This window comes from Odocoileus virginianus, chromosome 3 (assembly GCF_023699985.2).
Source record: "Odocoileus virginianus isolate 20LAN1187 ecotype Illinois chromosome 3, Ovbor_1.2, whole genome shotgun sequence".
In the NCBI taxonomy this organism is placed as follows: domain Eukaryota; kingdom Metazoa; phylum Chordata; class Mammalia; order Artiodactyla; family Cervidae; genus Odocoileus; species Odocoileus virginianus.
The window spans coordinates 42850844-43126662 of record NC_069676.1 but is presented as its reverse complement, the minus strand read 5'-3'; the positions used below and the strand labels follow the sequence as shown (position 1 = coordinate 43126662).

General features: G+C 40.6%; 6 protein-coding genes and 2 non-coding genes across 23 annotated transcripts; 2 read left to right on the top strand and 6 right to left on the bottom strand.

The window, feature by feature from the left end:
• Positions 1 to 8496: 8496 nt before the first annotated feature.
• Positions 8497 to 19788, bottom strand: C3H5orf24 (chromosome 3 C5orf24 homolog). 2 transcript variants are annotated; one of them, XM_070465393.1, is made up of 3 exons: positions 19482 to 19788; positions 12615 to 13044; positions 8497 to 10871 (listed from the first exon to the last, which is right to left on the bottom strand). In XM_070465393.1, exons 2-3 carry the CDS (start codon positions 13039 to 13041, stop codon positions 10831 to 10833), a joined length of 468 nt encoding a protein of 155 aa, XP_070321494.1. In that variant the 5' UTR covers positions 13042 to 13044; positions 19482 to 19788; the 3' UTR covers positions 8497 to 10830. The 2 variants fall into 2 exon arrangements, with proteins under 2 accessions (XP_070321494.1, XP_020763678.1); XM_020908019.2 differs by having other exon boundaries at positions 8497 to 13044; positions 19482 to 19786.
• A 6536-nt stretch (positions 19789 to 26324) lies between these two features.
• DDX46 (DEAD-box helicase 46) lies at positions 26325 to 79890 on the bottom strand. 2 transcript variants are annotated; one of them, XM_020908020.2, is made up of 23 exons: positions 79688 to 79890; positions 77622 to 77810; positions 76015 to 76158; positions 72386 to 72482; positions 69693 to 69858; positions 67181 to 67332; positions 66290 to 66403; positions 63185 to 63350; positions 62357 to 62477; positions 61605 to 61780; positions 60564 to 60685; positions 59158 to 59236; positions 57264 to 57346; positions 54725 to 54889; positions 54089 to 54251; positions 46773 to 46966; positions 44740 to 44877; positions 44263 to 44412; positions 40623 to 40799; positions 38211 to 38429; positions 37576 to 37720; positions 28691 to 28764; positions 26325 to 27445 (listed from the first exon to the last, which is right to left on the bottom strand). In XM_020908020.2, the coding sequence occupies exons 1-23, from the start codon at positions 79702 to 79704 to the stop codon at positions 27398 to 27400; spliced, it is 3099 nt and encodes a 1032-aa protein (XP_020763679.1). In that variant the 5' UTR covers positions 79705 to 79890; the 3' UTR covers positions 26325 to 27397. The 2 variants fall into 2 exon arrangements, with proteins under 2 accessions (XP_020763679.1, XP_020763680.1); XM_020908021.2 differs by having other exon boundaries at positions 40626 to 40799.
• TRNAW-CCA (transfer RNA tryptophan (anticodon CCA)) lies at positions 70218 to 70289 on the bottom strand. Its single transcript has one exon. It is a non-coding gene; the product is annotated as a tRNA-Trp (tRNA).
• Positions 79891 to 86611: 6721 nt separating the features above from the next.
• CAMLG (calcium modulating ligand) lies at positions 86612 to 94242 on the bottom strand. The gene is made up of 4 exons (XM_020908023.2): positions 93966 to 94242; positions 92020 to 92477; positions 90329 to 90394; positions 86612 to 87221 (listed from the first exon to the last, which is right to left on the bottom strand). The coding sequence occupies exons 1-4, from the start codon at positions 94114 to 94116 to the stop codon at positions 87030 to 87032; spliced, it is 867 nt and encodes a 288-aa protein (XP_020763682.2). The 5' UTR covers positions 94117 to 94242; the 3' UTR covers positions 86612 to 87029.
• Positions 94243 to 99947: 5705 nt separating this feature from the next.
• Positions 99948 to 210723, bottom strand: SEC24A (SEC24 homolog A, COPII coat complex component). 5 transcript variants are annotated; one of them, XM_070465389.1, is made up of 27 exons: positions 210302 to 210723; positions 208260 to 208336; positions 176071 to 176326; positions 169393 to 169460; positions 167603 to 168493; positions 144954 to 145436; positions 140354 to 140524; positions 138377 to 138454; positions 137656 to 137822; positions 137209 to 137381; positions 136259 to 136361; positions 135046 to 135172; positions 133342 to 133451; positions 129935 to 130047; positions 128357 to 128475; positions 124178 to 124233; positions 122878 to 123084; positions 121474 to 121594; positions 121008 to 121166; positions 117474 to 117647; positions 110631 to 110741; positions 108820 to 108995; positions 107307 to 107444; positions 105079 to 105183; positions 104553 to 104645; positions 103191 to 103294; positions 99948 to 102909 (listed from the first exon to the last, which is right to left on the bottom strand). In XM_070465389.1, exons 5-27 carry the CDS (start codon positions 167697 to 167699, stop codon positions 102795 to 102797), a joined length of 3300 nt encoding a protein of 1099 aa, XP_070321490.1. In that variant the 5' UTR covers positions 167700 to 168493; positions 169393 to 169460; positions 176071 to 176326; positions 208260 to 208336; positions 210302 to 210723; the 3' UTR covers positions 99948 to 102794. The 5 variants fall into 5 exon arrangements, with proteins under 5 accessions (XP_070321490.1, XP_070321491.1, XP_070321489.1 ...); XM_070465390.1 differs by lacking the exon at positions 176071 to 176326; XM_070465388.1 differs by lacking the exons at positions 176071 to 176326; positions 208260 to 208336; positions 210302 to 210723 and adding an exon at positions 170068 to 170084.
• Positions 176752 to 204981, top strand: SAR1B (secretion associated Ras related GTPase 1B). 2 transcript variants are annotated; one of them, XM_020908028.2, is made up of 8 exons: positions 176754 to 176861; positions 185431 to 185572; positions 186682 to 186757; positions 190391 to 190510; positions 196117 to 196182; positions 197670 to 197773; positions 198809 to 198940; positions 200318 to 204981. In XM_020908028.2, the coding sequence occupies exons 3-8, from the start codon at positions 186700 to 186702 to the stop codon at positions 200432 to 200434; spliced, it is 597 nt and encodes a 198-aa protein (XP_020763687.1). In that variant the 5' UTR covers positions 176754 to 176861; positions 185431 to 185572; positions 186682 to 186699; the 3' UTR covers positions 200435 to 204981. The 2 variants fall into 2 exon arrangements, with proteins under 2 accessions (XP_020763685.1, XP_020763687.1); XM_020908026.2 differs by lacking the exon at positions 185431 to 185572 and having other exon boundaries at positions 176752 to 176861.
• Positions 192112 to 192218, top strand: LOC139034513 (U6 spliceosomal RNA). Its single transcript, XR_011487059.1, has one exon. It is a non-coding gene; the product is annotated as a U6 spliceosomal RNA (small nuclear RNA).
• Positions 210724 to 215330: 4607 nt separating the features above from the next.
• JADE2 (jade family PHD finger 2) lies at positions 215331 to 265989 on the bottom strand. Of its 9 annotated transcripts, none has more exons than XR_011486849.1 (12): positions 255296 to 255353; positions 253294 to 253382; positions 242581 to 242738; positions 238085 to 238245; positions 237203 to 237414; positions 235800 to 235967; positions 234253 to 234369; positions 232535 to 232999; positions 223871 to 223988; positions 221254 to 221382; positions 217454 to 220001; positions 215331 to 217192 (listed from the first exon to the last, which is right to left on the bottom strand). XR_011486849.1 is itself a non-coding variant. In XM_020908037.2 (12 exons), the coding sequence occupies exons 2-12, from the start codon at positions 255351 to 255353 to the stop codon at positions 219193 to 219195; spliced, it is 2484 nt and encodes an 827-aa protein (XP_020763696.1). In that variant the 5' UTR covers positions 265908 to 265989; the 3' UTR covers positions 215331 to 219192. The 9 variants fall into 9 exon arrangements, 8 of the variants coding, with proteins under 8 accessions (XP_020763696.1, XP_020763692.1, XP_020763691.1 ...); XM_020908037.2 differs by adding an exon at positions 265908 to 265989 and having other exon boundaries at positions 215331 to 220001; XM_020908033.2 differs by adding an exon at positions 265739 to 265842 and having other exon boundaries at positions 215331 to 220001.
• Between the last annotated feature and the right edge of the window lie 9830 nt (positions 265990 to 275819).

Genomic DNA, 275819 nt, shown 5'->3' with positions numbered 1-275819 from the left:
TACAAACAGCTCATGCAGTTCAATATCAAAAAATAAACAACCCAATTAAAAACTGGGCAGAAGATCTAAAGAGATGTTTCTCCAAAAAAGACAGATAGCCAAGAAGCACATGAAAAGATGCTCAAGATTACTAATTATATTAGAGAAATGCAAATCAAAACTATGAGGTACTGCATCACACAGGTTAGACTAGCCCTCATCCAAAAAATCTACAAATAATAAATGCTGGAGATGGTGTGGAGAAAAGGGAACCCTCCTATGCTACTGATGAGGATGTATAGCCACTATGGGGAACAGTATGGAAGTTCATTTAAAAACTAAAAATAGAGCTACTATATAACCCTGCAATCCCACTCCTGGGAATATATCCAGAGAAAAACATGGTCTGAAAGGATACATGCATCCCAATGTACGTTGAAGCACTGTTTACAACACCCAAGACATGGAAGCAACCTAAATGTCCAAGGACAGAGGAATGGATAAAGAAGATGTGGTACTTATATACAATGGAATATTACTCAGCCATTAAAAAGAATGAAATAATGTCATTTGCAGCAACATGGATGGACCTAGAGAGTGTCATACTGAGTAAAGTCAGAGAGAGAAGGAAAAATATCATATGACATCCCTTATATGCAGAATCTTAAAAAAATTGTACAAATTAATTTCTTTACAGAATAGAAACAGATTCATGGACTTAGATAATGAACTTATGGTTGCCAGTAGGGGAAGGATCAGGGGAAGGGATAGTTAGGGAGTTTGGGATCAACCTGTACACACCTGTATTTAAAATGGATAACCAACAAGGTCTTCTGTATAGCACAGGGAACTCTGCTCAATATCATGTGGCAGCCTGGATGGGAGAGGAGTTTGGGGGAGAATGGATACATGTATATGTACAGCTGAGTCTCTTTGCTGTCCACCTGAAACTATAACAGTATTGTTAATTGGATCGGGTGGAGAGGGAGGTGGGAGGGGGGACCGGGATGGGGAATACATGTAAATCCATGGCTAATTCATTTCGATGTATGACAAAAACTACTGTAATGATGTAAAGTAATTAGCCTCCAACTAATAAAAATAAATGGAAAAAAAAAACTAAAAAAATAAAAAATAAATTTAAAAAAATCCAGTGCAACTTCAAAGATAGCATCAAAATCATTCTTCACTTCTCTGTAAGTGTACTTAAAATGGGTGAACTGTATACTTAAAATGGGTGAAATGTTTTGATATGTAAATTATACTTAAATAAAGAGACAGCAATTAAATAATTTTTAAAATAATTGTTGGAAAATTAGGAGAAAAATTTTTTTTTTGCTGTGCTATGCAGCTTGCAGGATTTTAGTTCCCCAACCAGGAACTGAACCTGGGTCCTAGACAGTGGAGGCATGGAGTCCTACCCACTGAACCAACAGAAAATTCCAAAATTACTACAATTTTAACACTGTTGGATATTTGATGATATATAGGAATTATTAAAGTGTAATAATGCTATCATGTGTATGTGTTTTATATCAGTTTTAAATATATGTATTGAAATATTTTAGGAAGACGTGATTTGGAGAACTTGCTTCAATATAAATTGAGGGGGAAAGAGAGTGGTAGGGATACATATTTTTTTAAAAATAGGTCTTGAATTTTTAATTACTAAAGCTTGTTGACAGTCACATGAACAGTGATTATACTCTTAGTTTTACTAAGTTTTGTCTAAGTTTGTAATTTCAAAAAATTTTTTAAAAATTATGTATTTATGGCTGAGTCAGGTCCTAGTTGTGGCCACAGGATATTTCACTGCAGTGAAGGCTTCTCTTTAAATGTGGTGCACAGGCTTGCCAGGGTGGTTCTCGGGCTCAGTAGTTGTGGCAGGTGCACTTAGCTGCCCTATGGCACATGGGATCTTAGTTCTCCAACCAAGAATCAAGCCCACACACCCTTCATTGGAAAGTGGATTCTTAACCACTGAGCCACCAGGGAAGTCCCAACAAACTTTTAAAAATAAATAAATAGAATTTTTACAAACTCTTCTTGTGTGTGTGCTGTTTTTGTTATAGGTCCACAGCTACTCCAAAAAAAAAAAAAAATCAGTTTCAGTTATCAGCCATTCTGCACCTGGCATACTGAAGATGCGTAACACTTTGTAGTTATTATTTGCTTCTTTATGTGACACAGGAAGCACAACAGCCATGTAAGTAGCCCTGAACATGATTTAAAAGCCAGAGTAATCACAACTTATGAATGACCTCTTATCTGCTACCTCTTTTTATTAATTGACTTTCTATTGAAGTATAGTTGATTTACAATGTTGTGCTGATTGCTGGTGTACAACAATGTGATTTAGTTATACATACATACTTTTTCTTATTTTTTTCCACTATGGCTTATTTCAGGATTATCTGATACTTCTGAGCTTATAGAGAATAAGCACAATAACCAGTTTTACTGTTGAAATTCCTCAAAAACAAGCCTAAAGAGCTTACTACTAAGCAGATGGGTTGGAGTTTCACTGGCTCTGTGCTAAAATTAAGTAGCTAATTTGAGAGATAAAGCATGTTAAAATATCAATTCAGAACAAAAAAAAAAACCCCCACATTACATGGTTTATGTTCTACATATTAAACATCTGTTGTCTAGTATGGGTTCCTAGAGGAAAGGGACTTGTGTCTTGCTCAGCATGTGAGCTGCTCTTAATATAATGTAGAGGAGATGCTCAAAAGTTACTAAGGTTGCCGAATTTATTAGGCCAGTTCAAAGTTGGGGAAAGGACTAATTAAAACGGCTTATTTTAACCTAAAATATAATGAATTCTTTATGTTCAAAAGTGGTCCTCAAAAAAAAAAGTGGTCCTCACACCTGTTAGAATGGCTATTATCAAAAGGACAAGAAATAACAAGCATTGGAGAGGATGTGGAGAAAAGGGAACCCTTGGGTACTGTCAGCGGGAACGTAAATTGGCACAGCCACTATGGAAAATAGTGCAAAGTTTCCTCAAAAAATTAAAAATAGAAACTACCATGTGATCTCACAAGTCCACGCTGGGTATTTAAACAAAGAAAATGAAAACACTAGCACTCCCATGTTCTTTGCAGCATTATTTACAATGGCCAAGATATGTACACAACCTAAGAGTTCATCAACAGAACAGATAAAAGAAAACATGATATATTGAAATAAGTACCTATATGTTTATCTATATACAGAAATATTATTCAATCATAAAAAAGAGTATCTTGCCATCTGCAACAACATGGACGGATCCTTGGGGTATTAAGTTAAGTGAAATAAGTCAGACACACACATACTGTATGATCTCAGCTTTAAATGGAATCTATAAAACCAAAACCAAGCTTACAGAGAACAGATTGGTATGCAGCAGATTGGTGGGGGGTAGGGTGTCCGTTAAATGGATAAGTGGCGTCAAAAGGTACAAACTTTAGGTTATAAAATAAGTAATTCATGGAGATGCAGTGTGCAACATGGTGACGATAGCTATTACTACTGTACTGGCGGCTCAGTGGTAAAGAATCTGCCTGCCAACGCAGGAGACATGGGTTCAATCCCTGGGTCAGGAAGATCCCCTGCAGAAGGAAATGGCAACCCACTCCAGTATTCTTGTCTGGAAAATCCCACAGAGGAGCCAGGTGGGCAGAGTGGGACACAACACAGTGACTAAACAACAATTATGTATTTGAAAGCTGCTAGATCTTAAAAGTCCTTATCACAAGAAAAAAAAAGAATTCTGCAGCTACATATGGTGATAGATGTTAGCTAGACTTGGTATGACCATTTCACAATATATACAAATATCAAATCATTATGTCGTATACCTGAAGCTAATATATCAACTACCCTTTAATTAAAAAAAAAAAAAAAGAGCAGTTCCTTTTAGCTTCACACCTTCCACCAATAAAAACAGTATTTTCTATCATCTACAGAGGGATAGATCTTGAGCTACATAACAGCTTGGTATAGGCAGAGGCCATCTTAATTTGTCATATGTACTTGGCTTGGATGCTCAGTGGTAAAGAATCCACCTGCCAATGAAAGATGCAGGTTTGATCCCTAGGTCAGGAAGATCCCCCAGAGAAGGAAATGGCAACCCACTCCAGTATTCTTGCCCAGGAAATCCCATGGACAGAGAAGCCTGGCGGGCTATAGTCCATGAGGTCACAAAAGACTAGGATACAACTTAGTGACTATACAACAGTACTCTACCTAACCATGTCTCCTATGTGTGCATGTGCACGCACACAAACTCTCACGCTCCGTGGCCTACTTAATCCTATGTCACCACTTATTATCTTCAACTCCTCTCTTTCCCTCATTAATGATACCAAGTTTTATTAATTGCCTGTTTTAGGTCATAACCTGTCCACTTCTCTTTCCCATTGCCCGATCTTAAGAGTATCTCACCCAGATGAGATTTTACCACTGTGCCTGCCTCTGATTTCTCCTCCTCCAAGCCAACCTAAAATAGGAGTGCCATTTCCTTATTTAAAACTTTCTAATGGCTCACCATTGTCTTAAAGAAAAGAAAAGAAACTCTTAAAATGGATTGTCTGGGCTCTTCTGTGATCTGGTCCACTTCCTCTCCTCTCAGCCCTTGTTCACCACTCCCCACTTAGCATACACAGTGAGTTGCTTTCCAGGCTTTACACACATGTGTATGTGTGCAGAAGTTGTTTTTCCTGTGTCTAATATTCCCTTCCTCTCACACCAATCTGTACTCATCTTTCAGCTCTCAACTTAAACATCATTTTGAGTATTCTCATAGCCCTCTTCATTTGTCTCAGAAATACTATTCATCATATTTCATAACTTTCTAGTTATCCAAATCTTTCATTAGACACAAAGCAGTAGTCTAGTGTACTCAGAAGAGTGTTTGGCTCAATGACAGCATGCTGATCTTTAGTAAACTAACAGTTTTTTTTAAATGACAGCTAATAATGATTTAAACAAGCTTCAAAACTCTCAATTTGGTTTCCTGTAATCTGTAGGATTTTTACTTCTTAATTCTACTCCAACCTCAGCCCACAACCTTTACTCACCTATAGGGATGTTGCACTAAAATCCATTCTCTTCTTGCATAACTAGACCTGGTTTCTCAAGTAGAGACTACATTTCCCAATGCCTCTTAAGGCTGTATGTATTCCTGTGATCAACCTACAGTCAAAAGAACATGAGAAGCTATACAACTTACAGCTTAGATTTCCAAAGGCCATTCCTTCAGGGGCTAAAATGAAAGCAACCGAGTTATCTCAGAAGACTTGTTTTGAAAATGGCAAAATGAGAACCCAGGTCTTTGAAAGAATGGATGGAGGACAGCACAGGACACTTAAGTGGTGAGAAATATGCTTTGTCAGAGCCATCGAATTTTGGGGTCTCTTTGTTACTACTTTCACTACCATAAGGCCTAATACACAGCATATAGAGATGAAATGGGAGACTTCAGATTTTCAGAAAAATGACATAGACCTAATAAAGATTAAAAATTCCAATAAAAAAAAATTTATGATGAACCCAGGGTCATATAAATACAGAAAATAGAAATTTTTGAAACTAGTTAAAAATATCTTCCTTAATGAGAAAGAACGCAATTTATTTGAGACAAATTAATAAAATCAACAAGTAAAAACAAAACGAAAAAGACTAGGAAAAGGAACTTGTGTGTCTGTGGTGCCCGTAGGTAATGTGCAGCTAGGGTAGCAACTAGGATGACTGCCATTCTACATGCAACTTATCCCAAAAAATGTTAGGCCAAGGGTAATGGGGCAAATGATAGACAACAGACCACAATCCAGCTTCAGAGGTCACAAACCAACACCAGGCAGGTCAAAGAAAAAATGGGCAGATTCTTATAAAAACACACCACGCTCATATGAAAATAAACTGCCTAAAAGAATGAAGATCTTAAAAAGATTTTTGAAGATTTAAAAACTTTATAAAGATTTTTAAAGAGTCATGAGGAAAATGACAGAGAAAATTTAAACAACAACAACAAAAAGGCTCACTCTCCTGGTAAAGAAGCTGCTTTAAGAGCCCTTAGGTTCTCAGAAAAGAATTTTAGCTACTAGCAACGCAATAAAACAAATGTATTAGAATTCCATAGTCACATTTATCTATGTCAGGGCCAGCACAAAAACACCTACTACTAAAACCAAAACACCAGCTTTAAACTTATCCAGTGGTGAGTAGAATTTTAAGAGCTCCAGTTCTACACAGTTTCAAATGCTGACTCTTTCATTTACTGGGTGTCACGACTCTGGGTAAATTACTTAACCTCTCTGGGATTCAAGTTTTCTTACCAGTAAAGGGATATTCTAACTCATTTAGCACCTTCAGTAGAACCGAAATGGTTTAATGAAATAAATCATGTATTTTTTATGGAAAGGATGTACTAAGAAGCCATTATTACTGTACCCACTATACTTTCACTCCAGTAGGCTTTTGTACTTTGTTTTTTAGCGAAGATTTTTATTTGGCACTGACTTTGAAACAATTCAAGTTTCCTTTAAGTGTGTAACCTCTTACCGTGGTTTCATCAAAAAGGCCACACTATAGTGTACCTACATTTGCTAACAGCTTACCAAAGAATTTGAGTCACTTCACCTCTGCCACTCTGATAGTCTTAGAGAAATCAGGTATTAAAAGTACCTTTTATTTCACAATGTATCTGTGATGCATATCTTAAAACACAAAATGATATTCTGATGATGAAATGCTTATCAACCCAGAAAAATGAAATCTGGGTGCTTAAAAAAGGAAAATGTATGGTGCCAACGGCTCCACTTTCATTCTCATATGCCTAGCAACAACTATAACACTGTAAATATTTGTACCAATATCTAAGATTCTTTTGCTATAAAACTATCAAATGTCAATTGCTTTATATTTTCTAAGGGTTGTTCATGATTCTCACTCTGGCAACTGTTGGAATAAAAACCACAAGTATATTACTAATATTCATGGCATAAACTCCAGGTCTAGGTAGTGAATGCAGACTGTCTTCTCTTCAACCTACAAATTTTCAATTAGATGACTTTATCAACTGAATAGGATACTGATTTGCTGACAACCTGCCAGGGAATGAGAATTTTGGCGAATACAAACACAATGGACAAATGAATTTTTTATTATAAAACTATACAAAGAGCTATACAAAAAGTGGTAAAACTATAATTGTTGGTGAACAGTAAATAAGTGATCCTTTGGGCCACAGTAAATGATCCACACTATGATGGTGTGGGAATCTTTTCCTAGATGAGGAATAGTATACCTAATAAACAACACATTACAAGTAAAAGGACTTTAATGACTCGAGCAAAAGTATACATAAAATCACTTCTAAATGTAATTTGAAGAATTTTTTAAAAAGCCATCACTGGACTTCCCTGGTGATCCAGGGGTTGATTCCGTGCTTTTACGGCAGGGGGTGCAGGTTCGACTGGTCAGCTAAGTTCCACACGCCACTCAGTGCGGCCAGGAAAAAAAAAAAAGCCATCACTTGCTTGGATTCTGAAATTCAGTTTCAAATTGTATCTGTTATTTCCTACTCCAATTTATCCTTCTTAGATAAGGGGGTGAGAGCAAACTTTTTCTGTAACAGAGGGAAATAATCAGTAAATTAGACTTTGCAGGACTTACATCACAACAATTCAACTCTGGTATTCTAGTCAAAAGCAGCCAGAGACAACTTGTAAACAAATGGGCATGGCTAGTCCAAAAACAGGCAGTGTGTCTTAGTCTACCAACCTCTGTTCCAGATGATCTCCACAATTTGGAGAAAGTGGAAAAGGTAATTATATATTCCAATAATTAGGATAAAGTTTTTTATATCTCCAATATTTGACGTTACAAAATATGCACATGCTGCTATCCCTAAGGTTAACACTAAAAAATTAGCCATGTTTAATATCTAAACTCTTTAAATTAAAAGGATCAATCACATAGAAATTTAAGCCTTTAGGGACTTCTTGGCAGCCCAGTGGTTAAGACTCTGAGTTCCCAGAGTGGGGGGCATAGGTTCGATCCCTGGTCGGGGAACTAAGATCCTACACACTATATGGTGCAGACAAAAAAGAAAAAAATTAAGCCTTTATGAGAACTATTAGTCTGAAGTATCTTGATAATTAGAAGGAGATTCACTTATAGGTTAGAAGTTTAAATTAGAAATATATAAATAATTACTATTTTGAAAAAAAAAAAATACAGAAAGGCAGATTTTAGGAATCACAACCCAACGAAAATACAGAATTATCGATCATAAAAGATGTTTTAGCATTTACTTACTTTTTTACTTTTTCAGCTGTGCTGCACAGCATGTGAGATCTTAGCTCCCTAACCGGGGATCGAACCCACACACACTTGAACTAACCCACGCCCGCACACAGTGGAAGCACAGAGTCCAACCACTGGACTGCCTGGGAAGTCCCCAGTTTTACCATTTATAATTACCCTACTTGGAAAATACTCTGCTAAGAAATAGAGTAGTAAACACAGTTGGTTTTGAAGTAATGACTTTATTAATAAATATACATCCATATGATGATGTAGATACAAATCATGAACACTACTCCATTCCCATACACATAATTGCACACGAGTAGCTCAAGTTCATGGACATAAAAACATATACAGTATCTATTCAGACTTTTTACAGCAGAGGACAGCGTGCTTGTATCAGTTAACTGGTAATTATTTTCTCCATAATTATCTGTGGAAAAATGAATCTGTGAAACTAAAAGAGTTAAAGTGGTCTGATTACTATAAATCACATACTTGATTTACTGTAGCATTAAATTTTCCAAAATTAAATACATTATATGTGAGAGAACAGATTTATCTACTTGGGGGGAGTAAGGGGAGAAAGCAAAGGAAAGATTTAGATACATCCTAGAGTTTAACAGCATATAGTTAAGATATAATAAAGAGAAAAACATAATAGCATCAAAACATCTTATGTCAAAGGGAAAAAAATGTTTCGAACAACTGTTGTGAATTCTTATGTTTTACTATAAAGGGATCATAAAATCTTACTGCATATATAGACAATGACTGACAGAGTAGCAGTTATTGTCAACATCCCCTGAATTGTTCTTTTAAAGCTTCTTTGAATATAAAAGTTCGTTGTTTTTTTTTTTTCATTGAGCTCATACACTGGCTTTTCCTACATTGTATGAGTCACCTTTAACCTAATAAATGGATCCAGATCATTTCTTTTGCTCTTTAATTTAAAAAAAAGTTACTTATCTCATGAAAAAATACATGTAAATTCACACAACCATCAGTTTGGAATTAATATTACCTTTACTACCTTAACAGATGTTTCTTTTAAAAAGTAAATAAAAAATATAAAGAAGTTTTTAGTAAAACTGAAACACTGATTTTTAAAACATCTCCAAATATTTAAAATTAATCAGATACTTTTTTTTCAAGACACTGTGCTAATTTTTTTTAATATCCAGTGCAAAACTCCAAAGATAGTATCAAAATCATCCCACACTAAAGATTAGTTATGCAAAGTTATATCTGTCAAAAAATGAAAATTTCATCTGTATTAGCTCCTAATATGTTGATATAAGAATAAATAAGGCATGTTAAAATATTTTTTAAAGAAAAAAGTAAAGCAAACTTACTTGAATAGCAGATCATTTTCTGACCAACATTTTAAATATAGAATAGTGAAACCTATTTTGTGAAGAACAGAATTACACAATATAAAATTAGCAATTTACCTTTCAAGGAACAAGTATACAGTGGGGGGGGGGGGGGAAGCCAGTTCCCCCCAACTGATTATATTAAAGTATAAGGAATTATTTAACATGCTATTTCAGTGTTTATCATGACAAGAGACAGTGTTACAAAAGATGCACAACATAGTCTTTGTAGAGAAGTAAAAATATTTTCTATGTTAAGACTTCATTCATGTTATCACTTAGATGTCTTTCTCTTCAACATGGCACCAATAAACTGTTCACAAGGAGAAAAGGAAGTAGAATAAGGAGATGCTCCTCAGCATACAGATCTAATACTCCAGGTAACTTCTCATAAAACAGAAGATTCAGCTTTCTAAATGGAGTTATCCAATCACTTTTTTTCCTGGAACTAGCTCCTGATTATTAATAAAACACTGTTATGGACATAACTTCCTTTAGTTGATCTCACCATTTCATTAACTTGTATGTAAGATTCATCATACAATAATACACCTGTTTATCTTCTGACACACAGCACAGCACCACTAAGTAGATGTGCTGGAGGATGGAGAAACGGGAGGGGAACAAATGTAGGAAAACGCAGGGAGAAAGGGCATGTGTAACAAAATCAGGAAAGAAAATAAAACTGAAAGGGAAACATCAAATGGGCACACCATAAAACACAATACACAGGCAAACCCCTGACTATGATATATGTAATTCTATGGGAGAACAGTAAATTAAACAACTGCTTTCAGGAATTCAAACAAGGACTTCTAAGCAGCCAACTGCTGAACATCATCTTGAGAAACAACTGAATGACCAATACATAATAAAAGTGGATGGATGAACACATGAATACAGATGTAAGCATGTGTGTGTGTCAGAAGTTATACTGTTCTAAGTAGATTTATATTAAAACGTTTGTATTTTAAGCTTCTGCAAGAAGAAACTATTATAGCAATTTAGCTGCCAGAATGTTACAACTAATTATGTAGTCATCCAACATTGCTCTCTATGGTTTGTGCAAAGCTAAAATTGTTGAGGTCACTGTCTTAGAAGCCAGTGCGTACACAGTCCCCACATAAAATGCAACACCTCTTACTGTAAAGAGCAGCATAAAGTCCAGCTCTTTGTGTCAGGCATCACTGGAACACCTGAAGGCTTGCTGCTTCTTTCCTGATAAAAAAGTTATGAAACATGACATCCATTTGCAACCAGAGTTTGCATTAACTGAGAGCAAACCCAAACAACATAATATGCGCCCTTTGAAAATTTTAATTATTTTAAAAATCTGGGGGTTCTGCAAACCTACATTATAATTTCAAAGGCATTTAAGCTCACAAATACATACACAGCAACTTTAAAATTCAGTGGAATTTTTTTTCCAAATCCAAATTAGATTTTTCCAAAATCCAATTTTTTTCCAATTCCAAATCCAAATAATAATCTATTTAGATCAAACTCAGAATTAAAATGTATATTAATGAAGACTGCTTTCAAAAATAGGGACAAGACATATCCCTCTGTCCCATCTATACATGTCTTCCCAATGTTTTTTTTTTTCTTTCCTATCTATCTTGCTTCTAAAGCAAAATCTGTTGGAAAAAAATTTATTTTGGATGAAGTGGTCTCACTAGAGCCACGATGAGATTCTTAATTAAACTAATCAACATATTTCTTACATGTTTCATGCATAGATGGATTCCTATTTCTTAATATTTGGGTTCTGACAGTCAGAAAACTGCATCTTGTTTGTACCAGTTTTACAGTCTACCATTCAATTTTCGTCCTTTGGTAGATATAGACCTGAAACCACAGTAAGTGCTAATGCAATGGGACAATTTATCAGAAAAAATTAAAAAATATTTTTTAATAAATGATTATTAAACAGTGTTTTAAGCATAATGCTTTGTAACTAAGTATATAAAAGGCAAAATGTATTAACTATAGCAACATGCAGACCTTAAGAATATTTCTTTTTCTATTATATTAAATATGCTATTCTCAGAATGCATTGTATTTCACCAAAAATGTAATGTGCAGTTTTTATTAAAAAGTTTAATTTTTTTGATAATATGAATTGTTTGTAGTGTTTGGTATACATGCTCTTAGGCAATTAAAAAATATACAACCTAAACATGGCTGAAAGGCAAATGCTAAAGAACTTTTAAAGGAATAATGGTTAAATCAATTAATGACATGTAGATAAATAAATAAGAAACTGTTTAAACCTAGAACATTAAAAATAAGATTTTTAAAATATGAAGTCTATGTAAATGCCAAAGCATATATCGGTGTCCTGTTTCATGAACATAAATGTTACCAAAACAACCCTCCAGCCACGACCTCAAGTCATCCTGAATCATTAGTTTTGCTTTGTTCCATCAGTTAAAAATACCTTAGATATTATCTTTATTATATTGTAAACTAACTTCACAAACTAATAGGTATAATGGTTTCAACTGTGTAGCACATAAAGCATTTAGAATGACAAAAAAATAGTAATGAAATGAGATACAACCATGACTCTAAAGGAAAAGCAAAAACGATTTAGATAGGTGTTACACTTGAACCTATGTACAAATACAAAGCCACTGCTTATGCCTTGAGTGCATCTGTCAGCATGTGACAGTTTCTGAGCAAAAGCAGATAAAAAAAAAAATCAAATGGGAAAACAAATTTGGAAAGCCCAGGCCATATCATGTATGTTGAAATAAAACCAAGAAGCTTTGGGATTACATAATCTTCCTTCTAAACCTGGCCCTCCTTTCCTGCTCACTCACTCACTGGGCGGCTTGATTTCGCTGCCAGTCTCCTCCACCCCATGAACAGCTCTACCGTGTATCATAGGGTAAGGAAAAGCAGCAGTCCCACAGCCATAGCCAAGATCGGCAAGACGGGATAGAGCTTTAATGCTACCTGGAGGTCTCCCTGGGCTGACTTTGTATCCTGCAGCTTTAGTTGTACCCAAAGGTCTGCCTGGACTTGTTTTAAATCCAGCCGCTTTGGTGGTTCCCAGGGGTCTGCCCGTGCTGGTCCGGTATCCTGCTGATTTGGTGGTTCCTGAAGGCCGGCCACGCTTACCAGATCGGTTGAGATTTTTCTTTTTCTTTAGTTCATCTTTTATCTCTATGCTTCTGCCACCTGCAGTCTGCAAGTGTGTCTCATTTAATGGGTCTTGCCTCTGACAAACCATTGGTTTGTGGCTGACTGTGTGGCTGTATTTGTTTTGCTGGGAGGAATATATGTCAAACTGATCAGCAGCTCTCATGGCATCTTCATTGAGGCAGGAAGGTTTGCCAGGCCCACAAAAAGCTGGATTACTGCTGGCAACAGGATGCATCATTTTCTACCAAAAAATAAAGGACAAATATGCATAAATACACATATACAAATATATATCTGAATGACAGCATTTAGTGGGAAAACAGTCAGTCAGTCTCCCAACAACTATGCAGACTCTCTAAAATTAGCTGACAGGCAGGACTCCAGACCACTTATAAACAAACACACATCAGCAGATTCAAAGATACTTCTTTTTTCTCAATTTAATCGCCGGTAAGCATAAATGCCATGGAAGATAACTAACACCAGTACTGATTTAGTAGTCATAATGTTTTCTGCATAGGAATTAGAAAAGTGTGTATGCAAAATCTGTTATATTTTGTAGGTTTTTCTTTTCTAGAAAGTCCGAAAAAAGATAATAAATATAAGAACTGTTATTAACATGATACTTTTTTTTTTCTTTAGTTTCCCTAACATTCTTAGAAGGTCTCCCTTTGGCCTTTCATTATATTTCCCCCATGTATACTTCTGATCCAGCCTGTTTTCAAAGGTGGATGCTTCCTCAGCATTATCATAATTTATTATTTATACAAAATCCTGAGTGTATGTTACATTGTATAAGGACAGAATGTGCCAAGCAAAGAACACAATCTGTTGGCCGTAAGTACTGACTCCCTTCAAACTGCTCTATCCAAACAGGAGGCAGCACCAACATAAAGAGTAAACAAAGGTTTCCATTAGCTAAAATAAGTGAACATTTATAAAACAACTGAGGTTTATACTAAAAAATACGTGTAACAATCATAATGCAATACTTTAAGTGTGGTTATCAAGACGAAATGCTGAATATGCAACACTGCTTTGTCCCTTGGCAATAAACATGGCATGAACCTTTTCCCCTTATAAGAGCTCTGTAACTTACAGTCCAATGACTCTATTTTGTCTGTGAAACATCCCTGTGAATTGTATCTTATTTAAAGGCTGTAATATGACCGCCACAATGACAGGTCAGCTCTAAACAGCCACACCATCTAGAAACACAGAAAAAGGGAATCTATACAGACTACAATATTTCAATGAGCTTAAAAGAAAAAAAAGACATTGGTTCTAATTCATATTTAGAAAGAGTCACAAAAGTCTATGAAGGTTCAGCCACAAGTTGTTAGATATTTGACTGTACCTTTCATAAATGTTAAAACTGTACCAAAACCCCAGTTATGAAAATAGTTACTCCAAGAGGCTAAGAACATATAATTAATGCGAGCCAAAACCACTGCAAATTTATTTCAATCATAAACCTAAAAGGAAATGGGAATCAAGTCAAAGAACTGAATTCAGTTACATTACTAAATATTTGCTAAAAATCAACAGATACAGAGCCATTTTCCAGCTAGCTTAAAAATCTTAACTATGAAGGAAAAATATTTACAGTGAGAAGCTACTTGTTTATGGAAGAAGCCTTATAGATCTGAGAACATTAAACAAGACCGGAGCTAAACACAAATATTAAAAGGAGTAATTCCAAACTCATTCCCCAAGCATATAATGAGAAGGAGGTTATTAATTATCATTTCATTTGCTCAAATTCTAATTTCAGGTGAGAAATAAGAGATCATCAAGATATGTTCCAAATGTAATACTATTAACTGAAAGTTACCAGTTTTTGAGATTTTTTTATGTGCCAGGTAATAAGTTTGGCACTACATCTCAACTCTATCATCACTACAACTAAGCTTTATAAGAAACATACTACTAGCTCTATTTTAATTTCAAGCAACTTGCCAGGTCACACATTAGGAAACAGTAAAGCCAAATACAAATTCAGATAATGTGACTTTCAAATCAACAGGGTTTCTTCATAGGCACAATTATTATTTGAGTCAGATAATTCTTTAGCTAGGGTGAAGGTGGGGGGTGTTCTGTGCATTTTAAAATGCTTAGCAGCATCCCTGCCCTCTACGCACTGCACTCCCTAGATGTCAGCTTCTGTACCCTCCTCTTTTCCCTTTCAATTTGTGACAACCAAAATATTTTCCAGACGTTGCCAAATATTCTTGGGGGGGGGCGGTGGCGCGGGGGACAAAATCTACCACTCTTCATGAGAATCACTCAGCTATACTAAAATGAAAACACAAAAGTCAATTCAAAATACTTCTGAGGACTTTCCTAGTGGTCCAGTGATAAAAGAATCTGCTTGCCAATGCAGGGGACAAGGTTTGATCACTGGTTCTGGAAGATTCCAATGCCATGGACATCACAGCTACTGAGCCCGCACCCTAGAGCCTGTGCTCAGCAACAAGAGAAGTCTTTTTCACAATGAGAAGTCTGGGCACTGCAACTAGAGAGGAGCCCTCTCTCTCGCCACAACTAGAAAAAGCAACAAAGACCCAGTTCAGTTCAGTCGCTCAGTCGTGTCCGACTCTTTGCGACCCCATGAACTGCAGCACGCCAGGCCTCCCTGTCCATCACCAACTCCCGGAGTTTACTCAAACTTATGCCCATCGAGTCGGTGATGCCATCCAGCCATCTCATCCTCTCTCGTCCCCTTCTCCTCCTGCCCCCAATCCCTCCAAGCATCAGGGTCTTTTCCAATGAGTCAACTCTTTGCATGAGGTGGCCAAAGTACTGGAGTTTCAGCTTCAGCATCAGTCCTTCCAATGAACACCCAGGACTGATCTCCTTTAGGATGGACTGGTTGGATCTCCTTGCAGTCCAAGGGTCTCTCAAGTCTTCTCCAACACCACAGTTCAAAAGCATCAATTTTTTGGCGCTCAGCTTTCTTCACAGTCAAACTCTCACATCCATACATGACCACTGGAAAAACCATAGCCTTGACCAGACGGACCTTTGTTGGCAAAGTAATGTCTCTGCTTTTTAATACGCTGTCTAGGTTGATCATAACTTTCCTTCCGAGTAAGCGTCTTTTAATTTCATGGTTGCAGTCACCATCCACAGTGATTTTGGAGCCCCAAAAAATAAAGTCTGACACTGTTTCTACTGTCTCCCCGTCTATTTCCCATAAGGTGATGGGATGAGATGCCATGATCTTAGTTTTCTGAATGTTAAGCCTTAAGCCAACTTTTTCACTCTCCTCTTTCACTTTCATCAAGAGGCTTTTCAGTCCCTCTTCACTCTCTGCCATAAGGGTGGTGTTATCTGCATATCTGAGGTTATTGATATTTGTCCCAGGAATCTTGATTTCAGCTTGTGCAAATTTGGCCTTGGAGTACAAAGACCCAATGCAGCCAAAAATAAATAAATAAATAAACAAATACTCCTGTCAAAATTTTTATTCAACTCTTAAGCTACTACTTCCCTGGTGGCTCAGAGGTTAAAGCCTCTGCTTCCAATGCGGGAGACCCGGGTTCAATCCCTGGGTCGGTAAGATCCCCTGGAGAAGGAAATGGCAACCCACTCCACTATTCTTGCCTGGAGAATCCCATGGACGGAGGAGCTTGGTAGGCTACAGTCCACGTGGTCGCAGAGTCAGACACGACTGAGCGGTAACTACTTTGCTTAACTTGAAACTACTACCTCTTCAAATATCCATAAAACCTTTCTACTGATAACATCTACAACATCTAAATCAAATAGATTTGTTTTCCAAATTGAAAACATGAATGAAATTTGTGAAGAGACCAACCACATTCCTCTCCCCTACAAGTTATAAACTAATTGAGAAATATACACAGGACTTAGATAGGAATCAAAATACTATTTTATTGCCAATAAAACTGGACTAGAGACCACATGCAAATACAAAGAGAAACACACTAGACCTCTGAGCAGATTGTAAGAGAAAAAGTGATCCCTTTTTCTTTCTTTTTTCTGGTCATGCCTTGTGGCTTGGGCCACACAGTGAAAGCACAGAATCTTAACCACTGGACCACCAGGGAATTCCAAAAGTGACTTTTTTTTCAATTTTATTATTCAGAAATCACCCTGCTGGAAAGCTCTAGTATAAACACCCAGAAAGGTACCAGTCCTCTTCCACAGAGAGTACTGCCAGTAAAAGAGAAAATGGTTTTTTTCCTACAATCTGTTGCAATATTTTATAGTTCATGCCTTTTAAGTTCCTATCACTAACCAAAACCTTCCCTCTGGACCTACTTCCCTTAGCTTCATTTTCTCTTAATATATCAGAACATTCATCATTTATCATCACTATCATGATATATAGTCTCAGCTTACATTATGTTTAGGTTTTCAGAAGCAAGATTCTGCCATATATTCTTTACTCAGACACCAACACCATTCAACCAACACTGAAGAAAAACACATTTAAACAGTAGATGGACAAAAAAAAAAAATTCACCCATCTTCAACTCCTTTAATCTCAGGAATGTATGCATTTGGTTTGTATTATGCTTTTTTAGTATTTTATTTATTTATTTATCTGGCTGCTCCTGGTCTTAGTTGTGGCATGTGAAGTCTTAGTTGCTGCAGCATGTGGGATCTAGTTCTCCAACCTGATATGGAAGTTAGGCCCCCTGCTTTGGGAGCACAGAGTTCCAGCCACTCAACCACCAGGGAAGTCCCGGTGTGTATTACGTTAATTTACTTCTGATATGGCTCATTTTTTGTAGAGGGCCAACTCCATGCAAAACACTATTCTAAGAACCAGGAGTAAAGTTGTTTATCCCAGTTAAGACAACAAGATCCTTACTTAAAAAAAGATTTCTAAAGGCTAGTTTAGAAAGGTTCTATATTTTCCTTCCCTGCTAACACCAAAAAATCAGTACAATTCTCTCCTTACTCAATAACTAATTAACAAGCTGGAAAAGAAATTTACTAGGACTATTACCCATGTAAATAGTTAATTAAAAAAAAGAAACAGTTAAAACCAATCCTTCCCTACTTTCAGGAGTCAACTTTTTAAGATGGGAGTTAGCATCATTAGATCCTTGTGTGCACAATCGTCATACACACAAACATACACAGTGGTAGGTGCATGTTGAATTGATATGTTTGTACATGGTATGTACACATTCAAGCTTTAATTGTACACTTAATAATGCCTCCCTGGTCCCAGCTCAGGGCTCACCAGATAACTGTTCTTTCTTGACTCTTCGGATACTATAGTAAAGAGTTCACTGAAAGTAATGCAGGCCTCATTTCTTAATTGAGTTAGAATAACTACTACTATAACTACTACATTTCTAGAAAGTTTGAACTGAATGAAATCCAACAATACAAAACCAGACTGTGAAGACCAGCAAAGGTTAATAATCTTTTAAAATAGTTCACTGAATATAAGGAAATCAACTAAGTGCTTCTATATATTTTAACAATGACTAAATTAGAGTTCTCTTTTTTCAAATATTTGTTGGACTGTTCCAGGTCTCAGTCGTGGCATACGTGAACTAATTCCCTGCCCAGGGAACGAACTGGGCTCGGTGAGTCGAGAGCATGGAGTCTTAGCCACAGGACCACCTAAATTTGAATTCTTAAAGCATATGCTAAAACTTGCCATCCCTGAAGTTGTTTTACTGTGCATTTAAGCCCAGAAGTCTTTTCGTGAGCTGTTCTTTATGAAACAATTCATTTTCCTTCTCCTGAATGTAGCAGTCATTACTGCCAACATAAAGAACTACAACTATTTTTAGTAACTTCAGAACGTATTCATTTTTAAACATGGAGAAAATTGTCCTTTCAAGAAATCCAAGTCCCGCTCTCTTCTAAAGAGCAAACACATAATTCTCAGAGGTTTATTTCATGCCATTTGGCTTGTAACAACCATACAGAATCACAGGCGATTTTATAATTCTAAATAAAAGTCCATTTGTGATCGACTTCACTCAGAAAATCTATTAAGCAAAGGCTAAAACAAATACCAGTAGCCATGCACTCTGCCCCACCACGGAAAGTTTTGATACTAGAACAGAACATAAATAACGGCCTTCTTTGTCTTCTTTCTCCTCCTTAATTGTGCCCCACTGCGCAGCTTCCCCGGTGCCGGAATTCTTATTTGACAAGAGACGTGTTGAAATATATTACCTGTTGTGCCCGAAAACGATTTATTAGTGCATCAGCAATAACAACTTTGCAGGAGATACACGCCCACACTAGAGAAAGGGCTGTGTAGCCTCCGATAATCAAAATTGATAGCCCGCCGTCGTGCACCGGAGTTCTGCAAGCTGCACAAGTCACAGGCTACTCCATCTAGATGTCCATCTCGAAGTCGGCAGGCATTAATTTAAAGTGGCGGGGGGAGAAGTGATTCTGACCTCTCGAAGAAAAGAAAGGGTGACCCCCTTCCCCCGCCGCAAGAGGAATTTCCCCCCAATAATGGCTTCAAGCCCAGCGAAGACTAGGCTACAAACCGGGGCCCCTCCTCTCGCTCCGGGCTAGGCCAGTGCCCCTTCTTAGACGCGGGCCGGAGACCTCTTCTCACCAGCTGGCTAGGCCCTCATTCTGGCCTTCTCCTTGCCTTCTCCACGAGAACCCGCCGCCCAGACTCTGCCCCCGGCCCGTCTGACAAACGCCCGCGCGTCTACTTACCTCAGCCGCTACTAGCCCGGCCCCTCAGTGGGCCCAGGGGCTGCCCATCGGCTGGAAACCTCCCGCTGGCGCCGCTCCTTTCCCAGCCCGACGCCTCTATACTGCGCTGAGAGCCCGAGACGGAGGGAAAAGCAGCGAGGGCGTTGGCGGCGAAGCGGACGCTGGTTTCCAGGTCCCACCGCAGCCACCGCTCACAAATATACCCCGGACGCAAGAGGAAGAGGCCGCCACAGCCCCGTAGAGCGAGGTGCGGCGTGCGCGAGCTCGCGAGTACCACGCACGCACACGCACGACGCGAGACCCAATCTCCCGCCGAGGACCAGCACGCAAGCCTGGGGAAGAGTAACCCAGGGAGCCTGACTGCGCTTGCGCGGCAAGAAGACGGCAGGAGGCGGGGCTTAGGCCGCAGCTACTTAGACTCTGGGGCAGATCGCGCTCTCCAAAGGCTAATAACTTCGTGAAGTGGATTTTTATCGCACTTAAGTGATACTGGATCTATTACTGACCCCATTTTTCAAATTAGAGGACTAATAAATGGTGGAGCTAGGATTTGCACCCAGCATCCTGTTCTAGAAACTGTTTTTAATTGCTGTTGGCAAAAAGATTGCCTTATTGTTCTAGGCGCTGCCCAAAGTACATTGAAAGGACCAGCCTTTTAGCGGGGTGAGGTCTCCACCTGCAAATATTAATAAAATGGGGAATATTCAAATAATTAGGTGTTGAGCCCTCAGTCCTAGGGTCATGTAATAATGAAGTCTCATTTTGTGAGGCTAACTTTAAAGGTTAATAATGAAGTTTTTATATCCATGATCTCCTCTGAATTACCATATTCTTCATTCCACCATTACAGGGATAGGACAGGTAGTTTGCTTACAAGATCTCCATTTATGTAGCGACTGCAAGATTTCTGACTTATGGGTCACCTCATACAATCCAATTTTGCAAACGGTATTGTTTCCCCAGTTCTTCCGTCAGTTAATTCAAAGATGTCAGAAAGGGGAGGATTCAGAATTAGGAAGGCTGCTGAGCAGAAGATATATATTTTTAAAAGCATGGTTGTTTTATGTTTTAAAATATTTTTCCCAGCCACACCAGGCTGCTTCCAGGTTCCTAATTCCTCGACCAGGGATCGAACCCAGACCCATCAGTGAAAGCGTGGAGTCCTAATCACTGGACCACCAAAGGATTCCCAGGAAGGCAATTTTTCTGGCAGTGTGGCAAAAGCCCGAGGCAGGTACTTGACCCTTTTGTCCATGCAATGAACACTGTTTTAAGGATATAATTCTTAGCAATGACTTGTACCATGAGTACAGCATTTGGCCCAGTGCTGCTGCCAGCAGGAAATAAAGGAAGGGTAACACCTTTTCTGGGTGAACACACAAGGAGGAACATGGCAGTCCATTGAGTCACAAGAGACAGATATGACTTAGCAACTCAACAAAACAGCAGCAGCAACAACACAAACCAGGAGGCAACCCAAATAAGAGTACACAGAACAGGCGAGCTCAATCATTTTCTGGCAAGCAGGGATCTGTAACAAGATTCTAACTCTCAATCTATAAACAATCCTACAAAATACTAGAAAACAGGACTGATCACACTGGTATTGTTCACATACAAAAGAAAAATACCAACACAGAAAACAACTAAAACATATACAGAGATTTTAAGGCACATGAAGTAGCCTTCCAAAGACTTTTTAAAAACAAGTTTTCTCTAAGCAAGATTTCTTTTTTATTCTTGAAAGGGAAAAATAAGAATGCACTGTAGTGCTGCTGTACCATGACTTTTCCAGATCCTTAATTTTTGTAACTTTAAATTTTCAACCAAAATTGCATTTATATATAAAACCACTTAAGAAGAAAACTTGTCAATGCCCTGGTGGTCCAGTGGTAAGGACTCTTGCATTGCCAAAGGCCTGGATTCAATCCCTGGAGGGGAACTAAGCTCCCCACAAGCCGTGAGGCATGGTCAAAAGGAAATTTTCCTACCAGTAACATCCAATGATTTGCCGGTCCAATGGAGAAGCAGAGGAACAGAGGAAGTCAGACATTCACAGGTTTGGGACCTTGGACAGTATGTGCGCGTGTATGCCTGTGTGTGTATATGCACACGTGCATACACACGCTCAGTCACAGCCCACCAGGCTCCTCAGTCCATGGGATTTTTAAGGCAAGAATACTGGAGCAGGATGCCATTTTGTCCTTCATCTTTCCCACCTAGACAGATTGTGTCTCCTGCACTGGCAGTCGGATTCTTTACCAACTGAGCTGCCTGGGAAGCCATGGTACCTTGGACAAATCACTGCTTTTTCCAAACGCTTCCACATGTGTGAAAATGAAGGTAAAGTTAAAGTACTAAGAATACAAGACAGACATAGTCCCTAGAAGCTTACCTTCTGGTGTAGCAGACAAAAATGCAAATAATCAAAATACAGTGTTAAAAGCAATAATCTGGTATTTTCAGATAATTATCTGAAGTTGGTCTTAATGAGGTACTGTAGTACATGGAACATGGTAGAATGTACAACTAGTGCTGAAAGAGGCTTTTTCAAGAGCATTTATCCTCACTTCATTTATAAAAAGAGCACACTTATTTAATTGTCACACTATTTGACTTATATCCAAACATTTCTTCTTCAAAAGTGTACACCTGTGAAATACAATTTGGACTCAATTCAACATTTTGTATTCCTTCTCCAACAGCCTCAACCTGGCCCAGAATAGGCCAAATCATATAGGCAAACCATCATGATAAATGGTGACTGTATACACTCGAAAAGGCCAAAAAAGGAATATTCAAACAGAGTGGGAACTGGCTGCCGCTTAAAGACCTTTCAATTAAAGCAATGAGTGTTCTAAAATGCTATTCATTTGAACCGAAAGATATCTATAGGAGATATGAATTTCATTTTCTAGATTTTGGTTTATCAGTAGTCACTGACTGTCCTTGCTAGTATACAGCCTATAGCAACACTGAAAGATACAGCAATACAGAAAGAAAACTTAAGAAGAAAATGCAGATGAAACTGGAGCCCATTATACAGAGCGAAGTAAGCCAGAAAGATAAAGACCATTACAGTATACTAACACATATATATGGAATTTAGAAAGATGGTAACGATAACCCTATATGCAAAACAGAAAAAGAGACTCAGATGTATAGAACAGACTTGTAGACTCTGGGAGAAGGCAAGGGTGGGATGTTTCAAGAGAACAGCATCACAACATGTATATTACCTAGGGTGAAACAGATCACCAGCCCAGGTTGGGTGCATGAGACAAGTGCTCGGGCCTGGTGCACTGGGAAGACCCAGAGGGAGCGGGTGGAGAGGGAGGTGGGAGGGGGGACCGGGATGGGGAATACATGTAAATCCATGGCTAATTCATTTCAATGTATGACAAAAACCACTGCAATGTTGTAAAGTAATTAGCCTCCAACTAATAAAAATAAATGGAAAAAAAAAAAAAGAAAATGCACTCCCATACACCCATTGTAGTAACAGTACTATTTATTTAGGCACTGTTTTTATATGCTTTAATGATTTACATGTATTATTTCATTTCATCCTCACAAAAATCCTAAAATAGGTATTACTGTAATCTTTTATGTGAAAAAAGACATTTTAAAGCATTTAAGCAACTTGCCAAAGGTTGTCCAAGTGTCCCCAATATGTGAATTTACTTATGTATATGAAATGTTATACTAAACTGTAATATTATACCTGATATATCATGTAATGACATAAAATCTACTCAAAAAATTCAAAGGATGAGATGTTAAAAATGAAATACAGAGGCTCCAGTATATTCTCCCTGCTTTCCAATAGCTTACTGTTACCCACTTTGGAGACCACTGCTTTAGATAATAGCTAGTCAAAACCCAAGAACAAAGCAAAGTGAAGATGCTCAGTGGCTTTCAAATCTGAGTATGTATCACAGAATCATTACCATCCAGACACACTTATAATAGCAACCCTAGACTTTTTTATAGTTGCAGAGGAACTTGTGTTCTCTTTAAGGGCATCTCTCCCGTTTTTCCATGGAGCTTTCCAAATCTGAGATTTAGGCCAAGAGTTGGCCTGGGGGATGGCAAGGATTCTTCCAAAAGTCTACAGTACAACTCTGGGAATCTCAGCTCCTAGAAGACTCCCTCAGGCAAAGGCATGGAAAGAAAATATTACCTTCAATATTACCTTGACATGGCTGGACATGGGCACCTGAGAGCCTCCTAGAAATTCAGGAATAAAGGTCAAGGACACTTTTAACACTCAAGGCTGCTAGAACTGCCAGGAGTTGATAGGTTGCAAAAAATCCACCTACTACCAAATGCCAAGTTCAAATGACATGTTTTTGCTGTGGACAAAGAACATTTTTCATACTGAATCCTCATATTTTCTTTATTCCATAATAAGCAAAATTGTGAAAACAGACTTAATATCCAAAATGCATCATTTCCACATATTAAAGACAATTAGGATTTTCTTAAATTCTGGAACTCTAGGTTTTACAGTAATCCTGGTGATATCTGAGAGAGCAACTCTGAGTTCTAGTTTTCCAAAGGCGTTAAAACTTTTTTATTTCACATTTTTTTCCCTCCAGAAGAACAAGGTTAATGCAAATTTAGAATTTCTTTTTAAAGGTTTGGGCTTCAACACCATGAACTTCTATAAGCTTATGGCATATCTAGAAGAGGACAAGGTCAAGAAAAATAATCGTAACTAAATGTTTTACCTATCATGTGACTTGAGAGTATGCACTTATATACCAGTTTGGCCATAAAGAACCAGAAAGGTGAGACCACTGATACTGCAGTGGGGGCATTGAGAGAAATCGTTTATTTACACTTTTCTTTCCATATTTCTACTTGGACTCCTACTGAAATAAAATTATAAGTTGATACAGAAAAAAAAGGACCTTCAAATATCTGCAATTGGTAATATTGCAGATACAGCCAGCAGGGAATCTTTACCCAGTAACAGAAATGCAAGAGCTGGCCTAAGAGTACAGCACATGTTTCAATAAGTAATGTGTGAGATGCTGCTATATTCCAAGTCAAACGCCTCACCCCAGAGAGATTTTATTAAGGTTTTCTGGTAGTTACAACACCTAAACTGAGTACAACATTAAGACATTCCCTCTACCTCTCAACACATATTCATTTGTTCTCTTTCTCTTTATATTTACACATGTATCTTTTTAAAAGATTAACTTCAGTTTTTCACGCCAGAGCAGAAAGCATAAAAAAATGTCAATAGATTCTGATTCTTATATAAAACTACGTACCAAAATGAAGAACTGGAAGCTCCAGACTCAATTCTAAGAGTAAAAGTATTCTCCTGGATCACATTGGGCTAGCCACTCAGAATTTATGCCTGCTATAAGAACTCAGCATCTGTCATCTTATAAATGACCAAAATGGGGCTAAGTAAATAAAACACAGTTGTTTACACTGAACTTCATTTCAATTACCATCTTCCCCCTCAACTTCTATCTCAAACAAGAGGTAAGTTATCTGCCACTAAAGGACGTTAGCTGGTGGTTTTATAAAACAAAGCAAGGCATCATAGGAAAAAAGAGTTATAACTTTAGAGGCTTTGCTCTCTAGGCTGTGATTTTTAAGGTGCTGGTGAATTACTTAGAAGTGGACTCCACAGCTGGCTTCATGGGATTTATAAACCCCAGGCATTCAAGAGCTGGTTCTGCTCAAACAAACAAAAAGTTCTTTGCATGCAGGATCTGCCTCCTTCAAAAGAAAAACTGCAGTCACAGGTGCACAGTGACTACCAGCTGAAGCTTTGGCATACCGACAAGGCTGGTAAGATACAAAATATATCAGATAATAAAGTGTCCAAAAGGAGTTGGAGAGAATCGAGCCATTATCATTTCATTCTATATTTCTATTTTTAAGAATAAGCGTCACTGTGATAAAACACCAACTGGCAAATGAACCCATTATTTCACCTATAGCCTATCTTATGCCAAATATAAACACCATCAAACATTAAGAGGCTTCTTTAGGAAGATATTTTTGGATAGAATTATGTATTATGGGTTGTGAGAGTTTTTTAATAGAGTATAATACTTCTCTCACATGCCTAGCAATGTAAACAAAACTAGATATGCAGCAGAAAACATTTCAGCAAAGATAATTCCAGGAAAATGCAGGCTAACTTTATTTTATAAGGAATTTTTAAAACATGAGCAAATATTGATACTGCATTTTTTAAAAAACAAATTAATCTGTACGTTATTCAAATTTTAAAAATCAAAGAGTCAATGTGACACTAAAAAATGTAGTAACAAAGAAATGTGCTTCATTTTAACAAAATACTATCAGTGGCTTATGACAGCTAGATGTACAAACATAAAGGTAATAATACTAAAATGATGTAAAACTATGAATCTCAAAGTGATGGAGCAGGCTGAAGGGAGCACCAATTGCCATCAATGTGGGACTGTGACATAGTCTATCAAAGGAAACAAACTATCACTAAGTAATAAAAATAAGGATATATATAAAATGGTGGGTGTGGAAGAGCCCAAGATGCCTAAAATTTTAGAGAAAATGATTTATTTGATTCTATTGTTACATGTGTTTTATCTGTTTTCTTCCTCAAGTAAAAAAGTGGATATGTGAGAGATTCAAGAATATACCTGAGATTTTCAGTAAGGATAACTTCAAATTGAAGAAATCATGACTGATACCTCCTGTCACTTTAACCATCTAATATACTATTGAAATAATTTAACAGCTATAATACACTTTGGGTTTTTTTGTTTTTAAAAGCTCTAAGTCAAGAATACTCAAAGGAACTTCTGTATCTTTTAAGAAATACAACTATTTAATTCCTGAAAATTTTATTTTTTCAAAGACTGACAACCACATGAAGTTCTAACACACCAGGAGTCTGAACATTAGGTGATCCAATTATCACAATTTAAATTAGGATACTCAGGAAATAGATATCAAGGTTCAAAAATATAATTTATGATTCTTTGTCAACTAAATTTCACTGAGAAATGCTTAAAGTCTGTCTAAAATGTGGGTGTCATGCTTTTTTTTTAAAAAAAGAAAATTCACAACCTACTCAATAATCCTGAAGAAAAATCAATTGGTAGGGTGTTTATATGTACAGCTGTATAAATGAACACTTTAACCGGGAAAAAACAATCATATTCATATTTACAAGTGACAAATCACTTTCACTTCAGGAAGATTATAAAAGAGCTAGTAGATAGGCACAGAGCCAGAGGTTGTGAAGGGAACGTAAAAGCAGTCAATACTAAAATTCTTAGCAGTGTAAAGGAACGTGAAAAATTCTTATACTACAAAACTTTAATTTAACAAAACCAAAAAGCAGTCCAACTATGACCCTTATAAGATGATAAAAACTGAAACAAAAGCTCTGAGCCCATTTTGTAAAAATTCTATTGCAACATTCTTATATCCAGTTCATATTGTTCTACTGACTCAAGTAAGATTTAAGCTCAAGGTAGACATAAAATTAGAGAATTTTACCTTTTCTGAGGAGATGATCACAATTTCATTGCAAGAAGATAAGGTGAACAACCCCTTAGCAACTTTTATAGTTTATTATCTTCAGTGGAAAGTTCAAATATTTTAATTGTCTTAAACTTCTGGAATATTACCCAGATAGTTAAAATATTGATATTTAAGTTTTATATTAAAGGACACTTTAATGAAAACAGGCCTGCTTTAAATAAGAGTTTCATAATTCTGCGGGTACTCGCAGAAAGAAGATTTGTTAACAAATACTGGTTTCTTATACTTAAGAAAAAAAAATCAGCAAGACAGAATTTTAAAAATCTTAATTTAAAATACACTGTAAACTGAAGACAACAACTGCCACATTTATCACAGACCAGCACAGGTAAAAGTTTTTCCCAGATGTTTTATAAGACTTTGTATCTTCCTTTATTTGTTGGTTGGTATGAATTTTGCTACAAGAAAAAATAAAAGGCATATGATTAGTAAAAGGAAAAGGAAATAAAAGGGAAAAAAAATACGTTAAGTTTTCCTTTACAAACTTATACAACTATCAGATATTTAAAATAAAAATATTATTGAAAAAAAAATATTATTGAGTGAGAAAGAAAGAACTATTTAACAATCATTTCTCTGTGTTCCCTCAACTACTCCTTAACAACGGTTCTGAACCGACTGAACAGTGGCCACGCTCTTTTCTATCACTCCTTGGTAAAAGTCACTTGATTCAAAGTTTGTTTTTATTCTTTCCTCTTGCTTTGTTTACATTCCATCCTTTAAATTATTTTTATCCATCGAAAGAATGTTCTGTAAGGGAAATTTTAGAAAAGCCCTAAAAAACACATTCTTTGTAAAGTTTCCTTTCAAAGGATCCTCATCCCAATGTACACACTGTAGGGAGAATTTACAAGAAGGTGTCTGCCTCCTTTGGAAAGGTGGTCTATAAAAGGTCTATATTCAAAATCAAATTAAGTCCATACCTAAGTTTAAAATACTGACAAACACTTAAGTTTAAAAACAGTGGCAAAAATGTAGAGAAACTGGAATTTTCATACACTGCCAAAAGCAATGTAAACTGGTATAACTACTCTGAAAAATTACTTAGCAATACCAACTTAAAGCTAAACTATATGTACCCTGTAACTAGCAATTCTACTTGGAGGCATTTACTCAAAAGAAAAATATACTGAAGTGTACAACAGAGACATGGAAGAATGTTCAGAGAAGTGTTATTCATAAAAACTCAAAACTAAAATGACCTCAAAATCTGAAACATAAATTAACTGTGGTAAATCCACGGGGTTAACTACTATACAGCCACAAAAATAATAACGGATATATGTAAAAACATGGATTGATATCCTCAAAGTAATGTTGAGAGAAAGAACTTAATATACAGAAGAGTCCACAGCATTTGATTCCACTTATACGGAGTTCAAAACCAGGCAAAACTAATCTATGATGTTGAAAGTCAGAAAGTCACATTTGGGGGCAATGAACAGCAACAAGGAGGAACATGAGCAGGGTTTCTGGGATCCTGGTAACATGCTCTACTTCCTCATCTAGGCAGTGATCACACCAGTGTGCTCAGTTCGTGAAAATTCATCAAACTATATCATCTGTCTACTTTGCTGTATTTCTATTAAATGGCTAAATAAAACATTTATTAGAACAAACAAGTCCTTGAGGTTTTCACTCACCAATCGGATCAGTTCTTCTTTTATAAGCCTGGTGATTTCTGCCTTCGCTTTCTGCACAGCCAGTTCATTGGCACCTGGTGAGTGAGTGGAGAACATTATTCATATTACTGGAATTACACTGGATGTTTATCAGAGTCATTGAGATCCAATAGAAACACTGTAGGTAACTTTCAGGAACACTGTACTACTTTCCAAGAAAAGTCTTTCAACACCTGGTGGAACATCATCTACATTGTATCATGGCTGCTTATTATTATGATTACTTTTAAGAGTTTCAAATGTGAGCACTGAGCTTACTGCTTAGAGGGTTAAGGTCAGTGAGGTACTCCTGTTACAAGTTCTTGGTATATTGGTATGCAAAGAAAAAATGATTTGCAATTTGTCCAAAATAGAAGAAGAAAAAGGAAAAGGAAAATACACTTTCCTAGGTTCAGTTATTTAACAAATACTTATTGGATGTTTATTATGTTCTTTAAAGTCAGCAAATGTTTCAGAAATGTGCCATCTGAACAAAGTCTTAAAGTTGGAGGAGGAGAGATGACAGGGAAAGTATTTTACAAAGGGAATCAATCATGCGTGAAGTGGTACAGATTAGGAAAGGCATGTTTAAAGACCGAAGAGTAAGAGAAGTAAAGTATGGTGGAAAGAAAAAAGTGTGTGAAAGAACACAGCAAAACAGCCAAACAGATAAGGGAGGCTGGAGACACTTGTATATAAATTCAAGAAGCACCCATCATGTGTGGTATACTGTATGAGATTCATTACACAAAGTACTCATCTATGCTCTGTGTGATCCTGTAGGCTACTAGAAAAACAAACTTGGAACAATATCACAGCAAAATAAGTACATTAGGAAGTAGTCTTATCAGAGGAACTTTCAAATAGCATTTCTTCCAAGAATCTTCCCTAACTTCTCCAGGTGGGGTTAAGTGTTTCTTCCCTCAGTGCTCTCACAGGATTGTGTTCATATCATCCTGAAAACACATTTTTGAGGTAGAATGACCAAAACGTTTTTTCTGATTAGATGTGAGCAGTGAAGAAGAACAAAGTAAGATGCTAAGAGTTGAGTTACAAGTAAAGAAACTAAAATGTAATAAAGGAGATACCGAATATAGATGCAAAAATCCTTAACAAAATTCTAGCAAACAGAATCCAACAACATATTAAAAAAATCATACACCATGACCAAGTGGGCTTTATCCCAGGAATGCAAGGATTCTTTAATATCCGCAAATCAATCAATGTAATACACCACATTAACAAATTGAAAGATAAAAACCATATGATTATCTCAATAGATGCAGAAAAAGCCTTTGACAAAATTCAACATCCATTTATGATTAAAACTCTCCGGAAAGCAGGAATGGAAGGAACATACCTCAACATAATAAAAGCTATATATGACAAACCCACAGCAAGCATCACCCTCAATGGTGAAAAATTGAAAGCATTTCCCCTGAAATCAGGAACAAGACAAGGGTGTCCACTCTCACCACTACTATTCAACATAGTTTTGGAAGTGTTGGCCACAGCAATCAGGGCAGAAAAAGAAGTAAAAGGAATCCAGATAGGAAAAGAAGAAGTGAAACTCTCTCTGTTTGCAGATGACATGATCCTCTACATAGAAAACCCTAAAGACTCTACCAGAAAATTACTAGAGCTAATCAATGAATACAGTAAAGTTGCAGGATATAAAATTAACACACATAAATCTCTTGCATTCCTATACACTAACAATGAGAAAACAGAAAGAGAAATTAAGGAAACGATACCATTCACCATTGCAACAAAAAGAATAAAATACTTAGGAGTATATCTACCTAAAGAAACAAAAGACCTATACATAGAAAACTATGAAACACTGATGAAAGAAATCAAAGAGGACACAAACAGATGGAGAAATATACCGTGTTCATGGATTGGAAGAATCAATATTGTCAAAATGGCTATACTACCCAAAGCAATCTATAGATTCAATGCAATCCCTATCAAGCTACCAACGGTATTTTTCACAGAACTAGAACAAATAATTTCACAATTTGTATGGAAATACAAAAAACCTCGAATAGCCAAAGTAATCCTTGAGAAAGAAGAATGGAACTGGAGGAATCAACCTGCCTGACTTCAGACTATACTACAAAGCCACAGTCATCAAGACAGTATGGTACTGGCACAAAGACAGAAATATAGATCAATGGAACAGAATAGAAAGCCCAGAGATAAATCCACGAACCTATGGTCACCTTATTTTCGACAAAGGAGGCAAGGATATACAATGGAAAAAAGATAACCTCTTTAACAAGTGGTGCTGGGAAAACTGGTCAACCACCTGTAAAAGAATGAAACTAGAACACTTTCTAACACCATACACAAAAATAAACTCAAAATGGATTAAAGATCTAAATGTAAGACCAGAAACTATCAAACTCCTAGAGGAGAACATAAGCAAAACACTCTGACATAAATCACAGCAGGATCCTCTATGACCCACATCCCAGACTTTTAGAAACAAAAGCAAAAATAAACAAATGGGACCTAATGAAACTTAAAAGCTTTTGCACAACAAAGGAAACTATAAGCAAGGTGAAAAGACAGCCCTCAGATTGGGAGAAAATAATAGCAAATGAAGCAACAGACAAAGGATTAATCTCAAAAATATACAAGCAACTCCTGCAGCTCAATTCCAGAAAAATAAATGACCCAATCAAAAAATGGGCCAAAGAACTAAACAGATATTTCTCCAAGGAAGACATACGGATGGCAAAAAAACACATGAAAAGATGCTCACATCACTCATTATCAGAGAAATGCAAATCAAAACCACAATGAGGTACCATTACACGCCAGTTAGGATGGCTGCTATCCAAAAGTCTACAAGCAATAAATGCTGGAGAGGGTGTGGAGAAAAGGGAACCCTCTTACACTGTTGGTGGGAATGCAAATTAGTACAGCCACTATGGAAAACAGTGTGGAGATTCCTTAAAAGATCGAAATAGAACTGCCATATGACCCAGCAATCCCACTTCTAGGCATACACACTGAGGAAACCAGATCTGAAAGAGACACGTGCACCCCAATGTTCATCGCAGCACTGTTTATAATAGCCAGGACATGGAAGCAACCTAGATGCCCATCAGCAGACGAATGGATGAGGAAGCTGTGGTACATATACACCATGGAATATTACTCAGCCATTAAAAAGAATTCATTTGAATCAGTTCTAATGAGATGGATGAAACTGGAGCCCATTATACAGAGCGAAGTAAGCCAGAAAGATAAAGACCATTACAGTATATTAACACATATATATGGAATTTAGAAAGATGGTAACGATAACCTTATATGCAAAAAAAGAAAAAGAGACTCCGATGTATAGAACAGACTTGTGGACTCTGTGGGAGAAGGCGAGGGTGGGATGTTTCAAGAGAACAGCATCAAAACATGTATATCTAGGGTGAAACAGATCACCAGCCCAGGTTGGGTGCATGAGACAAGTGCTCGGGCCTGGTGCACTGGGAAGACCCAGAGGGACAGGGTGGAGAGGGAGGTGGGAGGGGGGACTGGGATGGGGAATACATGTAAATCCATGGCTAATTCATTTCAATGTATGACAAAAACCACTGCAATGATGTAAAGTAATTAGCCTCCAACTAATAAAAATAAATGGAAAAAAAAGAAAAGAAAATTGAAAAATAAAATAAAATAAAATAAAGGAGATACCGAATCCAAGAGGAAGAGCAGGTGTTATTATAAGCAGTGATGGTGGTTAACTGACATCATTGTAGCGGAGGTTCTCATGGGACACACCAAGTTGGAAACGTTAGTAAGACCAACGGAAACAAGGAGCAGAAGTAGAGGAGATGGAGATTAGAGCTCCATCAAGGATAGGCGTGGAAGGATTTGAAGTCAGGGGACAATGCCAGGAGGCAGGCAAGTCTAGAGAGGGAACTTGGTGCACACCTATAAAAGGAAAAGCGCTGGACCAAAGGAGACCAGAGGTTAAGTACTAGGAGTGAGAGAATGTCAAAAGAATAAAAGAACCGGGGTTAGTAATGTAGAGAACTATGTTTTTTTTATTTTTATAAGAAAAATCAAATATGGAAAACAATTCACAAGAAATGATAAAATTCTTCCCCTTATTAGATATAACTTTTTCAAACCCACAGAGGACAGAGAAGGAGGAAGGGAGGAGCTGTGGGGAGAGGAGGAAGAGGAGGAGGAGGAGAAAGAAGAAACAGTTTAACAACAGGAAGAAAAGAGACATGCTTATGGCTATGAAGTCACAGCAACATATCTAATCTAATCTAAGACCCCCACCTCCACAAGCCAATGACCACAACATTTTAAAGCTGTGGGTGCTGGAAGGGAAGAGAGGTGGATGCATGTGAAGCCAAGGGTAGAATTAAGAGCTGAGCCAGAATGAAAAGTATTTAAAAACCCAAAATTCAGAAGGAAAATATGCTACTTGGCATGAGTTGGTGTGCAGCTTGACACTCTGTGCTATTTTAAAAATAAGGAAAATGATACTCTCATCCAGCTCAAAGCAGAAGAGCAATTTTCCTGCGTTAGTTAGAACCTGACCATTTGCACCGGTTTAAATTATTGACTTATACAGCTTCTTTAGGTAATGGGTTACATATGTTTATAAGCTGTCATGAAAAAGAGGCATTTCCTTTCATTGGTCCCAAAACAACTCTGGCTGCTTTTAAGGGATTCTCCACCAGTAAAAAGAGAGGGTCACAAAACAGGCTATAAATTATACAGGCTGGCTAGGCACGTCCGTCCTTCCTGTTCTCCTTCCCACTGCCTGGTGGGAGGCCTGGAGCTGCTGGGCCACATGGAGCCTCTAAGGAGCCAGGCAGTGGGGCCCCTCCAATCACAGAACCAGAAACAGATGACACTAGGCTCCTTACAACACCTGTTTTCATCCCATTAGTGTTCAGTCGATTCGGCTGGTGTTTCAAAAACTAGATCATTTAAATCTAATCATCTATGAAAATTCTCAAAGCTTTAGATCATTTTAATTACCAATCTCCAGCCCTTATTTAGCATCTTTATGTCTCTAGAATTTTCAAGATTCACTCTTAACAAGGTTATCTTGTTACTGGGAGGGAAAGACCTGTTTAGATTATAAAAATTAGATGTTACTTCCTAAGTACAAGTTCACAGTGGAAAGCACCCAGAACCATTGTAGATAGATAGAAAAGCTGGCAGAAGCTGTGGCTTCTCATTTCACTTCATTTGGTAGTACAGTAGATGTGTTCTTATAAAGTTAATACAAATTAAACCTGGCATACATTAATTATACTACATTAAATAAGCATAATTACCTTTAATAAATTACAGAGGAATCTTTTTCAAAGCAAAAAATAATCTCTGATTTACCTCTTTAAAACAATGTCACTTAAAATACTGATTTTGAAATCTTAGAAATACTTAAAATATTGTATGTTATTACAAAAAAATTAAATACTGGTTTTGCTTAAATGACATCTATCATATTCAAGCTGAATAAACAAGGATGACTCCATATTTACCAAGGTTTTATCATCAGATTCCACTGAACGACATCTTGTATGGCCTAATACAATAGTAAGAGAGAGCTGTCTAGTTCCAAGCACAGAAAGATGTCAATGTAATTTCTTCTCCTTGAACATCAAGATGCCAGCAATCCCCATTTAACCTTGCAATAAAAGGAACAGCGTCACCTGATTCAAAAACACACTGAGTCACTGGCAGGGCAAAAGTCTTTCAGGATATATAAAAGGGTACTGTTTAAAAACCTGACCTGAAATATTAATGCACAGGTCAGGAAGCAACAGTTAGAACTGGACATGGAACAACAGACTGGTTCCAAATAGGAAAAGGAGTATGTCAAGGCTGTATATTGTCACCCTTCTTATTTAACTTATATGCAGAGTACATCATGAGAAACGCTGGGCTGGAAGAAGCACAAGCTGGAAGCAAGACTGCCAGGAGAAATATCAATAACCTCAAATATGCAGATGACACCACCCTTATGGCAGAAAGTGAAGAAGAACTAAAGAGCCTTTGATGAACATGGAAGAGGAGAGTGAAAAAGTTGGCTTAAAGCTCAACATTCAGAAAACTAAGATCATGGCATCTGGTCCCATCACTTCATGGCAAATAGATGGGGAAACAGTGGAAACAGTGGCTGACTTTATTTTTCTGGGCTCCAAAATCACTGCAGATGGTGACTGCAGCCATGGAATTAAAAGACGCTTACTCCTTGGAAAGAAAGTTATGACCAACCTAGACAGCATATTAAAAAGCAGAGACATTTCTTTGCCAACAGAGGTCCATATAGTCAAGGCTATGGTTTTTCCAGTGCTCATGTATGGATGTGAGAGTTGGACTATAAAGAAAGCTGAGCACCGAAGAATTGATGCTTTTGAACTGTGGTGTTGAAGAAGACTCTTGAGAGTCCCTTGGACTGCAAGGAGATCCAACCAGTCCATCCTAAAGGAGATCAGTCCTGGGTGTTCATTGGAAGAACTGATGTTGAAGCTGAAACTCCAATACTTTGGCCACCTGATGCGAAGAACTGACTCATTTGAAAACACCCTGATGGTGGGAAAGATTGAGGGCAGCAGGAGAAGGGGACTAGAGAGGATGAGATGGCTGGATGGCATCATCGACTCGATGGACATGGGTTTGGGTGAACTCCGGGAGTTGGTGATGGACAGGGAGGCCTGGTGTGCTGCGGTTTGCGGGATCGCAAAGAGTTAGACACAACTGAGTGACTGAACCGAACTTAACTGATGATCCAGTTTCTCAAAGTCACAATCACAAACCAAAAAATGCAATCTGTCTAGTTCTGGACCCACTTTCTTTGTACATCAGTTGAAATATGTATGGATCTTCCTGTACAGTAATGGTAGAGTATCAATAGCATGGAAAACATAAAGGCTGTATCTGAGTTTTATTCCTTTACTGCAATTCATCATTATTAATTTTAAAAGATACAAAAGTGAGAGTGGTATCAGTGAAAATGGCATAGGAGGGAACTTCAAAAGCTTAACCTCCACAAAACACTGAATATATTTGCACAAAGTGATAAAATCAACTTTATCAGAACTCAGAAACTAATCAAAAGTTTACATCAACCAGGCAAACCCTTATTAAAGGAGAAAAAAACAAAATCCCAACTCAATCCTGGTAACAAAACTTTTCTGTTTTATAACTTACTCTGATCCTATCAAGCATTTTTGACCAGGAAATAACTTTTACTTAGAGTAGATGGGATGCACACTGCACATGCATTTCTCTTCTTGTAGTCGTCATGTTAACAAGTCACACAAAAACAATTTAGATAACCAAAAAAAAAAAAGTAAACAGGCACAATACTAATTTACTTTCACATATGAAAATTATCTTTGTTTTGGTTAGGAAAAGAAACCCTAAAAATCAGTCCTATATATATTTAAATCAGTTTTAACTTATGTTTATTTCAGTAAGAAACTTACCTAAAAGTTATAGTCTTCACAAAAATCAAAGGAATGTCAAAATATAACAAGAAAACACTAACTTATTACAATATATTTTCAGTTTATATTTCCACTGATCTTTCAACACAAACTTTAGAGCTGAGCTAGCCAATACAGTAGCTATCAGCCATGTAGCTTTCTAGATGTAAGTTAATAAAAACTAAATTTAACATTTCTTGGTCACATTTGGCCATACTTCGAGTATTCCAGAGCCAGCAGAGTTTTCACTGGACAGTGCAGATTTAGAGAGATTATATGCCTATGCCTGTCAAATAATATTATCTGTGCAGAAAAGAAGTAGCTCTAGAGCTTAATCAGATGCATTTTCAGAAAATTTATCAAGTGCCTACCATGTGTAGAACACTGGGAATACAGCAAATGATAAGTCACTGCACTCACAGAGCTTGAGTAGGGCAGAGAGAAACAAGTATAAATATACTGTAACATCTATGTAATGAGTACCGTGAAGAGAAACAAAGCAAGTAAAGAGCTACAGAGTGGTGAAGTGAGACCGAGATCATTTCCCTGCTGGCAGGGATGTGTATGATTCAATGGACTAGGCCGGTGTTTGAGATTGTACAGGGCATGGGAGTGGCATCACTGTAACCATCTAAGCAGGAGGTATGCAGACTCTAGAGTTACACGGCACATGGAATAAACTACCTCACAGCTCCAGTACCAGTATTCAATAAACATTCAGTTCATGAAATAAATGAAATGGAGCTGTGGCTGGCCTATTCTTAAAAATCTATTATAAAGATGTTAAAAGTAAATATAAAAGAAAGGAGATAAGTTGTCCTACTATGTTATATATAATACATTAGGAAAAAAATAAAAATAGAAACTGTCTTTTGAATTCATTTATGAATGTATGAGGTAAGGTTAAAAACCACACCTGATCACTCTTAGATAACTCATTACTTACAGCCTTTAAGCTGTGGTATTAATTGTTCTATTTTTCTAAAAATGGCATGTATGAATTTACAGGCATAAAATCAGAGGCAATATCTGCTTGGGTAAACAAGCATTAAGGGAATTAATATAGTTGATTTACTTTCTAACCTTAACTTTGGCCAGAATGTTCTACTTACTGGAAGCATAAGGACTTACTGGACTAGTCCCAAAAATACATGTGTTCTTTTAGTCATTTTCAATTTGACCAAATTGTCAAAAATGAAAGAGTCCCCAACAAAGATCACTCACCTCTATATATACTAAACTTCTGAATAAAGACCACAAATAATCGGTGAAACTTTTTAACAGGTGTTCCTCATTCTCGGTCCTCTCTAGAACTGACCTCATAGTTTCCCTGGGTCTATTACATCTATTATCAACTTTGATCAAACTCAAGATGGAAACTGAACCAACAGTACATACTTTCAATTGCCAAGTAAATTTTCCGCTCTCCTTCCTTGGGCTCTTTGCCAGGTGGGAAGTACGTTCCTCTGATTGTAATTGCAGCTTCAGAATATTCACTGATTCTCTGCAGAGCTTCCTTAGAGGTAACTTTCCACCTAGCGGTCTAGGAAAGAAAAGAGTTGGGGGGAGAAGAAATCTCTTTACAACAGGATTAAAAAAACCTGAGGTCCTAAAAGAATAGGTTAGCTAAATCATGTTATTGTCAATATTAAAATTCTAATCAACATCTTCATCATAAATTCATTTAGATTCTAATGTACCTAGAAAGTAATCATAAAAATGAAATTTCCAGTGTTGTCTCTGCATCTAAATAAAAAGTAAAGCAGCCATTAAAATGTTCATGGTTTTTTCTTTTTATTTATCTATTTACTTGGCTGTGTCAGGTCTTAGCTGCAGCTTGAGGGCTTAGGTGCCCTGGAGAATGTGGAATTTTAGTTCCCTGACCAGGGATGGAACCCCCATCCACTGCATTGGAAGGCAGATTCCTAACCACTGGACCATCAGGGAAGACCCTTCATAGGTTTTAAATGAGGTATTTTCACTCCTAGAAACAGGGTTTCTACTCAATAAAAAAGTTTAAATCTGCTACTTGCCTGTGGGAAGTCATTGATCTCTAATTCTTCCTCATATCTCTTAAAAGATTCATTCTGCCCACCGTCCTGTCTCTCCTCTTCTTGTTTCTCCAAAGGCACATAGTTGAGCTTGGCATTTATCTTTTCAGCAAGTTGCTCTGCAATGGTTTTTGCAGACACAGTGGGAGCCAGGATGGTGCCACCTCTGAGAATGGCATTGGTGGCCTGCTGCATTACATCCTGCAGTGAAAGAAGACCTACAGTCAAATCTCAAATGAGGGTAGAGACAAGACCAAAGATCCCACCACAAACTCTCCTCTGGAAAGCACTAACTAAAAGCATGTAGAGTCTGACCCACAGGGCAATTTAACAGCATATATTTATAATAGAAAGTTTCATATATCTGCCTTACTTGATGTGAAAACTAAATACCCAAGTCTATATTAAAAAACACTACTGAACATTAGGTAACTCTTGATATCAAATACAGTATAATATTTCTAAAATCATTTACATACCTTGTGGCTACTATGGGTTTCCTCTGAATCAGTATGTTTGCCCACTACTACCACTGAACTCCTCTTCCCCTCATGGACAAAGCCAACATTCCATAAATTATTGTAAATATCTTTACGCAACATATTTTAACATTTGAAATTAATTTTACTATGTATCTAATACAGAGGTAATTCTGTGGGTAATACATGACTCACACCACAAGCTCTTCCAAAAACAGTGAAAAGTTATAGCCATATGATTTCACAAAAGTTACTAGTAACAACACCACAAGAGAATAGTAGGTGAAGTGCTGCATCCCTGTTTTCACAAGAGGCACAGGCTTGAGTAAACACTTCATAGTAACTCACTGATTAAAAAAGATTCAAAGACCCAAGGCTCTGATTCTTGACTATGGCTGCCTCATCAGGTCAGTCCACTGGCCTCTAGCTTGGTCATTCCACTTGGGCACTGCAGACCTGAACCTGCATACAACTATTGGACACAGGGTCATGCAGGTCCTCAACCACTCAAAATCTTAAACACTGTCAACATTAACAAACTGTTCTTTGGGAATGCTATGAAAATTTAACCCTGATTAAAAATTAAGTTAAATAAAATGCAGGAAAGAGTTAAACAAAATGTGGGAGAAGGGAACCCTCCTACATTGATGGTGCGATTGTAAACTGGTGCAGCCACTATGAAGAACAGTATGGAGGTTCCTTAAAAAACTAAAAACCTAGCTACCATAACCCTGCAATCCCACTCCTGGGCATATTTCCATAGAAAAACATGATCAGAAAAGATACATGCACCCTAATGTTCTCTGCAGCGCATTTTACAATATCCAAGACATGGAAGCAACCTAACTGTCCATCAAGAGAGGAATGGATAAAGAAGATGTGGTAAATATGTACAATGGAATATTACTCAACCATTAAAAAGAATGAAATAATGCAATCTGCAGCAACATGGATGGACCTAGTGTGTCATGCTGAGTGAAGTCAGTCAGAGGAGAAATACCATATTATATCCCTTAATGTGGAATCTAAAAAGAAAAGATACAAATGAAGGAACTTATACAACAGAAACAGACTCACAGACTTCTGAGAATGAACTTATAGTTGCAGGGGGGAAGGGGAGGAGGGACAGTTAGGGAGTTTGGGATTGACATGTACACATTGCTATATTTAAAATGGATAACCAACAAGGACATACTGTAAATCACATGGAATTCAGTTCAATGTTATGTGGCAGCCTGGAGAGAAGGGAAGCTTGGGGGAGAATGGATACATGTATATATACACGGCTGAATCCCCTTGCTGTTCACCTGAAACTATCATAACATTGTTTGTTAACTGGCTATATCTCAATAGAAAACAAAAAGTTTTAAAAAAAGAGAAAAGATACATATATATATATGTGTGTGTAACTGAATCACTTGATTGTACAACAGAAACTAACACAACATTGTAAATCAACTACAAAAAGCATTAAGTTAACCAAAAAACTCCCAAGAGAAAGATGGCAAGTAAAATATTTAACAGTTTCCCATTGTCTAAACTCATGTTAGTTTGAATTATATAATTGGGTGTCTGTACTTCCACAGTATTGTTTGTTTCGTCAATAATCCACCAGTAAACACAAAGAAAGAAAAAGAGAGTTCTTTCTTTAGGATTTTGGTAAGGTCACTCGGAAAACTATTCTATAAAATTATCTATGGTTAACATGCCTTCCAGAATAGGCACTAAGACCTCAGCTAATCACGCTAGAGAAATCAACCAAGGTCAACAATTAAAGAATTCTGTATTCAAACGTTAAATGCTTATTACCTCAAAATCTAAAACAACTTCTTGTTCACTTGTGCTGATACAATTTAAAAAGCATTTAAATCAAATAACTTACAAAAAGTATTAAGACTCGGAACAAATTACTTAATACCTGAGACTCAATGCCCAAATTCTTCTGAGCATTGATTCTAAGAGCCAATCTCTTTGCAATTTCCAGTTTCTCAGCATTCCCTGCAGTGGGAGCAGGCACACTAGATGTTCCAGGAGCTGCCATATCCTTCACTCTCTTCTTTGAATTAAACATGCTTTCAATTTGCTCATCAATCTAAACAAGAAAAAAAAGCATTAGTAAAAATCTAATTAAAAATACCAATTTAGAGAGGGTGAGAGGGAGGGGAGGGGTAAGAAGAAAGGGAGAGGTGAGGGGAGGACAAGGGGCAAGGGGAGGGAGGAAGGAAAGAAAGAAACAGAGATACAGTGCTGCAAGAACCACTTCAGCAGACTCCTGAGTATTACAGAAAATACATCCCAATTCAGAAAACGAAGAACAGGGGCTGTCAAAACAGAGTAGCCAATTGGATGCAGCCAAGTTGCTCTGCAGCCCAGGCCTTGAGGCCAAATTATATACACTGTAATCAAAGAGGCTGGAAGAAGGGCAATAACTCAAGACCAGTGGACAACTAAAAATACAGCCAATGGTTACCTCCTAAAATTCTTTCCAACTCCAAAAATGCAACTGGGTTTACCCAAAAAACAGGGTAAGAGAATCAGGGGGAAAAACCTTTATTGTTTTATTTCTTTGAACCCAGGAAGGAAAGGCATGAAGGTGGGTTTCCCCATGAAATCAAGAGCAATACTGACAATCCTTGCTCTCCAGGCGTCACACGAGTCCTACTGCCACCGTGTAATCCTCAGGTTAGCCACTTGTATCTCATAAGCATTTCCTTTTAAAAATGTCTTTTGCCCCAAAATGAATACTAACACTACCATGTAAAGAAGGCAAATCCCTTCATATGCAGGAATTAGGCTAGTATTTCAAATCTCAAATGCAAAGAAAAACTTTTTCAGCGTTTTAAAATTAACTTGGTTAATTTAGAAAGAACTTTTACTGAAATGGAAACAGACAACTTACCTTCTTTTTAAAGCATTTGTTATCTAATAAGGTGTTTGAGCTATGAATTACTTTTAAACTAACCTTTAATTTAGTAACACTCTTTTAAACAGAACATATGACATTAAAATCCAAAACAAATGCATAAAATTAGGAATGGGGAATGCACACAGTGTTAGGTAACAGGGATAACTTTACTTTTGACTTTATTCATTTTAGTATTGCTCTAGTATTTTTTAATTAATTTAATTTTTAATTTTATTCTAATTTATTGAGAGCCCAGATAGTTCAATTGGTAGAGCATCACTTTTAACCTGACGGTTCAAGGCTCCAGGGTTCAAATCCTTATTCAGGTAGAAGATGATTTGGGCTTCCCTGGTGGCTCAGATGGTAAAGAATCACCTGCAATGTGGGAGACCTGGGTTCAATCCCTGGGTTGGGACGATCCCCTGGAGGAGGTCATGGCATTCTGCTCCAGTATTCTTGCCTGGATGGAGAATCCCCATGGACAGAGGAGCCTGGCAGGCTACAGTCCACAGGGCCTCAAAGGGTGGGACATGACTGAGTGATTAAACACAAAGCATTTTACTACTGCTCTAATTTTTTAATGAAATTATAATAAGATTTTAACAAAAGGGGGAAAAATTAATGTTTTATTATGAGATTTTTTAAAAATGTTTAAATAACAAAAAAATTGAAGTGGTTTTAAAAACAAAGCCAGAAATTCTTCGATACTCTTCCCTTCATGAGGTGGAGCCTCTCCTTAAATGTAGGCTAGATTTAGTGACTTGCTTCTAATAGACAAAATTTAAGTGGAAAAGCCAGCATATAACTTCAGAGACTAGTCATAAAAGGTACTAAGCCTTCTTCTTTGCTCTCTCTTGGATCACTCAATCTGGGAAGCCAGCTGCCATGTTGTAAGAACACAAATACAGAGGAAAGAACGGAGGCATCCCACAGTGAAATCAGTGAGCCATCTTGGAAGAAGATGGGCCTGCATCAGTGAAGCCTTCTGATAACTGCAACCTGGAACAACAGCTTGACTGCAACCTCATGAGACCCTAAGTAAGACCTTAAGTAAGTTACCTAGCTACACTGTTCCCGATTTCCTAACCCTCAGGAGTAGTAGGTAATAAATGTTTATTGTGTCCCACAATAAAGTCCTAAGTTTTGGACTGATCTATTATACCATAACAGATAACCTAAATACATTGACTTAACTGAATTTTAAGCCAATATGGTATACTAGTAAAAAAAAAAGGCCTAGAATTAATAGGAGACATTGGTTCCTGTGTTTAACAGCCAGTGTGGTCATTTCCTGAAAGACTAAATTCCTGAATTCTTAAGTTGTGCTCTGAGCCAAGGTTTAATGCAGTATATTAAAAAAAAAAAATTCTATGATCAAATAAAAAATATGTTGGAAGATTTCAGAATTAAAATAATTTTATTAATGTCTTTTCATACCCATTGACAGGATACCATTAATCGTGGAATATACCAGATTTTCCAAAAGTATTTTATAATGAAAACATCTAAAGCTCAAGCTCTGGGATTAGGGTTCCACAGCATACTCCAAGAAACCCTTAACTTGCTGAGTCCTTAGGGTCTCTCTTCACCGTGTTACAAACAACACTATAAGCTAAGAAAATGGGCTTTAAATAGCTACACAAACCTGAAAAAGTTATTATTTGTTTCTAAGCCTCAGTCTCCTCAATTATAAAAAGGGAATGCTTTGAGTATCCACTTCTCTGGCTATTGTGAGGAAGTCAATGAAATAATCCCTGTAAAGCACTTGGCACAGGACGTGGAACTTAGCACCATGCCATAAATGTTCACTATCAAACCCTGGGACGGGAAGATCCCCTGGTGAAGAAAACGGCAACCCACTTCAGTATTCTTGTCTGGGAAATCCCATGGACAGACAAGCCTGGTGTGCTATAGTCCATGGGGTCACAAAAGAGTGGGACACAACTTAGCAACTAAGTAACAACAACAATTATTAATAAGGATGTTCTATAATAATCAAATTGTGAAGTATTTAAAACAATATTAGTACCAATGATGTTAAAAATACAGGGAGCCAGGCACCCTTATACACTGTTAGTATGAATACAAGCTGGTACTCACCCTGCAGGAGAACAATCTAACAATGTTTTAAGACCAAATTTGGATATACCCTTTGACTGAGCAATTCCATTTATACACTTACACACTCTTCCTCAAGACTTAATCTGATGAATGTGCAAGGTTAAGTGTTCAAGGATGTGCAATGAAGTACAGTAAAGTATACTCCAAATAATAACAAATATATATTCTAAGTAGTATTTGTTTCCAAATATTCAAAAATAGGGATTTGATTGATCATACTGTAGAACATCCATATAATGAAACGTAGCCAAAAAATAGTATGAGAGTGGATTTCCTTTAAGGGAAGATTTTAACATAGGACTATTATTGTAAAGAAAATTATAAAGCAGTATGACCTCATTTTTATGCAAATACAAAACTACGGGCATATGTGAATACATTTGTACACACACACACAAAAAAACTGAGAAGCGCACCCACCAAAAAGTTTCCAGTAATTTGCTGCCTAAACAAGCCTAGGGTAAGACTTCCAGTACAAGACGAACAACTGCTTCAACTGGTAAGAATAAGGCTTTAGGACAATACTTACATCAACCGCAGCATCCTCATCATCTGAATCTTGCAGACCAAGAGCAGCTTTTTGTAACTTCTTTCTCTCATTAGCCAAAGCTTGTTCTGTCTCATCGAACTTGAATCCCTTACCAGAGAACCCACTACTCTTTTTAATTATTTTCCCTTCCTTTCAAGGAAAAACAAGAAAGTTAAATTCATAGTGAAAAACTTTAATGTTCAGAAATTTATGGCAATTAAATAGTTTTCAAGGTGGGGTATGACAATGCAACAAAAACATTTTATTTAGTATGTGAGAAAAAAATAAAGAGCTCTGTATGTACACTACAAAAATACTGAGTTGAAGAGAGGATTTTTGTTCTCAGTCCTTTCCCTTTCTATCTAAAGAGATAAATGAAAATAATACTATCAAGATTTACTGGTATTAATACTCAAGGTTTAGAATACAGTGAATTGTATAAAAATAAGAAAAGTTATTAAAAAAAAAAAAACTCACAGCTTTCTGTTGATCTTTGAAATCGCTCCAGAGTTTCTCTAGATCAGGTGGCACTGCAGTCCCTGACAGTTCAAGGGCTTTAATTATGTCTCCAGCATACCGAGCTTGATCTTCTGTGATAAAAGTGTATGCGTAGCCCTAGTAAACAATGAAAAAGTTTAAATTAATTAAACACTAACAAGATGAATCCTCCTTAGAAAACAAGTAAGATGAAATCTGAGTCACCTAATATACCCTCTTTAAGACAACTCCACTACTCCACTAAAAAGAATTTTAAAGATCACAATAGAGACTTACTAAATTCCTTAATATCTAAGTTTAATATTTATTGTAAAAATATTAGAAAATTTCTAACTCCTTTATACATAAAGAGAAATCACATAAGTTGATGATTTTTACATAAATGTACAACTGCATTGTAAGTATTAATTTTAACACATCCTATTTTTCCCTGTCTGCTTGCATTCCTTTCTTCTACTACCTACTGTACCCCTCTACCCCAGCTAACCTGTTAACTTCCTAGAATATAGCATCCCATACTCTTTAAAGACCAGTTAAAAGATATACAAATATACACACATATATCTGATATGTTTTCAAATAAAAAATGAAGTCAACTACATCACTTCCCTGCAATTCTCTAATGCCTAAGTATTCACGTGTCCCCAACAGCTTTTTGGTTCAGGTAAGAGAAAAGACTGGAGTTGTAAGCAGAGGAAAAGCAAATTACAATTAGACTGCCATCTTCATTAAATGCTCTATCCTACCAGTGAACTCTTATAAATTTTAAAACTAGCCTTAATATTTTATTTCAGGAGTACCTAAAAGTTACTCTTCTCCAGAAGATCTTCCCAACCCAGGGATCAACCCCAAGGGAAAGGCTACCCACTCCAGTATTCCAGCCTGGAGAATTCCATGGACTGTATAGTCCATGGGGTCGCAAAGAGTCAGACACGATCAAGCAACTTTCACTTCACTTCACTTCACTTCACCTAGTCACCAGATTTGACCCCTGGCCTACTTTTATACAGCCCATGAGCTAAAGTGGAATTACATTTTTTAGGGTTGTATACACAAATGCACATAGGATGTGACAGAGACTGTGTGTGACCCACAAAGGTTACAATTTTAACTACACAAAAAAATCTCCCAAATCCACAGAATAACTCAGGTTAAAAGAATGCCATCACTACTTATGAGCTGTGTAAATTTGGCAAATAACTCAATGTCAGTGTGCCTCAACTTTTTTCATCTGTTTAAAGCAGTAATATTATTGACCTTAAAGGGAATTTGTGAGAATAAAACAAGATATATATAGAGCACTTAAAACAGTGCTGGGCACTTAATAAATACTCCATAAATATAACCTATTAATAATATTATTGCTTTCATATGTAGAAATGTCCATGGTTATCATACCAAATATATCACCATCAGTGCTTCCAACAAAGGAATATTCTGCTGCTTTCAAAAACAATGAGTTAAAACTCAACAGAATACAGGTGTCAAAAAAGCAAATAATATACATTTGTATGGGGCTAAGGACAGGGGTGATAGGTCTGGGCTGAGTATAGTTTATGATCCCATATTCTAAAAAAAGGAATGAAAGCTCTTGAACTATATACATGTAATGTACATACAGAAATTTTTAGGTGGGAAAAAATACCTTTCTGGGGACACAAGTGGTTAACACTCTCTGCCTATAGAGAACAGGTAGGTATCTGACAATTTTAACAGCACTTAAGACTTGTTGTTTGTTTTTTGTTGTTGTTTTTTTTTTTTTTTCTGCGTTGGGGGGGTGTAAAGGAAAGCAGAATGTTTTATCATTTTTTGCTTCAGCAATTTTGGGACAAATTAAAAGTCCTAGAACTCTAAAAAAAAAAAAAAAGACATGTTTATATATATAAATGACATCAACTAATCCCTATACTCTGATGATTCCCCATAACTCCTATTATCTACACTTTAAAGTCCTAAAGAAACACTTATATTTTAACATAATGGGAATCAACTTTAAAAGCAATTCTCTTTACTTTGTTGCCTGCTCTTCCAGTCCGTCCTGCTCTGTGCACATAATCCTCATAATGGTTGGGGCAGCTATAGTTTACAACAAGAATCAGATGCTTCACATCGAGGCCTCGGGCAGCAACAGACGTAGCCACAAGAAGTTTGCAGGTCCCATTCTTAAAATCATTTATGATGCTATCTCTGTCATATTGATCAATGCCTGAAAATGAATTAGAGTTGTAAAACCACATATTCAAATTAAATTTTCCATTTTCTCTGACATTCAGAGAAAGAAGCTAAACACAGGGTAAAGAACATATCCAACCTATACTGACCATGTGTCAACAACCACCATATAGAAAATAAAAATTTGCAGGGGGCTAAGAGATTTGGGGGAGTAGGGATAGTTTGGGATTAAAATATACACATTACTATATGTAAAATAGATAACCAACAAGGATCTACAGTACAGCACAGGGAACTATACTCAATATCCCATAATAACATATAATGGAAAAGAATCTAAAAAGGAATAGGTATAATATATAACTGAATCATTTTGCTGTACACTTGAAACACAACATTGTAAAACAACTATATTTCAATAAAAATTTTTAAAAGACTAAGAAAGTTCAATGGCCCTTCTTTTCTTTCCTTTCTTGTACATAAAGCTAACAACTGCAGAAGCCCAATCAGAATCCCTAACCTACAACTGTTATCAGGGCAAAGGGGAAAAAAAAGGCAGGTACATCCAGCCTATAATGACAGGATTCAGATCTTTTTACTTCTCCCACAGATTATTCAGAGCCTTGCTACTCACAGTTTTGTTCAAAGACAAGGAGCAGCATCACATGAGAACTTGTTAGAAATGCAGAATCTCAGATTCTACTGCGAACTATTTAATCAGGTTCTGCATCTTAACCAGATAGTTAGGTGATTACATATGCACGTTAACGTTTACAGTGCACTGCTTAAAAAGGACCAGGCTGGAACACTCTTAAAATTTGTTAACTCAAAGAGACTCAGGATGAGTTACAAAGCAGAACATAAAATATCAAAATGTTCTATAATAAAAAGTCCAGGCCACAAATATACTTTATGATGGGATACCTGGAAATCTCTAGTAATCAGAGAAGGGAATGCAATAAATTCTCAAACCTTGAAATTCATTTTTGCATCAAGAAATATTGGAACATTTAGTATAAACCCTGTATTTAACATATACCGAACATTTAGCATCTAAGTATTTATGAGTATTAATTTATATTACCGAAAATTTTTAATGTACTCTTCAAAGACTGAATGATAAAAAGTATTAGGATCTTATGTCAAAAAAACTAGCAGTTCAATACTATCTCTAAAACCTCACAAGAAAAATTAATGGAATGAATAACAACATACATTAAGTTTATAATTTAAAAATACCAAAACTTTCCCTTTAGATTAAGATACCTCCTCTGTGCAACAGAGTTAGTAGTTACTGGCAGCAACCATTAACCATCTTCCTTTTTAACATATTCCCAATTTTGTTATCCACCCAACAAACAATCACATATGTCAAACGAAAGTGAAAGTCACTCAGTCGTCCAACTTTTTGCGACCCCATGGACTATACAATTCATGGAATTCTTTAGACCAGAATATTGGAATGGATAGACTTTCCCTTCTCCAGGGGATCTTCACAACCCAGGGATTGAACCCAGGTCTCCCGCACTGCAGGCGGATTCTTTACCAGCTGAGCCACAAGGGAAGCCCAGGAATCCTGGAGTGGGTAGCCTATCCTTTCTCCAGTGGATCTTCCCAACCCAGGAATTGAACTGGGGGGTCTCCTGCATTGCAGGCGGATTCTTCACCAACTGAGCTAATACCAAACCAAAGATGAGCCTAATTCAGTCTCAGGAATTGAATACTGTTTAGTGTAAACTAGCCCTTCTCAAACTTCCTGTGCTCAGGTAGCTGTGCACTCTTAAGGCAAGTAACTTGGTGGGCTATTATGGAAATACTTCTGACCTCATGAAGACCCTGAAAATCTCAGAGACCTCAGGGGTGTGAGAACAATATTTTCAGAGCCATTTGTCATTCCCATGCCCATGAATGACTTCACTGGTGGCTCAGATGATAAAGCATCTGCCTACAGTGCAGGAGACCCAGCTTCAATCCCTGGGCCGGGAAAATCTCCCGGAGAAGAAAATGGCAACCCACTCCAGTACTCTTGCCTGGAAAATCCCATGGACAGAGGAGCCTGGTAGGCTACAGTCCATGGGGTCTCAAAGAGTCAGACACGACTGAACGACTTCACTTCACTTCACTTCTTCACATGCCTGTGAATGAATTAGGCATAAGCAAGTGAAGCAATTCTGGCCGAAGAGACAGAAGTACAGGAAGCGGATTATAGGCAAAAAGTTTTCTTACTTAAATAAAAAATACACATTTCCACCAAGATAGGGGGAAACCTTATTAGATTAACCATCCTGCGGACAACAACTATGAGTTCTAAATATAAAGAACTAACCACCTGAAGGCACCAGAGAGTGACTAAAAGCAAGGAGAAACAGGAAGGGAGTTGACATCTGAAAGAATGCAATGGCATTGGTTAAGTTTATAGGATTTTACTTATTTTAAACTTTCTGTTTGGGAGCATGCCCTGAGCAACCCAGGTAGTGAAGTCATGGTCTTACTGACAAGAAGAAACAGAAGAAAGACGTTAGGATAAACTCAGGACCACAAAAGAGGGGATAAATCCCAGGAAGAAGAACAGAGTAGGCACATCCAACTGTGCATAAAAACACTGCCCACCTATCTGACACCTAAACTACACACACATGAAGCAGACATCAACCAGCCCAGCTCTGGCTAACAGAGATATCAGAGGTCACCCATTGCAAGAAAGTTTAATATGGGTCTAGCCAAGGTAATGCCCTATTTAAAAAAATAAAAAACTTTAAAGCAAAACATAAGAGAATTTAGACTCTACAAGGTATCATTCACAAAGGCCAGTAGGCAAACCAAAATTACTAGACATACAAAGAAACAGAAAAATTTAAAACAAAATTAAAAGACAATAGAAACTGACTTTAAACGACCAAGACATTATAATTAACAGTCACAGATTTTAAAGCAGCTATTATAATTGTGATTGAGGAAAAACAAGTTTTACATGCTTATAATGAATGGCTAGGAAATATAATTTGAGAATCAAAATATAAAGGAGAACCAAAAGGAAATCCTAGAACTAAAAAACGATAAAATTCAATTTAAAAATTCACTGAATGGACTTATTAACAGCAGATAAGAGATGGCCAAAAACATACAGTAAACTTGAAGACAGAGTCAAAGAAATTCTTTAATCTTAGAAAAAAGACTTAAAAACAAAGACTGAACATCAATAATGAGCATCAGTGATATGTGAGACAGTATTAAAAGCTGAACATACACATTATTGGAGTCCTAAAAAGAGAGGAGAAAATAGGGCAGTAAAAATCAAGAAATAACAGTCAAGAATTTCCCAAATTAGATGGAAGACATAAATTTACAGATTCCAGAAGCTTGGTGAGCCCCAATGAGTATGAATAATACCCAAGTCAACTTACCATATGACCCAGCAATGCCATTCCTGGTTATCAACCCCAGAAAAATGAAATGTTCACATAAAAATTTGTATTTGCATATTTAATAGCAGCACTATTCATAATTATGTAAAACTGGAAATAACCCAAATGTCCTTCAACAGATGAAAAGATACATAAAGAGTGGTACCTCCACACACTAGATAATAAAAAGAAATGAATAATGCAACAACTTGAATGGATCTCAAAGCCATCATGCTAAGCAAAAAAAAAAAAAGCCCAACTGCAAAAAGCTACATAATGTATGACTGCATTTACAAACACTGTTCTAAGAGAACATCAGTGTTTTCCAGAGACTGTGTACAAGAAGAGGAGAGATAATCTTAAGAGTTACTCTGTATAGTGATATGACAAAGAGTTCTGGGGGGTGATCCTGATTATAATCCTGATTATAGTGCATCCTTCAGATGGTTAAATAACTAGAAATAGCCTGGATGTCCAATAGAAATGACAAAAAAACTATGACATATTTATATATTAAAGTATTACTCAGCAATACAATGGAAGAGTTGACCCATCCAACAACATGGATGAATCTCAAAAATGCATATGGAAGGTCAAAGCTGCCTGACACAAAACAGTCCATAATGTACGGCTCCATTTATTTGAAATTCTAAAACAGGAAAAATTAACATATGTTGGGGGAAAAAATGTAAAAAGTAGGGCAGGGACTGAGGAAAATTTCTGAGGTTATATTTTAATAGAGGTTTGGGTTTCACAACTTACATGCATTTGTCAAAACTCATCAAATGGTACACTTAGGATCTGTACATTTTGCTACAGTTCACTTAATACTTTTTTCGTTAAAAAAACTTTTGAACTAGTGTTAATCAACATGCATACTGAAGTGAAATATGCTGATATACAACTTACTCTAAAATATCAAAAAACTAAGAAAAATTGAGGGGTTGACAGAAAGGAAAGATGGCTAAAGATGTGATAAATAAATATAAAAAAATGTTAATTGTAGGTATTAGCTATTTCAGGGTGCTCACTATACAGTTTTTTCAGATTTTTGGTGTTTGAAAAATTTGGTGATAAAGATGGAGGGGAATGGAAGGGGGTTCAGGATGGGGAACACATGTAAATCCATGGCTGATTCATGTCAATGTATGGCAAAAACCACTACAATACTGTAAAGTAATTAGCCTCCAACTAATAAAAATAATTGGGAAAAAAAATTTTTTTTTAAAAATTAAAAAAAAAAAAGAAATGGTGCTGGGAAACCAAATACCTACATACAAAAGAATGAAGATGAACCCATTTCTTACACCATATACAAAAATTAACTCAAATGGAATCAAAGATCAAAACTTAAGAACTAAAACTTTAAACCCCTTAGAGGAAAACAAAGGGGAAATTTTTCATAACCCTGGATTTGGCAATGATTTCTTAGATATAACGCCAAAAGAACAGGCAACAAACAAAAGAAAAAAATTGATACAATACAGTTCAAAACTAAAGCATGAAAGAACACAATCCAGAGAGTGAAGAGACAACAACAAAATGGGAGAAAAGACATGCAAATATCTGACAAGGGAGTGCTATCCAGAATATGTAATGAAATCCTGCAACTTAGCAACAAAAAACCAAACAAGCTGATTGAAAAATAAGCAAAGGCCTTGAACAGACATTTCTCCAAAGATATACAAATGTCTAAGAAGCACATAAAAAGATGCTTAAACTCATTGGTCATTAGGGGAATGCAAATCAAATGACATACCACTTCACATCTACAAGGATAGCTACTATCAAAAAAACTGAAAGTAACAAGTGCTAGTCAGTGGATAAACTGAGTCCCTAATGTACTGTTAATGAGAATGCAAAATGGTGCAGCTCCTATGAAACACAGTTTGGTGGTTCTTCACAGAGTTAAACATATACTTATGTGACCCATCATTTCACTCCCAGGTACATACCCAAAATAAATGAAAACAGGAATTCAAGCAGATACTTGTGTATCACTGTTCAAAGCAGCATTATTCACAAAGTCAAAGGTAGAAACAACCTAAGTGTCCATCAATAGATGAATAAATGAAGCAAATATCATATATATATAGGAATATTTAATATTACATTTCTTCCCTTAAAAAAGAAAGAAAATTCTGATCTATGCTATAACATGGGTATATCTTGAAGACTCATAGTATGCTAAGTGAAATACACCAAGCACAAAAAGATAAATATCACTTCAGTGAAGTACACAGAATAGGCAAATTTATAAATATAAAAAGTAGAATACAGGTAACTAGGAGTTGGGAGGGTGGGAGGCATGGGGAATTGAGTATTGCTTAATAGATACAGAGTTTCTGCTTGAAATGATGAAAATTTTCTGGAAATAGATAATGGAAATGGTTTCACCACATTGTAAATCTACTTAAGGCCAATGAATTATACACTTGAAAATGGTTAAAATGGCAAATTTTATGTAATGTATATTTAACCAATTAAAAACAAAAGGAAAACAAAATGAGTCATTTTCAAACATTAAAAGTTAACCAAATACATATCCTCAATCCTTTTAACCGCATTCCACGTGACAGTGTGGGAGACTGTAAAGCAAGTCCTACCCCACATGCTCTGAATGACTGTCTGCATACTGAATGACATTTTCCCATGAAGACATGGAGTCTATGCCTCCATTTCCTTGAATGTGGGCCAGTCTAATGACCATTTTCACCTATAGAACATGGTGGAAATAAAAGTTCTACCACTTCCCAGTATCCTCCTTAACTGTCTTGGCAGCTTCTGATTCTTGCCGTCTGGCAAGCAGACTCACACAGAGGTTCAAAAATGGAAGTCAGGACTCCTGGCCAATAGGAGTGAGCTGTCTGTCAAAAGCCAGTACGACTTGTCAGCTGCCTAAACACGGCAAATTGGAAATGGAATCCCAACTGAGCCATCCCAGGAGACAGAGCATGGAAGACAGACTAGATATGTGTGCTAAGTCCTACACAAACTGCAGATTCATAAGCAAAATAAATGACTATTGCCACTCAATTTGGGGATGGTATGTCACAAAGTCATACTACCAGAACACTTGGTAAGTGGGCTTAACTCAAAGGTCTCTGTTCCATGTGTTTAGTGTTCTAAGTCCCACGTATATATAACAATGGTGATATTACACAGAAATTAAGTAAAGCTCCAATGTTAATCATAAAAGGCTCTAGGTAGCATGGTAAAATGGTACAATGGAAACATGAATCAAAATTTTTAAGTTCAATTTCTCCTTAGCTGATTACTGGTTACGGAATTTGGTCAAACCAATGTATTGTTGGCTTATTTTCTTTATCCCTGAGATGGAATAATAATAATAATGCTTACCTGCACAGAACTATCATAAATGAAAACTGACATTGATATAAAATTTAGTGCTAGCCAGTTATCCACTTTAAATACAGCCCTGTGTATATGTCAATCCCAAACTCCCTAACTATCCCCAAGGACTTCCTGTATAGCACATGGAACTCTGCTCAATGTTATGTGGCAGCCTGGATGGGAGGGGAGTTTGGGGGAGAACAGATACATGTATATGTATAGCAGATTCCCTTCACCGTTCACATGAACTATCACAGCACTGTCTGTTAGTCAGCTATACTCCAATACAAAATAAAAAGTTTAGAAAAAGAAATTAGTGCTAAGTTCAAGACAAAGGAAATACACAGTACAGTGCTTGGCCAACCTAAGTCCATTACAGATATTTCAGTAAATGTTACCTCCATGAAGAGACATGCAAGGGTAAGAAGCTCTCATTAAATCTTTCAGAAGACCATCAGCATGTTCCTGCTTATCCACAAATATAATGACAGATCCTGATTCTTGATAATGACCTAGAAGTTCAAGTAGCTTCAAGAATTTCTTTTCTTCTTCAATCACAATCTGAAAACAACACATTGCATAACATTAACAGAATGAAAATCCAAATACATTTCATGAACAAAAATATTCAAAATAAATGACATCTTGCTGTATCTTTAGGAAACAGTAGGAAAATGTTGACTTTAATTGGTAAATCACTAAGACCAAAAAAATAAAAATTAACTTTCAAAGACTTAAGAGGCTTACAAGTGTGGACAGATGATTTATCTGTTCTGACTCTTACCTTCACATCCTATTAACCAAATAACACAGGTATGTGACATTTTATCTACCAGCCCACAACTTCTGGTGAAAAAAAAACTTTAAACAGTTCCATGGAATAGAAAATTTAAATGTACCTGGTAAAATGTTAATGGCTACAGTTGATGTATATTAATTTTAGAAAGTACCTGCCTACATCACAGTGATCCCAAAAGGATGACACACTGCCTAAACACATAGGGAACTGGGGGTTTCCTAAGGGTTGTACCCACCACTTGTTGCTCCACATCCGAGCAAACTACACTTCTGCCTCCAACCTGCACTTCAATGGGTTTACTCAGGATTCTCCGAGCCAAGGCTTCCATAGCTCTGGGGAAAGTAGCTGAAAACATAACTGTCTGTCTGTCAGGGCGAACATTATCCACAATGCGCATGACCTGAGAAAACATTACAAACAAATATGGTGAGAGTAGTCTCCAAAAATCACAGGACGGTGAAAACAAGTACAAGGAACTTTTGGAGAACATATATTTGGTGACCTTTAAACTTGTTATCTTAGAATATTACCATTGATTTCACCATAAAATTTGCTCCTCTCCGTCTCCCCTTCTGAAGAAATGGCAACTCTAGTCACACAGCTTTATGCCCAAAATCTAGGAGCCATCTGTAACTACTCTCTTTCTTGCTCATTTCATACCCAATCCATCAACAAATTCAGTAGTCTTGACCTTCATTAGTTTGAAGTATTCCTTCAAGTATTCCTCACTGCTACCACTGTTTTCCTTTCTTTACTCAACCCATTTTTATTGAGTAACCATTATGTGCCAGACATTGTTTTAAGTGCTTGGAATAAGCAATAAAAATAGACAAAAACTTGTCTTTATGGAGCTTAGTCTAATGAGGGTGGATAAATATTATGTAACAAATAGTAATAAGAGCTACAGGATAAAAAAAGAATAATGAAGATGCAAATATTGTTAGGGGGATCAATTAATTATGTCAGTGTTTAAGAGTCCTGGAGAAAAGAGGGAGTTATAGGATTCTTATGGCCTTAAACAAGAAAAAAGAAACACAAAATGAATAAAATTATTAATGATGGTTTCAAGGCAGACAGTGGTGTGTGGTTGGAAACTGGGAAGGGTAAAGGTCTTGCCAGGAATACACAGGACCACATTTTCATTCTAACCAAAGATGATATAATTATCTATGAAAGAGGCTGCTATACCCATGGTATATGGAAATCCTGGGCTCTTGGTCCAAATGATCTCTCAACTCTCATTTGGATTATCTCAATTGTCTCCTAACAGGTCTCCCTGACTTTGCTCCTGTCCAATCTGAAGTCTATTCTCCACCCAACAGCCAAAACTATGACTTTAAAACACATGCCAGCATTTTCAGTTAAAGACTGTGGTTGCCCACAGACATTTACTTTTCTTCACTTGAAAAATCCTGTAAAATGTAACAAGATTTTTAAAAAATTGCTCAAACCAACAAAGAAAATAAGACAGGGACTTCCCTGGTAGTCCAGTGGCTAAGACTCTGTGCTCCCAATGCTGAGAGCCTGGGTTTGAACCCTGGTCAGGGAACTACACCCAACATGCCACAACTGAAAGATTCCATGTGCTGTAACTAAGACCCAGAGCAGCCAAATAATCAATAAATAGTATTTTAAAAAAAAAAGAAGAAGAAGAAAGAAGACAGGACGTGACAGCAACAACATTTTGTTTAAGTAGTACATGACTTGGCAGACTCAAGAAAACTAAATCTTAAAATGGGAAGGAACGAGACTTTCAAGAAGTGGCGTCTCTTACGCCCTAGCCTGTTCATCTTTTTCAGGAGGATTACTCTTTACTACTTATCTTTACATAAATTTCAGTCAATCCATCTTTAATGTTGTCCAGTAAATTTCACAATTTTCTTCAGATATGTCTTATATTGTCAAATTTATTTTTTCAAGCTTTGTAAACATATTTTTAAAGTACTGGGAAAGTGAAAGTCGCTCAGTTGTGTCCGACTCTTTGCAACCCCACAGCCAATACAGTCTATGAATTCTCTAGGCCAGAATACTGGAGCGGGTAGCCTTTCCCTTCTCCAGGGTATCTTCCCAACCCAGGGATCAAACCCAGGTCTCCCACATTCAGGTGGAATCAGGTGGATTCTTTACCAACTGAGCTATCAGAGAAGCCTGCACACTCCAACTAGAGTTGCCTCCACTTGCCCCAACTAGAGAAAGCCCACATGCAGCAATTTAAATTTTAAATAAAATTTTAAAATATTTTTAAAAAATTGTTTTGTTGTCCACAGCACACTGACAACTCATTCTGCTCTTCTTATTAAAAAATTCTACCACTTTTTACAATGAGTTTCAAGTTTTCATCACTGAAATTTTATATTTAAGGAAACTGCATGTGTTAAGAACATAAAATCTAAGCTAGACAAATGCTTTGGGCCTTAGTTTTTACATTTGGAGGATATAACCAACCTGTGCTAACTAGATCATGAGGTAGTAAAAAGCATAAGCTAAAGCCATGTGTTTGGAAGTACAGTGAAAATCATAATATATGAAAGCTTAACCTTCTATTATGACTAATTTTACCAATGATGCCTAGGAAAGACTGCAGAAATACATCCTGAAGAGTTTAATGAAGAATTCAAAATATAAATGTTTATTTCAATTCCCCACATCCTCAATTCCCTGTATTACCACACAAAAGAAATGTGAGAATTTCAGAAATCACACAAATATTTCAGGCTCATTGCAATTACAAGGTTTATTTTATAGATAGAAACAAAAAGAAATTTAATGAATACCTGTGGTTCAAAACCCATGTCAAACATTCTGTCTGCTTCATCTAAAACAACATACGTCACTCTTCGGAGATTTGTAACCCGACCTAACATAAGGAAAAAAAATAAAGACAAAAAGAAAACTAAAAATCAGTCACAATTCATTTATGACTACCAAAAACTTTAAAAAACTGTAAAGGGAACTAAAATGCCTGACTTAACCAGAGGGGTAAGTTAAGTATCTTTAAACAGTGAAAAGAAATTTTCATTTACAGTATCTTAATCTAATGGTATATACTTTCTGACAATGGGTATATGAGGCCCTTTATTTTGTCAAACTCGTCTCTTGCATACCATCATAGGGCCTGAAGAACCTGTAAAATTCAGAAAACAGCCCTCTCCAAAACACATCATAAAACTAAGACTGAGATGGAGCATCGAGCCACATCAGCCATTATCTGACAGCATCACCTAGGAAAAAACATATTAGAGATTACAGCGTATGTGTGGAAAGCAAGTTCCAGTGCTAACTACTTCAGACGCAGAAAATCTCTCTTTACTATACTTTATGTAGTACATAACCTACTTACATATAGTTAGGAGCTTCTAATGAGCATGTCAAAACATAATAAGAAGCTATGCAATACCATTAGGTAATTAACATATTACACAAAAATTTAAGAAATCATATATATTATATTACAAAGATACACTTTACAAATACAAATTCAGTTTCACTAAGTGCTCACACTGGTTTAAATAAATGCAACTGGCTTCTTAGCCAGAGAAAACTGAACACATACATAGGAAACCCTTTATAAAGGATTAACATAAGCATTTCTATCAAATGTTGATTCAATCACCTGGCAAAAACATGTATAAAATAGTTATTAAATATAAACCAAAAGGACAGATAAAGGGAAAAGGTAAAATTAATCAAGATGAATTTCAGGATACTTAATCAATGCAGCATTGAGAAAAAACAAGGAATTATTTTATCAGCATTCAGCCCAAAACATTTCATATGCTGTACAAGCACAATATCTTGTCAATATCAGTATCACTTTACCAACTTTACGTAGAATTAGAATTAAATGAACACAGAAATCCAAGCAAAATGCTATTAGAAACATGCATTACTCAAAGTTTTAAATACTCTATTATATATATACTGAATATACAATGGAAACCTTTGAAAGCATTTTCTTAAAAAAAAAACAGAAATGTGCCAAAATAAATGCTTTCTAATATTTAAGTACTCCATACTAACATGTGCAGCCCCAATTAGTTTCGCACGATTGGGAACAGCATTAAATTACCTACCTTTGATGGTTTAAGTCTCGGAAGCCCAGTTCTATAAATCTTGAAGGGCCTTTCTCCACAGAAGTTAAATAATGTCAACAGTTTAGTAACAGTTTTGATAGGGAATAATTTAACAAAGCATAATATTTGAGCTAAAAACATGCAATATTTACAAAAGATAAACGTCCTTGAAGCTGCAATATCTTATTTATCTAGTATTGTAAGAAAACACTAACTCCTAAGGAGAAAAAATTTAAATCATACAATTAAAAAAACATAGTCCCCTACCCTTTCAAAAGCAAAGGTAGGCCAAAATCAGATTAAGAATTCATGTTAAGCACTTTAAAAAAACAATACATCAGATGCAGTGGTTATCAAAAAAAATTTTTAAGTACACTGCAAAAATATTATTATGAACACTTGCAACACTAAGCTTGCTACAATACAAATTTTAAGATATTACAGCTTTAAGAAGAAATGTAGAAAGAAACCCTTTGGTGGTTTCTTATATATGCTTTGATTTAACAGAAATGTACACAATTCAAAAAGGAGAAAAGAGAACCAAAAAAATAAATAGATAAATAAAAACAAAAACAAAAACCCATCCCCAACTTACCACTATTAGCTGCTAACATGTCAATCATTCGACCAGGTGTACAAACAATAATTTCAGCACCTCTTTTCAGCTCAGCAATCTAATAAAAAAAAGATGAAATTTTATACTCTATCACTAATGTCTCTTCACAGACTTGAAAATACTGCTCTAGGTCCCTGAAGAGCTCCATAAGATAAGATAGTCAGGTCTGATTAGAAAACAGCAAAGCCTCTTACTTAATTCCTTGGAATGTGGGAGAACTACTAAAGGAATAGGTAGCAGCAACAAGACCACATGGTGCTATAACTCTGACATCAATGATTTCAGAGATTTTTACCAATTTTAATTTGACACGATTTCTCAAAACCAAGAAAGGAAGACGAGAGAGCAATAAGTAAAAGAAATGTAATAGGTCAATGGTTTTCAAATTCAGAGTTGTTTCCATTAATGAATTACGAAATCAGTTTAAGTCACAAACTGTTTTTGAAACAAAGTAAAATGGAAAACACTATGTAAGATACCATAAAACTTTGACTTCTATATAAATATGCAGGCATGTACCAGCTTACTTAGTAATTGTATTTCTTAACTATAGTTTATGGCCAAACTATAATTCATGGCCAAAAAAATGACAAAGATAAACTCAGAAAACTAAGTGCAACATTTAAAAATAGCACTGGGATAACAAAAGCAAATATTCCCAAAATGTATCTAAAATCTAAGAAGATTAAGTCCTTAAGAAGGGTTTTCGGGTTAAATATGCTCAGAAAATGTCATTTATCCCTTTTGCCAGCATCACAATATGCACTAGCTTTTTAACAATCATGCAGTCTTGCAGAAAGATTTCATTTTGCAGTTTAACATTTCCAAAACTTAAATCTGACCAGCTTTTTTCCCTTCTTCTAGTTAAAGCAAAATATCTGATGGCTATCATTCTTTAGAAGACACATAGAAAAATGCCAAGTTAGAGTGAATGAAGGTATGTTTAAATAATTCTCACTAAAATCATTTAGGAATGCAAATGAAACTCTGATATTAGTATATCGCACTCAACACCACCTTTTAAGGATGTAACTTAGATTAAAGAATAAATGCTGGTCCAGGAATCATAACACCTCAGTTCTAGGACAAAGTCTTTTTAAGTTGAAGACTTCAGTCAACTTAACCTTTCTGAACATCTGTTAAATGAAAAAACTATCTGCTTCCTTGAGCAGGGAAAGGTGAAGCAGCATGGTAAAGCTAAGATATGAAAATTACTCAAAAATTCTAAAATATAACTTTAACATAATTCATTCTTATTATCACACTTCTTTTTAGATTTTAGAAGCACTCATCATAGAAAACACTAAAACAAAGAATCACTTTTACATTATTAAATCATTCAATTCCAAAAAACAAAAAAAACTGAATGTTCCTTTTATACCTACCTGCTCACTGATTCCTGTTCCTCCATAAACACAGACCACTCTAAGGCCCAAGGTCTTCGAAAACTTCTTACATTCTTTAGTAATTTGTAAAGCCAGTTCTCGAGTTGGAGTCATGATGACAGCTGAAAAGATAAATATGTCAAAAGCCTAACCACCAAAATTCCTGAGGCTAATCTTTGAAGTGCTAAATGTAACCTCTGCAATCAAGTTCAGAGCTAAATCTAATTTTTGTTTTAATTTGTTTTATGTACCTCTGAAAATCCTATTTCAAAAGTTTTATAATAGCAGAGACTGTGGTGAAGGATAATTTTAAGTAGATTTTAAGAACATGCTATAAGAAGATAAATGAGAGTTAAATGCCTTACTCAACCATCAGGAAAATACTTGGTTGAAAAGAATGCAAATCAGTCTCAACTGCAAATCACAGAGCAAAGATATCAAGTGACTCACTGTGCTGCAGAGCCATGCCGTGGCTTCCAGAAACAACCTTGGTCTGAGGGGCACAGACAGAGGAGAAACACACTGTGCCCTCTGCTGACAAGAGAGGAGCTGAAGAACTCTCAAAACCCTATTCAAATTTGGAGAAGAGATCTCTGCCAAATGAACCAAGAAAACGGAATCTGAAGACCTAATCCTGAATGAAATGCTGGCACTATAGCCTTTTAAGGCCACAACAAAAACAAAAATACACTTCCCTACAATCTTCTATGTTGAGTTTATAGATCCACTCATCTGGGCTAAGAACAAACCTCAACATAAATAAACAGATAGATGCACGAGGATTCTACCTGCCGAGTCAGAGCTTAAAAATTGAGCTGTGCCAGGAGAGGCTGTTTTTGTACTTCTGAGACGTCACTCCAGAGCTCTGAAGAGTCTCACTCCACCTGCTGGTAAGGGGAAATCAGCCCCAAAGTGCCAAATTTATAGAGGAACTGTACATAAAAACATCTTTATTGATATACTTATTACAAAGCATCAGGTCTTTCTGATTAACTGACAAAGCTGTTATATGAAAAAATAGTTTAATGAAAGAAACTGTACCTATTGGCCCCTCTCCTTCTTCTAAAGACCTCTGATCCATGATGTGTCTAAACATGGGCAACAGAAAGGCAATGGTCTTTCCACTTCCTGTCTTGGCAATACCAATCAAATCTCGTCCAGACATTATCGCAGGAATCGCCTGGGTTTGGATTGGTGTGGGCTTTTCATAACCATGCCTTAAAAAGCAAACCATAGGAAGACAACAATAAGGACTGTGGTGACCTTTGGACTCTCAAACTGTAAGTTTTCCAAAATGTATATCCATATAATGAAATTTTTACTTGGAGAATAAAAAGAATGAAGTACTCAGACATTCTACATCATGGATGATGTAGAAATATTTGAAAATACTATGCTAACTGGAAGAAGCCAGTAACAAAGCACTATATATAAGTAGGTCTAATTGATATGAAATGTCCAGAATACACAAATCTATAAAAAGAAGTAGGTAAAAGGCTGCCTTGTGTGGAGAAGAAGAGAGAAAAATGAATACTAATAGATCAGGCCTCTTTTGGGTGATGAAAATGTTCTAAAATTAGATTATGGTAATGACAACACAACTTCATAAATATACTGAAAATCATAAACTAAAGGGTAAACTTTATAGTATGTAAATCATATCTCGAGAAAGCTGTTTAACTAAAATCAGTATTTTCCATCAGAGTAAAAACATAAGCAAAGGAATTATTTGTGTAACAGGTTATTTTCAGTAGCAAGATTTTGAAATATGTGGACAACTGTTGAACACTTACTTTTTGAGAGAATTTAAGATCTTCATAGAAATTCCACACTGAACCCAAGATTTAATTGGTTTGGGGCAACCTTTCCCTTTGACAGTAATGCCTTCCATTTCCAACCGAAATACATTCACCTCTACAAAACAAAATCCAGATTAAAAACTCTTAAATATTGTTCTATTAGTGCCCTCTACTTTTCAATGAGGCATGATAAGATTAAGAATCAATTCTTTTTTAGTGTTCCCAAAGATAATTCCATATAAAAGCTCCATGACAATGCACTGAACAGCTCTGACAGACAAAGTGATTACTGTTGCAACCAACTAGGAACAAAAGAAACACCCTGATTTCTACAACTTGGCTTTTATTTTGACTTAAATTCTAACAGCAATAAAAGAACAGTGATTCACAAGTAATACAACCACTTGTTCTTTAAGCAAGGGTTGCCCAGATCATGTTTTTTCTGTCAATATCACACAGATTCATACTGGTTTGTAATTCTCAAATAAGAGAAAAACATAATAGTCTACTTGCTAACTTCACATGAAGAGTATTTTCACCCCTAAAAAGCTCAACTACGTAAGCCAAACTAATTTTTGCTCATTTTTTAAAATGTTTCCCCAAACACACTAATTTCTAACTATTCCTAATCTTTGTGGATGTAGTCTCACTCTCTAGAATGACTTCTCATGTTCTAGTTCACTCTCATTTCTCCAAATAAGTCAGGCACATTTCTCCTACTCATCCATCAACTCACAGGCCTATCAACATGCCTCCCAGGCAAGGTGAAGTGTATTTCCCCCTGCCCCCACAATAACCGATAAATGAATAAACAAATTTTACCCTCTTGAGACATTTTTGCCAATTCTGGAACTTCAACATAAAAGTTTTTTCTGAATGGTTCATATTCAATTTTTCCATGATCCACCGGTTCTAGAAGCTTTCTCTGCTTTGTCTGGTAACCTGTAAGAGCCGTCTGAAGATCAACTTCTTCCTCCTCTGAAGAATACTGTAATAAAAAGAGAGAAATTAAGAGTTAAATCTATTACTATCTTCCTATGGGAAGAAATATTCCTAACTTTAAAAATGTTCCACTCCTAAAAAACATTCTCTTCCTCTTCAGTTTCTGAACTTTCCAACTTAGCTTAGTTTTTTTTTAGTTTCTCTTTGCCATTATAGAAAGCTACAGTAACAGCATAAAGCTAAAACAGAAAACTAACTCTAACGCAGCTTTAATGAAGTTCTGCCATAGTTTTCTCTATATAAATCATTACAATGAATGTTAACAGTAAAAAATTAAAAAAAAAAAAAAAAATTTCATTCTGTCACTTCATTTCTTCTCTCCCTATTCTATGTCTGGGATGTCCTGATGAGGGACAAGGATGAATCAAAATTTGGCCTACACATGTGCAGCAATACAGATGAACCTAGAGAACATCATACCATGTGAAGTAAGTCAGAGAAAGACTAATATTATATGATATCACTTAAATGTGGAATAAAAAAAATAATACAATGGAACTGGAGGAATCAATCTGCCTGACTTCAGACTCTACTACAAAGCCACAGTCATCAAGACAGTATGGTACTGGCACAAAGACAGAAATATAGATCAATGGAACAGAATAGAAAGCCCAGAGATAAATCCACGAACCTATGGTCACCTTATCTTAGACAAAGGAGGCAAGGATATACAATGGAAAAAAGATAACCTCTTTAACAAGTGGTGCTGGGAAAACTGGTCAACCACCTGTAAAAGAATGAAACTAGAACACTTTCTAACACCATACACAAAAATAAACTCAAAATGGATTAAAGATCTAAATGTAAGACCAGAAACTATCAAACTCCTAGAGGAGAACATAGGCAAAACACTCTCCGACATAAATCACAGCAGGATCCTCTATGACCCACCTCCCAGAATATTGGAAATAAAAGCAAAAATAAACAAATGGGACCTAAAAAATGGGACTGAAAAGCTTTTGCACAACAAAGGAAACTAGAAGCAAGGTGAAAAGACAGCCCTCAGACTGGGAGAAAATAATAGCAAATGAAGCAACACACAAAGGATTAAACTCAAAAATATACAAGCAACTCCTCCAGCTCAACTCCAGAAAAATGAATGACCCAATCAAAAAATGGGCCAAAGAACTCAACAGACATTTCTCCAAGGAAGACATACAGATGGCTAACAAACACACGAAAAGATGCTCAACATCACTCATTATCAGAGAAATGCAAATCAAAACCACAATGAGGTACCATTATACGCCAGTCAGGATGGCTGCTATCCAAAAGTCTACAAGCAATAAATGCTGGAGAGGGTGTGGAGAAAAGGGAACCCTCTTACACTGTTGGTGGGAATGCAAATTAGTACAGCCACTATGGAAAACAGTGTGGAGACTTCTTAAAAAGCTGGAAATAGAACTGCCATATGACCCAGCAATCCCACTTCTGGGCATACACACCAAGGAAACCAGATCTGAAAGAGACGCGTGCACCCCAATGTTCATCGCAGCACTGTTTATAATAGCCAGAACATGGAAGCAACCCAGATGCCCATCAGCAGACGAATGGATGAGGAAGCTGTGGTACATATACACCATGGAATATTACTCAGCCATTAAAAAGAATTCATTTGAATCAGTTCTAATGAGATGGATGAAACTGGAGCCCATTATACAGAGCGAAGTAAGCCACAAAGATAAAGACCATTAGAGTATACTAACACATATATATGGACTTTAGAAAGATGGTAACGATAACCCTATATGCAAAACAGAAAAAGAGACTCAGATGTATAGAACAGACTTGTGGACTCTGGGAGAAGGCGAGGGTGGGATGTTTCAAGAGAACAGCATTGAAACATGTATATTATCTAGGGTGAAACAGATAACCAGCCCAGGTTGGGTGCATGAGACAAGTGCTAGGGCCTGGTGCACTGGGAAGACCCAGAGGGATCGGGTGGAGAGGGAGGTGGGAGGGGGGACTGGGATGGGGAATACATGTAAATCCATGGCTAATTCATTTCAATGTATAACAAAAACTACTGTAATGATGTAAAGTAATTAGCCTCCAACTAATAAAAATAAATGGAAAAAAAAAAAAGAAAAAAAAATAATTTTATTTAAAAAAAAAAAAATACAAATGAATTTATTTTCAAAACAGAAACAGACTCAGTCATAGAAAACAAACTTTCGGCTACCAAAGGGGAGTGGGAAGGGGGAGGGATAAATCAGGAATGTGGGATTAATAGACACAAACTACTATACATAAAATAAGCAACAAGGATTTACTGTACAATGCTGGAGACCTGGGTTCAACCCTGGGTCAGAAAGATCGCGTGGGAGAAGGGAATGCCTATCCACTCCAGTACTCTCGCCTGGAGAAATCCATGGACAGAAGCCTGGTGGGCTACAGTCCACGGGGTAGCAAACAGTTGGACATACTGAATGACTAATATTTTCACTTTTCACACTTTCAAAGGGAATTACATGCAATATCTTATAGCAACTTACAATGAAAAAGAATCTAAAAATATGTATGTGTGTGTATAACTGAATCACTTTGCTGTACACTTAAAGCTAACACTATACTGTAAATCAACTATACTTCAATTTAAAAAAAGCAGGTATACAAGAGGTCAAAGAGGTGAAAATGTTCTACCAGTTTGGATATCTGGCTACAATACTGTTGAGAAAAGCAAGAATTTCTCCTAAGAGTAAACTGCATAACTGAAAAGCACACCTCCATCAATACTTACTTATAAATACTCATAGGGTGGTATCACGTGCTGTGTACTCAGTCATGTCTGACTCTGTATGACCCCACGGACCATACCCTTCCAGGCTCCCTTGTCCATGGAAGTCTCCAGGCAAGAATACTGGAGTGGGCTGCTGTTTCATTCTATGGTATCATGAACAAAGTAAAAAATTAAAGAAGAATTACCTCCATGGCATCCTGGTCATTCTCCATTAGCTCACCTTTCTTCTTATCAGAATCTACGACTGCTTTTTTGGTTGTGACAACTGTGACAACTTTTGTGACCGTTGGACCAGACTTCTAAAAAAGAATGTAAAATGTTTTGCGAAAGTTCAAACACAAAGTATAAACCAAATGAAACACAATGATAACTGTAACAACTTATAATTTGAATTAACTTAGTTGTAGTGACTACCAATGCAAAAACAAACAGTAGCCCAGTTTCTCCTTACCGACTTACTTAAATTTAAAAATGTAATACAATAGCATTATATTTCCTAACACATTAATACATAGGTAATTGGGTATGTAGTATGTAATTTTATATATTTTAAAAATACTAGTAAATAGTAATTTTCACTCATTCCACAAACCAAATACTATCCCAGGATCTTAAGATGAATCAATAAACAAAACAGGTAAGATCACTGCTCTTGGGAAGATTTTAGAAGAAGGAAGGAAAGAAAGAAGGAACAAACAAACACAACATTGAATTATACAATTCGTCAAAAGGTAATAAATTCTATTAAGAAAAAGAAAACCTAGACTAAAGAGGATCAGGAGTATAAATAATCGGAGTGTTGGAAAAGGACCTACTGAGAAAGTAACAAGTAAGCAAAAACACTAAACAAACATGATAATAGTAAAGATGACTTCTAAAGGGACATTTGCAGTTAAAATTTGCTAGTATCTCTGCTCTTTAGAAAAAGTACGGACACTTCTGAGATGCAGAAGGAAACAAAATCATTAACTTTATAAAGCCATGCAAGTCAGTAGTAGGTCAATGCAACACTGAATTCAAGTTATTCAACTAGGAATATAAATTTTTAAAAATAAAATAGGAAAAAAATCCCATACCTTTTCATTTCCCCCACCACCTTTCACACTTCTCATATTAAACTTTTTTACTTCCTCTTTCACTTCTTCCATGTAAGCATCTAATGGATCTAACTCTTCACCCTCCATTTCATTTCCTTCCTTTTCAGCCTCTGCAGGATCATCTTCATCATCTAAAATATCAGAACACACTTTGAATATGCGTTTCAACAGGGAATATTTCACAATCAGACCACACTCCTACTATTAAAGCCTTTTCTCTTAACTACCCAAATACCCTCCTTATCAATTAACCCAGGCACAATACAGTTCAAATACTCATACTGGCAAGGTTTTAAATCAAATAAATATTAGTTTTGAAGAATACTAATAATAAAAGAAATAAATGATAAATCATTAAACTGAAAAGAGGAAGAAACACTAATACGTCTAAAAAGTGGACCTCTGATATTATTTTACAACCACACTAATAGAAGCAACACTAAAAACTTTGCAAAAAGGATGTGTTTATTTCTCTTCTTTCAATCACTTTTCTTTAATCAGAGGAAGAAAAAATTAATAGCATATTCTAAAGACAATATCGTGTTTTTTACATAACTATCATCAGGGGAGCCTGGTAGGCTGCAGTCCATGGGCTCACAAAGTCAGACACAACTTAGTGACTGAACAACATTATCACCATTTAAAGACATAATCCATTAATCCATTCAGAACAAAACACTCTGCTGAACTTTCACAGAAAATGTAAAATTTACAGGGATTTTCACACACACAAAAAAAGGGCAAAATTCCCTTTTCCTATTAAATCTCATTACTCCACTTAACTAACATCTTACACATCAAAATCAGCTGTGAAGTTGCATTTAGTTGTATTGAGCAGCTTCAGCTGCATTCAACAATTCTCATAAATTCTCTTTTCATTTTTATTCTGCTACAAATATTTTCTAATTTTCCTTATTATGATTTCTTAGATACAACCATCATTTAAAAGTGGACAATTTCTATCCAAATACATGGAGTTTTTAAAGTATCCTTGATATTAATTTCTCATTTTGATACTAATTTCTCATTTAATTGCTTTCTTCGTTGCAATCACTCTCTGTTTCTTCAGTCTCTTAACTTTATTGAGACTTTCTTTTTTTTTTTTTAATTGAGACTTTCAACAATTATGTCAAAGTTCTCTCTTGGTAAATGTCACACTGCACTTGAAATATGTGTTATTTTCAAATATCTTTTGATATTGATTTCTAACATAATTTCACCATGATAAGAGAACAGATTGTATGATTTCAATACACGTTGACCATGAAATTTTTGCACCTTGCTTTATGTCCCTGGATATGTTCCAGTGTCTCTTGATTCACAGTCTATGGAAACTTGAATAGAACTTGTATCCTGCTTCGGTGTGAAAACTGTAAATCTTAATTATGTTTAATTGGTTCATAGTGCTTTTGGGGTCTACTATATCCTTCTACTTTTCTATGTATTCACTCCATTAACTTTTGAGAGTTTGATACTGAAACTCCAACTAAATACCTTAATTTATCTACTTAAAAAATAATTGTAAAAATACTGGAAATATATGTAACTTTTTTCTGTATTTTCCAAGTTTCTTGTAAATGTACTATCATACTTTCATAATTTAAAAAAGAAAAAAAAAAATCAAGATGTGCAGGGGAAATGCTGCTCTTCTAAGTTAGGGAAAAAATCAGAGGGACTTGGAAACATACCTTTAACTTACCCTCACTACTAATATCTGAAGTAAAAAAATTAAAGAGCTATTTACTGACCGCCCATAAGAATCCAACTCTCCACTCTAAAGTAAAATCAGTGATCCTTACTGAATGCTACTCTACAATTAAAATTTTAAAGTAAATATGAAAAGGGGCATTGAAAAACCTCAAAATAAATCTAGTGACTTCACTTCTAGGTATAAACCCAAAAGAACTGCAAGTTGGGATTCAATCAGATATGCACACACCAATACTCAAAGAAGCATTATTTGCAACAGTCAAAAGATGGAAACAACTTATATATGCAACAACAGATGAACAGGTAAACAAAATGTGGTATATACATACAATGTAATACTATCCGACTTAAAAAGGAAGGAAATTATGATATAGACTACAACATGGATGAACCTGGAAAACACTTTGCTAAATAAAATAAGCCTAGTCACAAGACAAATATTACACGACTCCATTTATATAAGGTATTTAGAATAAGCAAATTCATAGAATCAGAAAGTAGATTAGATGTTATTAGAAATGAAGAGGAAGGGGAGGCAGGGTAGAGAATTACTGTTGAATAAGGCAGGGGTTTTGTTTGGAATGATGACAAAGTTCTGGAAAAGTGGTGATGGCTGCACAACACTGAATTTGCTCAATATCACTGAATTGTACACTTAAAAATGGTTAAAATAGTAAACATTATGTATATTTTTTCACAATAAAAAATGGTCTATTACTTATAATACTAGAATATTCTACATGAATTGTTATTTACGCTATTAGCAAACAAATGAATATACCATCATCGTCTTCTAAACTCCATTTTTTCCCTTGTTTCATCTCCTCGATTTCCTTTTTCAGTTCCCCTATGTTTTCCATGGCCTTTTTACGTTGCTCTTCTCGCCATTTTTCTACTCTTTCTTTTCGCTTTCTCATTTCTTCTTCTAGCTTATTTTGGTCAAAGTTCTTGGGTGAAAATAAAAAATAAAGAGAAGAAAATAAGGATCAACAGTTTTACTCCTACTGACACTCCAAATAACTTCTTCAAAGTATCAAAAAAGAAAAGGAAAAACAGGTGTCTACACAAAACTCCGAAATTCTGACCAGATTTAGATTACACATCTTTTAAATATATTAAGGAATAAACTAACAAAATGAAATCACAATGAAAAGTATCTTCAACTAATAAAGCAGAAAACTGAAGTCGCTCAGTCATGTCCAACTCTTTGCGACCCCATGGGCTGTAGCCCACCAGGCTCCTCCATCCATGGGATTTCCCAGGCAAGAGTACTGGAGGGGGTTGCCACTTCCTTCTCCAGGGGACCTTCCCCACCCAGGGATCGAAGCCTGGTCTCCTGCATTGGAGGCAGATGCTCTACCACCTGAGCCACCAGGGAAAGCCAGACAGACCTCAAATACTATAACTTACTCTCCTTTTAGTCACTACCAATATGCACACATGAATTCAACTTCTTCCTCAAAGTGGAAACCGAAAGAACTGGCAAGCAAAGTTCCCTAATTATTACTCTCAACTGTAAATCCTTTAAACTTCTCCAAGGCTGCTTCCATGAGAAGGATTTTTTAATCACAATTTTCTATTTCAAACGAGTGAGTAAATGAAAGTTACTTATCAACATCATTAAGAAGTTCTGATCTTTTAGCCCTTAGGTCTAAGTTTCCTAGAAACAGCCTAGGAAAGCTTGCATCATGATTATCAACAATACTCTTCAAAGGAAAGACAAATCATTTTCACAGTCATAATCAAGGACTTAAAGATTAAGCATCATAAAAATCAAAATTTTATACATGCTACAATTATATAAATAGGTATAGAAACACACATGTAAAAAAACAATCAAAGAAAATACTATTAAACTGCAATGATGATGGCATTTAGGTATCTAGAATTACAGAGAATTATTTCTGACTTTCCATATATTTTATAATATGGTTATACTTATATTTTTAAAATAAATTTATTTCTTAAACAAATGAAACCTATGTCCCTGAATTTACATCCTTCATAATTCCATACTCTCTGAAGATGAGCCCCTGAAAGCTTATGTTTTTTTCTCAAGGTCACCCAGTCATTCCATAGTAGAAACTAAAGCAGAAACCAGACCTCCAGACTTCTTGTGTTAATTTCTTAGATAACCTGCTCAGCAAGCAGATCCCTTAAAAAAAAATTTGACCTCAAAAAAAAAAAGGAAGTGAAGCTGTAATATATTGTAAAATGGGCAAAAGATATGAATAGGCAATTCAAAGAAAACTGCAAATAGTAAACAAACTTAAAAATGCCTTATTTAATTATTGGTTTACATTATGTTCATAGCACTTAAAAATATTTACTCATGTTTAAACACACATAACTCAAAATAACAAGAAATCAATTACCTCCTATCACATTTGCAAAAATGAAATTTCAAAATGCCCATGTTGGCAAGAATGTGAAGAAACAGACATTTTCACATCTAAAATCTTAATTTCCACAATATTTGTGGAGGGCAATTTGATACGATCAATCAAAATGTTAAATCTTTAGAGCCAGCCCTCTGGATCTGAGTCCGCATCCTCCAAATTCAACAAACTGGATCAAAAATATGCAGGAAAAGAAAATTCCAGGAAGTTCCAAAAATCAAAACTTGAATTTGCCCTAGGCTGGCAACTACTAACACAGGATTTACATTGTATTTACAACGATTCACACAGCATCTACATCATATTGGGTATCGTAAGTGATCTAGAGATGACAACCTATGCAGGGAGGATACCTATGGTTATACTAAGTCATTTTATATAAAGGACTTGAACATCAGAAGGTTTTGCTATCCAAAGGGGTCCTATAACCAATCCCCCTCCAATACTGAGGGAAAGCTGTATACCCACTGACAAAGTAATTTATCTTACTGGTATTAATTTACCCTATACTATATTCACAGAACACATGTGTACTAGGATTAACCTACCATTGTTTATAACTGTGGACTAGAGAGGGCCTAAATACCCATTTACCTTTTCTTCAACAAAACACTATGCAGGCATAAAAAACAACAAGCACTACCTATGTAAACAGCTATGTAAAGATATTCAACATTTAACAAAAGGGAAAAGAAAGATATTCTACCTCTTAAGTTATAATATATATATTAGTATACCTCTTATAAATATAATAGTATACCTCTTTGTATACTGCGATTTATTATTCTTAAGACCTTATATATTGATAAAGTAATTCATAATTTCAAAGCAACAAAAAAGCAAGGCACAGAATAGTGCATATAGTAATGATCACATTTTATATATAAAATTAGATAATGTGTATAGATACGTAACTTTCAGAAAAATGTTCTCATGGGGAAAACTATCATTTTATATGTATTTTACAAATTTGCTATCATTTACTTAAAAATAAAACATACAGCATTAAAACCAAAAACCAGTCACTACAGAAACAAATTCAATACTATACTATTTTTTATGTTAGTAAACATACACCAGCATCCTTTTCTTTTTCATCCTCTTTGTCATCTTTGTCTTTTTTCTTCTCTTTAGAACTTTCCCCACTATCTGTTTTCTCTTTGGATCTAGACCTGCCAAAAAAAAAAGAGAGGGGGACATCATCTGTTTTTGGAAACATTCATTTTAAAACACTTAGACTTGTATTTTACTTCTTAAGTAAGAAATAAACTTCCAAGCCTCAGGAGAATTTTTATATACCGTTTATAAGCAATTTGGAAATACAATGAAGAATTAACCTCATAACACTAACTGCAAATATTACTCCGTATCTGCAAACTGACCAAAAGTAAATTGGACACAGCATGTAAAAATAATTACAAAAATCTAAATAAGAAATTAAAAATGTAACAAATGGAGAACTATACCAAAACATTAACAGTATAAGATAACTGATATATGTAATATTTCAAATCCCAACAACTTTGCATTTTGACCTTATGGCATCTAAAAATGAGTTAAATTCCTTAACTGTACTATAATCAAATTAGTTGACCTTTCCCCTCCTTTATGACTGGTGCTTTTAAGAGGGCTTCCCTGGTGGCTCAGTGGTAAAAAAAAATCCGTCTGCCAATGAAGAGGACATGGGTTTGGGGAAGATCCCACTTGCCACAGGACAACTACAACTGTGAGCCATAACTACTAAAGCCACAGCATCTAGAGCCCATGCTCCACAACAAGAGAAACCACTGCAGTGAGAAGCCCGCACACCACAACAAAGAGTAGCCTCTGCTCACTGCAATTAGAGAAAGCCCACGTGCAGCAAAGACTCAGCATAGCCATAAATAAAAAATAAATAAATCTTAAAAAATAAGGCACCCAGAAATTTTTCCAATTTTGATGAAGATACCCAGAGGTAAAGAAGATATTCTCCAGCATAAAGTTCTAAAAATAGGACTGGCTACCTCCTTCTCTGCACAAAAAGCATTTACAAACAGATTAAAAACCAAATAAGATGGTTACTTAAAAGTTTATAGCTTTGTCATCTTATTTGGTTCTTAATTTGTTTGGAAATGCTTTTTGCACAGAGAAGGAGGTAGCCAGTCCTATTTTATCAAAGGATAGCAAATGTCCCTGACACCATTTATTGGAAAAACTTTTCCCCACTATTTATGTCACCATAGTCATTTATTAAATGATCTTATATGTGTGGATTTGATTCTAGGTTCTTTATAAGATTTCAGTAATCTATTTGCTTACCCCTACAATAAAGCCACACTCTTGATTTCTACAACTTTATGACAAGCCTTGATACCTGGTAGCGAAAGTCCTTATATCGTGTTCTTTGAAAGTGCTTCCTAATTTTATAACCAGTCTGTTAAATACTTTTCTATTCATGTTTGCCAAGAACTTTTAAACATTAATGTATGTTGAAGTTAATAAGATGCTTTTCCTGAATCTACTTACATAACCATGACTTTTCTCCTTGAATCTTGGATCACACTGATAGAGTTTCTAATGTTAAATTAACTTTCCATTCCTGGTATAAACCCAACTAGTTTATGATTTGTCTTATCTTTTTGACGTACTGTTAAAAGCAGCATGCTAATCTTTTATGTTCAGACTGAGTACAGCCTATAACTTTATTTTTTCACACTGCCCTTGTCAGGTTTTCCTCATCCTTTTATTAACTGCCTTCATTTTATGAATGTTTCTTCCTTCTAAGTCTTTGTTCCTCAAAAGTATCATTACAGAGTAAGACAAATCAGACTAAAATATCTGCCACTCAAATAGCAAAATACAATTACCTGGAATATTTAAAAACTTCTATATATCAATTTTTTAAAGAGAGAAACAAACCAATAGGAAAATGAGAAAAAGATTTAAACATGTATTTTTTTTAACATGTATTTTTTAAACATGTACTTTAGAAGAAGTCTGAATAACGTATGGAAAGGTGTTCAACTTCAGCAGTAATCAAAGAAATGCAAATTAATACCATAATGATATTTTTATTACATGGCTATCAAATACAAATTTAAAGGAATGGCAATACCTAATACTGGGTATGAAGGGACACAATTCTCATATACTGCTGGAAGTGTAATTAGTATATACTCTTTGGAAAGCATTTGGGATTACTTAGTTAAAGTGAAGCTATGTTTATTCTATGACCATGTAACTTCACTCCTAGATATACACCCAAGGGGAACTCATACACATGTATATGCTGATATGCCTAGTCGCTCAGTGGTGTCCAACTCTTGAACTCGGGTCTCCTGCAATGCAGGTGGAGTATGCACTGTCTGAGCCAGCAGGGGAGCCCATACACATGTATACTAGGACATATATACAAAAATGTTCACAACAGCCTCAAAGTTAAAACAACTCAAACAACCATCTCAGCAGAATGGATACATAAAGTGGTAAATTTGTATCACAGGGCTTCCAAGATGGCTCAGTGGGAAAGAATCCATCTGCCAATGCAGGAGACCCAAGAGACATGGCTTCTATCCCGGTTCAGGAAGATCCCCCGGAGGAGGAAACAGCAACCTGTTTCAGTATTCTTTCCTGGAAACTTCCATGGATAGAGGAGCCTGGCAGGCTACAATCCATGGGGTCCCAAAGAGTCAGACACGACTGAGCGCACGTATTTATACCACAGGATAATGGTTCAGCAATAAAATAAACTAATGTTATGAGCAACAGAGGTAACTCTCAAGGTTTAGCAAAAACACAAAAGAAGACATTGCTCATTCATGTAAAATTAAAAAACACATAAACCTAAATCATTCTTTTTCCATTTATAAAGAAACAATTAGGACATTACTAACACCAAAGTCAGCAGTGATTTTATCTAGCAAGTAGAAAGCTGGGTTAGCAGAGGGACATGCAGGGCTTCCAGTGGGATACAGACAATGTTCTATTTCCTAACTTCGGTGGTGGTTACATGAATCTTGCTTTACACTTATTTAATAAACTGCATGTTTATACTTCATTCATTTCTCTGAATTTATATTTTAAATTTAAAATTATCCCAATGGGCATTATAATACTGACCTGATAAAAGTAAAACTTATAAAGTAAATAAATGAGGAAAAATCTTCATAACCAATATGAAGAAAACATAAACAAAGTCATATATGCCAGTACACCATAGAAACAGTAATAGGCAAAGAACAAAGCATTAACAAGAGAAATATAGAGTAAACATATTATGTCTAATACATATAACTAATATCTCAAAATTCAATAGTACTAACATCTTAAGGAAATATGTAGATTTAACTTACACAAGCAAAGTTCACCCATTATGAATAGCAGCTCAGCAACATAAAAATGTTATTTTTTAATCAACAGTAGAAATACTAAGAAAATAACTTCAAAGAAAAAAACATAGTTCCCACAAAGATGTATATAAAATGTACTTCTGATCATTAACAGTAGGTATCAAATGAAGGAACAGTGCATTATGAGTGTTAAAACTAACAGAATTTAGGTATCTTCTAAAAGCACTACAAGCTTTATAACTTATTGAAATAAAATTAAGCTAACAGCTCATGGCAGTAGCCAAATTCAGCATTTACAAGGATTTTTTTTTTTTAAGTGTAGGGGAGAGAGTTAGTTCCCAACCTGCATGATAGATACAACCAATGTTAACATTACCTATTCTCAGCTTTCTTGCTTTTATTGCCAGGACTGGAAGATCGGGATCTTCGGCCTCGGCTTCTACTCCTTGAACGTCTCCTGTCCCGACTTCGAGATCTTCTTCGTTCTCGACTTCTATCTCTCTCTCTACTTCTGGAACGCCTGCAAGGGGGACATGTTTCATTTATTCTATGACCAAGTAGAACTTCTATTTCAAATCATGGTTTCTGCCTCATGCTGAAAGAAGCTTCTAAATTATTACCATTGTTAAAGACAGATTTCAATTAACTATCAAATCAGTTTAACAGTAAAGCCAATTCTTACAAGTGGTCAATGGGAAAAACGAGGATACTAATTTCGAAATGATGTTCGTTGAGAAATGGAGGAAATATGTAGTAATAGCTGTCCGAAATCTTTGACCTATAGAACAAAATCTAAATTTCAAAGACAGCTGAAATCTCAGTATAAGGATGGGCAGAATGGGGCTGTGGAAAGATTACAGATACCAAAATTAGGGGATAAGAATTTCTATCCTGGTGCTGCTACTAACTAGTGACACATACAGGGCAGATCAACTCTCTGGGTCTGTTTCCTTATCTATATAATGCAGAGACATCACCAAATAATCTCAAAATCCTTCTTGCTCTAAAATCTTGTAATTTTATTTTCACAACAAAAAGAGACCAAAAAAAAAAAAGTAAGAGACCAAATCTTATATGACACTTAATAAGTACTTGACTGTATTGTATGAAACTGTTCCTGAGGCCACATAATATAAAACTGAGTAAGTTAATACTATCCACATTGTTATGGGTGAATATTTTCCCTAAGAACCAATATCTCAAAAAGATAAAGTTCTTTCTGAGATCAGTTCACAGCACCTGTATAACTGTGTCTTCTTTCCTATTTTAAAGAGAAACTTTATTAGAAAACTTTTTTTGGCATGTGAGATTATTTTTATTTAAAGACTGTTTTTCACCACAAGGCAAGTTACAAACGTTTGGGTGGTACCAAGGAATATTTAATCAAGCATAAGCTTTTAAAAACTAGGATGTTCTTTGGTTAAATCTAAAAAAATTCTTTAAAATCATTTCAAACAAGAAGTGGACATGGTTCTGTTCTCTTCTCCCTTCTCCAGTCAGCTCCAGTGGTGGCTCTGAACACGTGGATTGGCTTTCTTGGGGCAGGATTATATTAGAACCCCCTCAATGGCATATTACCTCAACTTTTACTTCTTTTTTTTTAAAACCTCTCCTGGGGGCTTTAAGAGTTCTTTGTGGTGTTGCACAGCAGAAACCAACAGAACATTGTAAAGCAATTTTTCTCCAATTAAAAAAAAAATTTTTTTAAGTTCTCTTTGGATTACAAGAAATACCACCTCACATTTATAAACTTAAAATACTGTTTGACAGTAGAAAGGAGGGGCAAAAACACTGTTAGAAAGGTTTTGTTCTGGGCAAATCCCTTATGCACTTAATCAAATCAGCTGGGATTAAAACAGAAAGCCGGAAAACAGACTACCAAATTCTACCACCAATTAAAGGGACCACCAAAACTTTTAAAGAAGCCTAATTTAGCTGAGAAGGTCCAATTTATCAAGAGTTCTTTGGAGATTAATGTCTTACCTCAGACGCTTCCTGTCTCTGGACCGAGATCTTCTTTTATCCCTGCTACGAGACCTCTCTCTCCTCCTATCTCTATCCCTGCTTCTAGACCGTCTGTCATCTCCACGTTTACTTCTTTTGTCTGAGGGTGAACGACTTCTAGATCGACTTCCAGAGCGTCCCCGTGATGCTGATCGCTTCCGATAGTGGCTAGAATATTAAGTTAAAGATTAATCTTAGCAAGCACACTTAGCCTCTATTACATTTTATTGTTTTCCCTAAAAGTCTCAGCAGATAAACACTGAAAGGACTTTTTACACATCAACTTCTTTAAAATTAGAGGGGAAGAGCAAACCCTTCTGCTGCAGCACATGTAGAGAGGAAAAACTGTTAGAGAAGCAAGAACAGTAAGCAAGAGAGACCAAGTTCCTACTTTTGAGGCTCAAGCAGCTTTGTGCTCTGGTAAAGGAAGAGAAGACAAGTTTAAAAAAAAATGAATAAGTCAATACAATGTCATTTGGAGCTATGGAGAAAAACAGCTGAGAGTAGCATGGTAGCCAAATATGGAGAGTTTTATAGGCGGTTATCAGGACAGTCTTTTTTTTTCTTTGAGAAGGCTACTGCAAGACTTTAAGCATTACTGTTTTTAAAGCATTACTCTGGCTACTGAGGAGAAAACAAACCTAAGAAAGGTGAGAGCAGAAGCAGGGAAAACAGGTAAACAGCAAGCAAGTCAGAGACAGTGGCGGCCTGGATCAGAACATCAGGTGTAGAGCTGTTGACAAGTATCAAAAGCTGGATATTGGGTATTTTAACAATTAATTAAATGTCAAGTACAACAGCAAATCTCCTGCACAAGTCATGGAAGGCAGAGAAGAGGGGGAGAGGACTAAGGGATGGAAGGGACCTTCTTGGGAAGGGCCCTGAAGAATTCATTTTGAAAGCAGTAAGAACCAATGGACATGAGAGCATGGAAATGACATAATCTTATGTTTATTTCAGAAGCATCATTCTGGATGCAGTGTGGAATCAGTTAGGAGAGCAAGATCAGAGGAAGATGATGGAGATGTAGCAGTCTGAGCAATATATGATTAAGGCCTGAATTAAGTCAGGGAAAGCAAGAATGGCAACAGAGTGCAGAATCTAACTGGATGTAAACACTGAGAGAAGGATGAGTCAAATAAATATCACTTCCAGGTTTCCCACCTGGGTGACCAGACAAATACCAATGCTTTCACGGAGATTTCAAAGACTTTTAAACAAACTTCCCGTAGTTGTGGAAACTCTTTATCCAGGTAAACGAATAAACACTTTATAGATTTGTTAAATTTCATCAAGCTCTACCCTTAAGCGTTGCCGATTTCCCTGAAAGTTAATTATACCTCAGTAAACTACTACTACCTTACTTTTTACATCCTACATATAAATTATCTTTCAGGAACCGCTAAATATTAACCAAATTTGTACATTAAAGATAAAAATCTCAAGATCCCAAACCAGGGAACAATATAAACTGTTTTTGAAAAGAGTTCTAATAAGAGCTCCCAATTCTCAGTTTTAAAAGGATAAAAAACACATAACAAAGAAATCTGAGATCTATTTACAGAGTAAATGTCCATGTCACAAGCATTTATTGTAGCCCAATAAAAGCCTAGTCATGTACAAAGTTATAGGTGTTGTAAAAATGTATGACCACACACTCCTTTCAATTAACTTAACAAAATATACCGCGCTCACAAAGAACTAAAGTAGGAATCAAAGATATGGTCCAAACGCGAAGTGGTGAGAAATTCACTTGGGATCGCCATTGAATGAGATCCTGGAAAGCTCCGCGGAAATGGCGGGATCTCTTAGAAGTCCTGGAAAGGTATTCCCGCTCCATGGGCTCGAACCGGCCGATGGCAGAGCAGGGGAACCCTGTGCCTACCGCTCACCCAAGTGCAGCCACTCCCCTCAGCAGAGGTCCCCCAGCCCCTTCAGCAGCCGCGGGCAGCACTGGCCACACGTGGGGTCGCGCTAGCCAGGCCGGGCCCCGAGGCCACCTCGCCTCCCGCCTGTACCGCTCGGCAGTCGGCACCCCGCCTTACCGTGACTCCCTGCCCATACCGCCTGATGTGGGAAACCGGCGCCCTTCGGAACCACGCGCAGGAGAACCGGACAGATTAGGAGGCCGCACCGCCCTCGGCACGCCGGGAAAGGGGTACCACTAAGAGGCGGCCGCAGAAACAGCGGCAGCTGCCATCCGAACGGGGCCAACGAAAACACGACGTGCTGGCGCCAGAGGAAGGAAGGAAAAACCGGGCCGGAAGTGGTTGTCACTCCACACCGCCCCCTATAGGCTGGAGGCCGCACAGCACCGGCTGCGCAAAAATTTATCGCCTCCGCTGTTTTCCTTGCACAGTCACGGGAGCCCGCAGGTCTCGGTGCGGTAGTGGGCAATGCCTCAACCTTGCAGACCTTGGGAGGGTCTTTCTCACTAGCACTAAAGCGCCATAAAGATCCCCGAGCTGTCCCAGGAAGTATACTGACATCTGCTTTAACCTGAGCTAAGTGATGCTACAAACATTTCAATTCACTCTCATTCATTTATATATTCATTTATACATATTGTTACGTGTCAGGCATGTTCTAGATTCCAATGAGCTTTCAATGTAGTGGCAGACATGAAGTGAAGTGAAAGTTGCTCAGTCATGTCTCTTTGCCACCCAAGGGACTGTAGCCCGCCAGGCTCTTTTGTCTGTGGGATTTCTCAGGCAAGAATACTACAGTGGGTTGCCATTTCCTTCTCCTGGGGATCTTCCCATCCCAGGGATGGAACCCGGGTCTCCTGCATTGCAGGCAGATTCTTTACCGTCTGGGCCACCAGGGAAGCCCAGTGGCATACATAGACATTAATACAAACACTTGCAGAAGTTTTACAACAGGAAAGAGATTCTACCGTAGGAGCAGGATTCAGAAAAAGAGTTCCCTGAGGAACTAACCTTTGAAGTAAGATTTGAAAACTGAGAAGGAGTTAACTCCGTGAAGAGGAGGATGAGCTAAACATCTGTATACAAGATTAGAATGGCTCTCTTGGCAGCATTCCAGTGCTTCCAATTCAGAGGTCCAGGTTGGGATCCCTGGTCAGGGAACTAAGGTCCCACGTGCCGCGAGGAGCCACAAAAAAAAAACAAAGATTATCATGGTTCTTAACGTTGTCTGCACTTGGGAGCTTAAATATGTACATACGGATGCTTGTGTTCCATTCTGATATTCTGATTTAATTGGTCTGGAGACCCTCTTATGCACTGGGAATTTTCAAGCTTCTCAGATACTTCTGAAGTACAATCCAGTCAAGGTGGAGAATGACTCACCTGTTGGGACACACACTGAAATGTTGAGTTGTTTTAGTAGCAATCTATAAAAGAGTTGGGGACAGGGTCTCATTTACTTTACATGTCTCTGAACTATTTTATGTTCTTACACATGATAGAAAAGTTCCGTATCTTCACTGTGGCAATCATTGCATGGATGCATGTCAAAATTCATTGCACTGTACACTTAATGCTTTTTTTTGGCCATGCCACAGCCGATGGTACATCTTAGTTCCCATCCAGGGATCAATTTGAATCCCCTGCAGTGGAAGCACAAAGTTCTAACCACTGGACGGCCAAGAACTTCCCTGAACTATATGCTTTGAATTGGTGTGTTTTACTCTATGGAAATCTTACCTCAATAAATTTGAATTTTTAGAAAATGAAATCAAGAAGTTAAGACCCCAAGACAGGCTTCTGCCCTTCATCTGTGATTTGCTGACCACTTGTGGCAGTAGTTCAGCCCACACCAAGGGTAAGGAGAGCCCGAGCCTGTATGTGACAGAATGGACATCAGGAGTCCGGTATCAGAGCCACTGTAAATTGTTTGTATTTGGGCTGAAGGTTAAGGAATGTAGGTTTAAGTCTAAAAGAAGTAAGAAACCACTAAAGATGTAAACTGTGGAACAATGAAAAGTGGGCAGATTCTGGATGTATTCCAGTGCTTTCCAAACACTAATTGATAAAAAGGATGTGAAATGCACTGGTAAGGGGAGGAATAAAGATGACTCCTAGGTTTTAAACAGAGCTATTGTGGATTGTGGTGAATTTGTGGAGATGAAAAAGGCTTGGACACAGCAGATTTGGTGGGAAAAGGAGAGAAAAATCAGTGTTTCTGCCTACTAGGTATCCAGAAGATAATGGCTGAAAGAGAATGTGTGAGTTTGGAGTTCAAAGGAGAATGAGATTGGAGAGATAGGGATCATACTTTATAGAATGTATAATACAGATCTTCCTTGACTGAGGGTAGGGTTGCATCCTGATAAATCCATGCTGCTGCTGCTGCTGCTAAGTTGCTTCAGTCGTGTCCAACTCTGTGCGACCCCAAAGACAGCAGCCCACCAGGCTCCGCCATCCCTGGGATTCTCCAGGCAAGAACACTGGAGTGGGTTGCCATTTCCTTCTCCAGTGCATGAAAGTGAAAAGTAAAAGTGAAGTCGCTGAGTCGTATCCAACTCTTAGCGACCCCATGGACTGCAGCCTACCAGGTTCCTCCATCCATGGGATTTTCCAGGCAAGAGTACTGGAATGGGGTGCCATTGCCTTCTCCAGATAAACCCATAGTTAAGTTTAAAATACTGTGTAAGTGTTAAATACATTTAATATACCTAACCTACCCGTCATCTTAGCCTACCTCAGTTAAGTTCAATTCAATCGCTTAGTCGTGTCTGATTCTTTGCGACCCCATGAATCGCAGCATGCCAGGCCTCCCTGTGCATCACCAACTCCCGGAGTTTACTCAAACTCATGCCCATCGAGTCGGTGATGCCATCCAGCCATCTCATCCTCTGTTGTCCCCTTCTCCTCCTGCTTCCAATCCCTCCAAGCATCAGGGTCGTTTCCAATGAGTCAACTCTTTGCATGAGGTGGTCAAAGTACTGGAGTTTCAGCTTCAGCATCAGTCCTTCCAATGAACACCCAGGACTGATCTCCTTTAGGATGGACTGGTTGGATCTCCTTGCAGTCCAAGGGACTCAAGAGTCTTCTCCAACACCACAGTTCAAAAGCATCAATTTTTCGGCGCTCAGCTTTCTTCACAGTCCAACTCTCACATTCATACATGACCACTGGAAAAACCATAGCCTTGACCAGACGGACCTTTGTTGGCAAAGTAATGTCTCTGCTTTTTAATATGCTATCTAGGTTGGTCATAACTTTCCTTCCAAGGAGTAAGCATCTTTTAATTTCATGGCTGCAGTCACCATCTGCAGTGATTTTGGAGCCCCCCAAAATAAAGTCTGACACTGTTTCCACTGTCTCCCCATCTATTTCCCTCGAGGTGATGGGACCAGATGCTGTGATCTTAGTTTTCTGAATGTTAAGCTTTAAGCCAACTTTTTCACTAGCCAACCTTAAACGTGCTCAGAACTGACACATTAGCCTACAGTTGGGCAAAATCATCTAACACAAACCCTATTTTATAATAAAGTGTTGACTATCATGTAGTTTATTGAGTACTGTACTGAAAGTTCTAGAAGGTATTGTAGGTCATCAGAGAACCGTTCAACTTCAGCTTCTTGGGCATTAGAGATTGGGGCATAGACTAGGATTACCTGTGATATTGAATGATTTGCCTTGAAAATAAAGAGATCATTCTGTCATTTTTGAGATTGTACCCAAGTACTGCATTTCAGACTCTTGTTGACTAGGAGGGCTACTCCACTCATTCTAAGGGAGTCTTGCTCACATTAGTAGATATGATCGTCATCTGAATTAAATTCACATTCCAGTCCATTTTAGTTCATTGATTCCTAAAATGTCAATGTTCACTCTTGCCATCTCCTGTTGGACCACTTCCAATTTACCTTGATTCATGGAACTAACATTCCAGGTTCCTATGCAATATTGTTTTTTACAGCATCAGACTTCACTTCCATCACCAGTCACATCCACAACTGGGCGCTGTTTTCACTTTGTTTGGTTCTGTCTCTACATTCTTTCTGGAGTTATTTCTCCACTCCTCTCCTGTAGCATATTGGGCACCTACCAACCTGGGGAATTCATCTTTCAGTGTCTTATCTTTTTGCCTTTTCATACTGTTCATGGGGGTCTCAAGGCAAGAATACTGAAATGGTTGCCATTCCTTTCTTCAGAGGACGACATTTTGTCAGAACCCACCACGACCTGTCCATCTTGGGTGGCCCTACACAGCATGGCTCATAGTTTCATTGAGTTAGATAAGGCTGTGGTCCATGTGATCAATTTGGTTAGTTTTCTGTGATAGTGGTTTTCATTCTGTCTGCCCTCTGATGAATAAGGATAAGTGGCTTATGGAAGCTTCCTGACGGGAGAGACTGACTGTGGGGAAAATTGGGTCTTGTTCTGATGGGCAGGGCCATGCTCAGTCTTTAATCGAATCTCACCCTGTTCATTTAACCTATATTAACAGTACATCATGCAAAGTACCGGGCTGGATGAAGCACAAGCTGGAATCAAAATTGCCACAAGAAATATCAATAACCTCAGACATGCAGATGACACCACCCTTAAGGCAAAAAGCGAAGAGAAACTGAAGCGCCTCTTGATGAAAAAGGAGAGTGAAAAAGTTGGCTTAAAACTCAACATTCAAAAAACTATAAGATAATAGCATCTGGTCCCATCACTTCATGGCAAATAGATGGGGAAACAATGAAAACAGTGTCAGATTTTATTTTCTTGGGCTCCAAAATCACTGCAGATGGTGACTGCAACCATGAAATTAAGACGCTTGCTCCTTGGAAGAAAGCTATGACCAACCTAGACAGCATATTAAAAAGCAGAGACATTACTTTGCCAACAAAAGTCCATCTAGTCAAAGTTATGGTTTTTCCAGTAGTCATACATGAATGTGAGAGTTGGACCATAAAGAAAGCTGAGTGCTGAAGAATTGATGCTTATAAACTGTAGTGTTAGAGAAGACTCTTGAGAGTCCCTTGGACTGCAAGATCAAACCAGTCCATCCTAAAGGAAATCAGTCCTGAATATTCATTGGAAGGACTGATGCTGAAGCTGATGTTCCAATATTCTGGCCATCTGATGTGAAGAACTGACTCATTTGAAAAGATCCTGATGCTGGGAAAGATTGAAGGTGGGAGAAGGGGATGACAGAGGATGAGATGGTTAGATGGCATCACCAACTCAAATAAACATGAGTTGAGCAAGCTCTGGAACTTGGTGATGGACAGGGAAGCCTGGCGTGCTGCAGTTCATGGGGTTGCAAAGAGTCAGACATGACTGAGCGACTGAACAGAACTGCACTGCATTGCAAGTTAAAAGCAGAATGGCTTATGTGAATAAAACTTTTAAGTGGATCATCATGGAGTGGCAGACTGGGAGCTGCAGCTCTCTGCCACTGCCCAGCATCACCAGAGAGTAGTATACTGCAGATGGCTAGCCTAGGAAAAGATCAAGATTCAAAATTTGAAGTATGGTTTCTAACAAATGTGTCACTTTCACATTATCATAGAGTCAAAAAATTCTAAGTCAAACCACCCTAATTCAAGGTTCTTCTGTACCTGATATCTGAAGCCAGGGAACTGGATGAGGCCATAAAGGACTTAGTGATAAAGCTGGAACAGATTTTTCAAGTCACTTTCTCAAATTTCTTAAGTGAGGCCACTGAGTCGTGGGAAACAAATTCAATCCCAGATCACTGATCTTTTGGAATCTAAAGTGGAACCAGAACTCAGGTATCCGATACCCAGGCTAGAGCCCTTTCCCAGATACTTCATTTCTAACTCCCTTTTAAGAGATTACATTCACATGACAATTCTAACTGGCTTTTTATGCCACAGCATATGCACGGCAAGTTTACAGAATTTCTGTGTCCTTGAAGAAGTTACCTTTACCTATTAGCAGAGGTGAAAGAAGTAATTATGGTCCACTATGTCTCCAATACATCACTTATTTAACAAACTGATCTGGCTTCCAAAACAGATTTTGTTTCTAATTACCCTAGACCTGAATCTCATAACTCTTGTTTTTAGTAGCAACTTTGTGTCCACATGTCCATTTATACAACTAAGACTAAAAAGCTACTGGTCAAAGATGTCATCTCTCAACAACCATTCTTGTCAATATAGTTTTAACTCATAAACATTTCAGATCCCTGAAATTTCTAAGTAAAAAGATTCTTCTTACTTATCCCAAACACTAATAAACTTCTATCTCCATTTGATACAATTCAACACACTTAAGCAAACTCATGTCTTCTTTTTGAAATATATTTGATAATGATCTACAAAATCTGCGCAAATGTAAAGTGACAAAATGGAAGAAATAAAACATGTAATCAAAAACCCCAAATGTCTTCCCAGGGACTAGGGAGAGAGTGACAAATTCAAGAATGCTATCTAATCCTCTAGATATTAGATGTCTATGGACTTAGGGGAAAATGTGTGCTTATAATATTACTCTGAGTCAGAGGAATAGACTTAAAGTGCTATACTTATTATCCATTATGGTGGTTCAAAATAAAAAGACCTTGTAATTAATAAAAAAAAAAGGCATGTGTTTTTAATATCAAAGAATTAATCAAACAGACCATACAAAAAACTAGGGAAATGTAATACCAAATGACACTACACTTATGCTTTATACTCTTTTAAGACAAACCTTCCAAATATGACAGTGTTAAGTTAGTTAAAAAAGGAGGTATTCCTATTGGGTTGCATTCCTCAGTCAATTTTTCAAAGCCCATTTTTATATATAATCATTCTATTCTACTGGTTAAAAAAATACTTCTGAAAATCGAAAACTCAAAAGTAAAAATTTCCAATTTTTAAGTTTGCTAATAAAAATTTTCAGAAAGATTTCATAAATACCTATTAATTCCACATGTATGAATCTTAATCATTACCTCCATTAAATATTTGTGCTGGAATAAAAATGAAAATACTGACTCAACGTGATTACCTTATGCAGCCCTTGTAAGTTAAAATGTGCAAACTTAACAGACAATTTGAGTTCTTCCATTTTATTTTTAAGATGGCTCCATTTCTTAGGACAGAACAATACAAATACAAGATGCAGTTCTTGGGACTGGCTGAGACCACATTCATCTGCCCTCTTAAGCACAAGCTCAGCTCCCAAAAGATAAATCACAAAACCAAGAAGTTAGGAAAAAGTGTAGACTAGGAATTCTAATCAAACAAGAAAAATCAATTCCTGACACTGGCATTCTAATCATCGCATCAGTATTAATACAAACTCAATCCTTTCTAGTCAGGTAACCAGTCATTCCATTCCTAATCAAGTGGTTTTACAAACTGAAAAAGTAAAAGAATCACATGAAGGTGTAAACCAATATTCTTCCTTTAAAGACACTGCAATATAGAAATTATTTTTTATAAGCTTTTCTTCCTGAGTTCTGCAGGCGTCATGGTACCTCAGAGCCCCAATAATCAAGTAGTTCATGACAAAAGATAAAAGTAAAAAAGTAAACACAGAGATCTGTGAAAACTTCGCCCATTTTGCTGTAAGTATCCATTGATCGATTTATCACTTCAGCAGGAATTCCAGATAACAGAAGTGCAGCTGTTAGTACTGTTGTCTTTATCTTCTTTTCACTCTGCATAGAGAAAGACTTAAATAAATATTACAGCTTTCAGAAGACTACTTAAGCTCTATAAAAAACATCAGTGCTGTTATTTTTACCTAATTGATTTCAAAACTGTTAATGAAGTTTTAAGACATCAATGAACAATATATTAACAAACATTTACTGAGCTTATAATATGTAAAGGAACAAACTGCTCGGCAATAAGGAAAAGACACTATTCTTGCTATCAGAAGTTTCAAAAAAAAAAAGTCCTAAAAAAAAAACCTCCTATCTTGGCAGTTAGGATATAAATAATTTAAGATACATACAAAAGTTTAAGACGAAAACAGGAAAGCATTCCCAGACAGGACATAAATACTTGCTAAATGAATGACATGGATAATGTGTGCTATAGTGGCTCGAAGGAGACAGACATCACTCCAGTATTTTATGTTCAAATAAAGCATAGAGAAGGATTTCAGGAGGAAGTAGAATTAAAAAGCAGGCCTTCAAATTAAAGAAGACCAAAAAAAAAAAAAAAAACAGGCATTTGAGAATAAGCAAGATTTAGATGAGAAGTGAGTGGATAAATCCTATTGCAAGGTTAAGTCTCGTAACAACAAAAGTCAGAAAAGTGATAGATGTTCTGGAAGACAGTCAATAATTTTTAACAGAATCAAAGGAACATTCTGTATAGTCAACCCTAACTGCCATGCAAAGAATTCACGTTTGATTTCATATGTAATAGGATGTGTGTGTCTGCGCGTGCACAAGCTTAGTCATATCTAACTCTGTGACCCCATGGACTATAGCCCTCCAGGCTCCTCTGTCCATGGGACTTTCCAGGCAAGAATACTTGAGTAGGTTGCCATTTCCTTCTCCAGGGATCTTTCCAAACCAGGGATTGAACCCGCATCTCCTGTGTCTCCTGCATTGCAGGCAGATTCTTTACCACTTGAGTCATCAGGAAAGCCCCATGCAATAAGACACAAACATTTATTCATTAAACATTTATTTCCTAGTATAATTTTCTAGTCTCATTCCTTAAGAGATTCAAGGCTGAATTTTCATTTAATTTAACGATTTAGTATCACCAAATCCAATCACATGGCTCAAAAATTTTTTTAATATAAAAAGCTGTAGTTATCCATGGGAAATCAAAACTTATGTCCACAAAAAACTCATTCAGGAAAGTTCTTAGTGGCTTTAGTCATGCCCATCAATGGAAAATTAGATAAATAAGTGGATATACTCAGTCAATGGAATATTACTCAGAAAAAAAAAAGACAACGATTCTACTGATGCACTCAACAATATGGATGAATCTCAAAAATACAATGTAGAATGAAAGAAGCCTTGCATGAAGAAGTATGTACTGGAACAATCCCATTTATATTAAGTGCTAAAACAGCTAAAATTAATCTATGGTAGGAAAAAGAAAATCAGACATTCATGGTGCGGGGGCTGGGACTGCCTGGAAAAGAGCATGGTGGAACTTCCTGACAGTAATGTTCTAAATCTTGAAAAGGATTTGGGTTTCACAGGTTGTCAAAACTCATTAAAGGTATAATAAAGACTTGAGCATTTCCATGTATGAAAATTTTACCTCAAAATAAAGAAAAAGAACCATAAAGAAACGCTGAATTTTCGTTGATATGTAAGCTGAAATGTGTAGTGGAAAAACATGCTGATGTCTTCATGTACAACATACTTTATAATGCACCAAAAAAAGAAAGATGCATTTAAAAAAAGTGATGCATTGAAGATGTATAGAAAACTGAGTAAATATATGATAAATATAATGAAATTTTCATTACAGAATCTAGGTGGTAACTAAACGGGTGTTAACGGCATAATTCTTTCGATTTTTCTGTTGAAACCTGTTACAGCAAAATGTTTTGTTAAAAGAAAATTGTACAGTAGTTTTCCTTTTCACTTGCCCATTTACCTAGTAACTGAAACATCTATCATAAATAATCAGTTAATAATTTCATGTAATATTCTTCCAGAGTTTTTTTACACATATACAAGCAAAATCAAATACATGTAATTTTCCTCCTTTTTACAAAAAAAAGGAGTATACTATAGACGCTAGTCTGTATTTTTATCTTATCTTAGTATTTCTTGACAAGCTACCATTATCAGCACATGGAGACCTTTATCATTCTGAATGGATACACCAAAATTTTTTTAAACTAGTCACTTATTAGTAGACATTTAGGTTGCTTCCAAACGCCTGCTACTGAAAAACTAAAATCAATGTTTCAAGGGCAAACATTTAAACAAATGTTTTAATTAAAGTTACATTCTTGGAGAGGATCAATAAATATATATATTTATATCATAAAAACATTTCAATTAAAAAATGAAATTACTTATCCTTCTTTACTCTTAACTAGAGTATGTGACTATATGACCCCTCAAAAATATGTTTCAGATCTATTAAACACACACATGAGGTCCATCAGTGCATTGCAAATGACTAAGCAAACAGTCAAGTAGCCATTTTTCAGCAAAAATCTCACACAAAACACAATTACTCAAATAAGCTTATCTTCTATACTGGCAAGCCAAGTCCCATAGTATAACTATAGTCAAGTAGACCAGGCCAACACTGATACTCCTCATAATTCTGCTCTCTAAGTATGGCCAAGTGTTTTTTGCAAGTTATCAGACCCTTGGCATTAAAGATAAAGTGCACTGTTATTAAGTGCTCAGTAAGGACCACACTAACTGAAGATAACTGAAGCCATTTTTAAATTAACTTTCGCTATTAGAAACAAAATGTATTACTAAATTTACTAAGTAATTAAGTTAAATACTTTCTTAGACAAGTACTACTCAAACTCTGTAATGAGGCTTTTCCCCCAGTCCATCATGGACTAACATTTTTTGTAAAATACAATAAAAATGTTACAGTAATGCCAAATTGCTATAAAAGTTTCTAATTACTTTGCCAACTGAACTTAGTACAAACAGAAACAAATAGTTTGAAGATCCACAGTGGTGAGCTAAACAAATCTGAATAGCACTGATTTAAACCATAAGTACAAATACTTTTTTAAAAGTTCTTAAAATCATCTAGTTGTTAATCAATCTAAATATATCACCCAATTTAGAAAAAAAAATGAATTTACCTTGGGAAAATATTTGTACAGTCCCATGTATGCGAGTTGTAACGTAAGAAAGGGAGCGAATATGGACTGTGGAGACAGAAGACAGAGTTACACACTGCCAACACAACCATTCAAATCGCAATACATCAGACTAACAGCAGTGATAAAATTCCAAGGAAAAAAACCATAATAAAAATTTAATTTTAGTGGCTGAAAGCAGTCCTGTTTCTGCAAAAGGGTGACAAATACAGAGATTTGCTTTCCTTAACATAAAGCATGCTTCTCAAGTCATATTTTATGAAGGAGGATACTCTTTTGATATTCCCCAAAATGTCTTCTCTCTCAAAAATTAACCTTTTAAGTAATTTAAATTGTTAGGTGGCCACTGATGTATAATACATCATGCAGAAACATTCCTCTCATCTAGAGGTAATTAACTGACAATTTGAAAGTACATCAAAAAGGCTTAGTACTCAAAACAGATGCCATACATACCTCAGTCACACTGTGGGGCAAGAAATGAACTCATCTCTGGCCCTCACATAATGAGGTGTTTTTATTATAGATAAAATAGCTTGGTTATCTCGCTTCTCACACAATAAAACAAAATATCAAAATAATACTTCAGTTACATTTATTTCTAAAATAAAATATCATGACGGGAGTAAAGGAGCAAGCATTACTAAATGGAAGAACAGTAAGAGCAGTGATTAACAGCTGAAAATCCGACAGCAAGAAAAAAGTCCAGAAACCCAAAAAACCTCAAACAAAATGAGGCACAAAAACAGGACATAATTTTAAAAACATCGAAGTGCAGAGGCCTTGTAAAAGGAAAAAAAAAGCAGCTATACATCTCACTAAATACTGAAAGCTACAATGACAATTTATCATCAGAAAAAAATAAAATCTGTTTAACAGAATTCTCTTTAAGAAAAACCTGGCATAAAGAGAGACTTTTAAAAGCTTTTTTGCTTAATAACATTAACCTTCATTATCTGAAAATTTACTTATGTGCCTGATACTTGGTAGGTATTCTTAAAATGTCTACTGAACGGAAACACCTCAAAGAGCAAGACACTGAACTACGAGCTGCGCTTTTCTTCTTTTCTTCACATACTGTAAAACACTAAAACACATCCTACCTTTCACTGAACAGCCACTGGCATGTAAGGGTATGTGATGGACTGCTATTATGGTAACAGTACAACATTATAAAATGCTGAATGCCTCTGAACTCTAAAACAATTACATCACGTTCAGGACCAAAACTGCATTTTAGTATTTCAAGTTATCGGAAAAGCGGTAATTAATATGTAGGATATGTAGGATATTTGGTTTTGGAATGAAACTGCCTGGGTTTAATCCCAGCTGTCACTTAGTAATGTGACCCTGTACAAATGATTTCACCTGAGTCTTCATTCCCTCATCTACAAAACAGATTCAAATGATACCTGGCTCATAAGGATGAGGTTAACGAATTAATATATGTAAAGCACTTAGAATGGTACTTAGCATATAAAAAGATTTTGGCATTATTATCAGGCTCTGTATTTAACTGGAACACGTCATTCTGTACCTAAGGCAAACAGCAGTTTATAACACATCTCCAAACAGTCACATGGACCACAAATATTACTTAATATTAGAAATGAATCTTATGGATTAAAAGCACTCATTAGTATAACCAATTTTCATTTTCCACTGTTTCTTACCAAATATTTGCAAACAAAGGCTCTAACTCCAAAGGCAAGAAGAGCACAGCCCACCAATCTAAATATTCGAAAAGAGTCAAATTCCTCTGTCGTATTTCCATCTTCTTGACTGGGCTTTTCACTAATCAGCTGTTTCCTTAGCTTCATTGCTTCTTCAAATCTGGAGAGGTACTGTTCCAGGCCGTGGCGAGAACCCCTCTGGACAGAGTCGGCTGTCAGGTCCCCTCTGTTCCGCTGCCGGAGCTCCAGGCTTATATCATTACTGCACTCAGAAGGTTTAATGAAAGAGTCCAGTGGGTCTCCCAGCTGAGTCCCCTTTACCTCGGCCACTCCACTCTGGTCAGTCGTTCCTGCACTGACTGAATCACCCAGCACTACTCGCTTTGAAACCGAAGGAATGGTGAGGGAGTTCAGTTTATCACTGTCCTGCTGTTTTGATTTTGTTTGACTTTCTTCTTCTGAGAAAAGAAATTTAGAAGCCTTAAGTATTACATACTGGCCAACATCTTTCTTATTAATGTTTAAAAATATGCCACTAGAGCTAAAATTTGGCAGCCTCTGAATTAATACTGATCCTTCATAAAGAAACAAATTCCTTCCTCTACACACACAAAATGTCAAAAAGAGTATTCTTTCAGAGGATATAACCCAAACTTTGGGGACAGAAGATAAAGCTAATAGACAAGTTGGGAAAGAGTTAGGAACGGAGATTTTCTAAAACCACTATTTTTAATATTACATTTCTGAATCCAGAGTCCGATCAGCATAGGGTGTGGCATATCCTACTGCTACCGGTTTGCGTAACCCTTCTACTGTAATCTAGGAGACATTAGAAGGTACTTCAGCAGTTTTAGGATGCTGTTCTGGTTTAAAATAAAACAGAGGGCGGGGGAACATTTAACGACAGATAAAATAAAAATCTCACAGCAAAAGAACAAAGAAAATGCTTTAGGAAAGAATATTCTGCTATTAACCATTAAAGGAGAAAATGTGTCTCCTAACAATTGTTCTAGAATTTGAAATATGGTTCTTACCTCTCTTGGCAGTTTTCAGTGGCAAATCTGTGAGCTGTCTAAAAATTCAGAATTATATATCTAAAGCCCCACAGAGCAAAAGTCACAAGGATCTAAGGAACTTGCAGCCAGTGATGAAGGCCAAATATCAGATGCAACACTAAATGGAAATTTAAGAGTACAGTAAATACTCACAGGAAAATAAAATTTTTTAGGAAACCCATCGTACATGTCATTGGGGGAGAAATGAGGAACTCCTTTCAGTGCTGAAGGCAGTTTCTGACATCATTCATATCAATCTCTGCACATTACGAGATCAGGCCTCAGATGGGCATGTTTCCCTTGTTGGGTCTCTAAAGAATAGTCGCTTCAATTTTTTTTCACCTGCAGATGACAGTGTTGAGGGCACCGCACACAGACACCAGGATATGGGTCCGTGATTCACTTCGGACGAACTACAGGGGCAGCTCAGTAAAGACAAGCTCATAGGGGCCGACAGAGCAAAAAGAAGGCAGACGCTAGGGAAGGCACTAGAAGGGAAAGCATTTACAAGGGAAAGAAAGGCAGGCAATCTTCCTGACGGGCACCGTGGGTAGAGCAGTCTGGGAATGAAATGTGCGCCCTTCAAGAGAGGCGAGGGGGTGACGAGGGGGGGTTGGGGCCGCCTCAGGGTTAGTGAGCAGAGGGTACCACGGCAGTGGGTCTCAGGATCAAGAGCATTGCCGTTTGCGGCGGAAAACTGAGGAGAGAGACGAGAAACGTCCTGCGGTGAAGAAGTGAGAACCTGGGAACTCATCAAAGGGGCGGGGCCCGAGGAGAGGTCAGAGAGCAGGGCTTGGTCAGAAAAGTCAAGGGGTGGAGGAGGGAAAGGGAGAATGATCCCCAAGACTCAAAAGGGATGAGCAGGAGACTGTGGGGAACGAAGGTTCTCACCCGCGCCGCTCCCGGGCCTGTGAAAGCCCATGATTCGGTTGATGCGCTGTTCCGAGTTCATGAGCAGCTTTCTCCGCCGCAGCTCCGCCCGACGCTGGGAAGCCGACAGGGGCCGGTCCCCGCTGTCGGTAGCGACGGTGACCGGCTCCATCTTCCCCTCCACTGTCCAGGAGTGGTGACGATGACGTGAGCGGCAGCCGCAGCGCCCAAGACTTCAGACTGGGCCGCAGGCCGCGCGGGCCCCTACCTCTGTGGACCCGCCCCCCAGAGCGCAGGGCCGCATATGAAGCGTAAACGCGCGCGCCGCCTGTCGGGACCTAGCGCGAGCCTTGAGCCGCCATCTTGAGTGAGGGCAGCCTTGGCCGCTCTAATTCCTCCCACCTGGGCTGGTCCTCGATGCTCCTCCCCCGCCACCGGGCCGCGTTGCGGTTCACTCGGAGGTGAAGAAACCCGGCATCCAGTCTGACCCACTGGAAACGTGTGAGCGAAGAATAGACTCCTCCTACCTGATGCCAGGAAGCAAAATGGAGCCTGCACTGTCAGGCACTGGTTTCCCGTGACCTTCGGGCTCGCTTAGAGGCGTCGGGAATACGTAACTTCGAGAGCGACGCTTTATGGAGCGTTGCGGCTGGGATTTGTTCTTGGTGCTGATTCCTCATCTTCAGCGGTGCTTCTACCATATGCATGCCTGTTTGATGAAGACCTTTCCAGTGAAGCCTTCCCTGTTCATTCTATGTTGTCGCCTCGACTCAACAGTCTTTGTTCTCCTTATCTGCCCTTTGTCCTTAACAGTTATAACTGACTCTCAAGCTAAATGTACTTTTATTATCTGCTTCTCACTTCGTAAAACATAAGCTCCATGAAGACAATCACTGTGTTCTTGTCTAGGGCTGCAGTTCTTAGAACAGTGTGGGCCCTCAACAGGGGTGCCTTATCCATTAGGCCATGTTGACAGTATACAATAGGGGCCCAAGAAGATATTTTAATTTTAATTTTTTATTGAAGCAAAGTTGATTTATAGGGTTGTGTTAGTTTCCAGTGTACAGCGAAGTGATTGGTATATACATGTGAAAGTGTTAGTCCTTCAGTCCTTTCCAACTCCGCAAGCCCATGGACTGTGTAGCCTGCCAGGCATCTCTGTCCATGCTATTCTCCAGGCAAGAATGCTAGAGTAGGTACCATGTCCTTCTCCAGGGGATCCTCCCTACCCAGGGATTGAACCTGGGTCTCCCACGTTGCGGGCGGATTCTTTACCATCTGAGCCACCATAAGTATGTATATATGATGGGCTTCCCAGGTGATGCGATGGTAAAGAATCTGCATTCCAATACAGGAGACAAGTAGGTTTGCTCCCTGGGTGGGGAAGATCCTCTGGAGTAGGAAATGGCAACCCTCTCCAGTTGCCTGGAAAAATTTTATGGACAGAGGAACTTGGCAGGGTACAGCCCCTGGGGTCACAAAGAGTCAGACACAACTGAAGCAATTGAGCAGGGCAAGGCAAAAGGGCTCTGGCACATCTCAAGAAAAATTTCCCCCGGTATCAGAGCTTTACAAGGGCAAGTCCATCTCCATTTTTAAAATGTTTGTGTATGTTATTTTTTGCTTTCTTTTCCTTTAAAAATCTTTAGTTTTTCTGCCATTAAAAAAAATTTTGACCACTCTATCCCATCCCTAGCATTGAGAGCACTAGATTAAGTTTACCTGAATAGTTACACAAATTTTTCTTTTAGAGGAAGTGTCAAAACTTGGCATTTTCAATGAGTTAAATAGATATAAAACTACTTAGGCTTATTTGGTATGTACACACATATACATGTATACTTCCCTATATTCTTTTTAAAATTCTTTTCCATTATAGTTTGTTATAAGATACCAAACAGTTCCCTGTGCTATACAGTAAATCTTGGCTGTTTATCAACTTTATATATGAAAGTGTGCATCTGTTAACTCCATTACTTCCAATTTACCCCTCCCCTGCCTTTTCCTCTTTGGTAACCATAAGTTTGTTTGTTTTCTAAATAAGTTTGTTTAGTTTGAATTTGTTTTAAATGAGAAGGAAAACGTTGCAATGATTTATATATAATGATGAATCCAGCCTGGATGGTGGTCATTATCATACTGACACAGTCATGAAGTATAATTTTAAGTGTGCTTTTATAGAGGAAGCAGCCCACAAAAGCCAAGTACCCACAGCCCACAAAAGTTGTAATGCAGACCCAGCAATCCCACTTCTGGGCATACACACCGAGGAAACCAGATCTGAAAGAGACACGTGCACCCCAGTGTTCATCGCAGCACTGTTTATAATAGCCAGGACATGGAAGCAACCCACATGCCCATCAGCAGACGAATGGATGAGGAAGCTGTGGTACATATACACCATGGAATATTACTCAGCCATTAAAAAGAATTCATTTGAATCAGTTCTAATGAGATGGATGAAACTGGAGCCCATTATACAGAGCGAAGTAAGCCAGAAAGATAAAGACCATTACAGTATACTAACACATATATATGAAATTTAGAAAGATGGTAACGATAACCCTATATGCAAAACAGAAAAAGAGACTCAGATGTATAGAACAGACTTGTGGACTCTGGGAGAAGGCGAGGGTGGGATGTTTCAGGAGAACAGCATTGAAACATGTATATTATCTAGGGGGAAACAGATCACCAGCCCAGGTTGGGTACATGAGACAAGTGCTCGGGCCTGGTGCACTGGGAAGACCCAGAGGGATAGGGTGGAGAGGGAGGTGGGAGGGGGGACTGGGATGGGGAATACATGTAAATCCATGGCTAATTCATTTCAATGTATGACAAAAACCACTGCAATGATGTAAAGTAATTAGCCTCCAACTAATAAAAATAAATGGAAAAAAAAAAGTTGTAATGCAGCCCCGGTGTGCAGTAATTACTAAGTGAATGAGTAAATGAGTGAACTGAATCCTTGTCAGCTCTTGAGAGGATGCTGTGGTCAGATCACTTCTGAGGCTGCAGAGGGTGAAGCAGCCCAGTGTGTCCCCTGCAATGTCCCCTCCTATGAAGCCTGCTGCATGAGCTTGCTCCAAGTCAGGAAGCCTGTGAAACCCTGACTAGATAGAAGGTAATAAAATACTATTTTTAACTGTTTAGTCACTTGACCCTGTCCCAGACAGAAAAGGATTTTGGAAAAAAAGTGTAAAAACAAACGGCAATCTTTTTTTGGATTCAGCAAAAAAGGAGCTCAAGTATAAACATTGAAATTGAACATTTCCTCTTTAGATGATAGCTGAATCTCCAGGGACATGCCCTAGTTAGTAATTTTAAAGCATTAGAAAAGTTTTCCTTGTGTATCTGTACAGATCTACATCTCTGAGGCCCAGACTGTGCCTTTAAAAATTCTACAATTGAAAAAAAAGTTCTACAATTGAAATAATTCCTAGTAATAAATGTGCAGAACTTGATAAAGTTCTGATAAGTCATGATCAATTACAGTTTGGGGACTTCCCTGGCAGTCTAGTGGTTAACACTCCACTTCCACTTCAGGGGGTGTGGGTTCAGTTGCTGGTTGGGGAACTAAGGTCTCGCATGCCTTGTGGCAAAATAAACAAATACAATTCCAGGGTAAACAGGTTTTTTTTCACTTGTGATAGCATATAGAAACCAAGTTAATATTTTGATTTAGATAGATGCGTTGACGTATGATGCTGATGAAGTCAGGTAAGAATTTAAAGGGTCAAGATTTCATATTACATGCTTATTTCTGGGGAACTATTTCTCTATGCCATTTCCATAGTTATTAAATTTCCTAGTGCTTCTCAGTGGTATGATTCCTTGCTAAATGATGTGCATACTTAACAATTCTTGTCTCCCTTACTACAGAACTTTACAAGGGCAAGTCCACGTCCATCTTTAATTTTTATGTGTGTTATATCTTGATTTCTTTTCCTTTAAAAGTATCTATGTTTTTCCCCATTTAAAAAAAAAGATTGACCACTTTTACCCCATGCCTAGCACTGGGAGCACTAGATTAAACTTACCTGCATAGGTGCACAAATTTTTCTTTCAGATAAAGTGTCAAAACTTGGCATTTCAATGAGTTTTATGTGATTTTTATTTGACCCTAGCATTGTTAAGGTAGGTTAATATTAATACTTTATTGACTAACTGTAGCTACAAAGCTGAATGGATTGAGTCATAAGTAATAAAATAATTCCGATTCTGGGGTTAAAAGTAGGCAGTAAGTTCACGCTTGGACACCTCTCTACTACACACAGCAATCAGTAACATTTAAAAACATAAAGGGAAAAAAATAGGACCTCAAAAACAAGAGAAACATCTCAGCAGATTCGAGTATCTGAAACATAGCACAGTGTAGCTAGACAGGTGCCTGTTGGGCTACAGATCCAGAAGCAAGCAGTGAGGCACGATCTATGTGTAAGAGGAACTCAAAGTGTTCCACATGAGACAAAGGGATGGACAGGACAAACTCACTGCTTGAGGACTGTCTGTGCATGCTAAGTCATGTCAGTCATGTCCCACTCTTTGCAACCCTATGAACTGTATAGGCTATACCTGCAAGGCTCCTCTGTCCATGGGATTCTCTAGGCAAGATATGAGGTCTGCCCTCCCTGAAAAATATTCAAAATATCATTTTCTATTGGATTTCAGCTTAATAAAAAGCAGAAGACAGGGCTGTTGACTTCCCACTGTTGGTGACTAGAATGGTGATATCCTCAAATCACTACATAACAAGAACCCTAAAACATTACCAATAGCCCTGATTTTTGGAAAATGCAACTCGAAAACCCATAGACAGAGAGAGGGAAAGCTTGGACAGAGATGTGCTAGACTGAAAAGAATAACCCTCTCAATCAAATGAGCCTAGAAATCCAAATTCTAACAAACATGAAAAACAAACATTCTAACAAACATTTAAATTCTGCCACCCAAATTAAAAATCAGAATTGAAATTCACTCCAGAATTTTATGTGTGTTAGTTGCTCAGTCGTGTCCGACTCTTTGTGACCCCATGGACTGTAGCCTGCCAGGCGCCTCTGTCCATGGGATTCTCCAGGCAAGAATACTGAAGTGGGTTGCCATTTCCTTCTCCAGGGGATCTTCCCAACCCAGGGATTGAAGTCAGGTCTCCTGCATCGCAGCTGGATTCTTTACCATCTGAGTTCCTAGGAAAGCCACCCCCAGAATTTTATAGAACAGCTTTAATACATTACTGAACAAAACAGGCAGAAATTAATCAAAAATAGTTACACAAATATAAAATTCAATAGATGAAATGAAACTTCAACTGGACGTAGTCACAAGCAGAATTAGTAAAAACACACATCAAAAAGGAATTCTGAAGGTAAAGAATAGAGGGAATGACTGAAGCAAAAACTAAAATAAACTCAGAGTAGTGAAACCATTGCGCTTTCCAGGCAGCTCAGTGGTAAAGAATCCTCTTGCCAACCAGGAGACACAGGTTTGATTCCTGGGTCGAAAAAATCCTGTGGAGCAGGAAATGGCAACCCACTCTAGTACTCTCACCTGGGAAACTGCATGGACAGAGGGCTACAGTCCATAGGATCAAAAAGAGCCAGACACTACTTACTTAGCAACTAAACACAACAAGTAAAACTACTACAACTATAGCATATTAAGGATAAAAGAAAAATCATAAGAGCTGATTATCTTTCAAATAACAATCAGACTTACAGTAGACATCATATCAGTAACAAGAGGGACACAAGACAATAGAGTAGTACCCTAAACATATTGAGAATTAAAAAATAAAAAATTTTAAACCCTTTCAATCTAGAATTTTAAACCTAGCTGTTCTTGAAGAGTGAGCATCTAGAATTAGGATTATGAAATCCCAGATTCTGACTGAGGTTTAAAGCATCTTCAACAGGATTTTTCCATTGACTTAATTTGGCTGTACAACACAGAACTACTCAGTGACTGTCAAGTTATTCATGTCAATTTAAATACATAACCACAGTATGAAGCTCTTTCAATTAACTTTATTGAATAGCCAAATCGATAAGTTAGCACAGTTCAAACGATTATTTGCATGGGTTACAAATGACTTTTTTTTTTTTTCACAGGAAAAAAACAGTGAGAATTACAAACTGTAAAAAGGAAGACATCTTGTCTCTAACATTTCAGAGAAGCAAGATATAACACAGCACATTGAAGATCAATACATATTTGAATTTGAAAACAAGAATTTAATGTTACAATATTATACACTACTTTACAAAATTAAAATTTCTACATAAGGATTATACTTGTAATAGTTAACAAAATCCTGAAATCACATTTGGTGGTCCCCTAGATAACAGCTGTTATGCATCTTTGATTAGAAGAAAAATCTTTTATTCTAATTATTGTAAAACAATCTATTAGATTCAATACATTACATTAAATTAAAACAATGAAATATAGGCAAACTAAAATAAATGGTACAGCTTGAGTGAATATTAATGTGCCAGACTTACAGAAATGTTATTTTAAAAATCCTAGAAATTAGAAAAATAGAGTACTTTTTATGGTAGAACTGCCACTCAGATTTAAATACCAAGATTGCCCTTGTCAATTACTTTAGTAGTTGTAGATCTGTAGAAAATTCAAGGATCTTTCATAATTTACAACTACAATAAAAAAAATATGGCATAGTGTAAATATTAGTTGCTTTACATCAAAAGTAATACAAGATGAGATAGCAGGTAGTGCCCTACTTAAAAAAAAAAAACTAAACTAAAAAACACATTCAATATTGCAAAAAATATCAATATCTCCAAAAGATTCATTCATTCCCTCATTACTGGGAGAACAAATATTGTGAATTCTTACTAAAGTTATGTTTTTTATGACCTGGCTATTATAAAATTATTCTGGATTGCACATGTTATGCAATATCTAAAATAATTTTTTAAAGTAAATTTGTGAAATATACCAACAAAGCATGTGGTAATAACAAGAGTCATACCCACTTAGGGATGAAAGTGAGGCACAAGGAAGATTACTGTCCCTAGGAGCACAAACTTTCCCCTCTGGAAGATTCATTACTATTATTAAAAAAGGACCTACAATATCAACATTTAAAATTCACATTATGAACAGAATTTTAGTTATTTTAAGAAACATCAGTGCATAATAATGACTCTCAGTTTCTTTAGAAGAGGGGAAAATAGAAATGTATTCTAATTAGCTACAATTTGAAAATTGCTTTCTAATAAAGGAAGCAGCTTTCAAGAAAATTTCCAGTTCAATGTATCACTTCCATACTGAAAATAAACCTTAACACTGCTTAAGGGAGATAATATTTTTATAGAACACAATTATTCTGATCTGGTTGGCAAGCAGTAGTATATACTCTAGTGGGACCTACTTCTTCCCTACCCCAAAACAATTCAGTTAAAGTCAGCTCATATTGATGTAAACCTCAAAATTACTATTTCATTGGTGATCATATAAGATCAAGATTGTAAACACATTTTTCTAATCCATTAAAACGAAGAAACAAAAATCTTTTCATCAAGTACTACTCATGAACAACTTTTACTTCAAGAAGTTCATACAAGACAAGATGAATCTGTGAAAACTGGACCAAACTTTTTTTAAAGATATTCTATCACACCACCTTAAATATACAGATGTATAATTTACCTATTTGTAAACAAAAGTCACTTAATAGTTTTTACTATGATATTTCTCCGGCCAAATCAAAAAGCAGTATCTTGAGCATGTTCAGAAATCAAGTTTCTTTTATAACCTCCATATATCAGACTTGTGTGATCTTAATAACCACTAAACCAAACAGCGGCATTCATGCTTTATTAAGCTTTAATATTAAGAGTAAATCTTATGAGCAACTTCCAATTTAATTATTAAACTCCTTAGAAAATGTTACTGATGAATTTGAGACAGCATTTAAGAAATCTTTAATTTCTTTCATTCATACTCATTTCACCAATATAATGCTTTTATATTATACATCACAGAGCAGAAATGTACCAAATAAAACTCACTTAAAGGATCAAGATAACTAAGTTTCTCATCTCCCTATTATTGCCAGTCCCAGCGTATTTATGAAGACAGCTCAGATTTTTTTCACTGCAGAGTAAGATAGTGTGTCCAACCAAGTCTTCTGCAGTCGAATCAGAAAACCACCTAGAGTTTTCACTCTAAATCAGTGACTTTGTTCTTCAAGTATAGAGAATACTGACAAAGCTTGACTGTATCACTTCATATTCTTCTCAAGCTAGACTAGAGTTAATTTACTCTAGTTTTAGTTAACATGATGATCCTTTTTCTTCCTTTAAAAAAAAAAGCAAAACTCTGGGGGATGGGTACTAGTTTTCCAACTAATTATTTACTTCAAAAATCTTTTTATTTTAAAAAGATCATTATCAATGGATTTGTAACTTCCCCGCAACATTTAATCTTGTGAGGTTTTAAATGTAGCAGCCAAAAATTCAGAAAAAAATGAGAAATATACATTTGGAACACAGAAGTCTTTATTTTACAAAATGTATTTTGCCTCTGTGATACTGTCTTATTTCAATCCATAACAACTCAAACATAATTGGCAGCAAAGAAAAAAGGTAATTTGTGTGATCATATGCAGATATATTTTGATTTGAAAAATACAGTATTTCAGAGTTGCATGTTTGATTCTCTGCTGTGTTCCTTTATTTGCTACAGTTTGTTGAAATCACAGTGAGAACATATAATCATCACATTAGTCCACAAACCTAATAGGAAAGGAAGGTATTACACATTCTCAGGTGTTCTGTGTTATTGTGACTTTCCTTTGAAATTATTAAGTTGAGTATCTTCATTTGTTCATTTATTCACTTGCTGTTGTATATGCAAGAGGAATTCATAATATGATAATGCAGATTCTGTTCTGTCTTCTACCATGTTTTGAAGGAAGTTTGCTTTCATTGGACTCTCATCCCTTAGGAATAAAAGACAAATATTTATATATATTAGATGAAATGTAATAGTAAAATACACAGTGGATTTGTCACAAAGCTTTGACATCTATTTTGCTAATAAATGGATATAAAGCATAACTTAATACTACTAACTTGTACTATTTATTAAAAATAATTTTTTTTTTCTATATCCTTCTGAAGAGTTTGCAATAGGTTATACATAACTATGATTCAACTCAAAGGTTTCCTTGAGAAGCCAAGCAAACTGCTTTAGTGTCGACAAATGACAAATTCAACTTACCTTATTACATAAAGTATTGGGTAAAATGGTCTCTGCTCTCTAAGCCAAGAGATGAAAGCTATTGTTCTGGCAGATTCTGGTGTATCAAGTTCTGGAAGGTCTGTCTATTAAACAAAAACCAGCAACATACAACTTACTCTAAATTATCATCTATAATACTTTTCAAACTTTATCTTGTATATGAATCACCTGAGGATCTTACTGAACTGCAACTGATTTAGGATGTCTAGGGAGGAGCCTAAGATTCTACATACTACAATTTTCTCCCTACCCCTAAAGGGTAGGCAGACTTTTTAAAGGAATAGATAATAAATATTTAAGGCTTGCAGGTCATTTGGTCTCTGTTGCAACTTCTCAACCCTGCCACTGTTCCATTGAAGCAGCCACAGACTATACGATAAGTAAATGCACATGGCTATGCTCCACTGAAACTTTATTTACAAAACCAGGTGGCAGGCCTCCTTAGGCATAGTTTGTCAGACACTGATCTAGAAGAATATGCTACCTCTTATCTTCAGTTTATTATGACATCTAGAATTAACTGATCCATTCACACAGTTATTATAAATATAAGAATTTCTTATCTCCTCATTACCTAAAGTGCCTAGTCATCCAGATCAGCCATTAAGCTAGTGCTTATCCTAGATAGAACCCTATGTCTTTTAAATACATAAATGTCCTAATGACTTCTATAAATGAAGTTAAACCCATAAATATGACCAAGATGTGGACATAAAATATATTCCAAAGTTGGTGACAAACTGATAGTTGAAACTGAAAAGTATGACATGAAATAAGACCATGTTATAATTAATTCTAACTTTAAAATTCACAACTATCCATATGTTACATAGTTTAACATGTGCTTTCTTATGTGTTGTTTCAAGTATTCCCCCATAAGCAATAGCACTCTTATTCTACAAATGAGGCTTTTAGAGAGTGGGTGACAGAGTCCAATATTACATTGTCCAATAATCAATATATATCCAACTGATATTGGTCTCAAGTTGTTGGTTTGTGTGGCAGTTAGCTTAGTTCTTACTCTAAAGCAGCAGTTAAAAGGGCTCTGCCAAAGAACAATGAAATCACTTGCAAAAAACACAAAACACAGAAACAGAAGAGCCCTAACACTAATGCCAACTGCTGCCAACAGCAGCAAACTTTTTTTGGCCATTAACTACGTTCATTACTTTCTCACTAAAATACAATACACATATAAGAACAAGCAAGTCAAAAATGCAAAATAACCTAAAGAATGCCTCTAAAATACAGCTAGGATTTCAAAATAGGATGTCCATGTTTCTGCCATCATTTGAAACGCCTTTTAAGCCTATCACAATCACTATAATTACACAGTCTTACCATGGTCTGTGGAATTAATGCATAGTTTTCAACTCCTAGAACTTGGCTGAGAAAATTCTGTCCACAATTTCTTCCAACCCAAAGCATTAGTACCTGGAGACAGAAAGAAAATTATTTTGAGATATAGCTTAACAGTGAGATATTGACTTAACCTTTAACCACTGACTGTGTTTCAAAAGATCAAAAAGGGTAAATCCATTGCTGATTCATGTCAATGTATGGCAAAAACCACTACAATATTGTAAAGTAATTAGCCTCCAACTAATAAAAATAAATGGGAAAAAAAATTAAAAAAAAACAAGATCAAAAAGGGAAGTTAGCTAACCGAGACTGTATAGCCTCTAACTAAAATAATGAAAACTACTATTTACCATGACAGGACATTGTATGCTCTGCATGCAAGGAGACTATGGAGGAGAAGGTGGCAAATACAAAACTATATAGATTAAATAACACATAATCCTTTAAGAGAGAAACTAAGGGGAAGGAAGGTAGTACTGTACAGAGAGAAGCCAAGACTACTCACAGAACCTGCATCCATGAGAAAGGCCCCATCCCTGCTCAGCTTCTCCACTGAAAGCTGAAGAATAGGCGGCTGAGGTATAGTGCGATCATTGATGCTGATTGCTCCCTTAAAAATTTAGCAAAAGATTAAAGCTTTTAGATATAACTATTAGGGAGCCACAATTAAATAATAAAAAGAAATTTAATGAGTGTTACCTTTGAGATTTTGGAATTTATTTAGGTAAATCACAATTATTCATATTTAAACATAAAGACGAGGAGGAAGTATGTATCGTTTATCTAAACAAAGCCATCATGATCCCAGTCAAGCCAACTTACTTTCTGATCTTAATTTATTATTTTAAAAACTAATACAATAAATGTAATCAGTATCCATGTCTCCTGATTAGATAAATTACATTAATGAGATCCAAATAAAGTCTAGAATTTAGTTAATGATAACAGATGATTGTGTGGCTTAGATCATATACACATCCTGATGTAACAGTAAATCTAATGCAAATGAATTTTCATTAGTTCTCTTCAATTTAACATTTACTGAATAAGGCCAGAAATGGAAGTTTCTCATTTATCACTGACTATAATACTGCTATCTTAAAATAGACACCTTTAATTATTTGTAACTATTCATTTTTGACCAAAATTTGATTTAAATACTAAAACTTGGTACTTAATGAATCTTATCTAAGGGAGAAAGTAAATAAAATACTGACTTATCAAGGGGTACTACCAATGAGAAGGTTTTAGCTCTACTAGGACCTTAAGACCTTAAGTACCTTAAAGTACTTAATCACAGTACCTTAAGACCTCTGGCCTTAGGGCGTGTGGGGAACAGACTATAGCCCAAATACAGCCAATCAGAAATTAATGTGAACTAAGAAAAGAAAGCCTTGTCCTTCTCTGGTGTTAAAGATGGGATGCTATCAATGGCTCTGTTTTCTAGTCTTATTATAAAAGGCTGGTCTGAAAGAATGAGGGAATGCAAACAAGAGTCTATGAATTTGAGTTAGACCTGAGTTTAATTAGACCCTAGCCTTTCCTGTGGTTTGTGTTTGAGTGCCACATCAGTCCCCTTTCTTTCCTAAGCTCACTTGCAAAAGAGAGTCCTGATAAATATACCATTGAAAATCTTAATAGTGCTTGTCTCTGAATGTATGAACTATGAGTGATTTATTTTTCTCCGAGTGGTCTCCACATTATAGACGTCTAACATACTGCATTTATATTTTTATGTTAATTTGCCACTTTTCAATTTGAGAAAAATATAGGTCCAGTTAGTTGAACTTGTCAAACACAGGAGTAATCTTAAGTCATTATTTTTGTAATACAAATTAATGTCATCAACAATTTTCATTTGCTAAAAAGTTATCTCCTTCATGTATGCAAGGTACCTTAAAATATTTAAACTCAAATGTTTTTAACCATAGTATTACTTCTAACATATATATCCTAACTTGATTACAATGTATTGTAGAAAGATTATGATTTAACATTTTCATGCTTGCAGCTTTAACTCTAGTAAATTTCCTATCAAGGGAAAATAATGTTACAACTTAGACAAATATTTTCTTTTCAATTCAAGAATATTATTACACTAAACAGTGACTGGGCATTTAAGTGTAATTTCACACTGGATACTCCTTTCAGATCAACCTGTTTAAATATTTATTTAAATAAGTCATAGGTTGCTCTTGGAGAAGGCAATGGCACCTCACTCCATTACTCTTGCCTGGAAAATCCCATGGATGGAGGAGCCTGGTAGGCTGCCGTCCATGGGGTCTCGAAGAGTCAGACACGACGAGCGACTTCACTCTTACTTTTCACTGTCCTGCATTGGAGAAGGAAATGGCAACCCACTCCAGTGTTCTTGCCTGGAGAATCCTAGGGACGAGGGAGCCTTGTGGGCTGCTGTCTATGAGGTCGCACAGAGTCAGACATGACTGAAGTGACATAGCAGCAGCAGCAGCAGGTTGCTCTAGTCAATTTGACAATGTCTTCATTTACTTATAGATCTCTCTAAAGATTTGTCTTAAACAAACAGTAAAGTTTATTACTTTAACAACTAGGTACTATTTTCAGGAGCTTCCCAAAGCCAAAATTTCTTTATATAAGAATAAAATGAAAACCTTTAAGAAAGAAATCACCTTTCTTCATTTCTTCAATGGATTCAATATAATTAGGCTTATAAACATTCAAGTAAAAGTACATAAAAAAAATGATCAATCTTACCTCATCTGAGAGATTGTCAACTCTATACAAATTGGGATGAGTTGTGAGCATAAGGTAAACCAAGGGCTGATTTTTCACTTGACACATAGCAAAAATGCGTTCATCTAGACGTGCATTTGTCCCAGTCTGAAATGATTTCTATAACAAAAAAATATACCCATCAGAAAAAAGGTATTTAACAAATACATATAAAATTTTGCAAATATCAGCTGTTAAAAGAATATATTCAAACAGAATTAACAAATGTACTGCTACTTGTTCTTACAAAAATATATCTTAATCAGTCACACACATCTATTAAATTGTGGCTATAGCCTCACCTAAAAAAGTCTTGACAAATTAATTATCTGACCATGGCAAAATCATTCCATCTCTCTAGCATCTGCTTCCTAACCGAATCTAAACATTCTATCTGTCATAAAGCAATAGTTAACATAAAAATCTAAATAACAGGAGAAGAAGGATAAAGTTACACTGCAGATGCCAAAAAAAGGCATATGAAGTATGAAGAACCAAAGATATAAGTATTCTGTAAAAGCTGAGTGATGATGAATGGTGGTTAACTATCCTCATTTCTCCCACAGCTAGAGAAATTAAATAATGTATAATAACAAAGCTCACAAATCAACCAAGAAAATTAGTAATTTGAAGACAGCTAGCTTAGTAGAATAGACTTAACAAGTAATTGTCAGTTTCAACTGGAATATTAGCTCCATGAAGACTAAATTCAGAGATAAGGTTTTGGGCACTTCTATTGATGGAAAGGAGTAGAAAGAGGCAGAGAGATAACAGCAATGAAACTCTGATTTAAAACAAATGCACTGACTGTAAGTAAGGAAGATTAGAAGAGGCTGTTAAAGAAAGAATACTATAGGAAATGAAAGACATTCCATTTATTCATTCAAAAACTACTTACTGAGTGCCTATGGGCTTCCCTTGTGGCTCAGCTGGTAAAGAATCCGCCTGCAACGCAGGAGACCTGGACTCGATCCCTGGGTTGGGAAGATCCCCTGGAGAAGGGAAAGGCTACCCACTCCAGCATTCTGACCTAGAGAATTCCATGCACTATACAGTCCATGGGGTCGCAAAGAGTTGGACACAACTGAGAGACTTTCACTTTCTCTGGTTCCATCCGTCCTGGGGTTCTACACTTACTATTCAGAAGCATTAATTACCCTTAACTCTGTCAACTAATATTTCACACCAGAAAGCCTGCAAATTACTGGTGTTTTATTCCTTATGCATGACATTAAAGGTCACCTATCCTTAGGCTAAAATAATAGGAAGTGCACCATGTGCATGTCTCTTCTTACAAGCTTTGTTTCTCCTTACATACATCCTCCAGATCCTTTAGGTAGTTAATTTTTTGTATTTTTTTCCTTTAGGTAGTTAATTTTTTGTATTTTTTTCCTAGAGTTTAGAAATTGTTATCTATGAGAAAGAGGTTCACAAGACAAAACTTTTGGCTACTGACACTTTCACTGTGTTAAGTTTCTGGTTTTGATTCTTTTACCTGTTTAAGGAGAGCCAGCACAAACAGTGGGAAAAGCCGAAGAGAGAAAGGAACCATGAGTCCAGGCTGCTGGTTACTTAGGGTTGAAGAACGATAAGCTGAAAGGGAGTCTATGACAGCATTCACTAGGGCATCTCGAGCATCACTCAGACTGGCAGTCACAGACCTGTCGACAGCTAACAGAAGTTGAAGTAGGGACAAAAGAGAAAAAAGACAGAAGTTTAGTTACCCCACCGTTAAGGATAGAAAAACTTTTTTTAATTATACAAATTTTCTCTCAAGTTATTACATACACAAGGAACCAAACACAGCAGTTAAAAGCACATACTTTGGAGAATCAAACCAACCTGTGTTGAAATATTGTTTTGCTCTTTCCTAGCAGTATGAAAATCTGGCAAGTAATTTAACCTTTAGGACCCACAGTATCCTTATCTGTAAAATGTATACACTGGAAATACAAATGGAAAATATATACCCCAAAATTTTTTCCAATACCAAAAACACTGTAGTTGCTTTGAAAACTTCTCAAACTATAGCTAAACTCTATTCATGTGGTATCAAAAATACACTCAATGAAGTGACATTATTAACTGCTATGACCAAATTTATATATAAGCAAAAAAGAACAAAGACTACTATTATCTTAACTCAAGGATTTTGACAAAATGTGAGGGGTAAAAAGTACATATTGGGATCAACCAAATTTAGTAACAGAACTAATACTTGTTGTGAAGATTTTTTAAAATTCACAAATACTCCCTGACATATAGTTGCTATTGTTAATAATAATAAAGATAGTGTTACAAAAATGTACTAGTTCAACAAAATATAAAGGCAACAAGGATCTTCAAATTTCTTAGGTTACAATTTTTAACTTTTAACACATGAGACTAAAGTGAAGCTAATTATTTATCATGTTACATTAAAGAACATTTTTTTCCCAATAGGAAATTCAAGAAAATAGGTAATTATTCCTATTACAGGCATTTGAGTTTGAAGCAAATTGATGATTGAATTTGAAGAAAAAGGACTCACTGGCAGCCATCCCTGAAGGAGAAAGGGAGCAAGAACCAAGATGACATTAAGCTCTATGTTTTTGAAAAAGGGATCCAAAAAGAAAACAAAACTAAACAAAATTCAAGAAGGCAACTCTGACATGGAAGACATTAAGTAAAACATGGTACTGAAGTCCACAGCAGGTAGACTGTGAGACAGAATACAGTTTGCATGTATGTGTCTGTATGTGTGTGCCCGCTCAGTTGCTCTAACAGTTTTCTGGTAGCCTAAGGCCAGTGAGGGAAGAAGAGAGCAAGCAGGAACTGTTAATTAATGAGCATGAGGCTCATTCAGGGGTGATGGAAATGTTCTAAAACAAGACTCAGGTGATGGCCATACAAATCTGTATACATACTCATGGATGTGTATATGGAGTTACATACTCAAATGGGTTAAGTGATAATTATATCACTTATATCTCAAAAACTGAAACTAATTTCAATAAAGCTGTAAAATTAAAAAAAAAAAAAATCATGTAAATCCAGGGCTAATTCATATCAATGTATAACAAAAACTACTGTAATGATGTAAAGTAATTAGCCTCCAACTAATAAAAATTTAAAAAAAAATAAATTAAAAAAAAAAAAAATCAGGTTATCTGCAGCAGCCCATTTATTCAAATAGTTACTTGGCAGGCATACACTGAATCTAAAATACTGATATTGTAAAGCAAATTATTCAAAGGAAAACACAAGTATATAGATTTTTCAAATGCTACTACTTGTAATATGTTTACAATAGGTAATAATTCTTACCCATATTGGCCAATAACCCTGAAATTGCTTGAACATCAGCTCCAAGAAAGACTTCATTTAAAGTTGAAACTACTGGCAAACACAAAGTATGAACACGAATTCTTCTTTCACCTTTGGAGAAAACATACAAATAATAGTGAGGAACAACAATATTAAAAAAAAAAAAGTGTGTATTAAAGTTACTCAGGGGACTTCCCTGGTGGTCCAGGGGCTAAGACTCCATGCTCCCAATGCAGGAGACCCGGGTTCAATCCTTGGTCAGGGAACTAGATCCCATAGGCTGCAACTAAAGAGCTGGTATGCCACAACTGAGATCGAAGATCCCACATGCCACAACTATGACCTGGTGCAGCCAAATAAATAAATATTGAAAAATAAATAAATAAATAGTTACTCAGAAAAATCACTTCAATTTGAAACCAAACAGGATTATGTGTAGTAAGTAGGAATAGTATCAAAACAAACTCTAAAGCATTGTTTTTTCTACTACAAACTTTTTTTTCAAGGTACCACTGAAAAGACAATAAAGATCATATCCAAATGATGGTAACATGCTAGCTTCTTAAAGATTTCTTTTCTGAATTTTTTGATTATTTTATCCTTTTTGTAAAAGCGATTTTGGTAAAATATAGTTTAAGAAAACTACTCCAAGATATGTTCTACATTCTGTTTTGATATTCAAACTCCAGAGAAATTTTATACTGTTCTTTTTAATCACAGGGGAAAAAAAGTAAAAGAAATCCACTAATTTAATTTGACTCAGCTTGTGAAATTAAAAATAAAGCTTTCATTTAAAAAAAAAAAAGAGTCACAATATTTCTTCTTTGCTAATTACCCACACAGCAAAAATCAGTAAATACAAGAAACAAAAGTGAAAACCATCTGAGAACCATATAATATCAAATATCAAGTCAAGCTCTTAAAAATTTCTAACAAGCAAGACCTTGAACACCAAAGAACAACAAGCAAAAAAACTGGAATGGATACCCACACTACAACCTGTAGGGACAGATGATGACTAACAAAACCTTATCTAGGAGGAGCTCATACAAATTACTTTTAAAGAGAAGTAATATCTATGTAAAAGGGTGATATTATTCACAGCTTCTGTTCTAGATAAAAACATTGGTAACTAAAAGAAATAAGATACCATGTTTAGCCTATCATAACAATAACCATTATATACTTCAGTTCAGTTCAGTTACTCAGTTGTGTCCGACTCTTTGCTACCTCATGAATCGCAGCACACCAGGCCTCCCTGTCCATCACCAACTCCTGGAGTTTACCCAAACTCATGTCCATCGAGTTGATGATAGATACAGATAAACTCACAAAATCAAAAGGTGATATTAAAAGGGCACTGAATGGGACTATAAATTGGTAAAATATTTCTGAAAAGAAACATGGCAGTAGCAAGATTTTTCTAAACATCTCTATATTTTTATTTCCAATTAGAGAAATCCATCTTAGGGAAATTTTTAGATGACAAAGATTTGTGGACATGGATAGAAATTATAATCACATTTTATTTAGGTTATTCTTAGAAAACATGAGGAATAACCTAAACTAATAATTAATACAGTAAGTATATAAAAAGATGTCCAACATTATTTATTAAGGAAACATGAAATAAAACTAAAAGTGATACATTATACTTTATTAAAAGGGCATAACAAACAAAAAAACCTCAAACCAAAAATAACAAGCAAAAACTAAACAGATAACAGTAGATGCTGGTCAGAATGCAGAGCAGGTGGAACTCTCATACACTGCTTAGAGCACAAAATGGTACAGCTGCTTAGAAACAGTTTGGCAAGTTCTTAAAAAGTTAGACATAAGCTCACCATACAACCCAGACACCCATCAAAAACACTGAAAAGTATTTACCCAAGTGAAATTATCACTTAGGCTCATACAAAACTCCATATGCAAATGTTTATAAGGGTTATATCTGAAATTGCCAAAAACTGGAAACAACTCAAATGTACCTAAGCTAGGAAATAAACAACCTGAGTACAATGGAATACCATTTAGGAATAAAAAGAAACAAACTACTAGTAGATGAAACAACATGGATGAATTTCAAATCCACTGTGTTTACTGAAAGAGCCAGATATAAAAGGTTTACCTACTGTATGATTCTATTCATAAAACATTTTTGCAAGGCAAAAGTAAAGGGTCAGAAAACAGATCAATAGTTGCTAGATTCTGGGGATGGGAGACAGCTGACTATAAAAACCCAAGGACATTTTGGGGGTAATGGAACAGATTGTGATACTTAAATTGTCAAAACTTGTGAAACTGTAACTTCCCTGGTGGCTCAGATGGTAAAGAATATGCCTGCAACGTAGGAGAAAATGTAAAAGTTGCTCAGTCATGTCCAACTCTTTGCAAACCCATGGACTGTAGCCTGCAAGGCTTCTGTCCATGGAATTCACCAGGCAAGAATACTGGAGTGGGTTGCAATGCCCTTCTCCCAGGGGATCCTCCCAACCCAGGGATCGAACCCAGGTCTCTCGTATTGAGGACAGATTCTGTACCATTTGAACTACCCAGTAAGCCGGGTTCAACCCCTGGGTGGGCAAGATCCCCTGGAGAAGGGAATGGTAACCCACTCCAGTATTCTTGCCTGGAGAATCCCATGGACAGAGGAGTCTGACAGGCTATAGTCTACCGGGTCACAAAGTGAATATATCTGTTTCTATGCGTGTAATAGCTGTCGTTGCCAATATGATAGGCTTAAACATCTTAATTGTTAGTTGTAAATGTTTTTTATCTAGAATAGCACTAAATAATGTTACCCTTTTAGACAAGTATTCAGTTCAGTCATTCAGTTGTGTCCAACTCTTTGTGACCCCATGAACCACAGCATGCCAGGCCTCCCTGTCCATCACCAACTTCCGGAGTTCACCCAAACTCATGTTCATTGAGTCAGTGATGCCATCCAACCATCTCATCCTCTGTCATTCCCTTCTCCTCCTGCCCCCAATCCCTCCCAGCATCAGGGTCCTTTCCAATGAGTCAGCTCTTCGCATCAGGTGGTCAAAGTACTGGAGTTTCAGCCTCAACATCAGTCCTTCCAATGAACACCCAGGATTGATCTCCTTTAGGATGGTCTGGTTGGATCTCCTTGCAGTCCAAGGGACTTTGAAGTGTCTTCTGCAACACCACAGTTCAAAAGCATCAATTCTTCGGCACTCAGCTTTCTTTATAGTCCAACTCTCACATTCATACATGACTACTGGAAAAACCATAGCTTTGACTAGACGGACTTTTGTTGACAAAGTAATGTCTCTGCTTTTTAATATGCTGTCTAGGTTGGTCATAACTTTCCTTCCAAGGAGCAAGCGTCTTAATTTCATGGCTGCAGTCACCATATGCAGTGATTTTCGAGCTCCCCAAAATAAAGTCAGCCACTGTTTCCACTGTTTCCCCATCTATTTGCCATGAAGTGATGGTACTGGATGCCATGATCTTAGTTTTCTGAATGCTGAGCTTTAAGCCAATTTTTTCACTTTCCTCAAGAGGCTCCTTAGTTTTTCTTCACTTTCTGTCATCAGGGTGGTGTCATCTGCATATCTGTTATTGATATTTCTCACGGCAACCTTGATTCCAGTTTGTGCCTCTTGCAGCCCAGCGTTTCTCATGACGTACTCTGCATATAAGTTAAATAAGCAGGGTGACAATATACAGCCTTGACGTACTCCTTTTCCTATTTGGAATTAGTCTGTTGTTCCATGTCCAGTTCTAACTGTTGCTTCCTGACCTGCATACAGGTTTCTCAAGAGGCAGGTCAGGTGGTCTGGTATGCCCATCTCTTTCAGAATTTTCCATAGTTTATTGTGATCCACACAGTCAAAAGGCTTTGGCATAGTCAATAAAGCAGAAAGAGATGTTTTTCTGGAACTCTTTTGCTTTTTCGATGATCCAGTGGGTGTTGGCAATCTCACCTGTGGTTCCTCTGCTTTTACTAAAACCAGCTTGAACACCTGGACGTTCACGGTTCACGTATTGCTGAAGCCTGGCTTGGAGAATTTTGAGCATTACTTTACTAGCGTGTGAGATGAGAGCAACTGTGCGGTGGTTTGAGCATACTTTGGCATTGCCTTTCTTTGGGATTGGAATGAAAACTGACCTTTTCTAGTCCTGTAGCCACTGCTCAGTTTTCCAAATTTGCTGGCATATTGAGTGCAGCACTATCACAGCATCATCTTTTAGGATTTGGAATAGCTCAACTGGAATTCCATCACCTCCACTAGCTTTGTTCATAGTGATGCTTCCTAAGGCCCACCTGACTTCACATTCCAGGATGTCTGGCTGTAGGTGAGTGATCACACCACTGTGATTATCTGGGTTGTGAAGATCTTTTTTGTATAGTTCTTCTGTGTATTCTTGCCACCTCTTCTTAATATCTTCTGCTTCTGTTAGGTCCCTACCATTTCTGTCCTTTATTGAGCCCATCTTTGCATGAAATGTTCCCTTGGTATCTCTAATTTTCTTGAAGAGATCTCTAGTCTTTCCCATTCTATTGTTATCCTCTATTTCTTTGCAATGATCGCTGAGGAAGGCTTTCTTATCTCTCCTTGCTATTCTTTGGAACTCTGTATTCAGATGGGTATATCTTTCCTTTTCTCTTTTGCTTTTCGCTTTTTCTTTTGACAGCTATTTGTAAGGCCTCCTCAGACAGCTCTTTTGCTTTTGTGCATTTCTTTTTCTTGGGGATGGTCTTGATTCCTGTCTCCAGTACAACGTCACAAACTTTCTGTCCATAGTTCATCAGGCACTCTGTCTATCAGATCTAGTCCCTGAAATCTATTTCTCACTTCCACTATACAATCATAAGGGATTTGATTTAGGTCATACCTGAATGGTCTAGTGGTTTTCCCCACCTCCTTCAATTTAAGTCTGAATTTGGCAATAAGGAGTTCATGATCTGAGCGGTCTTATTTTTGCTGACTGTATATCAAAAAGATAGGACACTGAAAGATGAACTCCCCAGGTCGGTAGGTGCCCAATATGCTACTGGAGATCAGTGGAGAAGTAATTCCAGAAAGAATGAAGGGATGGAGCCAAAGCAAAAACAACACCTAGTTGTCAATGTGACTGGTGATAGAAGCAAGGTCCGATGCTGTGAAGAGTAATATTGCATAGGAACCTGGAATGTTAGGTCCATGAATCAAGGCAAATTGGAAGTGCTCAAACAGGAGATGGCAAGAGTGAACATCAACATTCTAGGGATCAGCGAACTAAGACGGACTGGAGTGGATGAATGTGACTCAGATGACCATTATATCTACTACTATGGGCAGGAATCCCTTAGAAGAAATGGAGTAGCCATCATAGTCAACGGAAGAGTCGGAAATGCAGTACTTGGATGCAATCTGAAAATTGACAGGATGATCTCTGTTCGTTTCCAAGGCAAACCATTCAACATCATAGTAATCCAAGTCTATGCCCTGACCAGTAATGCTGAAGAAGCTGAAGTTGAATGGTTCTATGAAGGCTCTAAGACCTTTTAGAACTAACACCCAAAAAAGATGTCCTTTTCATTACAGGGGACTGGAATGCAAAAGTAGGAAATCAAGAGATATCCTGGAGTAACAGGCAAATTTGGCCTTGGAGTACAGAATGAAGCAGGGCAAAGGCTAATAGAGTTTTGCCAAGAGAATGCACTGGTCATAGGCAGGTATTTTAAAATAAATAAAGAAAATAAATTAAAAATAAATAAATTAAATAAAAATAAATAAATAAATAAATAAAAGTAATTTGTGGAACTATACATTAAAATGGTAGATTTCACCTAGTTCAATTATATATTAGGGTTTTTTTTTTTAATAGGTTAAGAAAAATCAATGAGAAAAAGGACTGGGAATTATTCTGTCAAATAAAAAATAATATCTAGATTCAGAAATCTATCTTACTTTTACATTTATGGTATGCAATATTATTATAATCATAGTACAAAAAGTGGACTTCTCTAATACTAATAGTTTTCAGTAAAATATCTATTATACACTTTTTATAGATTTTGGCAGGGTTGTAAAAATCAGTAGACACAGCACAATAACACTTTTCAAAACTTTTTTTAAGGAGACAAAACAGAATTACGGTGAGAGCTGTGAATCTTTAAAATAATAAAAATAAATTTAACCAGCCTTCACATCATCTTTTGGACAAAATATATTATAAATTAATTAGTACTAAACAAATTATACCCTTAAAAACTGTTTATCTTGCATTTGAACTCCTTCAAAATTTAACTCAAATGTCAACCTCTGTGAGACCTTTCCTGGAAACCCTATCTTAAAAGACCACCATCCCTCAGCACCTTTTAAACCCTTTACCAGATTTCTGTTTCTCATTAACTAATGTCACTATATAACATATTATTATTTTACTGATGTATTCTTTTTATTGTTTATCTCCCCTACTAGAATAAGGACTATGAGAAAAAGGGTTTTAATTCAGTTTGACTGTTGTGTTATCATAACATATTTCAGACACTAAGTAGACTCTTAATAAATATCTGTTAAATACAATGCTTAAAAAATTAAACACCAAATATCTTAGCTTTATCAAGAATAACAGAAAGCCTCTTAAGATTAAGATCACTTTTTTGGCTTAACAGAAATGGTAATTTTTTCCAAAGAAGATGGATTTTATCACAAGCCAAAGACATGGCTTTTATCACATGGATTTTATCACAAGCCAATTCAAAAATCTTACCTTTGCTCCATCATTGTGCTTCTAGTTAACAACACTGTATTTTAGACATAATTTTGTTAAGAGGATAGATCTCATGTTATGTGTTTTTGCTACAATGAAACAAACAGAAAAGCTTACCTTTGCTGGATGTATACAAGAGTGCTGACTGAAAGGAAACCAACTGAGTGTCAGTAAGACTCTCTTCCACTGACATCTGTACTGCATAGCCGGCATCTGGGTTTACATTGGGCAAAGACAGTAAGTCTGTTGACCGAACAAAGAAGTTCCCATGGAAAGTATGAATGGAAAGACCTAGAAAAGAAAAAGGCATCAAAATGATTTACATACACCTACATATAAAGTTTAGATGTGATATTGTAGTTTATAAAAAGATAAATATTCAGTCTTCACCCATTCCAGGCACACAGCTTCTAAAACCCTTAGAATTCCCTAAGTGTTGAGGGTTATAAAGTTGTCTTTTACTGGGTTAACTAGGTGACTTCTGGAAAGGAACTAGGATGGAAAGAAACTAATGATGGGGGGCTGGCTACCAGAGTATTCAACCATTTGATTACAGAGGGTTAGAACTTTCAGTCTGACATTACCCCCACCCCCACCCCACTCAGTACCTACAGGGAGGGGAGAAGTGCTTGAGAGTGACTTAATCAGTCTTGACTATGTAATAAAGCCCCATAAAACCCAAAAGGACAGGTCCTTATGAGAGCTTTGGGATTACATGGAAATCCCATGTAATACATGGGATTACTGTATTATAGTACATGTAATCCCAGTGAATACATGGAAACTTGGGGAGAATGAAGCTCTCAGAGAGAGGAAGCAAGCTCCAGAAACTCCAGGACTCCACACCCTTTTCCTTTCCTCATATCTTGCTCTATGCATCTTGTCTCTTTTTTTGTTGTTGAGTTATATCCTTTTAAAATAAACTGGTAATCTTTACTCAGCTATTAAAAAGAATGCATTTGAATCAGTTCTAATGAAACTGGAGCCTATTATACGAAGTGAAAAACCAATACAATGCTGTAAAGTAAAATAAATAGATAATTTAAATTTTAAAAATAAATAATACAAACACAGAAAACTCAAAAAAAAATAAAATAAAATATACAAAGTGAAGTAAGTCAGAAAGAAAAACACCAACACAGTATATTAATGCATATATATGGGATTTAGAAAGATGGTAACAATGACCCTATATGCGAGACAGCAAAAGAGACACAGATGTAAAGAACAGTCTTTGGGACTCTGTGGGAGAAGGTGAGGGTGGGATGATTTGAGAGAATAGCATTGAAACATGTATATTTTAATACATGAAATAGATGGCCAGTCCAGGTTCGATGCATGAGACAGGGTGCTCAGGGCTGGTGCACTGGGATGACCCTGAGGGATGGGGTGGGGAGGGAGGTGGGAGGGGGGGTCAGGATGAGGAACACATGTACACCGATGGCTGATTCATGTCAATGTATGGCAAAAACCACTACAAGTAATTAGCCTCCAATTTAAATAAATGAATTTTTAAAAATTAAATAAAATAAACTGATAATCTAGTAAGTACAATGTTTCTTCTGAGTTCTACAAGTCACTCTAGCCAATAATCTCAACCAAAGGAGGGATTTGCTGGACCCTCCAATCTATAGCCAGAAGCAGAGGTAACAAATTGGACTCACAACTGGCTTCTGAAATGTGGTGGTGTGGTGTGTGGGGAGGCAGTCTTGTGAGACTGAACCCTTAATCTGTGGGATCTGATGATATCTCTAGGTAAGCAATGTCAGAACTGAGTTAATTGCTTGGTAGTATGGGGAAAACCCACACCCTGACACTGGAAACAAGCATATTAAATAATACACAGTAGTTAGTAAGAATGAGGATAGGATAAAAGATAACTTCTTAAATGAATTCAACACCACAGTTCAAAAGCACCAATTCTTCAGCACTCAGCTTTCTTTATAGTCCAACTCTCACATCCATACATGACTATGGGAAAAACCATAGCCCTGACTAGACGGACCTTTGTTGACAAAGTAATGTCTCTGCTTTTTAATATGCTGTCGAGGTTGGTCATAACTTTCCTTCCAAGGAGTAAGCATCTTTTAATTTCATGGCTGCAATCACCATATGCAGTGATTTTGGAGCCCCCAAAAATAAAGTCAGCCACTGTTTCCACTGTTTCCCCATCTATTTGCCATGAAGTGATGGGACCGGATACCATGATCTTAGTTTTCTGAATGTTGAGCTTTAAGCCAACTTTTTCACTCTCCTCTTCCATGTTCATCAAGAGGCTCTTTAGTTCTTCTTCCCTCCAATTTATCTACCTATTAAATGAAAGCCCTATCAAATACCAGCTGGCTTGTTTGCAGAAACTGACAAGATGAAACTAAGAATCACATGAAAATGCGAGGAACCCAGAATATCACAATAATTCTGGCAAAGAAGAAAAATGTGAGAGGACTCATACTTCCTAATTTCAAACTTACTACAAAGTCACAATAGTCAAGAAAGTTTGGTACTTGCATAAGACAGACATATAGATTAAAAGAATAAAATTCAGAATCCAGAAACAAACCCTCACATTTATGATCAACTAATTTTCAACAAAGGGACATAGAGGACAAGACAATTCAATAGGGAGAGAACAGTATTTTTTAATAAATGGTGCTGGGACAACTATATCCACATGCAAAAGTATGAAGTCAAACTCATCAAACCTCATCAAAACCTCATCAAAAACAAAAATTAACTAAAAATAAACCAAGGACTTAAATATAAGAATTATAACTATAAAAATCTTAGAAGACAACATATGTATAAATGTTCATGACTTTGGATTAAGCAGTGGTTGATGTGAAAGTGAAAGTCGCTCAATCGTGACTGACTCTTTGTGACCTCATGGACTACACAGTCCATGGAATTCTCCAGGCCAGAATACTGGGGTGGGTAGCCATTCCCTTCTTCAGGGGATCTTCCCAACCCAGGGATCGAAACCAATTTCCCGACTGCAGGCAGATTCTTTACCAGCTGAGCCACCAGGGAAGGCCAAGAATATTGGAGTAAGGGTAGCCTATCCCTTCCAGGCAGATCTTTCCAGATTCCTAGGACTCGAACCGGGTCTCCTGCAAGGCAGGTGGATTCTTTACAAACTGAGCTACCTATGATACCAAAGTACAAATAAAAAATTAAAAAAGATGATAAATGGGACATCACCAAAATTAAAAATAATTGTGCCTCAAAGGGTACCATTAAGAAAATGAAAAAGGATAGACTTCCCTGGTAGTCCCGTGATTAAGAATTCACTTGCAAATGCAGGGGATAGCAGTTCAACTCCTGGGCTGGGAAGACTCAACATGCCATGGAGCAGCTAAGCACGTGAGCCATAACTACTGAGCCTGCAAGTACGCAAGCCACGTACTACTGAAGCCTGCAAGCCGCAACTATTGAAGCCCTTGGCACCTAGAGCCTGTACTTGGCAACAAGAGAAGCCACCGCACTGAGAAGCTCGCGCACTGCAACAAGGAGTAACCCCCGCTTGCCACAATCAAAGAAAGCCCAAGTGCAGCAATAAAGACCCAGCAACAGCCAAAAATAAATAAAGATGATTTAAAACAAAACTCCATTTATGCCTTCATAAATGTCAAAAAAAAAAAAAAGTGCCCCCACCTTTGGTACACCGAATCCTCATGACTGCCTCAAAGCCAATCTTCCGAGTGAGGTATCTCTGTAGTTCCTTCTGCAATTTCTGTACTTGGACTGGGTTGTGTTGATGGTGGTAAGAGGGATAATAATAGACACTACCTGCTGAATATCGAGAAATACAACCTGAAAGAGAACATATACTTCTTTTAAATTCTACCATCACCTACTATTACTAACACAAAGTAACTACAAGCATTTGAATTGACCTTTCTTTACCTTCCAAGACATTGTCAAAAAAGAATTCATTACTTTAAATAGTAATGTAGACATTTCTCTATTATAAATGTTCAGAGAAGAAGACTACAAGGTTAATTATAAACTAAACTGACTTCCCAAGGGAATAAGAATTCCTTCACTTTGTCATCTGTATCATCATAAAAATACCATTTTGACTTTCACCTGAGAAAAATAATCACTAGGAAGAACTTACCCAGAGAAGCCAAATCAGAATACTGTCCACTGAGAAGGAATAAGTCAACAGCTACCTGCTGACCAGAACAGTCCAAGGCTAATTTCTTATAGAAGTCAGTTGATGGTGTCAAGTGAATTTCCTATTAATAATTACAAAGAGAAAAAATTTTAAATCATTAAATTGTCATAAAATTTATATACCAGTTCATATATACCACTGAGATGACACTAGAGATGCAGGTTCAAGCCCTACATCAGGAAGATCCCCTGGAGGAGGAAATGGCAATCCACTCCAGTACTCTTGCTGGGAAAATCCCATGGACAAAAGAGCCTGGTGTGCTACTGTCCATGCAGTTGCAAAGAGTTGGACACAAATGAGTGACTGAGCAAACACACACACACCATATATACTGAGGGTTAACAATTATCTTTGAACATTCTATAAAATCCTTTATGTTTTGTAATATTTTCTCTTTTTTTCAGTAAGAAACATGTCCTGCTTAAGAATTTTCTATTTTGCTTTACTTTTAAAAAGGAATATACCTATTATACTTATTTTGATACTCTTTTAAATGCTTAATGCTGGAACTTCTAAATTCATATGTAATACTTTTCATCTATCATAAGAGATAAGTATGATTGATACTTTCACTTTATAAATATAAGGGAACAGAGTTACTTAATTACTTAAGTAATTACTTAAGTAATTAAGTAACTATTCAAGTTCACAAATTTAAAAAGCAGTGAAACTTAGACAGGCTTATTCCAAAGCTGACACCTTTAATCATTATAGTATATGGCCACATTCTCATTATCTTTTGAGAAATATGTATCTTAAAATAAGTTTATACACACAAGGTGCTCAAAAACAATTCAGGACAATCAATATAACCAACCATGACTAATTTTACTCATCATTAAGGTTCTACCTTGTCCCTAGCAAGCATATTCTCTTAGTTTCCCTGACTTTCTCATCAAAGGCAGGTGGCATTGGTGCTGCTACTTAGTTGCTAAATTGTGTCCAACTCTTTGTGACCCCATGGACTGTAGCCCACCAGGCTCCTCTATCCATAGGATTTCCCAGACAAGAATAATGGAGTGGGCTGCCATTCCTTCTCTAGGGGATCTCCTTGACCCACACTGAATCCACATCTCCTGCATTGGCAGGCAGATTCTTTTACTGCTGAGCCACCTGGGAAGCTACACACAAATTTGTTAGTGGTCTGCTAAAGATCTAACATAAGGTAAGAGTGAATCAGATAGAAAATAATGAAATAGAAATGACTACATAAAAGAGAAATGATTATCCATTTCCTTATATCCCCTGTTTTTCATAACTTAAAAATAAATTTAAAATAATCTCTATAGTCAAAGGGACAAAACACTAGCATAAATCTTATCATACACTTGATGACTTTCTAACCTTAGCAGATGATCTTTGGTTGGGTTCCTCTCGAGGTTTCAGGGCTCCCACTCCAAGAGTTGGGAGTTGTGTTTGAAAAACAGACATGCGACCACCAGTTGGGGACATCAACTTAAAGGCAGCCTGAAGAGCTGGACCCAAGGCACTCTGAGTCTCCAAGGTCTTGGTGAACATTTGCGGCAAAGTTTTCAGTAAATCTTGGACGAGCTTGTGAAATAAAGCAAGAAAACTCAAGAGTGTTACAATAAAAAAAATTTTTTTCACAATAAGTCAGTAAGTAATACAATAGACAGGACACTGAGTCATGATGATGGTCAGAGAATCTACAGACAGTACAGTAAACAATGAAGTTGGTCAAATGACAAGAAAGCCATTTTAAGTCAACATTATAAATTGGCAAGCAAGACAAATCAAAATTGGGGCCTTACAGTTCTTGCACATGCAGTAGTCCAGCAAGACTATAAGTCCAAAATATATCCAAAAGAACCATCACAGTTTAGAGATTTGACATATTTAAATGCCATGAAATATGGCCTTCTCAATCACCTCTATACACTTTATTCTTTTCATTTCCAAAGTGTATTTAACTCTTTCCTACTGCAAAATCTAAGGTAGCCAGTAAATTTGCCAACTAGTGATATTACTACAAAAGAAAAACAAAACAAAAAACAACTACCTCTTCAGGTTAGATTGTACAAATAAAGAGAGTTAATGGGAAAAAATACTTTGCGCTATGGCAAAGTCACCATTGCCAACAGCTGAGACCATAGACTTGCTAGTTAAAATGTTACCCCTATGGCATATATGCATGTACAGGGTAGACAACATCCCCCCTTCAGACACATTCTGTTCACCTCTCACTGTATTATGTCATGGCAATTTCCAGGCAGGTAATAAGAGTTTCTTCTGAACTGACCTCAATGACACTCTGTGAATCAGAAAAGCAAAGGGCACTGAAAGCAGCCTAAAGTGCTTCTACGTAGTGACCAGAAGCTTATCTCAGCAACCCTCCCAGTTTCCCAAATGGCTGGCAAGGCAAGTTTCCTGCATCTCATCCTGCTTTATGGAACAGACTTATCTTCTACCCTATTACAAACTGATACATTAAACTTAAAAGCAATCAGTTTAAGGGCAAACTCAAAAGCTGTTCATCTGATGAATTTTAACTAATTGCAAATATAAAATGCTACACATCCTAGAAATGTCACAGAAAGAAGCAAAATTCTACATAAAGTTCATTTTAAAAATACATTCCTTCAACATTTCAATCAAACGTGTCAGATAGGAAAGTGTCCCTTACCTCTTTACTTTCATTTAAATTTACTAATAAGTTCTCCGGCATAGGTATAAAAACATCTGAAAAGATAAATAAATATTTCTTTTAAACAAAACAACTGTCACACATGTTCTAAATATATAACACTGATATAATTAACCACCCCCACACTTAGAGAAAAGCTCTACTTTCACAGTAATGTCTACCTATGTTCAAAGAGTTACCAAAACAGCACTGCTTTAGGTTTCTATTGTAACTTATCTGTTATGTAAAAGGTAAATAGTCTCTCAGAAAATAGAGATCCACAAGCACTCTGTAATGTTTGTACAAGTACTCTGCTTCTTAGATTAAAGACAATTTAGAATCTTGTCTTAGAATTCCTGCTTAGCCCCAGAAGCAGTCAAAGAAACACTCCTGGCATTAAAAAAAAAAAAATCTTGACTAAGAAGACACACAAAAATTCTGTCTTGAAATAGAAGTAACACAGCCCACTAACAACTGTGTCATTCATAAAGTGGATACTTTCTCACAAAGAAGGCTACTGTCCTACCTAGGGCTATAAAATCAAGTAAATCGCAAGGTATGCTAAATGGACACATCAGGGGAGTTTTTCAGTATTCAGATTTATTCTTTCTTATGTAGTAAATACTGTTTTCTGAAAGGAAGCAAACTGGAAGGAAAATGTGGGTGGTGATTGAGTATTTTGGGGGGGGTCTCACTTTTTACATTTTTGTACTGTTTTTCATTACAAAATTACAAAAATAAGGCTCACCATAATTCTTATAAAAATAATACCAACAGATAATTTGAAACATTAAATATTTAACTATCATATAAAAAATCTACTGCTTAGATTTTGTCCCTTTTATCTTTGAGTTGTACAACTGTCACCACTATCTAATTCTAGGTCCTTTTCATCCTTGCAAAAGGGAACCCCACACTGATTAGCAGTCACTCCTCACTTCCCTACCAACTCCCACAGCTCTAGGCAGCCTCTAGTCTTCTGGTCTCTGAACTGGCCTATTCTGGACATTTTATAATAATGGAGTCACACTATGAGGTCCTCTGTGACTGGCTTCTTCCTCTTAGCCTAACATTTTCAAGATTCATCCATGTTGTTTTTTTTTACTGCTGAGTAATATTTCATTATATGGATATCTTACATTTTGTTTATGTTGGGTTGTTTCCACTTCTTGGCTGAGTTGTTAAAAAACATTCATGTACACATTCTTGGGTAGACATGTTCTGTACTGTTTTATTTTTAATAATTCATGTTAACAATTACAAAAAATTGAAGTATAGTTGCTTTCCTATTAAGTAAAAATGCTGGGTTATATGGTTAACTCTATGTTTAACTTCTAGAGGAAACGACAAAATGTTTTCCCTAATGGCGGCACTATCTTCCATTCCTACTACTAGTGAATGAGGGCTCTACTTTCTCCACATTCTTGAAAAAACTTGCTACTGTCCTTTAAAAAAATGTTTGCTATGTGACACTCAGCAAGGAATATTCATCAGCTTTTGTATAAAATTGAGAGGCTGAACCGTATCAGTAAATTCACAACTTGGCCCATTATCAGAATCACCTGTTATGTGATTTTATTTTATGCCAAGTAAGTATTTGGAGAAACATGAATAGATAAGAGAAAGGGGAAAGACTGACTTGGCTGCTCTGTTGTGAGATTTGGAACAACCAGGACAGAAGGGGGGCTCTATTAATCTATTGCATTTTAAAGATGTACAGCCAATTCTCATAATTCACAGATTTTATAGTTGTGAACTTACCTATTTATTAATATTTATTTGTAATCCCCAAACCAATACTCATGGAACTTAACCAGTTATCTAGACATGCTCAGAGCAGCAGAAAATTCTGGTTTTGAGATTTCTTTTTAACTGCTCTGATATGGCATTTCTTTGTGGTTTTCATTTGCATTTCCCTGGTAACTCATGATATGAGCATCTTTTCAAGGGCTTATCAGCCAACTGCATAGACAGAATGTTGAACACGGTGTACCATAGAGACAAGGCTATTCAAATCCTTTGCCCACTTTAATTAGGTTGTCTTTTTATTAAGCTGTAGAAATTCCTTGCATGATCTAGATATATATTTTGATCAGATATATGACTTTCAAATATTTTTTCTCATTCTGTGGGTGTCTTCACTTTCATGATGGTATCCTTTGAAACACAAAGCTTTATTTTTTAAAAACATTTTCATTTTTTTATTTTATTGAAGTACAGTTGATTTACATTGCTGTGTTGATTTCTGCTGTACAGCAAAGTGACTCAGTTATACAAATATGTATTCTTTTCCATTATGGTTTTTCATAGAACATTAAATACAGTTCCTTGTGCTACACAGTAGGGCTTGTTGTTTACCCAAAGTTTTAATTTTTAAGAAGCCCAACTTACCTATTTTCTTTTTACGTTTGTGGTTTTGGTGTTTTATCTAAGAAATCACTGCCTAATTCAAGGTCACACACTTCTATGTTTTTTTCTAACACTTTTATAGTTTCAGTCTCATATTCAGATTTATGATCCATTTGGAGTTAATTTTTTAAACTGTGATAAACACATATAATATGCAAAGTTTATCACCATAACCATAAAAAAATTTTGTCATTCTTCTTTAAATTTTCATTCATTTAATTTTTTTTTTTGGCTGCACAGGCTTTCTCTGGCTGCCATTAAGTCAAGGTTACTCTCTATTGTGGTGCCCGGGCTTCTCACTGCAGAGGCTTTTCCTGTTGTAGAGCACAAGCTCTAGAGCACTCGAGCTTCAGCAGCAGTGGCTCAGTGGGCTCAGTAGTTGTGGCACATGGGCTTAGCTGCCCCATGGCAAGCGTTAACTTCCTGGACCAGTGTCCCCTGCATTAGCAGATGGATTCTTAACAACCGGACAACCAGGAAAATCCTCACCTTAACCATTTTTAAGTGTACAAATTGTTTTCCATAGCACTGAACCATTTTACATTCCTACCGGCAATATACAACAATTCCAAAGTTTCCACATCCTTACCAGTCCTTGTTATTTTCCATTTCTAAAAATAATAACCATTCTAATGGATGTCAAGTGGTATCTCATTGTGATTTTGATTTGCATTTCTCTAATGACTAATGATGTTGAGCATTTTTTCGTATGTTTATTGACCATTTGTACATCTTTTTTGGAGAACTGTCTATTCAAGTTCTTTGTCCATTTTTGAGTTGTGGTTTATTTACTGCTGAGTTGTATGTATGTCTGTTAGTCACTCAGTCATATCCAGATCTTTGCGACCCCATGGATTGTAGCCCACCAGGTTCTTCTGTCCATGGAATTCTCCAGGCAAGAATACTGGAGTGGGTTGCCATTCCCTTCTCTGGGGATCTTCCCAACCAAGGGACTGAACCTGGATCTCCTGCATTGCAGGTGGATTCTTCACCGTCTGAGCCATTAGCAGCTCTTTTATTAATCCTTTATCTTATGTAAAATCTGCATATATATGTGTTTTCTCTGTACTTCTCTACTTCTTTTTACTGTCTTGATAGTTTTCTTTCATGAACAAAAGTTTTTAACAGTGATCAAGTCCAATTTATTTATTTTTTTCTTTTGTTGCTTCTGCTTTTAGTGTCATATCCAGGAAATCGCTGCCAAACCTAATGTCATGAAGATTTTCCACTGTTTTCTTTTTTTTTTTCCCCACTGTTTTCTTATAGTTTCAGTTCTTAAGTTTAGGTCTTTGATCCACTGAGTTAATTTTTTTTTTTAATATGGTTGAAGATAAGGGTCTAACTTCATTCTTTTGCATGCTCAGTTTTCTCTGAACCATTTGTTAAAAAGACTGTCTCTTCCCCATTGAATGGTCTTGGTATCCTTATCAAAAATAAAGTTACCATATATGTGAAGGCTTATTTCTGGGCTTCTATTCTGTTCCATTGGCCTATGTCTATCCTCAAATACTTCCTGAATGAGATTTAACATTAACTTGCTTTTGTTGCCTTGTTCAGAATTCACTTTACCTCCATAATTCTGTTTCCTCTTCTATAAAATAAGAGCTTTGACTGAAGAAGTCTCACAAGTTCAAAAATCTTGTCACTATACTCAAAGTTTTCCTCAATATAGTAGAATCATACCAAGTGATCTGAATTGGCTGAACAATCATGAAATATTTCTAAAACTAAAATTTCCTCAGTTCATTAATTTAAGTATATAATATATACCTTCAATATCTGAAACTATTAGCATCTGAGGTTGAGAGAGACCTTCTTGAAGACTGTAGAAGTGGATTGTACTATCAAATGTTATGAAGCCAATTTTTGTCCTGGTGTTGCCAGGAAGCCTAAAAACAAATTCAGAAGAATATTTTATAAAGTTTTATATTATATCTAAAATACCTGCAAAGAGTTATATACAAACATTTGCTTCTGTCCGGTGGAAAATGTCCCAACATAAATGTTTTTTATCCGTGCAGTTTAATCACCATGAAAACATATACTACTCAAAAGAAAACACTACACATAACCCAAATAATCAACAAAACCAAGCAATAATACAGCAATCCAAAACTCATTATACCTATATAAAGCTATATTAATCACTTAGGAAATGACATATAAAAAACAACAGAAAGTATATACAAAAGTCTGTAGATGATTTTAACTTACAAAAAAAGACTTCAAAAAATTACCACATACCAACTCTAAAATGTAATTTACATACTGCATAAATCTACATACTGCTTTACATACTGTATCTTTTTTTTAAATTGCTTAAATTTATTTTTATAGCGCTTAATGCATTCATTTAAGAAGATCAGCAAAAAGACGTTTTAAAGAACTTAAGTATGTAGACCTTAGTTTTACAAGGGGAAAAACAAACTAGTTTTCATTCTTGGGTAAGTTAGTAAACCCTCTCATCAACAAACAATTCTTAAACACAACCTACAACATTAAAAACACAAATGCCGATAAGAAAAAAAATGCCTGTAACCAAGCTGAGGGAGTTAGTCCATTTCTGATGAGATTTGCTCCTGAACATTCTTCCTTACCATACAAGAGCACAAGAGTATTTCATTACACTGAAAGGCCATGCTAGCTTTCATGGGTTATACTAAGCATGTAAGAGCCATTTAAAGTACAGTTGTTTTAAGAGGCTTAAGAGATATGACCAGCAAATGCAATGTGTAGACACTGTTTAGATTCTTTTTCCAACAAACCCACAATAAAAAAAATTCTTGAGACAACCAGGAACAAAAATTGAACTGGATATTATATCATATTATGGAATTACTGCTAATTTTGCTTGATGTGATTTGCATATTTTAGTTACGGTTAAAAATAATTCCACTTATTTTTAGGTAAAATGATCATATTATGGAATTACTGCTAATTTTGTTGGATGTGATTCTCATTATTTTAGTTAGCGTTAAAAATAATTCCACGTATTTTTAGGTAAAATGATATACTGACTGAGATTTGCATTAAAATACTCTAGGAGAAAAAGCAGGGGCAGGGGTAGATGAAGCAAGAACAGTTGAATGCTAAAAATACTGAACCTGAGGCTAAGTACCTGGAACTTCACTATGTTCTTTCTATTTACCACATCCTTGACATTTTTCCATAATAAAAAGTTAAAAATAAACTAGTATTTCTCAGAAAAAGGGAGACCTAAAGTTAACTGTGGATTTAAGTGGACTTTTAGAACATAATTACATAGCTTTTTAAATATATTTTGGAACTACCTATTCATTTTATTAATACAAACACTGTTTCTAAATTAACCTGAGTTAAGATACTTACAAATCCAGATTGTCTAACAAACTCTGGCAAACTGAATTCAAGTATCCAGTTTCAACTGCATTGTGAGACACATCAAAAACAAAGAGGTACACTGGAGGCTGAGGTGGTCGTAACTGAAGGAGAAAAAGGATCTCATTAAATACAATTAACAGGATTTAATTTAAACTTACCATTTGTCATGTCCACATATAGCAAAACAATAAAATAAACATTATTTACAGATCAAGTGGAGCCTATAATAATAATAGATGAAGAAAATAATATAGAAAGAAGTTTTTTTCAGATGCATACTTAGAAAAAGGAAAATGAGAATATGATTGTCATCTGTCAAAAGAGTGTTTTTTCTAGGACAGGAAGGGGAATACATATATTCAGAAAGCTTTTAGGAGACCTCCTTGGTGGTCCAGTGGCTATGACTCTGTACTCTCAATACAGGGGTCCAGGGTTTAATTTCCAGTCAGGGAACTAGATCCTACATGCCAGAACTAAAAGAGCCTGCATGATGCAACTAAGAGTTGGTGTAGCCAGATATCAGGTTGGTGCAAAAGTTTTGCATTGTTGAACTCTGCCATTTGATATTGGAAAATTTTTTAAGTAAATGTGGTTATGATACACATCATTTTAATGTGCATTTCTTGCTTTATGTTTTTTGCTAATGAATTATTACTTGTTAATTTTGTATGTATTTTAGACTATAGAAATTGTCACTAGACAAAAAGCGAATTCATGCAATTCTCTTATCGGCGTTCAAAATGGGTCATAAAGCAGCAGAGACAACTCACAACATCAACAATGCCTTTGGCCAAGGAACTTCTAATGAATGAACAGTGCAGTAGTGGTTCAAGAAGCTTTGCAAAAGAGATGAGAGCCTTGAAGATAAAAGGCACAGTGGCCAACCACTGGAAGTTGACCACAACCAACTGAGAGCAATCATCAAAGCTGATCCTCTTAAAACTACACGAGAAGTTGCCCAAGAGCTCAATGTCGACCATTCTACGGTCATTTGGCATTTGAAGCAAACTGGAAAGGTGAAGAAGCTCAGTAAGTGGGTGCCCTCATGAGCTGACTGCAAATCAAAGAGGTTGTCATTTTGAAGTGTCATCTTCTCTTATTCCATGCAACAAACACAAACCATTTCTCAATCGGATTGTGACTTGTGATGAAAAGTGGATTGTATACAACAACCAGCAACTATCAGTTCAATGGCTGGACCTAGAAGAAGCTCCAAAGTGCTTCCCAAAGCCAAACTTGCACCAAATAAAGGGTTCTGGTCACTGTTTGGTGGTCTGCTGCCAATCTGATCCACTACAGCTTTCTGAATCCCAGAAAAACCATTAGATCTGAGAAGTATGCTCAGCAAATCGATGTGATACACTGAAAACTGCAACACCTGCAGCCAGCACTGGTCAGCAGAAAGGACCCAATTCTTCACGACAATGCCCAACCACCTGTCCCACAATCAACAACTCAAAAATTGAACAAATTGGGCCACAACATTTTTGCCTCATCTGCCATATTCACCTGACTTCTTGTCAACCAACTACCACTCCTTCAAGTATCTTGACAACTTTCTGCAGGGAAAACGCTTCCACAACCAGCAGGATGCAGAAAATGCTTTCCAAGAGTTCGCTGAATCCTGAAGCATGGATTTTTATGCTACAGGAATAAACAAACTTATTTCTCGTTGACAAAAATGTGTTGCAGTGGTTCCTATTTTTATTAATAAAGAGCTGGTTGAGACTAGTTAAAATGATTTAAAATTCAGGGTCCAGAACCATAATTACTTTTGCACCAATCTAATTAATAAATGGGCTTCCCTGGTGGCTCAGAGGGTAAAGCGTCTGCCTACAATGCAGGAGACCTGGGTTCGATCCCTGGGTTGGGAAGATCCCCTGGAGAAGGAAATGGCAACCCACTCCAGTACTCTTGCCTGAAAAATCCCATGGATGGAGAAGCCTGGTAGGCTAGAGTACATGGAGTTGCAAGGAGTAGGACACAAATGAGCAACTTCAGGAAGGAATTAATAAGTAAATATTTTTTAAAAAGAAAACCTTTTGAGAGTATTGGCAATGTTCAATTTTTTGACCTGAGTGGTGAAACAGTGGTATTATGGTTAGTTGGTAACCTATATATTCATGATCCATAGGCTTTCATCATATTTCACAATTTAGAGAAATTACAGTTCTGAAAATGACAAATCAAGTCAACTTGAGTTGGTTATTTAACCAACACATTTCAACCAGTTGCAGAAAAATGCACAAGTATATTTTAAACTTGCAGAAAAATGTACAAGTGTATTTTGTATATACTTGCAGAAAATGTACAAGTGTATTTTAAAAATTGCAAAAAAATGTACAAGTATATTTTAAACTTTCAAGCTCAAATATTTGTCTTCAATTCAATAAAAAGCATCAAATAATCACACTCAGAACTTGATGTATAATATACTTTTATATTTTTTTGCACATATCACTTGCCAAATTCATAGAATCTGCTGTCTAAGAAGTAAGTCTGGAAGAAGCAACATCTCTTGCAGACCTAGGCAAGTTTCCAAATTTAAAGGAAGCCATTTTTACAAAAGCTAAGAGGTAAAGAAACGGAGGAAAGCCAATTCAAAAAAATAAATGCTTCTGATTTTTTGGCTTTAATTCAACAAAGGCACAGCTACATAAAGAAAGCTATAACAGCCATTTAAGTGTCACAAAAACGTTTTCTATACTGAAATTTCCATGTGGTGAAAACAGATTGAGTCCTCATAATTTCTATAGTAAAATGGCCCCAACTGACCAGATAGAGACTACCCCATAAAAATACACTAAAATAAAGTATTAAAAGTTGGTATTAAGTCTTATCTTCATATTCCCTTTTCTTAGAGGCAATTACTGCATAGAGAAAGAGAAACCAAAAGTTCTGGATTTTGCAAGTCACTTAAATATATCTGTTTCATACCTGTAAAACAGGATGAACAGTGCTTAATTAAGTGTTGTTTCTGATGATCAAAGAGATATATGTGGTTTGTAAAATGCATAGTACTAATCAAACATTAGGCATAATTATTATCTCTTCAAATGCAAGACCTCAGATACTCACACAAGTGTATATATAAGTACTTAAAGAGGATACACATCACATTATTATTTGTAACAGCAGAAGCCTAGAAGAGACCTAAAAGTAAGTATGATCCCAATATTCTATTGCAGATTTCTGAATGGATACCCAAGAAATAAACGGAACTTCGCATATACTTTCACGCTCCAAACTTAACCTTATATACAAATTAACTATGTTTATAATGAACAGGATAACTTTTATAAATTAAAAATATAAAATTTCATTAAAAAACTATATGGTATATTTAAAACCCAGTATTATGAAATATTTATGCTACATAAAAAGTGAAACTTTACCATGTATTCTGAAGGAGCCATAAACTCAATTGTAGCATTTTGAACTTCAGGTCTTCTGTGAGGTTCTCCATAGACTCTGGTCAAAGGGTTATACATGAATTCTTCAGGAACTATGTGAATTAACAACATACACTGTTAAAACTGAAAGGATTACATTTAATAGAGCTTGCATTTGGCTGTTTTCTTAATTTAGGGATTCATATATAATTCAATATAAACTAAATATTAAAAGCTAAATGCACTTTTTTTTTTTTAACTTGGCCATGCTGTGAGGCATGTGGGATCCCAATTAGGGATTGAACCTGCTCAATAACCACTGGACTGACAGGGAAGTCTGGGTCAAATATACTTTATTTTTGAGTTCCATTCACTTTCTCTCCATAATGAACAGCACTAAGTATGTTTTACTTTTACAATTACAAGTACTATGACTTTTCCTATTTTCTAATATCCTTTTTCTCTTAATTCCTGGAAAGCTGCTTTCCTAAAATACTTTAAGAGGATGATAAAAACTCATTAAGTGCTAATTATTTTCTTAAACACAAGACTAAACTTTGTCTTAAATTTCACAGTGGTACAAGGATAGTAACATTTGATGTTGTTTACAGACTCTGGTTGCCCCTGGAAAGCTATGGCAAAAATACTTCAAAGTATTTTTAGGGTATCAGGGTATGGGGCATGGTGAGTTTCAAAAGTTATTAAGACCTCTATGGAATATCGGCTGCCTTCTGCTTACAAAACACTAGTGCTCCAATATTTTCTAAATTATCACTGCACCTGTCTTCTCAATAACTGTTTAAAACTTCAAATCCTAATATATGCTAAAGGGTAAGCTATAGTTCATGAAATGCTCTGGGCTGCATATGAAAGTGACTTCACTTTTATTACAATTTAACTTCATATACCAAAGCACATATACATAAGATTTTAAAGGTGTACTAAATACTATACATACATATATTTTCTGAATTATTACAGCATAAAAAGAATGCTCTTTTTCTACCCTCATTTTCTTCTACTCTAAAAATACAAACAGTAAAAGTGGTTTTCAAAAATATCAGAAGCTCCTCTATTTCCCAATGCTTAATGAAATGTCCTTCTAAACAGATTTTTAGAAAAATTGAAAACTTAATTTTCAATGTGGATATCAGCATGCCCTTTTTCCTTCTCTAATCCTAACAGAATGTTGTTAGGTGATATTTCTCAATATATAAATAGTGAAACAGTTACTGAAGGCTATCTCCTCCTCATCAATTACTGAAAAAACTACATTCAACTAACCTTCTAGCACTGCCCACCTCCCTTCATACAGCAGTGAATGAAGCTAATGGCAGCTATTCTGTGGACTTATTTTCTCTCACCCTAGAGAAAAGGCACGGGACAATTTCTAAATAAAAATATTTCTTAAATTATAGGCTTAAATAATACCATGAAATATGCCATTTATTATATGCCCAATATAATAAACGTAAAAAAGTGGTATCAAAGTAATATTACCATATTTTTTTGCTTAAGAAATATGTAATCATTTATATATAAGTATAAATGCCTAGAAAAAAAGTGAAAAGAAGTTATATCTGAGTGGCAGGATTACACATAAATAAGACAGGAGGTTTCTTTTTTTTTTTTTTGCTTTTTTAACTTTACATTTATATTATCTGATTCCCAACAATGAATACAATAATGTTAATAAAAAAGACATACCATCATTAACTCGGTAACATAAGTTACATTTCCATCTCCTTTGATCAAGAAAGCTGACAAAAGGGTTGATGTATGTCCTGCATGAACGGCATCTCACAATTGTACTAGAGGTAACCACAGGCAATTGCTGGGAAAAAAAAACAACACTAATTTATTAAAGACAGCAATCATCATGTCTAAGGGTAAAGCAATTAATCCATACAACTGTTGCAATATTATAATTTTCGAGGAAAAACTAGGGTAAAAAACGTGTCCAACCTGCCACACAAAATATTATGTAGCTGACATGTATTGATTTTTAAACCTTAGTGATTTTCCTGAAGACTATTCTCATTAAATTTTGCCTTTTAAAAAGTTATTTTCTCACTAAAAGTTTACATTGCATACATGACACTGTAAAGCAACTATACTCCAGTAAAAATTGATTTGAAAAAAGTTTACACCGCAAAATCAACATAGTAAATTTACAATGTATTTCTGAGATGAATGGTGAAGGATCGATCAACATTCTAAAAAAAAAAAAAAATCAATTAAATTATTGGGAAGTTTCTTCATGTTACGTTAACAGGCTACTAAGTTCTCATAAAAGAACTATCACAAAGTAAGTTATGGTTTAAATCATATTTCAATGTTTTATTTGACTTGGCAATTATGCTATTTAAAGTTTATCCTACATATTAAAAGATCTAAAGTCTTAAAATCAAAAATCAATAAAGGCAATACAATCCTATTACCAAAAGGAGGTTGGTTATGGGAAAGTCACTTCACTTATGAACTGATCAACTCAAATGAATGTGGTCACATGTCAAGGTCCCAAAGCCTTAGGACAAAAGTAGAAGGGCTTTTTTTTTCCCTCTCCTTTTTTTGGGAAACAGTTTCTCAAAGCAACAGACTTTACTCCAAGAATAGAAGAACTGGGAGAATAGGTAAAGCATTTTAATGGGTAAACAATTTACAACTTAAAAAAAAAATACTATGGTTCATTTATCTATTTTCTTCAGTACATCTATCCTACTCAGTACCTCCTGAATTTTTCAACAATATGTTTATTTTATCTCGTTGTAAAAGTGTTTGATGATAATCTTTTTGACTGAAATACAAATAAAGGAATTTGTCAATGGTCAAATTCCTAAAGACAGCTCAAACAAAATTCTTGCATTATTATAAAAGATGCCTTACATTTTCCACATTTACTTTCACTAATAAAACATACCACTAGGTCTTTAAAAGGATGAAGCAGCAGTCCCAGAGGAAGTTTGGCTTTATTCAGTAAGGCCTGAGTCTGAGGAATGCTAGTCAGTGTGCAGCGAAATAACCTGTATCAAAGTAAAAATCATGTATCAGTTATTACTATGACTAGTTTGGAACAAAAAATTTTCAAGATTTAAAAGGTACATGTTGTAACACTGGATCAGATTATAAATGAAGTATTTAAACAGGCTCTCACAAATTTTATCCTTTCTAAATATTTAAATCCTATTCAGAAAGAAAGGGTAGATGGTTACAATCCCATTTCACGTAACAAAACAGTTTCTTCTCAGCTTGTGCATAAGACAGCCTGGACTATCAAAGGACTTACTTTTTCTTTATATAAATCTAGATTGCACTGGAATTACAAGGTGGTAACCCAAATTTGCAAATGTAAAGTTATATGTATTACCTGAAAGCTCAGTTTTGTATTAGGTTCTAAAAAGGCGGTTTAAAAATAACACATTCAATTTATCAGAAGACTTCATATCTTAAAAACTCCATAAACTTAAACTCACAACCAAATTGAGAAGAGAAAGGCATACTATAATTATGTTTGCTATGAAAAATAATTTAAAATGATAGCAAATAAAGGCTTATATAGAATCAAATCTCCACACTTTGGACTTTGAAAATATAATAGAGCCACCATAATGATAATGAATATCATAGTCCCATTAGAGTTGATAAGAGCAACTATCAGATCAGGCATTACAACCTTATTTCTGTACTTAGAACATTTCAAATATCAAGTAAGCAACTAACAAAGTACTGTTTTGTGCATGCAGACTACTTTCATAAATTAATACACCTACATAGCTTGCTCAAAATACATGAAGCTCAAAAAAAAATCTGGAAGCATTTTAGAACAAGTAAAATGTCATATTCAATAAAAAGTACTGTTTGAAGTCTTACTCTGGGTTACAGTTCAGTTTCTGGATATCTTCATGCAAATTTGGAACTGGAGGCTGCAAAGGTGTCGATGGAAGCATGTTTCTTTCTTGAAGAAGATTGATAACTCTTAGCCCCTCTGGATGTAGGCTTAATCCACTCATACTTGCAGTTAAATGATTAGCACCTAAAGGAGTCTAAAGAAATATAACTTCACATTAAGTAGCCTTTACGATGTCCTCCATTGAAAAGAGAAGCATATATTAATAACAAAACTGTAATCTCGATTTCCTGGTCAATTTTTTTGGTTCTGGAGACATCTAACAGGACAAAAGTCTTATGAAATACTCATTATCATTCTAATTTGGTAAAACAATGTTCACTGTACCTTCCTTAAATGTTTTCAGGTGAATACGGTGAATACAGTTTAAAGCAAAAAGCAGAATACAGGTTATTAAAAGAAAAGTATACCTGAGTAAAAGCCTGTGGACCACTTGCGTAATTCAAGGAAGAGGGTGGTATTCCTGTTCCTGTTGAACTAGGTGGTGTTGTGTTCTGATAACCAGGTGGTAAAGAGGGATATGAATATCCAACACTTCGGCTCGTTGTGGGATTCTTATTAGTAGGCTGTGATGTTGCTAGAAACAAGGTAACTTTTAAGTTCTATTTTACACTCCAGAGTACTTTAAATCAACACATAGATCCATTAAATTTGTAACTCCAAAATCCTTTGGCTAACTTAATACTTTAACTCATCAATTTTGTAAAATAAAACAAACACTAATAACAAAGTAAGAGCAATGATTAAAATCTAGCTAATGTGGTCTATAGCTATAAACACACGAAGGTTAAGTTTAGTATACTTAATTTACTCTTATGTCATGTACTAAACATTGTATTCAGACTAAAATTTTAATTCAAAACAACTTAAATTAAAATATAATAAATGTTCAAATGGATAAATTTAAATAGATCTAACTGATAAAAGTATTCTATAGTCATAAAATCATAATAATAAAGCCCATAATCCCAATTCTAAAGGGGGGAAAAAAATAACCTAACAGAAAGTCTAAATCCATAGAGACAGAAAATGCTAACAGGAGATACCATTGCACAACCTAATTATTAGGTTTTCTTCTCTGTTTTCTATTAGGAACACATAAAAAAAATAAAAACTTTCATAGCATCTCACCCAAGAAGCCACCGCCTTCAATCTCATCATAACTATTGTGAACCACCATAGATCCATTATTGGTATTTGATATAATACCTAAGGAGGAAGTTTATTAACAATATTTAAATTAGAACCAGTATTACAATTCCTGCAAGATCTGATCTAGTGTTTAAAATTTATGATAATGTTCCAAATGACAAATAGCTTAAACCACATCCCAGGAAATGTCACGTTGAAATAAAAATTTCAAATAATATAAGATTCTAAATATAGAAAATATATAAAAGTTTCAAATAACTTTATAAACCTCTAAAAAGAATAGTACTTTGTGGAGTTTACAAAATTATATACAACCTGAAAGCTTTAACAGTTTCAAGAGCAGCATTAAAAACTTCTAACGAGCAGTACACACTAAACTAAGTCACGAAAATCAATACTATTTAAGAATGAGGATAAATACAGATGAGATAAACTATGAGGGTAAAAACCTTTAAAAGAAGTACAGAACAGAGTAGAATCTAGAATTAACTCTAAAGTGATATATAGTAATTAGAACAATTGCCTTAGTCCAGCAAACTAAACTAATAATAATAATTTATCACTAAAATTTATTAGCTCTAATTCAGGTATAGAAGAAATCAAATCAGTGAACAGCATCACCTCTAGCACCTACAAATAAATGTGTTAACTTTTAACAGTCATTTTAATACCAAATAGATAAGTTTAATGACTTCAATAAAGTTAGTAACTCCTTTCCAATTCTCAAGACCACCATGACTTTACCCATGAGTTGATATATTAATAGAAAATCTTGGTAATCTTGTAGAAACAAAAACACTGAGCATATTTTTATTTATTTACTTTTGGCTGTGCTGGGTCTTAGTTACTGCACATGTTTTTCTCTAATTGCAGCAAGCAGGGGCTACTCTCCAGGAGCTACATGAGGGCTTCTCATTGCAGTGCTACTCTTTTGCAAATGGGCTCTAGGCTGTGTGGCTTCAGTAACTGTGGGCTGTGGGCTCAAAAGCTGCAGCTCCTGGGCTCTAGAGCACAGGTTTGGTTGCTCTGTGGCATGTAGGATCTTTCCAGCCAAGAGATCAAACCCATGTCTGCTGCACTGGCAGGTGGATTCTTTACCACTGAGCCACCAGGAAAGCCCTGAGCGTATTTTTAGTTGGCTAAAAGTTTAAATACTTATTCTAGCTTGATTTTCAAAATTATCATGTGAGACACTACTTTATCATTTTGTTACTCATTGTTAACATGATCCTTTTCAAATTATACACAGGTCAGTTTTTCCCCCTACTAACAATACTAAAAAAAGGAAATGGTAGGAGAAAATACAAAAATTATAATATTGATTGTACTGAGTTGTAGAATATGGGCAGTGGCTTTTCCCCCTCTTCTTCTGTTTTCCTATTTCCAATCTTGTTACAATGGTTATATTATACCTAAAATCCAATTTCTTACTTTACAAAACATTTTAAGTTAATAAACTTGTATTTTAAAGTTACATCTGAAGATAATGATTTAAAACTATAAAGCATGAAAATGTTTTTACATTTTACTTTTTATTTAGGCTTATAAATGTTTAACAGTGGCAGTTTGTCAACAGTAATGGTGGTAATCAAAAACCTGCTTCCACAAAAAAGAGCCGATATATTAAAAATATAGCTTCAACATCATGTCCAGAAAAGCAAAAGTCCCCCTCTCACCTCCCTCTACCAAGAGATACGTAACTTTATAGCCATGATTTTTAAAGTCTGCACAGTAACAAAAAAGTTAACAGTGATCCCAAAGGCTAGTCCATAGCCCAGAACAGAGGAATGGAAAACTGAGAAATTTTTTAAACCCTAAATTCCTAAGGGGCATCTCAAACCAAAACAACCAGATTTTCTGGAAAAATATGGCTTGTGTGCACAGAATTCAGAGAATATTAATCCTTCCACCCTGAGTCAAAACTTTAGGACTTGACTTGGTTTTTGTCCTGCTTACCTTCTTGGTTGCTAGCGGAATTAAATGAGGGCTGGGGCACAGTTTTAGGTGTCAATTTCCGAGGAGTAAGGGCCCTCACTGGAGGTGGTCCTCCAGTTGGAGGGGGGCCAAGAGGAGCTCCTGGTTGAAAAGTGGTAGGCAGAGGTGGATTTGCTAAGGGCAGTGCAGACCCTATGGAAACAATGGTTTTTCACACGTCACTTAAGAACTTAAGAAAAAGGCCAAAACAGCCTTCCACCAACTCTAAATAACTTCCAAATTTATATTTTCATTATAAACCAACAAATTACTACAAATAAGTTAACTTCCCAGATTGACTGTCTAATTTCACATGCATACTTTACACATTTCCAAATCTCTCCTACCATAATTCTTGTGTGTGTGTGTGTGTGTGTGTGTATGCGCGCACTCAGTCACTCAGTTGTGTCACTCTTTGTAATCCTATAGACTGTAGTTCATGGAATTCTCCAGGCAAGAATACTGGAGTGGGTTGCCATTTCCCACTCCAGGGGATCTTCTCAACCGAGGGATCGAACCCAAGTCTCCTGTGTCTCCTTCACTGGCAGGCAAATTCTTTACTGCTGTGCCACCTGGGAGGCCACCATAATTCTTACCTGTCAATTATTAAAGCAATATAAAGTTGGGATCAAATCACTTACAGAGTAGACACAATGCCCTGTTTATTGCTTAATTTTTATTAACTGGTCACAGAGTTTCAACAGGCTATGTCAAGTACTGCAGTAGAAATTAACATAAATAAAATTTTATAGAGTACTTATCAATATAGCCCATTCGATTACCATTAATTAGGGTTAGATTTAGCTTGCTAAAATTACAAAGTATTCTGGTTATCCTAAATTCCCCAAGTTTTATCTCATTTTGCTTCATTTTTATTGGGGGTATAACCTGTTAATATTAAATAATAAATGAGTACACTGTTTATAGTGTTAACCTAGTAATAACTAAAAGCAGGTTACTTTCAATAATGACTTACATCCTATATTAAGAATACTCCCTAGGCTTAAAAATCAGGAAATGATCCAAAGTTTATGTATAAACCTTATGAAACACTGCTATCCAAAATGCTTAAAAGTATCCATCAAACTAACCTAAAAAATATCATGGTATTCATCCTTGTATCTACCATTATCTCACTGCCTAAATTTCACCAATTTTCTATTAGGGTAGTAAGTTCTACTCTTGAGGAAATTCTGTGTGATACGGAAAGTTCCAAAACCCACAACCAACTTCTCATTTGCCAAAAAGGAGCAATAGTCTACAAAGTAGATAAAATACTACTGATTAAATACATGTGATTTAAATTTTCATTATAATACTTGTTTTTTTTATCCTTTGAATTTAATCTATTCTGTGTTTTATAAAATTGAAGGAATAAGGACACCAAATATGAAAATTTTCAGTGTCTCTTCAATATTGCTGAATTCTTCAGTGCTAAGTCACTTCAGTCATGTCCAACTCTTTGTGACCCCATGGACTGGAGCCCACCAGCCTCCTCTGTCCATGGGTTTCTCCAAGCAAGAATGCTGGAGTGGGTAGCCATTCCCTTCTCCAGGGGATGTTCCCAACTCAGGAACCAAACTGAAAAATGATCTTCCAACAAGACTAGTCAGTGCCCTGTTGTCAAAAGTGAAGACAGAGATTACCGCCATGGAACTCCCCTATCGAAGAATGGAGACCAGTCAAAGGAACAAAAGGGCAAGGTACATTACCAACTCAGCATGAACAAGAATGTATGATACATCTGGCAGATGTAAGAACCTAATGTTTAACAGAATACAAGTGAGCTTATTGAGATTTTTCACAGCTTAAGAGGAATACTGTTGAATCCAGAATAAGCTACGTTTCATAAAATAGACTTTATTTTTTCAAGCTGAATGACTCTTATTTAGAACATTAATAGCTAGAGTTTCAGAATCTGGCTTCTGAGATCTCTAAAACTAATTACATGCTAAAAGGTGGCCTATAAGAAAAGAAAAAGTTAGAGAACTTTAATATGTGAACTATATATTTTGCATAACTTAGATACAGTTTTGAGATCAGACAGTCAGGCATCTACCAACAATGATGAAAAAACAGAGGTAAAAATCAGGGAATTTTTTGAGGTCTCATTAAGAAAAGAGAAGAGCAGTCAAATAGTTCTTTCAGCAGTCATATGCTTCTTTTACACAGAAACCTTCCTAAATTTTGGCATTTCCTTACGTCTCTGTCACCACATCTGTGCTATAATCAACGTGCTCTACCTCGGGGCACCTCAGGGCGGTCTACCTTCTGTTATAGTCAAAAAAAATTTCAGAGTATTGATCACATGCTTTGTAATGAGAGGTTACACTTACTTCCAAGTAGTTTTTATTTTTTAATTTTTAAAAAAAATATTTATTTATTTGGCTGCATTGGGTATTAGTTGCAGCATGTGAGATCTTTAGTTGTGGTATGTGGGACGTAGTTCCCTGACCAGGGATTGAATGTTGGTCCCCTGCACTGGGGACATGGAGTATTAGCCACTAGATCACCAGGGAAGTCCCCCAAATGGTTTTTAAATAGTACTTTTTCCTAACCTATTTTCTTGTGGCTTTGGGCAAATTATTCAAGCCTCACATTTCTTAACTGTAAAACATACTGCTATAAAAATTAAATAAGATAACACACATTCAAGTTTGGTAAAATGCCGGAAAATAACAAATATTCAATAAATGTTATAAAGAAGTGAATGTTCATTAATTTCAAATGATTAATGCTCACTCACAGTGTCAAATAAATAAGAATACAAGTAATCAGAAGGATTTTGGTTCTAACAATGATAGGTCAGAAGATCTCTCCAAAGAAACCAAGTTTCTAGAAGCACCCTTAATCTTTACAAGACCAAAATGCATTCACCAAGGTTAGTGGCTAGTCAAGAGGCTAAGAAAAACAGTTTGAGCAGTTAACAAACTATAAAATGCAAGAAGTCCATGTAGTATCTAGATGCATAAATACATATTAACATAAAAAGGTAACAACTGATAATACCATTTCACTTGAAAACTTACTAGTTCATTTCCTTGAGGATATCTGCTGAACAGAATCAATCTGCAGATCCCAATATAGAATCTGAATTAATAGCAAAAAAGGAATAGTAAAAAAAAAAAAATAGTGAAATGGTTAAATGAACCTACTTTTGAACCACATATGACCAAACAATGAGGTTAAAAAGATTTAATGATCAAAGTAAGTTCAAGAATACATAGCTTTCTTCCCAAACTGATGTACAGATTCAGCACAATCTCTATCAAAATCACAGCTATCTTTTTTTTTTTTTTTCCCAAAAAATTTACAAGCTGATCCTAAAATTCTGAAGGAAATGCAAGGGACAGAGGACAGATAGAACAATCTTGGGGAAAAAAAAATAGTTGGAGGAGTCAATATTTCCAAACACAAAGCTTACCATAAAGCTATAGTAATCAAGATGTTTGGTAACAGTATAAAAATAGACAAATAGATCAATGGAACAGAATTCAAAGTCCAGAAATAAATCCTACATTTATGATCAACATAACCCTTATTTTCACCAGGGGTGCCAAGATCATTCGATGGGAGGAAGAACACACTTTCTATCAAAGTGTGTTCTACAGTTGTCCTAGGACAACTATATATCCACATGCACAAGAATAAAGTTAAATCCCTACCTACTAACACCATATGGTCTTCCCTGATAGCTCAGTTGGTAAAGAATCTGTCTGCAATGCAGGAGACCCCAGTTCAATTCCTGGGTCGGGAAGATCCCCTGAAGAAGGGATAGGCTACCCACTCCAGTATTCTTGGGCTTCCCTTGTGGCTCAGCTGGTAAAGAATCCGCCCGCAATGCGGGAGACCTGGGTTCGATCCCTGGGTTGGGAAGATCCCCTGGAGAAGGGTAAGGCTACCCACTTCGGTATTCTGGCCTAGAGAATTCCAAGGACTATATAGTCCATGGAGTCACAAAGAGTCGGACATGACTGAGCAACTTTCACTAAAAACACCATATACAAAAATTAACTCAAATTTGATCAAACACCTAAACGTAGGAACTAAAGTTATAAAACTTTAGGAAAAAAATGCAGGGATAAACCTCTGTGCATGGCTTTCTGACCACAGATGGGCTTAATAGTACTCCTCACTCCAAAAGTAAGTCTGTTTTCACTGCCCCTCCAAGATTCTCGGATTTCTGGAGTCAAAAACTGTCTGGGCCTTAACAAATAGATAAGCCAAGCCTTAGATCAAGTCCAAAGAGAGACCACAGGGATTGAGTTTCCCTAGAATACAAGATGGAATCTTGCTAATGTAAGCACTGGCCAGTCCTCAAGGAAGTGATTCTGCATGTATACCTGAAACCCTAAAATATCACAGGTGACCCAAAGAAACTCAGATAATACCTTCAAAGGAAAGAAGCAAAGCAGAAACAATCATGATTTTAACTTAACACAAAAGTTACAGAAATAATCTAAAGATTAACAGTGATCAAAAAAATAAAGTCTTCCACATGATTTTTAAGACCAAAATAGTAATTTAAACATTTAAAATAAGCAAAATTTTCCTATTTCTAGCACTCCTATAAGAACTCTACCTGATTTTACGACGTTGTTTTGAAGTGAAGTATCTCCAGAAGAAACATATTGAGGACTCATCAAATTTGTATTCCCAGTCATGGTTGGTTGGGATGACGCACGAGGACAATGGTTTGTCTGTGACAAATAGTTATACTGCCAATTCGAAGGTGATGGTACGCTGGCTCCAGGAAGAAAGCTACCAGAAGGCATTGGTGTAGCAGCTGGGTTCTGAGAAGTAGGTAGTGGCATTTGGGGACTAGGACCACTATGGAGTGAAGGTGTCACTGGATGAGAAGCCACAGGTGGTCCATAGAGAGCTTGTCCATGTCTCTGATAATTACTTAACGGAGAAACAGTCTGGGAACTACCAGAGTTAGACTGTCCGGAGACTGGATTCAAGGTCTTTGCTGGTATTAGATGAGGGTAGGATCCTGTAAGCTGAGAATTATACCCTTGGCTCACTGACACTTGTGAAGACAGGAGGGCATTCTGGACAGGACCTTCCAATAAGAGAAGGAAAAATTAGTCTTACAAACAAACAAAGCAATACTTTAAAAAATACAGTAAAATATATGCTACTCTTACAACTCAACAACAAAAAGACAAATAACCTAATTAAAAATGAGCAAAAGCTTTAAACAGTATTCAAATATACTTCCAAAGACATAAACAAATGGCAAAATGTTCAACATTATTAGTCTTAAGAGAAGTGCAAATCAAAACCACAATGAGATATCACTTATACTAGAATGGTTAAAAAGAAAAAGACAGCAAATAACAAATGTTGACAAGGATGTGGAAAAATTGGAACCCTCATACTTTGCTAGTGGAAATGTAAAACAGTGCAACTGCACTGGAAAGCAACCTGGCAGTTCTTCAAAATGTTAAACATAGATATCATATAATCCAGCAATTCCACTCTTGGTCTCCATAAAAACTTGTAGACAAATGTTGATAATATTATTTTTTTTAATAGCCACAAAGGAGAAACATTCAAATGTCCACTAACTACTGAACAGATAAACAAAAGGGGCATAACCATACAATGGAATATTACTTGGTCATAAAAAGGAATGAAGTACTGCTGGCAAGCTATAACACAGATGAACCTTGAAACTTTATAATAAGTCAAAGGCACTACTCACAAAAGACCATATGCTAAATGAATCATTTATATAAAATGTCCAGAACAGAAAAACCCAAAGACACAGAGGTAGATTTGTGGTTAGGAAGAGGGAATAGTGAGTAACTGCTAATGGGTATGGGGTTTCTTTTTTTGTGGTGATAAAGATATATTTATTTATTTATTTCAGTTGGAGGCTAATTACTTTACAACATTGTAGTGGTTTTTGCCATACATTGATATGAATCAGCCATGGGTTTAATGCATTCCCCATCCTGAACCCCCCTCCCACCTCTCTCCCCATCCCATCCCTATGGGTTTTAGAGTTGGTTATAGTGATGGTTGCAATTTTTAGTAAGTATACTAACAAATCATTGAACTGTACATTTAAAAAAACTTTTTTTCATTTTATTTTTGGCTACACTGGCTCTTCACTGCTGCACACAAGCCAAGGCAACTCTAGTTGCAGGGTGTAGGCTTCTCACTGTGGCGGTTTCTCTTGTTGCAGAGCATGGGCTCTAGGGCACGTGGGGTTCAGTTGCTTTTAGTTGCTCCGTGGCATGTGGAATCTTCCAAGACCAGGGATGGAACTTATGTCCCCTGCATTGGCAGGCAGATTCTTAGCCACTGGACCATTATGGAAGTCCTGACTATACATTTTAAAGCTATTATATATATAAAAATTTTATCTCTAGAATAACCACTTCTCAGGAATATAGTCACTTCTGCCCATAAAACTAGAAAATGAAAAGAAATAAGATGAATATTTTTTAAAAGGTGGCACTCATACAAAACTAACTCCTGTGGACTCTCTACATTTAAAAGATATAACAAAAAAAATACTTATCTTCCAATCATACCCTCTCAATCCATGCAACCACAGTACAAATACCATTAGTTTAATTTGAACCCTTTCATTAATTACACAATACTTACACAAACATACACAAGTATATATATATATATATAGAAGGAGAGGGAGGATTGTGTATGTGTAAAGCACATACACATAAGTAGTATGTATCTGGGGAACGCTAGTCAATAAGCATTCAGTTCAGTTCAGTTCAGTTGCTCAGTCGTGTCCGACTCTTTGTGACTCCATGAACCGCAGCACGCCAGGCCTCCCTGTCCATTACCAACTCCCAGGGTCCACCCTAACTCATGTCCATAATGTCGGTGATGCCATCCAACCATCTCATCCCCTATCGTCCCCTTCTCCTGCCTTCAATCTTTCCCAACATCAGGGTCTTTTCAAATGAGTCAGCTTTCCGCATCAGATCTTTCCCAACATCAAGGTCTTTTCAAATGAGTCAGCTCTCCACATCAGGTGGCCAAAGTATTGGAGTTTCAGATTCAACATCAGTCCTTCCAATGAACACCCAGGACTGATCTCCTTCAGGATGGACTGGTTGGATCTCCTTGCAGTCCAAGGGACTCTCAAAAGTCTTCTCTAACACCACAGTTCAAAAGCATCAATTCTTCTGCACTCAGCTTTCTTTATCATCCAACTCTCACATCCATACATGACTACTGGAAAAACCATAGCCCTGACTGGACAGACCTTTGTTGACAAAGTAATGTCTCTGCTTTTTAATATGCTGTCTAGGTTGGTCATAACTTTCCTTCCAACAAGTAAGCGTCTTTTAATTTCGTGGCTACAGTCACCATCTATATGCACTACTCTGCCAAAAATTTTTTTAAAAATACAGGTATTCTTTCAGAATAAAAGAAACAGATCCACATGTGTTAGCTGACTAATTGTTTATAATAATGAAGAATTGGAAACAAATATTCATCATCAGGAGACTGAATAAATTGTAATTATTCACACAACAGACTAATTATGAATAAAATGAATAAACCAGATGTACATCTATCAATTTAGATAAACTACAAAAAGAAAACTAAGGACTTCCCCGGTGGTCCACTGGTTAAGAATCTGCCTGCCAATGCAGGGGACATACATTTGACCTATGGTCCGGGAAGATTCCACATCCTGAGGAGCAATGAAACCTGTGTGCCACAACTGATGAGACTGTACATCCTGGAGCCTGTGCTTTGCAACAAGAAAAGCCAAAACCGCCGAAATGAGAAGCCCACACATTGCAACTAGAGAGTAGCCCCTGCTCACTGCAACTAGAGAAAGACCTCACGTAGCAACAAAGACCCAGCACAGTCAAAAATTAATAAATAAAATATTTAAGAAAAGAATACTGAGAAAAAAGGAAGTTATAGAGAAAGAAGTATGATATCTTTCTTACATAAATCTTTTGATTATGAAAATTTTCATACATAACACAAAAATATAAGACCACTTTTTGCAGTCTCCCACATACAAAACAGTGAAATATCAATAGGAAATATATTTGATTTATGTATTCATTTTGGATTGTTTGACATTTATGATAGAAAATCTTTCTTTCAGGAATTCTCTGACAGTCCATTGGTTAGGAGTCCACGCTTTCACTTCAGAGGGCCAGGGTTTGATCCCTGGATGAGAAACTAAGAAACCCCAAGCTGTGCAACAGTCACACACACACACAAAAACAACTTTCTTTCTCTCATAAACATGATATGTCTCTCCATTTATTCAAACCTGTTTTATATAATCCAATTATATTTCATGCTTTTTTTGTAAATATATCTTCCTTTAAATTAAATGTAGTTAACTTGATACTAGGGATTCTGTAGTTTGTAAATTACTATGAATAGAACATTTACTTTCACTTCTAACTAGTAAAAGGCTATCAAGTATTCAAAGTACCATAAATGCCCAATTATAAGGTGAGATTTTCCTCAAAAATTATTTCTCAAAAAAGAAGGCACCATACAAGTCTCTACAAACATTCTCATTGTACAATAATACTTTGTCCTAGTGGATTAACACTGTTTCAAACAGTAGGTACGATAAATTAATGAGTTACAAAATGAATAAGCTATAAACTATCTTTTTAGTTAAGAAATAGAAGACAAGAATGGAAAATATTGCAGGATATCAAATGTAATAAAGGTAAGTATTGTGAGGTTTCATTACAAATATAAACATATATGAATATGTATACTGGGTCACTATTTAAAATGTATATCTTACTGTAGATTATAGTCAAAGTCTGAAAGCCCGTGATCAGCTGATACCTTTGAATCTTCTTTCATCCCTCTAAGATTTATTCCTTACACATCCTATTACCTTTTAAAACATGGATCAGATCAACTTCCGACTCAAAACTTCCAAAGTCCTTATCTTAGCTTATAAGATCCTCTATGTCCCTGGCTTCCCCTCTGGTCTCATTTCCGACTTCCTTTGTTAAAAAATTTTGAACATTCATTTTATTTTAATGAAACAGTGCCAGGATAATACATATGCTGTTTCTGACCTGGAAGCAAGTATCCTGAAGTCTTCTGATTCTATTTGTTTTTTCCTGTTCTTGCAGCCAATTTTAATATAAAGTTCAATTTTCCTTTAAGATTAGGTTTAACAGATTATGCCAACACAGATAAGAAAATAGCCAATGTCTTGAACCACAGATTCATTAGTTCTATATTTGTCATATTAATTACACATGGTTCTTTTCTTATTAGGCTGTTCCCATCCTAATTTGATTTTGCTTTCAGTTAATAATACCTGTTCATCTGTATGGGCCAAGGGGTCTTTTTATCTGGTATCTCTAATTTTGGAAAGATGTCTATGCAGGGCTATGTTTAAGCCAAGTTGGCGCAGATTTGCAGTTCTAAACAAACACACACCTTTATAACTCTACCTTATATCAGCTGATTACATAATCTAAAATGACTTAATAATTTCCACTAAAGACTGAAAACCCTTTTCAAATATGTACATATAATAGAACCCAAAATCTTTGAGTGTAACGGCTTCTGGTAAGGTCACTATGTCAACTGACATCAATTACTCTACTTTAATAGCTAAAGGCATTTTACTATTCAAATAATTTCCTACTCTTTCTCTCTACTCAGCTCCAGTCACATTCACCTTCTTAATGCTCCTTCAACAAGCTTAAAAATGCTTCTACTGTAGGGTTTGTCACTATTTTCTCCACCTAGAATACTCTTCCCCCAGATATAATCTCACTCCATCTCTTCATTCAAGTCTCTCTCAGACACAATCTCCTCACAGAGGCATTGTCTGAACACTGCATCTAAAACAGAAACTCTTTCATTCTCTTCCCCTCTGACTCTGTCTTATTTTTCTTTCCAGTGTTTACCTGACACTATGTTATTTATTTATAGTATGTTATTTATTTATAGTGAAGTAGTTCACTATAACATAAGCTCCAAGAAGGTAGGGATTTCTTTTGATCATTACTGTATTCTCAGCACCTAAAATGTGGCTATTACATAGTTGAGTTTGCTGAATGTGTGCTCAATGTTGTTTATTGAATGACTCCAAGAATAAATATTATAGCACAGAAACTCTTGTACTTTGAATAATAAAGTACCACTTGGGGAAAAGTGAGAATCTAATAAAGGAGGCGATGGAATTCCAGTTGAGCTATATCAAATTCTAAAAGATGATGCTGTGAAAGTGCTGCACTCAATATGTCAGCAAATTTGGAAAACTCAGCAGTGGCCACAGGACTAGAAAAGGTCAGTTTTCATTCCAATCCCAAAGAAAGGCAATGCCAAAGAATGCTCAAACTACCGCACTACTGCTCTCATCTCACACACTAGTAAAGTAATGCTCAAAATTCTCCAAGCCAGGCTTCAGCAATACGTGAACCATGAACTTCCAGATGTTCAAGCTGGTTTTAGAAAAGGCAGAGGAACCAGAGATCAAATTGCTAACATCCACTGGATCATCGAAAAAGCAAGACAGTTCCAAAAAAACATGTATTTCTGCTTTATTTACTATGCCAAAGCCTTTGACTGTGTGGATCACAATAAACTGTGGAAAATTATGAAAGAGATCGGAATACCAGACCACATGACCTGCCTCTTGAGAAACCTGTATGCAGGTCAGGAAGCATGTTAGAAATGGACATAGAACAACAGACTGGTTCGAAATAGGAAAAGGAGTATGTCAAGGCTGTATATTGTTACCCTGCTTATTTATCTTATATGCAGAGTACATCATGAGAAACGCTGGGCTGGATGAAGCACAAGCTGGAATCAAGATTGCTGTGAGAAATATCAATAACCTCAGATAGGTAGATGACACCACCCTTATGGCAGAAAGTGAAGAACAACTAAAGAGCTTCTTGATGAAAGTGAAAGAAGAGAGTGAAAAAGTTGGCTTAAAGCTCAACATTCAGAAAACTAAGATCATGGTATCCGGTCCCATCACTTCATGGCAAATAGATGGGGAAACAGTGGAAACAGTGGCTGACTTTATTTTGGGGGGCTCCAAAATCACTGCGGATGGTGATTGCAGCCACGAAATTAATAGATGCTTGCTCCTTGGAAGGAAAGTTATGACCAACCTAGACAGCATATTAAAAAGCAGAGACATTACTTTGTCAACAAAGGTCTGTCCAGTCAGGGCTATGGTTTTTCCAGTAGTCATGTATCGATGTGAGAGTTGGATGATAAAGAAAGCTGAGTGCAGAAGAATTGATGCTTTTGAACTGTGGTGTTAGAGAAGACTCTTGAGAGTCCCTTGGACTGCAAGGAGATCCAACCAGTCCATCCTGAAGGAGATCAGTCCTGGGTGTTCATTGGAAGGACTGATGTTGAAGCTGAAACTCCAATACTTTGGCCACCTGATGTGGAGAGCTGACTCATTTGAAAAGACCCTGATGTTGGGAAAGATTGAGGGCAGGAGGAGAAGGGAACGACAGAGGATGAGATGGTTGAATGGCATCACCAACACAATGGACATGGGTTTGGGTGGATTCCGGGAGTTGGTGATGGGACAGGGAAGCCTGGTGTGCTGCGGTTCATGGGGTCACAAAGAGTTGGACACAACTGAGCGACTGAACTGAACTGAATAAAGGATAATTTCAATTACTACAGTGATCACATGATGGAATCTCTTGAAGGTAAGGAAATTTTTCCACAATACAGCACCATAACATTGCATATTCTTGTAAGCAAAACTTCTAAATAAACTAAAAAAAAGGAAAAAAAAAATCCCTTTCCTGAAAAATTCAGTCCTAAAACATTAGGTGAGGTGAGCATACACATATGTGGAAACTGGAGTAGAGTAAGGGGGCAGCACAAGCAATGACAGAAAGGTTATATACCCTTGTTTTTGTGGTTCAGTTGCTAGTCATGTCTGACTCTGCAATCCCATGAACTGCAGCACGCCAGGCTTCCCTGTCCTTCACTATCTCTCAGTTTGCTCAAACTCATGCCTACTGAGTCAACGAAGCCATCATCCTCTGCTGTCCCTTTCCCCTGCCCTCAGTCTTTCCCAGCACCAGAGTCTTTTCCAATAGTCAGCTCTTTGCATACAGTGGAACTGATCAAATACATATATATGAGATAATGGAAGCAAGGTCTCTTACTCTCAGAAAAGGAAGTCACAAATACGAAAAAGGGAAAACGAGACTGAATCCAATGGTAGTGGGACTACAACAGAGGTGACAATTGAAACTCATGGACTTCAATGTGTATATAGTTAAGATTCCCTAGCTCCGTCTGCTGAGACTGAGAGCAGAGACATTTTAATAGCACTGATCTCTCAGTACTTGTGTTCTTGGTTTCTAAATAACTATTCTCCACTAAAAGGAATCATGGCTGATTCATGAGCTTGAAAAGTACAAGATGAGCCTGCAACACCTTACTGTGCCAGAAAGCAAGAAAGCGCCCAAGAATGATGACACATGACAAGAGGATACATGAAGACAGCCTGAAAGAGCATCCACAGGCCAAATCTGAGATAATATAAGCATCAGTATAAACAATGATAATACTAGGTTATAACCCACTGAAATCACTGAAGTCATGAAATCAGAAGACGTTGGCTTCCTGGCAAGAAAGCTAAGACAAACCTAGACAGTGTATTGAAAAGCAGAGACATCACTCTGCCGACAAAGGTCCGTGTAGTCAAGGCTGTCTTCCCAGTGGTCATGATGGTTGTGAGAGCTGGACCATAAAGAAGGCAGAGTGCTGAAGAACTGATGTCTTCACACTATTGTGCTGGAGAAGACTCCTGAGAGTCCCTTGGACAGCAAGGACATCAAACCAGTCAATCTTAAGGGAAATCACCCCTGCATACACACTGGAAGGGCTGATGCTGAAGCTGAAACGCCAGTATTTCAGTCATCTACTGTGAATAGTTGACTCATTGGAAAAGTCCTTGATACTGGAAAGATTGAGGGCAAAAGAAGAGGGCATCAGAGGATAAGATGGCTGGATAACATCACTGATGCAACAGACATGAACTTGGGCAAACCTTGAGGGACAGAGAGGCCTGGCATGCTGCAGTCCATGGGGTCACAAAGCTTGGACAGCAACAACCCACTGGAATAGTCCACACCAATAAAATAAATGAATAAATTAAAATTCTAACAAGGAATGAGATATTTACAAAGTCTCAAACTACATCACCCAAAATACTTTTCAATTACAAAGGAGAAAGGAGCAACATGACTGTGAAGAAGCTTGGCAGACACCCTTCTAATCAAGTGATCAAAGTGAACATCACCAATAATGGGGAAAAATGAAATCATGTGCCACTAAAGCAATGTGATGAGAATACAACATCTTTTCTGTAACAGTCCTGCTAAAGTGCATAATCTAAATCTAATCATGATGAAATATTAATATATGACAAACCCAAACTGAAAGACATTCTACAAAATAACTGGCTTATAATTTTCAAAAGCATCTAGGTCATAAAAGTCAGAGAAAGACTGAGAAACTGCTTCAGACTGAAGAACACTACAGAGGCATGACACTTAAATGCTAAATGTGACTTTGTACAGGATTTTTTTGCTAAGGGTTTTATTGGGACAACTGGTAAAATCTGAACAGGGTCTGAAGATTACATAATAGTAACATATTAATGTTAATTTCCTAATTTCATTAGTTGTATTGTAGTTATTTAGGACAACTTTCTTATGTCCAGGAATTAAAAAAGCATTTAAGACTGATGGGACACCATGTCAGCAATTTACTCTCAGATAGTTCTGGGGGCAAAGTTCTTTGCAGTGTACTTGCAACTTGTCTATAAAGTTGATGTGATAAAACTTTTAAGTAAAAGCAAATGAAGACTTTTTAGGTGAACTCTTTAGGAATAAATTATGTTTTAGGAAGTCTACTTAAAAATAGTTTCTCCAAATCTTTTTGACAACTTGAAACTTAAGAGTTTTGCTAAACTAAGTTAAATGATGCAAAAAAGTTAAGTCATTCCCAAGTCAAATAAGATACTGGAACATCATTTACTGAACATAGGTTTCCTTTTATAGAGAAACTAAAGATATTTAGGACTATTAATGTTTGGTAACACACTAAAAGAATTTTTTTTCTATAAAAAAGCATGTGCTTTTTTAGCAACCATAAATAGTATAAGTTTGCCAATCAACAGAATGCTAATGAAGAAGACAGTTCATAATTGCTTACTTCTTGGTTTTCACTATAAACTGAAGTTTTTAAAGGTTAAGAATCCTAGTTAAACTATGTAATTAAAACTACTAAAAAATCTGAATATATAAGGAGTAGAGATACATTTTGTTAAGGAAAAAGACAGTAATTTTGCTGGTTATTTCTAAATAGGAAAGAAAATATGGGTCAAATTAATATGAATATAGAAAGCTGTAGAGATTCAGAAGAAAAAAATCTTTAGGACAGAATTCTATGGGGACTTCCCTGGTGGCCCAGTTGTTAAGACCGTGAGATTCCACTGCAGCGGGCATGGGTTCAATTCCTGATCAGAGAACTAAGATGCCTTATGCTGCTAGGCAAGGCTAAAAACAAACAAAAAAAAGAGAAGACAAGGAAGAAAGGAATTCTATGTGTAATCAGAACTATGATTGGAATAAATTTGAGTAGATAAATTTTAATATTAATGTAAGAGGACACAAAGCCTTAGTTTTATTTGTTTCTCTGTTAAGAGGACAAAGTTTCTTAGCATACTGACCTGCTTTTAATACCAGATTGTAAAGTTTCTTTATCTTTTAAGTAATCTGCTATAACTTTCTACATTTGCCTTGGAAATGTAAAGTCACTTGGTTAAGTGAATAAGTATTATTTCACGGTGACCTATGATACTGTTTTTAAAAACTGTTTGATATTTCTGACAAAATTCACAAAGATCAAATTTATATGAAGTTCATTTGACCTCCAGCTAACTTTTAGGTTTTCCAAGAGGGCGCTCGGGGCTTCCCCGGTGGCTCAGCAGTACAGAATCCACCTGCAATGCAGGAGACACAGGAGATGCAGGTCTGATCTCTGGGTAGGGAAGATCCCCTGGAGAGGGACATGGCAACCCACTCCAGTATTTTTGCGTGAAAAATCCCATGGACAGAGGAGCCTGGCAGGCCACAATCCATGGAGTCGCAAAGAGTCAGACACAACTGAAGCGGCTGAGCAGAGCATGGCACAGCAAAAGGGCCCTAGAACACAAGAAAATTGTTTTATCTTGTTGTCAAAGAAAGATACAAAACTAATTAGGCTTATCTGGTATGTTAAATTACTTGGGAAGCATTGTCAATGAATGATAAACCTGTTTAAGTTTATATTGTATGGGTAAATTCTATTAATATAGATATTCTAGCAATAATATGGAATATCTAAAAACCTGATATGTCCTAGTAAATAAAATGTTATCAGCCATAACTCTAGTTATTATCTTAACATATTGTATGTCACAGTAATAACCAAATTCATCTGCCAATTACACTGTCATCAGATCTTTAACCATGCCTTTTAAAGTCTTCTGTCAAAAAATAAATAAATAAAGTCTTCTGTCATCCATAGACAGTTATTGTTTTACTCTGCTGCTGCTGCAAAACAAGAAGCTTCATCTTCAAGAACACTCACAGAAAGGACTTTCTGACAAGTACAGGTTTCTGACAACTTTCAGATAATACTGCTGGACTGGTAAGAAATTAAATAATTATAATGGAAACCTGATGACTTCACGAAACTGTTAACAGAAGATTAAGATCAAGGATTAGTCACATAGGACTAAGTGCATGATGAATATAATTGGGGGGATTTTTGTTAACAAAATTATTACTGATTTTTAATCTTGTGCTTTCTAAATACAAGGAAACCCTTCCCCTCAAGATAATTATGACTTATGGCAATTTGATAAGTTACACTTTTATAAGTACAAGTGAAACATTTACCTTTTCTCTCTACTTGATTCCCCCAGAAACTGGAAACTCTTAGGTTCTCAGCAGCCTTATCAGATGGATAATGAAGATCACCTCCTGGCAGGTGCAGGAATCTCAAGATATTCTGAAGATCTTGAGAAGGGAAGAACCCACCCAAATCTTAGGTATCACAGACTGAATCTTACAGCACACCCTTGATCTGGCTTTCTTGGCCTTGAAAGACCTTTAAGAGTTCAATTTGAGATTCCTTATCAAAGTTCCAGCACAGCTGAAAAAGAGCCTATATGATCAGTTATACTTATGTAAATAATCAGGTCAAGTTTACTGAAACCAGATTTGTTCTGCAAATAAATTAGCTTTAATCTGGCCATATTTGATGGAAACTAGGGTAATTTTAGAGAGGAAAAAAATATATTTCAGTGTATGTGCTGCTGAAGAGAGCACTAGAAAAAAATATATTTCAATGCATATTACGTCTTAGTGTTGTCTTTAAGGTTTTTCTATATTTACTGCTTAAAGACTCACTCCCAAAATAACTCTTTGTTGTTATGTAATATTATTATAGAATTTAATTACAACTTAATTGAATTATTAAGAGGACAATCTAAGTTTGTTTCTGGAGTTTATCATAGTAAATTATCTTTGGATGAAGATCAAATCCCCATAACCTGCAACCAGGATATTATGTATATTGGAAAAGACATCAGATAAAGGACTCTTTATAGCCACACTGGGAGGGGCCATATCAGGCTACCTCTCCTAAACAGACTGCAGCTCCTGTTTCTGACACCCAGCTCTGACTAACTGAGGCCAGCCCTACCAGATCAGGATGAGAAGAAAACATCTGAAGTAGACAGCTGACCCAAAATGCTGGACCAGACTTGTACACTAATTACTCTGACAACTGCTCACACTTCTGCTTATAAATCAAATATTTATTTCTTGGGCTTAATCATACGCCAAGTTTCAAAAGTCAGTATGTTGGGTTTGTGGCCAATTACCAATGTCCAGTACTCCTGGGTTACTTTCGTGAATTTCTCCTTTCCAAAACTCTAATCGGATGGCCCTTAGAAATTTTAGTTTAGAAGAAACTTGAGTACCATGCAAGCTACCATCAATATTACTAAATGGGACCCTGTTACCTGGCCAATTTATGACACTTGCTCTGAAACTGGCCACAAAATATATAACATCTCCTTTTTACTAGATGTTAAGTATTGGGTAGCTTCTGATCCCAGTGGATTTATGGAACAAGTTTATGGCCTTGACTCTCCCTGGGCTGATTAGGAAGATGCACAACTGATTTCCTGTGGGCTCAAGGTCACCTACAGGCAGCCTTGGACCCAGGCCCTGCCAATCTGCCTTCAATTCTAGCATGCTGGGTTCAATGTTTTCCAATGGTATGACCATTTAGCTACAGAATCTGCTATTTCACACTTGAAATATAACATATCATTACTGACAGAGGCTTTAACAAAATTTACTGAGTAGGCTTTGAATGATAGTTATTAAAGCCAGTAGCTTGCTCAATTCAGAAGTCTACACGATGAGACAAAGTGGTGCTACAGACCGTAGTATGCCCCTTGAGATTCTAATCCATTCTAAGCCATTCTAATGGCGTCCCAAGGGGGAAATTGTGCTGTAATACACACTGAATGTTGTATATTATATTCAATAGTCTTCTGATATAACTCATCTTGAAAGTCGGGTCTGACCCTTTGTGACCCCATATACTATACAGTCCGTGGAACTCTCCAGGCCAGAATACTGGAATGGGTAGCTGTTCCCTTCTCCAGGGGATCTTCCCAGCCCAGGGATCAAACCCAGGTCTCCCACATTTCAGGCGGATTCTTTACCAGCTGAGCCATGAGGGAAGTCCAAGAATACTGGAGTGGGTAACCTATTCGTTCTTCAGGGGATCTTCCTGACCCAGGAATTGAACCAGCGTCTCCTGCATTGCAGGTGGATTCTTTACCAGCTGAGCTACCAGGGAAGCCCAATTCATCTTAACATACATGAAGAATCAGATTTCTACTCTGAATAATCCTCTTCCCAATTTAGGGGAAATAACAGAAAAATGGTTTGGTTTAGGAGGCTCTGGCTTAAACTTTTAAACTACTGATCACATCTACAGTTCTCTATGAATTAATGAACATGCACAATGTATGTGGCAAGATAAAACTGGCATATATCCTACAGACAACTTGAAATTAATCATTAGTCCTTGCCAGATATCTTACTAGTATAACTGCCTAAAAGGAAAGAAAGAACCAGGCTATTAAGACCACAACATCAAGGAAAATGATAAACACAGGGTAGGAAAGCCATCACTGTGGCATCGAGGGACCAAATATTTGATTACCTAATGCTTCTATCAAAAGATGAACAGTCAAAGAAGGGAAATCAATGAAATAAAATTTCTATTTATGGCAAGACAAAAAAATTCTAAGTATAAATTTTTCCTCTGTCTGCTTTGGGACTCCTCTCCTAAGTGTGTAATGTGTATCTGCATTAATAACACATACTTAGGAGATAAGCTTCCTTATTAATCTTGTAAAGGGTCATGATGATTCACTACCAGCTCTGTACATGCAGATCTGGATTGTGTAAACGGTCAATACATCATTTGAAGTACAATCCTTTGTCTCAAAAAGGTATATGACTGTACTTTGACTTCTAACAGGGGGAATATTCCTCAGAGCTTTCTAAAAGACTCTCTCCCAGGTTATAATCCCCAGGCTGACTGAAATAAATTTTTCCATTTCTCTCTTAGATATTAGCCTATTGATTAATTTTATTGTCAACACTATATTTTATTCCAAATGGTTAGGAACATACCATTCATTGCCTAATTGAAAAGACAGATTTTATGAAGAATCTTCTGAGCACACAAGGTGAGTAAGCTCCACTCCATCCCTGTCCTCAAGAAGCTATGGTCCAAACAGAAAGACAACCAGGAGAGGACAAGAGAGAGTAAAATCTTAAGAGACAATAGGAGGTAGCCCCAGGAAAAGGACTGTCAAGGGTGCTTGCAGAAAAAGGAACAACATGTGCAATAGCCTATGGTAGTAAAACGGCATTCTGAAAAATCAGTGTGGCACAGCAGAGTCAAGTGATTGTGTCAAGCATCTGAAGTGAGGCAAGGGATTAGGACATCAAAAAACCTCTTGGGGATTGCAGGACAGATTGGAAGATATTAGAGTCTACAGTAGTAATCCAGGTAAGAAATAATTGACTAAACAGCAGTAGTGGGAATACAGAGATCTTTGAATCAATGAAAACATTTGTAAAAAGTAATATAAGCATATTTTGGGTCATCTGGATAGAAACCAACATCTCACAGCCTAGTACTGCCACAGGATTTCATGGCTCACTCTAATATTTTTATTTATTGTTTCATCACAGGCCATTACGCTAGAGGTCTTTAAGCCAAGTACAGTCAGTGAAAGCCAAGTATCATTAAAATGCACAAAACAAGCAAAAGTCTTACAGTATATCAATGAAGAAAATGAAAAGATTATGCAGTCATAAGACTATAAGGTAGAAAGACAAACACCAAAGAATCTGCTCTGGGCTTCCCTGGTGACTCAGTGGTAAAGAATCCACCTTCCAATGCAGGTGACACATTTGATACCACATGCCTAGGAGCAACTAAGCCCACACACCACAACTACTAAGCCTGCGCTCTAAAGCCCAGGAGCCACAACTATTTGAAGCCCACTTGCCCTAGAGCCCATGCTCCACAACAAGATAAGCCACCACAATCCACTCATTGCAATTAAAGAAAAGCCCCCCCCCAAAAAAAGCCCAGCCCACATGCAGCAACAAAGACCCAGCACAGCCTAAAATAATAAATAAATAAATTATATATAAACAACAGAAAACAAAAACCACAAGAATATTAAAAAAAAAAAAAAGAAACTGCTTTGTAGTAGTCATTATCGTAGATCCACTTCGAGTGACTTATAATGTAAAAATTGTCTTTTTACGTATGTATCAACTTGCAATAGTTTCTGAGAAGTGCAGTAGTAAATACGTAATGAAGTTTTCACCAGTTTTAATTATATTATTTTGAAGTCATTAATAAATTATATAATCTATCAAAATAATGGATCAGTGAATTTAAAGGGGTCCAGAATATACCACTGTGACATAAAAATTATTTTGAATAGAGGGTATGAGTTCCGAGAATCTGCCTAAAAGCACTATCTGCCAAAAAGTACAGCCTTCCAAAATAACTCAAAAGAATTAAGTTGTCCCACACCTAAACATATGTTGTCACAAAATGATCAAGTCTCCCATTTATTCTAGTAAGGACTCATTTATTTTTCCTAAAAATCATTTTCTGTAACTGCTCTTTTCTCTCTCCTCTTCCCCTATTAAGATAGTATATAAGTCTCAAATTCTCGAGGCACATTTTTATGAACCCTCATAGGCATGAGTAAATTCTGCCTTTTCTCTTGCTATCCTGTCTTTTGCCAGTTTAACTCACAGGCTCCCAAGCACTAAAACTAAGAGTGCAGAGGAAAAATATTTCTTCTCCAACAACCTGAAACTAGTTTCATCTTAAAAAAAAAAAGAGAGAGAGAAACAATAACCATAATAGTCACCCAAATGATGTTCTAACGTTAAAAATCAGAAGACTGATCAATTTTGGCTTCAGCCAAACAATCCATTGCATTATTTATTGTTTTAAGTTTGAATTATACTGCTTTTGTTATAATGTTCTTAATTTGTTTTGGTTTTACAATGGTACAATAGCTAAAACATATGGAGTTTATACCTAGTTTTGTATCTGTATATACATTTTATAAAAAGTAATTTAACATTGAGGTGGCAAAGAAATATTTAGCACCTATACATTACTTAAAAAAACTGATAAAGGAAACTGAACTGATAGCGTTCATGGAATTGACTATGGAGACACAATAAGTCTGTGGAACTGACGTGGAATTGAAGAAGGGAAGGAACCAAAAATGACTCCCAGACTCTGACCTGTGCAACTCGGTAGATGACAGTGCCATACCTTAGGGCAGAAGGGGGAAAGAAGAACTGCAGGAGGCAGGGAATAACAAAACAGAGAATGAAGAATTGTTTTAAGTATACTTTAAGTGCCACCAAGAAATTCAAGTGGAACTAGAAAGACATCTATTTTCAGCAAAAGAAATAGGTTTCAGCTTATGATATAACTTTGGAAATCACTGGCATACAGTGTTTGATATCACAAGAATTAATAATATCATGCAGGGTGTATGTACAGAGTAAGAAAAGAGCCAGCCACAGAAATCATGTGAAAGAATACATGTTTACTGTTAATTTTTAAAATACTATTTATTATTTATTTATTTTTACTGCTCTGGGTCTTCACTGCTACACACAAGTCTTCTCTCATTGCGGTGCTCCGGCTTCTCGTTGCAGTGGCTTCTCTTGATGCAACTCGCAGGCTTGAGAGCACGGGCACAGTAGTTGTGGCATACAGGCTCAGCTGCTCCAAGGCATGTGGCCTCTTACTCAGACCAGGGATCGGGCCCATGTTCCTTGCACTGGCAGGTGGTTTCTTAACCACTGGGCCACAAAGAAAGCTCATATTGTATTGTTTTGTTTTGTTTAGAAAGGAAGAAAAAGAAGGGAACTAGGTTAGAAAGCTCCAAAGATCACCAATATTTTAGGAGAAAGAGAGCAATTAGAGAGAGGGACGAAAAATATTTTTTGTAACTTAATAACCAAGAAATTATTTGTGGCTTTATTAAGGGCAGTATTGGTGGATGTATAAAAGTAGAAGCCAAATTTGAAATTATATTAAAGAAACAAATGAGAGATTAAAATAAATGCAGGTGACTGCTTCTCAATCACCTAACCAGAAGTTTCAGAAACAAAGAGAACCTAGGTTCTACGTTTATAAATTCCAATTTTATACTTGATGGAATCCCAGAACCTAAACTAGTAAAATTTATGGTCTAAATTTTACCACTGTACATGTACTGGTGATTCTCACATACTTCAGAATAAACTTTATGAACTTTAGAATCCACTGATACATAAAAATGATACTCCCAGAATGGTTTCCCCAACGACTTGAGATCTTGTATTCTTAAACAACTCATTCACCAATCCATTCAGTAAATATATGCATGTGCTCAGTTGCTCAGTCATGTCTGACTCTTAGTGACTTTATGGACTGAAGCCTTCCAGTATCCTCTGTCCATGGGATTTTCCAGGCAAGAATACTGGAGTGGGTTGCCATTTCCTCCTCCAGAGGATCTTCCAACCCAAGAATTGAACCTGCATCTCCTTCATTGCAGGTAGGTTCTTTATCAGTGAACCACCAGGAAGCCCCAGTAATATACAATGAGCTACTACTTGCCAGGGACAGTTTACACTTTCTACCTACCATTCATGAATTCAAATGACTAAACCAGTTCAAATTAATTCAAGGCTCTCTTGAATATGGTTCCATTAGTTATGGTGTCCTACATGAAAGTAAATAAAAGTCACAGAAAAGTAGCCAAATATTCAAAACATTGTGCTTTAGATGGCAATGTTTTACTTAAATTTTGAAAAGTTCCTTCTGTGTGTGTGCTTTTAAATACAACAGATCTGGAGAACAAGTCAATTATAGAGAGAAAAAAAATGATTTAGCACCTCTCCCTGACATCAAAATACACTCTGATCACTTACAGTTGACCAACTGACACTCTAAGTGCAACAAATGGATGCTACTGCATGAGGACAATTTGTGGATCAGTGACTAAATAGAATGGCTTTAAAGAAAGCAATGAAAGGGGCAAGAGCAAATGCTAAGAATCAAAGTGGGGGCATCAGCAGTTTCAAGAAGTACAAGACATTTATGAGATGTGATGCTGAAATAGCAAAGAAATGGACTCAGTACTAACAAAAGTGAGGGTCTGGTCATGTATTAATTATAATCCAAAGGAAACTATGCTGGGTGGCAATTTCAAAAAATATCAACATTTACTCTAAGTATATATATCTATCTACATAAAGAAACCAAAGGAAAGCTTCTGTTTCTTGATCCAGGCATAACCACCAGGCAAGCTGAATAAATAAGACTGCCAAGTTTAAATCTAGGTTCCACAACATATTAGCTGTGTAACCTTGAATGAGTTGCTTGACCACTCATCTTTGTTTCCTGGTCAGTAAACCTAACAGTTCTCATATTACAGGGCTGTTATGAGGATTAAATGAAATGATGCATATAATGCAATCTAGCACAATGACTAGGAATAGAGTAAGTACGTGATAAATGCTAATTCTTATTGTTACTATTTTATTTCTTTTAGGAATTCCCAGTCTATCAGCAGAGTCCAAACAGAAGCTCAATGTAGTCAATTCTACTAGAGGTATGCAAAGTCTTATGGGCTTCCCTGGTAGCTCAGACAGTAAAGAATTTGCCTGCAGCGCAAGAGACGCGGGGTTGAATCCCTGGGTCAGGAAGATCCCCTGGAGAAGGAAATGGCTACCCACTCCAGTATACTTGCTTGGAGAATCCCCTGACAAGAGGAGCCTGGCGGGCTATAGTCCATGGAGTCACAAAGGGTTGGACATGACTGAGTGACTAAGCCTGCACACGTGCAGTCCTGTACGACTCCAAAGTTACTGTGCCCACTGAAAACACTAAAAGGACCTCAGCCACAACAATCAGTTAGAGATCACATGCCAATTTTAGTCTCAGCACTAAAGACTTCATATGGGACTTCCTTCCCTGGTTGCACAGTGGATAAGAATCTATCTGCCAATGCAAAGGACACAGGTTCAATCCCTGATCTGGCAAGACCCTACATGCCCTGGAGCAACTAGGCCCCTGCACCACCACTACTGAGCCCGCGCACCCTAGAGCCTGTGCTCCAAAGAGAGGCTGCTGCAATGAGGAATCTGCGCACGCAAGGGAGTAGCTGCAAACAGGAAAAGCCCACACAAATCAACCAAGACCCAGGGCGGCTAAAAATAAATAACCAATTTTTTTTTAAAGACTGCCTATATTAAAAATACACAATCATAATTATGGTTTACCTCATAGAAACTAAAAGAGATTTAATTTCTGCCATGCCTAAAATAGAGATATGAGCACAAGTTAAACTGATGACTAACCCATACATCACATTCTACTATATTTCAGCTGATAGTGAGAGACACAACTTGGTGACTGAACAACAATAACTGTACAAAAATCCACAGAAAATTTCACCAGAAAGAAAACAGTTGAAAATGAGCTCAAGTCTTATAATGAACAAGTCAATACATGTTTAGTGAACTAAACTGCAAATACCCAATTCTAAAATCATTCAACAAAACTGGTAATTTCTTAAATGTGCTAGACACCATGCGAGTCTGCTGGAGAGAAGATGATGAGCAAAAACAGATATTCTTGCCCTCATAGGACTTACAGTCTAGAGGGAAAACATACTATTTTATAAAATTATAATGTAACAGGGGAACGAATCTGGGTGGAAGAGAGAATGTAGAATATCCTTCTCACTCTTAACCTATAAGGGGAAAAGCTGAGTATTACATAGATATTACAAAAAGTGTTAATAAAACTACAGTTTCTAACTGCCTTGACAAATTGACTCAAATAGTCAACAAAGGAGCTAATTACAAGTGGGAGTCATGATTTGCTTTTAGTCTTTATTATATGGTAATCAGATGAAAATCTGCCAGCTTAAGTAGTCTTGCAGTTTCAGTGTCAACTTCTGCAAAGGAAATGAATGTACCCAAATCTACACAGAGACTTAGAAAAACCATTCTAGACAACCTTTGGATTGTAGTGCAATGTAATAATCAACCACAGAAAGAAATGTCCAGATGTATGAGGTATTCTGTAATAACACTATACAATATGAAAATAAGTTACAGAAAAACAAAAGAGTTGACTCAATCAATTTTTAAATTATAATCTTAAAAAAAAGGAAGCTCCAACTAAACTCTAATGCATACTTTAGGCATGCTACATTAAACCTAAAGCATGAGAATTCAATAGCATTTAAGCAGCAGTGCCTAGAAAGAGTTAACCCAAAAAAATTAGATCTAGCACTGAACTTTTTTTTCACCTTTTAGAGAAATACCCTTCCCTCCAATTCTCCACCACATCCCTCCTCTCTTTATTATTAGTGATCAATGTGAACAATAACGGAACCCAATGCAGGATATTAGCCATTTTACTGAAAATACTTTTACGAAAAAACTTTAGAAATAGGGTTTATAAAAAGAATGCCAAAGTTATATCTTAACAAGGGTGTATACCACATGACCCAACTATTCTAGTTTTATGCGTTTATCAAAGAATACAAAAGCACTAATTCAGAAAGATGTATGTACCCCTGTGCTCACTACAGCATTATTTACAGCAGCCAAGATATGGAAATAACCTAACTGTCCATCAATGGATGAATGGATAAAGATGTTATAGACACACACACAATGGAATATTAATATAATTCAGTCATAAATAGAATGAAATCCTGCCATTTGCAAGAACATGGATGGAACTTGAAGGTACTATGCTAAGTGAAATAAGCAGACAAAGAAAGATAAATACCATGTAATTTCACTCACATTTAGAAGCTAAAAAAAAAACAAAGTAAGTGAACAGACAAAATAAAACAAAAACTCATCAATACAGAGATCAGATTAGTGGTTACCAGAAGGGAAGGGGGTTGGGGAAATGGGTGAAGGGGTCAACTGTATAGTGATGGATGGTAACTGGACCTGTGGTGGTGATCACTTTGTGGTGTATGTCAAATTATAATGCTGTACACTTGAAACTTATTTTCTAGAAAGTGGGGGTACACATTTGCAATCCTATGACTTCCTTCCCTATCTGAGTCCCAAATAGGCTCTGAGCAAGCTGTGTACACAAGACTCCCTTTTTATTCTCTTTTATAATCCTAAGGACAGAACTGGAGCATGCAACAAATGTCTGTTGGACTGGATCAAATCAACATAGTGACAACATCTCCAATACAGTATACACAATGGCTAAACTGCTTTACCATTTCAAAATTATCAAAACTATACCTATGTATAAGTTTGCAAGCATATTTGCAGGATTTACCATTTAAAGCTCCTGTAAAAGTGCAACTTAAAGAAGAAAAACAGTCATATGGCATCTTGCTTAAGAGTTTTGGCCTTAATGTCTTAAAGTCATTTCATCCTCAGTGAAAATGCAACTAACTAGCCTAGAATAAAAAATAGTTTACATAATCTGTTACCATAAGTTTGGGAAAAAACAATTGATTCAATTTAATACCATTTCAGTGCTTACTCTCACTTATTCTTGCTACTGCCTACATACCTGCCTACTCATAGACATTTTAAAAAGTCTTTTGGAGCCTTCTTTGTAAAGAAAACAGTAGTCTCTAAAAACAATGTAAATTAGCTATTTTAGTCAGTGGCTATTTTCTCGAACTTAACAGAAATCTTAGATGTCAATGGGAAACTGAAGCATTTTAATATTATTCTACTAGTTTTGTTTCCAAGAACTAAAGATTTATAAGTAAACTGGTAACCTGGAAAACCGTTGGGAGAACATCTGTCTTTATTATAAGTTCTTTATGATTATAAAGAACTTAGCAAATCACAACATAGGACAATTTAAAGAATCCTAGAAAGAGTATAAAATCAGAAGACATCCTCACACCGAATGACAAATTACTGTGCCACATGTACACTCTGGCCAGAGGTTCACAGACTTTGTGTCCAATCACTTTCCAAGTGATGTAACGACCTCTGGAAATCAAACAGGAGATCCTCCCCTTCTAAAGCTGAAAAACTGAACAGGTGGCCTAGGTACAATTCCGGGAAGGTTCAGGGAGAGAGGAGCAGGCCCTAAAGAGGCAAAGCATAATCCTCCATTCATCTCCGCAGGTTCACACTGAGTACTTAATGCAGGCCCGACCGGACCGAAATGAGTCAGACCCCAAACCGTGCTCTCCAGAAGACGAAGGTGAGGTGGCGCGGAGAGAAAGGGCACGTAAACAGATGCCAAGAGCCTTGCATGCGAGTTGTGAGGTACAGACGGAGTCTGTTTTTCACCCATGTATACCCAGGGCGTTTTATACAGCAAGTGCTCAGCAACTGTGTGCTGAACGAAAGAATAAATAAATATGAAACACTAAGACGAGTCGCGGTCCCTGTGGCTCAGCTTCCCAGCTCCAGGAGCTCCTGACCCTGGCAGGGAAGTCACTCTCGCCTGCTGTCCCCTCAGACGGAGGCAACAACCAAAGGTCAACTCGGGCCGGGGCCCAAACTTCGCCTTCCCCAGCTCTCAACACCCAGAGGTACTTACCGTTGGTGTAGGGAGACCCCGACGCCGAGGCGGCCCCGTTCTGGGCCTGGAGGCCGGTGGAGGCGCCGCCAGAGGCGGGTATCCCGGGCTGGGACATGACGACTTTTATAGGGGTCTGGTCGGGGTCTGAGACAGCCCCAAGCCGAGAGTTGAAAAACGACGGCTGGAAGCCAGGAGGGGGCTAACGACTTAGGACTGAAAGCCGGATAGAGAGAGGGCGGCGCAGGGAGCCCTACGCATGGCGCCGCATTCTCTCCAGTCCGCCGGCGGTCAGAGCTTGGCCTGGGTGCCGAGGCTTGAATGTCGGGCCGGTGGGGCCGAGAACGCCGGGTTGGAAAGCAGCAGCCAAGCGGAGAGAGACCGAGGGAGGCCCCGACCGGAACTGCCTGTCAGCCGCTGGGCGCGCAGGCGCAATCGGGACACGTGGCACTTCCGGCTCCGGCCTCGCAGCGGCAGCCGCAGTCGGTGAGCTCTTCTCTCCCGGCGGGGCTGCCCTGAAGCCACTTGACAGCTCCGAGTGTCCCGGCCCGAAGGACCGTGCTCGGCCTCTCCTGCCACGTCACTGACTCTCACCGTCGGCCGGAAGTGGCGTGTGTCACCGACACGGAAATCCCCGCCGTCGTGAACGCGGCAAGGCCGGGATCTGAGGACAGTCAGGGTTTCAGTGGCAGCCTTCGAGGGGTGGGACTGACAGTTCTCCAGTTTTTGTGAAGATTACCTGAGAGGACAGACTTCATTGTCCTCTGTTGAACCGATTAATGTTTATCACGGTATTTCATGTCACATTTCATCATATTCCAGGTGTAATTTATAAGGGATTTTTTTTTAAAGGTTAATTAGGTATAGGTGTTCAAAGTAATCAAATCGAAGAGGAGGCCTTTGCTTTTTGACCTGGGGATTCAAAAGTAATTTTAATTTTGAAACTCGCTGATTCATATAGCAAGTCATGCCAAAGTTCATTAACATATTTAAATGGCAATTTTATTTCCTCTTCTAAGAATTTAAAGTACAACATTCAAACTTCCTTTCTAGGCAAGGTGACTTCTTTTTTTCTTGCAAGTAGACTTTTTTTTTTTTTCACTTTTGAGACTAAAGGGAGGTAGAAACTGGAATGATTAGACAACAAAGTTAATGACATCAGTGATCATATTAGCCACCTTCTTATACTTGGGTTTTTCCTGTCCTGAGCTGATGATAAAGCCCTCCTTTCAACTATAGATTTGTATCGTTGACTAAAATGTCTTGCCAAGGGTTTCAAAATCTGTGAAAGGTGAAATACATCTTAACTCATTTAATATCAAATGCCTACTATGAAATGTTATATTGCATACAAAAGAGTAAGAACTAAACTGCTGTGAGAGGCCTGAAAACAGTAAGAATTCAAATAACTACCTGTTAACTTTTATCTTTTTTTTTCATCATTTGCCTCATATGTGTAAAAATGTGTTTGCTGTGCATGAAATTGAAAAACTCAATTCCTTTGTACAAGATACAAGTACACAGTCTTTAGAATGAAGATGATACTTTTGGTCAAAATGTTTTTAGCTTAGGGCCCCATCACAAAAATCCCAAAGCATATGTCCCAAGACCACTTGAAAAGATACACAATCACAAGCCTCTCAATGGTTTTAAGATACATAAACACAAGTCTATTTTCTCAGAAACTGAACCTCCCTGAGCTTAGAAAAATCAGTGTTACTCTTCAAAAGAGCAAATCCTTAAGCCTGGACTCAAACTTGCATTAGTTTAATTCTTTTTATGCAACATTTTAATGATCTTGGTTTACTAACCTTGGCATCGGAGTTTGATTTGGTTAAATCAAGTTTTCTTTGGACTTTGTTCTGTTTAAGCAATATCTCTGTTCAGAAAAAAAAAAAAAAAAACAGCAACTGATGAAGTAGAATTAGCCATTTTAAAAAGCAAGTAACCTCTGGTTCAATCAGGTTAAATAAACATAAATAATTTGCTAATAAGTAAACAATGCTTTTTCTAAAATGTGTCACACCCCTATGTATCCCTGTTGCTATTATCACCCCCACTCCAAAAACAAAAACAAGAAACAAAACTATGGTTAAGTCTTTCAAGTGTTTTTTACATTTTCAATGTAATCAGCTTTAAAATATTGAAGGAAAAGGCATTATTTGTCATCTGCACACCCTGAGGAATAGTAGGAAAGAAGTTTAAGTAACTGAGGTGGGAAAACATACTTAAACAGTTAAGTACTTTTCATATTTAAATATCCACACAGTGCCAAATCCTCTGGCTTCTTAAAGTGTGGCCACATAAATTTTATGGAAAAATTATTAGTACTATTACCAGTTGTTAAAGGTATTGATATTTCTTTGATCAATTATTATATCTATACTACCATACACTTTTCTAAACTAATGTCAATAATATATTCTACTTTGTAATCCTTGATTTCCAGAACAGGACCCTTCTACCACATATGCCTCTCCACATACCTATGTCACATTTTCTGTACATTATTTTCAGAGCCTTCAACCCTGTTCAAGAAAATTATAAACAATAAAATAAGTGACACAAAAGTGTTTCAGTAAAATAAGTGACACAAAAGTGTTTCAGTAAAGAGGCAGCATTATACTAAGAATATTTCATTGACTTTTGATTCCTTATTTAGACCCTAAAAAGGGAGATGCATTCCTAATAAAACCTGCTGATGTGCAGATGTGGACTTAGGCTCATGCCAGCCTAAGTCCACCTTGCTTGCCTGCTCATAACTACTGAACTGGCAGCTGATAAGCAGGATCAATTCTGCTTATTTTTCAGGATAATGGAAATTATTTTAGGTCTTCTAGTTACTTTTTAAAATTTGTTCTATTTCAAACAAAGAACTAGTTTCAATTACAAACAGCAGGTTTCTTTTGAAACTGTCTTGTGGTTCCATTTTAGAAACAGTGCCTTTGGCCTCATTTGCCTCTCACAGGACATCTGTTTGTATCTGAAGTCAGTGGTTCTGAAGGTGCAAGCTCAGTTATCCCACACCAAGGCAGTAAATTGCTTTCTTTGAAAACGTTTCAATTTTATGTAGTTCTCACTGCCCACTCTAGTTAGTTTTCATCATATCACACTTGAACTTTCAGGATGGTCTTTCTGCTTTCAATCTCTCCCACCCATCCTTCATGTTGAACTGAGCTCCGAAGTACTGATTCCACTTTTATTTTCCTATACCTCTAAACCTGTAATTGCTCCCTTTACCTGCTCCATCAAGTTAAAGTTTCTCTGCATGAGTTTTCTCTTCTCATTCTGAGTAAAATCCAAAGTCCAACTCATAGCCTTCAAGGCTTCAGATCACTCAGCCAGCCTTATTATCTCTCTCATCATCTTCTACACTCCCTCTCACTCACTACTCCAGACACACTATTAGTTTTTTCTTTTTTAGACCTAAAGAAACAACACTGTACAAAGAATATTTCATTGACTTTGATTCCTTATTTAGGAATAAGGAATCTCTCTAGGCATACAAGCACAAGTCTGCCTTAATTCTTATTTCCCATTACCTGGGATGCTCTTCCCCAAGACACTCATCCAGCTCAATCTCTCACCCTTTCTTTAGTCAAATGGTACCTTATGGTGAGGCCTTTTCTGAACACCCTGTACAACAGCATACTCTCCCTGCTGACTATCTATCCCTCCCATCCTTTTTTTTTTTCTTTACAGCACTTACCAGCAGTGTTATATATTTGTGTTGGTTGGGAAGATCCCCTGGAGAAGGAAATGGCAGCCCACTCCAGTATTCTTACCTGGAAAATCCCAGGGACCTCGGAGCCTGGTAGGCTACCGTCCAAGGGGTCCCACAGAGTCGGACACGACTGAGTGACTTCTTTCACTTTCACGCTTATCTTTCTTCAATGGAATAAAATTTTATATACCTCATGACAGTTTTAAGGTAATCATTTTGATTTCATGTCTGTCTCCTTGGTTAGACCATAAGAGAGACCAGGGCCTGTGTCCTGTTCAACTCTGTATTCTCAACACATGGTTTGGGGCCTCACATTTAACAGGTGTTCAATGAACATTTTTGAATGGATAAATTTAAAGTGCCATCTCATAGATCAATGGAACAGAATAGAAAGCCCAGAGATAAATCCACGAACCTATGGTCACCTTATCTTCGACAAAGGAGGCAAGGATATACAATGGAAAAAAGACAATCTTTTTAACAAGTGGTGCTGGGAAAACTGGTCAACCACCTGTAAAAGAATGAAACTAGAACACTTTCTAACACCATACACAAAAATAAACTCAAAATGGATTAAACACTGCAATGATGTAAAGTAATTAGCCTCCAACTAATAAAAATAAATGGAAAAAAAATGGATTAAAGATCTAAATGTAAGACCAGAAACTATAAAACTCCTAGAGGAGAACATAGGCAAAACACTCTCCGACATAAATCACAGCAGGATCCTCTATGACCCACATCCCAGAATTTTAGAAACAAAAGCAAAAATAAACAAATGGGACCTAATGAAACTTAAAAGCTTTTGCACAACAAAGGAAACTATAAGCAAGGTGAAAAGACAGTCCTCAGATTGGGAGAAAATAATAGCAAACGAAGCAACAGACAAAGGATTAATCTCAAAAATATACAAGCAACTCCTCCAGTTCAACTCCAGAAAAATACATGACCCAATCAAAAAATGGGCCAAAGAACTAAACAGATTATTTCTCCAAGGAAGACTTACAGGTGGCAAAAAAACACATGAAAAGATGCTCAACATCACTCATTATCAGAGAAATGCAAATCAAAACCACAATGAGGTACCATTACACACCAGTCAGGATGGCTGCTATCCAAAAGTCTACAAGCAATAAATGCTGGAGAGGGTGTGGAGAAAAGGGAACCCTCTTACACTGTTGGTGGGAATGCAAATTAGTACAGCCACTATGGAAAACAGTGTGGAGATTTCTTAAAAAGCTGGAAATAGAACTGCCACATGACCCAGCAATCCCACTTCTGGGCATACACACCGAGGAAACCAGATCTGAAAGAGACACGTGCACCCCAATGTTCATCGCAGCACTGTTTATAATAGCCAGGACATGGAAGCAACCTAGATGCCCATCAGCAGACGAATGGATGAGGAAGCTGTGGTACATATACACCATGGAATATTACTCAGCCATTAAAAAGAATTCATTTGAATCAGTTCTAATGAGATGGATGAAACTGGAGCGCATTATACAGAGCGAAGTAAGCCAGAAAGATAAAGACCATTACAGTATACTAACACATATATATGGAATTTAGAAAGATGGTAACGATAACCCTATATGCAAAACAGAAAAAGAGACTCAGATGTATAGAACAGACTTGTGGACTCTGTGGGAGAAGGCGAGGGTGGGATGTTTCAAGAGAACAGCATTGAAACATGTATATTATCTAGGGTGAAACAGATCACCAGCCCAGGTTGGATGCATGAGACAAGTGCTCAGGCCTGGTGCACTGGGAAGACCCAGAGGGATCAGGTGGAGAGGGAGGTGGGAGGGGGGACCGGGATGGGGAATACATGTAAATCCATAGCTAATTCATTTCAATGTATGACAAAAACCACTGCAATGTTGTAAAGTAATTAGCCTCCAACTAATAAAAATAAATGGAAAAAAATAAAATAAAATAAAAAAAAATAAACTGTCATCTCTTCCAATCTTCTATTCAGAATATTTTGACCCTCATTTGTTCACTACTATAAGTTCCTATTGCACTTGGAGACTAAATCACACCACTAGCACTTAATTTCTGAAGTATCATGTTCTCTAATTCTTTTATTCTTAACTATTATGCTACATTGTGTCCCATCTGATACTGACCTGTAGTGTAGCTGAAATACTGTCAGTGTCTGGTCAGACTTTATCTCCTCTGGGTAGCTGGTACAATATCAAAGGCCCACTCTTTCCTTATATCTCTCTGTCCCTGCCTATCCACATATACTCTGGCACCATGGTATCAGAAATCTGAAATATAAATTCCCTTCTAAACTATCTTTTCACCATATTATCTACTGGATGACTTCACCAGCTCCTTCATTAACTGATTTATTCATTCATTCAACAAATACTGATTAAATGCCTTCCATATGACAGGCACCAAGAAAAAACAACAGGACAGACAGGGTCTCTTCCTTCTGTGGAGTCTTCAGTGGAGGAAATGCAATAAAAATGTAAATAAATATACCTTTTTAAATTTTGAACTTGATAAGTGCTGTTGAGGTACTGGTAGTAAGATAGAGACTAGGAAGCAGGGACTTGATGTGGATAGAATGGTTAGGACATGAGGTGACATTTAAGCTGTGATCTAAAGGACAAGGAAGTTAGCTATACAAAGGGAGAATATGGGGAGAAGTAGGACTCTGGGCAAAGGGAACAGCACCTACAAGAGCTCAGAGACAGGAATGAGCTTGCTGTGGTGAGCAAGACAGAATGGCACAAGATGAGATTGGAGAAATATAGGAGGCAGAGCAGCAAGAGCCTTATAAGGCATTGTAAAGACTTTATAGACTTTGCGAAGCAATTGAAGAATGTTAAACAGTAGAGTAATTAAATTCATGCTTTAAAATGAATGCATCAAAAAATCAATCCAATAGCTGTGAAGATAACCAATTGATGGGGAAAGAAGAGTTGCTGCAGTAACCCAGGCCACAGATGACAGTGACCTGCAGTAAAGTGGTTGTACAGGAGATAGAAGTAGACTCACTAAGCCAGGTTAAATCTTGGAACTTTGGTATTTCCTCTACTTTTGCTACCAACATGTAATCAATCACACATAGGTTCTAACTTCTACAATTTCTCACACCTGACTCTCTATTTCTTTGTTCCCACTGATCCAGCACTGCCCCATATTACCTCTCACCTCTGTGATTGCAGCTGTCTCATTACGAATCTCAGTTTTCGGTCCTTATCTGTTCCAATACAACCCACACACTGCTGCCAGAGCAAACTTTCAAAAATAGGATTCTGACCCTGTTTCTGTTCTGCTCAGAACCTCCAAAAGGCTCTATAGCTTGGGAGTCTACATCCTTGGTGGATGTAGTGGAAAGCTACAGTGGAAAGCTATTTAGTCAAAGCATAATACTTGCCTGGTGCTTTGCCCATCTCTGTTCCTTTCTAAATGTTATTCTCACATTATATATTATCCCTGCTGAATATTAATCCCCATTTTACATATGTAGTAACTGAAACTTCAAGTGATTACTGTTAGAACCATAATCTGTAGCTGTACTCTATTAAAATACAGTCATTAAAATTAATGATTTAGAAGAATACTTGATTATATTGAAATGTTTTTAATTTTAAATGTTTTACAAAACTGTTCATAGTATGATTATAATCTTATAAAAATGTTTATATCTGTGAGGTGTGACAGAGGATGATTTTTGTTTCCATTTTTCTTGACTTTCCAAACTTTTTAACCATGATTGTGTATTACTTTTATCATATTAGTCATCAAAAAGCTCAAGGGTAAATATCTTACATATCCTGTAAGGCTCTCCTCAAACACTGATATCTCCTGCCTCTCCACTCCCTCACCCCTACCAGAAGTTTGTAGTTTGTTATCCTTTCTCTCCTCCTACCTTCTTTTATAATCAGTTGTGAATTAAAATATCTCCCAGCCAAATCAAAAGGTCCTGGAAGAAAGAGACTGTCTTGCTTATTGTCATTCCCCCATTCCTAATCGATTTACAGTCTATTGCTGAAGTCAGCAGGAATCATAATTTAGATTTCTATCTAAAGGCTAATTCAAATGCCAAGGATATCAGGAATATCTTTTCAAATTCTGGAAAAGAGCTGTGGCATAATCTTGAGAAGCCCAGTGAAGTGCCTCAAGCCACTTAAAAGTATTTATTTTCAGGGGGAGAAAGGCTCAAGAGGGAGACGATATATGTATAATTATGGCTGATTAGCATTTTTGTGTGGCAGAAACCAACACAACACTGTAAAGCAATTATCCTCCAATTTTTTAAAAAAAGCATTTATTAAACTAAAGTGAAGACTAGATCTGTGGAAAGGAGAATAAAGGGAAACCCAGACTAGAATAGCAGGCTCCTCCAACTTAGACCAATGGACTCTAGTGAAATTCTTTATCCCCCTGAGGACAAAAATGTACCTAAGTCTTTTATATTATGAATGAATCACTTGCTCGAATGTATTCAGCACCTATAGTATGCCAAGCACTGAAAATGTGTTCAACAGGAGAAAAGGCAGATATGGTTCTTGACCTAAGGAAGCTGATAGAATGCCTGTTGGGGAGGCTTTGGATAAATAATCATATTTTAATTGTAAAATTATAAGCAAGATAACTTCAATCAATCATAAGATAAATTGTACAGTTGCTGGGGAAACCTGAAATAAAGGGCTTAACTGAATCTGAGAGGGAGTCTGATGAGAGAGCTATTGGTGTTGAGACCTGAAGAGTGTGCAGGAGTTAGCCGGGTGGAGGGAGCTACCTGCGGAAGCCGTTCTGGCAGAAAGAATGACAAGTGAGAAGCGAGGACCAATGGAGTAAGTCATTTCCTGAGGCTAGGATGAAAGAGGGGGAGATCCAGCAGAGCCAGTAATAGGCTTGTTGGGAATCTATCGAAGAACTGCTTCAGTCTCCAAGCACCTCCTTGTTCTGTCCGCATCACCGAGAAAGAATCCTAGGCTTGAGAGCAATCTTGGAAGCACTGCCATCACATTTTCATTCAAGGCACCCGAGTATTCCTATTTGAATAAATTTAAGAAAAGTAACATCCATGAGCAAAAAACAGCAGAGTCAAGACAGTCTTAAAGATCAACATTCATTAGCAAAGAACGACGGAGTAAAGACAGCCTTGTTGAAAGCTCAACACATTATCTGGCACATAGTTACGTTTTTTAAATTACTCGTTGAACTCAAGAAACAGGTGCACTTTGAAAATGTAATTTATTTTAAAAGAAAGAAAAGAGGATGTCACGTATAATTTCCCCAAGCTAAGCACCGGTGTTACCTTCTCTGCCTGAAACTCCTTCAGGCCCGTGTGGGCAGCAGGTCCCACCTCGGAGCGCACTCAACCGCGGGATTGTCCGCGGAACCGCCGGAAGGCGGAACTGCAGGCGCTCGGCACTGCTGTCCTGCGAACCTTCGCGAGTGAAGCACCCGCCGGCCCGGAAGGCGCTAACGCGAACTACGGCCGCGGCAGCCATCGTTCTTTGCAGTTCGGTGTCGGAGTGAATAGGGCCGACTCCAAACAAGGAATTGCGTTTTCTCCAACCGCAGGTAAGTGGCGGCCTCTCGTCCCAGAAGAACTGGCGGGCGGCAGCTGTCGATCCCGGGGAAGGAGCGCCTTTGGGGCTGGGCCCACTCGATGCCCCTGCCTATAGCCGGGCCGGGAAGGGGCTCCTGTTTTTCGCCCTGGAATCCGGCGGCGGGAAAGACGACAGGTTCCTTTCATGCTTCGCGGGGCCACTCTGACGGCCATCTGGATAGGACACCGCTGCTGTCAAATGGTGGTAATTTCAGGAATCAAATAGATGACTCTGAACTGCAGCCAAGCCCTTCCTTGCCCTTAGCCTCAGTTTCCTTACCAGGTAAGGTGAAGGCTGCAGGGATCATTGACAGCTCAGAGGCAGTGACGCGACGTGTTGTTTTCAACTCTCCCACACAGTGTGGGGACAAATCGAGCTTTCCTTACTACCAGTAGTTAACGTTTTCCCATTGCCCAAGTCCCAGTTGAGCGGGGGAAAGATATACCATACTCTTGGGGGGAAAGCTGCAATTATTTACAGACTGTCCCAAGAGTTTCCAACAATGTTTAAATACTGACTTTGACAACAGCTGAAACTCTTGACATCGGTGACCAAAAGAACCAAACTCGTCAGGAATTTTAAGGTATTAGGTACATTGGACAGAATGAGCTGAAGAAATACTTTTAATTTGAAAAAGTAAACCCATTATTAGTTGCACATTTTTATCTCACACTTAAGACTGTCCTGCGTTCAGTGTTAGGACACCAATTAGAGTCTCAATGAGGCAAATGAAAGAGGGAAAGGAACATTTGTTGTCTACTATGTGTAAGGCGCTAATGTACTTTTTGTTCATTACACGAACCAAAAGGTTTAGTTCCATACAGCCATCCACTGAGGGAATAGTAGTATCTCTGTTTTACAAATGAGAAATAAGGAAGGTTTACATTTTGTCAACAATTAGTGGTGCTGATATTTCAAAATAATCTGCATACCAAATATTTTAGTGGACTTGCATTGTCATCAAAATATTTTGAATTTTAAAAACTTTAGGATAGTTCATTGACGTTTCCTGAGTTTGTGGAAGAGGAAGGTGTTGCCATCATTTTAGAAATATTAGAGAAGCAGTCATTAATTACTCAGACTAGCAGTTTACATAGGGTACATTTTAACTCCTTTGCTTTGCACTTTGAGCAAGAATTGAGTCCAAAGAATAGGCTATCAGAAATGGAAATCAGTGCCATATATTTGAAGCTTATAAATCAGAATTCTGTAGTAATGATTCATTATTTCTCCACCCTTTTAAGTACACTTGGCTGAAAATCATTTATTTTTCTGCAAAACGTTACTAAGCAAGTAATTTTCAGATCATGGTATTGAAAAGTTTACCTTCCTTGTATGTAGCTTTTAGTACAATTTGAGTTAAAAGTATTTTAATGATTGAATTAGCCATTGCTTATGTCAGTTTTTATTTTAATTCATTATAGGTAAGTTCAGTACTTTTAAGATTTTTTTTGATGTGGGCCAGTTACAGTGTTTATTGAATTTGTTACAGTATTGCTTATGTTTTTATGGTTTGGTTTTTTGGCCACCCGAGGCATGTGGGATCTTAGCTCCCCGACCAGGGATCTAATCCACATCCCCTGCATTGGAAGGCCTCTGGAGTCTTAACCACTGAACTGCCAGGGAAGTCCCTCATAGCTTTTTAAAATATATAGTTTTTTCCCTTTTCCTCTTAAAAAAATCCAACTTATATCTGTCACAGATTTAACCTTATTTCAGTCGAGCATCACTCTTCCTTAAAGGAAAATGGAGTATGTACTTTTTGTTCATTACATGAACCAAAAGATTTAGTTCCATTTTTATAATGGCTAAACATTCAGTCCTCAAATGTTTTCTTGAGTTTTTTATTTGCATCACTGTTTCAGTACTTTAAAGGTTGTAAAAAGAAAATCTAATAATTTTAGGGGTGGGTATTTAAAAGCAACCTTATTTTGAAACATTCAACATCATCAGTGTCCATACTTGTATGGACATTGGCCCTCCTTATCCAGGGATTCTGTTTCTGAACATTCAAGAACGGATAGAAAATATTTGGGGAAAAAAATTCCAGAAAGTTTGAAAAAGTGAAACTTCAATTTGCCAAGTGCTGACAACCATTTACATGGCATTTACATTGCATTTACAACTATTTGCTTTGTGTTAGATCCTTTAAGTAATTGAGAGATTATTTAAAGTATACTAGAGGAAGTGCGAAGACTGTATGTAAATACTATGACATTTTTATATAAGGGACTTAAGGAGAGGGTGTGGGGTGTAGAGGCCTGGAAACAATCCTCTAGGTCCCCAAGGGACCAAGCACAGGGCCTTGTTGAAATTCTACAAAACATGGCCAGAATTTGGCCTTTGTATTTCTAGTGCTGTTTGAAACTGAGAGAGGGGTATTTATAGTTCCTAAATTGGTTTACAGATAGTATATTGATCTTATGGAATTTGTGCACTTTATAATTACAAGCCTGATGAAACTGTGTAGAAAGTTATGATCAATCTCTTCTACTGAAATTTCCTTACCTGGATTTGAAGGAAACTATTCTAGTGCTTTTTTGGTGACAGTGATGTTGTTGTTAATATTTAAAGTAAAATCAGAACATCATTAAAAATCTTTTTCTTAGTAGTAGTTATTAATATTGAAGTTGATTTCAAAATTGGCATTGAAAGTTCTGGGCTTTGATTTTCAATTGATTTAGTCTAAATTAATACCACCTTATATGGAATATTCAAAGTATTTTCATGTATGTTATTGTATTTAATCATTCTTAACACTCTGTGAGGCAGGCGGTATTTCCCTTATACCGAAGAGCAAACTGGGGCTCATAAAGAATGGCTTTCCCAGGATGAAATTATAGTATTTCAAAAGAAGAACATTCAGGACTTCCCTGGTAGTCTAGTGGTTGAGACTCCATGCTTCCACCACAGGGGCACAGGTTCAATCCCTGGTGGGGGAAGTTCTACATGCCATGTAATACGGCCGGGTAAGAGGCAGGGATGCACATTCAGTTTAGATTTTTTAAAATCTAGGACATCCATTCTACCTCATTCATTTTACCACAGCTCTACCATGCTTTGCTTCCCAAAGTTATTAATGTATTTACTCTAGAATCCTATTCTCAATACGATTGATCTCCTTAGAATATTCTAGTTTTTATTTTCTACCAGCACTACTTTTTGGAGTATTTGTATCTTGTCATCTTATGTTTATTTTTTCTCTTATGTATGTTTTCTAAAAGTTCACACCTAAATGATTTTGCTAAATTACTTACATTGTTATTGTTTAGTTGCCAAGTCATATCTGACTGTTTTGCGACTCCATGGATTGAAGCCTGCCAGGCTCCTCTTTCCATAGGATTTCCCAGGCAAGAATACTGGAATGGGTTGCCATTTCCTTTTCCAGGGGATCATTCTGACCCAGGGATTGAACCCGGTCTCCTAAATTGGCAGGCAGATTCTCTGTCGCTGAGCCATCTGAGAAGCCCAAATTATTTTGTTGTCGTTCAGGCACCCAGTCGTGTCCGACTCTTTGCGACCCCATGGACTGCAGCACACTAGGCTTCCCTGTCTGTCATCTCCCAGAGCTTGCTCAAACTCATGTCCATTGAATTGGTAGATGCCATCCAACCATCTCATCCTCTGTCATCCCCTTCTCCTCCTGCCTTCCATCTTTCCCAGATCAGGGTCTTTTCCAATGAGTCGGTTCTTTAATTTTTTAAAAATAATTTTATGGAGAGAGTACATACCATAGAGGATAGTTGTACATAACACTACTGAGCACTGTAAGTGTACAATTGAGTGTTTTTAGTTTACTCATGTTGTGCAACCATCACCAGTAACTCCAGAAACATTTTTATCACCCCAAAAGAAACCCAGTACTCATTAGCCACTCCCAATTTCACCTTCCCCCGCAGTCTGACAACAACCAATCTACTGACTCTAAAGAGTTGACTATTCTGGACTATTTCATATAAATGGAATCATCCTTATAAGTTTAATGTGACAAGGCTTTCAAAAGTTATTTGTAATCTGAGAATTTCTTTTCCATTACACCCTTTGCACTGATTTTCATATTACTTGAGTAGATCACTTTTCTAATCTGTGGGGCAATTTTTCCTGTTTGGTGTTCATGCAATAAATAAATCTGCTGACGTGTATATGTTTCCTTGTTCTTGACCTTTGCTTTTCACATGTCTTAATAGTGTGTTCATGGTGTTGTGTAACCTGTTCTCAGGGCTCAGGTATCTGTTTGCGGCTAAGTAACTTTTATTCTTAGTTGGCATTTTTACCTCTACTTTAAAATGACTAATGACTCCTAGCTTGTTTTAAAGATCTCAGAAGCCGTGACTTTATAGAAATATAAATATCTAATTAATTTCTGAAGAAGAGTTTCCCCATATATGTTATTAGTTATCTTGGGACAAATTTTACAAAAGCAAATCCTTCACAAAAAATCCATTTATCTGCATGGCTACCCTCTCTACCATCTTACCCACTCTACCCTCCCTCAGTCTTTCACCTACCAACAGTCATCTTCAGTAAGGACTTTGCCACTTGACTCACAGTCCTGCTTTCTGTAATGCTCCTCTCCAATCTTCTGGTGATTCCACCGCCTATCAGCGTGGACAGTACTTTGGAGCTTGCCACCACTCAGACCTTCCTTAAATTCTGAATCTACATTTTCCTCCACTTTGCTGGCACAGTTCTGATCACCTTTCACTTCTTGCACTCTTTTACTACATCTGTATCTGCTATTTTTAACTGAAGACTCTTCCCCTATTCTTCCAGTTCTATTCTGTGAGAAGCCTGCTTTTGACCCCCACCCATTCCGTACTCTGTCTACCTCTGTAACTATCCATGTAGCCTGAACGTCCGATCAGACCATTTCAGCCTCTGTCACTAGTGCTCTCAAATTCTTGTTCCCCTTTTTTCATTTGCTCTTCTGGAAGTCCCTAATACACATTTGCTCCTTATTCTCTAAAGCTGAGCACTGCTGGGGCGGGGCCGGGGGAGCAGCGGGAGGGCTAAAAGTCAGTGCAGACTGCACTGCTGTGAATGTTTCAGTCTTAGCAATTGGCTCTTTTTAGCCATCTTTTAACTTGATCTTTCCCCCACAGTAGCTATTCTAATCCTCACTCTGCTCCTCAGAATTTCTCTACACTCCTTTACCTTTCCTGGCCTTCCTTCCTTTTCATCTTAGAGAAAGAGAGCGTGCTCTCTGCCCAGGCTCCTCTTGAGACTTTGCCCCTTCTGGTTAATTCCCTCTCTTGCTCATCTTTAACTTATTCCTTGCCACTAGCTCCTTCCTTTCAGTTTATCAACATTATCAAGCCTCACCTTCCCCTAAGAAGAAAATCTCACTTCCCTCACCCCATTTCGAATTTTTTGCCAGAAGAATTTCCTCACTGCCTCCACCTGCTAACTTCCATCTCATTCTCTTCTCAATAATATCAATAACAGAGGCCAGATTTTAAATACTTATTTTGTGCGTTTTATCTTGTTTGCTCATAAAACCCCCTGAGAGATTTTAATTTGTTCAGGGTCACACAGCTCCACTGGGACTTAAGTCCTGGCTGTCGGCTCTCCTGTACTACCACGTCACTGTGAGCTGCTCAGGCTCTGAACAGCTGTCTCCGTGTCACCAAAGCTAGCAGTGACATCTCTGCATATAATGTGACTGACTTCTTTTCTTGCCTGTCTCTTCTAGTTCTTTTACCCTTCCTGGGTTCTGTTGGTTCTTCCACCTGTATCTGTACCTTGAAGACTATCTCAAGTGAGAATTAATTTCTTCCATAGCATTTGGCAAGGAGACTCTAGGCAGAGATGATGGGAAAACATTCTGATGCTGGGAAGGATAATGGGCAGATGTTTTAAGGTAAAGTACAGGTCTCCAGCAAGCAGTTTACTTTAGCCCAGGGAAAGCTACAAGTAGGGAAGTGATATGTATTATAAGCTTGGAAAGGTAGCTACAAGTAAGATGTGGAACAGTGGACCAAGGAGTTTGACTGTATCATCTCTCAGCTCACAAACCTCCATTGGCTCTCCATCCACAAGCAGAATGGCCATGTAATTTAACACCTAAATCAGGACCCTTTTGAGAAGGGAAGCACTATTAATGATTACACTGAGAAAACTTTACTGAGACTATCCCCAGCCAACTGGGAGTTACAATCACCCTGACTATGCAACAAGTCCGAGATGACATTTTGGTGAAGCTACTCTGGAGGGTATGTACAACTGGGTAGAAACACATTTTGATGTTAAGATGGTAATTTAGGAAAGTGACACAAGGATTTTGACCAGGTGGCTCCTTGAGAATCAAAGAAAATGCAGAAATTGATAGAACTAAGGAATGACTGGCCATGGGATGTGAGGGAGAAGAAGGAATTACATGTCAGAGTCATGAGCTGGAGTAATTTTTAAATGTTATGTAATAATTTAAATAACTTTAAACCTTTAAAACTATTGTTATAAAGCTTTAGAGAGCCAATGCAATGTAAGGAAAAGGGGGATGGATGTGGAAGTCAGACTCATGCTTGAAACTTAGATGTGCCAATCACTAAAAGTTGAATTTTACTTGTAACTTCAGCTTCTTCTGCAAAATGCAATCAATAATATATTTATTCTGAAAGGTTATTGAGGTGTTTTGTTATTGTTGTTGACTTTTTTGTTGTTGTTGAGGTATTTAGTGATGATATTTGTAAAGTGCCTAATACTGTAGGCCACGTAGTGGAAGAAATAATAATAATAGCAGTTAAAATTGAGTGCTTCCTCCATGCTCAGTACTAAATACTTTGTGTGTAGTAATTAATCTTCACAACAACCATCTCAGATAGGTATTGTTATCCCCATTTTACAGATGAGGAAAGTGAAATAAGTTACTTAAAATGTTAGTAAAGTCTTAGCTCCAGAGCTGCTGCTCTTAACCTCTAGATCATACTGCTCACAGAGGTTTAATAAATGGTAGCTGGTATTTTTTTGTTTTGCTCCATTTTATTAAATTGAAATGCAGATTCAGCATTTTTTCTTACGTTCACATATTAAAAGTAGCCAGCATGAAAACCAAATGTCTAAATTTAATCTCAGATTTGTTTATCAGTCTGGCTTCTGCACACTAATCAGCACCCATTGATTTTTACTCTCAGTCTCCATCCCCTAATCCCAGTTACATCATCTAACAATTCCTGGCTTTTGGCTGTAGCCATTTAGGCTGTGGTACCCAATCACCATCCTTTTCCTTAGCTGTACCCTGTTGTCACCACAGAACTGAGAAAATAGGACTCTGAGTGTCGAGACAAGCAGGACTGGTTTCTCTCGCTCTCATACATAATATAAAGTGTCATTTGTGAGCGCACTGTACCTCTTTCAGGCTCCCCTGGTGGCTCAGCCGGTCAAGAATCCGCCGGCAGTGCGGGAGACCTCAGTTCGATCCCTGGGTTGGGAAGATCCCCTGGAGCAGGGAAAGGCTACTCACTCCAGTGTTCTAGCCTGGAGAATCCCATGGACTACACAGTCCATGGGGTCGCAAAGAGTCAGACACGACTGAGCGACTTTCACTTCACTATACCTCTTTCTGTTAGTATGCACACACATACCTCATGTCTTTTTTTTGTTGTTGTAATTTATTTTTGGCTGTGGTGAGTCTTTGTTGCTCCATGAGCTTTGATTTAGTTGTGGTAAGCACTGGCAACTCTCTAGTTGAGGTACACAGGCTTTTATTGTGGTGGCTTTTCTTGTTGGGGAACATGGGCTCTAGGGTTCACAAGCTTCAGTGGCCCATGGGCTCAATAGCTGTGGCTCCCGCTCTAAAGCATAGACTCAATAGCTGTGGTGCACGGGCTCAGTTGCTCCGCAGCTTGTGGGATCTTCCCAGCTCAGGGATCAAACCCGTGTCTCCTGCACAGGCAGGTGGATTCTTCACCACCGAGCCACCAGGGAAGCCCCCGTCATCTCTCTGTTATTTACTTTAACTGTGTTGTCTCTATGCTCTTATGATCATTACTCCGCTGGTAGCTTAGGACTTACAACATGGGCATTTCCCCCGCCTTGTGCTTGAGTAATTCTTGAAACCCTATAGGGTGAGTTGTTACCATTTGAGATAATATCCTCTTCAGCTTTAACATTTTTCAGTTTAGTTGTATTTGTGTAGCTAATTTATCACTCTATAACCTTTTTGAGAGAATGAGCCATGTTTGTCATCAGTATTTGTATTCCCCATGATGTCCAGCTTAGGACCCTGGATGTAATATGAGCTAGGTAAGTAGGTATTGAATTAGAAAGAAAAAAAACTCAACACACCACTGCTTTATTTGATTCTCTACAGTGAAAATTATTATGGTTTCCTTCGAAAGGCATATACCAAGCCACTTGTATATATTTTTTCTGTCTCAATTTATCCATGACCTAAAATGATAATAGTAGAAGGAGTAGTAATTTTCAACTTGTAAAATAACAACTTCTAAGGTAATAGATTATTCTTACATAATTATGTCACTGTTGTAGTTACAGTATCACATTCTTGTGATACTGACAAATGAAACTATTTATTTTGCCAGTGTTAATCTGGAAGTCAACTGGTTGTAAGAACAAAATTCTACTTACGCTGGTACAAGCAAGAAGTTAATAGAAGAGGGGAGAAGCTACTGCCAGGATCCAGGGAATCTCTTAGTAAATACTGCTGGGCCTTGTGCAAACTAGGTAGGCTGTCGCTTCTCTGTTTCTCACTCTCAAGGTGATGTGGTCTCAACATCTTAACCCTCTAGGAAATGCTGAGCCTGGTGGGCCCATCTTTGTCCAGCTTAGCCCACTTTGGAGGAAAGGTGCCTAAAGAAAGGAGGGCTATGTGTTGTACTTTGTCTAAAGAATAGCAAATATAGCACAACCCTTCAAACTTTTCAGAGTTGGCCCTAGTTTGGAGCCTAGGTTCTTTTGTTCAGCTCTAGAAAATGAACTTCGTTGATCAAAAGCATATTTTTTTATAAGTGATACTTCTTTTCTAAAGATACATTTTCTCTTGTTTTTCATATTAGGTATATTAGTTTATTAAGTACATGTCAGGTAAATGCTGAATTGAACTATACTCTGCATTTTCTAGTCTGATTTAGTAATTTTTTTTTTTTTACATTTAGTAACATGATTACAATTTGAAAAATGCAAAAAGATAATAAACCCAGAAATATACTGTCTGGTACCAACTGCTTCAAAAGACCCAAACAAAAAGAAAAAGAGTTTTTACTCCCCATAGGTAAAATCAGATTCAGAAACTTATGTCATGATCATAAATTTCCTCTCTTTTCCTTTTGGCTCCTGTCTTTCCCTCTACTCCAAGGTTTTTGGTAAATATTTCATAGGCAATAGAATTTAATTTACTATTGAACATAGATTATTTCTAAAAATTCTATTATGTAACACTTTGATGAACATCTTTATACATAAAGCCTTTCCATATTTAGGACAATTTCTAAAATTCTTGGGTCAATTTGTATCACCAGATACATTATTGCCAAATTGGTTTTTAAAAAGATTTGTTCCAGTTTATACTGCCATTAATAATGCTTCTTTTACCACATTTTTTCTAGTCTTGACTGTTATAATTATTTTTCATGTTTGCTACTTTGCTAGGCAGGTCTCTACATGGTATTTTAATGGCATTTTATTTTTTATGTATCAGTATAGACCAGGTTAGACTGGCCTGGAAGAGTATTTAACTCTTTGTAGTAAGGTTGCTGTAGAATTATTTACTCACAGTTGATGTTTAATGTCATTGCTATTTAATATTGACCACTAAATCCCACTTTTTTTTCCAGACCTTATAAGATTTGGCTATGTCCTTCATATTTGACTGGATTTACAGTGGTTTCAGCAGTGTGCTACAGTTTTTAGGTAATGTTGGCCCTTTGTTCTCTTTTGTTATCCCATTTAATCCTACTTACATAAAAGTGTCTTTTATTTGTCTAGAGCCTCTTTATATGTAACCCTGTAGTTACAGATGTGGGCTTTGGAATCATACAAACAAATTCAACTACTCATTATACCTGTTATGAAGTAATCTTAGATGAATTGCTTTCTCCACTTTAGCCTTAATTTCCTTATGTGTAAAATGATAATAATTCCTACCTCCTAAGGTTGTTGATAAGCATATTACTAGCAGGAATAGCTACTATTTATTAGCCAGTTTCCATAAGAGCTTTACATCCTTTATCTCAGGTAATCCTCACAGGAATCCAAGGCATTATTATTTTTGCTTTTTTAATAAAAATGCATGTTCCATCAAGTACCTCATATGTTATAAATGGCATTTTTTAACCTACTAAATGAGACTTGTTCACCCAGAGATTCTGATTAGTGATTTTCTTCTCTTTATAGATTTTACAGATAGGAAAAACGTTCTTCTTTTATTGACACCCTTGACTTCTCACATTTTTCAGTGAAATAGGCTTTTTTTTCCCCCAAAGACAGACTTTTGATTAACTTTTATGTTGGTATATACACAACTTTACTATTGTAGTAATTAACAAAAATATCTCTAGTCCCCTGTTTTCAGATTTTTCTCTAATTGGAACTGGCAGAAAGAGAAGCATTTCATGTAATTACAGATTGATAAATATAGTTCAGACTGGCCACAACTGTACTTATGGAATGATATATTCTATATAAATATTTCTTTCTCCACAAACATAATCTTAACTGAGGAAGTAAATTTTGCTTGGGAAATATAAATTTTGACTACTATATATTAAAAGGATAAAAGTATAAGATCAAATTTTGTCACTGTATTTTTATTTCTTAGTTGAACCTTAATATTTGCAAATTTTAAAAAACTCAGGATGTTTTCCTTTACGTTTTAAAAATAAAATTCCTCACATTATTTTATATTGTTGCTCTACCACAGGTCAAATGTCAGATCTCATTATACTACCTCTAAGAGAATCCTTAAGTATTTTGTCACATATTTGTAAGAACTGGGTCAGAAATAGGGGTGTTTTTTTTAGAAATAGGGGTTTTTAAACTTTATTTTGCTGACGTTTTGGATTATAACAGGTTGGAATCTGTATCTCAGTTTACAGAACAATGAATCTATCCTGAATTATGTTGAAAAGGCAAAAAAGACTGCATCATAGTCAGGAACAAGAAAGTTAATAGAGCTAACATCAGGAGGCAGTGTAGAGAAATGGAAGTGAACCAAAGGTCTGGGGTCAGACATGGGTTCAAATCTCAGACCTGACTTCAGCATTTGAGTAAATAAGTTAATTGAGTCTTCATTTCTGCTCTGTAAAAAAGACAATAATGATGCTCCTATACAGAGTTGAGGATTAACTGAAATAATGTATGCAAGTGTTTAATAGTGCCTACCACCGAACAGAAACTTAGTTCAATCCAGTTGAAAGATTAAATGCTCTAGCTGTTCCCCTTTGGAATCTTATCTGGTACACTTTTACTATTTAAAAGCTAAGGTGGTAAGACTGAGTCCATTGGTTAGAAACAATCTATATAGAAACCTTTTAAAGAAATACAAATGTTTAAGGAGATTATTAGTCAGTATTCATAATTAAAGGAAAGCTGTAGTATCCCAGCTCAAATGACTGTGGAAGATAATTTTCTCCTTAGGATCCAGGTTGTTGGTTGATAGGTGATCAAAAGATTAGGATTTTTTAAAAAATTTACTTCTTAGACTTAAATGTGGGTATATAACTAAATGTTACATTTTGGCGTGAACTTACTAGAAAATGGATAGCCCAATCTGTAATTCCCTAATATCTTAAAATTTTCACTTACTGATTAAATTTTTTGAGTTGCTACTGTGTTCCCTGTCTTCATGTACTTCTATGTAATTCCGTAAGACAATTAAATGCATGAAAAATAAAGTTCAATACTACTACACACCTATTAGAATGCCCCAAATTCAGATGCTGACAATACCAAATGTTGTCAATACCAAATGACAATACCAAATGTTGGTGGGGATGTGAAACAACAGGAATTCTTATTCATTACTGGTGGTAATACAAAATGGTATAACCACTTTGGAAGAGAGTTTGTTGTTCTCTTATGAAACTAAACATACTCTTAAACCATTCAGTCCAGCAGTTGTGCTCCTTGGTGTTTACCCAAAGTAGTTGAAAACTTACATCCAGCCAGAAACCTGCACACAGATATTTACAGCAGCTTTAGCCATAATTGCCAAAACATGGAAGCAACCAAGATGTCCTTTAGTTCGTGGATGGATAAATGAACTATGGTACTCCAGGAGTTGGTGACGGACAGGGAGGCCTGGCGTGCTGCGATTCACAGGGTTGCAAAGAGTTGGACATGACTGAGTGACTAAGCTGACTGAACTGACTTGACAGCCAGATAATGGGATACTATACAGCATGAGAAAGAAAATAGGCTATGAAGCCATGAAAATACATGGAGAAACCTTACATCATATTACTGAGTGGAAGAAGCCAATCTGAAGGGCTACATATTGTGTGATTCCAACTACATGACATTCTAGAGAAGGCAAAAATATGGAGACCATAAAAAGATGAGTGGTTGCTGGACCGTGGGTAGGGTGGATATATAGGCAGAATACAGAGACTTTCTAGGGCAGTGAAAATATTCTGTATAATAATGGACATAAGTCATTAAACTTCCGTCCTCTTTTGTGGGAGAGTCTGTATATGTGGGGACAGAGGTATATGGGATATATCTGTACCTTCCTTTGAGTTTTGTTGTAAAACTAAAAGTGCTCTAAGAAAAGTCTTTAAAATATATATATATGAAAAGCTCAATATGGAATTCTGCAATAAATGTCAGTCTACTGTAAACTAGTCAGTGTTGTCTTTATCTGTTTATCACTTTAGCTATCAGTGCTTGATTGATATATTTTAAATTATGTGCTCGGATATTTTTGTTGTTGCTTAGTTTTACGCAGTCATGTGAATAGTTTAACCTTATTCTCAGGTAAATTTGACAGTGAACGAAACTTTTTTACTGAAAAAAACTCATTGTAGTTTTGATTGTCAAAAATAGTTAATTTATTTTTACCTGTGAAAAAAATGAAAAACCTCTATTTTTTCTTTTGGTCTAGGCTTCATAAATATATAATCTCAAGTATTTTATGTTTCTCTAGTAGAGGGCACAGATATTTTTCAAGGGGTAAATTAAAAGAGGATTTAAGTTAAATCATCAAGGGAATTGGCATTTTGGTACTGCAAGATAAGTTTAGGTCACATACATTCATTGACTGGGGCAAAGTTTAGTTTTATAATGATCTGACATCCTAAATCGTAATAGATTTAAAATAGCTCTTCAAAACTAAAAATGGATTACAAATCCAAGCTTTTTCATGCCAGTTTATAAAATCTTAGAAGTTCAAAAGGTTAATAAGTGTCTCTTTATAAAAAATCTGGGGTAATTATGAAAAGTATCCAAATAACTAAATTGTGAAGATATTATACTTTTATTTAAAGTCATTTTATTTCTATAATCTGTGTCGGATATCACTGACTAATCATAGCTCTTACTCTGCAGGATTATATAAGAAAACTGGTAAATTGGTATTTCTTGGATTGGATAATGCGGGAAAAACAACATTGCTACACATGCTAAAAGATGACAGACTTGGACAACATGTGCCCACGTTACATCCCAGTAAGTATATTCTCCCATACGGGGTGTTACTTGATGAAGTGATTCCAATTCATAGGCCCTAACCAAAAGGTTTTGTTTGTTTTTTGGTGGATAAATTATGATCATGTCATTTCACTTGTTCTTAGTTGTAGTAAATGATAAGTGACCGAACTCCAGGGAGTATATTTAGATCTTGAAATAATACTCATATCGTCTCATAGTTAGTATACCTTTGTCCAACTAGAGGAGTTAAAAAGTTATTGTCTCAGGGATTATGATAGTATATTTAACCACATATTGTTTAGGTTATAAATAGTCAGCATTACCTTTCTTATATAACTTAAATTTCTTTCAAATTTTAGAACTTTACTATTTTAATCATTATTCAGTGGACAGATTATATAGTCTTATACTTTGCTGTAGCTCTTAACTTATTAACCAGTTATTTTTCTAGTTCTAACAACCTGAACTGTTTCTAACATAAAGACCATAGAATTTTTATTCCAAAAAAACAGGGCATGTATTGATACACTTACAGAAAATTTTCTTTTATTTTGTTTTTAGCCAGGCCCCATGGCTTGCAGGATCTTAGTCCCTCAAATAGGGATTGAATCTGAGCCCACAACAGTGAAAGCGCCAAGTTTTAACCACTGGACCACCAGGGAATTCCCTAGAAAGTATTAAAGTAATTAAAAAATAATTTACTGTACTTTCTTTTAGGAAGCCAGTTGAAAGACATTAATAATGATTCTGTAAATCACTTAATATGTATCATTCTTAGTAAGATTATGTAATAGATACTGCTGAGAGAGTCAAGTTAGAGTGACAGAATTAGTCACTTTAAAATTAGAAACAGAAGTCTAATTTTAAAATACCTGTGGGGGACTTCCCTGGAAGTCCAGTGGTTTAGAGTCTGAGCTTCCAGTGTCAGGGCACACAGATTCAGTCCTTGGTTGGGGAACTAATACCCCACATGCTGCATTGCACAACAACAAAAACTTATGAACTTGTTTTACTGTTGGAAAGACTATGAATCAACTACACAGAGAGTTTAAAGACAAGCTAATCCACAGATTTTGAAATAATGAGTGTCAGCCTTAAAAATGAGTATAAAGTTGAGAATTGGACTAAAAAGTAAATAATACAACAGTTAATTTAATTCCGTAAATATACTAAGAACAAGGAAGGAAAACATAAAAAAACAAACTACCTTTTTATCTCTAAAACTGTTAGTGAGTCAAGTTGGAAAAGGAAGATTTCATAAAATTGATACTTTTTTTTACATTAGGAGAAGAAAGTATGGCTTGACAAATAAGATTCTGATACAAGAACAATACTGTTAAAGAAAAATCATGGTGAAATTGAGTATATAAAATTATCTGCAAAAACAGCAGAATTGGAAGAGATTACACAGTGGTCTTATATTAGGTGTAAGTCACTTTTACAATTTTATGATGTTCTTTTTAATATATTCAACAAATATTTTTTGAGCACTTGCTTTAAGTCAGACATTGTTGTAAGTAATAAGAGTAAAAACAATGGCACAAAATAGATGTTATCTCAACCTTCCTGCATCTCATTCATTTTAGCTTATATTTTTCAATTAATCAAAAGCATTATGTGTACTCTCTTCAGCAGCACATACACTAGAATTAGAAAGACACAGAGAAGATAAGCATGGCCCCTGCAGAAGGATGACACACAAATTTATGAAGCGTTCCATATTTTTAAGAATGAAATTAAAAATACTCCCTAACACCATACCAAAAATAAAGTCAAAATGGATTAAAGATCTAAATATTAAGACTGGATACTATAAAACTCTTGGAGGAAAATGTAGGCAGAGCACTCTCTGACATAAATCTCAGCAGTATCTTTTTTGATCGACTTCTAGAGTAATGAAAATAAAAATAAACAAATAGGGTCTAATTAAGCTTAAAAGCTTTTGTATAGCAAAGGAAACCATAAAATAAAAAACAAGCCACAGAATAGGAGAAAATATTTGCAAAGAGACTGACAAGGGATTAATCTCCAAAATATACAAACAGCTCATGCAGCTCAACGTCAAGAAAACAAACAACCCAATCAAAAAATGGGCAGAAGATCTAAATAGACATTTCTTCAAATAAGACAGATGGATGGCCAAAGGCACATGAACAGGCATTCAACATCACTAATTATTATTAGAGAATGCAAATCAAAACTACCATGAGGTATCACCTCACATCAGTCATAATGGCCATCATCAGAAAAATCTACAAACAGTAAAGGCTGGAGAGGGTTTGGAGAAAAGGTAACCCTCTTACATTGTTGATGGGAATGTAAATTGATACAACTATTTTGGAGAATAGTATGACAGTTCCTTAAAAAATTAAATATAGAACTACCATATGGTTCAACAACCCCACTCCTGGGCATATATCTGGAGAAAAACCATAATTAAAAAGATACATGCTCCCCAGTGTTCACTGCAGCACTGTTTACAATAGTCAGGACATGGAAGCAACCCAAATGGCCATCAACAGAGGAATGGATAAAGAAGATGTAGTACATACACACATGGAATATTGTTGTTGTTTAGTCACTCAGTTGTGTCCAACTGTTTGTGACCCCATGGACTGTAGCCTGCCACGCTCCTCTATCCATGGCATTTCCCAGGCAAGAAAACTGGAGTAGGTCGCCATTTCCCTTTCCAGGGTCTCTTCCCAACCCAGGGATTGATCACTCAGCCATAAAAAAGAAAGAAACAATGCCATTTGCAGCAACATGGATGGACCTAGAGATTTATCATACTAAGTGAAGTAAGTCAAAGACAAACATCATATGATAACAGCCATATGTGGAATGTAGTAAAAAATGATACAAATGTACTTATTCACAAAACAGACTCACAGATCTCAGAAATCAAATTTATGGTTTATCAAAGGGGAAACATGAGGCAAGTAATAAATTAGGAGATACGGATTAACATATACACACCACTATATATAAAATAGATAACAAGAGCCTACTGTACAGTACAGGGAACTCTACTCAATATTCTGAAATAACCTGTATGGGAAAAGAATCTGAAAAAGATCAAATAAATATATATGATTCACTTTGTTGTACACCTGAAACTAACACAACATTATAAATCAACCATGCTCCAATAAAAGAATTTTTAAATGAATATGGGAGAAAGGTAACATGTATCTACCCTATGATCTGGCAATTCCACTGCTAGATATTTATCTAGGAAAAATGAAAAAATATGTTAACCAAAATCCTCATACAGGAATATTTGTTATACCAGCTTTACCTGTATTGACTCCAAACTGGAAGCAGTTCAGATGTCCTTCATAAAAAGAATGGATAAACAATGGAATTCTATTCAACAAAAAGAGGAATAAAGTATAGATCCACACAATGCATATTATATTGCAAGGAAGAGGCTGGTCACAAAAGTTATATACTATATGATGCCATTTATATAAAATTCTAAAACAGGCAAAACAAACCTGTGATGATAGAATTCAGATCAGTGCTTGCTTCTGGGAGTGGAGGTGTGAATTGACTTGGCAGGGGCAAGAGGGAACTTTCTGGAATGTTAACAGTGTTCTGTATCATAATCAAATTGGGACTCATTTTATAAAGCAGGGAGTGTATCAGAGATTGTAACCATAGAGATAGTTTGCCAGTCATGTCCAAGCATTATCTTTTCCTAATGGAAAGGATCATGCTTTGAACACAAATTATATTAATTATTCATTCAGCTGGCAGTCTTACTACAGAATTTTTTAGCAAGATAAACTACTCTGGGGTCTCATAGCTATACTGAATAGTTAACAGTTGTACTGAACCTTTCACTGTAATTGTAGCGGCCTTCTGCTTTTGTCCGTGAGGGAATAACAGAGGTTGGAATTACCCTCCCACTAAAAATGACTAGAAAAGTGGACAAAAATATACACTACAGCTGTTTTCAGATATTGGGAAATAGCTAGCACAGGGCTATGATTCCTGAGAAAAGAAAAACAAACCCTTGTCTGTTTTAACATTTATCATAGGGGTTAATTTTAAGACCATGGTGTAGGGAGAAGAAACCCAAAGGTAACTCAGTAGTCTTACTGAATTGAGGAGACAAGAGACCAGAACTTGGGGAGGCTGAGGTGACTAGAATTTGCTGGGCAGATTACCACAGAGGAAACAGCTCTGTAGAGAAAGAACTCCAGAAATGTTCATGGCTGAATACCAATCTGTGCATACATAGGGTAAAACTACACATAGCCCGTCAAAAGAACAGTTATAGTGAAGTGGTTGGCCAGTTCATTCCTAGAGCTCACACAGAGCTATCAATCCATGTACCCACCAGCCAGAAAAAAGAGACCTTGTAGACTACTCCAAAAAAGCACATCTTAGTAATGAGGCTAATGTAGCTCCAAAGTAAAGGCTACTTTAGATCTGCTGTAACAAAACTTAAAAACTGATCTGCAAGCAGTTTAACTACCTGCCAGAACAAAGGAACAAAGTCCAACTTATTATTAAAAAAAAAAAAAGTCCAACTTATTTTTTGGTGTTTTTTTTTTTTTGTTTTTTTTTTTTGACCGTGCCCTGGAGCTTGTAGGATCTTAGTTCCCTGATCAGGGTCCCCACAGTGAGATGGCTGAGTCTTCACCACTGGGCCACCAGAGAGTTCCCAAAGTCCAACTTTCTTGAAAATGACAGAACAAAATCCAACATCCAATAAAAAATTACTAGACATGCAAAGAAGCAGGAAAGTGTGATCCCTAAATAGAAGAAAAGTCAATCAGTAAAAGCAGATTGATGGCACAAGTAAAAAATATGATGGAATTAGGAAATATGAACACTAAAACAGCTGTTATGAATATGCTGAGAATGGAGCATTTATATGCTCCATAAATATGCAGAGAATGGAAGATTTAAGCAGCATAACAAACCTATCACTAAAGTCCCAGATAGGAAAATAAGGGAGCAGAAAAAAAATTTGAAGAAATAATAGCCAAGTTTTTTATTATAATTATGTTTGCCATTAAAGACTGTGTGTGCACGCTTAGTCACCCAGTTGTGTCTGACTCTGCCAACCCCATGGACTGTAGCCCGCCAGGCTTCTCTGTTCATGGGGATTCTCCAGGCAAGAATATTGGAGTGGGTTGCCATGCCCTCCTCCAGGGGATCTTCCCAACCCAGGGACTGAACCCAGGTCTCCCGCATTGCAGACGGATTCTTCATGGCCTGAGCCACTAGGAAGCCCCAAAACCATCACCTGTGAAATATAACAATCATGAGAAAATACTGTTTTTTCACCTTCATCATATAAGATGAATTACAGGAAAAATTATTAGGTTAGACCAGTCACTTGAATTTACAGTAAATCATTGTCAATTTCAGCTGGATAGAGGAAGAAAAATAAGTTGGATTTGTGGTGGGCACTGAATACTAGAATTGAATATTACCAATTACTTGCATTATACTGGCAATATGAAATGGAATATAGTAGTTATAACAAAGAATTCCTTTTTGATTTGACCTTATTTGCAATTAAAGTAAATCAAACTTTAAGTGGCAGTATATGCCAGAAATGGACTTCTAATTTTCATGTTTTTCAAACATTTTGTATTATTATTTAGCTTCAGAAGAACTAACCATTGCTGGCATGACCTTTACAACTTTTGATCTGGGTGGACATGTTCAAGGTGAGATTCTACTTCTCTTACAGTTGTTTTATTTAATAAAAATGTGACCATTATGTTACAGTGAATGAAACCGCATTTTATTCAAGGAAAGCCAGAGTAGACTTAAAATTTAGGAATTATCACCCCTGGATAAATGCTTTAAATGCAAAGGATGATTTTCATATGATACTCCAGTTTAAGTCTGAATTGCTTTTGGTGATAAACCATATGAGTAAAATTTTGCCTCCATTTTTTCTCTTCTTCAGCCCACCTCTCTCTTACTGTCATAATCATGTTATGAATATGTTATAGATTCTGTTGCTCCATATGAAAAGCCTTCATTGACTAATTCATTACCTACAAAATAAAGGCCATACTCACTGACCTGGTATTCAGGATTTCTATGATCTGGTCACACTTTACTTTACTTTTTGAGTCTTTATTTCCCACTGTTCCCTTTCTCATTCTCTTTACTCCAACCAAACCAAACCATCTTGGTGTCTGTCCTTCCACCTCTGTGCTCATGAGGGCTCCATCAGCACACAGGTAACCCACTTTCAGGGCCCAGTGTTAAGTGTGGCTGCCTCCTCTGAGAAGCCACTCCCAACTGGGAGTGCTCTCAACTGCACTTACCTAGCAATTAGTACATTTGTATACATGTCTAAAGATTGGAATGACTGTCTTATTTCAGATTCTACTAAACTTTCTGGGATTGAAATGCTAGTTACTTTTTAATATGCCCAAAAGGACTTAGCAGTACCCACTACATAGTAATTCATAAATAATGAATACTACAAAGGTTGTAGCTAGAGAAAGCACATTTGAGATATACATCAATTGTTTAAAATATACATAAACTAATTCCTAGAATAGAATGATTAGATTTAGAACCTAATGGAGGTTGAGGCTTCATCCCTATATGAAGGTGTATTATAAAGCTGAAGCCAGGAGAAAAAAGTTACCTTCCTCTGGGGCACCCTCAAAAATATTTTCTTTTCTAAAAGAGAATGTCATGGAAAAAATTACCCTAATGGTTTCATAAACTTGTGCTATGAGTAGAACAATTTGCTTTATTTTTTAATGTAGCAAGTCTGAACCTGATACTAATTTCCTTCTGTCACTGACTCCAGACTTGATCACTAGCAAAAAACTGATAAACTAGAAATGTCAAAAAGAAATGAATACTGCATATAACAAATAGTAGTGGTCCCTCCGATGAACTTAATGTGCATCCTTGTCCATTAGTAAGCAAATATTAATTCTTCTTCTGACATGGGTAAACTGGGCAGACTAAAATATTTGACTTGACCAAATTAAGGAAAACCTGTAATTTCTTCTTTGGTCATCTGGAAAGATTTTGGCAATACTGGGTAAAAGATTAACAAGTATATAATGATGTAGCAGCAGCTAAGGGCTAATTACACTTGGTTAGATGGAAGAGTCCAAAAAGATATCATCTGCTAGGTTTGACCAGCAAATAAAATCTAACTCCTGATTGTTTTTGTTAGCTCGAAGAGTGTGGAAAAACTACCTTCCTGCTATCAATGGCATTGTATTTCTGGTGGATTGTGCAGACCATGAAAGGCTGTTAGAATCAAAAGAAGAGCTTGATGTAAGTTAAATAATTAAAACTAAACAGTTGAATGACTCTGGTAAGCCTGAGAAAATAGGTTAGAAATGTAGGTATGAGAGTGTAGCTTTTCTGCAGCCTCTGATGTAACTCCTGACAATTTGTGGAGTTCAGAGATTACTTAGAATGCAGAGGGAGTACCTTGGAGTAATTGTGGCTGTTGAGGAGTACTAACAAGATTTCCTTCCTGAAGGCTTAGGCTCATTCTATGCAATGTGTGCCCTTGTAGCTTATTTCATATCTGCTGCATTCCTGTAGTGACTTGGTCTTAAGCCCCTGGTCTTCCAGGTGGTTTCTTCAGGAGTTGGCCAGAACCTGGAACTAGTATAACATGCTATCTTTGTCACCATTCCCAGGAGTGATCAAGGCCATGTGTAGCCACCTCCTCTCCCATCTCCCAGGTTACATGCTTCGTAAAGGGGCTCAGGAGCAGTAGGCAAGGCCAGTGCTAGACCTGGGCCCACAGAGAAAGGAGGTCCATGATTTGATGGAAGGTTGACCCAACCATACCTCCACCAAGAGCAAGCAAACAAGTACTTATTCATGTGGAAAAGTCCTGGTAAGCTCTATGGTCATGGAACAGAGCCAGAGAATTCCTTTGTTCCTATTTTGTGCCAGGCATTATGCATATTACCTCGTTTAATTCTCAGATTAACTCTGTAAGGTAGGTGCTACTATTGCATATTCTCTTTGAACTTCAGCGAGCCTTATTTGTCTAAGATCTCACAACTCAAAAGCAGCAGAATTAGAAATGAAACCAGGTCTGCACACCTTCAATGTGTTGAGTCTAGTCACAGTGAGCATTTACAGAAGGACTCAGAGAGGCAGAAGAACTGAGCTATGGGATCGTTGAGCTCACTTTAAAATGTAGGGAAAGTTCACCAAAGAAAGCCAAACTGCCAGGATATGATAGAGAGTGAGCCCTTGGTGCCCATTTGCTATGTTGTCACAGTGAGCCCTTTAGATGGTTTTATATCAACATCTTAACTTTCATTTTGCTTTTTTTTTTTTTTTCAGTCACTAATGACAGATGAAACTGTTGCTAATGTGCCTATACTGATTCTTGGGAATAAGATTGACAGGCCTGAAGCCATCAGTGAAGAGAGGTTGCGAGAGATGTTTGGTTTATATGGTCAGACAACAGGAAAGGTAAAAAAAAAATTGACAGGTGTGAATACTTCATTCAGTAGTACAAATATCTTTTTATTTTATTTACTTTTTATCTTCTGAAAAGGTCTGTTCCCATATTACCGTTAACAGTAATCATGCTTGTCAGTCTAATTGGTAGTCTGGTTTCTTTTCTTTAATTGGGATATAATTGACATATATTATACTAGTTTCAGGTGTCCAACCAGATATCTTTAAATTACTATTGTCCAACCTCACAAGCCCATTTTCATTTTCATCTTAAAAACTGTCCTTGGTACATTTGGGTCTTTTTTGAATGTCCTCATTTGTTTTCTTCCTACCACTGAATGCAATGAAACCTTTTCTTCAGTTCAGTTCAGTGACTCAGTCGTGTCCGACTCTTTGCAACCTCATGGACTGCAGCACGCCAGGCTTCCCTGTCCATCACCAACTCCTGGAGCTTGCTCAGACTCCTGTCCATCGAGTTGGTGATGCCATACAACCATCTCATCCTCGGTCATCCTCTTCTCCTCCTGCTTTCAAGCTTTCCCAGCATCAGGGTCTTTTCCAATGAGTTAGTTCTTCACAGCAGGTGGCCAAAGTATTGGAAGTATCACCAACATTTTCTTGGTGATATAAAAAATGTCACAGCCTATGCATATGGGAAACTTAATGAAAGCTTTCAAAGTTTTGTCATAATTTTTCAGAATTAGCCACTAAATAATATATTTGAATGTTTAAGCATACCAGTAGTGTATTTTGGCCCCCGGTTCAGTGTTTTAAGTCCAGAGTTCACCACAGATAAAAAATGAAATGTATATTTGGCTATAGTAGAGTTATGGGGTTTTCAGAACATATACTTCATAATTAAGCTTTAACACACATTATTTTTGCATTCATTTTTACTGAGATTTGTTTTGCGGAAGGCCCTTAGGATTGAAAAATTCCAGAGTAGAGCATTATGGCGGCCTATGGAAGGAGACTGTTATGTTAGATAAGGTAGACTTTGGTCTGTTTTCTGTGTCTTTTTAATAAGTCAATGCCACATTAATTTTAAGAGTTGCCTTGTTAGGTCATAAATCTACTCACAGAATGTTTGTTTTTAATATTAGTGAAGCCAGTTGTCCCAGGTAACTTGAATTTTTTCAAAGTCACAGATTCTTTTCATTCTTGTGCACCTCACAGGCTCACCTCTATCCCACTGAATGAACATCTGTCCTACAATAGAGTGAGAGGAGGTGCCCTGTGTGTTTAGGGGAAGGGACTTGGGTGACAAACAGGCATGGCTTTATCACAGTCACCCTTTGTTCTAAGATGTACGAACTGCAGCTCTCCTAGGGAGTAGGGGTTTTATTTCATTAAGAGGTCACCCAACATAATGCCCATCTTCTCTCCTAGGGCAATGTATCTCTGAAAGAACTGAATGCCCGGCCCTTAGAAGTTTTCATGTGCAGCGTGCTCAAGAGACAAGGCTACGGAGAAGGCTTCCGTTGGATGGCACAGTACATTGATTAACACCAGCCCACATCAGTTCCAGGTCTCACCGTTCAGGCCTACTCAGAGATTTGATCATCAACATGCATAACTTGAATTCAATAGACTTTTATTGTTGGTTAGAAAACAGATGTTTTTTAGATTATTAATATTTTATCAACTTAATTTGAGTGAGAATTGAAAACTGATTCAAATAAGTTTGAATATCACAATGTTAGCTTTCTAATTCCATAAAAATACTTAGTTTTTACAGTTTATAATGCGACATTACCCCCAGCACCATTTTTGAACAGCAACTTTCCAGACGACATTTGAAGCACTTTTTAACAACATGAAACTACAAATAGCAACCATATTTAAAAGCTCATCATGTTAAATTTTTTATGTAATTTTTTGGAACTAGTTTTTAAATTTTAGATTATATGTCCACCTATCTTTAATAAGCAGTTAATAATAAGCTTATAAATGACTGCATGATGCCTTACAGTTTCAATTATTTTTTTCTTATGCAAACGTCATGCAATAAAACAAACCCTAATATTTGGCATCCTTGTTGGGCAAATGTTTCATTTTAATGTGTCTTATCTAGCTAGTATGCTCTGAAGTTTTGCATATTTAATATTAAATATATGAGGGTTGTGGGGAAAGGAGATTGCTTTAGAATATTTAGGATAATGTTTAAGTCCCTGCAGGCTTTTGCATTTATCTAGAGACAAGTTATGTTTGGTTGCACCTTATACCACATTTAAGTCTGAATCATGTATATTTTTATCTGTAACACTACCATTACCAGTGCTGATGGGGTCCACGCCCTAGTCCCTGTGGGATCGGCCTTCTGAAAAAAAGCACATGTTCTGGTATAACCGAAGGTTAATTTTTGGTTTGATAAGCCAACCCCAGTTGTCTGATTCTGAAGTGCTCCAATCTTAATGGCACCCAGTTTGGTAATCTGCCTTTTCACCAAAAATAATGACAGGCACCAGTCTCCCCACACTTAGAGGTACTCCCCAATCTTACTTAATGGTACTTAATGGTATTCAGCAGGGCAAGTGACACATAGGGTGTTATGCAGTTGCATGGTGGAGGCCTGCATCTGAGGATAAAGAAAGCATGTTCTGCTTCAGTTGTCACTGAGATATTTGAAGATTTTTTTCCTGTCCTATGGCTCTTTTTTCATTTTGGGTATATTTTATTTCTTGGTGGAAAGAAAATGAATCCATGTATTTAATTTTCTTTTTTCTTAGTTATTCCCAACCAGCTCTTACTTTATAACACAAAGGCTTCTGTTTTTTGATACCATGCTTGCAACATGATAGTTTCTACAAGCCTCACTGGTAAGATTTTCTAATCAGATTGTGGTTAGCTTTTTAAAGCATTTTAGTTTCCTAAGAAATTGAATTCTTTTTTCCCATATGTTTGAGATTCCCATAATTAGTTGAAATACAAGTGCCAAATAGTTATTTTTAAAGACTCTGAAGATGAAGATTTCCTCTCTTGGTCATAAACCGAAGTTTTATAGTATATTTAACCAATTCTATTGAGAATAGATTGCTCCAATTCCATCAAGACTAATTTTAATATCAGAATTACTGTTTTCTTTAGCTCTTGTCCAAATCAGAGTTAACTATAGTCCTTTCTGTCATCAATAATATAATATTGTATATAAAGCAAATAAGGATTAAAAGATATGCCTGGAAGGAATTACTAGTTAGCTAAACCAGCAAGGTCATTTCATCATGATGTTTGGTTTTAGGAATTCAGCTATTCTGTTCCATTTTCACCTTCCTTCTAAAGGAAAATAAAAAAGCTTTCTCCCTGCCTAAAAACATCAGTAACACCAGGGAAAAGTAGGAAATGACATTCAGCCTCTAGGTTTATTCTGCCAGATATGTTTAAAGTTCTCATTTCTAACATCTTGACTGAAGAGAATTAAGCCTTATTCAAAGTAATTGCCTCTTGTTGATGGTATCTGTTTTCAATATTTACAGGGACATGCTTTTCTTCAAGTATTTCCTAGTATCTATTGTGATAATTGAGAAGTTAATTAACTGTGTTATAAATCGTTTAAAAGAAAAAGCTTACTGGTTTCTCTAGAGGGGATTTGCTTTCTGGCACAAACTCTCTTGTTCCAGAACTCTCATTCTAGGTCTGTCACTGGGATCAAAGGAACAGAGTCACTTTGTGGACCACAGCTAAACTGTGGGTATTTTCCCAATGATGTAAGAGTCTTCCAGAGTCTGAACCTCTGGAAATGAAGCTGCACTTTCCTGCCAGCTGAAGGGAGATGGACCTCAGAGTTCCCTAGCCATTGGGCTTATCATCCAGCTCTGAGAGCTTCTTAGAAAACAGAGAGAGTCACTGCTTCCATCAGGAGAAGCAAGTTAAGAGAATGCCAAGAAATGGCAAAAGCATGTGGGAAAAATATATATTCTGTATGTGCCTGTGCAAGTGTGTACATTTGTGGAGTATTTTGGGGGTAAATGTAGTTAATTTTGTTCTTCCCTCGGTAAAGTGTGAAAATGTAATTAACACTATTATATACAAGTTAAGACTGGATTCCATATACATCAAGAAGTGTTCAAAATATGTTTTAAAATCTTAATTCCAAAACTCTAAAAACAGATGGCCTCAGCTGGCTTTTATATTTTTAAAAAGATTCTTAATGCCATACCTGTTTCAATGACTGCTATTAATTATACTTTTCTGTAACTGGTTAAATTGATGGATTCCAGTTTATCTTGATGAATTTTTAGATTGGAGATTATACCATTTTTAAAAATTGGGCACAGATATTCCCTGAAGAATATGAAAAATATTCTTCACTACTGACTTAGTTAACCCAGTATCCTTGAGTGCCAAAGAAGTATGAATTCAGGTATTGCCTGCATAGATCTAAATTTTAGTTTTGTGTGCCTGTGTACATATACAACTTTACTGTGGTTTACAGCATAAACACAGAATGTTGTTTATTTTCTTTAGTTTTCAACTGGCTCACACTACATGTAGTGCTTTCCAGCACATAAACTACTTGGAAATCACTGAAATAGAGTAATAACTGCGATAAAAGTGTTTCTTGTCTTCTGCAAAATGATTTGATTAACCACATTCAAAATCCAGCATTTTCACAAGTTCCGTCATTAAAAACAGAATACCTCCAGTTGATGACTTGAGCTTGAGCAGACAGGTTTATATTTTCTGAACCTGTATTTGGTATGTGTCTCAATGTGGCGTTTCAGTCTTGTTAGTCACTTACATGACTGAAGTTTGCAAGGCTTCTATCGCCAAATAAATTTTGATCAAAGTATAATGACAAAGCTAATATAAAAGAAAGTCTCTCAGAATAGCATGTGTTGATTTAGAGTACATTGTTTGAATCATTTTAAATATATGTAAAAGTTGGTGAAGTTTCAAAAAAATCTCCAAGACAACATGAAAAAATGAGATTAGCAAATATAAATTTCTGGATAAAATTAATAAGGAATTATAGGTTTTCTATAAACCTTTAAATTTTTTTTTTATTATAGACAGTAAGAGTTCAGAAAACATTTTAAATTAAGGACTAAATTCTCAAAGCCCAATATTAATGTTTCTGGTCTTTCCAGTCACTGTCCTTTTGAAATGCAAATTAGTGTTTTTTAACCAAAAAAGAAAAAAGAACAAGCTCTTAAAAATATGGGGCTGTGCCTCTGCATAAAGTGATTGGGATTTTGTTAAAACCATGTTTCTACTCTTGAACTCTATAGCCATTCCCCCTCACATACCTCCAGCCCATACCTGGAAATCCCTGAGTATAAAGGGAATTGACCTCTGTTGATTTGACCAACTACTGACCATCTATTGAAGATTCAGTTTTGAATCAACTAATTTTTGTCTTCACAGTTTAAAACATTAAATAGATAATATATTTAATACCTCTGATTATTCTGGGTTTTGACCACACCTTTAAACAGATTCCAAATCAATCACAGTAAAGTAAGCAAATTTATTCAAAGTAAACTTTGTTTCAGGAGTGCCCCCACTCCAAATAGATTTTAAGACAGAAATGGGAAAGGCTTTTGAGTGATTTCATGGAGAATTATTATCTTTAGAAAAGATTCACATCAGAATGGCCAACTTCACCTGGGTTTCTGGATTCCCTGGTGCTGCTCCTAACCTGAACTCAGAATCTGTTGCCATACTGAGGCAAGAGCACTCAGGGTGAATGCAGTCAGGTGACTTTCAAAGTGTTTTCTGTGGTGAGGCCTTTAGTGTTTGGCTGAATGCAGAGTATGTTGAAGTGGTAAGTCAGTGATAAGTTTTTCATCACTAACCTTGTTTGCACTTTTGTACACCACTGCTTGCACTAGTATCTTAGTGTGAATTTTAACAATTGTTTTACATTAAGCATTAATTTATATAAAGATGTTTCTGTTTACCTTTATGTATTTTACAAAGAACAGCTATAATAGATGGTTAAATGTTCTTGAATTGTGTTTGTGTGTTATTTTGATTATGTTCTATTATCTTTTTACCCCCTATGATTTGAGTGTCAGATATAGAAAAATAAAATAATTACCTGGTCTTTGAAACACTCTGGTGTCAGGTCCTGTTTTTATCATCTAATAGTTTTTATTGTGCTTATTAGAAACTTCTTGAACTTTGAAATTACTAAGGTTATAGAACGTGCCCTTTGTGCAAGGATTCCAAGCAACTGAGGCCTAATTTGCTTTGTAGTAGGACTTATACAATGCTGACTCAGTTGAAATGTGAAAAATTAGCACTTGGTTGGTTTTATCTACATCAAGGTTCTCAAGCTTTAGTAGGCATCAGAATCTCCTGGGGGGGGGGGGGGGCTTAAAAAAAAAAAACAAAACACCAGAGGAAAAAAAAAATCCCACCAAAAACTGTGATTCAGTAAATCTGGGGTGGAGTGGAAGGCAAGCATACAAATCTTCAACAAGTTTCTCAGGTTTTTCTGATGCCAGAATGTGTAGATTTTCATTTAGGAGAAACAGTAATATACCACCAAATACTAATAACACTAAATGTTCATTGGCTAATCAGTGAAGAAAACAAAAAAATTTTTTTCTGAGAATTCATTTAATAGTAAATCCTACATCAATATAGGGCTTCCCTGGTGGCTCAGTGGTAAAGAACCTGCCGGCCAGTGAGGAGACACAGGTTCAGTCCCTGGGTCAGGAAGATCCCATGGAACAGGAAACCACAACCCACTCCAGTATTCTCCCCTGGGAAATCCCATGGACAGAGGAGCCTGGATGGCTACAGTCCATGTGGTGGCAAAGAGTCACATACAAATTAGCAACTGAGCATGCACGCACATCACTGTAACCTGTAGCTGGTGGTTCTCAACCTTGGCTACAATTCAGAATCACTGAAAGCCCAGGTAGCAGAATTTTTTCAACTCAGGTGATGCAAATGAAACATTATCATTTTGGTAAGGATTATCAAGCTACTTTTGAGACTTAAATCCAACTATAAGATGATGGTCCAGTGGTTAAGAATATACCTTGCAACACAGGGGATGCAGGTTTGACCCGCAACTGGAGAACTGAGATTCCCACATGTGGCAGAACAACTAAGCCCAAGCCCCTCAACTACTGAGCCCATGCACCAGAACTAGACGGTCCATGCACAGCAACAAAAGATCCTGTAGGTCACAACTAAGACCTGATGCAGCCAAATAAATACATATTACAAACAAAACCTTATACAGCCATTCCTTTAACCTTTCCACTAACAATGTGCAGGATGACATAAGGCTTTGTCCTAACTCTTTTAACATAACCAGTCATGATTCTATTACCGTTGAAGTGAAGTGAAGTCGCTCAGTCATGTCCAACTCTTTGGGACCCCATGGACTGTAGCCTACCAGGATCCTCCATCCATGGGATTTTCCAGGCAAGAATACTGGAGTGGGTTGCCATTTCCTTCTCCAAGAGATCTTCCCAACCCAGGGATTGAACCCGGGTCTCCCACATTATAGGCAGACGCCTTACCATCTGAGCCACCAGGGAAGTTCAGTTACTGTTGAGCCCATCAAATAGAGATTTAGCATGCACTCAACTATTTGTTGAACTGAAACTAACAAAGTAGACAGTGAATGTACTGAAGGGATAATGCTAGAAAAATAAAAATCCAGTTTATTCAGACATTTCTCTAAGTAAGACATACAGAGGGCTAATAAACACATGAAAAGATACTCAACATCACCATTAAAGAAATGCAGATCAAAATTACAATGAGGTATCACCTCACATTCATCAAAATGACCATCATCAAAAAGTCTACAAACAATAAACGCTGGAGAGGGTGTGGAGAAAAGGGAACTCTTGTACTGTTGGTGGGAATGTAAATTGATACAGCCACTTATGGAGAACAGTATGGAGGTTCCTTAAAAAACCAAGAATAAAACTACTATATGACCCAACAATCCCACTACTGAGCACATACCCTGACAAATCCATAACTGAAACATGCATCCCAATGTTCACTGCAGCACTATTTGTAAGAGCTAGAATGTGGAAGCAACCTCTATTAACAGATGTCCATCAAGAGATGAATGGATAAAGAAGCTGTGGTACATATATTCAATGGAATATACTCAGTCATAAAAAAGAAAACATTCGAGTCAGTTCTAATGAGGTAGTGAACCTAGAGCCTATTATACAGAATGAAGTAAGTCAGAAAAACAAATATTGTGTGTTAACGCACATACATGGAATACAAAGATGGTACTGAAACCTACTGCAAAGCAGCAATGGAGATGCATAGATAGAGAACAGACTTGTGGACACTGGGGGAAGGAGAGGGTGGGACAAATTGAGACAGGAACATGGAAACATATACATTACCATATGTAAGACAGTCATTGGGAATTTGCTATATGACGTAGGGAGCGCAAACTGGTGCCCTGTGACAACCTAGAAGGGTTGGATGAGGCGGAGAGGTGGGAGGGAGGTTTAGGAGGGAGGGACATATGTACACCTGTGGCTGATTCATGTTGATGTATGGCAGAAACCAACATAATACTGTAAAAGCAATTATCCTTCAATTAAAAACAAGTTTTTAAAATGGAAAAAAATCCAGTTTATTCACCTCATTTTCTTAAATTTAGTTACATAATATCCCACCAGACTATCTGATGGGCTTCCCAGGCGGCATGAGTGGTAAAGAACCCACCTGCCAATACAGGAGACATAAGGGACATGGGTTCGATCCCTGGGTCGGGATGATCCCCTGGAGAAGGGCATGGCAACCCACTCCAGTATTCTTGCCTGGAGAATCCCATGGACAGAGGAGTCTGGGGGAGCTACAGTCCATAGAGGCTCACAGAGGTGGACATGACCGAAGCAACTTATCAAAGCACACAGCACAAACTATCTGATATTTAATGCAATGTCACAGTCCCTGAAAGAGTGTGAAAAGCACCTTGTGGGGAACAGGGGAACTAGGAGACAATGTAAAAGAAGCTCATGGGGTGGTGGCCACCAGTCTCCTAATTGAAAGGTGAGAACAACAACTTAGAAACCTGATGATTAAAAACAAAGGTCCCCAAAACAGGCCCTTATAAAGGATTCAGCTGGGTATTAAGTTAGTTGACAAACGTCAAAGCCTGTGTTTACAAAGTCTTTTAACTTGATTTATTTAAAATTAGACACCAAAACTCAGTAATTTTCTGGCTCTTATGTGGTAAACAAAGGAAGCCATGCTTTGGAATGTGGATTTCGATTGGAGGCAGCACGGTGCACCCTTTAACATGCTTATTGAAGTCAGAGCTCAGTGATGGCACCATGCCACTACCAACAGGCTGGTAACGCAGCAAAAAGAAACTCAAGAGCTTTCTTACCTGATCATATTGAAAGGACCTGGGTTAATGTGTAACAGTCCTCCAGTCAAAATCTTCAGCGGTGTCGTGTTTCATGTCTGTTAAAAGTAAACAAGGGGAAGAAATAATTGGAGGTGAGGTACAGGTGAACAGAGAGAGAACACTTGGGGGTCAAAATGAAGATATTTGTTTACTCCTTTCTTGAGCTAAAAGGAACTGAATGTGAACCTCATCAGTGGAGCTGTAGCCTCATTTCATCCAGGATGAAAATCCCAGACACTAGAGAGATTATAAACATTACCATTACAGCACCATTTTTAGGGTTCTCTCCTAGTCCTTGGGTTTGGGTTGAGGTCTCTAGACCCACCTCGTGACTAGGAAGCCACACCAGATTGACTGCAGTCTAGAGAAAAGCACATTGACTTCCCTCCATTCTACAGACTTCTCTTTCGAGACCCAAATGGCCTTTCTTTGAGTAAAACACAGAATAGGTGAGTTCCAGCCCTGTTCTGGGCCCCAGAGCTTATTTGCAACTAGGGGCTCCACTGCAAGGGGAAACACGTCTGACAGTTCCTGAAGGAAACCATGCAACACTACTTTCTTTTCTGACTTCAGGGTAGTAAACACAGGGGCAAAAAATCTATTTTGAGACCAGTCTGAAATTTTCTCCACCTCAGCTTCTATTTGGGGCCAGGTTCAGAACCCACAATCCTCTGGCAGTCTGATGGCAGGGGGACCCCTCTTGGATTCTGAAGCCTCACTCTGCCTTCCTCTTTGGAGAAGCAGTCTCTGATTACTTGACATGTTGGCGGCCTTGCTCACTGCTCCATGTGCAGGGCTGGGCTGGGTAAAATATGAGGGAGGGTCCCTGCTCACTGGGTTCGTTTTCTCTCTTTTACACATAAAGCCTTATGTGTGGAAAACTATTAGTTATCACCAGGTCTTTTTTTTTTTTTTTTAATCACCAGGTCTTTTGCAAGTACCATGCAGGTGCTGGGTTCAGGTTGGGACAGGTGGCCACACTTTCTGTCTGCCCTTCTGCAAGCCAGTCAGTCAGCTGGCATTTCCTCAACACCTCCTTGCTGGAGACTTACATGGAATGATGAAAAATGGGCAGCCATCTGCCCGAGGCACCATGGAAGGCAAAAGGGGAAGGCCCTCAAACACCATCGAGGTTTCTAAAACGGGGGCAACAGAGCTGAATCTTGAAGGCATATAAACTGTTTAGTAAAGAGGGGGTGAACAAGGCGAGTGTAAGCAGACAGAACAGCAAAGACAAAGGCACAGCAGAAAACGTCACGCTGTGAGTTGGGGCTGGTAGAGCCCAGAGCCTGAAGAGGTGCTATGTGGACAGCATATCAGACAGATGTCAGTGGAGGAAAAGACAAGAACATGAGGCCTAAACTAAGAAGGCAGGAGAGCAGGGCTGCTCTTTCCCATCTTTCAGCCCATTTTTCACCTGTCAAAGTAGGCTACTTCTAACACTGATTCCAAAACCAACAGTTTATGATGTATGACCACATTTTCCAACCCAAGGCAGGAGCCAGCGATGCACCAGGAAGGCCTGCTCATGGAGCCATGAGATCAGAAATAGGCTATTTGAAGTTGGGAACATCTGTACAGACATGTGTCCCCAAAATGCCACACAGAGCATGAACACCAGAATGTGTGCTAGTGACAACAAGGAAGACACAGGTTTGAGGTCAAATTAAAAATAACACAGCGTGGATATTGCACAGGGAACTCTGCTCAATGTTACATGGCAGCCTGGATGTGAGGGGAGTCTGGGGGAGAATGGATACATGCATACCTATGGCTGAGTCCCTTTGCTGTCCACCTGAAACTACCACAACACTGTTAACTGGCTATAATCCAATATAATAAAAGTTTTTTAAAAACACACAAACTGGAACTGTTGACACAGCCAGTACTGCCAACCTGTTCAATAAAAGACATCAGGCTAAAGGGGTGGAGGGTTGGGGCTCCCTGAGGGTACTGCTGGGAGCCAGGAGCTGAGGCCCCAGCTGTCCCTCTCTGATCCCCCTTCTCCACAAACCTCTTACCTGGGGACTGGCTTTGCCAGCACACTGTGGGGATCTGATGGTTCCATCCACCAAGCAGGAGAGGCATAACAGAAATAGCTGAGAAGAATACCCTGCTTTCTAATCCCTTAGTAAACTCCTGAACTTGAAAAGTCAAGTGGGCAAGGTATCCTAACTCCTCACACAGCGCAAGGACTGCCCAGTGAACACTGGACCGGACTTGATCTCTGTGGCTACAGGGCTCAGAACAGCGTGTGAACAGAAACATCATGTTTCAAGGCAAGAATTACAGTTCAATTTAAGGAAGACGTCTTAAACTTAATATGGATGGCTTAGCAATGGGTTGCTTACAAAATGACACGCTCTCTGTCACTAGAATTCAGACGCTGTCCTAGAGAAGGTGGTGAGCAAAACGAGCTTTCATGCCCCTCCCCCCCCAACCACCTAACCCCTGAGCTATCACCCAGATGAGGCTCCTTGGCTGAGGCTTGAGCAGGAACCAGGATTGATAATGCGGGTCTGTACTGGTCCCGTACCCTTTCTTGACCAGAAGGGAAGTGCTCCTGGAGGGCAGAGGGGTCCCTAAGACTTGAGCATCCCCTCTGGTTCCTGATGGCCCTTCAGGGCACATTAGGAGTCTCACAGTGGACGACGCAGCTATCGGGGACCGCCCACGGCAGCTCCTTCCGTAAGCTGAAGAGCATAAATAATTACGGCGGGCATGTGGGAAACAAGGTTTTGTATACCAAGCACCTGTCACCAGAGCCGGGTAGTCAGTCACCCAGGGTCCCAAAATAGCAGTTCAGAATATCCACAGGTGACGGTTTATTTTGCTGAGTCACTCCTTTTTGGCTTCTCCTACAAACCCTGCTGCTCTTCTGAGTCTCAGGTTGATCCCAACATCCAGTCCCTAGCAATGCAACGTTCCTTCTCTGCAACAGGGGGTGGGGTGAGGGGGTGGGGAGCAGGAGAATTCAGCTACCTCCCGCCTCCTAGGTTAAACCGTTTCAGAATGGCCGCGGAGGAACCCCAGAATGCTGGGAAGGTGGGTGTATTTCAGGCGCAGGCAGCTGATTGGCTCAGGTGTCACGTGAGCGGTGTCCCGGATGACCGCCAGGTGCTTCCAACCCGCCCTCGGCCGGCAGCACGTGACCTTCCTCTGCCCTGCCCCCCAGACCACAGGTGCCTTGGCTGGGCTTGGGGCAGCCCATGAGAACAACGGAGCTTCAGTGAACAAATCCCTCTGGCTTCCTGGCCTCTCTAGTCAGCCTGCTGGCGTCAGGGCGCCCTCTGCCTTAACCTCCGTCCCCCTCCTCTCACAGTGATTCCTCATTCTAATCACCGCACATCCAGGCCCACTTTGATCCACTCCCAGCCATCATGCATGGGGTGGGGCCCAGCAAGAACGCTCATCTTCACTTCACATATAAGGAAACTGAGGCCCAGAAAGGGCCAAAACACAGTCCCTAATTCTCCTTTACCCCAAAGCCCACACGACTCCATTTCTAGTCACTTCCTCATGTGCGGTGCATTCCTGGATGAATTTTCTGGACTTGAATGGCCACAAATGGCTAACGATAACCAAAGATGGGGGTAGAATAAAGCGGATTGCCCACTGAACACAAACCCCTAGACCTAGGCAAGCCACCCTACAATTGCTGTCACCGAATCACAGAGCCCGCCCCACACCCCCAGCCCTTCCAGAGAGGCGTGGGTCCCACTTCCAAGCCTGCAGGACAGATAACTTACCTTCCTTCCGTTGCCCACAGGTCCTGCTCAGCACTTTGCCCTGTCACCACCGGGGCTGGATCTGGTGCCTCACTTCATGTTCACACCCATGTTTAATGCTATGCTTCTAATGACCCCTCTCCTGGTGACATGAATCTGTCGCCACCGTGGCATTCTGACAGTGTGATGACCCTGAACTTCTTCCTGCTCTGGCTCTGCCCAAGTCCAGTCTGGAGGCTCACTGTAGCCCCAGTCAGTCCCGCCTACCCAGTTGGCCTTAGGGTAAAAGGAAGGGCCCTGGCAGGCTCTCACCTGACCCTCACTGACCACATCCTCTGACCATGGGCTTTCCCAACAGGACCTAAAGAAATCGGTATCCCCAACATCTTCTATTTGACAGATGGAAAAACTGAGGTACATCAAGTCAACGGCAGAAGACTAGAACCTCAGTTTCCTGATCCTGGGTTAGACATACTTTCCTACTGTGCTGTACAAAAATCACTATGGGGATGGGGTTAACAATAATGAAAAGACACCTCCTTGAGTTTGCATTGGGGGACCCAGGGGAGTCATGGATACTCTAGGAAAGGAATTTTTGCCATGCTGTTTGGCTTGTGAGATCTTAGTTCTGCAACCAGGGAATGCAACCCCAGCAGCAAGAATGCCAAGTCCTAATCACTAGACCACCAGGGAACCCACTTTTTTGCTTTTTAATGTTTTAGAATGGTTTCTTTTTCCTTAACATTGTGTTTGTTGTTACAACAAAGCAGTTGCACATTATTAAATGTAGTAGGTTTTTTTTTTTTACCCCTATATAGGATTCTTTTTTCAAAAAATTGGGAAAAAGAAAACAAAAACACACATTGTCAGGCATCAAGGCTGGGCAGCAGATGGCGCCCCAGATCCTACCTACCTTGCAGGAGTTTCATCAGAACAAGGGAAGTTAAGGGCAGGCAGAGGAAGAGTCCCTCCCCTCTGCCACACTGTCTGTGTGTAACTGCACCTGGCTTTGGGACTATGGGATTAAAGTCTGTCTCCCCCACTGGCCTGGTCTCTGCATAGGACATTTGGTCATCCCAATGTCCTCAGGGCCCAGCAACTGGTGCCCCATGAATGCTGAATCAATGCATGCAGGAACAAAGTGGGGGGGAGTGGACACTCCTGGCCTCCCCTTGGATTCCTGTACATTGGCTCATTAGTGATTATTTTATATTGATTACAGGTTCAAGTGATCAAATTTTGGATATAATGGATTAACTAAAATATATTATTAAAATTCACTGTACCTGCTCCTTTGTGCTTGTTAAAAATGTGGCTACTAGAATTACCTCTGTGCCTCACACTTCATTTCTATTGCACATTGCTGCTTCGGGCCCACCGGTGTTTCGGCCTCTCCTGCCCCACGGTCATCAGCTGGGTCAGCTTTGCAGCTGCAGGCCTGGCAGCGGGGCCCCTCCATCACTCTGCTGGAGCACTGTGGCCAAGTGGGCCTGGCTCTGGGAGGAGGGAGAATCTGGGGTGTCGACAGCCCCAGATCACAGGTAGGGGAGCTGGCCACGCAGGTGCGCTGTCAGCCTGGGGACTGATCTGCCAGTACCTGATGCTGACTGAGGCTGGTGCTAATTGAGCCCTTCACTCTTGGCTGAGCCCCCTGAGAGAACACACACGTCTCAGTCAGACAAGGTTCCCTGATCCCCAGGGATGTGGCAGGCATGGGGCCCCTCAGTGAGGGGCACCTTCCTCCACAGTCGTTCAAAGCACACCAGGTTCATTTCCACCGCCTTCTGCATTGTGGAGTCACAGAACTTTGGATCTGGAGGTGCCCTTGGGGACTCACTGTCTACTGCATCAGTGAGGAAATGGGGCACTTCTCTGTGCTTCCCAACCAAGTCAGCAGCCCCAGAAGCTATTTTCCTTGAGTCAGTTCAAACTCCTTTCCATGCTCCTCCCCTTGGACTGTCAGAGCAGGTTCAAGACCCTTCCACGCATGGCTGAATCCAGCTTTGTTCTTGTGGACCTCTCTGTCCAGAATGCTTGTTGTCCCTTCCTCACAGCCAGCTCCCCTTGGGCAAGCAACTAGTTATCCTTCGAGCCTATGTTACCTGGAAGCTCTGGGAAGGCAGGGTCCTGGTGCCACTCACAGCACACAACCCAGCACACTGGCAGAATGAGATGCACGCTCAGTAGACAATTGTCTATGAATGAATGCATGAATGGTGTTGCTTCCTGTGTCCCCCCACCTCATCCATAAAGGCCTCCACAGTACCTCCCAATTCCCTCATTGCCTCTCTGCTGGACTGTGAGCTCCCCCAGGGCAGAGACATTGGCTTCATTCTGCATACTTTAGAGTCTGGTCCAAAGTAAGTACTAAGGAAATAACGAGTGAAAAACAAGCCTGGATTAAAACCTTTCCTGATCTAGAGACAGATATCAGAATGGAAGCAGTGAGATTCTATTTCTTGGGCTCCAAAATCACTGCGGATGATGATTGCAGCCATGAAATTAAAAGATGCTTGATCCTTGTAAGAAAAGCTATGACAAACCTAGAGAGTATATTAAAAAGCAAAGATATCATTTTGTGACAAAGGTCCATATTGCCAAAGCTGTTTTCTTCAGTAGTCATGTAGGGATGTGAGAGTCGGACTATAAAGGCAGCTGAACATTGAAGAATTGATGCTTTAGAATTGTGGTGCTTGAAAAGATGCTTGGAAGTCCCCTGGACTGCATGGAAGATCACACCAGTCAATCCTAAATGAAATCAACCCTGAATATTCATTGGAAGGACAGATGCTAAAGCTGAAGCTTCAATACTTTGGCCACCTGATGTGAAGAGCCGATTCATGAGAAAAGACCCTGATGCTGGGAAAGACCGAAGGCAAAAGAAGGGGGCAGCGGAGGATGAAATGGTTAGATAGCATCACCAACTCAATGGACATGAGTTTGAGCAAACTCCAGGAGATAGGGAAGGACAGAGGAGCATGGCATGCAAATCCATCCCATGGGGTCGCAAAGAGTCGAACATGACTTAGGAACTGAACCACCACCACCAGAGTTTCCTCCCAAACCTTCCCACTGGAGGTGGCTCGAGTGGTCCTGACTTTGATGCCGAACTTCACCTCTTACCAGAGGTGTAGTTTTGGGAAACTCCATCATCCACTCTGAACCCCAGGGGATGACAGCTGTGAGAAGCAAATGAAGTAAGCCCAGCCCCAGTGCATACTGAGCACTCACTATATTCCTTGGGACACTCAGGGACCACTCACTATTTCACTGAGCCCACCCTCTCCCACTCCCCAGCGCAACAGAGCCTCAGACCAGCCAGCACAGAAAACATTGCTTTATTAACTGCGTTTGCCAACACACGAGGATTGCAGAGGGGGTCCTGAAGCCACAGGCTCCAGTTGAGGGCTAGGCTCTGGAAACCCCCATGAGTGAGCAGGACAGGATGGGACTGGGAGCTACGTGGTAGCGGGATCACAGGAGCATGCAGGGGACGCGGGCACTGGCCACCCCGAGGCAGCCATACATTCTATTGCTCGTTAAGGGTAGCGAACATGGACAATGTACAAAAAGGAGAAATAGGTTTTGCGTTAATGAAAAATACATTTTTTTTCTACAAAGGAATCTTTCCTAATACAAGAAAATAAATATTGCAACATAAGCCAAAAATAATTTAAAATTGCTCTTTTCAATATATTTTCAATATTTCTCTTGTATATTAACAAATGGCACATCAACTTTCTTTGAAACAAAGACAGAAGGTGTCTCCTCCTGTGACATTCATATCATCCCCCCACCCCGAGCCGATGTGGAGCGCAGAGTGTTGTGCGTCTGAGGGACAAGGTGGCAGGAAGTGCCTTAAAGAACAACCAAAGGTCCTGGACTCCAGCCCTGGCTCTTTGGCCAATGTGGCCAGCTGGGCCAGGGCCATGGGAAGTGGCCTCCCCAAGGGCCTCGTCACAGGCATCCAGACCACTCTGCAAAGCTTGGGGTATGGGCAGAGGTTGGCCACATCTGGCAGTAAGCAAGGAATGCCAAGTCCAGCTGCTGCCAATGTCTGTCAGAACTGGGCATGTGATTCTCTAGAAACTGCCCTGGCAAGTCCCACTGTGTGCCCATACATGACACACAGACACACAGCCACATGGACACACAAGACGTGCCCTGGCACACACTCACACATCCACAGCTCAACACCCATGTTTGGAAACCTGGGTGTCTTCTCCAAGGAACCTGAGACCTTCACACTGCAAATGTCCACACACTGTCACCAAGTCAGAGCTCATTTAATAAAATAAACCCTTCTAACCTATCTTCTCCGTATTTGTTCTAAAATACATTTATGATCCATAAAAATACTTTCCTTGCACATTATCCTTTCTCACTGTGAGAAGGGGGAAGGAGGTGGGCAGCAGAGACCAGGAGAGTGGCAAAGACCGCCAGGATAACTTCCAGAGCAGCTTGTCCCTCCCTGAGGAGGGCCACTGAGTGTGGGCAGATATGGTCACATGAAAGACATACCTCAGCCTCTAATCTGGAAAAGGCCTCCTGCCTTCTCCTCAGCTTCCCATCTTGACCTCAAAGGCAGCAAAGCTGTCTGCACTGTGGATGGGAAGCTGGAAAAAGTGAAGGGGCTGTGGCTGATGGCAGAAAGGCCAGCAGTGAGAACCAGTATCCTTGTCTTCTTTGTAGCCTGCCGGACATCCTAGTAGTGGACGGCTGCCTGGCAAAGCTCTTGGGTCTGGCCTGGCAGACCCTGGGCAGCCAGCCTTAGAGGCACCGGGACTCCGTGCAGGACACGGGGCCCCAGGGATAATTCAGCTCAAAGCAGAAGCCAACTGAGAAGTGGGTTGAAATCTACAGGCCAACTTGAGTAGAGGCCCTCTGGAGGAGTGCTGGTCTCCTGGCCTGGCCCACCCAGTCCAGGCCCTGACCAGACCTACCACCTTCCTGCCCTGGTTCACTGCCCTACCTCGCCCCCAGAGCTCCCAGACCCTGCCTCAGGATGGATGAAGGGTAAGCAGGCTAGAGCCGAGTCTACTGGACCTGAGCACCCCACCTCCTGGCAGAGTTTGGTTGTTCTTTAAAGCTGGTCCCTTTGCTTCCTGTGAGGTCAGACCAGGCAATCCAGCACAGACAAGGTTGTGACCCGAGATGACCCGAACCACGGGGAAGGAAGAAGATCTGTTCAAAGGCAGTAAACAGAGAATGGGGTTAGGACGCTGCTGCTGACACTGCGCTGGCCACTATCACCAAGGCGCCAGGCAGACTAAACTCTACACAGTAGCTCATGCCATCCCAACACCCAGAGTCCTTGAAGCCCACTCTGAGTCTGCTCCGACTGGACACATCTGTCCAGCCCTTTAAACTTAGTCATTATCTTTGTTTCCTGTTTTGATAAAATTCACATGAAACTGAGTGTCCATGACCATGCCACTGTCGTACCTTGAAAAGTCTGGAGTCGGGGATGGGTGCTCAGCCTGCTCCCCATCCCACTGATTTGCGCTTTGTGTTATGTGAGGGGGATCCCCATGGTGAGACTTTTGCCACGCTGGTTTCACCGTCAGTCTCCTCCTGTGGAGTTTTAGGGTTCAGGAGAGCTCACAGTGGGCCCAGGATCCAAAATCCACCAGCAGCAGCAGCAGAACAGCATCCTTGTCCGAGAGCTTGGGCTCACCTCCTTGGGTGTGTGCAACAAACATGTTTCTATACTTGGTTGCTAAAGAATTCCATTTTTAAAAAAAGTCCAAGTGACAAGTTGTCAGGTCCTGGCTGTGCTGTATTATGGTCAAAATATTCTTTGGCATCCACAGAATGATTCGACTGATTCACTGGACTTTTGCAAGGTTCTTGTTGGAGAAGTTCTGGCTTTACCAGTGGCAGAAGTGACCCAGGAGTAAGTCATAAAAGAAAAAAAAAACATGTTTTCACTGAATTCCTTTTTGTTTTTCATTTGTTCCCTGAGCTATCACCCTGGGGCCACTCCACTGAAACTCTTCAGAGCTACTACCTGGGACTTAGAGGGTGAAGCGGAGAAGGCAGGACGGTGACGGTGGGGAGGGAAGGGCTAGAAGGGCATAGCTGGGAAAGGGGGTTAAGGCTCAGAGGGGAAGAGGAACCAGGAAGATCCAGCAAGACTTCAAACAGCCCCGGCAGGCCATCACTAACCCGTCCCGGGCCCCGGGATCCCACTGCTTGTTGGAAGGAGGAGTTTCCAAAAGGAAACCGAGGAAGAAGCTCATCACTTAGCAGGAAACTTGAAAAGGCAAATGGTCTGGTCTGGTCAGCTGTCTGGGAGTGATCAGACCCTGGCCGAGACTGGCCCCGAAGGAAGGAAGGAAGGAAGTTGGAGTCCCAGAGCGATTCTCTGTAGTGGGCGAGTCTGAGCCCCACGCCCCTGACCGGGCACTGGCCCTCCCTCGCAGTCCCCCGCCGGCACTGGCGGTTGGCTGGCTGGGAGTCCCCTGAGAAAATGGCACAGCTCAGGAAGGACTCTGGGAAGCCCTCCCCAGAGCCGCCGGGCTGGGCACTGGCAGGGGCAGAGCAGCAGGGGAGTGGAGGATCGCAGGGTGGGCGGGCAGGCCTCCAATGATGTGGGTTGACCAGGAACAGCTGTGGTTCCCTCGGAACCAGCAGGCCCTCTTCGCCCCCTCAGTGCTTTCTTGTATAAGCTCATTGTGCTTGTGACAGTGAGTAGACTCTGGCTGGGTATCACTTATCATACTTCCTTGGGGATCAGTGAAGTGCAGCAGGACCCCCCCAGATGGACCCCAGTGGGATTTGGGAGCAAGGCAGGGCCAGGCCCATCTGCCATATAATGCCCAAACGACAGTCTGTGTCACCCAGTGGCAGCGGGCAGGAGTCCTGAGCTCTTCATCACCTTGCCTACATGTAGCCAGGAGCCCAGCAGTACTGCGTGGCCCAGGCAGGGACGCTGCCACGGCCATGATGGTGCACAGGACCAGGGCTGGTCCTTGTGGCCAGAGCCGTGGAAGGAATCCTAACATCCTAGGCCAGCATAGAGGAAAGACAATAGTGTGGAATTCGAAACTCTCTTTATATTAAAAATAAAACCACATCAGAGTGGCAGCCTCAAGGGTCTGAGACACTCAGCGGAGATTGGAAATGGCAGTTGTCACTGGGCTGAGGCCTCACGAGGGGACCAGGACAGGCGAAGGGGTGACTTAGGAGGCCAGTACCCCCATGCGGACCACCTCCTCAGCCCCTGCTTCCCGGGGACCTCGCTGCACCCCGCTGTCCTCAGCCTCCACATCTGAGTCGCTCATCTCCCCATCAGAGAAGTAGCCATCAGTCTCAGTGTCAAAGTGTAGGCTGACCTTTGGCCTCTCGGCCACAGCAGAAGGCGGTCCTGTCCCCGCATCAGGCCTGGCACCTGGCGATCTCCGGTTTCCCTTGCTCTCACGGGGCAGCCGGAGCCGGCCTGAGGGCTTGGGACTCGCTGTAGGGCCAGGCACTTGGACATTAGAGTCGGCAGCCATCGGGGCTGCCTCCTCCGGGGTCTCGGGGGCCAGTGGTGGGGGGCTCTCGGGAGCTGCTGGGATGGGACAGTCCCCAGCTGTAGGGCTGGATGGCAGGTGAGAAGGTGTTCGCCGTGGTGGCTTCCTGGCAGGTGGTCCCTGACCCCCTTTGCTGCTGCCAGTATCCTGGCCCCAGGGCTTCTTGGGGGGTTTGTCTGGGGTCGTCCGTGAACCGGGCCCATCCTGTGGTGGTTTCTTCTTAGCAGGCAGGCGGGTGCGGCCGCGGGCCTTCCTGGCAGGGTCGCCAGGTCGCAGCGAGGGGTCCCGCATGAAGCTCAGCAGTGTCTCCTCGTCCTGCAGCAGCTCCTCGGACAGCAACCCCGGGGCGGGGTCTTCGCGGTGCCCGTTGTTGAGCGACCACTCACTCATGGCCATGTTCTCTGCGGTGATCTGCACTGACTGCGCCAGCCAACTGTTGAAGAAGGTGCCGTCGATGGGGAACGAGGTAGACAGGCCTGGCCAAGGGGAGGAAAGAGGCAGGTGAGATGCCAGCGGGCATGTGTCCCACCCTCCTTCAGGAAGCCCTCTCCCCCGCTGCCCTGCAAGCCATCACGGACCTTCCTCCCTCTTTCCCTCTGTGCTAGACCCGCCCGAGTTAACCTGTTCTGTCCATCCCGCCTGCAACCCCTGAACACCCTTCTCCCCAGATAGATGATGTCCTGCTCCTGGGGACTTCATAGTCTTCATAGTCTTCATAGTTTGAGGAGCAGAGTACAAAGTGAAAATGTGGACTCCTTATTCAAAAATTACTAAGAATTTCAAAGTGGCTACAGTAGCGCATTAACCCAGGCGAGGGCCCTTGCTGACTGCACAGGAGCACACCCAGCCCTGCTCACCACCCCACATGGCATCACCCTGGGACCACAAGGAATGGGGGGATGGAGGAAGGAGCCCTCTGGTCACCAGGGGGCGCTGGGTTTTCATGAGTGTCGGTTTCCAGAGCTTCCAAAGCAAGGGCTTGGATAAGGGTATCGGTCAGGGCCAGCTCCAGTTACGGGCCCTCCTTCCTTTACTGAGGTCTTGGGAGGCGGCCGCTGATGTTCCCATCAGATACCAAGCTGTCTCCTTCCTGAGACTGAGGAAAATAAAAGATGACCTGGGGCTTCCGTGCTAGAGGTGAGGTGGGGGCTTCCTTGCTGGAGAGGACCTGGGGCTTCCTTGCTAGAGATGAAGTGAGGCTTCCTTGCTACTGGTGAGGTGTTCCTCTAGAGCACGCCCCTTCCCTGAGAAGTGCTCTAGAGGAAGCATGTGACATCCTGGGAGACAAAGCCCAAGGCCAAGAGCCCCTCTAGGAATACCATGCTTAACGGGGCAGCAGTAAAGAGATCTGTGACAGACAGCTGTGACAGTGAGATGCACTGGGCAAAGACCACTGCTGCGGGGGTCTCTGGTGGCTCCCAGGAAGTTTGCAGGGGATGAAGGGAGGGCCTACTTGAGGACATTCTGGCAGAGGGGAACAGGGACAGAGAAATATGGCAGGCCCTCATCCCACAACATGACACAGGGTTCCTTGAAGGGCCAGGATGTCTAGAGGCTCCTGAGTTCCTGGGCCCAGCCTCTAGTCTATGAGAGGAACCCTTGGGAGGCCAGATAGGGCTCCAACACCCCCAGTCTCCTCTATACCTGGAAGGTGGGAGTGCCTGGACATGCGGGGAGCTGCAAGTGCAGTGATGGTATAAGCCTGGCCATGTGCACCAGGCCACTCACCAAGCTGCCCCAGGACTGAGTCGGACCCTGCCTTCACTTTCTCTTTCTTCTCGGGGCTGCCCTTGGGGCCCTCGCGGCCTTTTCTTTTTGAGTCGCTCTTCTTGCCCTTTGTTTTCCTCCCAGACCGCTCTGCATCAGGGAAAGAGAGAGCAGGAGGGAGATGGTTACCCCAAGCAGGCCAGACAGAACCAAGACCCCTGCGTGGAATCCCAGGAGGGCCCCATCACTTAGTGTCTCGCCTTCTAGGTGACCTCCCCTGCACCTCTGCGGCCCCCGTCCAGAGCCTTGTGGGACCTGGGATAACTGTGGCTCCAGCGAGTCAGGGAACAGCTGATGTGGGAAAAAGGGGTAAGAGTCCCTGAGGGCCTTGGTGAGGGGCTCAGCGACACGAGGAAGGGGAAGACCACTCTACAGGACCTGAGCTGCAGTTTGATCTCTAGGGACTACAAATCCCAGGAAAGTCCTGGTGGGCAGGAAGGCTGGCTGGAGGGGAGTGGACAGGACAGGGCCTCACAGGCCAAGGCCACGGAGGTAAAGGTGGATAGGTCACTGCGGGATCAGCAGCCTCGGCTTCCCCTCCTGACACAGGGTCGGTCCCCTGCCTTGCTCTCGTGGTCTGCTCTGGAGGTTAGACAGTTGATGGGAGACTCAGGGTACATCCCTGGCCCTCATACCCTTCTAGTCCAGGACCACATGGGTCTGCGGAGTCACAGAACTAAACAGAGCAGGGAAGGGACATGCTGTGGTGGGGAGCTGCCCGGACTCTTCTCCTAGCTTCTCAGCCAGAGGCTGGAGGGCTTCCTGAGTAAGCGTTTAAGAGAAGGTTGAGTGTGGGCCCAACTCCAGGACTCTGCCTAGCTCTGCTGTTCATTCAAGGTGTAACCTCGGGCCAGGCCTCAGTCTTCTCACCTATCACACGGGACAGTGCCTAGATACTTGGAGGGAGGCTTCCCAAGTCCCCCACTGCACTCGCTGTGGCCTGAGCTCCTCCCAAGGGCACAGACCTTACACAGCTGACCCTGGCAAGCCCTTAGCGTCACTTCAGACATTTTCTTTCTGCCCTGGCTGCAGCTATGCCAGGGTCCTTCCAGTTTCTCTAACAAGACAAGCTCACCTCCAGGTCCCCAAATATATGGTTTCTTTGTCCCTCCCCTGGTTCTGTTCACAGCCTAAGTATCACTGCCACTGGGAAGCCTTCTCTAGGCTCCTGGCCAGACAGACCTCAAGAATATACTTGCGGCCCATGTCCCACCCTATGGGTGAAGCGTCATAACACTGAGGGCACTGGCTTCGGGCAGAGGCAAACCAGTTTTCTCTCCAAATGCCTTGCCCTGACCAAAAGGTGGCCTGTTGCTGCTGCTCAAGTCTAGGAGCTGCAAATGTCTCCAGACTCAATGCGAGAATGCGGACCCTCCGAGCTCCTGACTATGTTTCTGGAATCCTGTGCCTAAGGGCACTGCATGCCTCGCCACTCTCCACTGCCTTCCTGCAGTGGGATGTATGGCCTGTGTGAGTCCCAGGAAGCCTGAGATGTTCCAGCGTCACCACCACCAGGAAGCCATCCCTGATACCCACAGAGCCCAGTATTCTGTCGACCTCAGTCAGTGCTTGCTGAAGGAACCGACAAACAAGAGGGAGCCTGGGAAGGCCTGGGGGCCTCCTGTCTAAGCTGCCCTAGTCCTGGGGGTGCAGAGTGAGCCCTGACCTCTAAATGACCGTGATGCACCATCTGTATCAGGCAATGCTGGTTTCCGGGGCAGGGATGGGGCAATAGAAGGTCCTCAGTTGTTGACTCTGGTGGTAGCCCAGTCACTCTCCTCCTCTCTCTGCTCCAAGCCTAGCCCAACTCAGGCTCTACCTGCAGTGGCAGCTTCTTCCTTAAAAATCTCTCCATCCACCTATTTTTACTGCATGGAATTCAACATCAGAGCACCATCTTCTGCACTAAGCACTGCCCTCTTTAACATGTTAACACTCCACAAAGGGCCCTGTTGTCTGGCAACATCCACACCTAACAAGACAGACCACTCTCAGAGCTTCTTTAACCTTTGATTTCCAGATCTGTTAAAGGCAGGTGATGGTAAAAGCCTAAGAAAGAGGAAAAAAAACCTACTGGCACAGGGCCTCAATCCTGTCAGATGGGGTCAGAGAGAAGGAACACACAGGTCCTCTTCCACCCCCGGGGCAGTTGCCTTCTTCACAATCAACACACAGGCACACAGGGGCTCAGGGAAGCTTGCCAGCTTGTTCCCTTCCTGCCCGGAACCAGCACAGAGCCGCTGAGACTTCTGGATTGCACCCGGACATGTGCAGCTCCCTCCTGAACCATAGTGGGCCCCGTGCTGCCTCAGAGTCCCGTGAACCAGAAAGCTCCCTGAGGGCAGGCCTGATGCCCACATCACATCTTTGCTCCTTGCCTGCCAACACACACCCAGGACCCTGGGAGGCCCCTGCCTTGGCCCACTAACTGGGTACAGAGGGTAGGGGTAGGGTCAGTGGCCACTGATCCCGTACACATGCCCCACCAGGCTCTGAAGACACACAGCTCCCTGGAACCTAGCCCCCTCGAGGGTGTGCTCACGAGAGGTGGCCAGCGGCAGGCAGGGGAAGCGCCTACCTCGACACAGATCCTGTTCGATAAGTTTCATCTGCAGGTGGAATATCTGCTCCTGGAGCTTGCAGATGGCATGTTTCGTTCTCTCGCGCCTTGTCACCATGTAGCACAGATTTCTAACCTGAGGAGACACAAGAGAGATTTTCCACCTTACTCATGGGCAACCACCTCAACCTCCCAACTCTGGGGGGCCACTCTGCCTAACCTGCCCAGGACATCTGGGAATCAATACCCAGGCCCCGAATGCATTCTCAGTCCTAAGCTGCAATGCTCTGATCTCAAACACAGGGCCGGGCACAGGCTTGGCCCCCGGACCCACAGTGGAGCCAGTGTGGGCACGGAGTGTGTCTGCAATGGTCAGGCTGGCAGCTCTGCCTTCCTTCCCTAGGCCTGCACTTCCTGGCTGAGTCATGCCATCGCTCAAGGCCCTTCCAACATGACTGTTCTCCCCTGTATGTAAATCCCCCAAGGCCTGTCATGGCCGACAAGGTCACTAAGTCCATCCTTCAGCTTCCTGTCCAAGGCTTCTTACACATCAACGAAACTCTCCAGCCACCAGCGCCTGGGCAAAAACCACCTCCTATCCTGAGACACAAATGACCGGCACATGAGAGAGCTCCAGCAGAAGAGCTCTGAGTAGAGAGGCGGTCCCTGATGCACTGGCGTCCAGTCTGCAGCTGACCCTTGTCCACGTGTTGCACTGGCCCTGAGCCAGGTCCCAGCTGCTCTGCTCAAGGTCTCATGTGCACTCGGCCATATTCACTCTGCCAGGGACAGACTTCTCTGGGGGAAGGGCAGGGCCTCTCGGACTACCTTAGGCCAGCTAGGAAGAGCCTCTTGGGGCCTGGGACACCATCTTGCTTAGCCCATGGGACAGGGCCCACCCTGCAGCTGGCTTGGAAGCACCTGAAGAATGGTGCTTCCTGTCCACCTGGCACCTGGACCCCGTGTGCCATCCCTCACTGGCTGTTCTCAGTGTACATCATCTCTCTGGGACCAAGTCCAGGCCTCCACCCCCCTTCAGGACACCACCTTGCTCTGACACTGTCTTCAGATCGGGTCACAATCTCAGGCAAAAGGGACAGCTGGCCACTGGAATCCTGGGTCCCACCAGGTTCTACCTCCTGCTGGGTTCCATGTTCAAGACTGAGTTCAGTCTTCATAGCATTAAGCTGCCTAGGCATGACCTGAGGGTTCCAGGGCCCTTGCCTCTTGTCGTGACCATGACTTCTCCCATCCTGGAGTAGCCATGATGAGACCTCCCGGCTGGCATAGGCCGCCTCCTCTGTTCCCTGAGCCTAGCTGTGAAAGAGACCCCGAACACCTGCGCCAGGCTAGCAGGCCTCCACAGCACAGGCTCTGGGTGGGTTCTCAGCACCGCAGCCTAGACTGTGAATGCCAGGCTCCCCCTGTGGTCAGCACCTCCCCACGGGGCAGCCACCTGGCTCAGCCTGTGAGCCCTTGCTCCAGCACACTGGCACCATCTGACTTCTTCACAAATCCTGGATTCCCTAGGACCTCCCTCCAGCTAACCTCCTCCTACACATCCCTAGGCACAGGCTTGTGCTGGTCCCTGGGCTCAGCTGCGAGGGGTGCCACCAGAGTCCCCTTCTTAAGGCTTGCTGCTCAGCAGGGCAGAGAAGTACCACTCTGAACAAGTCCTGACAGGACCAGGCAACCCTGATCCAGATTTGGGGGTGGTGAAAAGGCTCCCTGGAGAAAAGGGAAGACAGGCAGGACCTCATCCTTCAGGTCTTGGCTCCAGGGTCACCTCCAGGAGGCTTCCCTGTCCATCATATCTAAGCAACCCAATCTCATTCTCCTCATATCCTGGTCTCTTTCCTTCCCAGCAGTCATGTGGCTGAACACGCATAGGGACAGTGGGGATAAAGGCAGCTGGGTGGATGCATGGCTACTTTGGGGGCCTGAAAACAAACTAGTCAATATATCTAGCCTAAAAACAGATCAGGTCTACTTCCTATTTAAGTACAGATGCAGTTTTCTTTCTTTTTTTGACTTTTAGAAACATTAGAACAAGGTTTCTCAAGGCAGACCAAAATGAATTCCTGGTCAAGATTACCCCCCAAATCCCTGGGGTGGCTGGTTAAAAGCACAGATTCCCAGGCTTGGGGGAGTATCAAATTCTCTGGGGGTGGGGCCCTCAAATGTATATTTTACATAGCACCACAGAACTTGAGAACTATTGCCAAGCTCCAGAGTGAGCTGCATGGGCTACTGAGTTTGACAGCTCAGCACATATAGGAAGATAATATTCTAGTGGGGTTTTTTTTTGGTCCTATTAGAAATTCTGATTATGTATGCTTTACAAAATAGCACAGTAGATATGAATGAGATATTAAAAATACAATATATTGGAGGTAAATGCTCAATTTTTTTTCATGATAAGGGTACATACACTACCCAATCAATAATGTCTGGAGATTTCTGCTATAGAAGATTCTGTGAGAATCCAAACACATTGTTACACCTTACTCCCAGTTCACTATGGAATCATCAACTCCTCTAATTTTTCCTAAGACTCTGGTAATACAGCTACATGTAACTGAATGCTGTAAAATTCCTTTTCCATGATGGCTTTTAGGGAAAAGTATTGCAACCATCCTAGAAGCCAACCCAGGCTATTGGACTCCTTACATTGTTTTTTTCTGATTATAAATACAAACCAAAAACAAACAATCCAATAAAAAAGTGGGCAGAAGAACTAAACAGACATTTCTCCAAAGAAGACATACAGATGGCCAACAAACACGTGAAAAGATACTTATCACTAATTTTTAGAGAAATACAAATCAAAACTACAGTGAGGTATTACTCACACCAGTCAGAATGGCCATCATCAAAAAATCTACAAACAATAAATGCTAGAGAGGGTGTGGAGAAAAGGGAACCCTCTTACACTGTTGGTGGGAATGTAAATTGCTGTAGCCACTACGGAGAAAAGTATGGAGGTTTCTTAGAAAACTAAAAATGGAACTACCATATGATCCAGCAATCCCACTCCCGGGCATACCCAGAGAAAACCATAATTCAGAAGATACATGGACCCCAATATTCACTGTAGCACTATTCACAGTAGCCAGGACATGGAAACAACCTAAATGTCCATCAACAGAAGAATGGCTAAAGAAGCTGTGGTGCATATACACAATGGAATAATACTCAACCATAAAAAGGAACAAAATTGTGTCATTTGCAAAGACGTGGATGGACTGAGAGACTGTCACACAGAGGGCAGTAAATTAGAAAAACAAATATTGTATATTAAAGCATATATGTGCAATCTAGAAAAATGGTAGAGATGGTCTTATGTGCAAAGCAGAAATAGAGACACAGACATAGAGAGCAAACGTATGGACACCAAAGGGGAAAGCTGGGAGAGTGCAATGGACTGGGAGCCTGGGACTGACACATATACACCGCTATGCATGAAGAAGACAGTGAGACGCCACTGCACAGCACAGAGAACTCTGCTTTTTGCGCTGTTATGACTTAAATGGGAAGGAAATCCAAAAAAGAGGGGATACAGGTATATGCGTGGCTGATTCACTCTGCTGTACTGTAGAAACTGACACAGTAGTATAAAGCAACTATATCTCAATTTTTAAAGAAAATGATAAAACAAACATCAAAGAGCATAAAAGTCAATCAGGTAGAAAAGTCCTCCAAAACTAGAGCAGGGATCAGTAATAAAAGCAGGTTTTATGTTTTGATAAAGTTTTTTTTTATTGGCCACGCCATGTAATCTTAGTTCCCCAACCAGGGATCAAATCCGTGCCCTCTGCAGTGGAAGTGCAGAATCTTAACTGCTGGACCACCAGGGAATTCCCTTGATAAAGTTGTTTTGACAATAGCAAGTTTGGCAGAGAGAGACTGGACGTGGGCTAAGGAGGGCAGGGGGCAGGGAGGACTCTTAGCCAGCTACCTTAAGCTAGAATGGACCAGGGTAGGGGCAGTCACGGAGCCCAGGGAGGTTACAGGAGGAGCAGAGCATACTGGGCATGAGATGCTGGAGCTTGGGAGGCAGGTGTGGGATGGAGTCAGCCTCCTGATGGGGAGTAAAGCTGTGGAGCAGAGGCACAATGAGACGAAAAGCCTAGTGCAGTGAATGATCGCAGGGGCCAAGGAACACTCAGAGAGGGAGCAGCAGGACTGGATTATCAGGGCTGGGGAATCTGGTCAGAGCTTCCACAGCAAAAGTATCTCAAGGCCAAGGGCAGGTTTAACTGTGGCGACCACTGCTGACAAGGCTGGAGGATAAGGATGGAGAAGTGGGAGAGATTGGAGGCTGCTGGCGGCCCTGATGGAAGGTTCTGGAATCTGGTAGTGGCAGGGGTCTGGCCTGCCACTATGGTAGATATAAATGAGGTATTAAAAATACAATCTATTGGAAGTAAATTGCTTCAAGGAAGCTCCAAGAGTAATAAGCAAAGCAGTAACAACTGTGAGGGATGACAGAAAAGGAAAGATAGAGACGAGGGTAGAGAAACCGATGACTTGAGGGATGCGGGGGAGGGAGGACCTGCTTTTGAAGATGGGACAAGGTAAAATGGATTCAAACAATGGTGCAATCCTGGAGACAGAGAGGGGATGAAGAAAAAACAGATACTCCTGTGCTGTGGGTGTGGGCTGGAAAGAGATCCCGGCGCGGGGCAGGAAGGGGAGGCCATGAGAGGAAAGGGCAGAGAACGGGTCCAGAGGGCACTGGCAGGCACAGGTTCCGGTCTGAGGAACAGAAGATGAGGTCTGCTCAGAGAAGGGGGGGTCCTGAGGGAGTGGGGGCACGGGTGGGAACGGGTGGTGGAGGAGAGCCCAGAATGCTGCGAGCTAATGCCTTCATCAAGGCCGGCTGGCAGGCACCCTGGGGCGCTCGCCCACTCACTGCTCTAAGACCTCTGCTGTTTGGCAGAGTGGCTCCCACTGGGTAACGCTCTGCCCGGCATGTGGCCTTTGCACAGGGACAAGAGACTGGCAGTGAGCTAACGCCACGGGGTAGGAGTGAGGAAAGCAGGGGACGGTGAGGGAGAAGCTGAGCAGAGAGAACAGGGGACTTGGAGACCCGGGGCTGCTGATCAGAAGCAGCGGGAGTGGCTGGCAGGGCCTGAGCGGGTAGAGGGGGTAATGGGGTGGAAGGGTCCCAGAGCTGGGAGCCATGGGGTTGAGAAGCTAGAGGCTGGAGACTACAGCTGCCCACTCGGCTTTAGTAGGAGGTCAAAGAGACACAACCCAGGCACTGAGATAGTAATGGTGTGTGACAACTGGCAGGGAAACAGGCGGAGTGTGGGGGAGGCAGGACCAAGTCTCCTGGGGAGAGCTATGGACGTGGAAGCTGGGGGGAAGCTCCTACATGTCTGTCCTCTGAGGCCAGTGTCTGAGAGCCGCTCCTGCCCTCTCGACTCTTCTCAGGCCAGGTAAAACCTTTAATGAACTCTTGGTAATCAGATCCGGAGCCACAGGCAGTAAGTGAGGCCCTGTGTAGCCCGCACTGCCAGCCCGGTTGCTAGGGGACACCAGCCAGTGTTTGTCAGGTTGATCGCTGCTCATCAGTGCTCTGTCAGCTGTGAACAACTCTGAGAGGCTGCGGTAGCCAGGCCTTCCTGTGTTGCCTGCCAGGGCCGAGGCCAAAGGCTGAAATCTGAGGAAAGCACATCTTCTAGGCTAAGCATAAAATGGGATTTCATGCTGGTGGCACCATGACCCCGGCTCCTGCTTCTCTCATCAAAAGTCTCGCCTGGCCTTGGAAGGCAAATCAGTCGAGGAGGACCCAGGGTTCCTGGGCCATAGCGGTGGGCCCGCCCTTTCAGTCCCTGGAGCCCACCCTCTGAGCAGCCCGTCAGCTAAGGGTCAGAACAGTAACACCAATCACCACTGACAAGGGAGGGTGGTGTGCTAAGCCCTGTCCCTGCCAAATGTCCCATGATGCAAGGTCAGCGAGACTCTTATTCCCATTTCACAGACAAAGAAACTGAAACCTGGACAAGTAGAAAGTGAAACTCACAAGGCACAGAGCTGGGCCTGCTCGAACTGGATGCAAAGCCAGGCTGCCCACAGCCTCAGTCTCAACTCCTCCCCTGAATCCCCGATGGATCCAGCCCAAGCTGGCCTGGTGCCCAGTGACAGGCTGGACACTCTTGACTGTTGGCACCAGGCCATGGTCAGAGACGGAGCCTGCTGGACAGGCTGACAGTTATGGGTCTTTGCAGAAAGCCTCCCCCGTGGCACAGTTCTCAGCCTGCTTCACTCACTCAAGTCACCAATGCGTGGCGTGAAAGGTTCTGAGGCTCGACCGGAGTAGGGGGTCAACAGAGCACATGGCTGCCTAACTTCCTCTCCTCAGCCTGCCAGGGCTGTGTACTTGGCTGCTGCCCTTCAGCCTGGCTTGGAGGCTGCTGGAGAAGCAGGGGCCCTCCAGAGCCCTCAGAAGCTAAACAGGCTGCAAGGCTGGGCCTGCCTCCTCCTCCTGGGGGCAGAGTGGACTGATTCACACCTGACCTGGGAGGGCTCCGTGCCCCAACCAGAGAGGTCTGTGAGGTGGGGATCCCACAGCTGCCTCGGCATCTTAGCCGGTGACACCCTCAGCCCCTGGCCTCACCTGCACCAGCTGACAATGGGGTCGAGAGGCTGGGGGACTGAGGAGGGAGTACTTTTGCCCAGGAAGAGTACAGAACAGAGAATAAGCCAACAACTCTCTGACGAGCCCCTCTCCTCTTCAGGTCCAAATTCAGCTCAACTCTAGAAAACACATGTTCCTTCAAGGCTCTCTCAACCTCTGATCCTCACTGCTCATCAGGGATGGCACCACAAACTTCTCAGCTCCTTCTCCAGGATGATGGTTCAATAGGTGAGCCTGTCCCCTGACCTCCCCACGCAGCCCAGCCAGGGTCAGACACATGCTGAGCAGCAGAGATCAGGGAGGTCAGACATGATGTGTCATTTGGAAACAGGAGGGCTAAAAGCAGGGTTTGTGTACTGCAGACCCTGGGGGTGGCCTGAGGACAAGTGTGGAAGCAGCTCTGGTCTCAGAAGGATCTGTCCCTGAGGACCCTTCCCCTGGGATGGGAGGCTGGGCTGCCCAGGGAGTGGTGACTGCAATGCAGGTGGCCTTGCTCTTTGTCCCGGGTGACACTGTGGACTCGTGATGATCTCCCTGCCCCCCACCTTCTGGTTGCAGGCTGGCCTCCAGGCAGTAAGCTTCCTCCCTCCCAGGCCAACAGGGCCATTTCCGCTTGACCAGGCCTCAGGGCAGATGCATATGGGGGTGAAGGAAGGTAGAGAAGCTGGGTCCAGTTTCAGAGCCTCCACTTCATTGCCCCTTACCCCAGTACTCAGCAGATGCTGAGTAGCTCTAACCATCGTATAGCCTTGCCAACTGAGACACATCTGAGCAAAGTAGCTGCCTTAAGTCACACAGAGCCCCCAGAACGCTTCCGCCCCTACTGCTTCCTAGTGTGGCCTGGGAGATGCTAGGCATGAGTGTTGTGTGTGTGTCCGTGGAGGACACCCTGACATGACCCTCATGCTCCAGAACCCTAGCAATGAATGTCCCAGAGAGGAGAGGAGAGGGCAGAACAGCACCTGGGGTTCAGAGGACTCAATCAGGGACCTGAAACACCCTGCTTTATGCTCAGGTTGCTTCCAACTTAGGGGTGGGACTCTTATCTGGAAGGGCTTTAGCTGGAGGAGTTGGGGAGGGGTGTCAAAAAAGCCAAGTCTAAGGGCACACAACACAGAAGGCAGGACCCTCTCACCTGTTCTCTGGGAGGAGGAGGAGGGATTAGAGGCTTTTGGGGGGCCTCTGTGCTCTAGGAAAGCAACTCTCACTGGCCCCGGATCTCCACAGCCCGGCCTAAAACCATGAAGTCTGCACACCTGCCTTGTCTCACCCAGCCCCCAAGCTGTGTGCCTGGACCAAGGCAAGATCGCCTGCCACCTGGCACACAGCTGAGGGGTTCCGGCTGACCCGCTCACTCCATCTGGGCCCCGTGATGCCACCTCCAGGGTGAGTGTTTGGAATCTGCACCTGCAGCAGGACAGTCCCTGCTTAAAATCTTTCTGCAACTTCCAGAAACACTGTGGTCCACCCACCCAGCCCCACGCTTCACTCCATGCAGGCTGTTGCTGGTTTCTAGCCCAGTCTCACGCCCCGGGCCTCCGCTCACATGGCTCCCTCAGTCCAGAACCCCAGGAGCTGCACTCACAGCTGTCTTCCCTGCTGTGGCAGCACATGCGGATTATATTGATTTAACTCTCTTGTGATGTCCCATGCCTCCCCAGCCTGACTCTAAGCAAAGCTCCTGTGTTGGGGCCAGGCCAGGCCCACAGAGACAGCTGGGGGTCAGATGCCTAGATCCTCCCCCAGCTCTGGAGTCTCCCAGCCTCACAGTCGTGAGGGCAGGGCCCTCACCCTTGATCAGACCTGCAAAAGGGTTGGGACAAGAGGGACTTCGAGAGCCCAAAGCCGGATCCTCCCCTGTTCTGCAAACTCTCAGTTACCCCAACCTGTCCAAGATCCGGAGGCCCTCAGCGCCTTGGCCAGAGCTCACCGTTTGAAACCTGGTGAGCCACGGCTGCTCCAGGGAAGCGAGGGAGGGGCGGAAAGGCCTGCTGGGACACCCGCCAGGGTGGGCGGGGAGCAGCAGAGGGACTCACTCTCTCCAGGTCCTGCCGCAGGTGCGTGAAGAGCTTCAGACGGCGGTAGAGGACGTCCTGCTCCTGCTGAGCCAGGTTGTCCACCTCGTCCGTCTTGGGCGTCAGCAGCGGCTGGTTGGAGTTGGCTTTCCTCTTCAGCTTCCAGTACTGGTAGATGAAGTCGACTAGTGCCTCGGCCAGGTCAAGGCGCTCGGCCACCTCGGCTGGCTCCACCAGCTCATAGAAGTCTTCCTCCAGCTGTTGCAGCCGCTGCTTCCGAAGAGTCACCTTTTCCAGGTCCTCGCTAGCTGGGCTAGGCTCCACAGGCTCGGACGGAGCTTCACCCCGTGGACCCCCATCACTGTGCTCCTGGCAGAACGACTTGAACTTGACCTCATCGTTGTCTGCTAAGATAGTCCTCATTTCCAGGCTGTGGTCAAAGGCGCATGTGACATGGAATGCTGTGACGCAGGAAGGCATGGAACACTGGAGGGAGACGAAGAGCAGCATGAGGTAGGAAGGGAGCCCCGGTGGGAGGGAAGAAGGATGGAGGGGCATCCCTCAGGGTGACACTGGGAAGGCAGCATGCTGGTTAGACCCTAAACAAAACGGTGTCGGGGGTAGGGGGCCATGGAAGAGGACAGGGGAGCTCTGGGGGAGCTGAAAAGGAAATGGGGTACAGCATCATAAGCCCTAGGGAGATGGCAACAGTTAGGTGACTGACAGACTCTCTCAGGACGAGCTGCATTTCTGTGTGGACAAATGACTTTGGAATCTGAGAGGTCAAGAGAGAGAGGCTGTTGATGGGTCCCTGCCTCCTCTACTCCTCCAACATTATCTAAGATGGGGAGCTGTGCCCCTCCTTTGTCCTCTGGGAATCGGGGCTGGAGTTGGACCCCTGCCTTCCTCTCTTGTCCAGGCAAGTGTGGCCAACTCACGGTCTTAGTTGCCTGGGATGATGGCTGTGGGCAGCTGCCAAGTGTTTCAGTGACAACCCACCAAAATATTAGTGGGGCCCTTTATGCCACACTCAACAAGCCATTCTGAGAATCTTACAAACGGTGGAGGCACGTCCAGTATTTGCAGTGACCACTGTTCCCGGAGACATGAGAGAAAGAAAGGCTGACCCTTCCACCTCCCAGCCTACAGACCAGGAGCATCAGTATCACACAAGAACTTGCTAGAAATAGGCAAATTCTCAGCCTCACCTCCAATCTACAGATTCAGAACCTCTGGGGGGTAGGAACAGCAGTCTGTGTTTTCACAAGTCTTCTGGGTCATACTGAGGCACCCTAGAACTTGGGAGCGGTTACTGTTAATGAACTAGCACAGCCCTGCCCTGTGTAGGGAGAGCTAGTAGTTTAGCTCAAAGTTTAATTCCTATTCCTCTCACATGTCCAGCTGACACTGGAAGGGAAGTCAACATCTTTATGAAGCCCAAAGACACTTGCTGTTAGGAAAGCCAGAGTCCTTGGTGCTATAATGGGGTGGTGAGCCTGGCTCCCCAGGCCTTTACCCCATGCCCAGTGATACTATGGATGGAGGAAGGTCCAGCAGATGGGGAGCTGACTGTGGTCCCCATCGCAGGCCCAACAGTGGCTGTGTCGGCAGCACCGTGGGGCAGGCGGAGGGTGGTGGCAGTGGCCTGCTGTAGAGGGTGTTCTGGACATGCCCCTTGACATAGCTGTAGCAGCCCCGAGTGGGTTCCCAGGCAGCAGCACGGTGGAGGGGCCGTGTACCTGGATGCAGGTGCCCGTGCACTCCTTGCAGAGGCTGCAGGACAGGGCCCAGCGGCTGGCTGGGATATGCGAGATCTTGGTGATGGGCTCCATCTTCTCGGGGCAGCCAATGCTGACCTGGGCAGGACACAGGGAGCTGCGTCAGGCCTCTCATCCTTAGCCGGCCTCCAGGGCTTACCCAAAGAGACCACTGTCTGCTGAAACCAGGCAGTGGGTAGACAGGGCAGTGGGAGAGTTCCAAGTCCTATCTTGTGTCCCAAGTGGACCACTGAGCAAGTGTTAGTGTGTGCTCTCCGGTGGCTAGGCTTAAACAATGACTGGGAGAGCATACATCAGTGTGTGAGGCTGACTGAGTATATGAGTGCCCATGACTGTGTGGGTCTCAAGACAGAGACGTTTCCATGTGGGTGAGTATGTGTGCAAGGTCCCCTTCTCTTTTGTACCTCAAGCCTTTGTTAACAGCATCTTCAGAGTTATTAGAACTGGTACTCATTTTGCTTATGTTTCTGGGTGGCAACTATAGGTCCCCACAGCAGAATCTCTTCTTGGGGACTTCCAGGGCTTTCCTGGCCAAGGGGGATGTGCCTTTGTTCAGCCCTTCCCAAGGGGACAGGCCCATAACCACTCGCATCTCCTGGGCACAGCCCACCCCTCAGCCCCTGAGGCAGAGCCCATGCCTGAGGATAGGAAGAGGGTCCCTGTCCTGAGATCCTGAACCAAAGAGTCCCATAAGTAGGTCCCGGTTGCTTCTCTGTGTCTCTGCTGTGCCTCGCCCAGGGTATACGCAGAGGTCGTCCCAGCCTTCAAGATGCTGAAGTGGGAGCAAGCGACCGCTGCTGACATAACCACTAAGATCACAGAAACCTTCGAGGTGGGACGCAGCAAGGACTTTCAGACTGCAAGCCCAGGAAAGGGAGGGGCCACCTGCTGACCGGGCCACCTGGCTTGCTTCCGGGCACAGGCAGCATTGGAGTGGGGCCTCATTCTGGCTCAGGGCACACAGCAGGGGAAGGGCTGAAACGTCAGCGAATGTCAGCATTTCACACATCAAATAAGATGGGAGCCCAAGGCCTCTGCTAACTCGCTGTGGGCCCAGCCCGTCACCCATAGCCCCTCCCCTCCATCCCAGCCACAGTCCTACTACCCAGTTTTAACCAGGCTCCCCACCTGATTTCCTTTTGGGTCACTTGGCTCACTTTTAAACAAGTGTTTTACTTTGCTTGGGGCCACTGTCTAGATCTGGGTTAACCCATAACCTGCTCTCCCCTGACTTCTGTCCAGCTCGCACACCTACCACCTGGATCCCCTAGTGGCTCAAAATCCCATTTTCCCATGGAAACCACCACCGAGTTCTGCCTAGGTCCAAGGGTAAAGTTCCCTGTGGGCTGCTGCCTGAGTTCTTCCCAAGCTGGACATCTGGGATCTGCCATTTCATGTAGCCCATCACCTTCTTTTCCCAGTGCTCTGCCATCTGGGTTCTGAGTTCTGTTCAGACCCACTTCCCCATGGCTGGGCCCCAGGGCCACCCCACCCCCACCTCTGCCCACCTCAGGAATCCACAGGGCACAGCTGACGTGCACCCACTTGGTCCCACTTCTAGTGGGCTTCAAGGCTCCTCCTCGCTTCGGGCAGAGCAGGCACTTCGGCTGGACACCCAGAGCACATGTCCGGCACAGCCAGCTGCCCGTGGGCACCTTGAGGATCCCATAGCATGCCTGGGGAGAGAGCAGGGAGGACACAGGTCAGAGGCAATGGCCAAGGTGCGTCTGCAATGTGCATCCAGCTGCAAACAGTCCTAGCCCCAGCCCATACTGGGAGCTACAGTGACGCTGCTACTCAGCCTCACCAAAGACCTCCTGAGGCACTGTAATGCAAGGGCTCCAGTGAAGCTCTGTGCAGGCACTGTGCACTGACACTTCACCGTTTCACAGTCCTCTGTGAAAGGGCTCAGCTCCGCCCTCTGCTGGGAGGACAGACACTTCAGCAGAGGTTCCTAATCCAGGATGGATTTTAGGGGCATCCAGGAACTCCCTTAAACGGAATACAAATTTGGGTATGTATGCTGCCTTCGGACAAGGCCCAGAGCTTTCGTCTTTTTTCACAGGTGTCTGTGATCAGGGATCCTTCTGGTCATGCCTAGGGATTATGGACCTAAGAGCTGCTGGGTGTAAGGGATGTGAACAGGGTGAATGGGGAAAGTGGTGTACCACCTACCCACCTGCCACCCAGGAGAAGCCACTCTGAGCTCCCGGGGCACTATTCCAGCAAAAGTGGGTGAGGGAAGGCCTCAAAGTCAGGGCTAGAGTGGGTCCACTGAGTTCTAGTCAGGTCTTCCACATCTTCCATGAATTAGGCCCAGAGATGCCCCAGACCTACAGCCTTGGGGCTCAATATCAACAGGAGAGCCTAGTCAGGCCGCATCTGGCTCATAATACTAATAATGTTAACAAATATGAACAGCCCTTACTGTACAGTTCTAACCAAATGACTCAGAGTAAGGAACTTAATCCTCACAACGACTTACTTTTATTTATACTTGAGGAAACAGCAGCTCAGAGAGGTCAAGAAACCGACCCCAAATCACACAGCTTGCGAAAGGCAGAGCCATAATTTGAAACCAGGTGGCCTGGCTCCAGGCTGTGCTCTCCATCACTACACTGTGCTGCCTCGTTGTGAGTGGAGGAGCAGAGGAGGATGGGGTAGGACGGTCCGTGGGCAGAGTCTGAGGGAGGCTGGCGGCAAAGGACAGGAAGACCATCCAATAGGCATTACTCAGATCTGGCTGAGGGGGCTAAACCCTGGCACCATGGGCACTCACAGCCTCCCCTTCTCCCCACTTGCCCTCCTTAGGGGCCTGTGCCCACAGCGCTGCTACACCCCCACAGCCAGGGTGAGCGGTCAGGCAGGGGCCTGCCAGCATCACACAGCAGTGGCCGTGGGGGCTGCCCACCTGGTGCACGCAGACGTTGCATTTGTCGCAGAAGACCATCTCGTTGCCATCTTCGCCCTCGGGAGAGCGGCACACGTCACAGACGACATCCTCATCGTACTCGATGCCCAGCCCCTCCTGCGTCTCGATGGCCCGCGCCATGTTCTGGTGGCACAGCGTCTCCAGCTCCTCCAGCACACGCTCGAGCGTCAGCTCGTCCAGCTCTGGCTTCTCTGCGAGGATAACACGGCAGGGGGTCAGAAGCCCAGCCTCTCGGAGCAGGTGGACTGGAGCGTTTCTACCTGCACACTGTGTTTACTGTCTCCGGCCCCAGTTCCGTCATCTGAAAACCGACTGGGTTTGACCATGCAAAGGCCCCGGAGGCCTGGTATGGTGTTGTGACTCCACACACACACGCTTGTGTACACACAGATGCTATGAGGGTGTCTGTCTTTGGGATGCAGCCGCTGCCACGGGGAACCCACTGCCTGAGCTGTGTGTATGGGGGGCACCTGAGAAGGTGGCTGAATCCAGCAGAGCTGGCCTTTTCTGGGACATGGTGGGCCTTCAGCCAGAAGGCCCATACCACCTGACCCCAGCCCCATGTGTCACACTAGACTTCTAAGTGCTCACTCACTCCTCATGTAACAGTCAGGCTTACTAAGTGTGTGGGTGCACGCTCAGTCATATAATACTCCCCCAAACCCTGTAAATGACATGCTATTACTGCCTCCATCTGACAACTACAGAAATTGAAGCACAGTAATCAGTAACATAGCAGGGACTTTCCCCCAGACCTGTGCAGTGCCAAAGTCCAGCAGTGGCCCCTGCCATTCTGAGAAGTTTAGAAGAAGACCCTGTGTGGCCTGGCCCCGTCCCATTCTCACCTGGCAGGTCACCTACCCATCTCCTTGAGCTCTGAGTTGATGAGTTCCAGCCAGTAGGCATCAATCTCGTCCAAGTCATAGCGGCTGCCCCCTGGCCAATCAGGCTGGGAGCCCTCACCAAGTTCAGAGCCACTAGGGGACACCTGGGTAGGGGGGCCTTCCAACGGTGGAAGAATCCTAGGAATTCAAGAGAAGATATGAGGAGAGGGTGCCCTCGGCCTGCTACTCTTGCTGGCCCTGAGGGCCACCCCCAGGGAGTTGGCCAGCCTGACTGAGGGGCTAGCAGGAAAGTGAGGTGTGAGACTTTGATGCCAAGCAGGGCCTGCCTCCTTCCAGTCCCTCCTCCCACCTACCCACCCTGCAGAGGCTGTAGGCGGCCATTCCCTTTGCCGTCCTGGGCAATGCCCAGTGCCAGTCACTTTGGCACAAGTTGGATAGGGCCAGCTGGCCCCCAGTTCCTTCCATATACCCTTTCAAAGCTGGGGAAAGGCCCCCAGAAGCCCCAGCTCCTCCTCCACCAGTAGCCTCAGGGGACCTGAGGCCAGGGCTCCTCTGGGGTGAAGAGGATACACCTGCTACAGTCCCAGAGTCACACTTCAGGCCAGCCCTCTCTCAGGCCATGGCTCTGCCTCAGAGGCAGCTTGCAAGGGTCCTGGCTACAGGGCGAGGTCTCCAAGCCCAGCTCCACCACTTAATGTGTGACTGGGTAAGCCACTTAGCTCCTCTGCGCCCCAGAAAATGGACTAATGATAACAGCACCTAGCTTCCACCGTTGGCATAAGGATTAAATGGATGAACACGTGTGGAGCTCTTAGAACTGTGAGTGGCATGTAGTAAGCGCTATATTCATGTGAGTGTGTATTTTAAGACCTCTGGATATCACTTTGCTCCTTCTGAAATGGAATATGAGGGTTTTCTGCCTTGGGAGGGCATGGCTTCCTCTCTTGGCTCAGCTGTGTGCTGCCCCTCAGTTCCTAATGCCAGCTCTTCCCACCCCCTACCAGTTGCCATGGTTATTGCTGTGGAGCCTGGCCTCCATCTGGCCGGCCCTGCCAGGGCTGAGAGGCCCCTTACTTGCCCAAGAGGCCTCCTGGGGTCGAAGCCAGGGCTGCCAGGGGCTGTGACTCAGCGCAGACTGGAAAGGGGAAGGCAGGGCCAGGGGCGCACAGACATGGCACAGCTATGGGGAGGGCTCTGGGGCTTCAGGAAGAGTCCAGGGTGTCGGCAAGGGGGGGGAGGTAGGATGAAGGGCGGGGGGCGCAGAATGGCCTCCAGGCAGGAGGGAGGCCCAGAGGAGACTGAGGGAGGCAAGGATACAAGGGAAGGGGCTTAGAGTCACCTTCCGCCAGACAAGATGCCCAGATTAAGGAACGTCCTAGGCAACAAGAATGACGTGATGCCCACCCCCCAATCCCAGACCATTTCAAATAGAAGCAATAGTATTTGCTTTGCAGGACTCTGAGTCCTACAAAGTTCTGCCTTGCCTTGGGAGGCTCTTATTTAAATTAACACATTCTTTCAAAAACATTGTCATTTTGTCACGACCCTGCTTTGTTTGTGTCCCCAGAATATGCTCAGCTGGGGTTTGGGATAGCCCGAGCACCCACCGCCTAACGGCCTAACTACCCACAGTATGTGCTCGGGACGTACCTGGCCAGACCTCTTGGGGCCAAGATCACATTCCTTTCTCTGGGAAGCTGGGGTTAAAGGACTATCAACAGAAAAGGCATTTCCTGTGCTTCCTGGGGTGCTCATCGTCACCTGTCTGGCCTCTTCTGGCTCCGACTATGGAGGAGGCTCTCCTATCACGGGTGGTTTCACGTCACCCTCAGTCAAGGCCTCAGTCTTGGCTGCAGCCAGTAGAACCGAGGTCAGCGGGGAGGAGATGGGTGGCTGGGCTGGGATCTGAGGGCGGGGGGGCGGGAGGCTCTCACTCCAGAAGACCAGATAGAAAACAGAGGCTGGTTTTGCCCTGGGCTGTGTCTTTCGGCCACCCCTGAAGAACAGTGCAGGCCCTCCTTCAGTTCATGATGTGACAGTGAGGGGTTCTCATTATCCAGAGATGTTCAGGACCATGAGGTGGGTAGGCCTGCTCAAGGGCCAGGGAGGACTGGGCAAGAAGAGAGGGATGGAGGGGGCCAGGGAGGACTGGGCAAGAAGAGAGGGATGGAGGGGGCCAGGGAGGACTGGGCAAGAAGAGAGGGATGGAGGGGGCCAGGGAAGCAGTGGGGGAGGGCAGAGTCCGCAAGCCAGGGTGACTGGGGCACGAGACTCTCTCTGGGCCACACAGAGGCAGCCCAGGGCCTGTTCCTGTGGCTTGTGACTTCCTGGCCCAGCCCACAAGGCCCTGGCGGTCATGCAGGGAATTCCCCAGAATTTCCCAACTTCCTCCTCTATAAAATGGGGACAGCAGTGTGCCTTTTAGAGGGCTGATATGATAATTAGATGAGAAGATGAACTTGAGGCTCAGCACAGCAAGTTCTCAGGAACAGAGCTCCTGGAACAGTTCTGACCACGGCGCCTGCTGTGCAGGCTTCCAGGTGAGAGCTGTGAAGGTAAAGGTGGCCCGGCAGGTGGAGGTGCCAGGCTGCAAGGAGACAGGGAAAGATGGGGCCCAGAGCTATCTCCATGGGAGCATCCCTCCCCTTCCAGTCTTATCCTCTCCAAAGAGCAGGATAGGCCAGGCGTGCCTGGCTCTGGTCAGCCTAGACCTGTGTGTATGTGGGGAATGTACCTAGTAGGGCCAGAGCTGTGTGAACACATGCTTCCGTTGTGATCTCAACAGATAAGACACCAACTGAAGCCAAGCTACTTGTGTGGCGGCATCTGCAATTAATCACCCAGGCCAGCAGATGCTTCCAGAACCACCTGACATTGACATCGAGGACAGAGGACAAACCGCTGGGCCAAGCCTAATCAGGACTCACCCCTCTCCGCCCCACTGGTGGCCTACCCCTCTGCCTTGCTACCCTGGGCCCTTGGCATGTGAATTCTCAACTAATCCTCACCACTACACTATCAGGCATATATTGTTATTAGATCCATCTTATGGAGAAGGAAACAGGTTCAAAGAGGTCAGTTGCAGTTCTTTGGTCTGTAGAGTAGACAGGGTGAAGTTGGCTGGGAGCCTGACCCACGTTTTTGGCCCTGGGCAGAGGACGTGTAGAATAAAGTCTTTCTCCAAACTCCACATATACTCTCGTCCAGAGAGGCCTGGAGCTTCCCTGATTCTGAGGGCCAAAGATAACAGGCCTGGCGAGCCCAGGACGCTAAACGCTGCCCCATACCCAATCCCCACTGGGCACCGAGTGGGGCTTGGTATGTGCTTTGCCTCTGAAATCACATGCCCAGCACAGGCCTGGCACCAGGCAGGCACTGGGTGTCTGTGAGCCCGTCACAGGTGTGGCTGCCAGGGAAGCATCCGTGCCAACGTCACAGGAGGTGACAGCTGAAATCTCTGCCCCAGGCCCTGGCAAAATGGACCTAAGCGAGAGCCCCAGGGCTGCCAAGGCTGGGAATGGACTGTCAACTAACACAAATCTGCCCAGCCCCGGCAGGCCGATGTGCAGGGGGGACGGAGGGTCAGGACAGCAGGCCCCCATGGCCCAAGACATGACTTGGAGGGTTTCCCAGGGTGCAGGAAGAAGCACTTGGCTGAATTCTGTCACTGGAAGCAAGGCCCACGGCCACGAGGCCACATCCTGACAAGAGCACAGGAGTCTCTCTGACCTACAAGACCACAAGGCTCCCGAGCCCAGAGAGGACTCAGCCCTGATCCAATCCTGATTCCTAGGAGGCAGCAGGCCCTCCTCAGAATCTGATCACACCAACTGTTTTGTGTACCAAGCACTGGATTTCTTGCTCCCAAGGAGTTCCCAAGAACTCCTCAAAAAGGTTTTAAGAAGCCAAGAGCACAGTTTGTCATATTTTAAGGACTAGTTAGAGGTCTGGAGATATCCCCGAGAAGATCTTCTGGCGGGACCCAGTTTAGAACGACACCAAGCTAATCCATGGCCAGTTTTCACTGAGTGTTCATGTGGGCCAGGTCCTGTGTCCAGGGCCTTCCACGCATCATTTCTCTACATCATCTTGACCACTGCATAGGGCAGGTGCTGTTGTTATCATCCCCGTTTTATAGACAAGGAAACTGATGCCTAGGCAGATTACATTCCCTGCCCAAGGTCCCACTGAACTTGAGAGGCAATTTGAACCCAGGCTGTCTGGCTCCAGAGATGAACCCAAGCTCAAAACCTTGGCCTCAGAGATAAAACTGCAGTATTTCTGGAACACTGCAATGTTTTTTCAAGAACAAAAGAAACAGAATAGACACAGACTAGAAAGGAACCCGTTGCCTGGTCCTCGCCTCCCTTCCCTATGGGCCCTGGCCTGGGCGCCACGGATCACCTCACCACTGGCTCGGAAATGGCCTCTGCCCCCGCGGGCACCTGAACGCCCTTCTCCTGGTCCTTGCCTCCCCTCCCTATGGCCCCTGGCCTGGGTGCCACGGCTCACCTCACCACGGGCTCGGGAATGGCCTCTGCCCCCGCGGGCACCTGCACACCCTTCTCCCATTCTTGCCGCCATGGGTCTGCCAAGACGTAGTAGTCATCCGGGCTGAGCTGGTACGAGTCTGGGATCTTCATGGCTGTGATCAAGTCTGTCCGGAAAACCTGTGGGGAGACAAGGTAGAGAAAGAATGGTTTCAGGTCGTCTTCAGGTGATCTGCTTCACAGCCCAGGGCAGGAAAAGGCAAATGCTAAAAGCCCACTCACTCAAAATGAGAATACGACACAAAAGCAGTAAGTACAATAACCCATCTTCCCTGAACCCAGCAGAGTGCTTTGCACACAGAAGATTTCCAATAAATGTTGAATTGAATTTACATGCTCAGATCTGCTCAAGGACAGAGTCTGAGAGATGGATAGGAGTGGACCTTAGAGGGAAGAGGAAAGACATGTGGGAAAGGCAAAAGATACTGAGGAAAAAAATCAGTTGGCAGAAAGGCTTGTGTGAATGCAATACTGCCATGAAGTGTCTGTTTAGGGAATTTCTGTTGAAGATTCAAAATTATGTTTGTTGTTGTAACCACAGTCACAAGTGTAAAAGAATCCAGGCAACTACATGCCAGGGCCTCAGGCAAATAGCTGAGGGAGAGGCCAGGCTTTGGGACAGCCTAGAGAACAGCCTCCCATGGCTCAGGGTCTCCATGGTCCCTGAAGAACAACGGTACCATATGTCCTATTCAGTGGGTGCTCCGCTGTGCCATGCTCTATATATGACGGGGAAGGAGAAGCGTGTAGAATTCCTTCTCAACCAAGCCCTTCCAAACCCCTTGGGGCCAGGCCATGAGTGGACACATCCGCATGCTTTGGTTTCCTTGTGAGCACCTGCTCACTTGGGGAAACTTCTTTTCCCAGCGTTCCATCTGTGGCCCCCCACCCCAAAGCAACCTCTACGCCCAGCCCCAGGAGCACTGGCAGTGCCTCGTCTGTCCCAGCTGCTTGGCCTCACCTGGGCCCCACCAACGGCTGCTGTAGGATCTGGTGGCAGCTCTAGACACTATGTGACTTGCTTTGGTACCAACTTTCCCAGCGAACATCACAAGTTAAAGGAGAGTTCATGTCACAGAGAGAAGAGAAACCACTATAGGGAGTCCTCCAGGTTTCAGACCCAACTCCAAGCCCACTCCCCTCCCTGGAAGACCAGCCTTCCAGGGGTGGTGGCCATTCACTGGTAACCTCTGCCTGCAGGAGGCCCCACCTGCTGGCTGTCTGTTTCACTTGAATCTAGGAGACAACTGAAAGGGGGCGCCAAGGGGGCTCAAGGCAGCATCTTGCAGAAATCTAATTAACGTCTGCTTCTAGCCAGAGAGGGCCCTTGCTTGCAAAAGGTCAAGTTTCTTGAAGACTCTATTTGCCAATATAATTTAATTGTTAAGACTAACACCCTAACATTTAATTAGGGTGTCAGTGTGAAAAAATTAAAATGAGATTACGATTAAACGCTAATTACACAGAAGATGAAATGTGGCAAAGATTTCACAGCCCTGATAATTTGCATATCTTATTAGCAAGTAGCAAGACAACTGATATAAGAACATAAACTCAGGTAGTGGGTGCTTCTGTGCTGTCCCTCAGCACCCTCCCTCCCTCTGCTGGCTGGTTATTTCCCTCTGGGGCCCCCTGTTCAGGACCCGGCAGAGGTAAACTGAACCCACAGCAGCCTGGTGACTGTCTTAAAAGTTCTCCCAACCCTGGCAAGCCCTACGTGGTACATCTAATGCCCTGGTGCTCTGAATGCCATCTTGCCCCTTCCAGAGCCCAGTGTCACTGTGTGCCCCTCCAAAAAGGCACTGGTGAGTCTGAAATCTCTTGCTGTTCCCTTTTCCTGAGCTATAGTTCAAATGCTGCCTCGTGGGATCACCCTGATCACTCCAACTCAGGGTGGCCAACCACCCAACAGAGCCACTTTCCAGCCCGTAGTCCTGTCTCACTTCTGAGTATGTATACTTCTGAAAATTAACTGGTGTGTGCCATGTTCCCTGCTTCTTGGCATCTCTCCTGCCACACCTGTCCTGTTCTCTGCAACATTCTCAGGGCTTGGCAGGGTGACTGGCACATAGTAGATGCTCGATAAATACTAAGAGAATGATTAAATAAATGAGTGAATAAAAGGGCCCCTCTGGGGAGTTACCTGATAAGTCTGATGACCACAGCTGGCTCCTTGGCAGTGCTTTTTGAACCCCCATGAACTGGAGAGACATGGATACATCCAGAGCTGAAACAACCCAAGTACGTGGAGCGAATGGAGCAAGAGGCAGCCCTGGTCTGCAGGTGCAGACAGAGTGCCAAGCCACACCAGCGGGGGAGAGGTGGCTCTGTCCTAAGAACAGGCTTGGTGCTGAGAACTCAAGAGCAGGAAAGGATCCCATGCTCAACTCAGCTAAGGAGATTCAGGAGAGAAAGAGAGTCTGGTCCCAAGAGAGTTGCAAGCTTCACGTGGTGTGACTGGACGCCACTGGCCCCTTGGGCAGAGGACTGATGGAAGGAGAGGAAAGGCAGCACTATCTTACAGGTACCAGTCAACGCTTAAAAGAACATAGTGTGCCCAGCACCAATCTAATGGCTGTCCTTCAATTAACTGTTAGCCCCTATTCCAACTCTGTGAGGTGGATGCTGTTAGAGGAACGTGGGACTCAGGTTAGTTTAATAACCTACACAAGGTCCTACATGTTAGAAGTGGCAAAGGAACCCAGACAGACAACTCTGGAGCCATCCAGCACTCCTCGGCAACCTCGTCCCTCTTGGCCACCTGCTCACTGCCAATGCCCTTGAATTAACCCAAAGCCAAATCAAGGGGTTTCCCCAAAGGCTGGAATATGCAAATCAGATGGTGACCTCTGCAAGTTCCAAGTTCTCCAGTGGCTTTCTACTGTCTTCTCACTGCCCTCAGGACGAGCCACGACTGCATTAGTAGTCAGTCTCCCTTCCAAGCACGTCTCACACTTGGCACAGGGGAGGACCCCACTGGGACACTTCTCCCTGCCAAAGTGGGGGCAGCCTGTTTCACCCTTAGGGTGTTGCTCCAGCCCACAACTGCTTGAGGAAGGCTTCCCTGATGCCGGGCTGGGTTCTGGGCTTCCCCTGGACTCCCAGAGCCCCTCTACTGGTATCCCTTGGTTTCCTGCCAGGTCTTCCCCACTAGAAGGTAAGCTCAGTGAGGTCTGGCCAGGCTACAGGCTGCAACAGTGCACGCAGGGCCTGACACATGCTAGGTGCTAACTAAGGCTGAATGATTGAAGAGGCTCCCGTGGATCTGCCACCATCTTTCTGGGTAGCTGCCCGAGGATACAGCTGGGGACTGTCCCTTCCAAAGGAACCCCTGAATACTCATATAAAACCTGTCCACAAACAGGGCAACCCAAACATCTTTCTGTCTTGAATCGCCAAAGGTTAGGCTTCCAAAAAAAGGCTCAGTTATTCTCCTAAAATGCCTCTGAATTATTTACGAAAACTAAATAAATAATAAAACGGACACTGATGAACTGGAGGCCTTGCCATGGCAAGGAAGTTGGAAGCTGGAAAACAAGCAATTTTCTAAGAATGTGAATGTTTACTATTTTTCTCTTTTGGCAGAAGTTGACAAATTGTCTTTAAAGGTCTGCTGCCTAGCAACCAAGTTCTGCTGAGCTGCTTGCGAGACGTTAATTGTAGCTTCTTCAAACAGTATGAAGAATGTTTAAAGGTCTAAAACTCTAACCTAGTAACCAACGTGAGTGCCAGAGGTGCCAACACAGCTCTGAAGAGAGCTGGAGACCCTGCTCTGCCCAGAAGTGGGGAAACTGCATGGGGCTTGCCTTCTAGTTCCTCTTCCCAAGAGTGAGACCACAAGCACTGAAAAGTCTATCGTGCTTTCTGAGCCTATTTCCCCACGGAGAACCAAAATTGAGCTATGCCAGAAAGCATGTCATGTCTCAAGACTGACATGATCTCCAAAAGCAGATGAAGACGATGACAAGGGCAACTTTCACTCTGCTATCCTCAGCATTCCTGTACATGATCATGAGATTTATGAATATTATTTGAACATTTCATCCTGGGACCTTGGTTTCTGCTTCCTTTTCTCAAGAGTAAAGTATTATATATTACAGTGTATTTCAGACCAAGAGAGGCACCAAGGGGAAGTTCCGTTACTTAAGGAAAAGCCCCAGCACTTATCGTAATTACAGAATACAATTATCTGTGTAATTATTTGTTTAATGTCCATCTCCTCTAATAATCAAGCTGAGAGAGGCAGAGACTATGTGTCCCGCTTATCATTGTGTCTATTTGTAGCACAATGTGCCTGGTACACAGCAGGTATTCAAGAAATGTTTGTGAAACTAGTGAGTGAGTGAATGAATGAATGAACCCCAGGATTTGTCTAAATCCTATATAACTAAACGCTGAAACTTCCTCTCCTGCCTAGCAGGGACAGTGAAGGCAGAGGGCTGGCCCAAAGGATTATCCAGGCAGAACTCAGGAACCGGTCTTGGTTGCTGTCCCAAAGCCAGTGAAAATGGCTTTGGCCAGGACAGCCTCTCCTTGCCTTCTATCCACATCAGAAGGCCCAGTGCAAAGCTAGGAGTGGCCGCTCTCTCGAATCTCCCAAAGGATGTTTGACAGTCTGTCTTGCAAGAGCCAAGTAAAATTACTACCAAATGCCTCATTTGAAATCACTGTGTTTTTCTGAGCACCTCATCTCATTAGAAAGGACAGCTAACAGTGAAAAGTAATTGCCCTGCTGTAGCATGCTAGGTGCTATGCTAAACACTTCATATATACAATCTCACCTAATCCTCCCACTTTACAGATGTGGGGACCAAGACTCAGAGAGGTTAAACCACTTGTCTGAGGTCTGCCCTGTGCTTTAACCAATGCAATCCAGCCTGCAAACCAGTCTGCTATTTCTTCTCTTAAAAAAAAAAAAATCTCTTTCTTGGGCTGGAAATTGATAAAGAGTATCTCAGCCAAGAGCATACTTAGATACTTAAAATTAAGCATAAAACACCAGAGAAGGGCTCTGGAAATAGCTTCCCAGTCCCAGTCAAGCTACCACTAGGCTAATTTGGTCAGACACTTACACACACACACACACACACACTCAACATCTCTTTCTCTTTCACAAGGATAACAGCACTTCCTGCTCTTAAAGAGAATTTATTACACACATTTCTTTTGCAAGACAAGTCCCAGAGGCCGGGAGGCCTTTCCAGCTGGCGGGAGCAGCAGTGTTTCCGACTGTATGAGAAGTGGATTCTGCCCCCCACCCCAGAGCAGTGGGAGGCCCAGTGGAAGGGCTCCCCTCACCGCCCGCCTGCCTCCCAAGGTAGCAAAAGAGCTGTTGGCTAGAAACATGGCTCAAAACCACAGGGTCAAGCAAAAAAAACCCTTTTCTGGAGAGTCTCCTGTTTCACTCTCAAGTTTGGGAGAACTCTGCCTTTCACTACAACATATGCCATCACTGTTTTAATATACAATATTATGTCATTTCAAACATTTGGATAACACCTCTGCTCCTCCAGGAAAGCACCTTATTTATCCCATGGCTTTGAACCCCAACACCATCTGGCCACCCTTGCGTTCACCTAGGGGGGAAGGGGCCCATTTTCAAAAGCAATGGGTCAAGCAGAAATGCAGCATTTTCACCCTCCACTCGTTGCCCTTCCTAGGGAAGGCCATCCTTACATAGGAACTTTCACAGACACTGGATCTGGAAGACCTCCACTGCTGGCAGAGGCTGTTGACAGGGTCACCTCTTTCTCCCAGGCCCTGCTCCAGGGGTGAGAGGTTGAGCACTGGTGAGGGGCCCCTGTGGAACCCACTGAGAAGCCCCCCATTCTCTCATCTCAAGGTATGTACAGTTTGTCACCAGGGCCTAAAAAGGAGCCCAACTCCTGCCCACCCCGTTCTGAGACCATCCAGGCTTCCATCCCAGGCATGCGAGCTCCTCCTTCACTCACGTCTGGGTTCTCCCCCCACCCCTAGGCTCCACGGGCCTCAGGACAGGACAGTCACACCTACAGAACAGAAACTGCAGGACAGCACTCTACAGACAACAACCCTGAGGCTCACAGAGAGACTATACTTGCCCCAAGTCTCACAGTTCCTCAATGGCAAGCTGGCTACATCTCTCGTAACGGACACTTTCCTGTGCAGCACCTGCATCCTGCTAACAAAAGACAAGCTCCCCAGGGACAGGGCCTGTGCTTTCTGTGTCCCTGGCACTAGGCTGGGCCTCAGAGGTGCTCTCGAGTGTTTGCTGAGTTTAATCACTATCATTAAGGTCCTAAAGACCTATCTCCCTGCCTGTTGGCTGACTTCTGGGGACTCTGACTTCCTGAAAACACAGATTTCTACCTCAAGAAAGCCTGTCTGGGAAATCCTCACTTCTCAGCCTGCTCCTCCATCTGCTTCTCTGCCCCATGCCTGAGGAAGACATAGCTTCAAAACAGCAGTCTTCCCAACCACCTGGCTTCCAGGTCTCTTCTCAAAATGCCCTTCCCACCCATGCCAGGCTGAGGGCTTAGCAGAAACCTGTGAGTCCCATGGCTGCTGTGGGAGAAGGGAGGAGCTGTGGGTGATGCCACAGCCACATGGTCAGCATTTGTTTAGGTCACTGAACCAGGCTGGAAGGCCTTCCCTTCTTCCCTCAACTTTCAGCGAGGACCAAGCCGGAAACTCCCATTTAGCAGATCATGGAAAAAGGTCTACAGCAGTAGTTCTCAACCCTGGCTTCCAGCAGGAGGGCTTTGAAAAAGTACAGGTGCCTGGGGCCCTACTCCAAAGCATTCAAGTCAGAATTCTTGAGAATGGTATGGGATAAGGGTCTGATATTGGTATTTTAAAAAATAATCCCTGGTCTGTGATCTCCATCAGGCTCTCAGAGGTATGACCCACAAAGTTACATTCATGCTATTTAGTGAGACAGGCCAGGCCAGAAACCCAATGCCTATAGCGGCTCCCCCGGGCTAGGATAATCCCATCCTCTCCTTCAGGACGGGCCTGGCCAACTTAAGCACCAAGGGACAGAGCTCAGCTTTGCTGGGATCCCACTGGCAGGCAGAGCAGAGGAAGGCAGCAGCCTGTGTTCCTGGGGTCAGCCCCACCTTTTCCTTCCACTGTCAAACGGATCCTAGGGCCAACTTCAGACTAAGTGTACTGCCACCAAAACTCCTAAACCAGCCTCCCAGGAATCCCAGGGCCTGTTCTTTCAGCCCCAAGTACTGAGGCCTGCAGTCCCCTCTCAATCAGGCTGAGGAAGCCACCCACTGGTTAAGGGCCAGAAAGAGAAGCTGGGCCTCAAGGCCTCGGCCCTGTCCAGGGTCCTGACTCCTGGTCAGATCATTCTGTTCCAGCCTGGGGCCTCTCCCTCTGGTGTGTAGGGCGCCCCTTGATTTGCACCCTCAGAGTGCATGTATCATCTCAGGGGCAGCCCTGCCAGTCTCGTCTAAACCCTTCCCTAAACCATTGCCTGCGTTTTCCAGAACTGGTGGCTTCTCTATGCGCCAGTGCTGCTGTCATGCTAAATACTCCTGATGCTCAAATCCCCATTCATCACCGTCCATCTTCAAAGATGAGGAGATGAAGAAACCTCCCAGTCCCGTGGCTCTGCATGCGGCTACCAGGAAGGGACTCCTGCACCACACACATCAACTTGCATGTACTGAAGCTGGGAACTTGAGCCAGACTGGGAGCAGACCGTGTGAACAGCCTGAAAACCACCCCCCAGGCTTCTTACTCTGGGACCGAGTGGGAGGGACTCCAGAAGCCCTTTCACCAGGGTGTCGGAAGCCCTCAGCCCCCAGCACCAGAAGATTAGGAAGGCCTTTCTCTCCAGCCCGTTCAGAGAGAGAAGGGACAGCCAGTGAAGAGATTTAGTGCGAGCATTATCTGCCGCCAAATCCTCGCTTTCATCTCCGCCTTCTCACGAGCCAAATCATTTGGAAGCTTTCATCGATAGTTTCCTCTCTGCCCCACGAAAACTTGGAATTTATGCCGGCTTATGGCTCAGTCTCCTTGCTTAGGGGACGAGGGAAACCTCGCAGGCTGCTCTCCCCCTGCTGTGGGAGGAAAAGCTTGTCCTTGGCGACAGTTCAAGACAGGGAAGACTTCCTCAGCCCTCCAGGAGCCTAGGACTGGAGGGCGTCAGAGGCCCCCCTGCCCTCGCAGAGGCTTCTGGGCTTGAACCCAGGGCTGCGCACAGCCCGTCCCCATTCAGCACCCGAGCAATGGTTCGATTCTATTTTTAGGTGAAGAAAGGTTCAAAGGCCCTGCACAGGAAAATCCAAGAGGGAGGGGAATTCTCAGCGCCATGCAAATCACACTTTCCCCTCAGCCTCTACTTGACACCTGTTTCCCCTAGCCGGCAGCCTATCCTAGGTATTGATAGCAGCCAGGTCCCCAGGATCTCCGCCCAGGGCAGAGGCCCCTCCTCCTCCTGCTGCTTAAAGTGAGAGCTAGGGGAAGGAACTAAGCCAGCCCCAGGGGCTCCCCAGAACTTCCCCTCCATTCTCCAATCTGAATAGCCCACGAACACAGTGAGGAGGTGAGATTCTCAGAGGCGGGTTCCTCAGCTTCAAAACAGCAGGGTGACTACTGCCTTTCAGGACATGCTGCTACTGCTAAGTCGCTTCAGTCGTGTCCGACTCTGTGCGACCCCATAGACGGCAGCCCACCAGGCTCCCCCGTCCCTGGGATTCTCCAGGCAGGAACACTGGAGTGGGTTGCCATTTCCTTCTCCAGCCTTTCAGGACCAGGGAGACACAAAAGGTGGCTAGGGTTTTACTAATTCAGCCCAAGTAGTAACTGGGAGCCCTTGCAGCTCTCAAGATGAGGGTGTGGGCAGAGGAGTGGTCCCATGGACTCCCAGGGCCCTATCACACTCTGCCTCCTACTTCCCAGTGCACAAGAACACAGCCTGTCCACCCAGTGAGCAGGGCTACTGTTAGTCACTCAGATGTGTCCGACTCCTTGCAACCCCATGCACTGAAGCCCCCCAGGCTCATGTCCATGGAATTCCCCAGGCAAGAATACTAGAGTGGGTTGCCATTTCCCTCTCCAGGGGATCTTCCCCACCCAGGGATGGAACCTTATTAAGAGACTCAAGAACAACATCCTCCCATGCCCACCTCACTCCCAGCTTTTATTCCAGTCCTTACTGCATTCCTGGAGATTTCGCCTTCCGTCTCTACCCCTCCACTGTGGGGCCAAGGGAGGACAGTTGGTTAGGGGATCAGAACAGGAGGCTTCAGAACTCAAAACAGTGTCCCCACCTCCAATTCCCACAAAAGATGAGTCCCAGGGTAGGCCAGCTGCGCGGGGAGTCCTTTTTCAAATGCAAGGTTCTCTGGAAAACACCCCTAGGGACTGGCTAAGGACAGCAGCTCCTGGATCACCACTGCTGCGAGGAGGGGAAAAGAGGTTGCCAGGCTCAGAACAAAGATATCTTCCTTCAGTCCAGGCCAGGGCCAAGTGCTTTGCCCTAGAATTCTGAGCCTTCACACTGGTGCTGTTGGCCCCAAGAACTTCACACCTTGACTATATATATAACTTCAGTTTCCTTACTATAACAGGAGGGTTAAAAGAAGTAAAATGTCCAGCCCGTGTGTGTGTGCTAAGTCGCTCAGTCGTGTCCAACTCTTTGTGACCCTATGGACTGTAGCCCGCCAGGCTCCTTTATCCATGGAATTCTCCAGGTAAGAATACTGGAGTGGGTGCCATGCCTTCCTCCAGGGGATCTTCCTGACCATCGGATCAAACCTGCGTCTCCTGCACTCCTGCATTACAGGTAGATTCTTTACCGCTGAGCTACCGGGGAAGCCCTATGGGCTGCAGAACAATGTCTCTCTCAAAGGTCAGACTCAAAACCACCCCACTGGGGACTCAGGGCTCTTGCAGCCTCATCTGTTCCAAAGGTCTCTTCTTTGCCCACTATAATGCATTAAAGACCTAAGAGGGAGCAATGAGGCTCTAGGATGTTATTTTCAGGGGCTACAGGAGGCAGGGCCCCATGTCCATTTGTCTACCGACTTCCAAAACTCTCTACAGCTCCCGATGTCATGAATGTCTCTACCTGTCCCAAAAGATAGGGTCAAAGCAGGAAAGGAATAAAGCGCAGATGCACCTGAAATGGGCATAATAAAGAGTGGATGGCCTAACTGGATGACTCTGAAGACGCCATCCTTCTTCAGCGAATCCTGTCACTCTTGGTTCAGCCTCCAAAATGTCCCATATCCTATTGCTTTTTACTCCACTGCAATCACCCAGCTCTAAGGCCACCATAATTTCTCTTCTGGACAAATGCTAAAGAAGCCTCCCTGCTCCCACTCTTGCCCATCACATTCCCTCCCCCTTACAGCAGTCAGTGGGACCTTTCATTAAAACATCAGAGTATGTCATTACCCTGCTTAGAATCCTTGAAAGGCTCCTCCCCTCACCCAGATCAATAGGAACATCTTTACAACAACCTGTAAGGTTATGAGAACTGGCACTCCCACCCTTTCCTCTCAATCACTTCACTCAGCCACACTGGTCTTGTTTTGCAATGACTGCGTCCTCTACCAGGAATCCGCTCTCCCCATACACCTGCACCTCCCCCACACAGTCCTCCCTCTCCACAGGTCTCTGTTCCTGTCACCCTTCCACTTCTGCTTCATCTTTCTCCAGGATACTTGTCATTACCCACCTCGGAGGGTTTCTTTTCGTTCTGCCGGGGCCAGCCCGATTTGGTGCTGCTTGGCAGTTTGGAGCATCTTGATGCAGATGTAACATGACCTGCAGAGAGAGCACAGCCCATGAGGGGCCCCTGGAAGGCCAGGAACACCACCCACCCATGTCCAAGGAAAGGAAACCTGTAAGGCAAGCTCTGGCTTGAATGTTTAGGAGGTGGAGACCTCTGTGAGCATCTGGTGGACTGTCCCTGCTCTGGGCCTCTCCAATGATGAATGGGGTCATGACGCATCCTCCACTCACCAACCAGAAGAGACTTGGGAGGTGAAAGGCAGTGGGACAAGGACTCAGTATTAGCTTTCTGTGTGACCCAAGAGGGTTGCTCTAAAGTAGACCCACAGACTTAAGCTTGAGCCCTGGCTCAGCCACTTATTAGCTCCTCGTGATGGGCAAATGACTCAGTCTGAGCCTCAGCTTGCTTTTGTATAAAATGGGGGCAGAGAGTAACTGTCTTCAAAGAGTTTTTGTGAGAATTAAATGATACCATGCCTGTAAAGTCTTAGTACAGTCCCTTGCACGTGGCACTGCTTTGATACACACTACCCATTATCACTCGGGCTCTAAAGGCCCTTGTGGGACTACACTAAGATTGGTCTCCATTCCTATGGGTCAAGGAGCATAGCCTAGGTGGGCAGTGCGGGGACTGGTGAGAAGGGAGTATGCCACAGCCCAGCCCAACTCCAGTGCAGATACAGGGCTCAGCTGCCAGGCGCTCTCCCCTGCAGGTGCCTGGGGCTTCAAGGGTTCCTTTGCCTGAAATAAAGTTAGAAGCGGAGGACACTGAGACAGGCCGCAGGCAGCATGACTGCAGTCACAGACGGCCAGATGTTGCGATCTACTGCCCCGGGGAGGAAGAGCCAGCCAGGTCAGACTCCAGAGCCAAGCTGGAGTCTGAGCAAACAGACCCCAAAGGACAGTAAAGGAAACCCGGAGGGAGAGACAGGCGAGCACTGCCTTCTCATCCTAGTGCATGTGTTCCTGAACCCTCAGGTTCCTGGGGTGACAGAACTCCAGGGACTCTAAGGGAGCCTTGAGGCTCTCCCCAGTCCCAGCTGCTCACCATATATGTGAACAAGCTAAGTCTACAGCTGCAGGGCTCCAGGCTTTCACCTGAGGGCACCACTAGGTGGGAATCTTCCTGGCAGCGCATCTCTCCTACACAGGGCAGAATGGAACTCTTTACTACGACTGGCTCACGCAGGCCTGGGTTCGTGGGGCACCTAAGAGCTGCCTTCTGGTACCAGGGACAAGCCCTCACCTAACGCAAACTTTTTTGCCTCCGCATTTCAGAAGAGGCTCCCTAAGCCCCATTTTCTGTGTAAAAGTGTCCCCCTCTATCCAGCTGACACACCCAGCCCCCACACAAGTCTATCTCTGAGATTCTACTGCCAAGATCCCATGAAGGTCAGGCTCCTTCATTAATTTCTCCAGCAAACATTTACTGATCACCTATTATGTGCCCCATCTAGCTGGATATGGCAGTCAGCAAGTCATGACCTCTCTTACCAAGGGGCTTACTTTGATAAGGAAGTGGCACTTGGTTAGGAAATAACACTGATTAGGCAATTATAATGAAGAGTGACAGGTTTTTTTGCCTGTTGTGTGGACACTTCCACAGGGCCCCGACTCAACAGCAGGGCCAGAGGGAGTGAGGTGTGTTTCCAGCAGCCCGACCAGCACAGGCAAAGGAAGACCCAGAGTGGAGTTGATCTGTTCCAACCAGAGCAAAACACAGGGGTTGCGAGCGAGAGGGTAAAGGGGAGCAGAGCAGAGGACAGCAAGGCCCCAAAGGCCATGGTGGTGTGGGGGCTCTCAGAGGAGCAGAGGGACCCGGGCTGCTTTATGCGTTCATCAACACGGACACTCTGGAGCAATGTCCCACTCCCCCAGTCTGGGCCTGTGGTCCTGATAATTATTCAAACACTGTCCCTGCAGGAGCCCCACGTGGAAGGCCTTACTGTCGGTGGTGTCAGAGTTGTCGCTGCTGATGGAGTACTTTCGCCTCTTCTCTTCCATCTGCAACGAAAGTAGGCCCCATTATACTCACAGGCGGCTCGGGAAATCCTCCACCTCTCAGAAAACTGCCCGTCAATCTACCTCCCCACACTCGCCCCGCTGCAGAGGAAGAATGAGAAGAAGGCCATGCCCTAAGCCTTCTCCTCAGGCAGCCTCCCCCTTCTCTCACCCACCTACATGGGCCCTGGGGCTGGGGGAGGGGGCAGCATCTCTCATCTCCTGAGCCCAGAGCCTCACACAACAGAGAACCTAGTCAAAGATGACAATGAGGGAGGACAAGAGGGGTCAGTAGCCCCAGAATGAACAGTGACTTGGACCGGCCTCACCCCAGCTCCCTCACCCACCATGGAATCCCCTCTCACCTGCAAGTTGCACGTGGTGCCCTGCTTGAGGCAGAGGAGGGAGGGCACAGAAACAGACAGACTCTTCCAGGAGGACCAGGCGATGGGAGTTGAGGGACAAGCCAGCCCACAAGCACTGAGCCTGCACTCTGCATATCCTGAGAGTGGCAGCCAGAGGGGCGCGGAACTGGGGTGGGGGCAGGGAGGCCCCACGCTGGGTTCCCAAGCCGCACCAGGCCAGAGTGAAGGGGCTGCTGCGCTGCCCACCCTCCCCTCAGTGTCCATCTCCAGGTAAAGATACAAACTCATTTCCCTCCACTACAATGTTTAGCTTCAAGGTAGAAGGGCGGCTCTCCCATACTGAGCTCTTTCCCCTACCCGTGCCAACTCAGCTATCTCGTGTTCCTAACAACCTGGGGAGTTGTGAGCTATTAGCTTCATTTACTGAGGAGGCTCAGTGCCTTGTCCTGCTGGTGACTCGGCTGAACCGGGATTTGAATCCACGTGGTCTGATCCCCGAGCCCACACTGAGCTGCCTTTGTGCCCTTGTCAGCTCCTGCCTGTTGGAAGTGCTTTCCTACCCACTATTTCCTCTAATCCTGCAGAGTCCTGGGTGGCAGAGCCTGCTCTGGTCCCCTCTTGGAGGGGAGCACAGTGAGAGACTTGTTAACCTGCCTTAGGTCTCACAGCTAGTCAGTGGCTGAGTCCCAATTCAGAGAACAGACCCGGGGCTCAGAGCCCACGGGGCTTTGCACCATGTTTTTGTCAGCCTAGACCCTGGGCTGCCTCACTGTACACAGGAAAGGACAAGGAGCCAGTGTCAGTAGGGAGAAAGCCCAGCTGCCAACCAACCGGGCTGCCCAACCCCACTGTGAATCCCATTTGCCACCTGCTGTCACCCCAAGTCTACTCATGCGGAGGGGTGGGACCCCTGGGAGGGGTCACCTTATTTTACTGTGGCCTTGCAGAGGCCTTAGGAGCACTGGCTCTCTAAAGCGGGTTGCAATTACCCAGAACTCTGAGCTACTCAGAAGGACCCTCTGGCCTCAAACTTGACCTTAGCCAGGAGCTTTTCTCCACCCCCATGTCTCCCAAGAGTAGGGTCAGGATGAAAGGTTCACTGGGGCTGCTTGCTGCCCAGCTGCAAAGGTGGAGGCCAAGGGCTCTCCAGAGGGTGTGGAGGTCTGGAGGCATGCCTGGTGGAGAGAAGCATGGATGCCAAGGAGGCAGGAACCAGAGTTGAAACAGCTAAGTACCCACTGCTTGGGGAGGGGCGCATCCTGGCACACAGGGACCCCAATGAGGCCTCAGAACTGGCCCTTGGTGCTGGCGGGCATGATGGCTGCTTCCCTTTTGCAGGTGGGGACAATGAAGCTCAGAAGTTAAGTGACTTGCCCAAGATCACAGTTCTTATAAGAGGTTTCTCTGACTCAGGAGACCATGCTCTTGACCTTGAGACTACTCTGCCTCTGTGTAGCCCAGTGGCTCAGGTCATAGACTGAATGATTGAATGGGGCAATAACACTCCACTACCCAGATCCATGTCCATCCCTGCTGTCCTCTGGGGTCTGCGTGTGACAGAGGTGACTGTAACACAACTCTGACTCCAGCCTGAATCTTGCCAACCCAGCTGTCACAGGTGGGGTAGGAGCAGGGAGAGAAGTGCTCTTCATGCACCCATCTGTTTTCTTCTGAAATCCTCTACATGAACTGCATTTTTCTTCATTTCCAGCAAATAGGCACTTGCAAGCCAGGCTGTCCCATAGCATAAAAGCAGCAGCACTGGATTCAGGGAGGTCAAGTTCAAATCCTATCTCAACCCCTCACTAGACCAGGGACCTTGGGAAAGACATACTTCCCCAAAGACACAAATTGGATCTGGAATTAAACATAAATCTCCTGAACTTAAAATGCTGGCAACTGATTTAGATATTTAAAACACTTAGAGAGGGCCAAACTAAACACATCTGTGGGCCAGAATCAGCTGGTGAGTGAAGGAGAGCAGCATAAAGCCCTTAGCACAGTGGCTGGCATTCCATATGGGTGCTGGTTATTAATACCACAGCAGACTTAGGCCAGGTGAACAATTCTACCAGCAGCCACCTGAAGGCCTCCTCAGCAAGGCAGTGAGCTGTGCAGTAAGGAAGGCCCCTGACAACAGGACCCCTTGACTGCCAGGATCTCTTCCTGCTGCTGTTTCCTGCTGCCCAGGACCAGTGGGACCTGTCAGCACGCAGACCTGCACCCCACCCTCAGCCAGCTCCTCCATGAAACACCCCAGAGTCCTCCTGGACAGTGTGTTATTATGGGAGCAGATTTTGCGGCGGCTTAATTGGAATAATAACTAGGCTTCAGAGGGAAACCACTGCTTTGCTTCTTTTCTTTGAACCAAGTCTGTTCGAAAGGTCTCCCTGCCTCAGGTAAGCCTCTTCTCAGTGGCCAATGAAGCCTCAAATGAGGCCTGGCCTCCCCTGCAGGACAAGGCTTTGCCCCATGATGTCCCCCTCCAACCCAGCACAGAGGACACGGAGGATTCCTACCAAAGCTGAAATCCAGGGCTACACATGCAGGTGGGGATGGGGGTGCCAAGACTTGACCTTGGCCTCTCGTTTTTCCTCTCTACTGGCTCCCCTAACCTCTCCCAAAGCAAGGTCTGCCCTGGGAGAATATTCAGGGTCATGAGGCACTTATTTTTAGGGACAGAAAGTACCACAAAGGAGACTCTGGGAAAGAAGTGTCCCCTTTTCCTGCCATTGCCACCAGTCTGCTTGCACTCCTACACCTTCCCCAGCTATGGAGAAACTCTCCTCTGGGAGTGTGGATGTCCTAGGGTCGCCTCAGTGAGCAGCCTTGCTGTGGCTCCTCCACCCCACCGCTGACCCTTGGCAAGTGCAGTGGGTGCTCCCTCCAGAACACATGGAGAATCCAGCCACCTTCCCCATCTTTACTGCTTCCACGCTGGTCCAGGCCAGTCTCATCTCTCGCAGGACTCCTCATTCATCTCCCAGCTTCCACTACTGCTCCCTTATAATTCAGGATCCGCACAGTAGCCAGAATGATCTTCAGAAAACATACATCAGATCATGTCATATGTCCTATTTGAAATCTTTCACAGGCTTCCTGTTGATCAAGGGCAAAACTCAAACTTCTAACCATAAGACTTTATATGATCTGGTCCCTGTTTTCTGCATATTGACCACCAGCCCGTTTCCTACCACTTCCCAGTCAAACCAGCCTCCTTTCATTTCCTGAAACAGACAGTCCATGCCATCAGACCTGTGCACAGGTGTGCTCTATGCCTGTAATGGTCTACACAATCTAGGCATCTCTGACTTTTCATCCTTCAGGTTTTGGCTTAAACATCACAGAGGTCTATGCCAGCTGCCTTATCTACAGAAAGCCCACCACCCAGTTACTCAGCTTCTTTAGAAGTGTCTGTTGAGCTACTTGTTGAATGTCCTTCTCCTTCAGAGTATATGTTTCACAACAAGAAAAAGTGTAACTGTTTGGATCCTTGCTGGTGCCCAGTACCCCTTTGAGATGTACCTAGCACATGACAAGAGTTTGGTGCACACTCAGTGCTGAGTGTGCTCTTGTCCCCTCCCCCCAGAAGTGTGGGGCCACACAGCCCAGCAGCCTGCTCACAGCCTATGGGAGCAAACACCCCAGCCCCAGATTTCGACCTGTTTGCACAGCCCGCCTTCCCCGTCTTAACCTCACACGTTTTCCAAGAGGCTTTATTTGGTTGGGCTCCTGGCTAATGATCAATGTCAACTCAGTAATAGGGCAGCAATTTGGTGGCAGATGTTTTCTTGGCAGCACTAGCCACTGGTCTTAGTGGGGACCTCAGGTCTGGACTTGAAACACCAATGCCCAATGCCAGCCCCCTTTAAAGACCTCTCCGCAAATAAACTCAAATAAACACCCTGGGCCTCCATTAACGCCCCTCCAGCTGACCCTGGAAACAGTGGGTCTTTCAGGCCTGCTACTGCGGCAGCTCCCTGGGCAGTTAAAACAGCCCAACCTGGCCTCCGGCCTCTCCTCTCTGGGGGCCACCAGGCCTGCCCAGCCTGCCACCACACACAGCAGGATTTCGTCTTCCTCCTTTAAAAAGGGGAGGAAAAGGCTTTCAAGCAGGCAATTTACCATTCCAGACACAATCTTTCAAAGAGAAACAAAAACTCTCCCTGTCTGAGGCAGACCGCTAAGGCGTGTGTGTAATAAGATGCTAATACAATTTAATGATATTTCGGCTGGAAAACCTGTCCTCAGAGCCTGCTTGTGTCGGGAAGGCCAGACATTCAGAAAACAAGAGCTGCATACTCTTAAACCGTTTTAAATGGGGGTCAGAGCCCCACTCTTTCCTATCTCTCATTAACTTTAATGCCTTCTCAGGGACAGTAACTGCTGTGACAACAGTGATTTTGTACACACAGATCCTCAGACTTGCTTCTCCAATCACAGGGAATCCTAACCCTCCTCCAACACCCATCGCTGCTCGCCTGTCCCGGGGGCACCCAGCTCCCCTAGAACACACTCTCCACACCCACCATCCAGACCCAGTTCTGAGGACATGCCAAGGGGATCCTTGGAGACAGAAAGGGGCTTTGTCTACTTTGTCCTTCAGCACCTTCGCACCCTACCCTCCACCACAGAGAGGGCAAAGTTCAGCCCACTCGTTCCATGGATGACTGCCCATTGGCAACTGCAGGGTCCTTCTGATTCCTTCTTCAGAGAATGGAGCTGGCTCTCTGGCCTACCTTAAAGGGGAGAGGTCAAAGGTCAGCTGCGTTTGGGTCCTATCCAGGCTATTAATAGTAAGAATTGCTAATACCAATCAGGTGCTTACCCCATGCCCGGCTTTGTGCTTAGTCTTCTTTATGCAATGTATCACTTAATCCACACACCCACCATGAGGTAGGTACTGTCAGTAACCCCATTTGCAGATGAAGAAACTGAGGCATGGAGCAGTTGCCACAGCTGGTGACTGCAAAGCCAGCACTCAAACCTAGGCTGTCTGATCTTAGAGAGAACACCTTGCTCCCACCTCGGGGGGTGGGGGGAGGAGGGGTACAGCATACAGTGCACAGACCTGCAACTCGGGAGTATGGTTGGGGTACTCCAGATTCTTACGGGTTTCCTGAGAGTCTCCCTGGGTTCCTCAACTTTGAGACACATGGTGAGGCTCTTACATGGAGGACAGGGCAAGGCACAGATATTCCCCTCTTCACAACTTCAACTTGCCCCCCCACCCAGAGACCCCAAAGGGAAAACTGTGAGTCCCAAAAAGAGCCTGCTGGATGAGCTGTGAAGAATTTGGACTGGAAGCCTCTGACTTGGGTCTTGGGTATAAGATAAGTACCTCCCTGATAACTGGAACAACGATTAATACCCTAACCCCCAACCTCAAGGATGTGGAAATCAGTGCCAAAAGCCTAGCCTCAAGATTCTGGAAGGCCTTGGGGTCTGGGGATCAGAGTTCCACCTCACCTGTCAACAAAAGCTAAGTGGAGATTTCCGACTGCCTCTTGGATCAGTGTAATTGGCCATTCAGTCAGGTCATTTAGGGAAAGGAAAAGCACGTTGGATGGGAAATGTTCTGGAAACATTTGCTGCATCCCGAGCCCAAACAACTCTACCCTTAAACACTTCAACTCCAAAAGTGCTGGGGAGACCCTTGGCTAAGCAGTTTCAAAACCAACACTCACTGCAAGTCTTGCTGCCTGGGGCGAGGACTTCCCTCAGTGAGGCATTTGCTGCGGAACCAAATGCTTTTCCACTCTAGACAACAGCCAACAGCACTTGGGACAACTGAGAGGCCTCCAGATCAAACAAACATCCCTTTTTTCCCCTACCATGCAAACTTTCTCAATAAATTATTCGCCCACTTCGGATCGGATCAAAGCCTGTTTTCGCAGCCTGTGACCTAAAAAGCAAATAGCATCTCTTAAACATGAAAGCCCTCCTCCCTGCCTGGGTCGGCTTTATTACTCATTCCTTCCTCTTACAGTTATTCTGTTGTTATTTTCCTTCTCTGCTTGTTAGATGGTTCTGCGAGTCCCAACCCGCCTGAGGAAGATGGGACAGGAGAGATGGTGCCTTCACTTGGGGCCCTAAGGTGGGAAAGGAAGTCAGGGTCGGGGAAAAGCCAGCACCCTGGGAACCCAGGAAACAGGGCCAGGCCTGGTTGGCAGCTCCCTGCCCAGCTCTTCTGCCAAATGTCCTACTGGGAATTTTACCAGTGAAGGGAGGGAGTTAATGTCACCCTGGGAGGAGGGGCCAGGCGGCCCTACCACCACCCAGGCCCAAGACTAAGTTAGCAAACATAAACGTTAAAGGGACATCCTGACAGCTTGTCTGGCCTCAAAGCTCAGGGTTCCTCCCCCTTGCAACAAAGGCAAGGTAGCAGTCAGTTGTGTCCTCTCAGCTCCTCGGTTAGGAGTGCAAACGCGATGCCTCCTGATGACCCCTGCAAACTTAAGACCCTGTATAAAACTTTGTGTCTTGGAATTCCAAAGTGGGGGGGGGGGGGGGGGGTGGACAACGAGAGAGAATGCTAAGCGCAAGGACAAGGTTTGGGAATTTGCAGAGACCAGAGGCGCCGGATGCTTCCTGCCCTTGGCACTGAGCAAAGGGAAACACAGCCCTTCCAGCCCCCACCAGCCCAGGGCATGAAACCAGCAGACAAGGTGCTAAGGAAAAACGTCCCGGCCGGCAGCAAAGGCTAAGGGGATTGGGAGGGGGGTGGCACTCGCCTCCAGCCTGCCCCTAAAGGTAGTCCACGGGACAGCAGGCTGGAGGCGCGCCGGCGTGATTCTGACCGCGGGAGCCGGGAGGAGGAGCCGGAGGTGGCTGCGGGGGGCTCCAGCCCAGGCTGGAAGCGGTTCGGGCAGGGGGTGGCGCCGGGAGGTGGCCTTGACCCGGGAGCGGAAGGAGGAGCTTAGGTGTAACGGGTGAGAGTAGTCGAGTCCCTTGGGGGTGGCAGCTGTGTGTGGTGGGGGACAGAGAGTGTGTGTGGGGAGGGTGGGTGTCCTGGGCCTCTAGAAGCTACAGTGAAGCCTTTCTGCTTGTCTCGCAGACCTCCTCCTTTTCTGACATTAAAGCTACGAACCACCAAGCTGACCCCCTCTCATTCTTTGGCCTGAAGCACAGGGTATCTCAGAGGCCAGGGATAAGCGGGAAGGGACCGGAGGGAGCCACAAGTCTGCACCCAGGCGGAGAGGAGGCGGGCAGAAGCCGCTCCGCAGGCGCAGGCGAGTGGGTGGGAAGGAGGGAGGGAGAGAGGGAGGAAGGAGGTGAGGCCGGGAAGATGCCACCGCCGGGGGCGGGGCGGGGCCGGGGATCCGGGAGAGGGACTGCAGCGGTGCTTGGTGGGGGCGGGGGCTGCAATGTCACTCATTTGGGGGTCAGGTGTGTAAGTCCCAAGCTCGGGGCGCCACTTGCCTACATCCTCCCTGTACCACCCAGGGATCGGGGAGGAGGCGGAGGGCAGGGGACTGCAGAACCGTCCCCAGAGCGGGACGCGAACCGGCAGAGTTGGGAGAAGGTAAACAAGGGCCACGCCCCCTGCCGTCGCCCCGCGGGCGCGCACCCGCCGCTCCGGCGGCCGCCGGTACATTTCCACTCCCAGCAGCTTTTCTCCCCCGCTGGACTCCCGCGCAGCCCTGGACGGGGGGGCTGCCCCCGACCCCAGCCCGCGCCCCCCGCGCTGGAGCTGTGCACCCTCCATACTCACCTGGAAAGGGTATCCCCCGCCCCTCCAAAAAACTGCTTAATTTGTGCAGAGCCTCCGCGCCCGGGAGCCGAGCATGCTGCCCCCGCGTGCATAGCCCGCGTGCACCCAGCCGGGAGAGGGGGCGACAGGGCGGAGGCGGTGGCCCCCGGAAGGTGTCTGGGACCGAACCGGCTGCACGTGAGCCCAGCCCGGGGTCATGTGCACCGGCTCGACCCGGTTCGGCGCCCGGACGTGCTGCGTATCAACAAAATGAAACTCGGGGAGACAGGAGGGCAGATAGCCCCGGGTCCTCCGAACCTACGTCCCCGGCCGCGCGACCTCCTCTCCGCACAGGTCTCCCGCCGCAGCCCCTCCGCCCAGCCAGAGCCCGCGGGGCAAGTTGCAGCCCAGGCGCGCCCCCGCCCGCCCGCGCCCCCTCCCCGGCCCAGGGGCGCTTTGCCGCAGTCATTAATAAAGAAGGTCGCCAAGCTCACCCTTCCAAAAGTTGTTGTTGCATGCGCCCCTCTCTGCCTCCCCGCAATGTACTCTTTAAAACACGACTGACCAACATGCGCAATCTCCCCTGTGCTGTGCATCGGCACCCCCCCCCCCCCCCCGCGCGCGCTGGCTTCCTAGAACAGGCAGCCAGCAGGAGAGAGAGGGAGCGAGCGAGCAAGAGAGAGAGAGGGAGCGAGAAGCGCTGGCAGATCTGTTGCAAAAACACAAAATAACGCCGTGGAGATGCGCAGGGCCAGTCGCCGGGGGCTGGATCTTACCTTGCTCCGCGGTGCCCTTCCGAGGGGCGCTACCCACGGTTACGCGCCGCGGCTGGGGCCGGCGTGGGAAGGATGCTCCTGAAACCCGGAGCTCCTGGGGCCGGCGCGGGCGGGCGGGGGGCGCGCATCCATCCGGGGTCGTGGCGAAGGAGGCGGCCGGGGCCGTGGGGTCCCCAGCACCGCACCCTGGCCGGGGACGGTCAGCGCGCTGGACCTAAGCCCTTGACGCTAGGAGTGGGCGCAAAGTAACTCCATGGACGCCTCTCACCCACCCCCCCAAATAGCCTCCAACTGCGATGGCCGCGGTCGGCACCATTCACCAACCCCCCTGTGTATGTTTCTGTTTCTTTTTAAACCAAGACTTCCTTGTGATCTCTTTAGCAAAAAAAAAAATGTGTTGGGTGGGGGTGGGGTGGGGGCGGGCGGGAGGAGCGAGGGAGGGGGAGTCGCCACTTTTTCCTTCTTCACTCGGATCTCCGCGCCCGACCCCCCCGCCCACCCCCCCGCCCAGTTGTTTGGCTCCAGCCGCGGGTTCAGGTAGCGTTGCAGGCCTCCGGGTGGAGGGTACCCTGCTGGGCCGCTCTCTTGCCTGCACCTCGGGCCTGGACTCCCCACGGGCTCTGGGGCGCCCCCAGCCCGCCCTGTCCCCAGGGCCGGGCCCAAGCGGCGGCTGCGCCCGTGCAAGTCCCATCAGGTCTGCTCACACTTCACACACTCACACACATACCCCGCCCCTCCACTCTCACTCACACTTTCTGCTCACACCCCGCCCCCTTCGCGCCCCACACCGGGGCGGCGCCCCCCGCAACCTTTAAAAAAAAAATGCAAGCTTATACTTAAAAAAATCTTTTGGCGCCATATTAATGACGTACTTAAAATTTGCCATTTCTCCCTGCGTCAAAAAGACGTTTCTTTGCAAATAACAGCCTGAAGGCGACACTCGCGGAGGGAATGAGGTTTGCACAGAGCACCCCGCCTCCCGGGGTTCCAGCGCTGGAAGACCCTCGCTCTAGGCCCTGCTGGTTAAATCGCTGGTTTAAAAATGCGAAACGAATAAATCGCGTGGCGTTTTGCAGCGCCAGAAGTGAGCAGAAAGTGCTGGCAGGAGCGGAGGGGAGGGGAGCGCGCGAGTCTGGGGGAGGGGGCGCGGCTCTCCTCCCCCACCCAGAGCAGATGGAAACTAACATCCCGGGCTGGGGAAACTTGAAATTGTGGGCGACCTAAGAAGGAGGGGCGGTCCGTAGAGAGGGTCCCTCTCGGGTTCGTCGCCCCCTCCCCCCGCCCGAGTGCCTCTTGGCGCCCGGCTCAGCCCCGCATTTCCGGGGGGTAGGGAACGCAGTGATGTGTGAGTGGGTGGGTGGCTGCACGTCCTGGTCCCAGTAGGAGTTTGCCCGAGGGTATCCACTTCCCCCTTGCTCCTTCCCACTCCCCTTAAAGGGTTAAAAACCGAGGGGCAACTTCCAAGGATTGGCACTTGGCGAGGAAGCGGGGCGCCCCTCTCCCCACCCTTCGCCTCCTCGCCCCTCCTCCTCCGGCTCCACTTCCCGACTTGACCTTGTGGTGCACAAACAGTGCGCTGGGATCCTCGCAGTTTCTGGAAGAAGAGCTTGCGCTCGCCAGGCAGGCGGGCTGTCGGGCGGCTCTCGGGCGCTGCCGGGGCCTTGGGTCCGTTCCCGGAGCCGCGAGCCACACCCACCCAGCCCGCTGCGCCCGCCGCACTCACCTTCTCTCGAGGAAGGAGCCTGGCTGGCCTTCTGGATGGGGAGAAGTGGGGGGCAAACTGCAGCCTTCTCAGATGCTCCCAGCTAGGGAGGGGGTGGTCTGGACTCAGGCGGGGTTTGGGGGAGGGGGAGACCTGGGAGCCAGGCCCAATATCCTCAAAGCATCATTGCCAACTTTTTCTAACCCCTCCTTTCTGGCTGTCCCTCAAAGATGATCCAATAATTTCTTCAACCTCACCTTTGACTTTGAAGGCACGTGGGTGAGTTGTGAACTGAAATAGGAACCGCCTCCCCTCTCCAAGACTGAAGGTTGTTTATCCTTTTTTTCCCCTCCACCCCTTCTGTGGAAAGATAAATATTCAATTTACATAAGATGACATTTATGTGACAATTAAGAAGATTCCCTGATGGAATGTTGTGAACACATTTGCTTATAGGAGAAATAAATCCAGTAATAAACAAACTCATAATAACAGCACAAATCCTCCGACAGGGCGGATTGTCTACACAACAAAGAGGGAGATGATGGATGCTGAAATAAGCACTTTTTGCCACAGGAAAGAAATACGAGCTCCGAGGGAGTCACTGCAACATTTCTCTTCCTTGGCCTTCATTCACAAAGTCTAAGGAGGCTTGCCAGCGAGATTGAGGGGCTGGGTATCACCTCCCAATTAGATATGTTCCAGCCTTCAGTAGTCAGTTGGTAGGTTTTCCGAACCTCAAGCTCAGTGCCCAGAAACAGGTGTCCCAGACTCTGAGCATGTAACAAAATGGTTAAATACGGAGGCTCTAATGCTGTCTCTGCAGTTCCAAGGCTGCTTCATATGCGCAGGTGAATTCATCTCTGGGTCTCTTTTTCCTCTTCTGTAGAATGGGGTGGTTGGAGGCTTCCTGAGGCCATGTATACATATATATGGACTTTAAGTGTATAGCAGGGCCTGACTTAGTGTATACGATGCACATTAGCACTTTCCCTGGTGCCTGCATTTTGGAAGGGTGCGAATACACTCCCTGAAAGCTGCTAGCACTGAGAAACTGAGGGACATATTAAAGGATCTCCCACCGTGGGCCAAAGGGAAGGCCAGGAGAAAAAACTGAATGATTGTGGACTTCATGGTCAAGGTCCAGATGGTAGCTGCATATCTGAGGTGAGAGTGAAGGTACCAAGCTACAGTGGCACAGTTGAAGGGAACTGCTCTTGTTAGAGCTAGTTGTAGAGGGTTTACATGTAGGAGAGGACTGGACAGGCTCCTCCTCTTAGCTATCCTGATCCCAAGGCAAGCAGTTATTAAATGACCTAGAGGAAGAAGAGGGAATGAATGACCATTTATAGGGCATCTTCTCTGGGCTGTGGACTGTTAGTCATCCTACTTCATCCTCAGGAAAACTGCATGTTACCTATTCAAAAGATTTAGCAACTTACCAACAGTCAAACAGCTAGCAAGTAGTAGCAGAACTGTCACCTAGTCCAGCAGAACCCAGGACCTATGTGCTTTCCATTTTACCACACTGCCAAAAATAAAAAGTATTAGCATTACTGGTTTGCTTGGGGATGGGAGCCTGATTGCTATATTGGCAAGAAATAATTGTATGAGCAGCGCTTTTTCTCTGGGGTAGTTTCCCTGACTTTGGGTGAGATCCAGGTCACCTAAATAGTCCTTGGAAGGTACTTCTTGTTTAGGATGGGGTGCTCCATTAGAATCCTTGACTTTGCACAGTTCTGTGCTACTGTTTAAGGTTAATGTTGGAACTGTAAATAGAATGATAGCATTGAAGCTAATTATAACTCCTCAATACTTGTTAAAAACTTTCACAAATCATTCATTAACTTTACAGAAAAAAAGAGAAACTTGGTGTCCTTGGAGATGTAATCATTAATTATTTTCAACAAATATTTAGTGCGTGCCTTCTGTATGTTAAGCATCATTCTAGGTGCTGAGAACACAGCACAAACACGATAGAAAAAAATGCGTATTCTCTAGAGGCGGAGCCAAGATGGTAGAGAGGGAAGACAGAGTCAATGTCTCCTCACACACAGGATACTCATCACACTGCTGGTGGGGGACCTCTGACAACCAGGCAGACAGGAAGAACCCCCAAGCAACCAGAAACCAACACAATATTGCAAAGAAATTATCCTCCAATTAAAAAAAAAAGCCTATTCTGACTTTCTAGTTAAAGGAAATACATAATTTTTTTTAAGTTGAAAAAAACCTATATTTGAAGGTTAGTAGAACTGTGGAGAAGAATTAAATAGAAAGGGGGATAGGGAATGTGAAGATGCAATTTAAATAGAGTCCTCAGAGAAAAGCTTGCTGAGAAGGTGGCTTTTGAGTAAAAGGAGATGAAGGAATGAGTTGTGAGGGTTTATGGAGGAAGAGCATTCTGAGCTAGGGATTCTTTTTTTTTCTTCTTTCTTTTTTATTTTTTAAATCATGAAAGTACGATAACACATTTACAGGAGACTTGGAAAATATACAACAAAGTTACATATAGTTCCACTATATATTACAATTCTTTTTTAAATAGATAAAGATATTTAGTTGGAGTTTCAATATCAAACTCTCAAAAATTAATAGAATGAATAGACAGAAAAGTAGAAGGATATAGTTGATCCGAAAAGCACTATGAACCAATTCAACATAGTTAAGATTTATACAATTTTCACATGACAGCAGGCTACAAATTCAATTCAAGTTCCCATAGACTGTAAACCAGGACACACTGGAACATATCCAGGGACATAAAGTAAGGTACAAAAATTTCATGGTCTACAGGTATTGAAATCACACAGAGTCTATTCTCTTGTCACTGTGGAATTATGTTAAAAATCAATATCAAAAGATATTTGAAAATAACCCACGTATTTTCAAGTACAATGTGACATTTACCAAAAGAGATTTTTGACTTTAAGCTGGGAATTCTTAATGTGAAGTCATAGACACCTCCCTCCAGAGGTCTGAGTATAGAATTCAGGGAGTCTTGACCTTAGATGGGAAACAAAAATTATATTTTAATTTTCACTAGTTAAAATTTGGCATGTTATTTGATTATGAAAGCAGACAGAAAATCACAGCACCTATGATATTGTTGCCAATAGAAATCACAGATGTTTTCATATCATATTATAGTTGTTGCTAATACCTTAAAATATCATAACACTCATCACTACTTCAAAATTATGCTATTAGCCCTTGACATTTAATGGATTCATATGAAACATTTAAACTATATTACACATTTAAAAGATGTTTTGAGGGTCTTTTCTTGGGGGGAGGGTAGATTCCATAGACTGTAGCCCACCAGGCTCCTCTATCCATGGAATTTCCCAGGGAAAAATACCAGAGTGGGTAGCCATTCCCTCCTCTGGAGGATCTTCCTGACTCAGGGATCAAACATGCATCTCCTGCATTGGTAGGCAGATTCTTTACCACTGAGCCCATGGAAGCCTGCGACTGCAGGAGATGCAGGTTCAATCCCTGGGTTGGGAAGATCCCTCAGAGAAGGAAATGGCTACCCATTTCAGTATTCTTGCCTGGAGAATCCCATGGACAGAGAAGCCTGGCGGGCTATAGTCTATGGGTTTGAGAAAGTCAAACATGACCTAGTAAATAAACAACAACAACATTTCAGTATAGTTGGTCTTTATAATTTATGAAGCTTGTTTTATGGATTTAAAGATATTCAGAGTCTACAGGCATCATAGGCTGCCAAAGGAGTCCATGACATGAAATAAAGATCAAGGACCACTTTCTCTGCACAGAGACAAACAAGTGCAAAAACCTTCAGATAGGAAAGTGCTTAATATGTATACATACAAGGAAGAGATTATTTATCACATTTTAGGAATTTGGCTTTTGCTAGGAATAATATGGACGGTTATGAGAAGAAAAAGGGTATATTCTGACACTCGATTGCACAGGTCACCCTTCTGCCAGATGAAGGACAAACTGAAGGGGAAAGGTTGAAGCAGAAAGATCAGTTAGAAGTTCACCATAATAAAACAGGTGGGAGATGATGTTTTAACTTGGACTAGAGTGTTATAGCAGTGGAAGTGGTAATTCTGTATATAGTTTGAAGAGAGCTCTGACAGGATTTTTTGATGGGGTGTGAGAAAACAAGAAGTCAAAGACGACAAGAGTTTTGCCTTGAACCAATGCAAAGAGGGAGTCGCCATTAACCTACATAGGGGAAACTGTGAAAAGAGTAGGTTTGGAGGAAGTATAAGGATCTCAGCATAAGACATGCCAAGCTTGAGTTGCATATTAGATATCTAAGTGCAGCTATCCTGTAAGCAGCTTGAAATGCAACCTCAGCCCAGGGGTGAGGTCTAGGGAAGATATCACTTGAGAGTCATCACCAGGTAGATAGTATTTAAAGCTACAGTGATGTTTGCCATTACTTCTTGGCAAATAGAAAAGGAAAAGGTGGAAGTAGCGACAGATTTCCTCTTCTCGGGCTCTAAAATTACTGCGGATGGTGACTGCAGCCATGAAATCAGAAGACAATTGCTTCTTGGCAGGAAAACTATGACAAATCTAGACAGTGTGTTGAAAAGCAGAGACATTACTCTGCCGACAAAGGTCTGTATAGTCAAGTCTATGGTCTTCCCGGTGGTCACGTAGAGTTGTGAGAGCTGGACTGTAAAGAAGGCAGAACGCCAAAGAATTGATGCCTTTGAACTGTGGTGCTGGAGAGGACTCCTGAAAATCCCCTGGACAGCAAGATGAAACCAGTCAGTCTTAAGGGAAATCAACCCTGAATATTCGTTGGAAGGACTGATGCTGGAGCTGAAGCTCCAGTAATTTGGTCATTTGATGCGAACAACTAACTCAATGGTAAAGTCCCTGATGTTGGGAAAGATTGAGGGCAGAAGGAGAAGAGGACATCTGAGGATGAGATGGCTGGATGGCATCACCAATGCAATGGATATGAACTTGGGCAAACTTCGTGAGACGGTGAGGGACAGGAAGGCCTGGTGTGCTGCAGTCCATGGGGTCACAAAGAGTCAGACACAACTTACTTAGTAACTGAACAACAACAACAACAAGTGATGTCTGAATCACCAAGAAGGTAGGTGTAGAAAGAGAAGAGGTCCAAGGATGGCATCCTTGAGTACCGCAAGGTTAAGAGGTCTGGAAGATGAAGAAGCAAGCTGTTGTTAAGAAGAAAGTAATCCAATATTTCTCCAAAGAAGAAATACAAATGACCAATAAGCACATGAAAAAATGCTCAACATCACTCATCATTAGGGAAATGCTACACTGAGGTACTGCCTCACATCCATTAGGATAGCTACTATTAAAAAAAAAAAAACAAGTGTTGACAAGGATGTGGAGAAATTAGAACACTTGTGCATTGTTGATAGGAATGTAAAATAGTACAACCATTGTAGAAAACAGTACAGCCATTTCTCAAAAAATTAAAGACAGAATTACCATATGATCCAGCAATTCCATTTTTGGTGTGTACTCAAAGAATTGAAAGCAAGATCTTGAACAGGTATTTGTATACTTATGTTCACAGCAGCATTATTCACAGTAGCTAAAATGTGGAAGAAACCCAGTATCCATTGATGGGATGAATGGATAAGCAAAATGTGGTGTGTGTGTGTGTGTGTGTGTGTGTGTATAAAATGGAGTATTTTTCAAATTTAAAAAGGAAAGAAATTCTGCAATATGCAATACCACATGGATGAATCTTGAGGTTCCTATGCTACTGAAATAAGCCAGTTACAGAAAGATAAATGTTGCATGATTCGACTTGTATGAGATACCTAGAGTGGTGAAATTCATAGAGACAAAAAGCAGAATGGTGGCTGCCAGGGGCTGGGGAAAGGGGAAAATGGGGAGTTATTGTTTAATAGATATAGAGTTTCAATTTTACAAAATGAGAGTTCTGAAGATGGATGGTGGTGATGGTTGCACAACAATGTGAATGTACTTAATATCACTTATATCTGTACACTTAATAACTGTACACTTATAACTGTACACTTAAAAAAGGTTAAGATAGTAAAATTTATGTTATGTCTACTTTCTCACACTAAAAATGAAAAAAGAATTGGAAAAAAAGTGAAAAAAGGAGCAATAGCATTCAGAGATGGAAGGAATGTCCTGGAAGCCAAGTGAAGAGAATTTTAGGACAGAGGAAAGCCTAACGTCCAAAGCTGCCAAGGGGTCAGGTAAGATAAGGACTGACAAGTGATCATCAGGTTCAGCCACATGGAGGCCACCGGTGATCCTGACAAAAGCCATGTCAATGGAGTGGCACGAGCACAAGTCTGAACCAGTGAAGAGTGGGAACATTCATAGTTGTTACAGCTGATTTCAAGATACTACCTGAGAATGAGAGGTAATCTGTATATACATGATTGTAGAAATGGATAATTATGCATGTGTAGAAATTCAATTGAAACTACTTTTGTTGAGAATATTCCAGATGACATGCATGATAATGGACGCTATAGATACTGAGAGAAATAAAACACATTCACCACATTCCAAGATTTCCTAAGAGTTCACCGTCTAGCAAATTTTTGTGAATACATGAAATACACACAAAATGATATAGGTGGCTAAATACACACAGCCAGCCTGGACATTCGCTTTTCCAGTATACCAGACAATATGGTTAAAACTGTGGATTCCAGATTCAGGCAGTCATGGGTTTGAGTCCTATCCACCAGCTCTGTGAATCTACACAAATCTGTTTCCTTAATTTCCTCCTCTAAAATTAAGGATGTGATAATTCCCAAACTTTAGAGTGCCTGGGATGCTTGTTAAAAATGTAGATTTAAGGGCCTCATCCCCAAAGGTTCTTAATGGCAGGTCTGGGGCAAGGTCTGGGGGTCTGCATTTTTAACAAGCAGCAGGTCATGCTTCAGGCCCTTGGCCTTGAACCACACTTTTAAAAACACTGAGAACTTTCCGCATGGTACCAAGCTTTGGTCTGGCATTCACTAATTGTTTATTCAAAAACAGCCATTCTTCCTGAAGCTCTTATTGAGGACAAAAAATCTTTCTAATAACTTGCAATTTATGTCCAGAAGCAGAGGTCCAGCATACTGTAGGCACGCTAAATTGAGAAAATAGCATGATAATCATTCAGTATTTACTTACTGAATTTTTATTGAGTGCCTACTATGTTCTAGACAGTATTCACAGACTGCGGAGAAAAAAATACCTGATTTGATAATTTGTCTGAGTCATCATGGTAGGCAGAAGCCAACCTCTCTAGCAGCCAACCTCTGTGTCAGGTGAGAAATCACTGGCTGCTTAAGGCAGTACTTAAAGTACGCGCACGTAAAGCACCTGGGATCTTGTTCAAGAGCAGATTCTGACTCATTAGGTCTGGGGTGGGGCCTGATATTCTGCATTTTAACAAGTTCCCAGATGATGCTGATGCTGCTGGTTCACAGATCATGCCTGAAGTAGGACAGGTATGGAGGCTTAGGAAAAGTGGATCACAACACTTAACCTAACATTAGAGTTCCTGAAGAATTCCTGGGAATCCTGAAGGGAAATATGAAATCTGGGAAGATTACACAGACAGAAGTGAGGTTTGTTCACACTTTCTTCTGTCTCCTCTGTTTCTGGAATCCAATTCTCACCCTCCCACACACAGTGGCATTAGGTGGCTGCCCCTAAAGGAGGGTGAACATTCATTCTGTTGACCATTCAATAAATATTCCCTGGCTGCCTACTCTGCGTCAAGCCTTGTCCACAGCACACAGTTTGGCATTCAAGGGAGGACAAATTCAGCAGCTTCTTCCTCCCAGGCTCTAAGCAGGGGCTGCAGTTGGGGTTTGGAATAAAGAGAAAAGCTGCCTAAGGCTGTGTCCGTGGCTGAAGACACTGACCTGGCAGGATCCAGCCTTGGCTTTTTCTGTGGTGCCACAAATACACGCCAGGGAGAGGGACCCCTCTGGAGCCCTCGCCAGCTGGTTTCAAGATGGTACTGACCAGCCCCAGGAGATGGCTAGATGAGGTGCCAGCCAGGCCACCTGTCCCTTCTCAGACTCCAGCTCCAGTCCAGTGGCCACAGATGGCAGAGGGCAAATGAGATCCTTGGGGCCTCGAAACACCTCCCCGGAAACTGGCAGCAGGCAGTAACTCCAGTCAAGTCAGGGGCCAGCTTGACCAGAGTCAAATTGTGAGACAACCCACTCAGAGCTGAGGGGCCTGGCCCAATCCAAGAACCAAAGGCACTGGGTCCCAACCAAGTTGAATAGTGTGAGAAAAACTGTCTGTTTTTTTCAGGGTTTCTCATAAATCAAAGTCCCATCCTACCTTCCACCCCTAGTCAGTGTGACAGTCTTACAAAGACCCTTCCCATGCATTTACTGATGAGTTCATAGCCACACTGAAGGTAACTTGGTTTTATTAGAAATAACATGCATTTTACAAGCACCTGTAAAAATAAGGCTCTATCTTAGGGCAGTGAGTTCCAGGTCAATATTCAGTCTCCTAGGGATTTAGTCCCATTTAGGAAAATAACTCCTTAAGCATAGATGGGAAGGTCAAGGTAAAAACAAGCTATCATAGAGCCTGTGAGTTTGTCAAGAGAGTTTCTTTAAAAGGGCCTGGAGATGGACCTACATATAGATGGAAATTCACATGAGATGGGAGGATGGAGGATATTCTACAGAGATGGGTGATGTCTACCTGGACTATAGACCTCCCTTTGTACAGGAAAATATACTAGTATGCTTCTTGAGGATGAAAGGTGAGGACCTATGGGTGCCCCAAATTGGAAGGAGAAGACAAGAATGTCAAGTTAATTTCCAGGAATCTCCCTCAAAGAGACCCTCTGATGTGGGCACAAGAGGATCTGTTTAAGAGCATCATTACAGCATTGTTTGTAACACTGAAAAACTTGAAATAGCTTGAATGTTTGTCACTAGAGAACTCACTAAACTCACTAAATAAACCAAGAGCAAAAAGAAGACAGCAAACGAAAAAACATTGTGCGGTTTTGTGCATCTGATGTAGAAATAGCCCCAAGAAAAGTGTTAAGTGAAAAGAAATTGTCAGGGTAACATGTACAGTATGATCTCATTTACTTAAAAAAAAAATACCTACAGAAGTCTGCATTTTAAACTGAACACAGATACACAGATATACGTAGCTCCATAGGAAAAAATGTAGTGAGTGGTGATGACCAGTTGCCTACGTTGGAGTGAAAGGAGTAAGGCTGGGGAGGGGCCGGGGACTGGGGTAGGGCTGTGGCGCTGAGAGGGAGAGGTGACTCTGCGGTTGTCAGGGGAGCCTCAAGGAGCCCTTTGCATTTGGGCAATGCTGGTCGCCCCGCAGGTGCTCAGAATCCTCCAAGAGCAGAAGCAGTGGTGGGGTGGAAGGATGGACTCTCCCAGCCCAACCAAGGTTAGAGCATGGTCCTGGCAGGCAGGGACAAGACATCTGCTCTCTGGTCTAGCCCCCGTGCTGACTCCTGGGTGGCCTGGAGCCTGTTTGGACTTCTCCAGCTGGCCGGCCTGGGATTCTAAGTCTTCCAGACGCCACCCCCCCCCCCCCCCATGGAGGCTGAACTCCAGGAAGGGCACAGAGAAGCCCCACTTGGCCTTTGGCCGGCTGAGACTAGGGCATGAGTCAGGCTGTGCCTGGGAACCAGGGTGGGAAGAGAGATGTTTCTGAGCAGCATGGCCTCTGGGAGGAACCCCCTCCTCTGACAGGTAGAGTACGTATTCTTTCCAACACATCTGGCTTGAGGGGACCTGGTCCAACCTGGCTCCTTAGGGAACAAGTGTAGGGGTAAATTCAATACCTGCTGGGCCCTACACAGTTAATGAAACCCACTAAGTGAGGGTTCTAACTTGGGTGAGAGAAGTAGATGGTGCTTGAGGCCAGGGCTTGGGCTCTGGGCCTGTGGGATGCGGGTGTGTGCAGGTGCAGACC

Excerpts from the sequence above, each read along its gene's own strand:
- CAMLG (XM_020908023.2), bottom strand. The coding sequence starts at position 94,116 with ATGGAGCCGGTCACCGTCGCTACCGACAGCGGGGACCGGCCCCTGTCG. Across the intron at positions 92,478-93,965 it reads CAGGCCCGGGAGCGGCGCGG|AAGAAGAAAGTCAAACAAAA; the intron begins GTGAGAACCTTC and ends TTCTTTTCTCAG. Across the intron at positions 90,395-92,019 it reads CCTTTGTTTGCAAATATTTG|TCCATATTCGCTCCCTTTCT; the intron begins GTAAGAAACAGT and ends CTGTCTCCACAG.
- C3H5orf24 (XM_020908019.2), bottom strand. The coding sequence starts at position 13,041 with ATGATGCATCCTGTTGCCAGCAGTAATCCAGCTTTTTGTGGGCCTGGC.
- SEC24A (XM_070465389.1), bottom strand. The coding sequence starts at position 167,699 with ATGTCCCAGCCCGGGATACCCGCCTCTGGCGGCGCCTCCACCGGCCTC. Across the intron at positions 140,525-144,953 it reads AAACAACGTCGTAAAATCAG|GGTCTGCACTGCCCTTAGCA; the intron begins GTAGAGTTCTTA and ends TTGTTTCCATAG. Across the intron at positions 136,362-137,208 it reads AAACTGAACTGTAACCCAGA|GTTATTTCGCTGCACACTGA; the intron begins GTAAGACTTCAA and ends ACTTTGATACAG.
- JADE2 (XM_020908030.2), bottom strand. The coding sequence starts at position 256,003 with ATGAGTTTGTATCTTTACCTGGAGATGGACACTGAGGGGAGGGTGGGC. Across the intron at positions 255,354-255,715 it reads GCACCACGTGCAACTTGCAG|ATGGAAGAGAAGAGGCGAAA; the intron begins GTGAGAGGGGAT and ends CTTTCGTTGCAG. Across the intron at positions 235,968-237,202 it reads GCAACGTCTGCGTGCACCAG|GCATGCTATGGGATCCTCAA; the intron begins GTGGGCAGCCCC and ends CTCTCTCCCCAG.
- DDX46 (XM_020908020.2), bottom strand. Across the intron at positions 61,781-62,356 it reads ATCTTAAATTCTCTCAAAAA|GCATGGTTATGAAAAGCCCA; the intron begins GTAAGTGTTCAA and ends TTGCTTTTTAAG. Across the intron at positions 54,252-54,724 it reads CGGATGTGGAGCAACAAGTG|ATTGTGATTGAAGAAGAAAA; the intron begins GTGGGTACAACC and ends TGTTGTTTTCAG.
- SAR1B (XM_020908026.2), top strand. The coding sequence starts at position 186,700 with ATGTCCTTCATATTTGACTGGATTTACAGTGGTTTCAGCAGTGTGCTA. Across the intron at positions 186,758-190,390 it reads CAGTGTGCTACAGTTTTTAG|GATTATATAAGAAAACTGGT; the intron begins GTAATGTTGGCC and ends CTTACTCTGCAG. Across the intron at positions 197,774-198,808 it reads AATCAAAAGAAGAGCTTGAT|TCACTAATGACAGATGAAAC; the intron begins GTAAGTTAAATA and ends TTTTTTTTTCAG.